This window comes from Oryctolagus cuniculus, chromosome 6, assembly GCF_051225735.1.
Source record: "Oryctolagus cuniculus isolate XC-2025 breed Fujian yellow rabbit chromosome 6, ASM5122573v1, whole genome shotgun sequence".
In the NCBI taxonomy this organism is placed as follows: Eukaryota; Metazoa; Chordata; class Mammalia; order Lagomorpha; family Leporidae; genus Oryctolagus; species Oryctolagus cuniculus.
This window is the reverse complement of record NC_142872.1, coordinates 60,716,845-60,954,331: the sequence shown is the minus strand read 5'-3', so window position 1 is coordinate 60,954,331 and position 237,487 is coordinate 60,716,845. Positions and strand designations below refer to the sequence as shown.

General features: G+C 52.5%; 3 protein-coding genes and 1 long non-coding RNA gene across 8 annotated transcripts; all 4 read right to left on the bottom strand.

Annotated features, from left to right (window-relative positions):
* Window positions 1-10,954: 10,954 nt before the first annotated feature.
* On the bottom strand, window positions 10,955-50,427 carry ATP6V0E1 (ATPase H+ transporting V0 subunit e1). Its single transcript, XM_002710381.6, has 4 exons — window positions 50,270-50,427; window positions 41,614-41,661; window positions 21,929-22,065; window positions 10,955-11,440 (listed from the first exon to the last, which is right to left on the bottom strand). Exons 1-3 carry the CDS (start codon window positions 50,371-50,373, stop codon window positions 21,972-21,974), a joined length of 246 nt encoding a protein of 81 aa, XP_002710427.1. The 5' UTR covers window positions 50,374-50,427; the 3' UTR covers window positions 10,955-11,440; window positions 21,929-21,971.
* A 9,106-nt stretch (window positions 50,428-59,533) lies between these two features.
* On the bottom strand, window positions 59,534-70,727 carry RPL26L1 (ribosomal protein L26 like 1). Its single transcript, XM_002710380.5, has 4 exons — window positions 69,416-70,727; window positions 68,925-69,101; window positions 60,536-60,676; window positions 59,534-59,853 (listed from the first exon to the last, which is right to left on the bottom strand). Exons 1-4 carry the CDS (start codon window positions 69,566-69,568, stop codon window positions 59,725-59,727), a joined length of 600 nt encoding a protein of 199 aa, XP_002710426.4. The 5' UTR covers window positions 69,569-70,727; the 3' UTR covers window positions 59,534-59,724.
* A 3,282-nt stretch (window positions 70,728-74,009) lies between these two features.
* ERGIC1 (endoplasmic reticulum-golgi intermediate compartment 1) lies at window positions 74,010-183,066 on the bottom strand. Of its 5 annotated transcripts, XM_008255393.5 has the most exons (12): window positions 182,914-183,047; window positions 164,361-164,487; window positions 161,396-161,547; window positions 132,208-132,269; window positions 123,956-124,028; window positions 110,177-110,271; window positions 106,995-107,119; window positions 101,476-101,580; window positions 97,542-97,602; window positions 91,698-91,798; window positions 89,260-89,382; window positions 74,010-75,852 (listed from the first exon to the last, which is right to left on the bottom strand). In XM_008255393.5, the coding sequence occupies exons 1-12, from the start codon at window positions 182,931-182,933 to the stop codon at window positions 75,745-75,747; spliced, it is 1,152 nt and encodes a 383-aa protein (XP_008253615.2). In that variant the 5' UTR covers window positions 182,934-183,047; the 3' UTR covers window positions 74,010-75,744. The 5 variants fall into 5 exon arrangements, with proteins under 5 accessions (XP_008253615.2, XP_089192339.1, XP_089192340.1 ...); XM_089336213.1 differs by lacking the exon at window positions 164,361-164,487 and having other exon boundaries at window positions 182,914-183,011; XM_089336214.1 differs by lacking the exon at window positions 161,396-161,547 and having other exon boundaries at window positions 182,914-182,986.
* LOC149126154 (uncharacterized) lies at window positions 174,713-177,053 on the bottom strand. The gene is made up of 2 exons (XR_016236461.1): window positions 176,918-177,053; window positions 174,713-174,946 (listed from the first exon to the last, which is right to left on the bottom strand). It is a non-coding gene; the product is annotated as an uncharacterized LOC149126154 (long non-coding RNA).
* Window positions 183,067-237,487: the final 54,421 nt, after the last annotated feature.

The following is a 237,487-nucleotide window of genomic DNA, read 5'->3' as shown; positions in this document are numbered from 1 at the left end:
CTTTCTCGAAAAACAGAAGTACACATGCACCTGATGCTGCAGCTGCTTCTGGGTGTTCGCTGATGTTTGCAGACCTCAAGGCCCTCTGAGGTTGGATGGACACACTGCAGTATGCAGGACCTGCTCCATAATATTCAGGGCCAAGTGCAGAAGGGAGATGCAAGGATCCTTGTCCAAAAATCAAGAATTTCAGTACAAGAGCAGCCACTCAAACTAAGCGCTGCCCCTTCTAAGTGATGGGCCCTATGTGACTGCCCTTGGATCTGAGCTGCTAAGATCTTAACGCTCTAGCTCAGACTGTTGCACACTTGTTTTAAGAAACTGAATCCTGAAGCCAGCGCTGTGGCATAGTGCATAGAGCTGCCACCTGCCGTGCCGCCATCCCAAATGTGTACCAGTTCAAGTCCTGGCTGCCTGGCTTCTGATCCAGCTCTCTGCTAATGTGCCTGGGAAAGCAGCAGAGATGAGTCCCTGTACCCATGTGGGAGACTCGGAGGAAGTTCTTGGCTTCTGGCTTCAGATCAGCCCAGCTCTGGCTGTTGTGGCCATTTGGGGAGTGAATCAGCAGGTGGAAGATCTCTCTCTCTCTCTTTCTCTCTCTCTCTCTCCCTCTCTGTAACTCTGCCTTCCAAATAAATAAATAACCCTAAAAAGAAGAAAGAAATAAACTGAATACCTGGAGACTAGGATTTACAAAATTTGAAAGCTGATCACCCACAGAATTCAGACTTTTCCAAGCCGATTCTTCAATGAATGAACATTTATCAAGCAACAACTTTGTGTCAGATTATAATGAAGAAACCATGGCTCCCATCCAGCACAGCCTGGGCAGCCCTTGGAAGACTTGAGAATTATACCACTGTGATGACAGAAAGAAGCTAAGGCTGCTGGGAGAACACGGAGGGGCCACACGTGGAAGGGAGGTAGGTGGAACTGTGCCTCCAAGGCCTGACCCTGCCTGTCCCCAAATGTTTCAGGCCTCGTTTTTGGGACTCCACTGGCTTCTCAATGGAAAACCTTCAAAACTGAAGAACAGGGTAACTCTTTTGGGCTAGGACTAAGTGCAGGCCCTGAGAGGTCGAAAGCGTTGGGAAGAGTCAGATGGTGCAAGACTACAGGTGATAAATGGAGGAATTTCATCTTTGGAAAAATGCAATGGAGACTTGGCGATGGCCCTGGACCCCAGATCAGAATCCCCTGGGGGGAGACCCCATTTACTCTTCTTAATAGCTTTGTGTCCTTGTACCTCAATTTCCTCCTCTATAAAGTGGAGACATTAAGCATTTACCTCCTGGTAGGGTTGCTGTGGGGATTAAACAAGTTAACGTGAAATCTCTGCATATGGAACTCTATGTGTTACCTTTTAGTAAAAGCCACAGGACTGAGAACAGCCAAGAAAAAACAAATGGTAAAAAACAGCTGTAAAAGGGGGTGAGTGAGGAAGGGCCAGCTGGAGGCCCTGCAACCGTACCTCATACCTCGTAAGCAGGCTGCAAAACCCCTGGCATGAGAGGGAAACTGACAAATTGTTGTTTCAACCATGAAAGAGGAAGAATGTGTCCCACTTGCATCATAGGACAGTGTCTGTAAAAATATTTAGTAAGGGGCTGGCGCTGTGGTGCAACAGGTAAACCTGCCGTTGGCAATGCCAGCATCCTATATGGGCACCCGTTCAAGACTCGGCTGCTCCACTTTCAATCCAGCTTCCTGCTAATGTGCCTGGGAAAGCAGCAGAAGGTGACCCAAGTCTTTGGGCCCCTGCACCCATGTGGGAGACCCGGAAGAAGCTCCTGGCTCCAGGCTTCCGCCTGGCCCTGCCCTGGCCGTTGTGGCCATTTGGAGAGTGAACCATTGGATGTAAGACCCTCTCTCTGTCTCTCTTCTCGCTCTTTCAAATAAATAAATAAATTTTTATTAAGAAAAAAAAAAACTTAGCAAGCTGGAGGGAAGGTGACAGCTCTCCTAGCTGTGTGGCTGGTCCTCCCTTACTATCCTCTTCCTCTGCTCTCCCCTGAAGAGTAGGTGTTCCTTGTGGCCGGCGCTGCGGTGTAGTGGGTGAACATGCTGCCTGTAGAGCCGGCATCCCATATGGGCGCCAATCCAACTCCCAGCTGCTCTATTTCCAATCCAGCTCTCTGCTATGGCCTGGGAAAGCAGTAGAAGATGGCTCAAGTCCTTGGGCCCCTGCACCCACGTGGGAGACCCGGAAGAAGCTCCTGGCTCCTGGCTTTAGATCAGCACAGCTCCAGCTGTTGTGGCCATTTAGGGAGTGAGCCAGCCAGTGGAAGACCTCTCTCTCTTTTTCTCTCTTTCTCTCTCCATCTCTGTAACTCTTTCAAACAAATAAATAAATCCATATATATATATATATATATATATATAAAAGTGGCTGTTTCTCAGGTCGCCAGTCTAGACTGTTGCTCTTCTCACTCTACACACACTGGTCCTGGCCCTATCACCCCCACGCGCGCACACACACACACACACACACAGCTTCCGGTATCCGGGTTGGTGCCCTGCACTCCCAGCTCCAGCCTCCAGAGCCGTATAACCAGGCCCACCAGGTGCTTCCACACCGACACCTCCGGTCCCTGCGGGGCTCCAGCTGCCCAGGACTGAAACCACCTTTGTGTCCCCAGGCTCTTTTGCCTCAGTGACAGGGTCCACCTCCCACCGAACCAGGAACTCCTCCCTGTCCCTCATACCCCACCCCATCTGCTCACTCACTGAAGGTTGGCTGTGGGAGCTGACACCCATGCCTACAAAGTAACTACTTCTCTGACTTCCTTTCTGTGGACCTAACTGTGCCGCAACTGTCTCCACAGCTCCTCTGTGCCAGCATCCTCCACTTCCTTTTGGTCTGGGCTAAAGGTCATTTCCTTCAACAACCCTTCCTCACACCATGAGGCCAGCCACTCCGGTGCTCCCGCCTAGCAACCTGTAATTCCCCCAAGATAAAGCACCTTGCTCCTGTGGCTCCAACCACCAGGAGCGCAAGCAACACAGCTGGGAGCTTGCTAGAAACGCAGAATCATTACCCCACCCTGATTCAAGCAGCGCCTCCTGTCTCCCAGTCTCGGCGTGGGGGAATCTGCACGCAGACACGAGAAGCTCTGGGATGGCATAAAGCCTTCTCCGTCGTCACTGTCTCTCCTGCCAGATCCTGCCCTTGTTTCAGGCAGCTAACATCTGGACCAAGACGGGGAGCTGCAAGGAACCGCTGGGTGCCGAGAAGCACCTGCGGCTCAGAAACAGCGGTCACACTCAGCTGCCTCCGTCATGTTGCTCAGATACGAGCCGATTTTCACCAAGCATGCGCTCTGCTCGCCCGGCTCTGGGGTGGCAACCCACAGTCGCACCGCGCTTGGGTCCGTGTAAGGCAGCTATGGAAACCCTGGATCAATCCTGACAGCAGTTTAAACAGAGCCCCGCCTGGGTTCGCGTGGGTGGCAGTGGCGGTTTGGGCATCCTCGTTGTGGAGCTGGCCTGGGGGGTGGGGCGGAAGCGGGAGTTGGGAAGAAAGGGCTAATACAGTTCCTGGGACACAGCCTGAATTTAAGACCTGCTGCCGGCACTGCAGTGGAAGAACAGCGGGGCTTTTACTAACCCACAGGGATCCCACACGTGAACGCCCCCGGCTTCCACTCGCCTGTGTGGGCAGAATCGCCTCTCCCTTTTCATTTCCCCCACGCCGCCATGAGCACCTCCAGAAAAGGAGGCTGTGGCTTCATAAGCCGAGGGGCCTGCGCTCTGTCGTGGGCAGCTCAGACAGCCCACCACCGTCTCCGGGCGAACGCATTGATTCAGAGTAGCTTCAGAGCATCGGTCAGTCTGAGGCTGGTCCCCAGACCTTGTCGACCTGGACTGGGGGTCGGGGTAGGGAATGTGCCGTGGACAAAAGCCGAAGGGAGTTCCAGCACTGCTGTAACAACGGTCCCCCAAAACACACCCCCTTTTTTATTTTCTGATTAGAAAACTAATATATAGGGGCCGGTGCTGTGGCACAGCGGGTTAAAGCCCTGGCCTGAAGCGCCGGCATCCCATATGGGCGCCGGTTCTAGTCCCGGCTGCTCCTCTTCCGATCCAGCTCTCTGCTGTGGCCTGGGATAGCAGTAGAAGATGGCCCAAGTCCTTGGGCCCCTGCACCCATGTGGGAGATCTGGAAGAAGCTCTTGGCTCCTGGCTTCAGATCGGCGCAGCTCCAGCCGTTGCGGCCAATTGGGGAGTGAACCATCAGATGGAAGACCTCTCTCTGCCTCTCCTCTCTCTGTGTGTAATTCTGACTTTCAAATAAAAAAATAAATAAATCTTTAAAAAAAACTAATATATAGTCTTCGTAGAAAATATGCAAAATTATAACACACAAACAGTTTAAACATCTTGCTCTGTTTCTTAACAGGCTTTTTTCTAGGTACAGAAGTTTAAAATCCTGGCTTTTTCTCTTCCAACATAACATTCTATTACTCTTTTGTTATTTTAAAAGAAGATTTATTTATTTGAAAGGCAGAGTTACAGAAAGGCAGAGGCAGAGGCAGAGGCAGAGAGAGAGAGAGAGAGAGAGAGAGATCTTCCATCTACTGGCTAACTCCCTAAATGGCCGCAATGGTTGGAGCTGAGCAGATCCTAAGCCAGGAACCAGGTGCTTCTTCCAGGTCTCCCACGCTGGTGCAAGGGCCCAAGGAATTGGGCCATCTTCTACTGCTTTCCCGGGCCACAGCAGAGAGCTGGATTGGGAATGGAGCAGCTGGGACTCGAACCTGTGCCCATATGGGATGCCGGCGCTGCAGACAGTGGCTCTATCCTCTACACAACACCAGCTCCGAGCAGTTGTCTATAATTTATCCACTGAACTGCTGAAAGAAACCCGAAATAAAGGGGCAGGGGAAAGTAATAACTTTTGCGTAAGTCTCTATCTCCATTTTAAATACATTTGTTCTTGCAAACAGAAGAGAGCTTTTGTATAGAAGGATGGGGTGATGAAAGCATTCTGAAATGCCTAGATCTTTACTTAAAAATATAACATAAAGGAGCACTTGACTATTTACAATTCTGGAAGATGAAATCCAGGGCCAATTTTTCTACAAATCTGAGCCACAATTTAAAATAATTCCTCAGAGTCGGCACTGTGGTATTGTGGATAGAGTTGCTGCCTGCAGTGCCGGCATCCCATATGGGTGCTGGTTCCAGTCTCAGCTGTTCCACTTCAGATCCAGCTCCCTGCTATGGCCTGGGAAAGCAGTAGAAGATGGCAAAAGTCCTTGGACCCCTGCACCCGTGTGAGAGACCCAGAAGCTCCTGGCTCCTGGCTTCGGATCGGCGCAGCTCCGGCCATTGTGGCCAATTGGGGAGTGAATTAGTGGATGGAAGACCTCTCTCTCTCTCTCTCTCTCTTTCTCTTTCTCTCTCTCTCTCTCGCCGCCTCTCCTTATCTCTGTGTGTGTAACTTTCAAATAAATAAATCTTTTAAAAAATAATTCCTCAATTCTACATTTGCCTCAAGGTCTGGTGTTTGACTTTTGGTTAAGCCGCATTCCGTATCCAAAAGCCTAGGCTTGAGATCTGGGTCCACTCCCAAGTTCAGCTTCCACTAAGGCATACACTGAGAGGCAGCAGGTACTTGGGTCCCTGCCACCCACGTGAGAGACCTGCAATGAGTTCCAGGCTCTGGGTTCCAGCCTGGCCCTGCCTAGGGTATTGTGGGCATTTTGGGAGTGAACCAGTGGATGGGGGATCTCTCTCTCTCTCTCACACACACACATACATAAATAAAATCAAAATAATTACATTTGCCTCAGCGTGGCCAAATGCCTTCAAACAAATGGGTACTGCTTGTGAAGCAACATAAAAAAAAAAAAAGGATGTAAAATTCTAAGTTAGGTCAGTGACGGGGTATAGACATCAAGATGCATTTAAAGAAAACCATCACAAAATGCTAAAAAGAGGGGCTGGCATTGTGGCATAGAGAGTAAAGCTGCTGCCTACAGTGCCGGCATCCCATATGCCCACATGGGTGATGGTTCGAGTCCTGGCTGCTCCACTTCCCATCCAGTTCTCTGCTATGGCCTGGGAAAGCAGTACAAGATGGTCCAAAGGGCCCCTGCACCCGCGTGGGAGACCCAGAAGAAGCTCCTGGCTCCTGGCTTTGGATTGGCGCAGCTCTGGCCATTGTGGCCAGCTGGGGAGTGAACCAGTGGATGGAAGACCTCTCTCCCTCTGCCTCTCCTTCTCTCTCTGTGTAACTCTTTCAAATAAATAAATAAATACATATTTTTAAAAAATGCTAAAAAGAGACCACCGATTCCCAGATTCCATCTTCAAAAGCACTTCCACTCTGGTTTAAGAGCTGTAGAATCTGGCTGGCACCGCGGCTCACTAGGTTAATCCTCTGCCTGCGGCACCAGCACACCGGGTTCTAGTCCGGTTGGGGTGCTGGTTCTGTCCCAGTTGCTCCTCTTCCAGTCCAGCTCTCTGCTGTGGCCCAGGAAGGCAGTGGAGGATGGCCCAAGTGCTTGGGCCCTGCACCCGCGTGGGAGACCAAGAGGAAGCACCTGGCCTCTGGCTTCGGATCGGCGCAGCGCACCAGCCGTAGCGGTCACTTGGGGGGTGAACCAACAGAAGGAAGACCTTTCTCTCTGTCTCTCTCACTGGCTAACTCTGCCTGTCCAGGAAAAAAAAAAAAGAGCTGTAGAACCTGGAAGGGCAGGAAGGGTGTGGCCCTACCACAGGCACTGTGACTTACTGCCCTGCTCAAAGCTTAGGCCTGGGTGCCTGGTGCAGGTGCCTTTAATTTTTCAGTAACCTTCCTAGTACAAGTGACTAATAAAAAAAAATCATTTGTAGCAGGGTAGGGGGTGGGAGTGAATCAGCTGGGTGTTTCTCTGCATACTATCTTATCAGAAAAATATTACCAGTGTGCCCTGGGGATTTGGTCATTTCTTTGGAAAATACCCTATAATTTACAAGCCATCATCACCACCAAGATTTCATTTTGGTAACAACTTCATGTGGTAGAAATAGTAGGTATAGTGCCCCAGCATGGTGGTGAAGTGGGTTAAGCCGCTTGCGACACCTGCATCCTATATGGGTGCTGGTTCAAATCCTGGATACTCCACTTCTAATCCAGCTCCCTGCTAATGCACCTGGGAAAGCACTGGGGATAGCCCAGTGCATGGGCCCCTGCCACCCATGTAGGAGACCTGGATGGAGTTTCAAGCTCTTGCCTCTGGTGTGCCAGCCCTGGGTGCTGTGGCCATTTGGGGAGTGAACCAAGAGATGGAAAATTTCATGGTCTCTGTCTCTCTAACTCTGCCTTTAAAATTAATAAATATTTTTTTAAAAAGAAATAAAATGACTTGTTCATTGTGACACAGCAAGTCATGGAAGAAGACTGCAGGGGCTGGCACTGTGGCATAGCAGGTAAAGCTGCTGCCTGTGGCATCAGCATCCCCTGTGGGCACCAGTTCAAGTCCTGGTCACTCCTTTTCCCGTCCAGCTCTCTGCTATGGCCTGGGAAAGCAGTAGAAGATGGCCCAAATGCTTGAGCCCCTGCACCCACTTGGGAGATCCAGAAAAAGCTCCTGGCTCCTGGCTTCAGATCTGCTCAGCTCCAGCCATTGTAGCCATTTGGGGAGTGAACCAGTGGATGGAAGACCTCTCTCTCCCTCTCTCTCTCTCTCTCTAACTCTGCCTTTCAAACACATAGAAAGAAGGTTGCAAACCTAAGACTTCTAGGTTAAGGAGTGTCCACATGCCACACTGTATCTCCTTGTAAAGGCCTTGGCGGAGAGGGACATTCTCAGTACCCTTTGAAAGGGCTGAGTGGAGCTCCTTCTAGTCTGGGTTCTGGCAGATAACAGAGCCAGGGAACTGTTCAAGGAAACAGAATTCACAAACATGTATCTCAGACACCAACTCTGGCTGTAGAAAAATGGTTCCATTTTTGGGACCAGTGTTGTAGCGCTGCAGATTAAGCCGCTGCCTGTGATGCCAGCATCCCATGAGTCCTGGTTCAAGTCCTAGCTGCCCCACTTCTGATCCAGCTCCCTGCTAATGTGCCTGAAAGGCACAGGAAGAAGGCTCAAGTACTTGGACCCCTGCTACCTACATGGGAGATCAACGTGGAGTTCCTGGCTCCTGGCTATTGCAGCCACTTGGGGAGTGAACCAGCAGATGGCTAGATCTCTCTCTGTCTCTCCCTTTCTCTCAATGAACTCTGCCTTTCAAATAAATAAGTAAATCTTTAAAAAAAAAATAATTGCGGGGCTGGTGTGGTTGTGGCTTAGCAGGTGAAGTTGTCTCCTGGGATGCTAGCATCCCATATGGGCGCAAGTTTGTGCCCTGGCTGCCGCTCCATATCCAATCCAGCTCTCTGCTAATGACCTGGGAAAAGCAGCAGAAGATGGCCCAGGTATGTGGGCTTCTGCCACCTATGAGGGAGACCTGGAAGAAGCTCCTGGCTCCTGGTTCCAGATTGGCTTAGCTCCAGCTGTTGCAGCTGTCTGGGGAGTAAACCAGCAGATGGAAAACCTCTCTCTGTCTCTCCCTCTCTCTGTGTAGCTCTGCCTTTCAAATAAATAAATAAATCTTTTAAAAAAAAGTTTACATTAAAATATTTTTTTCCATTATTAAGGGTGAGGTGAGAACATATGGCTGGGTTCTCACACGAACGGCACTTAATCTCAAGAATTTCATAAACGAGGGAACTGGGACACAGGTGCAAAGTGATTTTTCCGGGCAAAGGGAACTCAGGAAGCTTCCCCAGATGGAATCTGAGCTGATCTCACATTTCAGCCGCAGGGAAACGGGTGGCGAGGCGGTGCTGCAGCCGGTGCCTGGCCTCCAGGAGCTGCTGCCGCCTTTGCAGGAGGTCTCTGATCTCCAGTTTGGCTGGAAAATGACCTCCTTTCCTCCTGCTTTATGCTGAAGCCACCGGGGCCTCAGGGAGCCACAGCAGGGTCTGGAGAGAAGGCCATTAAGCTCAGGACGGAGCCACTGCCTGGCCGGGGCCTTCGCTTTCCTAGAAGGCTGACTGAGCACAACGTTCTGGGGATGATCCAAAGCTGGCTGGCACCGCCTCAGGGCCTCATGCCCCGTCTTCTGTGTTTCCTAGGAGTTAAGTGCAGTTGGCACACTCAGGTTCCATACTCCCATCTACGGCGATGCAGCGCCACCATGGCAAGGAAGCTGGAGAGCAAACCAGTAAGCACTGAGGCCCAGTTTGCTTCCTAAGGTCTCATTTAAGTCACTTAGAGCAGTCGAGAAAAATATAAACAGATCATTGCTGAGTGAAAGATGGAGGCACAATCCAGGGACTTGCAGCAGCCAGGGTCATGAGCCAGCAGTGCCTTCAACTGCGCCAATAAATAGGAAATGTGCCGAGCTGCGGTCATGGGGAAGAAAGAGCCCTCCCTCCCCCAACACACGCTGCCCCTCGGCTCCTGCTGCAAGGCTGCCTCAGCTCAGGTCTGCTTGCTGAGTCCAGGTGGGCTCCCGGCCAGCAAATGCTGGGTGCTGACCTCAGCACAGGCAAGAGCCACACCCTATGGAGGGAGGTGCCACTACCCTGAGGTCCCCACAAAGCACAGTCTGCTGTTGGGGGCGGAGGTTGGGAAGGATTCCGGCTGACCCTACTGACAACGGGTTGCAAGAGCCTGGCTTGGAGAACCAAGGAACACAGCTGCATCAGAGTTACACTTCTACCATACACATATGGTCGGGTTATGTCCCACGGTCACCACCTCCATTGGGCTCTCTCTCCTTGCAAACGGCAAGGAATGGTCATGGAAGCTGTTGCAGAGGGAGCCAGCTTGGTTGTCTACAATGGCAGAATTCTTCCCTCCCACCAGAGTTCCAGAGCTGGCTCCAGGCCGTGCCATGTCTGAGAGGCAGGGCGGCCCGTGGAGAGTGCTCCACAGTGGAAATCAGAAAGGTGGGTCCAGCTCTCTGTCCACCTCTGCCGAGCGGCATGAAAGGAAGCAGTCGATTCTGCTGGGCTGTTCCCTCCATCTGGGCTGATTCCTTATCTGTAAAATGACAGTTAGTCTGTACTACCATGGCCCCCTCGACTTCCCATCTTCCAGTGTTTTTTAGACTCCATGAAATTAGCTTCAGGGGCCCTACTGCTGGAAACGTAAACTACAGAGCTGCCGAACTCTCAGAACAACTTCAGGTTCAAAATGAAAGAATGAAAAGAAAGAAAAGAAACTCTCTTTGGGTGAACCAGTGGATGGAAGGCCTTTCTCTCTCTGCCTCTGCCTCTCCATAACTCTGCCTTTCAAATAGTAAATAAATAAATCTTTTTTAAAAAATAAAACTTTCTTTGGTAGCAGAATAGCAAAGTAATGAGTTCAGACACTTTGGGAGGAATAGAAGAGTACACACTGCAAAACAGGAAATCCATTCTTGGCTGGCTGCCAACATGCCCGAGCTGCTCAAAAGTCAGGCCCTGCTCAATTTTGGGTTTCTTAAAACTAACAAAGCCTAATTATTTAGACTCATTAGACTCAAAATCACTGTCCCCCACCCCCGAGTTTTCTTGAACGCTAAGATCTCTAGTTCTGCCTCTGAGGCCGCGATGGCTCCACCCTGGGCACGAGGCTGGAAGCCCCCTGGAACCTGCTCACCACCATCAGCACTGTTAAGGATGACAAGTCACATGAGGCCTCGTTTTGAGCTCTGTCTATACTGACCTCTCCTCCCAACAGCATATCACCCTCAAACTTGCCAGGAACCCAATTTAAAGTCTGACTCCTCCAGAGCCTTGGCTACAAGGGCACTGAGATGGTTGCTGAATGGTGAGGAAAAGTCCTCACCAGCCTCCTCAGACATCTCCAAACTACACGGCAGGGTTTCTATAATCCCACCTAGGTTCAGACTGCAAACTCAATTTTTAAAAAGGCATTCAATAGGGAGAGCAAAGCTTACAAAAATGAGCTTTAGAAACAGCAAACTCGGATTTCCATAGAAAGCAGAAAAATAATTTATTCCAAAAAGATGGCAGAAACCAATTCAGCCTGAAAACACAGTGTGGTGTCAAAACGCTGGGGCGGTCTTCCCTCGGAGCTCGCTCTGCTCCTGTCGGCCCCACTTGAGTCTGTTTGTCTTGCAGTAGCGTCAAGCACTTGGCGGGTTCCAGGCGGCGAGCTGGCAGGCCCAGCCTCAAACCCGCGGATTCCAAGGCGAGAGTAACAGATTTCTCAGGAGAACAGCAGCTCCCATCTCAGAGGAGGAGGGGAGCCTCTTGTGGAGGTGGCACGGTCTAGGCTGAGCAGGCACATAATTCATCAAAGTGTGAAAGCAGGTGGAGGACAAAACGCTGTCAGAGAAGAAGACACTCGGAGGTGATATGGATGTTAAGGCGGCTGACGCCCAGGACAGGCGAGTAAGGCGGCGGTCTGGGTCCAGAGGTGATTCTGCATCTACAGCAAGTTCTCTGTGTGACCTGCAAAAACCAAAGCAGTCTGGTAACTGGGCCGCACGCCTGTGCGTGGGGTGGGGTGGGATGGGGTGGGGTGGGGGACGCAGAGTAACATCCAGAATGTCAGTTACAGCAATCCTTTACCAGAGGTAGGTGCTCATCGAACACCGGATGGGAAAGCGGGCTCAATCAGTAGGCAAGTCCGGGTGGCCCCCGCGGGGCTGTGGCAGGAGGCTCACTTACAAGGACTTGACTGAACTGAGACCCAGTGGAAAGCAGGAAAGATGGCGCTAAGACTCATGGTACTGGAGTAATTTTCCCTTCCCCCTTGCACAGCACGGGAGAGGGCTGGCTCCTGAAGAGCGGGCTTCCTGTCTGTCCTCAGGCTGCCCTCCAGTTAGCCCCGTGTTCTTGCTACCACGAAGTGCGGGTGACAAGTGACAATTTCCGGTTTAAAGCTGCAGCACCCCCCTTGCAAAGGTAGCAAACATTTAAAACAGTATCTTCACACATTAAGCTGCTAACAGGACCACATAACCTCCTTTATATAAAATTTATGGTATAATATCCACCTAAATAAAGCCATACATGCCATATGCTACTTTTGAAATTAGAAACCGAATTGTGAGGAAATAAAAGTTAAAGATTTTCTTTCATAGGCAATTTCCACACAAGACTTCAGTTGGCTGATAAGAAATCAAGCCGAGGGACAGGTGTTTGGCTCAGCAGTTAAGATACTGCTTAGGGGGTTAAGCCGCTGCCTGCCATGCCAACATCCCATAAGCGTGCAGGTTCAAGTCCTGGCTGCTCCACTTCTGATCCAGCTCCCTGCTGATGGCCTGGGAAAGCAGCAGAGGATGGCCCAAGTGCTTAGGCCCATGCACCCACGTGGGAGACACTTGCATCAGATATCAGAGCTCCTCTTCTGATCCAGCTTTCCCTAGTGGGCATTCTGGGCAGAAGCAGGGATGGCTCAAGTACTTGGCGCTGCCACCAAGTGGGAGACCTGAACTGAGTTCCTGAATCCTGGCTTCAGCCTGGCCCAGCCCTGGCTATTGCACATTTGGGGGAGTAAACCAGTGGATGGAAGATCTCCAAAAACAATAAATTAGTTAATTAACTAATTTTTAAAAATTCAGGTGTGACAGGGTTTTTCTGATTGAAGGTCAAATAGCCGTACCTCCATGTAATTTTCCAAATCAACAGGCATGACCAACAGATCAGCGGGTAGAAACCAGGTTTCCCGGGCCCCCGGTCTCAGAGTAGCCAGAAATGCACAAGAGTCTGCTGCTTAGTCGTACAGGTGCGAGCCGGGGCAGTCCACGTGCCCTCAGAGCACAAAGCGCCGGGCTGCTGGGGTCCCACCGTGGCAGGACACCACAAAAGGCACTCAACTCAGGAGTCAGGACTGTTTTTCACAATGTGCTAGGAAAATAACATCAAACCAACATGTGGCAATTACCAGGGCCACTTGTTTTCATGAGCTAAAAGCCTAAGAAAGCCTCTTATTCCAGTCTACCACCACCATTTTCTGTCTCCCTCCCCAGGCCAGCAGCACAGCCCTTCTGTGTAAGCCTCGGGTGCAAGCACCTTGGACTTGTTGCCTGAGAATACTAAACCAGTGAACACAGACGTCTGTGTGCTCATTTTCCATGAACAGCATACTGGTTAGACTTCTTCCTCGTTTTTTCAACAAAAAAAAAAAGGGGGGGGGGGGAATAGGCCTTCGTTCTTTAAAAGCCATACACCCAGAGGGTAATTTTCACTGAAGTTCAATGACACCAGTTTACAATAAACGGGAGTGGGGCTGGTGCTGTGGCATAGCAGGTAAAGACATCACTTGCAGGGCAAACATTCCTATGGGTGCTGGTTTGAGTCCCGGCTGCTCTACTTCCTATTCAGCTCCCTGCTAATGTGCCTGAGAAAGCAGCAGAAGATGGCCCAAGTCCTTGGGCCTCTGTGCCCCTGTGGAAGACCTGGGTGAAGCTCCTGGCTCAACCTGGCCGAGTCCTAGCCATTGAGGCCATTTGGTGAGTGAACCAGTGGGTGGAAGAGTTTTCTTTCTCTTTCTACCTCTGTAACTATGCCTTTCAAATAAACAAATAAATCTCAGGAAAAAAATGGGAGTAACATGGGTGTTGAGGTATGGTGGTTAAACCGCTAGGACACTCACAATCCCCTTCTCAGAGTGCTTAGGTTCCAGTCCTGGCTCCTCCACTCCTGATTCTAGGTTCCTACTAACATGCACCCTAGAAGTACTTGAGTCCCTGCCATCGTTGCAAGAAAGCTGGCTGGAATTCCAGGTCCTGGCTTTGGTCTAGCCCAGCTCCAGCTGTTGCAGGCATTCAGGAAGTGAACCAGTAGAAGGAAGAGTGGAAGATATTTCTCTCTCTCGCCTGCTCTATCTTTCAAATAAATAAATAAACTTAAAAAATAAAATAGAGTGAATATTATGGTAAAGGGCATTGCTTTTTTTTTTGACAGGCAGAGTTAGTGAGAGAGAGAGACAGAGAGAAAGGTCTTCCTTCCATTGGTTCACACCCCAAATGGCTGCTACGGCCAGCGCGCTGCGCCGATCCAAAGCCAGGAGCCAGGTGCTTCCTCTTGGTCTCCCATGCGGTGCAGGGCCCAAGCACTTGGGCCATCCTCCACTGCCTTCCCGGGCCACAGCAGAGAGCTGGACTGGAAGAGGAGCAACCGAGACAGAACCGCACCCCAACCGGGACTAGAACCCAGGGTGCCGGTGCCACAGGCAGAGGATTAGCCAAGTGAGCCGCGGCACCTGCCAAGAGCATTGCTTTAAGGCTTGATTTTAAACTACATTAAGGAAGCATGCAATCATCTCTCTCTCTCTCTCTTTTTTTTTAATAAGAAGCTTTCTTCCACCTCTAAATTATGATTTTTCTGTTATTCTCAGGTGATATTTTTAAGACTTTTTTTAATTTAAAAAAATTTTTATTTATTTATTTATTTTTGACAGGCAGAGTGGACACTGAGAGAGAGAGAGACAGAGAGAGAGAGAGAGAGAAAGGTCTTCCTTTGCCATTGGTTCACCCTCCAATGGCCGCCACGGCTGACGCATCACGCTGATCCAAAGCCAGGAGCCAGGTGCTTCTCCTGGTCTCCCATGGGGTGCAGGGCCCAAGGACTTGGGCCATCCTCCACTGCACTCCCGGGCCACAGCAGAGAGCTGGCCTGGAAGAGGGGCAACCGGGACAGAATCCAGCGCCCCGACCCGGACTAGAACCCAGTGTGCCAGCGCCGCTAGGTGGAGGATTAGCCTAGTGAGCTGCAGCGCCGGCCGTAATCATCTCTCTAATATGAAATTACATGTTTGGGAGTGGGGGCCTGGGCAACTCAATCAAAGGGTGAGTTCTCACTTTGTGAAATAAAGAAATCATTAAGATACAATCAGATAAAAGTGAGAATGAAGATAGTAGAAAGACAGTAGATAGTAGAAGATAGTAGAAAAACCTGCTCAGGGAAAGGTAAGCAAATGTATTTCTTAAAGGATCTGCATGTGTGGTTTAATTTTACCCTTGTTTTTCTCACTTCAGATATATTTGCCGAAAAGTTCCTTCTTTACTACACAATGAAAGATTGATAGTGTAAGAGATTAACTTCCAGAAGTAGGTGAGTCAGCTGAAGATCTATATATTTAAAAGATCTATACCTTTAAAAGATCAGGGCAGGGCCGGCATTGTGGCATAGTGGGTAAAGCCACCAACTGCAGTGCTGCCATCCCTTATAGATGCCAATTCAAGACCCGGCTGCTCCACTTCCAATCCAGCTCTCTGCTATGGCCTGGGAAAGCAGTAGAAGACGGCCCAAGTTCTTGGGGCCCTGCACCCACATGGGAGACCCGGAAGAAACTTCAGATTGGTGCAGCTCTAGCCACTGCAGCTATCTGGGGAGTGAATCAGCGGATGGAAGACCCAGCCCTGCCCTCTGCCTCTGCCTCTGCCTCTCTGTACCTCTGCCTTTCAAATAAGATTTATTTATTTATTTGAAAGGCAGAGTTACACAGAAAGAAGGAGAAGCAGAGAGAGAGATAGAGGCAGACAGACAGACAGAGAGAGGTCTTCCATCCGCTGGTTCACTCCCCAGGTGGCCGCAATGACTGGAGCTGTGCCGATCCGAAGCCAGGAGCCAGGAGCTTCTTCATGGGTCTCCCATGTGGGTGCAGAGGCCCAAGGACTTGGGTCATCTTCTACTGCTTTCCCAGGCCATAGCAGGGAGCTGGATTGAAAGTGGAGCAGCTGGGATTCGAACCAGCACCCATGTGGTATGCTGGCACTGGAGGCGGTGGCTTTATCTGTTGTGCCACAGCGCCTGCCCCATAAATAAATCTTAACAAAAATAAAAATAAATAAATTTCAACTCATGAATTTAAAATAAAATATCAGGGTAACATGCCAAATAAACTGCAAAAACTGAAGACCCACACATAAAGGTACTTCAAAAAGTTGATAGAAAAATCAAATTAAATGATAAGTTTATTTTGTGTGAAAAACTTTGAAAACCATGCACGGTTTTCATAAAATGTAATTTCTACAAATTTTTTGAAGACTTTGGTTATATTTAGGGATGGAAGAAATCACTCTGAAACAAGGTGGTCAAGAAGGAAGTGCCAGCTTATACACTGGGCATCGAGAGAGACAATGTAGGAGTTAGAAGGGGCCGGTGCTGCGGGATAGGGGGTAAAGCTGCTGCCTGCAAAGCCGGCATGCTGTATGGGCGTGGGTTCGAGTCTGGGCTGCTCCACTTCCAATCCAGTTCCTGCTAATGTGCCTGGAAGAGCAGTGGAGGATGGCCCAAGTGCTTGGGCCCCTGTACTCACGTGGGAAACACAGATAGAGTTTTCCAGGCTCCTGGCTTTTGCCTGGCCTAGCTCCTGGGGTTGTTTAGGGAGTGAACCAGCAATTGGAAGATCTCTCTCTGCCTCTGTGTCTGCAAGTCTGCCTTTCAAGTGAATAAAATAAATCTTTAAAAAAAAAAAAGAAAGAAAATTAAGAGAGAATGGATGAGCTGAGGCAAGAAAGCAAAAGAATGATTACAGGACAGTATTGACTAATCTGCTTTTGAAATTGGCAAGTGTGGTAGGGTGTGAGAGGCAGGAAAAGCTAAGTAAAGCTAATTAGGTCAAGAACACGAGACAATGGGGCTGGAAGCACTAGGTCACAGAGGCAAGCAGAGAGAAGAAAGGCTGTGGGCGGGCACCATGTGGGCAGCCACGTTAGATGAGTGGTTCTCACCTTTTGGCTCCTGGGACCTTCGGTGACTCTGGCAAAAGCTGGGTGCTTACATTTTACACAGCCTTTCAAGGGAGAGGGAGCCACTAAAATCAGGGACCATGGGTTGAACACAAAAATAATACAAAGCAAGACCCCTCCTGTAGCCCATGTGGAGCTACTGGAGTGTCTGGGGTGCAGGGGATGTTTCCAGAAGCGCTACACCAGGAAGATAAACAGATGTGGCATTCTGCAGGTGCAGGACACCCGATGAGGCGAGGAGTCACTCTCATCAGTCACAGCTGCTGTGATCTGGGTCAGAAACTAGGCAAGCAGGGGCAGGCGTGAGAGATGTCACAGCAACGACTGCATCTTAGGGAGTGGGGACAGAGCTTCTGCGAGAGTTTCTTTCTTTTTTTTTTTTTTTTTTTTGACAGGCAGAGTGGACAGTGAGAGAGACAGAGAGAAAGGTCTTCCTTTGCCGTTGGTTCACCCTCCAATGGCTGCCGCGGCCAGCGCACTGCGGCCAGCGCACCGCGCTGATCCGATGGCAGGAGCCAGGAGCCAGGTGCTTCTCCTGGTCTCCCATGGGGTGCAGGGCCCAAGCACCTGGGCCATCCTCCACTGCACTCCCTGGCCACAGCAGAGGGCTGGCCTGGAAAAGGGGCAACCGGGACAGAATCCAGTGCCCCAACCGGGACTAGAACCCGGTGTGCCGGCGCCGCTAGGCGGAGGATTAGCCTAGTGAGCCGCAGCGCCGGCCTGTGAGAGGTTCTGATCCCAGGGAGCAAGGAAAATGAGCGGACTGGGGACTGAAGCAGACACGTGGCGAAGTCTAAAATGGCAGCAACACATCCAGCCAGGGAGGCCAGAGTTTCGAAAAGATGCACTCTTTCATTACCAAACACATTGCACTGATTAAACGTTCCCCAAATCTGGCTTAAGTTCCGCCTCCCAGCAGGTCACAACCCCCTGTGGAGCTCACAGTGTTCCCAGAAACCCCTACTTGGTACTGTGCACCTCTCTTGAGCCCACAAATATTTTTGGAATGCACAGAAAAACAGCTCCACAGGGCTGAGGTCTCATTACCGATACTCTCCATTCCTGTCCTGTCCCATGCTTTATAATAAAATGGAATTTTTGCCCTTTAGGATTGTGGTCAACCATACAAGCTCATCTACCACACAACAACTGTGTGGTTAACCACCTGACTTCTGGGATGCTGGATCTGCAGCCACATCCACCCCCTGAGATTCCACACTAGCCTCAGACCCCCCAAGGCTGCAGGAAAATGAACACCCGCGATGCACAAAGGGCGGCCTTGATGTCAGAGCCCTGTGTACTTCTTAAAGTCATGTGCAGGAATCTTAGGGAAGCGGGCGAGGGTGGCAGGGCTGCAAGTAGTGCTGCAGACCAGCCGGTAAATGTTAGGAATCTGTCAATCAGGTTAACAGAGACATTAGACTGAAAAGGTCGGCAAGATGAAGCCTCTTCAGATCCGCCCGCCCACTGTTACTGTCAAAGGACCTGACTCTCTTACTATAAGGAAAGGAAAAGAAGTTCCAAGAGGTGAGAGGCAAGCTGGAACTACACCCAGCGGAGACCTGAAGTTCTCAGCTTTTCTTTAAAAACAACAACAACAAAAGATTTGTTCTGTTTGTTTTTGAAAGGCAGAATGACAGAGAGAGGGAGAAAGAATCTTCTATTCACTGGTTTGCTCCCCAAATCACCACAAAACAGCCGAGTCTGGGCCAGGGTGAAGTCTCTCTCCTGGGTGACAGGGGTCCAAGCACTCAGGCTATCTTTTGCTGTCTTCCTAGGCACATAAGCAGGAAACTGCATCAGAAGCAGTACAGCTGGGACTTGAATCAGCACTCTGGTACAGCGTGTCAGCTTAACCCACTGTACAACAGTGGCCCTAAGTTCTCAGCTTTAAACCCCAAAAAACAGCCTTACCTAACATCAACTATGGTTGAAAGCAAGTATAGAAAACAGGAGAACTTGATGAAAAAAGTGACTAAAAATAATATCAAATAAAAAGTTATATAGAATAGAAATCAAAACCTCCGTGAACAAAGACAAAAGCCTAAGAGGACAAAAGGCTATTTGCCTATCAGACTGGCAAAATCCAGGCTATGGGGAAACAAACACACACTCTCTCTCTCTTTTTAAAATATTTATTTTATTAGGGGCAGTGCTGTGGTATAGCAGATAAATCTGCCACTTGTGGCGCCCATATGGGATATGGGTGCCAGTTCAAATTCTGGCTGCTCCACTTCTGATCTAGTTCCCTGCTAATAGCCCGAGAAAGCAACAGAAGATGGCCCAAGTGTGTGGGCCCCTGCACCCATATGGGAGACCAAAGAAGTTCCTGGCTCCTGGCTTCGGATAGGTCCAGCTCCAACCATTGTGGCCATTTGGGAAGTAAACCAGCAAATGGAAGATCTCTCTGTAACTTTCAAGTAAGTGAATAAGTCTTAAAATTATTTTATTTATTTGAAAGGTACAGTTACAGAGAGAGAGAGAGACAGAGACAGAAACAGAGTCTACCACCTGCTGGTTCACTTTCTAAATGGCTGCAATAACCAGGGCTGGGCCAGGCTGGAGCTAGGAGGTTCTTCTGGGTCTCCCACATGGGTGGGAGGGGTCCACTGCTTTAAAAGATTTATTTGTATTTATGGGGCACTGGCATTGCAGGTGGTGGGTTTATCAATAATAGCAAAAGTTGGAAAACAAAAATTATCAATGGCAACAAAAAGAGATGAGGAATATCTGAATATGCAGCAATCCTAACAACACAGAATAGTATAAATGATATAATCTTTTCTGTAACAGCAGCGTGTGTGTGTGTGTGTGCACCAACGAATATATGTATTTGCTTAATGTTTGCACAGTGAAACACTAAGGACAGACTTTTCTGAATACATACTGTTTGTAATTTTGACCTTGGGAATACACTTTATGTATTCAAAAAATAGTAGCAAATAAAAAAAATTACCATAAATTGAACACAGAGTAAAACAACTTAATCTAACTGATTATCAAATTGGTGACATAAGCATCAGGGGAAATAATTACTTCAAATAGCCTCAGAAAATAGCATTTTGGTCTTTATTGTGTTATAAGGACAAAAAAAAGCAGCAAAGAAATACAGAACTGCACTTGAAAAACTTACAGCTATTAGTTATACTGCTATCATTCTGAAAGTCCTCAGATTTTTATACATTGTAGGATAATTAAGGTATTTAAGTTACTGCTATCAAGAACAAGATTTTTCAGCGTCTCTGCATGGATTTCAAGTATAAAACCAAAGAAGTAAAAATGCTGTAATGTTAAATTTGACAAAGAAACTTTAATGTGAACTAACAACGGGTTAAGCCGCAGCTTGGGACATCCTCATCCCACGAGGAGTGACTGGTTTGCATCCCAGCTACTTCATTTCTGACCCAGCTTCCTGCTAATGCATCCGGGGAGGCAGCCGATGACGGTCCGAGTACCTAGATCCCACAGGGGAGCACCCACATGGGAGAGCTGGAGGGAGTTCTGGGCTCCTGGCTTGGTCTGGCCCAGTCCCAGTTGTTGCAGCTAGCTGGAGAATGGACCAGTGATGGAAGAGATCTCTCACACCGTCTCTCCCTTTCTGTCATTCTGCCTTTTGAATGAATATATAAATCTCTCTCTCTTTTTACGATAAAGGTTATTTTGGTGTGAGAAATTTTGGAATCCACACACACATGAGGTGACTTCAAAAAGTTCTTGGAAATTCATATTATGAAAAACTGCACGGATCTCAAAAAAATTGGCACCAAAATAAACTTATTCCTTAAATCGACTTTCCATGAACTATTTGAAGTACTTCATGGAAGAGGGGTCTGAGGCATCCTGAGGTCACCAGAAAGTGAACAGGACCTCAGAAACAAACCAAAGGACATAAAAAGCCAGCCCAGACAGGTCCAAAGGCCACGGGAAGAATAACTCAACACGAAAGGGATAAACAACATAGTTAACGAAAACTAACAAGAACATTTCATTGGCTATCTCAGAAGTAACTGGGTACCAACACCTTACTCTGAATAAAAAGGAAATGAAAAGTGCGGGAAAGTTTATCTTTACAGAAGTTATTTCAGCTAATCAACTGTGGACATAATGACAGGACTAGAAAATCATCATTCTGCTGTTTCAAGTGAAATAACTGATTCAGGTTACGATCATCAATGGATAAGAGACTGAAAGAGAACTTTCCCACTGGAGGGACCGGGGTGTGGGCACCTGCACCCAGGGACCAGCACAGTATCAGCACAAAGAGGCAAGTCAGGCATTGTGTGTCTCCTGAGGCAAGGCATCAAGCAGCTCACAGCGTCACCGGAGAAGCACCCTGGCCCTCAAAGCTGGCCCTGAATCTCGTCAAACATTTAGAACTAACTTCCATTTAACAAAATAGCAGATAGAGGAACAAATTCAATGACAGATTTCCAGATTTTCAGCCAATGAATACATCTTTCCACAGTACCACCACGTATCTCAGAACCAAATAAAAGCTACAATCTTAAGACCACCAGTTGTCAAAGGCACCCATGGCTTTCCATCCAAAGCATTCAGAAGCGTTATTTTAAATCTGCCAGCTGCTTCTTAAGGTCACTGGGTCTTGCACTCCAAGTATACACTTGTTTGATCTGTGCCTGAAAGGCTGCATGTAAGCTTCATTTGGTAACTGTATTTATTTGAAAAGGCTGGGTACGGCTGGCGCCGCGGCTCACTAGGCTAATCCGCACAACCGGGTTCTAGTCCCGGTCAGAGCGCCGGATTCTGTCCCGGTTGCCCCTCTTCCAGGCCAGCTCTCTGCTGTGGCCCAGGAAGGCAGTGGAGGATGGCCCAAGTGCTTGGGCCCTGCACCCCATGGGAGACCAGGAGAAGCACCTGGCTCCTGCCATCGGATCAGTGCGTTGCGCCGGCCGCAGCACGCTGGCCGCGGCAGCCATTGGAGGGTGAACCAACGGCAAAGGAAGAACTTTCTCTCTGTCTCTCTCTCTCACTGTTCACTCTGCCTGTCAAAAAAAAAAAAAAAAGGCTGGGTCATGGTAGAATTTAAATCCTTAAGATTTAGGTAAGGTGAGTGGCCTAAATTCCAAATGTATTTCTGTTCTTCAGATGAACTGGCTTTCTGCAGCCAGCCCTGCCATATGTTAAACTGGCCATAAAATTCGTAGCAGAAGTCAAGGAAGGGAAACTCTAGCTGACGGATGGAGAGCCATGGTGTGAAAGGTCAGGGGAGTGTGCTCACCTCCATGACAGAGCACTGTGGAGCATGTCTTCATGTCTTCTTCTCAGGGCCAGTGATACTTCAGATACCAGATGGTTTCATTTTTCAACTGTGGTCCAAAAAGAGGGTTGAGTTGGGCCAGAATTGCAATCAGCCAACTGGAAGAATGAATGAGAGGGGAGTGGTGAAATCACACTGGAGCATGACCATACTCATGTAGGGCAGAAAGGGATGTTAGCAAAACTTAACTCTACTCCATCTGGACCAAACTTTCAGTGCACACTGTGCTGAGGAGAGCCTGTTTCATAACCAGACATCTCCCAGGAGACACGACCTGCCTTCACTCTGAGACGGGCACAGAGCAGTGAGGCCTCTGCACAGGACCTCTCTGCCTTTTTTCTCATCACCTGATGACCTTTCCAAGTGTCTGAGGTTTCCTGAACGCATGGCACCTTTACCTCAAAGTATTACCGATGCTCACTTTCCAGGCTCAGGTCTTTTTTTACACTTTCTCCACAACCTACATGACATACCCTCGTGGAGTACCATGGTCAAGGTTTGAGTTCAGTTAATCTTCCAAGCAAACCAGGGGTGGGGGACCTTTTTTCCTGCCAAGGGACATGTTGGATATTTATAACGTCATCCGCAGGCCATAGAAAATGATCAACTTAAAAATCAGCCTGCTATAGATCTACTGAATTTCAAGTCTCACCTGGGGTTGTCTTGGCAGGGCCAGAACAAATGATTCTTTCTGCAGGACGTTCCCCACCCCTGACAGACTGTCACACAATCTCCCTTTCTCTAGTCACCATCACCGCTCAAACATCTGTGGGCCCCACTGTAGCTGAACCCCACAGGCATTTCACTGTTCCTGCCTCCTTCGGAATCTGGATAACAAGATGTTCCTCTGTATTACAGACTAATAACAAAGCTGCCACAGCTCACCTCAGGGTTAGAAGCGAAAAACAGCACAAAGTCACCTTTAAAATTTTATTACTTTGCTTACAGAATTCTGAATACATATTTTTATACCTGATGGAATCATTTATATGCCCAATGAAGTTTGAGACTGAGTTAAGACTAAAGCAAAGAACAAAAGGAAAGAAAAGGCATGATGCCAATGTCTGGCTATTCAAACCAGTCCCTGTTTTACTTACCCAACAAATACTTAAGGCGCACCTACTAGGTTCCAGCCCCAGGCACACAATGGAGAAGATGAAATGTCACTATCCTCTTAAGGCTTACGGGACAGAATGCCAGAAAATAGGTGCTAGGAAGGAAATAAAGCAGAGAGAAGGAATAGAAAATGGTTGGTCAGGGATTAGTACTTGGACAGGATGGTCAGGGAAGGGGGAGCGCTTCAGTGAACACCAGAATGCAGCAGAGCACTCCTATTTGAAATAAATACATGATTTGATTAGAACGTCTCTCCTGGGGCAGAGGTGTGTGTGGTGTGGGTGGCGGGAAAGGCTATGGTAAACAAACAAGGCCAAGCTCCATCCTCCATCTGCCCAGGGAGAACAAGCCTGACACAGCCATCCCCTCTGCAGGGGCCAGGGAAGGGCATTCTAGAGAGATGCCTCACTAGCAGTCTCAAACTTTCAGGCCCCCACACTCCCATCACAGAGCAATCAGCCAAACCCCACCAGGCCTTATCTCACCGGATCTCTTCCCTTCTATTTGTCGTGTTGGGAATGCTTCCAATCAGAGGCTCAAAAGGCTGCCTCTGGGGATGGGTTTTAGGTGTAGCAGTTAGGACGAAGCTTGGGAGGCCCACGTGCACTGGGCGGGGGGGGGGGCGAGGGGTCGACGGCAGCAAACTGGTTGAGTCTCTGTCACCCATGTGGGAGACCCAGATGGAGCTCCGTGCTTATGGCTTCAGCCTGGCCCAGTCCAGGCTGTTGAAGTGGATGGGAGATCGCTGTCTGTCCGTCTATCTCTGGCTTTCACTGTGATCAGAGCAGTGAAGAGACTGCTTGCGAGTAAGCCAACACAACATCAGAAGTTTGTGCCTACAGGAATGCACCGACCCCCCCCCCCCCCACACACACACCACAAAAGGTGGTTTTGTGGCAGGAAACACGACACCTGAGGAAATCAGGCCAACACAGATACCTCAAGCTGGCTGACTTTATAAACAAACAGTGAATTCAGATGAGTCTCTGATACCTCCTCAGAACTGGGTATTAAACATAAACACGAAACAAACACTTAGAGTTGAAGTTTAATAACCACCTGGTATAAGCAGAAAAGAAAGAGGAGGACAGCACAGGCAGACACACTGAGAAGCTCTGTGACCACAGTCAACACTCCCGGCGCAGGGCTGAGAGGCCTGGAAAATTCCACACAAACCCAGGATTTCCCCAATCCCAGCGGGCAACACAGGCGGCCAGCAAAAACAGATGCCCATACTTTTGTAGTAGGCTGAGATGACTGGCTAGTGCTCAGAAATATGAACTAAAAACCTAACCTAGTCCCTGTCTCCTTTCATCACCAAGAATGAAATGTTTATTTCACTCTGTAGGATGCTGTGGAGGAGTGGTTCTCGGCCCCTGCCGCACGTCACAATTACCCAGGAGCTTCTGAAAAACACCCGTGCTACACCTCGCACACACACCTCTCTATGAACTCCTGTGCCAAACAGTTAAGGAAACTGAGGCAGGGAGGGGCCATGTGATTTGTCTATAGTCACAATACTAATTAGGTAATAGCAGAAACCAGGTCAGCTTAATGCTCCCCCTGTAAAAAGTGACCTTTTAAATAGTGCAGCTGAGAACGTTTCAGAAGGCACTAATCTGGTTAACTTGAAACAGCCTGGGGATGAAGGAAATGAGGACCCATCTGCTGAATATCGAGTCCTGGGAGCCGCAGTGAAGAAAATCCAGAGGCAAAAATGAAGGCCGCTCTGCTTGTCGGCGCAGCATTCAGAAACTTTCTGAATTCCATTTTGCGCACTATTTTTAATGTTTCATATGAAGTGCAAAAAAAAATCACTTTAGAAAAATCCCAACAAACCACAGTTCAAGAAAATAACCTGGGACACAGTCCAGGCAGGCTCACTGAAGTTTCACAGAGGAATTTTCCCCCTCTGACCAGCTGAGCTCTGTGCCTGCCCTTCTGAGTACCTCCTGACTTAAAATTTCCCTTTAACGCTGATAAACATGCAGAGAATTGGAAGGAGAAAAAAAAATCCAGTCTGAATTGATGGAAGTGGGTGGAGGAAGAGATCATATTGCAGTGAATCTATGACTTCATGTGTACAAGAAGAGGAACTAAGTGTACCCTTCAGATTTGCCCAAACGGTTCCACATGTCTTCACGGCCTGAGGGGCAGCCTGGGAACCAACCATGTGAGAGCACTCAATTCAGCCAGCAGCCGCAAGGCAGCGGCATCTTTAAGAGAACTGCAGGGCTGGAATGGACCTGAGGTCAAGTCCATGTGCTTTGTTATAAAGAAGAGGATACTAGGTCCCCGTGAGCTTCATATTCCACAGCGAAGCAGTGATGGGGCTGGAGGGGGAATCCCAGGACTCCTGAGTCCCACAACACCAGCCTGCTTCTACGGGGTGCAGCCTAGGGGTTCCCCACACATTCCACAATCATTTACCAGCGCAGTGTTCTACATCAGGCTTTGATGATGCATAGAGGAGCCAGTTGAGGGCCCAACTCCAGGGGACTGAGGAGCCAGGAGAGGTCAACCAAAGACGGCGGCGGTAGGGCGAGTGAGCTTTGGGAGGGCAGGCGTGGGTGCTCTCACGCTACCAGCACTCTCTGGCTGCTCATCAGGAGTGCAGCAGAGCATAAACTATGCCCTCCCACAGAAAAGGCTCTTCCCAGCTTAAACACTGCTTTGTTCTTTTGTTCCACATTCAGATAGCAGTACAGGGAACAAAGGTATGGGTTACTTCCTGGTGAGGCCCAGATGGAGCAGTCGGCTTCCCTGTTAGACAGGGGAAGTCCAGCCAGGACCCTCCTTCTGATCCACTAGCCCTCAGGCCAGGGCCATAGCGGGGGTGGGGGGGGGTGGTGGGGTGGTGGTGGGGGTGGTGGTGTTTCTTTCATGAGACAGCAGAGAGGGAGGAGGGCAACCTGCCCTGGCTCCACCACAATGACCGCACAGACCCCTTGCCCAACCCACTTGCAAGGGCAGCAGCTTTATTACATGCACCGGGACTGGGTTTCAGACAGGGCTGCGCTTTAATGCTGGCTTTAAGTACCAGTGGCGTGACCCCAGTCCTCTCCTGTAAGAAGGAGATGCTACTCCTCGCCTCAAGGTATTAGAATTAAAGAGCTAATGCACACACAGTGCTGCCAGCCAGCAAACACTCCTTCTTCCTTCTCTTTCTCTGTGAGACAGCTACAACTGTTCCCAGCCGCTGATGAGCCACACCCTCTTCACTGTGCACGGGGGGTGGTTCTGAGTCAGTCTGGTTGCCCCCAGCTCCACCTCCCGTGTGCCGTGTGGCAGGGACATTTCTTTCTGGGAGACTCCCTCAAGATTCCTGTCCTAGTGTACACACTCCACAGAAGCCTTGGGGACTGTGAACTTGACAGGGCAGTCACTCCTGTGATGAGACTGTTATGTGATCATAACGAACATAACAGCTAGTTTGAATCATCCCTTTGAAGACAGGGAGACTCTCCTGAGGGAAAGCAGCCTAATCAGGTGAGCTCTTACTACAGGCAGGATGCTCCCTACCCAAAGACACTGGGAGTGCGGGGATGTCAGGAAGTCACTGCTTCTCAGCTCCCAATGCACCCTTTAGCGCGTGCTCTGGGGTAAACAACTGATTTCCCTCACTTCTCCTGCCATGGGAGCAGGATGTTAAGCTTTCTCCGCAGAGGGAGCTGCAAGGACATGGCAGGGGTGGGCGGGAGGTCATGGAGTGGGTGTGAGAATGTTCTTTGAAGCCTACCCAAGCTCTGGCCCAAAACATGGTCCTTCTTTGATCTGGTGGCCTTGACCTGGCAATAACATTTAAGCAGCCTTCTCCACATGGAAACCAGAGCTCCTGCATGGCCTAAAATGTGCTTTAAAGGCCACCTGCTCCCACAACACACTGATGTCACTGATCACCTGCTCTCTTGCCTGCACTCCAGAGAGTGCCCACTGCTGGCTCAGCAACCACACAGCTCCAGCCTGGCCAAACCAATGAACTTGTCCACCATCTGACAGACTGCACCACCCTTTCAGCAGAGGCCTGAATCCTTCCCAGGTTGGTTCTTCCTTGATGCTCTCACTCAGTCCTTGTATCTTACAGCTATCCTTTCCCCAAAGTTAATAATAATTCTTTATGTTAAACCTATTTAACCTACTGTGAGGTTTCTTTTTCCTTATTGTACTCAGACTGCTACAGGGTGACAAGGATTTGATACAAAAGAGATTCTCTGTTGCTGGCTTTAAAGAGGGAGGGGCCATGTGGCCAGGAATATGTGTAGCCTCTAGAAGCTACAAGTGGCCCCAACTCAGCCAGCAAGGAAAGAACCTATGGTCCCACAGGAAATGAATTCTGCCACAATCATGATAGTCTGGGAGAGGATTCCAAACTCTAAACAAGAAGGCACAAATGATTCTCCATTACCCTTATGCCAATCTCTACTAGGGTTCTTTCACCATTACAGGAACAGGCCCTAGTTCTGCCAGTTCTTCACACTTCAAGATTTACATTCTGGGTGGATATTGGGGCCCAGCAGATTAAGCTGCCGCTTGGGACACCTGCATCTCATATCAGAGCACCTGCTCAAGACCTAGTGCCATCACTTTTTTTTTTTTTTGACAGGCAGGGTAGACAGTGAGAGAGAGAGACAGAGAGAAAGGTCTTCCTTTGCCGTTGCTTCACCCTCCAATGGCCACCGCGGCCGGTGCGCTGTGGCCAGCGCACCGCGCTGATCCGATGGCAGGAGCCAGGTGCTTATCCTGGTCTCCCATGCGGGTGCAGGGCCCAAGCACTTGGGCCATCCTCCACTGCACTCCCTGGCCACAGCAGAGAGCTGGCCTGGAAGAGGGGCAACCGGGACAGAATCCGGTGCCCCGACCGGGACTAGGCAGAGGATTAGCCTAGTGAGCCGCGGTGCCAGCTGCCATCACTTTTTTTAAAGTTGTATTTATTTATTTGAAAGGCAGAGTCAGAGAGAGAGAGAGGTCTTCCATCCCTGGTTCACTCCCCAAATGGCCGCAGCAATGGCCAGAGCTGGGTAGATACAAAGCAGGAGCCTAGAGCTTCTTTTGAGTCTCCTACATGGGAGCAGGGGCCTAAGCACTTGGGCCATCTTCCACTGGTTTCTCAGGGCATAGCAGAGAGCTGGATCAGAAGTGGAGCAGCCGGGACTTGAACTGGCACTCATATGGGATGCTGGCAATGCAGGCGGTGGCTTTACCTGCTTCGCCACAGCACTGGCCCCGGTGCCATCACTTTTGAACCAGCTCCTGGCTAATGCACCTGGGAAAAGCAGAAGAGGATGGCTCAAGTTCTTGGGCCTCTTCACCCAGGTGGGAGACTCAGATGAAGCTCCTGGCTTCAGTCTGGCCCAGCCCTAGCCATTACGGCCATTTGGGGAGTGAACCAGTGGATAGAAGACCTCTCACTCTCTCTGTTTCTCCCTCTCTCTCTATAACTCTACCTTTCAAATAAATAAAATAAATCTTTCTAAAAAAAAAAAAAAAAGAGCTAAGTAAACCCCAAGTAAGGAGAGGAAGGAAATAAGGAAGGGCAGATGGCAGATGTTAATGCAGTAGAAGGACAAAAAACAAAAAACAGTAATAAAGCTAAAAATTTGGTTCTTTGAAAAGATTAATAAAATTGATAAATACTTGACTATCTCATTAAAATAGCATAAAAATTATAGTAAAATACTTAGGAATATAATTAACAAAAGACACATAGATCTCAACACCAAAAATCGCAAAACATTGCTGAAACAAACAAACAAAAAACCCTAAACAAATGGAGACATCATGCTAGGATTAGAAATCTTTGCATCATTAAGATGTCAGGTCTCTCCAAACTGATCAATACACTCCCAGTAGGAATCCCAACAGGCCTTTTTTATAGACATTGAGAAATTGATTTCAAAATTTAGTTATTTTGAAATAGCCAAAATTTGGGCTGGCATTGTGGCATAGCAGGTTAAGCCTTCACCTGCAACAACAGCATCCCATATGGGTGCTGGTTTGTGTCCTGGCTGCTTCACTTCCAATCCAGCTCCTTACTAATGGCCTGGAAAAGCTTGATGATCCAAGTGTTTGGGCCTCTGCAACCCATGTAGGAGACCTGGAAGAAGCTCTTGGCTCCTGGCTTCAGCCTGGCCCAGCACTGGCTGTTGCAGCTATCTGGGGGAATGAACCAGTGGGTGGAAGATTGATCTCTCTCTCTCTCTCCCTTTATCTCTCTCTGTCTCTATCTCCCTCTGTGTAACTCTTTCAAAATAAATAACTAAATTTTTTTTTTTAAGAAAAGGGGTGGGGCAAAATAATCTTAGAGCATAAAGAGGGAGGACATCTTTCTGATCCCCTAATACCAGGGACTCTATGAATTAGGTCCAACAAATCTCTTATCTTCACTTACTTCAGTTTTGCCAGAATTCCAAACCTCCCAGGTCTATTATGACTCAAGCCCCATCCTACACTGCTCTGCTCATCCCAGTAGTTGTTGCAACTTCTCATCCTTCCACTGTGTTCTCTGTAGCTCTTGCTTGATGATCTACCACTCAGTCATAACTTCCTTCTCTTCTAGTTCTTTCTATGGCCTCCAGCTTAAGTGAAACCTGGCTTCCCAAAGGTTCTCTCACACAGAGAAGGCTCCTTATTTTTTTATTTCTTTTTTATTTGACAGCTAGAGTTATAGACAGTGAGAGAGAGAGAGAGAGAGATACAGAGAAAGGTCTTCCTTCCGTTGGTTCACTCCCCAAATGGCTGCCATGGCTGGCGTTGCACCTATCTGAAGCTAGGAGCCAGGTGCTTCTTCCTGGTCTCCCATGTGGGTGCAGGGACCCAAGCTCTTGGGCCATCCTCCACTGCCCTCCAGGGCCACAGCAGAGAGCTGGACTGGAAGAGGAGCAAACAGGACTAGAACTCCGCGCCCATATGGGATGCTGGCACTGCAGGTGGAGGATTAGCCAAGTGAGCCATGGCGCCGGCCCCGGAGAAGGCTCCTTATTATCACTCACAGGTTAGGTCAGACTTTGGCACTGGGTCTCAAGAGGTCTTAGTTCCCAGTGCTGCCTCCAGACAATTCTCCACCTACCCTTGTGGAAAGTGACTTCCCCTTCATGGTGCATGCCTGATTTTACCACCCTCTCCTCCCTTATACGCTCCCAGTCAAGCTGCTTTATTCAACACTGGCAGCTCTAGCCTGTCCTTTCCTAGCTCCTCATCTATGAGACACATCAATGTTGGCACTCCCCAGGTGTGGCCCTACCTTCTTCCTGTTCTGTCTTTTCCATCTCCATCCCTTCTCTGAGGTCACTACTGACACTTTGGGCTGCATCATTACTCGTTGGGGGGAAGGGGGTTTTCCTGTGCGGAAGAGGATGTCCAGCAGCAAGCCCGGCCTCTACCTGCTGGATGCTAGTAGAATCCCCAGTACAGAACCATGGCTTTAGGTAACTGCCGATGTTCTCAAGGCTTCCAGTGTCTCTCCTCATGTACACTTTCCCATCTGCCCCTCCCGGAAGCCTCACAGGCATTTCATCTTAGTGCGCCTCAACTGAATTTTTGCCTTGAAACATCACCCTGTCCTGAGTCTTCACCATTTTAGTAAACCCTAACGCAGATACCTGGGAGCCATTGGTGATTCCTCCTATATCCGATCCATCGGCAGGACCGATACAGTCCACCTCAAACTAGCTTTCAAACCACAATGAGCTCTCACTTGCAATAACCTCCTGGCAAGTGTCCCTGCTTCCACTCTTCCCTTCAGTCCCTTCTCCACAGGGCATTAAACATCTTAGAAGACTTCCTAGTCACCTAATACAAAACCTAACCTTCTTGCCCTAGTTCATAGATCCTACCTGGACTGCCTTTTACCTAAATCCTGAGCCTGCCACTCCCCACCTCATTATTAAAACCTAGTGACACTATGGTAGTAGAACATTCCAAGCTTTTTACCCCTTGGTGCCTTTGCATTTGCAGAAGGCCCTGCCTCCAGTTCACCACATGGCCAGCTCCTCTGGCTGGAGGACAGGCTCTCTGTGGCCACCCTGAATCAGTCTCTTCCTCGCTCCCGTTGTCCTCACTGTTCTCTAACACAGAACCCTGCTTGGCCCCTTTAAGCGCCTTCTCAAATTGTCTATTGCAGACTGAGAAGAGTTTTAACCTACTGGTTTGACTGCCCTCTCTCAACTGTCAGCTCCAACAAGGAAGAGTTCTGGGCTCCACTGTGCACCCAGGAACCAACATGCAGTAGGTACTCAATAAAATGCTTCTTGGATGAATTCCAGGTGAAGATAGGTAACAAACTATAAAACAACTAGCTGTAAATAAGACACAAACTGAGAAACACCAATGATGGACACAAGCAAATTAGCTAACACCATACACTTGGGCTTCCTTGGGCTATCCATAGAAAAGTTCTAAGCTAAAGAATGGAAGGGCTCAACGTTTGGGGAACAAATGTAATTTGAGTTGTCCACTCTTTTCCATTATGGATGCCGCTGTAGTCACACTATGGTTAATGACATCTTGGTCACTGATGGACTGCCTATGTGATGGTTCTTTAAGATTGTATGGCCTACTGACACTGTAGCTACCTAGGTCTGTGTAAGTGCACTCTCTGATGCTTGCATGATGACAAAATCACCTAACAGCACATTCTCAGAAAGTATCTTTGTCATTGGCATGCACCCATATTTCCTTCTATTCACCACCAATCAGATAGGAGACACAAAAAACTTACCTATATACAGAAACATAGACATTCTACCTCTACAAAATACATTTCTTGTCCTGAAGGAACTTCAAAGCTAGGGGTAAGGACAGAGACTAACAACCAGTCAATAAAAGGCCAATTAAAAATATGCTACAATTGTGTCAAAGGGACTCAGGAGCCAACTAGAATAGGCTCCCAGTGGCCAACAAGTGGACAATTTGGAACATCAACAAGGACACTGATTACACAGGATTGCAATCATCCAGTATCACAAAGCAACAGTCATTGTTCACTGTTAGAAGATGTAAGGGAACCAATTTATTTATTTATTTTTAAACTAGTAGGTGAATGGAAAACCACACATATATCCTATCTTTCCTTTATGAATTATTTTTCAGTTATTGGGATAACCAAATAGTTGTTGAAGTAATCTCTACTTATAGATATATTCTAGCTAATGAGTAAACAAGAAACTACAGAAACAGAACCAATGACTGCCAATAATACACAGAAAAATCAGACATTATGATGATGAAAGTACTCAACACACTGGGACCAGTGTTGTGGCATAGCAGGTTAAGCCGCTGCTGACATGCCAGCATCCCATACCTATTTGAGTCCCAGCTCCCTGATACCTGCTAATGCTCCTGGAAAAGCAGATGAAGGCCCAAGTTCTTAGGACCTTATAAAGGAGACCTAGATGGAGTTCCAGGCTCTTGGCTTCAGCCTGGCCCAGGCTGACTGTTGTGGGCATTTGGGGAGTGACCCAATGGATGAAAGAGCTCTCTCTCAGCAGAGGGAGAGAGAGGTCTTCCATTCACTGGTTCACTCCTCAAATGGGTGCAACAGCTGGAGCTGGGCTGATCCGAGGCCAAGAGCTAGAGCTTCTTCCCGGTCTCCCACGCAGGTGCAGGGGCCCAAGGACTTGGGCCATCTTCTACTGCTTTCCCACTTTCCCAAGCCACAGCAGAGAGCTGGATTGGAAGTGGAGCCTCCAGGACTCTAACCGGTGCCCATATGGGATGTTGGCACTGTAGCCTGTGGCTTTACATGCTACATCACTGTGTTAGCCCCCAATAAATAAATCTTAAAAATAGAAAGAGAAACTGAAAAGAGATGATATCTACCTACTGCAATGTGTGATCCTCATATGGATTGTTTAAAAAGAAAAATTATTTACTTATTTGAAAGGCATGGTGACAGAGAGAGATCTTCCATCCACTGGTTCACTCACTCTCCAAATGGCCACAGCCAGGACTGGGTCTTGCTGAAGCCAGGAATAGCATCTGGGTCTCCTACAGGGTGGCAGGGGCCCAGGTACTCGGGGGATCTTCTGCTGCTTTTCCAGGGGCATTAGCAGGGAGCTGGATCAGAAGAGGAGCAGCCAAGACTCTAACAAGTGCTCCAATATGGGTTGTTGGTGTCTCAAGCAGTAGTTTAACCTACTGTGCCACAACAATGCCTCCTTTGTGTGAATCCTGAAGCAAGCAAAGTATAAAATAATTAGGACAGTCAGTGAAAATTAAATATGATAGAATATTTAATAATATAAAGGAATTGGCTTTTGAAAAATGATTTGCTTGAAAGGCATAGTGACAGTGAAGAAAAGAGGCCGAGATGTATCTTCTATCCATTGGTTTACTCCTTAAATGGCCGCCAACAGCCAAGGCTGAGCCAGGCTGAAACCAGGATCCTGGAACTCCATCTGGGTCTCCCACATGGATAGAAGGGGCCCAAGTACTTGGGCCATGTTCTGCTGTCTTCCCAGGCGCATTAGTAGGAAGCTGGATCAGAAACACAGCAGTTGGGATGGAAGCAGCACTCCAACATACGACGTCAGCGTTCAAGCAGCAGCTTAACATGCTGTACCTCAATACAGGCCCCTGGATTTAACTTTTTCGTGTGTGCAAAATAATGATATGTGACTATACTTGAGATAGAATGGATTATATTATATTTATATATTTTTGACAGGCAGAGTGGACAGTGAGAGAGAGAGAGACAGAGAGAAAGGTCTTCCTTTTGCCGTTGGTTCACCCCACAATGGCCGCTGCAGCTGGTGCGCTGCGGCCGGCGCACTGCACTGATCCGAAGGCAGGAGCCAGGTGCTTATCCTGGTCTCCCATGCGGGTTCAGGGCCCAAGCACTTGGGCCCTCCTCCACTGCACTCCTGGGCCACAGCAGAGAGCTGGCCTGGAAGAGGGGCAACCGGGACAGAATCCGGCGCCCCGACTGGGACTAGAACCCGGGGTGTTGGTGCTGCAGGTGGAAGACTGGCCTATCGAGCTGCGGCGCCGGCAAATGGATTACATTTTAGAGACAGCCATCTTGGGGAGTGAACCAGCAGGTGGAAGATATCTCTCTTTCTCTCTCTCTCTCTCTCTCTACCCCGCCCCTTCTGTAACTCTGCCTCTCAAATAAATAAATAAATCTTAAGTTCAAAAATGGGGATGGGTGTTTTAACACAGTAGGTCAAGTCATTTCTTGGTATGTCCATATCTCATATTAGAATGCCAGGGATCAAGTCTCACCTCCACTTCCAATCAGCTTCCTGATAATCTGCCTGGGAGGCAGCAGGTGATAGCTTAAGTGCTTATGTCTCTGCCACCCATATGGGAAACTTGGATGGAGTTCCTGGTTCCTGACTTCAGCCTGGCTGAGACCTGGCTATTGCAGCCATTTAGGGAATGAACAAGAGGAGGATGGAAGATCTTTTTTTCTCTCTGTCACTGTTTAAAAAAGTAAATAAATCTGAAAAGAAAACAAAGGGAGCTGGTGCTGTGGCATAGCAGGTAGCCACTGCCTGTGGTATTGACATCCCATATGGGCACCGGTTTGAGTCCACTTCTGATCCGGCTCTCTGCTAACGTGCCTGGGAAAACAGCAGAGGATGGCCCAAGTGCTTGGGCCCCAGTACGCACGTGGGAGACCCAGAAGAAGCTCTTGGCTCCTGCTTCAGCCTGGCCCAGCCTGGTCATTGTGGCTATTTGGAGGAGTGAACCAGTGGATAGAAGATTTCTCTCTCTCTCTCTCTCTCTCTCTCTCTCTCTCTCTGCCTCTCTTTCTCTCTGTGTAACTCTGCCTTTCAAATAAATAAATCTTTTTTAAAAATTTATTTATTTATTTGAAAGGCAGAGTTACACAAAGGTAAAGATGGAGAGAGAGAGAGGGAGGGGTCTTCCATCCACTGGTTCACTCCCCAAATGGTTGCAACGGCTGGAGCCGGGCCAATCCAAAGCCAGGAACCAGGAGATTCTTCCGGATCTCCCACACAGACGCGGAGGCCCTAAGACTTGGGCCATCTTCTACTGCTTCCAAAACCATAGCAAAGAGCTGGATCGGAAGTAGAGCAGCTGAGACTTGAACTGGTGCCCATGTGGGATGCCGTACAGCAGGTGGTGGCTTTACCTGCAATGCTACAGTGCCAGCCCCTAAATATTTTTTTAAAAAAACTGTTGTTATAAATGTATCAAAGACTAAAGGAAATTATTAAAGTAAAAAAAAAAAGTGGAACAACTGGGACTTGAACCAATGCCATTTCAAATAAATAAATAAATATTTAAAAATAAATACATAAAAAAAAAAAGGTGTCCACTGCGGAATTGCTTGCTTACTTCCTGGTAGGGAAGAGTCTCCAGGCCTTTCAAGGTCACACAAGTACAGAAGCCTTCTGTGTTGACTGTTGCAGTGTCAGCTCAGAAACAGGCCACTGTGGGAATGAGTGGATGGGAGAACCTGTTCAGGAAAGGAATTCAGGGGCCTCAAGCGAGTCACTGGCTCTTTTTGTCCCCTATTTCTGGCTCTTTTTGCTCACTATTTCTCTCACTAAAGACAACTCAGAGAAGTTAGCTGTTTTGTTTACTCACTGCGACACCAGGATTCAAAAAATTTGTGGAAAAATGGAAATAAAAGATGTTTCTTTTTATGCAAAAAAAAAAAGTCCATAGCTCTCTCATAATATGCATATTCCATGAACTTTGTAGAATGCTGCATACATCTCCAGTGCCGAGATCCAGTGACTGGTGCATGCAGACTTCATACCTTTAGTATGGTCCAGTACAACACACTCTATACTCTCTGTATCAGCCTCGTAAGCAAACTGCACTTACAAGTCACACAGTTTTCATTAAAATAATTTGTACACTTAAAATATCACCAGTAAGATTTCTTTACATTCATATTGTTTGCTCTCTTAAATTTTCACACACAGTATTTTATTTAAAATTCCCCACAGCACCCCACAACATAATCATTAAAAGTCAACCAAAGACTGGGAGAAAGTACAGCAAGTGGCTAACAAGGACTGTATGCTTAAAAGAAAAAGTGACTTTGTGTCTCAAAGAGGGAACTACATGGAACATTCAGATGTTCCTCTACAAAACTATAAAAGAAATAGGGTTCTACTGGCAGAAAATCTGATTTATTTACAGCTCAAACAAGTTATGTTTTCTTAGGAGACTCAAACTGTAAGCTAGAACAAACTAGCAAGAGAAAGAAACTGCCACAAACAGAAGACAATTTAAAAGTCCCTGAATGCATTTCAAACCAAGACTTTGTTCAGGAGAGCCAAAGTCTCTTTGTGTGTGCCTTACTTCAAAAGAACATACACTGGGGCCGGCGCTGTGGCACAGGAGGTAAAGCCGCAGCCTGCAGTGCCGCCATCCTATATGGGCGCTGGTTCGAGTCTCAGCTGCTCCTCTTCCTATCCAACTCTCTGCTATGACCTGGGAAAACAGTTGAAGACGGCTCAAGTCCTTGGGCCCCTGCACCCACATGGGAGACCCGGAAGAAACTCCTGGCTCCTGGCTTCATATCAGCCCAGTTCCAGCTGTTGCAGCCAACTGGGGAGTGAACCAGTGGATGGAAGACTTCTCTCTCTCTCTCTCTGCCTCTGACTCTCTGTAACTCTGCCTTTCAAATAAATAAATAAATATTTAAGAAAAAAAATAAGAAAATACATTGTGCCAAACATCTAAGTTTTTTTAAATTTTCAAGCTTATTATAGAATCTTGCTCCTTTGTGGAATAGGGTATATAAAACATTTGGGGTTTGAATTCCACGCCTATTTTTCAGATATCCTTCTAAACAGGATACATGATCAGGTTTCAAAGAAACAAAAGAAAAAAATGACTTCATAGAGTCAATGGTTCCCAGTCCACTTCCCCAGAAACTGGCTCTGGAACCATTTAATATGACACTGCGGCCTACCTATAGTAATACACCACTGACAGTACCCACCTTCAACACAGCATTTGCCAGCACGTGGGACAATGAAAAAAATGGATGCAAGTCTAGACAGCAAGGGACAAGGGCCCATGGCTGGCTCTTGGCTGAACCACTAGGTCTCAGGGTGAAGAAACACCCAACCAAGCCCAATTATTCATTTTACATCTGAAAATGAAATCAAGAGGCATGAGACTGATTGGAAAGGCATGCTTGTTTTACAGAGTATCATGGGGGCCTGCGCCATGGCTCACTAGGCTAATCCTCCACCTTGTAGTGCCGGCACCCCAGGTTCTAGTTCCGGTTGGGGTGCTGGATTCTGTCCCGGTTGCTCCTCTTCCAGTCCAGCTCTCTGCTGTGGCCCGGGAAAGCAGTGGAGGGTGGCCCAGGTCCTTGGGCCCTGCACCCGCATGGAAGACCAGGAGGAAGCACCTGGCTCCTGCCTTCGGGCCAGCGCAGCGCCGGCCGTGGCGGCCATTTGGGGAGTGAACCAACAGAAGGAAGACCTTTCTCTCTGTCTTTCTCTCTCTCTCACTGTCTATAACTCTACCTGTCAAAATAAAAAATAAATTAAAAAAAAATAAAGAGAGTATCATGAAAATACCCATGTTTCAGACTATGGTGATCCAGAAAGTCACACATCTTGGTCACATTCGTGTTTAATCTTAAGTCATTGCTCTGTGTAATAATTTTTCTCTTTTTAGACGCCACCAGCACGGAGACGGCTCATATCACAGAAATTGTCAAGTGATATCTACAAAGGCCACTCCCATCAGAGGAGCATGCCTTGGTACCTGCATGCTCCCCTGCTCGGTTTGCCACAGGAGATTCGGTAGGATGGAGGGTGTTCCGTCACCCTGATTAAAGCCAGCAATTCTTGATGATGCCCACGCTTACTCTCAATTACCCTCAGGGCAGAACACTGCTTGACAGACTTCCACTCTGGAGACTAAGCCTCAGAGTCTTTTACTTCCTTCCCTAACCAGAAAACCAAAGAACAAACAAGCAGACTTTACAAAGTCCTACCCTCTGAACCCAGTGTTGAAGCAAAGATTATCATGATCATTTAGCAACACTTTGAAAACACCTGATTCAGCTTTCAATACTGAAGTTACATCTCACAACTGAATGAGTGGTCAGACAGCCAAAAGCCACGGTAATGACTGTGGCATGGTTAATCTTGAGAACTGGAGCTTGGCTTAGTACCACAAATTTCTTTGAAAATTCCAGTGCAGGCACCAGCCAGGAAGCCCAGCTTTGTGAAGGCTCCTGGTGCACGTGCCCTCCCTGCTGCCAAGATGCCCGAGAGGATCAGCTCTGCCGAAGGGGCAGCAAAGGAGGAGCCCAGGAGGAGGAAGCTGCCCGGGGGAAGCCGCAGGGAAGGATAAGTCATCAGACAAAAATGCAAACAAACAGGAGGAGAGGAGCAAAGGGAAAATAGGCCAAGGTGGCTCCCCAGGAAGCTAAAGATTAGCCTGCAGAAAACAGAGACAGTCAAAATGACGAGAGGCCAGTCTGATGAAGCACAGGAGAAAGAAGTCTCCTTTCCTGTACAATCCAGAGGACTATTTTTATCAGCTATTTCGTAAATGCAAGTTTTTAGTAGCTCTAAAACACTTTTAAGAAGGAGGGAAGCCTACCTCGTCCCAATTTTTTAAGTGTAAACGATTTTTTTAAAAAGAGGTGAAATCATTTACTGGTTTATTTTTTGGCACAACCAGAAAATAGTGGGATATTGAATTATGGGAGGGAGGCTTTGACTCTCTTGGGTGTTAACGCTAACATCCCATAAGGGCTAGTGGTTTTTATATTCTACAATACAACGCATACCAAATGACAATTTGGAGTCTCAATTGTGCATTTAATCTGTCTTGAATGTTTTCAGTTACTTCTCCTGTGTTGTTTAGTAGAACTGTTTCCTACAGAAAACCTCTCCTTGTTGCTGTGTGGGAACCATGTGTGCTCTGTAACACCTTTGGTTGTGGGAGTCCAGTTTTCATAATGATTTTGTTCATGTACTGTGAAAGACTGAAAATTTGGGTATGTTGTGTATGTGATATTAAATTGTGACTGCGTGGGATTTACGTAACAGCAACCTTTGAAGATACTGGTACTTGATAGCCTCTTAAGGAAGAGCTGCCTCCAAATTTGAAGCTGGAAAGTCACTGGAATAACTTTTAAAAAAATAAAAGAATGACAATTCATGGCTTCTTAGATTTTCAGTACTCATATTAAGAATTGTGCACAAACTGAAATGTCTGTGTACTGATTCTCAACATCAATAAAATCTCAATTATGGGGAAAAAAGCCGACTGCAGAACCCTGGGATCCTGGACATTCACAGATTCAGGATCAGAGAGGGCCACAGTGTTTCATCTCAGGATGCACTACAACTGCCACACTAACTGAAACCTTGGCCAACTCCAACTCTTCCCATGTCACTGAAGCCTTGGAAGGCTAGAAAGCTCGCTCACTCTCTCTCTCTTTTTATTTTTTTTAAGATTTTAGTTATTTGCAAGTCAGAGTTAAAGAGAGAGAGAGAGAGAGAGAGAGAGAGAGAGAGAGAGAGAGAGAGAAAGAGGGAGGGAGATATCTTCCATCTACTGGTCACTCTCCATATAGCTGTCATGGCCAGTGCTTAGCCAGGCTAAAGCCAGGAGCCTAGAACTCCATCCAGGTCTCCCAAGTAGGTACAGGGGCTCAAGCACTTGGGCCATCTTCCGCTGCTTTCCCAGACTATTAGCAGGGAGCTGGATCAAACTCTAATCGGTGCCCATATGGGATGCCAGTGTCACAGGTGGCGGTTTCACCTGCTACGTCACAACTCCAGGCCCTAAAAAGCTCTCTTCAAGAAAAGAGAATCACTGCTTCTAGACTAAAAAGCAACTCTTAAAAGCATGACTCTGAAGCAATGACTCTTCATGAACTGATTAAGGTTTGTGGTTTCCCCCCTATGACTTGACTCATTCTCATTCCAGTCTTCAAGGAAGGGGAGAATATAGGCATGATAGTTTTATAAGAGCTCAATTGCAATCTCTCTTCTCTTTCTGCCTGTCAAATGAAATGAAGATAAATAAATAAATTTTAAATGAAAATAAGAAAGGAGTGGGTGTTTGGTTGAATGGTTAAGACGTGGCTTAAGTTGCTCATATCCCATATCAGAGTGTGAAGTTCCAGTCCTAGCTCCACTCTGAAGTCCAGCTTCCTGCTAATGCACACCGTGGGAGGCAGCAGGTGATGGCCCAAGTACTTGGGTCCCTCTTACCCAGAGGGGAGACCTGGGTGGAATTCCAGGCTCCTGGCTTTGGCCTGGTACAACCCCAGCTACTGCAGACAATTAGGGAATGGATGGAAGTTCTCTCTTCTGTATGTCTGTCTCTGCCTTTCAAATGAAATGAAAATAAATAAATACTGCAAGTGAGATCCCAGTAGAAAAGAACGGGCCATCAAAGGAGGAGGTAACTTTCTCTGAAGGGAGGAGAGAACTTCCACTTTGACTATGACCCTGTCTGAATAAGATGGAAGTCAGCGAACTCAAGAGGCTTCCATAGCCTTGGAAACTCATGACTAGAGCCTAGAGATATTTCTGACACCATAAATAAGAGTGTCAAATTGTTAAGTCAACAACAGGAGTCACTGTGTACTTACTCCTCCTGTGGGATCTCTGTCCTTAATGCGTTGTCTAATGTGAATTAATGCTATAACTAGTACTCAAACAGTATTTTACACTTTATGTTCTGTGTGGGTGCAAACTGATGAAATCTTTACTTAATATATACTAAATTGATCTTCTGTGTATAAAGATAATTGAAAATGAATCTTGATGTGAATGGAATGGGAGAGGGAGCGGGAGATGGGAGGGGTGCGGGTGGGAGGGAAGTTATGGGAGGGAAGTTATGGGGGGGAAAAGCCATTGTAATCCATAAACTGTACTATGGGAAATTATATTTACTAAATACAAGTTTAAAAAAAAAAGAAAATAAATAAATAAAAATTTAAAACAGCTCAACTGCAGTTTTGCCATTTTGGATACTCATGAGGATAAAAAGCAGTATTCCAAATATATTTATTGAGGAAATGAAATTACCATATCCTAAAAGAGCTTTCACTCAATAGTTTATACAAATTATATTATCTATTCAAATAGATACAAATTATTATACTTTGACACAGTTTATAAACATTTGTTAATAAATGATCCTTTCTCTCCCTGATTATAATGCTAGCTTAACATCTATTCATTAAACAACAACAACAACAAAAAGATGGCTTTATTAGCTTCATAGTGAGACAGTTCAGTGAAATGAAGCCTTAAGTATATAATAATAATAATATATAAAGCAGTACAATTGCAACTTCCAGTTAATTATAGGCTTCAATCCTGTGCTAACTGAATTACACCAGAATTCCTGAGACATAGCATCTGTATACAGTTCTTACATAAATATGCAGAACGTTGGAAAAGCATGGTATTTTCAATTTGAGGACACTATTTCCAGATATAACATTTAGGACAGGTTCCAATGAAACAAACATATAAATCACATCCATTACAAATACTAAGAATAATTATTTAATATTTTAGGAAAAAACTACTTACAAGAGACAATATACTTACAAGAGATAGCAGCAAACAGAACAGGTCACCAACATGGTGATGATAACTCTAAAAAAGAAAAAAACAAACCACACACATGTCAGATAACTAGCACACTATGCAGGCACTGTAGAATGGTTTCAGTCCCCTCTGGAGTTATCAAACTGGCATGGACTGTGCACCAAGAAAGTGACTCTGAATTTTTTCAGACATTCAGTAAACTGCCATGTGTTCAGGGTACACTTGGTAGAAACCTAACTATGCAATGAAACATTTCTATTTAAAAGACTATGGATTTCAGGAACCAGTGCTGTGGTGTAGCAGGTCAAGCCACAGCCTGCAGTGCCGGCATCCCATATGGGCACTGGTTCTAGTCCTGGCTGCTCCATTTCCAATCCAATTCTCTGCTATGGCCTGGGAAAGCAGTAGAGGATGACCCAAGTCCTTGGGCCCTTGCACCCACGTGGGAGACCTGGAAGAAGCTCCTGGCTCCTGGCTTCAGATCAGCGCAGCTCCAGCCGTTGCGGCCAGCTGGGGTGTAAACCAGCAGATGGAAGACTTCTCTCTGTGTTAACTCTGACTTTCAAGTAAATAAACAAATCTTTAAAAAAAAAAAAAAAAAAAGACCATGGATTGCATAGTGGGTAAAGCTGCTGCCTGCAGTGCTGGCATCCCATATGGGCACCGATTTGAGTCCTGGCTGCTCCTCTTCCAATCCAGCTCGCAGCTGAAGATGGCTGAAATCCTTGGGCCCCTGAACCCATGTAGGAGACCTGGAAGAAGTGCCTGCTCTTGGTTTGTGCCTGGCCTAATCTTTACCACTGCAGCGGAACCAGCGGATCGAAGACCTTTCTTTCTCTCTCTCTCTCTCTCTCTCTCTCTACCTCTGCCTCTACTTCTCCTTAACTCTTTCAATATATAAATAAATTTTTTAAAAAGATTTCCGGCCGGCGCCGCGGCTCACTAGGCTAATCCTCCGCCTAGCGGCGCCGGCACACTGGGTTCTAGTCCCGGTCGGGGCGCCGGATTCTGTCCCGGTTGCCCCTCTTCCAGGCCAGCTCTCTGCTGTGGCCCGGGAGCGCAGTGGAGGATGGCCCAGGTGCTTGGGCCCTGCACCCCATGGGAGACAAGGAAAAGCACCTGGCTCCTGGCTCCTGCCATCGGATCAGCGCGGTGCGCCGGCCGCGGCGGCCATTGGAGGGTGAACCAACGGCAAAGGAAGACCTTTCTCTCTGTCTCTCTCTCTCTCTCACTGTCCACTCTGCCTGTCAAAAAAAAAAAAAAAAGATTTCCATCCGCTGGTTCACTCCCTAAGTGACCACAACAGCCAGAGCTGGGCTGATCCAAAGCCAGGAGCCAGAAGCTTTTTCCAGGTCTCCCCCATGAATACAGGGGCCCAAGGACTTGGGCCAACTTCTACTGCTTTCCCAGGCCACAGCAGAGAGCTGGATCAGAAGAGGAACAGCTGGGACACAAACCGGTGCCTATATGGGATGTCAGCAGTGCAGGTGACAGCTTTACCTGCTATGCCACAGAACCAGCCCCATAAATAAATCTTTAAAAAAATTAAAAATAGAGACTGGTGCTGTGGCACAGTAGCTTAATCCTTCACCTGCAGTGCCAGCATCCCATATGGGCACCAGTTTGAGTATCAGCTGCTCCTCTTCTGATCCAGCTCTCTGCTATGGCCTGGGAAAGCAGTAGAAGATGGCCCAAGTGCTGGGGTCCCTGCACCTGAGTGGGAGGCCCAGGAGAAGCTTCTGGCTTCTGGCTTCAGATCGGTTCAGCTCTGGCTGTTGTGGCCATTTGGGGAGCAAAGCAGCAGCTGGAACATCTTTCTCTCTGTTTCTCTCTCTCACTATCTAACTCTACCTCTCAAATAAATAAATAAAATCTTTTAAAAAAGCAAAAATAAAGAAATTCTTAAAAAAAAAAAAAAAGACTATGAATTGATGACACAGCTTAAGTGCCCAACTCAAACTCATCTGAAACTGAACAGAAAAGGTTGCAATGACAATGAGGGTTTTATTTTTAGGTTTTTCTTTTCTTTCAAATTTATTTTTGTTTTATTTGAAAGGCAAAGTGGCCGGCGCAGTGGCTCACTAGGCTAATCCTCCGCCTTGCAGCGCTGGCACACCGGGTTCTAGTCCCGGTCGGGGCGCTGGATTCTGTCCCGGTTGCCCCTCTTCCAGGCCAGCTCTCTGCTGTGTCCAGGGAGTGCAGTGGAGGATGGCCCAAGTGCTTGGGCCCTGCACCCCATGGGAGACCAGGATAAGTACTTGGCTCCTGCCATCGGATTAGCGCGGTGCGCCGGCCGCGGCGGCCATTGGAGGGTGAACCAACGGCAAAGGAAGACCTTTTTCTCTGTCTCTCTCTCTCACTGTCCACTCTGCCTGTCAAAAAAAAATAAATAAATAAAAGAAAGAAAATAGAAAAAGAAAAAAAAAAGAAGAAAGGCAAAGTGACAGAGACAGACAGGGAAGGGGAAGGGGAAGGAGAGGGAGGGAGAGGGAAGGAGAGGGAGAGTGAGGGAGAGAGAAGGAGAGGGAAAGGGAGAGGGAGAGAAGGGGAGGGAGAGAGGCAGAGGGAGAGGCAGACACAGAGCATAGGGAGAGGGAGAGGGAGATCTTTAAGCTGCTGATTCACACCTCAAATGCCCACAATAGCTGGGGATGCACCAGGCCAAAGTCAGGAGCTTGGACCTCAATCCTGGTCTCCCATGTAGGCGGCAGGGACACAGTGACCTGAGCCCCATTACTTGCTGCCTTCCCAGGCATTAGCTGGGACTCGGACCCAAGCACTCTGATATGGATGTGAATGTCCCAAGCAGTGCCCTAACTACTGTGCAAACATCCACCCTCTAATGAGTAACTACCCTATCTGGTAGTATTCTTGGGAGTAACACCGCACTTCTACTAAACACATCACTTTCTAGCCCATCTCCACTCACATCTGGAAGAGTTCCCCCTGGATCTCTGAAAAGCTAGATTTCACCACTTCTAAAACTGAATTCACGGCAGTCTCTTCCCATCTCTCCAAAAGCTCCCTTTCTGCAACTCCTACTCCCCAGCAGCAGCGCTATTTCTACTCATCCAATCCACCTTCAAATCTATCATCTTTTGCTCCTGCCTCCTCTGCACCCTCACAGTCACCAAATGCTGCAGATTTGTCCTTTGAAGCATCTTCCCCCAACAAGGTGGTTTTTTTGTTTTTTTTTTTTTTTTTGCTTTCCACTGCTGGCAGATTCAAAACGTTTTTCTTTCTCTTTCATTCTACACAAAACTATTCAGATGAACCTTTCCACTGCATTCCTTTCATGACATCACTCTTCAACGTAAGACTTTTCTATTTTTTTAAAAGATTTATTTTATTTATTTGAAAGGCAGAGTTTACAGAGAGAGGTAGAGACAGAGAGAGAGTGGGGGGTGTGGTGGGGGAGAGATCTTCCATCTGCTGCTTTACTCCCCCAAATGGCCACAACAGCTGGAGATGGACCAAGAGGAAGCCTGGAGCCAGGAGCTTCTTCTGGGTCTCCTGCATGGGTGCAGGGGCCCAAGAATTTGGTCCATTTTCCACTGCTTTCCCAGGTGCATTATCAGGGAGCTGGGTTGGAAGTGGAGTAGCCGGGACTCGAACCAGTGCCCATATGGGATACCAACGCTGCAGGCCAAGGCTTTAACCCGCTGCACCACAGCACAGGCCCCCAACTTCAGACTTTACAAAGGCAACTTGTTACCCACAGGAAAGAGGAGCCTCCAAGCCCCAGGGAGTGAATAAGACCACCTTCTGGAACTTGGAAAGCAAATATTGGAACTCACATTATATAGGTCACCCTTTAGAAGTTGCTTAAGTTTTCCATAGCTAACATATTGGCATATTCATTCAACTGAGTATCCTGTATGTATCAAGCTCCAAGGCAAGAGCAGGAATAAAATGGATCAAATCCCACCAAAGTTTACATACTATTTGGGGAAACAGACAACAAACAAGATGAACAATAAACAAATAATAACTGTCTATCATCCATATGCCAGTAAGTGGTGATGGAGAATAAAGCAGGAGAGGAAGATAAGGTACACAGGGGTTGGAGGGTGCAGCAGAATCTTAATGAGGCCTTGCGGAGGAGGTGGCATTCAGTGCAGACCCTAAGCGGTCAAGGGTGCTTCCCGGGCAGTGGAGGAGGAAGCACGGAGACCTGAGATGAGAGGGCACCAGCATTCACGGAAAGAGGTCAGTGTGGCTGAAGCCGAGCAAGGGCAGCTGAGTAGTAGGAGGGGAGGAAAAAGGTGTCCGGTGGGACACCTGCTGTTACCCTATGTGAAAGGGAATTATGTGGATGGATTCAAGGAGGGGGCAAGATGGATTCAAATTCTAATAAGATCTCTCAGGTAGCTTGGAAAAGACTGGCAGAGCAAAGGGGAAAATCAGTTACATCAGTTCAGGGAGGAACTGGCATAACCCACAAGGGAAGGTTGGTAGCAGTGAAGGGAGTAAGGGTGGGTAAGAGTTTAGATATATTTTGAAGGCAGATTCTTTAAAATCATAATGTATACATTATACTTATATAAATAAATATGTATGAAAGTTTATGGTAAAAAAAAACATTGACAGTTGCATAATAAAAATGTTTGCCAGAATCAAAGCCAGCTCCTCCCTCGTTATGAATTCCCTCCCTAACTCGCTTCACCTCCCCCACCATCAACCCTTCAGTCCTGAAGGCAGGCACCCTCACTGTTCCCCAAAACTCAGCTTCCTTGTGAGTCTCAATTCCAAGCTTTTTGCTCATCTTCCGCTTTTACATGCACCAACCTAGCATCCCTTGCCACGGTCTTCTCTCTCCCCCAAGAGGTCAGCTCACAGAGCTGAAGCAGCCGAGGCACCTTGGTGTTACCTGGCTCATATGAAAGCTGCCTCGGAAAATAATCGGCTCCAAACATCTGTCTTCTTAGGAGGTGCATGCCCAAGAATTTATAGGGAATGTGTCACAATGACTGCAATTTATTTTCCAATGCCTCAGCAAAATTCTATACACACACACACACACACTCAAAAAGGAGACATGAATATGTTAACTGTTACTGAATCTAAGTGATGGTATACGGCACTCATTTGATAACTCTTTCCACTTTCCTGTATATCTGAAAATGTTGATAAAAAAACCTCAGTTCCCAGCACACTATCCTCTTCCCCACCCTCCACATCTACTGGTAAGGGAGCCAAGTTGAAAAAACTTGAAGCTTTCAAAGAATCTATGGTGGAGCCAGCTATGGTGTAGTGGGTAAAGCTGTCGCCTGCAGTCCCGGCATCCCAAAAGGGCGCCCATTAGAGTCCCGGCTGCCCCACCTCTGATCCTGCTCTCTGCTATGGCCTGGGAAAGCAGTAGAAGATGGCCTAATCCTTGTACCTCTGGACCCATGTGTGAGACCAGAAGAAGCTCCTGGCTCCTGGTTTCAGATCAGCACTGCTACTGGCCACTGTGGCCATTTGGGGAGTGAACCAGCAGATGGAAGATCTCGCTCGCTCTCTGCCTCTCTGTAACTCTGTGTTTCAAATAAATAAATACTTTAAAAAAATCTATGGTATCCTAAAGAAAAACAGGTAAGTCAAGAAAAACAGGAATGGTCAAGAAAGCTGACTCCAGGACACTCTTGACTTCACGCTGCTCACTTTCAGTTGCAGGGCAGACTGAAGAGCCAGGGGCTTGCTTTGGGCTATCCATGCAGTCAGAAGAGTTCACCCTTTTGCCCTGTTCTCCCTGCCTCACTAGGTCCTGACAACCTCCCAATCACCCAGTTTTCAGCTTTTTGCTGTGCAGTCTCTCAGTGACGAGGATATAACATAAAAGTATTCTTCATATGGCTGCCACGCGGGTCACCCACATAGCATACTGGAGTACAGGTCAAGTCCCAGCTGCTCCACTTCTGATCCAATTTCCTGATAATGCACCCGGGAGGCAGGGGGTGATGGCCCAAGTCCTTGGGTCCCTGCCATCCAAGTCGAAGACCTGGATGGAGCTCTTGCTCCTGGCTTGGCCTGGCACAGCTCTGGCTATTATAGCTATCTGGGAGTGAACCAGCGGATGGAAGCTCTGTGTGTGTGTCTTCCTCTCTCTATCACTCTGCCTTTCAAATAAACAAATAAATAAATCTATTTTTAAAAAAGCATTCTTTAGGGGCCAGCTCGTGGTTCAGTGGGTTAGGCCACTGCTTGTGACAGTGGCATCCCCTATCAGGGTGCTGATTTGAGTCCCAACTGCTCCACTTCCAATCCAGCTCCCTGCTGCTGCACATGCGGAGGCAGCAGAAGACAGCCCAAGTACTTGGGCCCCTGCTTCCCACATAGGAGACCTGGATGGAGTTCTGGGCTCCTGGCTTTGGCCTGGACCAGCCCCAGCCTTGCAGACACTTAGAGAATGAACCAGCAGATGAAGATGTCTAAGATCTCTCTCTCTCTTTCTAATAAATAAATAAACCTTAAAAACAGTATTGTCTATACCTCTTCTCATAGTTCCTTTACTTATCTCCTTCAAGATGTGTGGGGCCAGCATTGTGGTGTGGTAGGTTAGGCCTCTGTGACACCAGCATCCTCTGTGGGTGCTTGTTCGAGCCCTTGCTAATAGCCTGGGAAAGCAGTGGAGGATGGCCTAAGTGCTTGGGCCCCTGCACCCATGTGGGGGACCCAGAGGAAACTTCTGGCTCCTGGCTTCTGTCTGGCCCAGCTGCAGCCATTTGGGAGTGAACCAGTGGATGAAGGATCTGTGTGTGTGTGTGTGTGTGTGTGTGTGAAAAGCAGACTTCTGCTTTTCAAACAAAACATAAATCTTAAAAAAAAAAAGAAAAGAAAACAGTGTGTGAATTCCTCAAACCAGAAACGTTCTCTTGCATTTAAAATTCTCCACACTCCTTGCAGTGGTTCCGCTCCTTCATGTATTTCACAAGAGCGTAATCTGCTCTATTTTCAGGAGGTAAAGGGGAATTAGTCCTAATTCAGTGCTAATATTTCCATTTTACAACCAGGAAATGGGGACATGGAAAAGTTAAGTAAACTGTCCAAGGTCACAGGGATCATCTACCCTGCAGCAGTGTCCTGAAGTGTAATCCAGCAACTCCTGGGAGCACAGTTTCGAGGTCTGCTCCACCCTGCCAAGAGTGGGAAACCCGAGCATTGCTGCGGAGCCTGGGAACCGGGCCCAGGTAACATATCACTAGCAGGTCAGACACTGCGACCATTACATGCCGGCTAGAAACTGAGTACAGACACAGGGGGTTTCACTGCCCAGAAAACAGCAGCGCATCCGCTCCCCTGGATGGGGAGGGAGCAGTCTGTAAGAAAGCATATTAATAAATGCTTTTCTGGGTATGAAGGCCAGCCAGGCAGGCAGTGAAGTAATGAAAAACTCAACAAAGTTCTCTAACTCCAAAAGGAAAAACAAGTCTAATTACATATGGTTAATACAAAAGTTGTTAAATTTTAATAACCCCAGGATTCTGATACTCCCTACATCAACTACTATAGACTGGAGAGGTGACCTCACCTAACTGCAGCTATGGGGCAGAGGTGGGACCTAGCGCTGACAAATGACACAAATTTTTTGGCCATTTTTCCTTGTTGAAAAATGCATCATTTATTTGGGGGCTAAAAGAAGTAACAGGTATGAGGGAAGCACATTTCAGAGAGGAAAAAGAAGTTCAGGTCACACAATATAAAGGAAGTAATAAAACTTCTTTTCCATTAATAAAGGCAATAGAACTATCCACTTAGCAGACATTGGTGGTTCCCACACAGGCAAAAGTACTGTGCACGCAGGCACTAGGAATTTGTTTCCAGAGATAGTGTTTCTGACAAACTGTGACTTCAGTCCAAGTTCCAGCCCACATGATCTTGAGCAAAAGAAGGAACTGGAAAGCGTTCCAAAGTTTCCTCAAACAAGGTTCTAGTTTATAAAATGATAAAAAAAAATTCTTTTTCTACTTCCCAAACAAAGCTCTAACAAAGAAATCCCTAAAAAAATCCGTAAAAAAAAAAAAAAATACCCACCTTCCTTAGTCAATCATACTTAAGCACTGCACACTCGTGCCCAGGAGCTGGAGCGCCCTCCCGAAGGTATGACGCAGGGGTTTCTAAACAATACCTTCTGCTCCTGGGTAATTAACCTCGCCTTAGATCAGGCCCCAGCTACCTCCGGGCGCCCGCTGGGTGCTAGGCCTGGGCTCCGTGTCGTTGGACCAGCTTGTTCTGAACGCAACTACGACGGCACGGGGACCAGATTTATTTATTTTATCTTTTTTCTTTATAAAGTTGAGGCAAGCCAGGCCTCTTGTACGTGGGTGGCAGGCGGGGCTACAGGGGCCAGAGTCTATTCCGGGAGAACCCCAACTTCTCCCGGAGTCGGTATAAACTCAGTTTAGACTGCACCCTCCCCACAAGGAGCAGGATGAGGAAAAACTCCCCTCAAACTCGTTTCCAAGGAGAGCCTGCCGAAGGTCACCTCTTCAGGCTCGAGCCGGGGGATTCGGAAGTTGCTGCGATTACGAAGAGAGAGGACCCCACGGGGGTCGGGAGCCGCCTTGTGGACCGAGGGGCATCCCCGCAAGGTCCTCCGACAGGCGCAGGGGTCGCCCCCTCCCGCGCCCGCCGCTCGCCGCGCGTCCCCCCACGCTGGGCCTAGCGCACTTACCCCCGGTTGGGACCCTTGGGAATGAACCAGGGAACAAGGAAGCCGACGAAACCCCAAAACACGCTCATCACGATGAGAGGCACCGTGAGCCCGTGATACGCCATGGTCGCCGCCGGAGATGCCAACCCCTGCCCCGCCGCCTCACTTCGGTCCCACCCGGAAGTGTCAACCCCGGACCGCGTGACCAGCGCGCGCAAAGCCCCGCCTCCTCAACCCCACGTGACTCGCGCGCTGGACTCCGCCCCTCCAGGGTCAGAGACCGCCCAGGCCTCTCTGGCTCGCGGTAAGGCCCGGCCAAGGTTGCAGTTCCCGGAGGCGCCGCAACGTTTTCTGGTAAGAACGTAAACCCTTTTAGAAAAAGAGTGTAGTTATTTACAGCTTGATTTACTTAAATTTTTAAAAAATTTATTTTCATTTTTTAAAAAGATGTATTTATTTAAAAGGCAAAGTAACAGGGAGAGACAGAGAGGGGAAGAGACAGAGAGAGAGAGAGCTTCCATCCACTGGTTCACTCCCCAGATGGCCACAAGGGTCGGGTCTGGGCCAGGCTGAAGCCAGAGCCAGGTGCCAGGGTCTTGGATCGCCCAAGTGGGTGACAGGGACCCAGGTACTGGAAATATCACCTGATATTTCCCAGGGTGCACATTACCAGGAAGTCAGAATCGGAAGTGGAGCCAAGAGTAGAACCCAGGCACTCCTAAAGGGGATATGGGTGCCCTAACCACTGTTCACTACTTTTTTTTTTTTTTTTTAAGATTTATTTTACTTATTTGAAAGAGTTACAGAGAGAGGTAGAGACAGAGAGAGGTCTTCCATCCACTGGTTCACTCTCCAAATGGCCGCATCAGCCGGAGCTGAGCTGATCCGAAGCCAGGAGCCAGGAGCTTCTTCTAGGTCTCCCACGCGGGTGCAGGGGCCCAAGGACTTGGGCCATCTTCTATTGCTTTCCCAAGCCATAGCAGAGAGCTGGATTGGAGGAGGAGCAGCCATGACTAGAACCGGCACCCATATGGGATGCCAGTACTGCAGGTCAGGGTGTTAACCCGCTGTGCCACAGCGCCGGTCCCTGTTCACTACTTCTAATGCAGCATATAGAGAACTTGACAATAATAAGTCAGGATTCCAATGAATTCCTATGTGCCAGATGTGGAGGTATCAGCTTTAAGTTGCACTCCTCACTACAGCCTATGAGTAGTATTAATTATTATCTCCAGTTTAAAGTTGAAGAAAGTATGAGGCTGGTGCTATGGCATAGCAGTAAAGCCGCTGCCTGCAGTGCCGGCATCCCATATGAGCTTGGGTTCAAGTCCCTGCTGCTCCACTTCTGATGCAGCTCTCTGCTATGGCCTGGGAAAGAGTAGAAGATGGCCCAAGTCCTTGGGCCCCTGCACCCACGTGGGAGACCTGGAAGAAGCTCCTGGCTCCTGGCTTCGGATCGGCCCAGCTCTGGCCGATGCGGCCATTTGGGGAGTGAACCAGTGGATGGAAGACCTCTCTCTCTGCCTCTGCCTCTCTGTAACTTTGCCTTTCAAATAAATTTATAAAATAAATAAATAAAGTTGAAGAAGGTGAGGCTCAGGGAGGAGATTAAGGATCTGGCCCAAAGTCACATAGTAACTGTCCCGGGCCAGGATTCAACCTCGAGTGCTGCAGTTTTTCAGGACCAGAGCCCTTAACCACTGCACTTTATATCGTGTGCACTGGGCAGCTGCTGGGGCAATAGAAGTCAGTGAGGGGCTTCCCGTATCAGAAACTCGGTTCAGGTCCACACTCTGCTTCTGATTCCAGCTTCCTGCTAATGTGCATCCCAGGAAGCAGCAAGTGAGGGCTCAAAGTGTTTGAGTCCCTGCCACCCACGTGGGAGGCTCAGAGTTCCAGGTCCCTAACTTCACCCTGTCCCAGCCCCAGCTGTTGCAGGCATTTGGAAACAGTGATGGGAGCTCATTCTCTGTTTCTTTCTTTAAAACAAAACAAACAAACAAACAAAAACACCACGAAAACAAACCTCCTAAGTCTGTTAGCCCTCAGGGAATTCACATCCTGGAGGTGCAAACTGGCCTCTCAGTGTAGGGTGAAGGAGGGTGGCTGATCCTGCACAGTGTGCACACCAGCCAATCCCCAGCCAGGCTTTGCAAGAGGAATAGGAAGCAGGCTGAGTACTGAAGAGAAGATCGATGTGGATTGGATAGTAGTTTGGCTGTCCTCAGAGGCCCTCATGTTAAAAGCTTGGTTCTCAAAATCTTCTGTTAATAGTTAATGGATTAATGTTAATAGTTTTTTTTAAAAGATTTATTTATTTATTTGAAAGGCAGAGTTACAGAGAGGCAGAGAGAGAGAGAGAAAGAGAGTCTTCCATCTGCTGGTTCACTGGGCCAATCTGAAGCCAGGAGCCAGGAGCTTCTTACAGGTGTCCCACGTGGGTGCAGGGGCCCAAGGACTTAGACCATCTTCTACAGCTTTCCCAGGCCATAGCAGAGAGCTGGATAGGAAGTGGAGCAGTCGGGACTCGAACCAGTGCCCATATGGGATGCCGTCACTGCTTTATCTGCCATGTCACAGTGCCAGCCCCTAACATTAATAGCTAATGGATGAGGGGTCGGCACTGTGGTATAGTGGGTAAAGCCATCACCTGCAGTGCCAGCATCCTGTGTAGGCGCCAGTTCAGGTCCCGGCTCTCTACTTAAGATCCAGCTCTCTGCTATGGCCTGGGAAGGCAGTGGAGGATGGCCCAAGTGCTTGGGCCCTGCACCTGCGTGGGAGACCAGGAAGAAGCTCCTGGCTCCTGGCTCCTGGCTTCGGATCAGTGCAGCTCCAGCTGTTGTGGCCAATTGGAGAGTCAACCAGCGGAAGACCTCTCTCTCTGCCTCTCCTCTCTGTGTGTAACTCTTTTAAATAAATAAATAAAAATCTGGAAAAAAAAAAGAAATCAGACTGTCAAGGAGATACGTGGAGTCTCTTGTTTATTGCAGCACTGTTCACAATGTTCAGAATATGGGTGTAACCTAGATGTCTATGCAGATGAAGGGATAAATAATATGTGCTGTATAATATATACACAATGGAATATTATTGAGCCATTAACAATGAAGTTCTGATATGTGCAGCAACATGGATGGAACAGAGGATGTCATATGAAGTGAAATAAGCTGGACACTGAAAAACAAATAGTACACGTCCTGCTGCGTATGTGGAAGACTTCAAAAGCAGACTGAGAGCAGGGTAGTGGTCGCTAGATAGTGGGAGGTTGGATAAGGGGTACCAAACACAGTTAGCCAGGGGTACTAAGTCACAGTGGGCGACTCTAGTTCACAATAACCCGTTAGTCATTTTATGAAGAACCTGGAAGGGAGGAAATGACAAGGAAATAGAAATGCCTATTACCCTGATTTGAACAGTGTGTATGTATTGAAATATCACGCTGAACCCTAGAAATGCATACAATAGTGTTATATTGTATGTATGGCATATACCACAGTTGATTGACCCATTCATTCACTGAGGGACATTTGGGTGGCTCCCACCTTTTGGCTAGCCTGAATTCTTTCCCATTTTTAAAATAAATGCAAATGTTTTCTCTGAAGTTAACCTTTTGAGTAGCCTCTACCCTTTCCGTCACCTTCCAGGAAATCTCTTGAAGAAGCAGATGTCCCTGGCTCTTCAGACACTGGTTCTGTTAAATCTGTCTGTTTCATCCTCCATGGAATGAGAGGTATATTTGTGGGCCAGTATTGACCAACAGCTCCCTCTATCAGCCAATTGGCCAAAAACATTTTATCACAGGTGTCTAAGGAAAACTATGGGTGAGGTCCACCCATGGGGCCCACCCCATGTAAAAATGTTCTCTGCCCTCAAGGTGCTTAAAGTTGTTGAGAAATAAGTCACTCTGGCCAGTGTAACCCAAAGGCACCTGGGGAGTCCCTGAGACTCTCCCAGCAAGTCTGGGGAGCCCCTCCATTCCAGGTAGTTTAATAGAAATTGCAAGAGGCCCTTGTTTGGGACTAAGCACCAGCACAGACCATGCTAAAAATCAGATGGAGTCACACTGACATTGTATGCTGCTAAGCCCAAACTCAACAGTTTATCTGCATGGCCAGGAAATCAGGATGAGGGCCAGTGTTGTGCAGCAGGATAAGCCACGGTCCATGACCCAGGCATCCCATATCAGAGCACCAGCTCAAGTCCCAGCTGCTCCACTTCCCATCCAATTCCCTGCTAATGATCTGGGAAAGCAGCTGAGCCCCAGCCATCCACGTGGGAGACCCAGATAGAGTCCCTGCTAATGTGCCTGGGAAGGCAGTAGAAGATGGCACAGTGCTTAGGCCCCTCACCCACGTGGGAGACCTGGGTGCAGTTCCAGGCTGCTGGATTTAGCCAGGGTCAGTCTTGGCTGTTGAGGCTATGTGAGGAGTGAATCAGTAGATGGAGACCCTCTTTCTGTCTCTGCCTCTCTCTCTGTCTCTGGTTTAGTTATTTCTGATAGACTATTTTACTTCATTTGTGCGTATTTATATTGTAATTACAGTGTCCTAGCAATAAATCTACCTCATACAGCTGTTTAAATTTGGACTACCTGCATTCTCATGAGGACTTCTTCACAGATCAGACTTTCAATAAGCACTCAATTGCATATGCAGAGAGTATTTCTGGAATGATACAAGAAACTAGGAAGAGGGCCGGTGCCATGGCTCACTTGGCTTATCCTCCTCCTGCGGCGCAGGCACCCCAGGTTCTAGTCCCGGTTGCTCCTCTTCCAGTCCAGCTCTCTGCTGTGGCCCGGGAAGACAGTGGAGGATGGCCCAAGTGCTTGGGCCCTGCACCCGCATGGGAGACCAGAAAGAAGCACCTGGCTCCTGGCTTCGGATCATCGCAGTGCTGGCCGTGGTGACCATTAGGGGAGTGAACCAATGGAAGGAAGACCTTTCTCTCTATCTCTCTCTCTCTCACTGCCTAACTCTGCCTGTAAAAAAAAAAAAAAAAAGAAAGAAACTAGGAAGAATGACTGCTCTGAGGGGCACTGAGTAAGGGTCAAGGTGACAAGGAATGACTTGTCAGATTTATTTTATTTATTTACAAATCAGAATTACAGAAAGCGAGAAGAGAGAGAGAGAGATCTTCCATGTGCTGGTTCACTCCCCAAATCACTGCAAAGGCCTGGACTGGGACAGGACGAAAACAGGAGTCAGGAGCTTTCTCCAAGTCTCCCACGTGGGTGCAGCAGCCCAAGTGCCTGGGCCGTCCTCTACTGCTTTCCAAGGCTCATTAGCAGGGAGTTGGAATGGAGACTGAGCAGCCAGGACTTGAGCTCACACCCATATGGGATGCTGGCACTGCAGCCGGTGGATTAACCTGCTGTGCCACAGCACCAGCCCTCATGTATTGCTAAAAAAAAAAAAAAAAAAAAAAAACTAAGTAAAAAGGACAATGAACAAAGGTCTAAGTCACGTCAAATCTAGGTGTAGCAAACAGCAAAGGATGGTGGACTGGGTTTGTAGTTTGTTTTTTTTTTTTTAAAGATTTATTCACTTATTTGAAAGGCAGAGCCGCAGAGAGAGAGGTCTTCTATCCACTGGTTCACTCCCCAAATGGTGCAACAGCAGGAGCTGCCCTGACGCGAAGCCAGGAGCCAGGAGCCTCTTCCCAGTCTCCCATGTGGGCGCAGGGGCCCAAGGACCCGGGCCATCCTACACTGCTCTCCCAAGCCACAGCATAGAGCTGCATGGGACGTGGAGCAGCCGGGACTTGAACTGGCACCCACATGGGATGCCGGCACTGCAGGCAGCGGGCCCACCCTTGTGGAGTTCTGTCTGGTTCCACCAAGACTCAATGAGTTCCCTCCCCAGCTCACATGGAAAGCTTGTGGCTGAATATCTCATTTCTGAGTGGAATATGAAAGTGGACATTCAAAAGCAGTTGTCTGAAGTTAAAATTTTGGAGTCTTCCCAAAATAGCACAAAAGGACTCACTCAAGGGAATGGCCGTTTGCAGATGTGATGAAGAGGTCAGTGGACAACTGCCAGATGCAGGCACTCCAGGGAACACACTGAGCCCCGAGCCTGAACCCTGACAGGCAAGCCCGCCTATCTAGCGCCCTGAGGTCCCCTCTTCCTGCCGCAGCCGAAACACATCACTGCTGTCCTTCAGCCCTTCCCTCATTCAGACATTTGCTGAACTCTTGAGAAAAACTTGGCCCACAGCTCCCTTGAATGAACTCACTGCCAATCTCCTCTAAAAGAAACAGCTAAAATGTCCTGAGCACTATTATGCACAGTATCTCAAATAAGAAGTCTGACAACTCTGGTACTAGTCTTATCTCCCCAGAGAGGTGAAGCAAATTGTCCAGTGTCACACAGCTAAAAATGACAGAGCTGGGAATGGAACTACATTTGAGGGGCCGGCACCCTCTAGGGTAAAGCTGCCGCCTGCAGTGCCGGCATCCCATATGAATGCCGGTTGGAGCCCCGGATGCTCCACTTCTGATCCAGCTCTGCTCTGGCCTGGGAAAGCAGCAGCAGATGGCCCAAGTCCTTGGGCCTCTGCACCCACATGGGAGACCCGGAAGAAGCTCCTGGCTCCTGGCTTCAGATCAGCACAGCTCTGGCTGTTATGGCCATCTGGGGAGTGAACCAGCAGATGGAAGACCTCTCTCTCTGCCTCTCTGTAACTCTGCCTTTCAGTTATATAAATCTAAAACAAACTCCATTTGAGGCCAAGTTCCTTGCTCTTAATATGTTTTTTTTTTTTTTTTGGGGGGGGGGACTGGCAGAGTTAGACAGTGAGAGACAGAGAAAGGTCTTCCTTTTTCCATTGGTTCACCCCCCAAGTGGCTGCTATAGCTGGTGCGCTGTGCTGATCCAAAGCCAGGAGCCAGGTGCTTCTCCTGGTCTCCCATGTGGGTGCAGGGCCCAAGCACCTGGGCCATCCTCCACTGCACTCCTGGGCCACAGCAGAGAGCTGGACTGGAAGAGGGGCAACCGGGACAGAATCTGGCGCCCCAACCGGGACTAGAACCTGGGGTGCCAGTGCCGCAGGCAGAGGATTAGCAGTGATCCATGGCGCCGGCTAACATGTATTATTCATTTGGCTCGGCATAGGCAATCAAATATGATTTGGATGCCTGTGTTGGGGGGTACTACAGCTTGTAAAATGTTACTGTCACTTGTATGGAACTAGGTTGCTGAAAACAAGTATGTTTGATTCCACAATGATATCTAATGAGTGTAATGGCTGGTGCCTGGGGCTGATTAGATAGTATTGGAATATACAGTATGAGCTCTAAGTGGAAGATAGTGTGAAATCTTACTTTCATGCCACTTTTGGAGTCCTGAAACCCATGTCAGCTGAGAACAGACAAAAGTCAAATTCGAGGGGCTGGCATTGTGGCACAGCACATTAGGCCACTCCATATAATGCCGGCATCTTACATGAGCACCAGTTCAAGTCCTGGCTGCTCCAGCTCCCTGCTCATGTGTATGGAAAAGCCGTGGGGCAGCTTGAGCTTGGGCTCCTGCCATCCACGTGGGAGACCCACAGGGATTTCCAGGATCTTGGCTTGGCCTGGCAAAGCCCTGGCTGTGGTGGCCACCTGGGGAGTGAACCAATGGATGCAAGCTCTCTCTCTCTATATATATATATAAATCCATTTGTCACTCATCCTTTCAAATATATAAATTTTTAAAGTCAAATTAAACTACAACCTACAGAACCGACTGTCCATCCAGCTCAGCATACTAATAGCTTCATAGCTGCTGTGTGGCGGGCATCCACTCTGTTTCATACGCTTTACATACATCCTAATCCAGTGTTCCACACTCACTTGGTCATTTGAATCACACAAGGCCACATGGGGAATGCACAGGCACCACCTCTCTCTGCATCACAGGCTCTAGGCAAGAGTTGGGGACTTAACATTAGCAGGCAACCAAGGGACTCGTGAGGCCAAGCATGTCTAGTTTCTCACAGATAGGGAAGAGGATCATAAAAAGGCCCTCCTAAGGCAGGTGTTTGGCATAGCAGTTGGAATATCTGCATCTCATACTGGAGTGCCTGGGTTTGTGTCCTGGCTCAGCTCCCGATCCCAGCTTCCTGGTAATGTGCACCCTGGGAAGGCAGCAGACAACGGCTCAAGTCATTGGGTCTCTGCTACCCACAGGGGAGACCCAGGTTGAGTTCCTTTTTTTTTTTTTTTTAAGACTTATTTATGTATTTGAAAGTCAGTTACACAGAGAGAGGAGAGAGAGGTCTTCCATCTGCTGGTTCACTCCCCAGTTGGCTGCAACAGTCAGAGCTGCACCTATCCAAAGCCAGGAACCAGGAGCTTCTTCTGGATCTCCCACACGGGTGCAGGGGCCCAAGGACTTGGGCCATCTTCTACTGCTTTCCCAGGCCATAGCAGAGAGCTGGATCAGAAGTGGAACAGCCGGGTCTCGAACCAGCACCCATATGAGATGCTAGCACTTCAGGCCAGGGCGTTAACCTGCTTCGCCACAGCACTGGCCCCCAGGCTGAGTTCCTGACTCCTGTCTTTACCTGGGCTCAGCCGCAGCTCTGGTGGGTATTTGTGAGAAACATCTCTGTCTGCCTTTCAAATAAAATTTATAAACAGGTAATTTTTAAAAACATGACCTCCCAAGTGAACCAGTGGATGGAAGACCTCTCTCTGTGTAACTCTTTCAAATAAATAAATAAATCTTAAAAAAAAAAAAAAAAAAAAAAAAGACCTCCCAAGTATTTGAGTACACATCTGTGCCTCCAGGGCCAGAACACAATCATTCTGCATGCGCTTAACTCAAAACCAGACAGAGAATATGCTTCTTGAGTCTTCGGATTCCACTGATTTCTTTTGTGAAAACTCACCACCGCATTTTCTTAATCAGTCAAAATGGGAAATAACACACCAGAGAAGCCGTTACTGCAGTGCACTAGAAGGTTCTGTGTTACATTTGAATTCATACATTTTTCACAGGGGCAAGGGAGGATTTGGATGTGACTGAGACTAAACCTTGAGGAGTAGAAATTAAACCTGAGGTTGAAAACTCAGGACATCAACAGGAGCCAGGCGAGTGAAGTCCACAAGCAAGGCAGGAGAAAACCCTCGCTCCATGCACTTGATGCTGTATAGCCAGAGAAAGAGGTGATTCTCTGTGGCATCTCCCACATTTGAAATGTTGCCAGTTAAAAGAAACTTTAATGCTCTATAGATTAAACATGTGATAGGGCAAAACAGGGAAATTGATAAAATGGATTTTACAAGCAATGCAAATACCATTTGGAATTAAGAAACATTTCCAATTTTATTCACAAAATTATTAACCAAAATTGAAAAAGTAGATTCAAAGTCCCAGATCATTAACAAAACGGCAGGGAAACACCACATTCCAGAGACATCTGAAGTCCCAAAGAGACACACACCAGGCTAGAAATCTACAGTTCAGCTGTAGCTGTACAAAAGGTTTTGTTCACTCCTGCATTTTCTCAATGAGTTCTTCCTTGTATTTGCCTTTCTCTTTTCCAACCTGTCGAGACTTGGCTTTGCGTTCAAGAATTTTTTTCCGGTCTTTGTCCAGTTTGAGCCTGGTGATAACCACCTGTTAGGAGCGAGGACACAAACAGCTCTTAAAGTGAAGAGGACCCTGCACCACAACCAACCTCTGCAGTACCGCTCCCCCTGACAACAGCAGTTTCAAGTCCTTCTGCTCCCCAGCCTCCCACCCCCTCATTCTGAGGACCACAGGAGACCATTCAGATGCTCAGTGATGTGAAATGTCACTTAGGTTGGGAAAATTCATTCATTAGCCCCTGGCTGGCAAGATGCATTGTGTAAAAGCACATACCCATTACCATAGCTACCAGGCAATACGGAGGTAAGAAACCAATCATTCTGCATTAAGGACTTGAAACTCTGAAAGAAAGCCCCTACCATACAATATAAAATAGGAATGGAAAGGCAGAATAGCATATTCCACCAGGGAGGGGGCTGTGAGGGCCACAGGAACGATGTTCTCCCTCCCCACTCTGGACATCAACTACTAGGAAGTGAGGCTTTCAATGCCTGGAGCCCTTGTTCCACCAACTTGAAGATGGAGTCATGGCAGAGGATGAGTAGCAAGATAGACAAGAGAATCCGGATCATGGATATTTCTAAGCCACTTAATCAACCACACTCACCTGGTCTCCGTGTCAAGTCCTTACCTTGGCCGCCTGGTACCAACATCACCGACTGGCAGCAACACTACACTGCCTGCTCCCACACTCGGTCAGGGCCCGTACCTTGCTCGGGTGAATGCCCACGTGGACGGTTGTGCCGTTCGCCTTCTCACGCTGCACCCGCTCGATGTAGATGACGTATTTCTTTCTGTACACCTGCACTACCTTGCCGATCTGCTGACCTTTGTAGTGTCCTCGGACCACCTAAGACAAAGTGCAAAAGTGTTTCACCTCCCATTTCCAGTGCATGAACCTCTTAATGAGGAACTTAATTATAAACACACAGGCTAGAATATAAAACAGATGAATCCTGGTCAAAAGCAGCTTTTTTTTGTGGTATAAATCTGCTTTGTATTATGGTAGGTTGGATGGAAATTCTTCACCTGAGTGTTTTTTCTTCTTCTATTTGAAGAAAAAATTCTTAGGTCTGTGTTGCAGCACAGGGAGTTAAGCTGCCTCCTACCAAATCTCGTAAGATAGGGCCAGTTCGAGTCCCGGCTGTTCCACTTCTGATCCAGCTCCCTGCTAATGCACCTGGGAAAGCAGCAGAAGACAGCCCAAGTGCTTGGACCTCTGCACCCACATGGGAGACCTGGATGTAGTTCTTGGCTCCTGGCTTCAGCCCCAACCATCGTGGCCATTTGAGGAGTGAACCAACAGATGGACGCCTCTGCCTCTGTTGCCCTTCAAATAAATTAAATCTTAAAAAAAAATTCCTTTTACTAGGACAGCACCATAGAACTAGTTACAAGAGTAATAATTATATATAATTATTCTCAAGATCTGAATGGAGAAAACTGGCCCAAAAAATTATACTGAGATTGTCATGCAACCACGTTTTCAAAAAATATTTTATGACCTATGTCCAAGACATAGCTTAAGAGAAAAAGAGAAGACAGAGCTATAGAGAATACTCTGATGTGTGTATGTCCCATTTGATCCATACACAGAGCTACTTCATATCTGCAGGGGACTGGTCCCAGAATCCCCTCAGGTACCAAAATTCAGGAATACACGTCTCTTAAATAACATGGTGTAGTATTTGCATATAACCTATGCACATCCTCATTCATATAAATTTTTATTTACTTTTTCATTTTATTCATGAGGCAGAGAGAAAGAAGCATAGGTATCTTCCATGCCCAAATGCTTGCAACAGCCAGGCCTGGGACAGGCAGAAGTCAGGAGCCTGGAACTCCATCCGGGTCTCCCACATGGCCAGCAGGAGCCAAGTACTTGGGCCATCTGCTGCCTCCCAGGGCACACATCAGCAGGAAGCTGAAGCTGAAAGAGGAGCTGGGACATGAACCAGGCACTCGGATATGGGATGCGAGTGTCCCACGCAGTGTCACACTGCTGCACCAAACACCCTATCCTTCTCCTGTACTTTAAACCATCCTTAGATGACTTAAAACTCCTTATCCATCATAAACGCCATGTAAAAAGTCATTATACTGTACTATTTAGGGAGCAATGACAAGGAGAAAAAAAGCCTGTACATATTCAGTATGGACACAATCCCCCACTGAATGCTTCTGATCCCTGGTTGATTAAATCTGTCACACAGAATCTGTAGCTGTGGAAACCAAGTGTGCATGGCATAAAACACAATAGGATGTAATAACGCCTACCATTAGGCAGGAAGGATTACAGATGACTATTGTTAGAACTTACATTCTTCCACATGTCAAGATTTCTACAATACAAATATTTCAGAGTCAGGAAAAAAATTAAAAATCCAAATGACACTGACTTGTGAGCATAGGGGAAATATCAAATACAAAGACCTAGAGACTGTAATGGCACCAAAATTGCTCAGCTTACTTTCCAAGATGATTTTCTTGAAAAAAGCACAGCCAGCCTCACTGAAAATCCACCAGCATCTCCATGACCTGAGATTCTCAGGACACACTGGAGATTCGTCTAGTGAAAACCCCCAGTTAGCTACCATCAAGACCGCAGTGCCAGCATGTGGCTGCTGGTTTGAGTCCCAGCAGCTCCACTTCCAATTCAGCTCACTGCTAACGCGCCTGGGAAGCAGTGGAGAATGGCCCAAGTGCTTGGGCCCTTGCACCCATGTCAGAGGCCCAGATGAAGCTCCAGCTTCAGCCTGTCCCAGCCCTGGGAGTTGCGGCCATTTTGGGGGTGAACCGGAGGATGGATGACCTCTTTCTCTGCCTCTCTGTAACACTGCCTCTGAGTCTGGCTGGGTGAAAACGCTTTTCCCAGAGGCATGCCACGTAGAAGAAACAGATTTTAGGAGAAAGTAGTTCAGCACATTCTGAATTTGAAGCATCAGGGAACATTCTCATGAATTCCACACACAGCTGGAAGGCAAACTGAGCCAGCAACAGAGATGTGGGAGTATCCACAGAACTGCAAGTTGAAGCCTCTCTGCTCAGGGAGCTGGGAGTTTTTTTGGAGAGGGCAGAAGGTACAACTATGAGAAAAGCCAACGTTTTTGGAAGAGCCTGAGACACGGACACGACCAAACAGAACAGGAAACCATGCGGTGTGGTGTGTTCCTGTAGCCAAGAGAAAACAGATGCTGGGGACTCGTCAGGGACAGAAGCACTTAACAGCTCTGACAGCAAGGTGGTCGTGGTGGGAGCGCTTTCAGTGGAGTGTGGGGAGGCAGGCATTTCCAGGAGGAGATGAGGAAGCCAGCCCCAAGGAGTGTGGCTCCGAGGACGCGTCTGAGGGGACACACAGTTCCAGGGAGGTTTTTTATTTTTAGAGAAGAGAAAACATGACTGTGTCTAAGTGCAGAGGGTAAAACAAGCTGTGGAGAAAGGGGTAACAGACAGGAGGAAGAGCCTGGAGGGCCCCAGCACACAGCTGCAGGTGTGGGCCAGGTTGTAGACAGAAATGGAGCTATCTTTCACTGTAACACCAGAGACCAGAGAGCAGAGGAGTGGCCCTGCAGGTGAGCTGGTGGAAGTGGAGCCGGTTCAGAAGGCTCCTGCTGGCAGCCTCTGCTTCCTCTGTAAAACAGCAGACTCATCAGCCACTCAGAGAAAGAGGTAAGACCCCGAGAGAAAAGAGGCCGCTTTCACAAACCCAGCGGGGGCTACTTTCTATCCTTGGAGGAGAAGTGTGACCTTTGGAGTCGGTGAGACCCGGAATCCTGGCTGAGTCGCCCATCTTCTGTATTATGTAACTTGACTTTCAGTCTCCCTATCTAAAAAAGACACACGATTCATACCTCACAGGCATTCCATCCAGTGACTGTCCCATTTATTCACCAAGTATCAGCTGGGCGCCCACTATGTACTGGGCTCTGTACTGAGACCAAGGAACAAAGATGACAAGCTCTGGGGCCCCATGGAGCTTAGTCTGATGGGCAGCAAGCAGTTAACAAGTCAATTACGGGGCCAGCGTGTGGGATAGTGGGTAAAGCCGCTGCCTGCAGTGCCTGTGAATTGAGTTCGAGTCCCAGCTGCTCCACTTCCGATCCAGCTCTATGCTGTGGCCTGGGAAAGCAGTGGAAAATGGTCCCAAGTCCTTGGGCCCCTGCACCCACTTGGAAGACCTGGAGGAATCTCTTGGCTTTGGATCGGCGCAGCTCTGGCCATCGTGGCCAATTGGGGAGTGAGGTAATGGATGGAAGACCTCTCTCTGCCTCTCCTTCTCTCTGTGTAACTCTGACTTTCAAATAAACAAATAAATTTAAAAAAAAAAAAAACAAGTCAATTACAAAGATGTCGTCACCGACTGCAACACACTGGGAACTTATTGGGATGATAAAATGGTCTCTGTCATAATTAGGCACTAGCTAGCTAGCTGATGTTAACACTTGCCCAAACTGACCAGTGCATTTTGCATTCATTGCTGTGAAGGTTACAAGATGCAATGTTGTAATTTGGATTAAACAGTTTGGAACAGCTTCTCTGAGGAGCCAGCATTTAAGGTAAGACCTGAAAAATGAGGAGCTAGCCTGGGATTAAGGGGAGAAGAGCACTCTAGTCAGAGGGGAACCTTCTGGGGGAGACTCAGGAGGAGAAAAGATCCAGGCGAACCTCAAGACCTGAAGAGGCTGGTGTGGCTGGAGTGCAGGGCACGTGGGGGAGTGTCAGGAGGAGATGTGTCGCTCCCCCTCTTCGTAGAGGAACGACACAGGACCCTGCGCTGTTCTTTCGTCTGCTCGGCCCTCCCCGGGTTTTCTGCTGGTTCTTCCCGGGTTGGCTACTATCCCTTCCACCTCCGTGGAAGGGCAGTTCCCCCTGGCCACATTCCCCACTTCCGCAGGGGAGCGGCACACCGCCGGCCGGCTTTCTCGGGGGCTGCACGGGTTCCCATAGATGTTCCTCATAGATGTTCCTGGTGCATGCCGTCTCTCTCCTCCTTTATAGTCCTCCTCCGCCAATCCCAACTCGGCTGCCCACACGCCGAGTACGCTGCTCTCCTCCAATCAGTAGCAAGTCCTACAGTTTATTGGTTGAACTGGAGGCAGCTGTGTGGAAGCTGTTTACTTCTCTCCCAGCGCCATATTGTGGGAGAGCAGATGCATAGAATAAGTCTTAATTCCAGTAACTCAGTCCAGTCCGGGCTGCTCCCCACAGATCCCCCTTTCTTTTTATTTTTTGGCGTTGATACGCGCCTGTCTTCGGTGTCCCGCGGCACACACTCTGCTCTACTTGCTAGAGTTGCCACAGGTTTTTACAAGTCCTATCAATCAGGCAAACCGAATCCGGGTCCTCTCTTCGCCCTGTTGTGAGGAGGTTTTTAGGCGCTGATGCGTGCCTGTGTTCGGTGCCCTGCAGCGCATGCTCTGGTCGAGCCTGCAGGGGCTTACAAGCCCTATCAGGCAAACCGAATCCAAGCCTTCTCATTGCCTTTTTGTGGGGAGGCCTTACTGATGTTAATTCGTGCCTGTCTTCGGTGACCTGCGGCGCATAAGCTGCTAGCTGCCGCAGGTGCTCATCGTGCTCATCGCCTCACTTAATCAGGCAGACCGAATCCAAGCTCTCACATTGCAGTGTTGTAGGGAGGCCTTTCTATTTCTCTATCTCCGGGCATTCCTATTTCTCCCATTTTACTTCTATCTTCAGCATTCCTATTTCTCTCACTTTGCTTCTAAACTTCTATTTCTCTTATCCCTGCAGCTTCCCGGCTCTGCGCCGCTTCAGCCAGCGCCTCTCTCATCTGCGCGGCTCCGCTTTCCACGCCCTTCGCGTCTGCACCACGGCCTACGCCAGCCCCGTTCCCTATCTACTTGTGCCCCGCACGCTCTCTCTGCGCACGGCAGCCTCCGCGAGTCACAGCGTAGCTTATGTGTCCGCCACTAGCATTCAATCTAAGTTCCCCGGGCTAGCCTGGCGAATTCAACCCAGCTTACGTCTCCGCCCCACGATTTGGCTTCCCGTCCTTTGCTCCCCGGGCTAATCAGACGGATCTCAATCTGGCTTACGTTTCAGCTTCTGGTTTCAACTTTTCGCCCCCTATTCCCGGGCTAACTTGAGAATCCCAAAGTGGCTTTCGTGTCCGCCTCGGCCTGCCCCCCGCGGCTTCAATTTCCCTAACACTTTTCTCTACCCGGTATGTTTCCCTAAGTTTTCTTCCAACAATATTCCTCCCTCATTTCTCCTGGCCTCTCCCCACAGTCCGCGTCCGAGTCTGTTTGTTCTAGCTTTCACTTTCGACCTTAGACCTTAGAGATTTCTCCCAGCTTCCCCCTGTAGTCCGTATCTGAATCTATGCCTAGGCTTTCAATAGCTTCTTCCGGCACCCTTTTCGTCCGGCTTTTCCCTAGGCTGTTTGCTAGTCTCTCTCTCCGGTATTTTCCCTAGGCTGTTTGCTAGTCTCTCTCTCCGATATTTTCCCAATTCTTCCCGTTTCTTCCCTCCTAAGTTTCCTATCTGTCCTAGGTTTCCTATCCGAGTCACGGCACCATTATGTCGCTCCCCGTCTTCGTGGAGGAACGACACTAAACCTTGCCTAGGCTTCATATCCGAGTTAGGTTTCCTATCCGAGTCACGGCACCATTATGTCGCTCCCCCTCTTCGTAGAGGAACGACACAGGACCCTGCGCTGTTCTTTCGTCTGCTCGGCCCTCCCCGGGTTTTCTGCTGGTTCTTCCCGGGTTGGCTACTATCCCTTCCACCTCCGTGGAAGGGCAGTTCCCCCTGGCCACATTCCCCACTTCCGCAGGGGAGCGGCACACCGCCGGCCGGCTTTCTCGGGGGCTGCACGGGTTCCCATAGATGTTCCTCATAGATGTTCCTGGTGCATGCCGTCTCTCTCCTCCTTTATAGTCCTCCTCCGCCAATCCCAACTCGGCTGCCCACACACCGAGTACGCTGCTCTCCTCCAATCAGTAGCAAGTCCTACAGTTTATTGGTTGAACTGGAGGCAGCTGTGTGGAAGCTGTTTACTTCTCTCCCAGCGCCATATTGTGGGAGAGCAGATGCATAGAATAAGTCTTAATTCCAGTAACTCAGTCCAGTCTGGGCTGCTCCCCACAGAGATGTGGCTGGAGACCAGGACTGATCCCACAAGGCCCCGTGGTCAGTGATTCCAAGTTTCATAGTAAGTTCATCAGATACCATTGATCTGATCAGCAAATAACAGTACTTGTGAGAATGGGCTAGGGCAAAATGGCAGCTACAGTGCCTTGAAATGTCCTGGAAACAGATGTCAGATTCAAGACTTAGTTGAAAGTAGGATCCACAAGACTTGATGGCAGATTACAAGAGCAGGTTCAGGAAAATTGTTGAGGACAGCTTAAAGGTGAGTGGTGTTCACACTTGGGGAGACATGTCACTTGCTGAGATGCGGAAGATGGGAGGAGCAGCAGACTTTGGGGGCGGCAGCAGTGGGGATCAGGAATACTCCGGGAGGACAAGCTTGAGACGTCTATGGGATACCTACAGCAGCAGGCAGGGAGATCTGTGCATCTGTGTGCAGACATGACAGGCTGGGATCCAAAACAGGGAGCTGTTAGTGTAGAGCAGACACTAAAAATTTTGAGAAGAGATACTACATATCACTGTTTATAGATAGGCAGAAAATTCAGAGTAAGAAGAGATGCTAGACCAGGCCCAGGCTGGGAGCAACTCCAGGATGCAGGGATCAGAGATGAGAAATGCCAGCCAAAAGCTGGTGGCAAACTGCAGGCCCCAAGTGTCAGAGAAACAGAGAGATGACTTCAAGTAAGGGAGTGCCAACCATGCCAAACACTGCCCACGGAGCCAGGCAGAGTGGCCCCTGGCCATCTCAGCCAGAGCCATTTCTATCACATCGTGTGCACGAACCAGGAGAGTGTCCAAAGGAGCAGGAGGTGAAGTACAGACAGTTCTTCCCTGGCTCTTCACGGGCAACACAAAGTGGGGCCGGGGAAGAGAATCTCATTTTTCCTGTGCCCTTGCAAAACAAAAGAATCTGACAACAGCCCGGATTTCTCTCTGGCAGAGGGCTGGAGGCACAAGCCTGTCTCCGCAAGTGAGGCAAGAACTCCCCACATTCTCAGCAGCGGCCCACTTCCCTTACTGAGCTTGTCTGCCTAGCCCCAGCAGTCAGCCGCAGGTCCCCCCTTCTAGAACGTGTCTGCTGGGAAGGAGAGACAGGAGCACCAACTACTGCTCATACTCCAGCCACCCCTGCTTTCCCTTCCTCCATGCCGTATTCTAGTGTGCTCCAGTCTCTTCCTCGAACACATCCCTCAGCCCTCAGAGTCCACTGCCTGACATACCCCAAGCCCCACTAACCTCAGGGGGGAGTTCACCGTACCCCCGGGGGACGTCTGACAATATCTGGAGTCACAGTTTGTCACAGTTGTGAAGAGGGGGACTGCAAGTGGGGACTGGCCAGCGATGCTCCCCAGGGCAGCTCTCCCACACCAATGATCTGGGCCCAGAGGCCAACCGTGCTGAGGTCAAGACACCTGCTCTAAAACGCGATCCCACAACACGAGCCTCGACAACCTTGTTCACCGCTAGCTTCCAGAACAACATCAGGTCAGCAGGCAAAAATAGCCCGTAGAGGCCAGTTCACTCTCCTCTGTCACTTCTGCTCCCACTCAGGGTCCGTGCCAGTCACAGGCAACAGAGGGCTTTTACTTTCCCAAACTTCCCAAATGTTTGCACCTCTGCCGTGCTCCTCTGTGTCCCCTGCTAAATCCAGCACCATCCGACGCTCCCCCCAAATGCCTGTCCATCACTTCCGGTGAACTCACAGCAGCACTTGGGCCTGCAAAGCCTAGCTCGACCAGCCACCCTGAGCACCCCTGGCAAACCAGCAGCCCTGCGGCCCAATCAAAGGGCCGACAGCACCCCATCTTGTTCTGATTATCGAGGGGCAGGCACGGCCCGGTGGCTGTGGGCCCCGCCTTTGCCCTAGCGCCACCTGCAGCGTCACACAGCTCGCCCAGGGCGGGACAGGCTGCAGCCCCCTCCCCCGGCGGGCACGCACCACGCTCTCGTGCCCAGGCGCCCCGCAGCCGGGGAACACGCACCTGGACCTCGTCGTCCTTGCGGATGGGCATGGAGCGGACGTTGTACTTCTGCCGCAGCTCCTTGGACAGCGGGGACGACATGATCTTCCTGCGCACGTGCGACGGCGCGTTGAAGTGGCGTTTGCGGTTCTTGCTGCGGTCCGAGGTCACGAAGGGATTGAACTTCATGGTGACGGTCTGCGGAGGGCGGCGACAAGGGGAGCGAGGGCGCGCGCGGTGGGCTTCGGCGGCCTCTTCCCCATCCGAGACGCCCCTCCTCGTCCCCGCCCAAGTGCTCTAGGGGCAGACACCGGCACGGAGGAAGCGGACGGAGGACGCAGAGTTGGGTGTGCGCGTGGTCTGGACCATACATAGGAAGACTTGAGTCGGGGGCGCATGCCTGACCAAAGGGGTCGCGGGGAGCGGCTGAGGGAGGGACGCTTGGGCTGGGAGAATGCTTAGCTGAAGGTCACGCGGAGAGAAGGGGCTGCACACAAAACACTCCTACTTACCTCCTTGGTACCGAACACGTTCAGGACTTGCGCGCGCAGTACCGGAAGTAGGGCTCCCTGGCCGCGCAAGCGCAGAAAGATACCGAGAAGCACCCTTCCCGTTGGAAGCAAGCAGACGGGCGCCCCCTGCGGCCCGGGGTGGGATTGCAGCATCTCGTTCCCCGGGGCGGGAGAGCCCGGCGCGGCCTCAAGCCGGGAATCCCAAGAGGTGGCGCCTCTGGAGACAAGCGCCTGTTTTCCTAGGGTCCGCGATGGGGGCTCACGGGGGTTCCTTTAACAGGCACACCGTCGGGAGTTCGTCACCTGCCCCATACTCTCCCTATGCCCCTGCAGCCTGCGGACTGGCGTCTTAGGCAACATATTTAAAATGCAGACTTTCGGGCCCCATCACAAGTCGTGCAGAACCAGACAATGGTGGGTCTGGGTCACTCTTCCATCCACGGAGGATTTTGTGGTGCACTAGAATTCGAGGATCGCTGTGCACCAAACACTGGACTTTGCAAAAACTCCCTTGTGTTTGCTGGTTTCTCCCTGTTGTGAAGGGCAGGGGCCACCCAGGCCGACCTCAGGAGAACGCCTCCACGTTTTCTCCTCTGTAAATGGCGGCGGGCCCAGGAGGCGCCGCGCAGGGGTGCCACGAGGACTACATGAGCTCATCCATGCCGCGTGGGCACAGCCGAGCCTGGCACGCGGCGCTCAGCCCCAGTCAAACATCAGAGGCCCCCGCTTTCCACGGTGCCTACCCTCGGGCTACCTTTATCATCAATTCCTGTTAGTTCTCTGTGTCTGATACCCACACGTGCACTCTGCCGCGCGGCTAGAGATCACGCGTGATACCTCTACAGTAGCTGCGGGAACGATCACCGAGGCGGGTGTGCTGGTGCAGCAGGTGAGCCAGAAGCCCGCGCCCCAGGACGCCGTGCTGCTTGCTCCCTGCTGATGGCCTGGGAAGGCAGCGGAGGACGGCCCCAAGTCGTCGGATCCCTGCGCCCACGGGGGAGACCCGCACAGAGCCCCTGCCCGGCCCAGCCCTGGCTGTTGTGGCCATCTGGGGAGTGACCCAGTGGAGGGAAGATCTTCTCTGCCCCACGCCTCGCCCTCTCCCTGTGTCAAATCAATCAACCAATCAGCCTTTTTCTACCAAAAGGACCAACTCGGGTGCCGGGTGCTCCGCTTCGGAGTGCTCCGCTGGACTTGCTGCCGCCGCTCCGCCCCTCTCCGCCTGGCCGCACCTGCTGCGACCGAGCCGCGCGCGTCTCCGCGTCCTGCCGCCCACCTCCCGGCCTGCACCTCCCATTCTGCGGGAGGTGCGGGCGCCACCTGGCGGCTGGACAGGCTGAGACATCTGCGGCCCTGGCGAGCCTGCACGCGTGGACCACCACACGGGAGGTCCCCTTCCTGGGCACCGCAAAGGCCGGGAGACAGGGAAGGGCTCTGGGCCTCCAAAAGGCTTATTCTGTGCAAGGTCTTATTCGCTCATTACCGCTAACCCTCCCATTCATTCATTCATTGGTCCTGGATCTATTGGACGACTGCCTTGTGCCAGACGCTGCACATGAGTTGATGGAAGGAGACCCTGGAATTCAGAGAGGGTGATGTCTTGCCCCACATCCCTCAGCCACACTCTCAGTTTATTACTGGTGGTGAAATGGTTAAACGCCAGTATGTACTGGTAGGCAGGATCACAAGGCATCAGTGTGGATCCCAGCACCATCTGGATCCTACTTCAGGTTTTGCCCTAGATCCTCTGCAGCCAGCCTTGGAGACCTCTGGAGGATGGCCACTCCTGGGCTGTTTGCCTGCCCTTACAGTAGTTGAGGCAACAGCAACCCCAATGCCACCCAGTGTGCGTGCCCTGATCCAGGAGTAGGGAGGTTACTGGGGCTGCGGGGGGGGGGGGGGGGGGGCCTGTGATGAGGAAAGAAGAAGTCACTTAACCTTTAACAGTGCAGGGGCAGAGGCGGGCAAGACCAAGGGCACACAGAAGGGGACCAAGGTCCGCCCCAGGGCAGCTCTTACAGAGCATGTGCACTCCCTGCAAGCGCCGCCTCTCACTGGCTCCCTCTCTGTTCACGCATTCATTTACTAACTCACTTGCACACGCTTTTTTTTTTTTTTTTTTTTTAAGATTTATTTTTATTCATTTGAAAGAGTTATAGAGAGAGGTAGGTCTTCCATCTGATGGTTCACTCCTCAAATGGCCACAGTGGCCGAAGCTGGGCAAGGCTGAAGCCAGGAGCCAGGAGCTTCTTTCGGGTCTCTCATGTTGAATGCGGGGGCCCAAGGACTTGGGCCATCTTCTGTTGCTTTCCCAGGCCATTATCTGGGAGCGGGACAGGAAGTGGAGCAGCAGGGGCAAGGATGGGAGCCCATATGGGATGCTGGTGCCACAGGCACTACGCCACAGCACACGCCCCATAATGTGTCTGCAGAATCCTTAAGGACCCTCCTCTGCCCCAAGTCTGCCTGTTTTTTTTTGTAAGATCATTTATTTATTTGAGAGGCAGAGTCAGAGAGGGAGAGACAAAGGGAGAAGTCTTCCATCCTATGATTTCCAAATGGCCACAATGGCTGATGCTGAGCCAACGTGAAGCCAGGAGCCAGGAGCTTCTTCCAGGTCTCCCACACAGGAGCAGGGGCCTAAGCACTTGGGCCATCTTCTGCTGCTTTCCCAGGCCATCAGCAGGGGAGCTGGATCAAAAGTGGAGCCACTGGGACTTGAACTGGTGCCCATATGGGAAGCCTATACTACTACGCCACAGTGCCAGCCCCCTGCCCCAAGTCTTTCCTAGAAGTCTTGTTCACATCTAACTCTGTGGCAGTGTGAGGAGCTGACGTCACCTTTTTCAAGTCTCTCCAAAGCATCTATCTTCGTTTCTCAATATGTCTCACTGGGCTAAACCATGCCGACGTCATGTTCCTGGATTACTGAGTCTGTCTCCTGGAGCTAATGAACCTAGTTCATGAACTAAGAATTCACTAGATCACACCATGCGGGTAGAAGCAAAACTCGTACAAACCGGTTTGGGAAAACAATGAGTGACTGGCACATATTCTGCTCTCCTGTCGCAGAAACTCAAGTGTGGGACAGGATGTAGAGACAGCTTGAGTCTGGCCTTTGCGGCCCTGGAGGGAGTGAACCAGCAGATCAAAGACCTGTCTCTGTCTCTCTCTCTCTCTCTCTGTAACTCTGACTTCAAATAATTTTTTTTAAAGTGCCAGGGTTGAGTAGCAGGTAGAAGCTGCCGCCTTGACTGGCATCCCATATGGGCACTGGTTCAAGTCTCTGCTGCTCCACTTCCTATCCAGCTTCCTGCTAATTCACCTGGGAAAGCAGCAGAAGACAGCCCAAGTGCTTGGGCCCTGCACCCATATGGGAGACCCAGATTAAGCTCCTGGCTCCTGACTTCAGCCTGGCCCAGCACCAGCTGTTGCAGCCATTTGGGGAGTGAACCAGCAGACAGAAGCGCGCTTTCTCTCCCTGCCTTTCAAATAAATAATCTTTTTAAAGAAGAGAATGGGGGCCGGCACTGCGGCTCAACAGGCTAATCCTCCGCCTAGCGGCGCCGGCACACCGGGTTCTAGTCCTGGTCGGGGCGTCGGATTCTGTCCCGGTTACCCCTCTTCCAGGCCAGCTCTCTGCTGTGGCCAGGGAGTGCAGTGGAGGATGGCCCAAGTGCTTGGGCCCTGCACCCCATGGGAGACCAGGATAGCACCTGGCTCCTGCCTTCGGATCAGCACGGTGCGCCGGCCACAGTGCGCCAGCTGTGGCTGGCCATTGGAGGGTGAACCAACGGCAAAAGGAAGACCTTTCTCTCTCTCTCTCTCTCACTGTCCACTCTGCCTGGTAAAAAAAAAAAAAAAAAAAAAAAAAAGAAGAAGAGAATGGGGACAGCTGGTAAAGAATTCCTCGCTGATTCCCTCCCAGTCATTTTTTTTTTTTTTTTAAGGAATTTATTTATCTATTTGAAGGGCGGAGTTACAGAAAGGCAGAGGCAAAGGCAGAGAGAGAGAGAGAGAGAGAGAGAGAGAGAGTGTCTTCCATTTGCTGGTTCACTCCCCAAGTGGCTGCAATGGCTGGAGCTGGGCCAAGCTGAAGCCAGGGGCCAGGAGCTCCTTTTGGGTCTCCCACGTGGGTGCAGGGGCCAAGGACTTGGGCCATCTTCTACTGCTTTCTCAGGCCACAGCAGAGAGCTGGATCAGAACTGGAGAAGCTGGGTCTGGAACCGGCACCCATCTGAGCTTTACCCGGTATGCCACCGTGCTGGCCTTCCCAGTCATCCATATATATATTTCCATTCCATTTCCACAATGGCACTTTGAAGTAGTTTTATTCTTTTCCCCATTCACATCCAAGGAAACTGAGGCACTGAGAGATTAAGGATGCAGGCTGAGGCTACACAGGCAGAAGGTGGCACTACAAGGAATACTGTAGAATATTCTAGAGGACAGGGCCGAATCCTCGGAGTCTTGAGCTTCTGACCATCCTCACAGACCTTTCCAACTTCTCCCCTCTGGAGGATCATCCCTTCCACTGACTCCAGCCCCAGGCTCCCCAGCCCCAGACAAGGCAGCAACAGCCACACAGCAGCACTTGTGAAAATCAGACTTTTTAATCATCTCATATCTGAACCCAGTAAGGGGGGGAAGCACTACACATTTTCCCCCCCTTGAGATTTTGTTTGCAAGAATAATAGGTCAGAGGTGCCTCTTCCATAGGAAACTGACATCCCTTATATCCTCAGGGTTTTATTTTTTTAAAAATGCATAAAAGTGGAATTTCAACCCATATGCATGCCACATATTTCCTGCCCCACCCCACCCTCTACAGTGAACCCACACCCCCAGAGGGACTCCTTTCTGTAACTGGGAAACAGAATGTGAAACAAAAACCCATTCAAGTGGCCAGAGATACCAGAAATAACCCAAGGCCATTTACACACACAACACCCAACACAGGGCAATCCAAAGGGGAAGCTTCTCTACTTGGAATTCAGGGCCCCACACTGCAAATGGCAGGGGCCTGAGCTATCCTTATAGATCATTTGAAAAATCCTTCCACTGGACACGCCCCTTCATTACAAAAGTATGCAAACCATCTTGATATAAATGGAAAACAGGTGGGCTGCTCTCTCCTTGGGACGCGTGAGCATGGCTAACATTCCCTGTATGGAATTCATGCCTGGCTCACTGCCCCCCTCAGAGGACAAAGGCTGAGGATGTGGGGGGAGCAGCAGGGCAGGGGCCAAACTCTGGAGTCAGAGGGGAGACACTGGAGCCACGCCAGGGGCTGGGAACATGGTCCCTGTGGGGCCAGCCAGTGGGGGAGCTCAAGGTCAAGTGAACCTCAGCTGGGCTGCAGAGCGGACCCCGCACTCTGCACCCCACACAGCCTGGAAGGCAGAGGTCAGAGGGAGAAGGATTAGTCCACTTTGCTCCCTGACGAAAGGGCCTGGGACCACGGGTGGCTGTTTCAGAGTTGCCGAGATGGATGCTTTGTGTCTGGACAAGTACCTGGTTCTCTAGTCCCATCTAGTCCTCTGCCACTGCAGATCCCAGCAGAGCTGTCAGGGGGAACCTGGCAGTGGGAACCAGCCCCTCCACCAAGAGCTGCTGTTGCCACACGGGTCAGGGGCCACAGAGGCACAGTGGTGGTGGTGTTGGGGGATGAGGGGAAGAGGAGAGGAAGGGCCGCCTGGGACCTGCCTCATGACTGGTGAGCAGACTGTGTCTCTATTGCTGCACCTGCTTTCAGGAGAGCACAGCGGTGGGATGAGCCTTGGGCCTGGGCAGGAAGGGGAAAGTGAGGGTTCCATTGACAGGGCCAAACCTCAAGGGCTTGCCTGGGAAGTACCGTCCTCCGAAGAAGGCGCCAAGTGGGAGTACGTCGGGGCGGTCTGCTCCCGGAGCTGAGAGCCCAGGGAGAAGCCAAGTGATGAGTGTGTCCAGATGCAAGATTGTCAAAGGCTGGCTGGCAGTGGGGGGACGGGGATTCTGGGCTGTCCGCCCCGAGGGAAGGGACTGCAGCGTCCTAGGATGGCTTCCCAGCATTCCTGGGGCCTCTCCCTCCAGCGCCTGACTCCGGTCTCGGGGGTCCCCGGGGAAAGGGGCAACGACTTCAGGCAGTGTCATTTGTCTAAAACTAAACCGGAGGGAAAGAGGTAGCTGCAAAACTCTGAGCCACCTCTTCCCCCGCCTCCCACCCTGACTTGGAGACACAGCCAGATCCTGGGCCAGAGAGGAGGCAGGAGGAGGAGACAGGGTTGGGGTGGGGGAAGAGGAGCTGGCGGCCTCCCTGGCCCCGGGTCCCCAGCCGGCCGGCAGGGGGCTCAGTGTATCTTGCCCAGCTGGATCTTTTTCCAGGCTTCCGAGGCTGTGAAGATGCAGGAGTCCAGGATGCCGGCCACAGTGAAGGTCCCGCCAATGATGGCACAGATCTGAAAGACAGCAGGGGCAGGGGGCCGGGGCCAGGGCTGATATCAGTGCGAAGGAAGTGCCAGGCCAGACCCCTCCCAGACCACCAGATGTTGGGTCTGCACCCACAGACGCTCTGTCCCTTTATGCCCAGTATGCTTGCCACCTGGTCATCAGCAGGGTCTGGGACACACAAGGGAATCACTCCTGCGACAACAGAGACAGTGATAACAAAGGCAATTATCGCTAACCCCAGGGCCTTTAATTTCCATATAAACTCTCAGGATGAGGAAGGGGACTTGACCCATTTCACAGGCGAGGAAAACAGGGCTTAGGTGACCTGCACAGTGACGAGCTGAGCTCAGGCATGTATCGGCCCCGGATCCTGTACTTAAATGTATCAGGGGCAGGCATCTAGCCTGCCAGGTAAGATGCACACATCCCACAGGTGGAGTATCTGGGTTCAATTCTTGGCTCTGGCTCCCGACTCCAGCTTCCCACCAATGCAGACCCTGGGAAGCAGCAGGTGATGGCTCGAGCAGTCCGGTTCCTGTCACCCACATGGGGAAACCTGAACTGGGTTCCCAGCTCCTGGCTTTGGCTTGGCCTGGTGCCGGCTCTCATGGGTATTTGGAAAGTGACTCTGTGGATGGGGACTCTCTTTCTTTTTCACAATATTTACAATCCCATTTCAGAGGGGCTTCTGAAAGACAGTGCCACCAGCCCAGGGCCATTCAGTGCTGGGACTTGAGCCTGGGTCAGACAGATCCAGGCCTAGTGCTGCCTGGGACCAAGATGGGGGAAGGGCTGAATGCGCAGCACTGGCCTGGGTGGACAAGAGCTAGAAATCAATCTCCCATTCTCAGAAGCCTAGCCCATCGGCGAGATGGATGGTAAGCAACTCATCACACCACTAAATGCAAAACAACAGCCAAGTGCGTGCCGCATGCAGGCAGGCCTTGCCGCCGCCAAAAAGCTTTCCTGATGGTACTTTTTTTTTTTTTTGACAGGCAGAGTGGACAGTGAGAGAGAGAGAGAAGAAAGGTCTTCCTTTTGCCGTTGGTTCACCCTCCAATGGCTGCCGCGGCTGGCGCGCTGCGGCTGGCACACTGCACTGATCCGATGGCAGGAGCCAGGTACTTATCCTGGTCTCCCATGGGGTGCAGGGCCCAAGTACTTGGGCCATCCTCCACTGCACTCCCTGGCCACAGCAGAGAGCTGGCCTGGAAGAGGGGCAACCGGGACAGAATCCGGAGCCCCGACCAGGACTAGAACCCGATGTGCCAGCGCCTCAAGGCGGAGGATTAGCCTAGTGAGCCGTGGCTCTGGCCGGTACTACCATTTTTATCTATTTGAATCATATTTAAAAATATTAGCAAGACACAGGCAGAGAGAGAGAGAGAGAGGATCACTCATCTTATTTCCCAAATGCCTGCAAAGGCTGGGATGAGCCAGGCCAAGGCCAGGAGGCCAGAACCCAATCCCACAGGCATTAAGTCAATACTGCTGCTTTGTAGGTTGTACATAAGCAGGAAGCTGGAATTGGGAGCAGAGCCAGGACTCGAACCTAGGCACTCTGATACGGAGTCTTGGATATGTCTCAACTGCTGGGCCACACGCCCACCCCAACACACTTCTTCATTGCAGGGGGCTGTCCTGGGCATGAAAGGGCATTTAGTAGCATCCCTGGCCACCACCCATGAGACACCCGCGGTACCGTCTCCCCCTTGTTGCAAGAGACAAAGTGTCTCCAAACACTGCCAAATGTCCCCTGAGGGTCAAAGTCACTGAGAATGACTGTAGTCTGGGGTGGGGTGGGGGGTTGATAATGTCTGCAGTATGTCTGTACTTTCTAACTTTGCACCATACCACACTACACTAACCACGACATGACAGACAATACTTACACGGCTCCTTCTCTGGGCCAGGCGCAAGTGCTTCAGGCCAGCTACACCCCCAGTATAGGCACCACTGTCTCACAGCAAAGAAAACTGAGACATACAGACCCTCAAACACTTGTCCAGTGCCACAGCAAGTGGCCAAAGTGAGGTTTAAAATTTCAGGGACTGTCGTCTTAACATGACATTCTGTGGCATTGCAGGTACAAAATGCCCACCCAATTGAATTACATTTTGTTCCTGGGTTACAATAGTTCAGTTTAGGGCCCGGTGCTGTGGCGTAGTAAGCTAAGCCTTCACCTGAGGTGCTGGCATCCCATATGGGTGCCGGCCTCATGTCCTGGTGGCTCCACTTCCAACCCAGCTCTCTGCTTGTGGCCTGGCACCCGCATGGGAGACCTGGAGGAAGCTCCAGGCTCCCGGCTTCGTATCGGCTCACCTCTGGCCATTACAGCTATTTGGGGGAATGAACCAGCAGATGGAAGACCTTTCTCTCTGTCTCTTAGTCGGTAACTCTGCCTCTCAAATAGACAAATAAAATCTTTAAAAAAGAACCCCAATGATTTGGCTCACAATTTTTTTGCTTTGCAATGGTGTAGAAGTGTGCCCATGTCTCATGTCCAGCACAATAATCAACAAATCATGTGAGATATTCAACGCTTTACTGTTTTTTTAAAACTTTTTATTTATTTGAAAGTCAGAGTTACACAGAGAAAGAAGGGGAGGCAGAGAGAGAGAGAGAGAGAGAGAGAGAGAGAGAGAGAGAGAAATCTTCCATCTGCTGGTTCACTCCCCAATTGGCAACAATGGCTGGAGCTGCACTGATTCAAAGCCAGGAGCCAGGAGCTTCCTCCGGATCTTCCCACGTGGGTGCAGGGACCCAGGGACTTGGGCCATCCTCCACTGCTTTCCCAGGCCACAGCAGAGAGCTGGATCAGAAGAGGAGCAGCCAGGCGTTGAACTGGCGCCCATATGGGATGCCAGCACTGCAGGCAGCGGGTTTACCTGCTATACCACAGTGCTGGCTCCAACACTTTACTATTAAGTAGAGTTTGAGTTAGGTGGTATTTGCCCAAGTGCAGGGTCATGTGCAAGTGTTCTGTTTAAGGTGGGCTAGGCTAAGCCATGATGACTCGATGCATTTTTGACTTAGGATGTTTTCAGCATAATGGACTTATCTGGGTGTGGCCCCATCGTAAGTCGAGGAGCACCTGTACCAACTTTGTATTGAAGTTGCTAAACTTAAACTTCACTGATGACTTATCAAACTCAACATCTGATGGCCTATAGATTACTTACTCAGGACTTCAAAGAATGAATTCAATGTCCACAGGAGTCAGGAAGCTCCCTCGCCTCCGCCCCCGCCCCCACAGGCCCTCCAAGACTGCTAGGAGCCACAGGGGAGCGGTGGGAAGAGAGCCAGCCGGTGACGTGCAACCCCTGGAGGACTCTGGGAGATGGCAGTGCCTTAATGGGTGCCAAGTGGTGGGAGGCCAGGAGAGCGAAGGCAAGAGGGATGGGTGAATGGACCTGGTGTTTATTTTTTAAATGGCATTTCCATGGGATGAGCTAAGCAGAGGCCTGCACGGCCCAGGACAGACAGAGCGGCTCTGTACGGGCGAGTTCTAAGTGGAGCAGCTGGCATTCCAGTAATAACAGCCCAAGAAACCGGAGCAGCCCCCCAGCGAGTGCATCGGATAGCAGGCGCTGGGGGGATTATGCTGAAGTGTTTTGCAGTGGGCGAGGCTCCCCCGCCAGCCTCAGCGCATGACGCAGTGGCACTTTTCAGGGACGATGACGGCAGGGGAGCGGTTTATTTCGGTAGAGTGGATCAGATGATGGGAGATTTTATACCGCAAAATGCTTTTAGAGCTTGGCTCATAGGATAGGAAAATATGACTTAAGTGCAATGGAGCAAAAAATAAAAAATAACCACACACACACACACACACACACAATCTGTATTCATCTACACACAGTTTGGAACCCAACTCTCTGTGACTCACAGACACCTGGCACCGGGTCTGAAGTCTTCTTTCACTGAAGCCTCGAGCAGGGGGAGACAAAACATGTGTTGGGTACACAAGAAAACACACGGCTTATGGGGAGACTGAGGCACCGGCAGCAGTCAGCCTTGGTCACAGAGCGAGTGGCTCTCGGCCCCAAGCTGAGCTCCTATGTGTGTGCACTGATGCCACTGAACTTGATTCAAAAATGTGTGCCCCCATTATTCCGTATCTGTTGAAGAGGCTGGCCACTGGTCAATGGAGGGGCTCTGTGTGTTGGAGGAAATCCTGGCACGTTCCATGGAGGTCCCTCCAAGCTGAGGGGATTCCGGGGGCCTGCCCACTGCTGCCATAGGCAGTCCCTTCTCAGCTGCAGGGGACACATTCCAAGGCCGCCAGTGGACGCCAGAAAGTGGGAATAGTATCCAACTCCATACGTGCTATGTATTTTTCTATGTACACATACCTATGATAAAGCTTATTTGATGCAGGATGGGAGCAGGTGTTCAGCCTGGCTGTTCAGATACCCACACCCCACATTGAGTGCCTGCATTTGACTCCTAGCTCCAGCTCCTGACTCCAGCTTCCTGCTAATGCAGACCATGGGGGACAATGGCGATGGCTCAAATAATTGGGTCCCTGCCACCCTCGTGGGAGACCTGGACTGAGGTCCCAGTTCCCGGCTTCAGCCATGGCTGCTATAGGTATTTGGGTGAACTAGTGGATGGGAATTCTCTCCCCGTCTCTCTCAAACAAAACAAAAACACTCTGGGAGATAAAGCAAAGAACTCCCACATGTTGTTCTGCGTGCAGGAAGGCGGGGAGAACCAGGCTTCTTTGGGGGTGCCAATGGCATGACAGGGAGGTGCACACCTTCTTGGACGTGGTGGGGCGGGGGTGCAGTGAGAGCTGGGGAGTCCTCAGGGGTTTTGCTGCTGCGGCAGGCTGAGGCCTGTCACTCACTCACGCTAGCTGTGGGGGAGCTCAGTGGGAAAGCCAGCCCTACCTTGCTGATTGCCATACTGCAGAAAACACCTGTGGGATGCCTAGCACTTAGCAGGTGCTCAGGAAATGACCTAATCTCATCTTCCAGTCGACCAGAGGGCTGCGACCTTGTTGCTAAGGCCTGGAATTTTCTTTTCCTTTTTAAAGATTCATTTCTTTGAAAGTCACTTCGAGAAAGAGGGGAAGAGAGAGGGAGGGAAAAAGGGAGGGGGAGAGAGAGAGAGAGAGAGAGAGAGAGAGAGAGAGAGAGAGAAGGAGAGAGAATCTTCTATCCACTGGTTCACTCCACAGTTGGTCAAAGCCAGGAGTTTCTTCTAGGTTTCCCATGTGTGGGGCAGGGGTCCAAATACTTGCACCATCTCTCACGGTTTTTCCCAGGCCATTAACAGGGAGCTGGATCAGAAGCGGAGCAGCTGGGTCTCAACTCAGCGCCCACATGGGATGCCAGCATTGCAGGCAGTGGCTTTACCTGCTGTGCCACAATGCTGGGTCCTAAGATCTGGAATTTTCTAAACCTCTCTGAGAACCACTTTGATTGGAAAAATGGGCAAAACACCACTTACTCTCCCAGGACAGGCAGGCCCTGGGAGAGTACCTCCACTCTCCGGCTGGCACTCGAGGCAGGGGACAAGTCAACTCACAGATGAGCAGGACAGCAAGGGCATCCCAGGCACTGCAGGTAGGTTCTGTGCAGCTGCCCTGTGAAGCCCTTACAGCAACCCATAACACAGACCGGGAAGCTGAGGCCCGGACTGAGCGCTTCCTCGGGGCAGTGCCGAGCAGCATCAGTGATGACGGGCATCCTGCTGGGGCAAAGCCCTTCAGGCCAGAGCGGCTCTGGGTCTTTGCCCAGGTGGCAGGGGTGCGGGTAGAAGGCACCGTGTCTCCCCAGTGCCCTGTGCCTGAGTGCCGAAGGGAAGGGGGCAGGGAGTGAGTGACAGAAGACGAGGGGGTGGGTCTGACAGGGAGTGAATGACGCACACTCCCGGGGGTGTCGACCAGGAGCTGGGGGAGGCAGTGCCGGGAGGCCCAGGGGTGCAGGGGGCCTTGTGCTGTCACAGAGAGGGCTTGGCTTTGAGAGTGGCAGAACTTGGCTTGGACTCACCCCACTCACATGCCCTTGTGGCCCCCCACTTCCTGTGCCTTGGGTTCCTTCATTTTAAAAACAAGACTGCTCCTCGCCCCTCAGGACTATTGTGACGCAGAGTGAGAGCACCCGTGGCCTGACCCCCGGCCCTCACTGCTGCCCATCAATCTCCCCATCAGCCCCCACGGCAGGGGACAAGCTCAGCCAGGCAGGGCCACCCCAGCCAGTGCGAGCAGCCCTGCCCTGCTCAGTGACAGCAAGGACAACGTGACCTCCAGGCTACAGTGAGCCTGAGTACAGCACCTCCATGGGCGCCCAGCAGAAGTCACCATTGTCGCCTCTGCTCCCAGCCAGCGCTGTCCTCCCTGTGGTCTTGGCTGCTTCCCAGCCGTCCACTGTGACGACAAGCAAGTCAGTTTACCTAACGCAAAAGCGGTGTGCCTTACATTTCAATTACAGCTCTCGGCTCCTTGTGATACGGCAAGGATGTGTTCTGACCACACCGGCCGGGGCACCCAGCGCCTGTTTTTCCACGGGCACGGACGGCTGCCTACCCGGTTCCTTGCCTGTGGGCCCGGAGCACAGAGTAAACACTCCTGGGGTGGAAGCCCAGCTCCCCAACCCGGGCCCGGGAAAGCCAGGGTCACCTCTCTGAGCCTCAGTTTCTCCAATCTGGAAAATGGGGCCTGCTGTGAGGCCCAAGACGGCTGCTGTCCAGCTGCCTGCGGGACCCTGGGTGTCCGGGAACTGCTCATTCACTTTCCTGATCCACTCAGCTCAGCTTTCAAAGCTGGTGGAAAAGGCGCAGTCTGAGGAAATAAATAATGAATGGAGGCCCATCACATGGCAGGGGCGGCAGACTGGCTGGAGCCGCGGATGAGAGCAGCCCCGCAGTGCGGGCAGAGGCGGGGGCGGCTGCGGAAGGGGAGCTGATGACTGGGCTCTGGGAGGCTGAGGAGTGGAGGGGGAGGGTGTGGTGATCTCCACCCAGCGCTCTCACCATCACCTCCTCCCACAGGCCTGGGGCGAGTGGAGCCCCCCTTCCCCGCCACTTACATAATGCCCAGAGCTGCAAAATACCCCCCAACCCCCTCCCCTTTGGTTGAGTACCTACTATGTGCCGGGCCTGCCTCAGTTCTTACTTCTGCCCTCTCATTCAATCCTTGCATTTGCTGGCTAACCACCATTGCTCAGATGATGGGACAGAGCTCAGAGAGGGAGAGGCTGGTCCAAGGTCACACAGCCCCAAGCAAGGACTGCTGGAATTCAGGTCTGGGGGTCTGCCAGAGGCCTTTCCCTGCTAGATACCTTGCTTCCCTCCTGGCCTGAAGACCCTCGCACCGGCTCTCTCCCTGTACCGAGGACTTCTGCATCTACGTGCTCTCTCCATCCAAAATCAAATACGCTGGGGTGGGCATTGGCGCGGCAGTTACCATACTGCCTGAAGTGCTCGCATCCCACACCAGGGTCCCTGGGTTCAAGTCCTGGCTCCTCTTTCTAGTCCAGCTTCCTGCTAATGTGCACCTAGGGAGGCAGGAGGTGATAGTCTTCACCCGTGTAGGAGACCTGGATTGAGTTCTGGGCTCCTGAGTTTGGACCAGAACGGCCCCAGCTGTTGGGGGCATTTGGGAAGCAAACCAGCAGATGGGAAAGCTCTGTCTCTCTACTTTTCACATAAATAAAATAAAAATTAAAACCATTTTAATTTTAAAATATCAGATATCCTGAAATTAGGGACCCCCCACCCCACCCATAGAGTTTATGAAGTAAGAAGCTGTGTGGCCAATAAAAAAAAGCCAGCTCTGTCTGACGTTCCTTGTACACCCTAGAACCTGCCTTGGAGAAGCAGGTTGTGGCGCAGTGGGTTAAGCCACCGCCTACGATGCTGGCATCCCCATATAGGCACTGGTTCCTGTCCCGGCTGCTCCATTTCCAATCCAGCTCCTTGCTAATGCGCCTGGGAAAGCCGTGGAGGATGGCCCAAGTGTTTGGATCCTGCCACCCACGTGGGAGATCTGGATGGAGCTCCTGGCTTTGGCCTGGCCAAGCCCCAGCCCTTGCAAATGGAAGATTTCTCTGTCTCCTCCCCTCTCTCTCTAACTCTGCCTTTCAAATAGAAAAAGAAAGGCAAGCAGCAGGGGCGTGAGCTCCGGGTGCAGACCCAGCTGGATCCACTTGCCTCTGGTACACAACCTTTGGAAGATCTATTTTAGCTCCTACGCCCCACAAGGATCAGAACAGGAGTTTTTCAGGCATTTCCACACCTGAATCGTGGAGCTCCTGACCTGGGCTCTGTTCCCGTCCTTGGAGGATGGACAGTGTCTTGGGGACCAAGGTGTCCCCCTCCCCCTCTGGATGCTCACCGCTTAGCCTCTACTTATCATCCACCAGCACTGCAGCAGGGATGGCTAAGGCCCACTCTCCCAGTCCAGACAGGAGAGGCCCACCGAGGAAGGCCTGGGTAGGGTAGGTGGGGGCAGAGGAGAGAGTCCAGGCTGCCTACAGTGCGCTGTGCAAGGCGCAGTTCCCAACTCGCTCCACAGTCGTGGGTAAAACCTCAGTCGAATTTGTCTCCTGTCCATCCTTCTAGATACCCCAGGCTCCCCCACCTGTGGGCACCTGCTGCTTTTTGTTTCTGGCAAAACGCTTGTGGAAGGCCAAAGAGATGAACACTCGGTGCTGCGATCTGGGCAGGAAACCGGCAAACATCCGCCAGGCAGCCTGACGCACGGCTCGCTTCTTTTCAGTTTGCAGCCAGCAGCCACGATTTCACACGGCTGCTCCCAGCATCACTTTGTGCCTGCTAGAGAATCTCTTCCTGATTCCCAGGGAGGAAGTCACTGGACCAAATGACCCCTGGGGTCCTGCCAGGGGCTCTGTGACCTCAAGGGGCTCTGCTACTACTGCCTTTTTCTGGGGTGCATGGAGAAGCCAGGGGCTCCCAAGCCAGGGTGAGGGGCTGGCGATGTTGCAGAGACAGGCACTGGCGTCCAAGCCCCGGCCTGCCACTTACTTCTGTGTGTTGTTGGATCATTTTCTCCAGTCGCTAAGCCTCAGTTAAACTCATAGACAAAACAGGCACAAGCTCTCCTAGCTTGCAGGGCCTCGGGGAGGCTCACGGAGGGCCCGTGTTAAGACGACCTGGCACAGAGAGGTGCTTAGGAAGGAAAGCCCTATCAACACATCTTAAAGCAGCTGCCATGGGTACAGCTGAGTGCCTCCATCCAGGTCAGGCCCTGTATGGCTGTTGGGGACACAGAAGTCTAATCGGCCTGGGGAACTGCAGTGATGTGCCATCATTAGGCTTGGGGATGACTTCACCCACCAGGAAAGCTTCGGGAGGGGGAGGCTGGTGGGCGGGGCTTACAGCAGCAACCCAGGCTGAGCCTCAGCCAAGGGTCCAGGGCACCACTTGAGCTCAATGAGCTGCACGATGCTCCAGGCATGGTTCTGAGTGGCACTTAGCAGGGACATGTCCTTGCCACCCAGTACTTTTTGGTGGGCAAAATAAAATAAAATAAAATAAAAATAAAAACCTGTCGTTCCGCCCTCAATTTGGGACTCTGGGTCTTCTGGCTCTTTCCACCTACCCCCTCCCCCACAAATAAAACAGACCACACAACACACAAGGCAAGAGATCTGACACCTGGGAAGCCGGCCCATCTGTCAGCACAGCCCACTTATCTCCAACAGGGAGCCTCAGCAAGCGGCAGGGGACAGATGTGCGTGCGTGGGAGGGCGGGAAGGCGGGATGCAGAAGGCAGTCACTTGCACACTGGCCAACAGTTTGCTTGGCCCCTTTGGGGGGTGGGGAGGGAATTTGCTGGGAGAGCACGAAGCGTGGGTGAGCCAGGTGCCCTGCAACCCAGAGAGAAGAGCTCGGGGCAGCCTGACTTCCAGGAGGAGAACCTGCTCAGGCAGGGGACAATCAAGGCCATCCCAGACACTGACACCCTGGAGGGCCAACCCCCAGCAAGTGGGGGCTTCATCCCGGGAACGCCTCGCCCCACCTCCCCCTCATTCCTGCCCACCCGCAGCTGCCTCCCACACACCCACTTGCTGGCCTAAGCCCCCTCTTCAGGAGCAGCCTCTCTCAGGGGCTATTTGCAGAGGCCCTTGTTTGGGGCCTGAGGGCTTTGCACACAAGTGTGTGAGGGAAACAGAAGCCACAGCAGGTGCCCGCGCTCCCACCCCAGCCCCACCCCAGCCACCAAGGCTCTCCGTCCATGCTGCGTGTGGATGACTGTGTCTGAGCGTGAGCGTCATCCCCACATCTGCAGCCTCGGGACAAGGCAGGGCCTTTGAAAACCCTATGGTGACGCCATCTGCCAGGGACAGCCAGCTGCCTCACTCAGGGCTGACTCCGCTGTTGCTGTGGCCACCAAGATGGAGGCACTGAGACACTGCTGCCTGCAGCAGCCTGGTGTCATTGGCCCTCACTCAAAGGCAGAGACGGGGGACAGGCCAGTGGCCAAGGGGAGGAGAAGGAAAAGGCCTCAATGGGGCATGGGTGACAAAAAAAGGGTCTGCCCAACTGGCTTCCTGGGACCTCCAGCTCTCAGTAGTCAGTGGGGGTCCCTGAACTGTTGAAGGAGGCCCTGGGGCTTTCACAAGCCTCGATCTGTGGGGCCTCTCTGTGCACACGCTCTCCTCACTCTGCAAGGCCCATCTCCCAGGTCCCTTCTAGAGCTTTCCTGATAGAGCAGGTGTGCTCTCCTCTCTGCACTGCTGCACCAGGTCCACGCCAGCATGTGGGTTCATGCTGGATGGGACTGCAGCTTTCTGCGTGCTCAACCATTTGCCCCGGGGACCTTGGAGCTGCTAGAGGACAGGGCTTGTGGCCGACGCAGTGATCCCCATGCCCAGCCAACTGGAAGGGGACACAGAAGAGGCTTCCAACCCTTCAGTGAGTGTGGCAGAGGGGCTTTCTCCGCTGCTGTTGGTGCTACAGACCCCAGGGCCTCTGTGGAGCAGGCTACATCTGCACGGAGGCACCAGGGCGCCTACTTGTGGCTTCTTGTGGGTGTGCAGCAGAAAACCCAAGTAAGAATCAGCACCCAGGGACCAGTATTGTGGCATAGCGGGTAAAGCTGTCTCCTGGAGCGCCGGCATCCCACATGGGTGCTGGTTCGAGTCCCGGCTGCTCCACTTCAGATCCAACTTCCTGTTAACGAGCCTAGGAAAAGCAGTGGAAGATGGCCCAAGTGTTTGGGTCCCTGCCACCCATGTGGGAGACCTGGCTAAAGCTCACCTCTGGCCACTGTGGCCACTTGGGAGTGTCAAGATCTCTCCATCTTTCCCTCTCTCTCTGTAACTCTTTCAAACAAATAAATAAATAAATCTTAAAAGAAAGATTCAGCATCAACCCACCTGTGGGTGTACCATCCTGTGGGGTCTCAGAGAACAACATAAATCCCCTGGCTTTGGGAGCCAAAGGGGTTCCACATCTCCCCCCAGAGTGGCCAGACCAAATGTGCCTGCACACCAGCCTCACATCTTCCTGGTCTCTGCAGCGGCAGGTTTGGTTTCTGTCAGTTTGATGGGACTGAGCTGCAGTTCACTCCTCTGACTGCCCGTGAACTTGGGTTCCCTGTCATAGCTAATGGTGTCTTCTGTGACAGACAAGTCCTCAGTCTCTGCCCATTTTTCTTTCTGATGGCTTAGTTGCTTGTTTGTTTCATATAAGTTCTCTCATTATTTAATGTTTTTTAAAAAAAGATTTATTAAGGCAGAGAGACAGGGACAGATGGATAAAGATCTCTTATCTGTTGATTCACTCCCCAAATGCCTATTACAGCCAGGGCTGGCCCAGGATGGGGCTGGTAGCCTAGAACTCAATCTGGTCTCCCATGTGGGAATTGGGAGCAAAGCTGGGACTTGAACTTCGGCGGTCTCACATGGGATGCCAGCATCCCAAGTGGCGGTTTAACCACTGCACCAAATGCCGGCCCTGAGGTCCTTCGCATGTAAATTCTGAACGTTACTCCTTTCACATATGTTTGATTGACAAATGTCATTGCCCAACTGCGTGTGGTATTTCCACTTTATGTGACAGGCATCATCTGCTGAATGCAAGTTTCCGACTTCTATGTAGTCAAAGAGAACAGCAGAAAGCTGCTGGAGGACTCAGATAAGCCCCACACTTAGGGCGTACTCTGCACCCAGCGGGCTCTTTATATGTGTGAACAGCGCCTCCCTTCTTGGTCACTGGGTGCCTCCAAGCCTGGGAGGCTGCAGAAGGAGGGCCGGTCACGCCTGTGTCGCAGATCAGAAGGTGAAGGCCTGGTCCTGAGCAAGCGACTGCTTTGCCTCCTCGCACCTCCTCCTGCCTCTTCTACCAACAGGCCCCTGGTTTTCTCTTGAGGATCCCATCCCTCACAGTCTTTGTCCCTGAGGGCTGGATGGGGCTGGCTCGAGAGGGGGTGTGAAACCCAGGCCTGGCCAAGCAGAGCACTCCAGGTCCCCAAGCCACAAGCACGGGCCGGTGAGAGCACCGTCCTTTCTGGGGTGTGGGGTGGAATTCCTGAGAAAGCTGCAGTTTGTATTGATAAGTTCTATTTGGGGAGGAAGCCAGGGCAGAGGAAAGCAGGTGAAAAAGAAACGCAGAGAGCCCCATTCCTGATGCTGGTGGCTGGATGCAGCCGTGCCTGAGACTTCCTTACCCAGAACGCCAGCACGAAGGATGGTTCCTTCTCTTCTGTGACAGAGGCCTGACTAGCACAGACCGAGGTACAGCAGGGAATGAAAGAGCACTGATTACGAGCCATTATTAAAAGCAGGCAAAGACAGAGATGCCTGGGAATTCTATGGCAGCTGACTCTGGCTTACTCGGGGTTCCCTGGGTCTGGGGTATGAAGCAATGCACTGTGACCTCCTAGGGAGTTCTGAATGCAAGACCAGGAAACAGTACCTGCGACAGAAATAATCTGATCTGCTGATCTGCATAAAAGTGACATCAGCCTGAAGCTGCCCTAGAGAAAGCTGGATGAGAAAGAAGAAGAAGAAAAAACCACCCCAAAATAAGATCAGATAAAGATAAAGAAAAGAAAGAAAGCAGGCAAAAAAGAAAGAAAAAACCTGACCACATAAGCAGCTACAACTGGAAACCTGGCACAGTTAAAAACACAAAAAGTTACATCTTCACTGTGAAATTTCCACAGAACAGGATAAAGGTGGCTAAGAATAATTCCCATAAAAATAAAGAGAGGGAGGACATCACGAAGAGGAGCTGTACGACCTGCTGCAGGACCGGATGGCTCTCGTGCCATTTCCCCCGGAAGGTGTCTCTGGATGAACCGACCTTGACACAGGCGTGTTCCTGATTACACTGCTCAGCTTCCTCGGGGCTGGAGCCACCACCACCACCCCCCCCCCCCCCCCCCCCCTGCAGGCCCTGCCCGGTCTCAGGGAGAGCAGGTGCCCCGGGTCACTCACCGTGGTGATGAACCTATACAGTGGCTGCCGTCTCTCGGTGTACTTGACCGTGATGGGGCTCAGGTCGTAGCGGAACCAGATGGCAGGGATGATGCGCCCTGTGTGGCTGTAGGCCACGTACTCCTAGGGTGGGGACAGGCAGGGGATTTGAGCGTCAGAGGCACAAACCATGAGTCCTGGGGATTGGGAGCGGGAAACCGTTCTGGAGAAAGGCCGTTCTCCCTCCTCCCCCACAGAGGCAGACTCCACCGGCCCCTCTCACACCCCTACCCCACAGCCCTAACCCTGCCATCCACATTCAGGTGGGCAACACTGCTGGGGGTGTTTTGGACCCCTTCGGTTATTTGGAAATTGGCCTTGCAACCTGTAAGTGGCTCCAGATCAAAAGAGAAATTGGAACACAGGGATGTAAGAGGCAATGTGTGGTCTCCGGCTCAGCCTGAGTTAAGGCCTGTTCCCTCCCTTTCATCCTGTGCCACACAAAACCCATTCATCTACTCGACAACAGCTGGTGAGCACCTCCGCCATGCTGGTCCCGTCCCGGCTGCTGGGGGCCCCGAGTGAGAGGCTCAGAGCAGGAGGCAGACACCCGTGTGGGACAGGGGGCCATGCAGGGACGAGCACGAGCGGCCAGGTGTCCCCAGGGCCGTTGGAAGATGCCCCGAGGCACACAGCGGGCCAGCAGGAGTTCCGTGGGTGCACGTGCGTGAGGGTGAAGCCCATGGGGGAGTGCACCAGCTTCCAGAGGAAGAACAACAGTCAGGAGTGCAAGGCCAAAGCCAAGGTGCCGGAGAAAGCACACAGCAAGGACCAGGAGGCTGATCCGGGGCCATGACCACGGCACCCCATCTGAACCCTTGGGTCCTGGGAGGGACCGTCTGTGGACTCTCTCTCCTGTTTGGCCATTTCAGAGTGCTGGAAACCTCTGGGCCGTGCCCTCTTGTCCACAACAACAGGAGAGCCAATTGAACCGCCAGCCCCCCCCCCCCCCCCCAGCCCAGGCAGTTCTGGCTGCTTCTGTGGATGGCGCCGAGGGCGGCTGCTGCTTGCTCCCAAGGGCACGCTGCGGCCGGGGCCTGGGAGAACACTGAACAAGCGGTTTTGCTGGCTGGGGCCCTGCCAGAGCCTACGGGGAAGGAGCCTTGAGCGAAGGCAGCTCACTCTCTGGGGAGAGCAACTCCCTGGGTCGCACCCCACAGTCACAGGATGCAGACAAGGAGTGGGAACATGGGAACGAGCAGCAGCAGGTTATCCTTTACCCAGAGCCACCCTGGCGAGCCCGGTGTTTCTGAAACAGTGCCTCGGTGGATGGCACCTTATACCGTGGGTAGCAGGCTCAGTAAACTGAGGCACACGGCGTTACGTGATGCGTCTCAGGTCACACAGTCAGCGAGGGACAGAGCTGAACTGTGGGCTGGCAGTGTGGCTTGGAGTCCCGGCTCTTTCTGCTTGCACTGCCCCTGTGTCCTCTTGGCTTGGGCTGTCAGTGCTGGCAGGTGACCACGAGATGCCCTCGGGTCTCCCCTCGGAAGGCTACACCGGAACACCAGTCCAGGGAGGGTTACAGCAGAGGCACCCATGTCACCCCGGGGTGGGCAGACCCAACAGCCCCTGGTTCAGAGCGAGCGGGTGATATGACCAAGAGCCCGAGGCGGATCCTGTGCTTATCTGCACCTGGCGACTTGATACCTCCACGACCCCCATCTGTGCCTCCGGGGTCAAATCTGTACCAGTGGTGACGGCCACTGTCCCGGTGCCAGCTCTGACATGGTGGTTGAGAAAGCTGATGGAGGCAGAGAGCTGAGCAGGTCCACGGTGTGGACTCCATTAGGGGCAGCTCCTCCCCCTCCTGTTACTGTGACCTGAATAATGGGCCCCCCACAGGGGGTTTAGCAGCCGTGGGACAGAGGGAGAAGGAGCATCCTGGTGGCTGTCAGCTGCAAATCACTGATGGTTGGGTCCCCTCACTCCATCGGCCCTGGCCCGGCCCTGGTGCTCACTGAGGCCTGGCACTTCTCCATGACTCTGAGTGCTGGGGCGGGGTTGGGACCTCTCTGCCAATCGACAGAGCAACAGTCATCCTGGTGGGATCCACTGCCTTGTGACTTGGGCCGAGTGCTTCTGCCTAGAGAGTGCTGTTGTGTGCTGACCAGCTGGGGGTCTGAGTGTGCAGGTCTGCAACCAATGGGACCTGCGGGGAAGCCTCCCTGCCTGCTCCTTCTCAAACAGATCCCATTCTGCCTGTGGTTAGAAGCCTCCCCTTGACTGATGGCAGGGATTGGGTCTCCCGTCTTCGCTTGGAGACAGAGCCCTGCAGGACAGGGTCCCCCAGGGAGCTTCCTAAAAGGAACAGCTGAGGAACAGCCACCTGGCACCTCCGCCCTGGGCCAGCAGAGGGCGCAGCTGCACACCGCTTGGCGAGAGCACCACCAGCATACCTTGTTGGCCACTGTGTACTGGTACGAGTATCGCTGCTTGCCACTCTTGTCCTCGTAAACTGTGGGCACGATCTTCAGGATGTAGTCGTGGGAGGCCAGGGCTGTGGGAAGGAGGCAGCAAGGTGAAGGTGGAGGGCCATGGCCTGCCTTATAGCTCTTGCTAGGTCATTTCAGTTCTAAAATCTGGCTGGCATCGCCAGGGGGCTCATTCCCCATTCCTTCCCCACTCAGAGGAGAAACCCCGTCTGCCAGGATCGTTCCTCCTGTGCTGCCTACGACACCAAAATTCTGTTAGCAGCCCAATGCCCAACAGCACAGTGGCCACTGGGAGAGGAGACTCCCTGAGAGGTGTGGTTAGAGGATAGGAGCCCAGCCAGGGAGCAGGGGCATGGCAGGTTTTGGTGATGGGGAAGAGACTCTTCAGACGGGCGTGAGCAGCTGTAAGAGTGACCTGTCCCCGAGGCCCTGCGAGCAGCTCTATCCCTGGGGAGGAAGAGGCAGAGTTTGAGAAAGGCTCCACTTCATTGTGCACCTCCTGGTATTGTTCAGATTCTTGCTTTGGAAATAAACTGGGATTGCTGTTTCTTTTAAAAAATTATTTATTTTCCTTTTGTATTTTTTAAGGTTTATTAATTTATTTGAAAGAGTTACAGAGAGAGAGAAGGAGAGGCAGAGAGAGAGGTCTTCCATCCATTGGTTCACTCCCCAATTGGCCTCAAAGGCCGGAGCTACACCTATCTGATGCCAGGAGCCAGGAGCTTCTTCTGGGTCTCCCATATGGGTGCAGGGGTCCAAGGACTTGGGCCATCTTTTACTGCTTTCCCAGAGAGCTAGATCAGAAGTGGAGCAGCTGGGACTTGAACCAGCACTTCCTTTTGTATTTGAAAGGCACGCACGTGCACACACACACACACACACACATATAGATCATTCATCTTCTGCTTTCCTCTCCAAATGCCTGCAAGAACCTGGGCTGGGCCAGGCTGAAGCCATGTGGGTGGCAGGGATCCGAGACCTTGAGCCATCACTTGCCGTCTCCCAGGGTGCACATTCCCAGGATGCTGCAATCAGACCCAGGCACTCCAAATGAGGTGTGGGACTCCCAAGCGGCGTCTTAACCCCTGCTCCCAATGCCTGCCCCCGGGTTTGAGTTTTGAAAAGGAAGAGCCCACCACCAGCACTGCATCTATGAAGAATGGATGGCTTCCCCCACTTCTTATCAGTAGCAGGTCAGCGCTCCCCCTGGCTCAGCTCTGCCACATTCCACGGTAGCCCTCTCACTGCTCCTCCCCTGAGTGGACGGGGGTGATGAGGGCATGGGCCGAGCCTTACTCATCCGCCTGTCCCCAGAGCCCCGCGCAGGGCCTGGTACAGAGTGGACGGTGGCAAGCGCTTCCTGGATGAATGAACAGGGGCATGAATGGATGAATCAGCTGCTGATAAGTATGAGGCAAGCGGAATCAGTCAAGCGCTGCCCGGGAAGGTATGACTCCTGCCAGGCCCCTGGGGGGCTAAGAGAGCCTCAAGCCCATCTATTATTTTTCCCTTCTCGGCTCTCGAGTCTGGAGGCACAGAAGTAAAACACGGGCATTCACTCCTGCGGGTTCCAGTTCTGATCTCACTGGCCAGTCAGTCCTGGGTCCCCGCACACGTGTGCCTTCTGTAAGAGGGGTGGGAGGGAGGGAACATTCCAGGCCCTGGCACCCCCCCCCCCCCATTGCCTCTTCCTGCCAGCACTGCCTCTCAGGAAGCGGTGACCGGGCTTCCTGAACTGTTTTGAGTGGATTCCTCTGAAGACCCGGAAAAGCTCTGCAGCCCAGGAGCTAAGTCTATGAAGACCCCGACCCCTCTCTGCTGCACCCTGCTACGGTTCTCAGCGGGGCTCAGACCACCTGCACCCGCTCCCTGGGGAGTCCCACTGGACGGGGCTAGGGTAGGGCTCAGACTCGGCAAACCTCCCTCTCCAATGCCTGTCGCTCTGGGTGACAGACACGGAGGAAAGGAGGAATGGATGTCCTCCCCAAATCACACCTGGAGTGTGTACGTTAGAATCTGTATGAAACGCAGGTGATCACAAAGGAAAGTCATCCAGGGACGGCTGTGGCTCCTGCTAAGCCCCGTCTAAGGCGGGTATGCACATTTGTGTAGCCAACAGAATCTCACTTCACTCTTCTCCAAGAACTGCTGCTTTTCAGACCCTAGATAAGGGCTGCAAGCTCTGGAGAGAGTCTATTTTCTTGAACTCCACATCCCCAGCATCTAGCACGGTGCCTGACCTACAGGCTCAGTCCACGCCTGCTGCCCGACGGTCCCAGGGCTCAGCATGGGACATTTGGCAGCCCTGGTGTCGGTGCCTGCGGCCATGCACACAACCAACCCCAACAGTGGCTCCACAACATGGTTCCTTGCACTCTTGTTCACTCACAATGACCCAACGGACACAACTTGTGTAGATCTTCACGCCCTCCCTTGATGATCTCCTAGGAGTAGAACAGACGGCTCAAGGGCCATGGCCATGTTGGAGGCCTTTGATGCAACCTGTCAAGTGCCCACTGGAGACACCACGCTAAACCCCATCCTCGCGGAGCCCTGGTGAGCTGTCGTTCCTAGAGTCTGCTGGTCCAACCTGGTCCACATTCCCTTCCCGCTCCCTCCATCCCTTCCTAAATCTCACTAAGCAACAACTCAAACATAAACAGGGGCCGTACCATGAGCTCCCGGCTTCAGCAGTTATCAACACACAGCTGCAATCTGCTTTTGTATTTATTTATTTATATTGATGTAAACTTTAAAAAAATTATTTTTATTTGAAAGGCAGGAGAGAGAGAAAGGGGGGAGGAGAGAGAAAGAACTTTCATCCTTTGACTCACTCCCCAAATATCTGCAACAGCTAGGCCTGGGCCAGGCCATAGCCAGGAGCCTGGAACTCAGGCTGTCTCCCACACGGTGGCGACCATTATCTGCTGCCTCCCATGGTAGGGTCAGCAGGCAGCCAGACAGCAAGGACTCACAGAGGGCATGCCAGCGCCCCCAAGTGGCAACCTAACCGCTGCATCAGACAACCACTTCTGCATCTGTAAACCAGCAGCCCACATCAATGGGGCTTAGAGGAGTGCAATGCCTCTGCTGAGACTGTGGAACAGGGTCCTGGAGTTCAAGGTCCTCATCGCCACACTGCTGCCACCTGGCAGCGCAGCGGCCTCCAACGCATGATGGCTGATCCTCTCTCCCCAGGGGTCCTACGCCTGCTACACACGGGACACTGGGCTGGTCCGGGGACAGAGCTGAGGGCGAGGCAGCGTACCTGAGCTCATGGAGCTTATGTCTTGGCTGGAGCGACAGCTCAGAGCAACAGAGCTAGGGAGGAGACAGAGTTCTCAGGAAGGTGGGCAGGAGGGCTGCTCTGAGGTGGTGGCATTTGCGCTAAGACCTGAATGACAAGCAGCAGTGTCCACAGGGAGACTGGGGGCTGGAGGCCTGGCGGAGGCCGATTGCATGTGTTTTCCCTTCCACGTAAGCCAGCCTGAGATAGCTTTCACGGCGAGCCCCAGGGCAGGTGAGGTCTCTGTCCGCACCCTTTATCTGCTCTCACACTCGGGCCTTTGTAGCTCGAAGCTCGCCCAGCAGGAGGCACTGAGCAGCGTGTCCGGCTGCGAGTGTATGTGGATACTCTGGGACAGCTCACTGCCCTTCCAGGAACCACAAGGACAGCTCCACCACGGGGACAGTCACTCTTGCTTACTACCAGACATTCGCATTCAAACAAGGGGGCATGGCTCGTCAGTGGGGAGAAACTGTGGCACCCTCCTCACTGCGGGGATGGCAGCAGGGAAGGGCACGGAGCCAGCTGGAAAGGAACTGGGTATGGCGCAGTGCAGACACCGTGTGTGTCCGATGAACGACTACACGGGGAGAAGTCGGGATGGTTTCACGGGCAAGATAATGACTGCCTAAAGCACGCTGAGCTGCCAGGTGGGCAACTGTGTGGCCTTGACACCTGCCAAGTACAAATTGTGCCGTGATGGGCACGGCGACCTACACTGCCACCTGCAACGCCAGCATCCCATGTGAGCGCTGCTTCGAGTCTCGGCTGCTCTGCTTCTGATCCAGCTCCCTGCTAATGCACCTGGGAAGGCAGCAGAAGATGGGCCTAGTGCTTGAGACCCCTGCCTCTGACGTGGAGACCTGGACAGAGTTCTAGGCTCCTGGCTTCAACCTGGCCTAGCCCTGGCCATTGTAGCCATTTGGGGAGTGAACCAGCACATGGAAGATTGATCTCTCTCTGATTTATAAACAAATAAATAACAAAAATATAACAATAAATAAAGAAAAATAAAGTAACCTGCTGTGATGTAAGAGTGCTAAACCATGGGGCCAGCACTGGGTGAGTGGGATTAAGCTGCCACCTGAGCACCAGCATCCCATATGGGTATGGGTTCAAGTCCTGACTACTCCACTTCCGATCCAGCTCCCTGCTAATGCACCTGGGAAAGCAGCAGACGATGGCCCAAGTGCTTGGGACCTTGCACCCATGTGAGAGACCTGAAAGAAGCTCCTGGCTCCTGGCTTTGGCTTGGCCCAGCCCTAGCCGTTGCAGCCATTTGGGAAGTGAACCAGCAAATGGAAGGTTTCTCTGTTTCTAACTCTCCTGTTCAAATAAATAAAATAAATAGTTTTTTTAAAAAAAGATTTCATTTGAAAGGCAGAGTTACAGCAGGCAGAGGCAGAGAGAGAGAGAAAGTCTTCTATCCGCTGGTTCACTCCCCAACGGCCGCCTACAGCTGGAGCTGAACTGATCTGAAGCCAGGAGCCAGGAGCTTCTTCTGGGTCTCCCATGGGGGTGCAGGTGCCCAAGGACTTGGGCCATCTTCTGATGCTTTCCAGCAGGCCATAGCAGAGAGCTGGATGGGAAGTAGAGCAACTGGGACTCAAACCAGCACCCATATGGGATGCTAGAGCTGCAGGCTCTGGCTTTACCTGCTAGGCCACAGTGCTGGCCCCTGTATTTAATAAAAGAATGCCAACCACACAAGGCCAAGGGGAGCTGCTCTCTGGGCCTTGGAGAATGAAGATGTCTCTGCACAAGGGTTGCACAAGGTTGCAGAGAACCACCATCAGGTGTCTGGGGGCAGGTCACAGAGGGGAGTTCTGCCTGCATTCCTAACCATGGAAACTGTCAAGAGGAGCTCTGAGGAGGGGAAGTGAGCATGAGTGAGGAAGCAGGTAAAGTAGACACAAGCTGGGCGGCAGGACCCATCCAGGGCGGGTATGCCTGAGCACAGAAGGCCTCCCAGGCCCGGGCTGTGCACGCACATGTGTGTGTGCATCTGTCATGCACCTGCAGGTGAGCATGCACACCTGCACAGACATCCTTCTGCAGGGACATGCCCTTGTCTCTAAACTGGGCTGAGGGGCCAAGAGCCAAGGAGGGAGAGGACTCTGGGAGGGAACGTCCACAGGCAGGAGGAGAGGCAGGTGGGGAGGCGGCTGGGTGGGCACCCCTGCCTGGGCTACCTGCAGCCTGGTTCTCAGAGTGCGTGTGACTTGGAGCCAGCACGGACTCTGCTGCGTCATCACTCCCTGTGGGGTCACAGGTGATCATGTCAGCTCAGCTGTGCCGTGGCAATAAGGCCGAGGCTAGTAATGGCCGTGGCTCATAGTCGTCCAGTGCGGGGGCGCACCTAGGTTGCCATGAGCTGATGGCATTCCCTTCCCCCACCTCCCTCACAGGCCAGGTGTGGGATGGGCAGCTCACCTTGACCGCCTGCTGAGCAGGACTCAGCCCCTTCCCACCCACCCACCCACTGTGGGCCACCTGGGGAGCCACATGGCAGAGGCACTTACGGTTGGAGGTGAGCCTGTCTGCTCCCCCAAGAGCGTTGAAGGCTCCGTGGACATTCTGGACCTGTGGAGAACACACGGTGAGGTCACTTCCAGGCCCAGCCCTGGCCGTGGGGACTAGGCAGGTACCTCTGGCTGACTGTCTCATAGAGAAGTTATAGGGCGCAAGAAACAGCACCACCAGACAAAAGTTTGCTTCCATCCTGAGCACCTGCCATGCATTGCCCCGTCCTGACTACTTTCTGTTGTCTTATTTAATGCCCTTATTGATGGAACATTGGGCCCATTTTACAGACGAGCAAACCAAGGCTTGGAGAGGCCTGGAGTTCAGCAGCTGGGAAGTGGCTGAGACAAACTCGGCACTTGGGTCTGACTCCAAGTCTGAATTCTTTCCACTGAGCCCTGTGGGAAATCCAGGCAAGGGGAGCTATGGGTCCAGGTTGCTCCTCTGGAGACCAGTAGTGGGCAAGAGACCACCCCCACAGCAGCTGGTGGGAGCTGCTCTGGGGGGGGTGTGTGTGTCCTCAACCAGTTCATGGAAAATACACATTTTGAAAACCTATGCGTGGATTTCACAATTTTTACACCAAAGTAAACTTACTTTAAATTCCATTTCACCAACTTTTTGAAGAACCCTCATGGCAGGGAGTTGAAAGCCACATCCCCTCTCTTTTTGGAGGACATGGAGCGTGGTACCATGGGCCCAGTTAATATTACATGAGCTACCCTGGAAGACTTCCTGCAGGAAGTGACGCTGAGATCTGGAGGAAAGCAGGAAGCTAATCAGACAAGCCACGCAGGCAAAGGTCTGAGCCCAGAGGCTCTGAGTCAGAGACTCAGGAGACCCCAGGGAGGAAAGAGGGGGGATCAGAGAGGTAGGAGGGGACAGGCTCTGGCTGAGAGGGACACTGCAGGGGTGACCTGACCAGGCATCCGGTCTCAGGTGGGTGATGTGTACTGAGAACTCTCCCAGCAAGCCCAAGGAAAACAGCCTCTGTCCTTTCAATGCCCTGGGACTGAAAGCCTCAAGACTTGCTGTGTAGCCCAGGAGCACCACGGCTACAGAGACCAGAGTGCCAGAACGTTCCCTCCCGTCCCCCTGATCTCACACTCACTCATCCCATCACCTGAGCTACACCAGTCTTCCCCTCTGGACTGGGTGCACTGCACAGGCAGGGCCCTCACTTGCCCTCACCAGTATGTGCAAGGCCCAGTACAGAGTAGGTACTCATCAAAATGTACCAAAGGGACGGAGGGACAATGGGTGGAAGGACGAGCTCCACTCTAAGGTCTGTACCTCAAAGAAACAGTCAGACATCCTCTAGAGGAACGACAAAGCGTGGGGCCGTGGCTGCCTTCCCCTGCCCCCAGCTCCCCGTGCCCCCTCTGGCAGGTGCTTCTGTGCCCTAAGTCAGCTCCCAGGAGCCCTCCTCCACCGGGCCTCTGCCATCTCATGCACAGAACACCATCTGAACTCACAGACACCTGCTGCTCTGCCTTTCTGAAAGCAACCAGAGGCATCGCTGGGTGTGGCACAGGAGGGGAGGGGGCTGCTGTTAGCGACCCCCACTGCCTGGGACTCATTTCCCTGGCTTGTGCCTGGCCAAATCCTCTCTGTCCTTGATGGACTGGCTGAGCTGTCACCTCCTCTGGGAGACCCCCTCCATCTCCCGGGCTGAGGGGTGCTCCCCTGCCAATCATCGTGCAGAGTCCTGTGCCTCTCCTGCTCCAAATCACCTGAATCCTGAGTGCTCCGTGCTCCATGCTATCGTGTCTGCTTCCATTCTGCCTCTTCTTCCCTGGGGCAGGAGGGGGGACCCTTATTTCTTAATTCAGCACCGTGACTCCAGGGCCTGGCCCGGGGCACAGCACCCTGGATGCGGTGATGGCTACACAACCATACAGGAAGACCAGGGCCAGGCACACACAGCTTCTTACAACCTGGGTGACCCTGGACGAATGCCAGAACTTCTCAGATCCTCCAGGGGCAGGCATCACCTACAGCTCTGCTCCCAGGTGAGAAAGTGGCCCACAGCCAGAAGCTGTCCCAAGATTCCTGTGTGGAAGGCAGATTCTGGAGGTGCCACTCATGCGCTGTGTGCCCTCGGGCATGTGACTCTAAGCCTTGGTTTCCCCATGTGCACACTGGAGGGTATGGCCAGGAAGTCCAGAAGCTCACAAAGCAAGGCTTGGGTCAGGATCCAGGGGCTCCAATCCCAGCAAGAAGGCCCAGAGCTATTATGGCCCCTCTGACCCTCCATTTATTTTTTGCTAAAAAAGGGTGTAACGGAATTTACCTTCAGAATTTACCTGCTGTGGGGGATGGAGAGGTGAGAGAACCAACCCCCTGCCCAAAGCTAGCAGGAAACAGACAGTAAAAGTTTAGTCCCTTGCAGTCAGCACTGTGGCTCTGCGGGTTAAGTGGCCACTTGTGACATTGGCATCCCACTCTGGAGGGCTGTTTTGCTTCCACTCTGGCTTCTTGTTAATGTGCCTGAGAAGGCAGAGGAAGATGGCCTAGGTGCTTGGGCCCCTGCACCTCACTTGGGTGGGGCTCCTGGCTCCTGGCTTTGGCTTGGGCCCCTGCACCTCAATTGAGAAACCTGGCTGTTGCAGTCATCTGGGGAGTGAACCAGCAGAGGGAAGGTCTAAATCTTTCCACACCCTCTCACTGAACCCACCTTTCAATAAATCAATCATTAAGAGAGTCTGGTTCCTTTACTGCGTGATTACAGCAATGGGTCCAGAGACCTGTCACATGGGCAGGAAACTCTCGGCCACACCTGCCAGGTGGCCACCCTGGGCACAAGGACCCTCAAGAGCCAATTTCTGCACCAGTGAGCACTGAGCTGCAAGGCAGCCAGGGGCTGCTGGTGCCCCCCGAATTTCAAGTGTTGGGGGCTTAATCTCCAAAGTCTTATGTTAACGGCATCGGAGAGGTGGGATTTCGGGAAGGTGACTGGGGGCCACGAGGGCTCTGCCTGCACAACCTGCACAACCTGGTGAGTCCACCCATGGACTCATGGGTTAAGGAGCTGCCACGGGAGTGGCTCTCGGGCTCGCTCCCTGCCCTCTGCCACGTGAGGAGGCAGCAGGAGGTCCTCACCAACGCCATGCTCCTGGGCTCCCCAGCCTGCAGAACCTGGAGTGAAGTAAACTCCGTGCTTTATTTGAGAGGAAAGAGAAACACAGAGAGAGAGAGACAGACAGACAGGAAGAGCTCCTACCTGTTGGCTTACTCCCCAAATGCCCTCAGTGGCTGGGACTGGGCTGGGCTGAAGCCTGAAGCCAGGAACTCATTCCAGGTCTCTTGCATGGGGTGGCAGGAACTCAAACCACTTTGAATCACCACCTGCTGCCACCCAGGGTCTACATTACTAGGGAGTTGGCACCAGGAGCCAGAGCCAGGTATCAAACCCAGCCACTTGGACAGACATGAGACACGGGTGTCCTACTGGTGCCTCGCGTGCAAGGCTCAATGCCTGCCCTGTCAACTCTATTCTTGATCAATTGCTAGCAGTCGGTGGCACTGTCACAGCAACAGAAAGCAAACTAAGATGGGGAGCAGGCTGGACTCTGGAATCAGACACACCTGCTGGGGCCACTGGATAAATGCTAGCGGGGTGCTCCCACCCACCTCTTGAGGCTGTACCTGCACAGAAAAAGCAGGGGCACTTGCTACTTTCTCATTAAAGACAAGTCCTTTGCCAGCACCGGGCCCCAGGTCTCAGCCCAAGCCTGCGAGCCTGGCACATGGCCAAGAAAACGTCACCCACACTCACATATAATGCCAAGGAGGAGAGGCCCCGTGCCAAACTTCAACATGCGGCAGCCCCTGAGGGAGGCAGCTCCATGTGCAGAGAGGTCAAAGGGTAACTGGTGACACAGCCCCGGCACGCCCACCCTGGCCACACCACTGCAAGTGTCCCCTGCTCACCTGTAACGTGTCCCCGAAGGAGAGCTTGTGGATGACATGTGTCATGTCCGGATTCTGTGGCTGGGCCGTGGCACTGTGCGTGGACACGTGGAAGTTGCCGGGGACCTGGGGAGGGGACGCAGGCATCAGGAGTCTGGTTGGCTGTTCCAGAACACAGGCGCTGTATGAGCCAGGCATGGGACAGGCCCTGGAGTCAGCCCCACTTCGGTCTGGAACCTGCTGGGGTCACTTCTAACAGTGCGACTTTTGAGAAGTCACATCCCCTTGCTCGGCCTCAGGGTGCTCATCTGTAGAATGGGATGGGGGCACTCACAGTAGCCGCTCGAGGTGGCTGCTGGGTGTCTCCGGTGGGAGGGTGCACAAGAGGCGCCCACCAGGCAGCCACTAAGCTAGGCCTCGAAGTGGCAGCTGCTCCCCAGCAGCCCCAGTGGGTTCTGGGCTGGGAGCCCCATGAGCACCTGATCCCCGCTCCCCTGCACCCCTCCCTGCTGTCTTGTCTGGACTCTGGTCTTGTCTGTCTACACGAGAAGGGAATGTGCCTTCTTCCCAGATCCCGGCCAAGGGCGGGTGCTGGAGACTGGATGAATGATTGACACCTTGACACCTGACGTTCCTATTTTCCAGGGAAGGACACTGAGGGTCAGAGCAATGCAGGAACTCGGGACGGTCCCATGTTGAGAGCTGCTGGCATTTTGGAAGCACCCTCCTTCCCACTGGACACCACCTGGCTCGGCAGCCCTTGAGGAGGTGCCGGGTCTGGAGAGATGACCCAGACGGCAGCCTGCCCTGGCCGAGCCTCTGGCCTGCTGTGATACACGCTCAGAGCACAGGACCCTGCAGGATGACGGTGCCGCAGAGGAACAGACAGGGAAGGCCCCTGGCACGGCCGGGAGTGTGGGATGTGTTCAGGGAGGGCTTCCTGGGAAAAGTGTCCTTGTACTAAGGGCTGCATTACTGAGGAAGAGAGGGCAAGGCATCTGGGCAGAAGGCTTAACAGGAACCAGGGTGGAGATCAGAAGCCACCCAGCACGCATGTGTGTGTCCAGGGGGATGAAAAAAGCTTAGCACCGCTGAGCGGTGAGCAGCAGGAAATAGAAGCACAAGAGGGAAGTGGGGCCATCTGCCAAAGACCCCACAGTCACCACCCCGATGAGCTCAGGGCTTGTCTCACTCCAGCTCAACAAATGTGGAGTGAGCTGCACAGAGGCAGGCTCCCGATACAAAGCGGAGGAATTCCGGATACGGAGGTGTGAAGCTGACAGGCCCTGCTCCGGCCTCAGCCAGCTCGCAGTCAGGTGCAGAGGCACAGCCCACTGGGTCCTGGGAAGGGGGCAGGGGAGAACAACCGTTTGGCAAGATTGCTGTGCCTCAGTTTCCCCATCAGCAACGTGGGGATGGTAATCAGAAGGTCCCCAGGAGGACCAGACAAGGTGGTCAGCTGGCAGCTGGTATGAGGTCTGGTTTGCAGGATGAGCACGCTGTCAGCAGAAGAGAAGAAGAACGACACAGACGTGGGTCCCGCACGAAGGAGGCCTGCAGTGCTGAAAACAAACTCGGCTTCATCGGCACCGGCGTAAAGGGCACCGGATGTATTCCCACGAGGCAGCCGCAACCCACGCCTGTGTTGCCTACTGACCCTGGAAGTAAGAAAGCCCAGCACCCAAACTGCCAGAGCGTGCGGGGCCACGGGCGGACTTCAGCACCGGGTGTGGGGCCCGGGCCTCTCAGCCCGCGGTGCAGCGAGCATGGAAGCCTGGCGCCCGAGCATCTGCTTGCTGGCGGGGGCCCGCGAGACGGTGACTCAGTAACCCACACCCGCTGCACACCAAAGCCATCACAGGTGGCTGAGTCATACCGGCACCCGCCGGGCTGAAGAAAGAAAAGACGACAGTTTGAGAGCCTGTGACTTAGGAACCTACGTCAGCAGCTCTGCCCGATTTTAAAAATACATAGCAGGAGCTGGGTGCCACGCCCCCCACCCCAGCCTGCCAGGTCACTGCAGGGTGTCAGCCTGGGCTGCCGGTGCAGCTGCAAACGTGGGAACTCTGACACCTGGCTGCGGGCTGACTTCCTGAGGGACAGACGAGGTGGCCACGGGCAGATCTAAGCCAGATGGGGCGTGCAGCTGCTGGCCACAGCGCATTACACGCTGCCTACCTGAGCACCCCTCGCTACTCAGCTCCTTGAAGCAATGGATGCTTAACGAGGGAGAGTAGGTGGACTGGCAGGCTCCCATCCATGGGTGAGCAGCAGCTGCTCAGGAGGATGGGGTGCAAAGAAGACCAGAGTGTGGAGATGGGGCCAAGAGCCTGGGCCCACCACCAAGCACACCCACCCATCTGTGCTGGGCCCAGGCCTCTGCCTGCCCTCCACTCTGAGGCCACCCCTGCAACTGTGGCCTGGATTGTACCCCCTCTTTGCTTCCCCAGGGCGTGGCTCCCACGGCAGCCTCAGTCTCTTTCATGACCAGCTCTCCCCAGCTCCTCCTCTGCAGCTCAGAGCTGAGAGGCCCATCCGGTGTCATCCTCCTCTGGGACATGTTCTCGTCCAGATTCCAGGGGCTGCCCGGCCCTTTTCCTGCCATGACCCTGACAGCTTCTGCTTGTGCCGGCATGAGCCCCCCGCCCCCCTTTCCCCGCTCATAAATGACGAAATGCTCCAGCAATCAGTCCTCTGAGTGTACTTCTCTCAAGACCTTATCTTCTCCACGTTTTCCCTGCCACAGGTGACTGCCAGCCTGCTGACATCTATGTTGTAACTGCTTAAAATGTTTTCAATGCCTAAAATGCACAGGATTGCAGCCGAAAGAAATGGTACTTCAACCACAATTAAAACATTAAAAAAAAAGCACTTGAACACGTTTTGTCCATAATGCCTCAAATAACAGGGCCCAGGGGGTGAGGGTCACGTGATTCCCGTAAGTCACCTGTGACGATGGTAATGTGACGGCAACACCAGCACCTGCTACTGGTGACAGGCGCAGGCACTGCTTTGGCCACTATGGTTTCCTGCCTGCGTTCACTGCAGAAGAGGACGCTGAATCCGAGTTAGAGCTTCATAAAAATAAAGATGTATTTTTCCCCCTCCAGCTTCAGGCACCCGTTGAGTTCAATCTGTACTCCCTAGGGGGTGTCTGCGGGCCCCAGCTTTAGCACGAGGCTGTGCACCCTCTCTCTAGGTAACCTGCTTAGGCCAACAGTCCTCAGACTGTGGAGGCATCAGACCTGGGGGAGGGGCTTGCCATGATACAGCTTCAGGTCAGCATGGGGCCTGAGAATTGGCATTGCTAGAGAGCTCCTGGGTGGTGCTGAGGCTGTGGGTCCTGGAGCCCCACTTGCAGCGACCTGCCCGGATCTATATCCTGAAGACTCCCCTGTGCAGTCCGGAACTCTCCTGAGCTCCTGACACCTCCCACGTCCACCTTCTCGTCTCCCTGGAGACACCTCATGGGAATCCCAAATGACGCCAGAGCTGAACTATTGGGTCCTGGCCCCACCTCCTCCCCCTGCACAATCCAAACCTTCCCAAGCTTCCCCATCCAGGATTCGGGCCCACCTGGCTGCCTCGATTGGACTCTAGGCTCGCTGTCACCCCCACATCTAACACATTGCTGAGTCTCATTGATTCCATGGCCCTGATCTGACCACACCTCCCCAGCTCCACTGCTACAACCAATGGCCATGACCTCCACTTTTGGCCCCTCCAGCCCCTGACACACAGTAGCCAGTGTGACCCCTCCAGGGTTGTGCTGCCCAGCAGAATACCCTGCAGGGCCAGAAATGCTCTGGCTCTGTGCCGGGGACCAGGATGGCTGTGAGCCATGGGTGGCTACTAAGCACCGGCCTTGTGGCTACTGAGGGACTGAGTTTTACATTTTACTGAATTTTACCTGATGTTAACCTAAATAGCCTGATGTGACCAATGGCTACCGTACTGGAGACTTCAGCTCTAAAGCATCAGTCTCATTACGTTGCTTCTCCTGCTCAAAACTCTCAGAGAAGGGGACTGGCATTGTGGCACAGCAGGTTAAACCGCCGCCTGTGACACCAGATCCCATACCGGAGCCGTGGTTCAAGTCCCAGCTGCACCACTTTCAATCCCGCTTCCTGTTAATGCACCTGGGAAAGGCAGCAGAAGATGGCCCAAGTGCCTGGGTCCCTGCCAGCCACGTGGGAGATCGGGATGGGTTTCCTGCCTCCTGCCTTTGGCCTGCCCTAGATCTAGGCCATTTGGAGAATGAACCAGCGGAAGGAAGACCTCCTTCTCTCCTCTCTCCATGTCATTCTTACAAATAGAGAATTTAATAATAATAATAAAAAAAACCCTCTGAGGGCCTCCCTTCATCACCACCACCACCACGTCCTAATAACAGGGCAGGGCCGAGACCCTGTGAGCAGCTGATCTGCAGAGAGCCCCCGGAACCACATCTCCTGGCACCCAGCCCTGCAGGGTGGGGCAGGGGGCCATCCCACCCCGACCAAGGCTGGCTAGGGACTCACTCCAAATGCAGCGGAAGTGGCGTTCGCCTATTCCGGCCAAACCTTCAAGGGGCCTCACGCTCCGTGCTGTAGCACCACAGAAGCCTGGGCTACTGTGTAAGAAGTGCAAGGGAGGGTGCGTGCCCTGGCCAAAGAGGCCACTGCTCCTTGGCACCAGGTCACTGTCACCGGGGAGTGTAAGAGCCAGAAGTCTGGACTCCCACTCTCCTCTCTTAATATTGGCTCTGATGTGTTTCAATGTGGCCAGGCAAACGCCAACTTGTCTCTGGGCAAGTGAGTGTGCAAGCTCCTGTTGAGAGGAATGGTGTGTCTGGGCAGCTTAATGGGAAAATGACACTCCTCCACGGCTGCAGCCCAGCAGGGCCAGCGCACACTGAACAATCCCCACCGGCTCCCACCATGGGGCTGGGCCATTCCAAGTGCCCTGCCCTTGCAGCCAGCTGGCCTCTGAAGCTCCTTGCTTAGAGACAAAACTACAGCGGCTCCTGAACGGCGCTCTGCAGCTGACACGGCACTTCCAAACCCGGCCCATCTCACTCCACCCTCCGCTCAGGTCCTCACACAGCATGTGGCACCCCCTGAAACGCTCCTGTACAGACCGTCTGTCTCCCTCGGGAAGCTCCACCGGCCCAGAAATGGTGCCCACTGTTAACGGCACCGACTCACGGCCTGGAACTCGCTCACTGACAGTTTGCTGAATGAGTGTGCACTGGTCTCTTTCATCCTTGCACACATGCCTCTGTGAAGTATGGGGGATCGTTATACCACTCTCATTCCAGCCTCATCCTAAAGGGGTGAAGCCTGGCCAAGCAGCGGGTGGAGCTGGCCACTGAGCCCAGGGCTCAGGACAGCAAATCAGTCTTCTCATCGCCCAGCCCCCAGCAGCTTCCAGCACCCAGGAGCTGGAGCTCCTCCTGAGGTTCTCAGCTGCAGTGACCCCATGGGTGGGTTGGCGGGTACACAGGACGAGGCAGGACAGGGAGATGGGAAACACAGGGGCCCAAAGCGGGGTCTCCGTACCTTGTTGATGCTGAACTGGCCCTCAAAGCGGCAGCCTGCCCCGTTGTTCAGAGGGATCTTCATGGAGTTGTCGATGTGGCCCACCTCATGCCTGCCCATCTCATCCTGGATGTCGAGCCCAACCACTACGGGAGGCACGGAGAGGAGAGTCACATGCACGCAGGGGAGCCAGGGAGCCCCTTTCATTGGTCCCCTCCAGGGCCTGGGGGCCAAAGCCACTGCAAGGGAAGTCAGCCAGCAGGGGGGAGGAGGTTCAGATGAGAGGGAGCACCCCCCAAACATTCCCATGCCCATGGCAAGGCCATCAGGCTCCTGCCACTGCCTGCAGCTGGCAAGGAAGAGGGGGAGAGAGCTGGGGGCAGGGGGACGGCCCATGGCTGTCAGGGGGCCAGGGATTGAGGACCACAGGGTGCTGAATGTGAGGTTGAAAGGGGGCAGTGGATGGGAGGGCTAAAGAGGGGGACCATGGTTGTCTGAATCCTGAGTCTGTATTTTACCAGCTTTGTGACCATGGCTCAGGTACTTAGAACTCTCAATGCCTCAGACTTTCTCTATAAAATGGGGACAATAGAGGGTGGCATTGTGGTACAGCAGGTTAAGCCATCATCCACAACTCCAGCATCCCATGAGCTCCAGCTCAAGACCCAGCTGCTCCACTTCTGATCCAGCTCCCTGCTAATGCACCTGGGAAAGCAGGAGAAGGTGGCCTGAGTGCTTGGGGCCCTGCATCCATGTGAGATGGAAGATCCCGCCACCTCACATCTGTAACTCTGCCTTTCAAATACATTTCTAAAGAATCGGGATGATCACTACTGAACCTTTCCTGAAAGATTATGAGGATCAAAAGGATAACTGGTACAGAGAGTGCTTCGAAGGGCCAGCGCTGTGGCGTAGTGGGCTAAGCCTCCGCCTGAGGCGTTGGCATCCCATGTGGGTGCCAGTTTGAGTCCTGGCTGCTCCTCTTCTGATCCAGCTCTCTGCTATGGCCTGGGAAAGCAGTAGATGGCGGCCCAAGTTCTTGGGCCCCTGCACCCACATGGGAGACCCGGAAGAAGCTCCTGACTCTTGGCTTTGGTCTGCCTAAGCTCCAGCTGTTGTGGTCATTTGGGGTGTGAACCAATAGATGGAAGACACATCTCTCTCTCTCTCTCTCTCTAACTCTGCTTTCAAATAAATAATTTTTTTTAAAAGATGGTGTTGGATTTCCACAGGGCCTTTGCACATCCTCCCACGTACCTTAAATCCTCTAGAGAACTCATAACACTTCATACAACATAAAGAGTGGCTCTGCTGTGTGATTTAGGGAATAAGGCAAGGACAAATCTCAGTAGAGACACACATTTTTCCCCCATTTTCCTGCAGTTGGCTGAATGTGTGGGTTTGACGCATTCAGACACACATGGAGGTGGGCGGGGGGACAGCGTGCTAGAGCAACCAGAGGGAACTGGAAAGAGGCTCTTATACTTCTTCAAAACTTTTTTCTCTAGGTGATTGGTATTTTGAGGGCATGTCATTTTTTAAAAATAAAAATATATTCCTGTATCAGTTGTGTAATACAGAGGGTTATTTTTAAACGCAGGAGGTGAGACCCTCCACGCAGCAGGCGCTCAGCCGTGTTTGGACAGGCACAGCAAGGCAGGCCCAACTGGACAGGATGATGTCACCATGTCAACAGACACCGTCGCCGGGGTGGGACTGCGGGCGAGTTCTTCTCTCCACGGCTCTGAGTTTTCCAGGGGTCCAGTGATGACCAAGCAGTTTGTTCCACAATAAAAACGGGAAGTTCTTTTTTAAAGAGAGGCCAGGGTTCTGGGCTCCAGTGGGAGCTGCCGGAGTCCAGGCCGTGACCCTGCAGGGCGGGCTGGGCATGGGGGCAGCAGGGCAGAGGGCCTGGGCCGCTGTCAAGCTGGGACAGAGCCTGGAACCACATCCCTTCCCTCTCCTCCCAAGCTGGTCCCAGTCCCCTGGCCTAAGAAATTCCTTGCCCCAGAGACATGATCAAACAAATGGGAATCTGTCAACATGAAGAAATTTTTTGAAAAAATTTTGAAAAACAAATAAAACTGACCTATTTCAACAGGTCCCCTGACTTGGGGTGCACTGTGGATTCAGAACCGTGACGTAATTCTCACCAGAAGCGGCACCAGGCCGGACCCTCTCCCCACCCCTGGCTGGAGGCCACCCAGGGTTCTGCCCTCAGCTGTGTCCTTTAAGGGGTGGGGAGGGAAGAGGGGCCGCAACCCTCTGGGTGGACGGACAGTCGGAATCCTGGTCCACTCACAAACAAGTCCAGGGACCACCTTGTCAGATTCCTCTGATACCTTTCGGCAGAAGATAAGTCCACTTTGCACTCTGCAGGGGAGAAGACGGGCTCAGAGAGGTCACCTTAGCACAGGTCACACTTCTAGTGAGCAAAGGAGCCGGGACGTGGCTCTAAACCTCACTTGCAACCAGTTTTGTTTCACGGAAGCAAAAATAAATTCATTAAGCCATTCTCTTGGCTAAAATAACAACAAGAGTGAAGCAAAAAGCAAGTTCCCTGACTCTGCTCGGCAACACAGAAGCTGCTGGAGCCTGCCCCGACCCTGAGGGTGGCAGTGTACCCAGCCAGCTGCTAGCCGCTCAGAGCTGCACCCTCTCAGGACGACTGCTCTTGGCCAACTACAAGTGTCCTTGCCTTGAGCTGCTTGGGACTCTGACACCCGCCTGTGGCCGTGAGCCAGTGACATGGCCTCACTGCTGCTGGGTGGGACCGTGTCAATGGTGTCACTCACCCTCCACAGCACCCTGTGCCATCCGGCCAACAGTGGACATCAGCTGAACACACAGGTCCACTCGCCCTCAGCCCTGCCCTGCCTCGCACCCTTTACTCCCTGACAGCCTGCTCCTCACAGTAGATCACTCGCACAGCAAACTCAGGGTCTGCTTCTCAGAAACACGCCAGGAGATGCCTACCTCCGGCTCTGCAGAGGTGCCCCGGGGCTCGTTTCCTGTGTCTCTGACCCCAGAGAACCTCCAGGGGCCTGCACGCTGGATCACACTCGGGGCTTTCCTGAGCCATTCCTGCAGCCTGCCCTGCTCACCCAGCCTGCCCTGGAGCCCCCACCACATGTGCACACCCCGACCTGCCCAAAGCAGCCATCTCGCTGAAGCAGGGAGCTATCTGGAGGGGGGATACTCACATTCACAGTGCAAATTGGGTAAACTGAGGTTCAAACTGACATCAATCTTGCCCCCGCTGTCCTTGTCCGGGTCATCGACGTACAGCTCATTCACACTGAGGGAGAGACAAGTATAGAAGGCTTGTTTAACACGGGGATGGCGATCCCAGATGCAGGTCACAGCCAGAGGCCCTTGCACTTGGTGGCCACTGCTCCGGGAACCCAGTCTACTGACCAGGCAGAGCGTGTGCAGGCTCAGGAGCGGGGAGCAAGGTCCCCAGCTCACTGGGGCCCTCCAAACGCTCTCTGGGCAGGGCAGCTGCTTGGAGGGCACAGACAGTGGGATGGTGGCAAAAGCACATCGTTTGGAGCAGACTGAAATTCAAACCCTGGCTTCTGGCACCTCCTACGGTCAGCTCTGAGACTTCTGTCAAGTGGTAACAACATCACCACTACTAACGGGGTGGTTTGAACAACTAGAGTCAGAAACGGAGGTCATGGGCACACAGTACCTACTGCTCCCCGTCTTGAGATTCCTCCCAGCCAACTGGGAGGTCAAGAAGTCCCTGGTACTCATCCTCACAAAGCCCCAGGGCTGGGCCCGAGTGCGAGACATGACCACACTGCTGTGCTGGCGTCCTGTGGTTGCTGCACCGAAGCACCACATCAGCAGTACCAAACGGCACACGTTTACCAGCTTAGAGTTTTGGAGGCCAGAAGCGGGAATGGCTCTGCAGGGCTGCGTCCCTTCTGGAGGTGCCTGGCACAATCAGCTTCCTCACCTAGGCTCGGGCCCCTTCCGCCACCTGTCAGTCGACAGCAAGGTATCTTCTCTCCTCACTGACCTGCCTTCCTCTTAGGAGGACACGTGACTCCTTCCCTCCTTCCCTCCCTCCTTTTATTTATTTATTTGAAAGGCAGAGTTACATAGAGAGAAAGCGAGGCAGACAGAGAGAGAGAGAGATCTTCCATCTGCTGGTTCACTTGCCAAACAGCCACAACAGCCAGGGCTGAGCCAAACCAAAGCCAGGAGCCTGAAACTCCATCCAGGTCTCACACATGAGTGGCAGGAACCCACACACTTGGGCCATCCTCCACTGCTTTCCCAGGCACAGCAGTAGGGAGCTGCGTCAGAAGTGGAGCAGCTGGGACTGGAACGGGCTCTCATATGGGATGCCGGCACTACAGGTGGCAGCTTTAACCCTCTGTGCCACAACGCCGGCCCCAGCTTTTGTGATCTCTTCGGCTCAACTAGATTACTCAACCACCTCTCCTTCTAGACATTCCCAATGTAGTCACGTTTGCGGAGTTTCTTTTGCACCTAAAGTTGCACAGTCTGGGGCCGCCACCTGTGATGCCACATCTCATATGCCAATGGCCTGGAAAAAGCAGTGGAAGATGGTCCAAGTGTTTGGGCCCCTGTCGCCCACATGGAAGACTCAGATGAAGCTCCTGGCTTCAGCCTGGTCCAGCCCTGGCCATTGTGGCCATTTGGGGAGTAAATATCTCTCTCTCTCTCTCTCTGTCTCTCTCTCTCTCTCTCCCTCCCTCCCTCCCTCCCTCCCTCCACAAAGACACACACATACATATATCTGACTTCCAAATAAACAATTAATTAATTAAAAAAATACACTTGGCCCAGTGCTGTGGTGTAGCAGGTAAAGCTGTTGCCTGGACTGCTGGTAACCCATATGGGCACCGGTTCTAGTCCCAGCTACTCCACTTCCAATCCAGCTCTCTGCTATGGCCTGGGAAAGCAGAAGAAGTTCTTGGCTCCTGGCTTCGGATCAGCTCAGCTCTGGCCATTTCAGCCACCTGAGGAGTGGACCAGCGGATGAAAGACTTTTCTGTCTCTCCCTCTCACTGTCTGTAACTCTACTTTTCAAATAAATACATAAAAATCTTTAAAAAAAAGAAAAAAAAAGTCAGGGTTGGCATTGCGGCATAGCAAGGCAGGCATCCCATATAGGTGCCAGTTTTAAGAGCTGGCTGCTCCACTTCCAATCCAGCTCTCTGCTAAAGGTCTGGGAAAACAGCAGAAGATGGCCCAAGTGCTTGGGCCCCTGCACCCATATGGGAGACCTGAAAGAAGCTCCAGGTTCCTGGTTTTGGCCAGCCCTAGCTGTTAGGCCATCTGGGGAGTAAACCAGTGGGATGGAAGATCTCTCCCTATCTGTGTCTCTCTCTCACTCTCTGTGACTTTTTCAAATAGATAAATAAATAAATCTTTAAAAAAAAGTTGTAGGTCACAATTGCAGGGACAGGGATGGAGAAACCGTGGGGGGTCAGGAGGTCACTATTCTGTTGACCCAAATGGCCAGAAGTGGGGCCCCATAGACAGCCACATCACCTTGCTGTCAGGGCCAGCAGCATCATGTAGGGATCTGATCGCCACACACGTTTGCTCAACAAACACTTCCTGGGCACCCACCACCCGTCAGGTGCTGGAAAAGTCGAGGAGCCAGACAGACGTGGTCTCTGCCTGCATCAAGTGTACAGACGTGAGGACCAGACATCACTCACCTCCTAAGTAAATACGCTGCCACCAACGATGACGAGTGCTTTGTCGGGAAATGATGGCTGTGGGGTGTCATGGGAGGACTTCAGGGGGACAGACCTCTGGGGAGAGCTGGCCGGGAGGGCTCCACGGAGCCATGCACTGCGCTCTGGGGCACAAGAGGCCCCAGGTGCTGTCCCGGCAAAGGGGAGGGAGTATCCTGATAGCAAAGGTCTGGACGCGGGGGTGAGCGTGACTCATCTGGGGAACTGAGTGAAGCTCGCTCTGGTTGCGACAGCAAAGGGAAGTGTGGTGTGCGAGGCAGTCAGAATGGGCTGACGCTGAGTGAAGCACCACTGTCCCAAGAAGGACCGCCTGGAGGAGCTGGCGGGGAGGAGGCTTTACCCGCTGTGGCAAGGCAGCCTGCCCCAGTGTAGTGGGCATTGAGAGAAGGCTGGGTTGCAAGATACAGCACTGGCGAGACGAGACTTGCTGACAGAGCAGGCGATGGGTGGTCTCAGGACGGCCCTGTTTCTTCCCAGACCCAGTGGTTGGGCTGGGAGGCCTTGCAAGGGGAGTGGGACTGGTAAGGAGGGAGTGGTGCCCAGTTCCAGGGGCCGTGTCAGCTCGAGGGGCCCTGAACTGCCCAGTGGATGTGGGCCAGCAGCATAGAACTCACTCCTGACTCCTCCCGGGGAGGGGGGCCGCAGGGTCAGGTGCTGGAGGCAGCAGAGCTGTGTCACAGAGAGGGGAGCGCAGGGGAACAGGCACAGGGTGGGGGCGGGGCACTGGCCAACAAGCACAAGTCACCATTAGACAGGTGCTGTGCCCAGGCCAGGTGAGCAGAGCGGGTAGTCACACATGGTATCTGCCCAGCAAGCACAAAGGCAGGGTTTTAAACCTCTTCACCACAAGGAACTGATACAAAGTTGAGTCAACGGATATGCAAGTTCACCTGATTTGCTCATTCCCCCATGTCTGCCTGCCCTGAGGCACCACACTGTACCCTTAAATGTGCCCAATTATGATTTGTCAATTAAAAGTAAAACAGAACTTGAGGCACCTTGGGTCCCATGCACAGCTGTGAAACAAAGGAGGGGCAGGCATTTGGCTCAGGGGACCAGACGCCCACGTCCCACTCCTACTGCAGTGTCTGGGCGTGAGCCCCAGCACCTCTGCTTCACACCCAGCTCCTGCTAACGCCTCCCTGCGAGGCAGCAGCAATGGCTCACGCACTAGGGTCCCTGGCACCCCAGTCCAGCCTCAGTAGTCGGGGAGTGAACCAGCAGATGGGGGAATCTCTGCCTCTCTCTCTCTTTTTAAAGATGTATTTTATTTATTTGAAAAACAGAGTTACAGAGAGAGGCAGAGACAGAGAGAGAGGTCTTCCATCCGCTGGTCCACTCCCCAGATGGCTGCAATGGCCAGAGCTGCGCTGATCTGAAGCCAGGAGCCAGGAGCTTCCTCCGGGTCTCCCACACAGGTGCAGGGGCCCAAGAACGTAGACCATCTTCCACTGCTTTCCCAGGCCATAGAAGAGAGCTGGATCGGAAGTGGAGCAGCTGGGACTAGAACCAGTGCCCATATGGGATGCCGGTGCTTCAGGCCAGGGCTTTAACCTGCTGTACCACAGCGCTGGCCCCTCTGCCTCTTTCTTTCAAACAATTAACTCCACCAAACCATCAGTAACAGAGCACTGCCTACTCTGAACAACTATATTCTAGAGAACCTTGTGAATGGCCACATCCTTGGGAAAGAACAATCAAGGGAGCTCTGCTCTTCATCTTTGTGTCCTGGCACCCAGGGTAACAGAGCTGGTGCCCAGTTAGCCAGGAATGGAGGGTTCAAGAGACAGCCAGGGCTGCCTCCTCATGGGGCTCCCTATGGGTTTCCCAGAAACACGAGAGCTCCAGGTGTGGCTTAGCCTTCAGATGACTGAAGTCCCTTAAGGTGTGGGCAGGGTGGGGGGTGCTATCCGAGGAGACCTACTGTGCGCATTCATGTGTACCACCTGCGCCTGTGGAACATTCTGATCCTTACTTTATGCTTCAATTTTTATTCATTTGTTTGAGAGACACAGAGGGGGAAGACAGAGAATGACCGGGCTCCCATCCGCTGGTTCACTCCCCAGCTCACTGAGCTGGGGACAAAGCCGGGAGCTGGGAACTGAATTCCAGTCTCCCAAATGAGGGGCAGAAACTCGACTACTTGCACCATCACCTGCCACCTTCCGGATGTGCACTGGCAGGAAGCTGGGATAGGAGCAGAGCCAGGACTCAAACCCAGGCACTCTGATTCAGGATGTGGGTGTCCCAGGCAAGTGTCTTAACTGCTGTGCCAAACACCAGCTCCCTGATCCTTACTCTAAATTCAGGACACTGAGGCTCAGAGAGCCTGCGAGGTCACACAGCAGGAAACGTCCAAGCCAGAATCTCAACCAGGCCTGTCTTATACCTGAGCCCCAGGTTCCCACAGCTCATAAAACATCCCCTCTCCTCCCTGCCAGGGTGAAGGGAGAAGGCCAAGGGTGCAGGGAGGGGAGAGAGGAGAGAGGGAACGTGAACAGCAGACGAGGCAGTGGGAGGGGGTGAGCTGTGTCCTGGGGAGCTGACTCTCTCTGCACTCCAGGGAATTGCCCCTTTGGCCTCAGCCTTAACGCTCAGCTCCAAGGGCTGCCCAATCATGGACCCGCTGGGTGATTAACACAAAGGTCTTGGAGCAGAGGGAGAGCCCCATGGGAGAGCCTCTTCCTAAAGCTGCTCACCTCCCCACTCCGGTGAGGCTGGGCGACTGTGTGATGATGTCACCCCTAGCAATTCTGGGGAAGTGGCCTCAGCCAAGAGTGAGGTGAATCCCAGGTGTGACACCAAGGTGAGCTCACCCGCTAGGCCCCAGGGGCCCCTCCCAGGCATGTGCCCTGTCTTCTGAATGTCTTAAGATGTGAATAACCAAGAGGCCGGGCCCCTGGGGCAGGAGCGCCCCGAGAACAAAGGGGCCACAGGGCTTCGGGCCAGGCTGATTACCTAAGGCCAGGGCCAGTTGCAGGACCATTGGATCAGCTGACATGGACATGGCTGAATCACCTGGGCAGCTGCTGATGAGGTCAGCATGGCGCCTGCCCACTGCCACCCCTCGGAGGGCCACGACGGCTGAGTGGCTTCATTGTTTGGGGCTGCACTGGCTTTCTGAGGCCACCAGGCCACCAGAAGTCAGCTCACCAGGAGAAAAATGAATGCTTCTTGTGGATTTGCTGCAGGTGGTGACTCTCGGGCACCCCATTCCTCCTCTAAGTGGCTGGGGCCGTGGACAGGGCCATAAGGGCAGTGGCACACCGATATGGGCTCACCTCCTGGCCCTGCCACTTAGAAGCTGAGGCGCCGGGGGCAGGTGGCCTCACCTCTCTGAGCCTCCACTTCCTCATCTGTAAACCGGAGTGGCAGAACCAGTCTGCGGGAGCACAAGGAGGGGCCCCAGGGGCACGGCTGGGAGGTGTGAGCCTGCTGGCCTCCACTGCGGTGCCGGTTACTCAGGTGCACACTCACTGGGCCTGTGTGCTTTTCCTGTGTAGCTAAGTGAGGACGTCCCACTAAAGGGGGAGGGCAACAGCGTGAGGGCTCTGGTCACCTCACAGGGGCCACTGCAGGATGGGCGGGGAAGCCATGTGCTGCCCAAGGCAGGAGTGCAAGTGCAAGTGCGAGTGTGAGTGTGAGAGTGCATGTGAGTGAATATGTGTGAGTATGAGTGTGAGAGTGTACAAATATGAATGTATATGAGTGTGGTGTGAGTGCTTACGTGTATGTGTGTATATGAGTGTGGTATGTCAGTGTACATGAGTGTGGGTGCATGTGTGAGTGTATGAGTATATGTAAGTGTGCTATGAGTACATGTATGTATGTGAGTGCTGATGTGTATGTAAATGAGTATGAGTGCACTTGTGTACGTGTGAGTGAATGAGTGCATGTATGTATGAGCGTGAGTGCCTACATGTGTAAGTGTACAAGAGTGCATATGTGCATGTGTGAGTATATGACTAGAAATGTATATGAATGTGGTTTGAGTGCACGTATGTATGAGTGTGAGTGCCTATGTGTGTGTATAATAAGTGTACATGTGTATGTGTGAATGAGTGTGTGAATGTGTGAGTGCACGTATGTGAGTGCCTATGTGTGTATGAGTGTGTGCCTGAGTGTGTGTATAATATGTGTGGTCAGTGCACACATGTATGTGAGTGCCTATGTGTATGAGTATGATGTGGGAGTACACATGAGTGTGGGTGCACGTGTATGTGTGAGTGCACGTATGTATGTGTGACTGCTTATGTGTGTTTGAGTGTGACTTGTGTGTACGTGAGTGTGAGTGCACATGTGTGTAAGTGCATGACTACAAATGTATGTGTATGAGTGCACGTATGAATGAATGTGAGTGCTTATGTGTGTATGAGTGTGATTTGTGAGTGTACATGAGTGTGAGTGCACGTGTATGTGTGAGTGCATGACTACAAATGTATGAGTGTGGTTTGAGAGCATGTATATACGAGTATGAATGTGTGTATGAGTGGGATATGAGTGTCTGAGTGTATATAGTGTGGTTTGAGTGCACATGTGAGTGTGCATGTGTGAGTGCACATGTGTATGTGTGAGAATCCATGTGTGAGTGCGTGCTATTCATTTCTCTCAAGGGCCTCCCATGGCCATTCTCAGTAAAGAAAGTACAGCACAATGGGGGGTGTGCGGGCTGAAAGGGAGGGTCCCAGGTCCACCCCAGTCTTGTCACCTCCTGGTCGACAGCGTCTGGCACAGGGCTTCACTTTCACTGGCCTCAGCCCCCCACCCCCGATGGCTGATGTAAAACGGGGAGAAGTCGGGTGGTTGTGACCAGATTACAGAGAACAAAGGTGCTGAGCAGAGTCGCAGTAAACAGTACGTGCTCAATCACTGTCCATGCCGATTGTCATTACTGGCACTGACACATACTGAGCTGACGAGAGCAGGAGTACCAATGGTCTCGCCTCAGAGCCCTGCGAGGAGTCACTGTGTCAGTGGGTGTCAGGTGCCTAAGCGCCACCCCCAGCTGGCAGCTGCCAAGGGCCCCACAACAGCAGATGCCCCAGACTGTGCACCCAGCCAGCACCAGGGACGGTGCTGAGGCTCACAGCAAGGCGGTGTGCACCGGGGGACCGTTTCCTTTTCACACTGATGACATGGCTCAGAGGAGGACGAACGACTAGTCAGGATCCCATGGCCAGGGAGAGGCAGAGGCAGGATCTGAGCCCGGAGACACACACCCAGATCCAGGCTCTTTTTACTGCATTATGCTCCCTGGGTGGGGGAGGCATCGGTGATGTGCCAAGAGCCATGTGGCCCCTTGGTAGACCCATGACAGTGGTGTCACTGTCCTTTCAGATCATCTATGGGTGTGTCCTACCCCAGCCACAGCCAAGAAGCTGCAGGACACGGAGTGGTCAGGGTCCATTCCCTTTGTGTCCCACAAGTCTGCCTCTGTCACCTCCACTGGCCACACCCAGAGGGCAGCAGCGACTGACAGCCCACCAGGATGAGGGCTCCGGAACGTGATTGGAGGAGGGCACTGTCAGTCAGCACTCCCAGGAAGCAGGGTGGGGAGGAGTGGGGGACACAGTCTAGGCGGGGTGGTGGTGGTGGTGGCGGCAGGCGGTAAGCAGTGGCCTTATAGGGACGGGAAGACAGGGACTGGGAGGTATGGGTTGGGGGAGCGTAGGTGGAATGTGGCCGAGGGCCTTGAAATTTTAGGCTGAGGCGCGAGGCCGATGACATCTACGGAGAACAATTTTATTTACTTTTAGAGGCGCACTTGAATAGTTCAGATTCCTGCCCAAAGTCACTGACCTCCACGCTTAGTGATTTGATCGAGTGGAAATTTACACAGCAGCAGTCGTGAGCCTGAGTGGGAGCGGGGTTGGGGGAGAAGCATCGCAGGGCACCCAGCAAGCACACTGGGGCCTCAGCTCTGCCAGATAAAAGAAAGCACGCCCATCATCTTCCAGCTGAATGTGCAGTGAGCGCCCCTGGACTGCCAGCTGCCACGTCCTGCCCCAACCCCTCCTCCTCCTCCTCCCCCTTGGTCGTCACCTGGGCCTCACCAGGGCCCAGGCATCCGGGCAGCCCTTCCCCAAACCCATCCTCACAGAGGGGATCTTTGAGGCATACACCTGCCCCTGCTGGCTCAGAGGCCTTCGGGCCTCCCGCTGCTACCAGCCAGGTCCCCCATGCTCCCTAGTGTGGCATCGTGGCTCTACCCGGCCCCAGCCACGAGCCAGGCCCAGGACAGATAACCCTGGTGCAGAGGTAGACTTCCAGCTGCTGGCTCGCAACTCCTGGGTCTGCAAGGGGGAGCTTGAGGACCCAATTCTGGGTAACTCCAAGCTGCCACTTCCCGGGGTGCCAGCTGCTTGACCACTTCACCCCAGAAGGGCATATCTAAGTCCTCTAAGTCCCCCAACCCCACCCCATACCCAGGGGCTCCGGAATTTTCTAGGTGGAGACGGGAGTTACGACATACCGGGTAGGCAGGGCTGCCTGGTCTGGCTTTGGTAAGTGACGGACTTGGGTTTGACCCGAGCTCCACCGCAAACCACCCTCACATAGGTTTCAGCCTCCTGGTGCCTCAGTCTGCCCAGCTGCAGCAACCTCAGGGGCGCATGTGAGCATGCGAGGAGATGAAGGCATTAACCCTAACCGGAGCAGGTGCACCTGGCGTGTGGTCCATGCACCACTTGGGGGGGGGGGGAGTACTCGAAGTGATAATAGGCCATAAGTGACTGGTGCAGGGCTGCGGTCATCACATTTTATGATTCTGAAGCCTCACTGGGTTAATAATTATTAACAGCCGTCAGAGGCCGGGCAGGCCAAGGCTGGAATGTCCTGTGGCCACCTTCTCCAAGGAGGGGGCTGCTCCCCCGGAGACAGCACATCTCATATTCCAAGGATCATTTCCAGCCTGGTAGAACCCAGATAGGAGCCCAACCACCCAACCACGCCTTCCTCCCAAGGGCCCAGGCCAGAACAAGCCTCTTATGTCACTGATAACCACAGGCTGGAGCTGGAGCAATGTTGATCCAACTAGCGGTGACCTCATTTCCTTGGGTTACAATCTCACGGTGGGGGGCAGGGCGCTGACCCACTGTGGTCACAAAACCACCAGTGGGGGTGACGGGAGAAAAAGAGCAAAACTGTGACCTTCCTTCGTCCTTCCCAAGGTGAGGGAGCCTGAGCAAACGAAGCCCCCCCAAGGGGGTGATCCTTTCCCTCCGATGCTTTGTTAAATCCTGGGCTCTCCTCTGCTGGCTCCCTTTGGGTTACTCCTGCACTGTTAAGGAGAGAGCTGGGATTGTAGCATCCTTGTGGATGGGCCTCTGGCCCCTGCTCCCATCCCTCCTCCCTCCCTCTCTCCAGCAGCAGTGAGAATGGGAAGTGCTCAGCCCAGGGCCAGACACCAGGCAAACACAGGAAGGGGCCCCCAGCATTTTTATTCCTCCCATGACTCCTCATCTTTCCTCCTCTCCAGGGACTTGGTGGGATCCCGATGCCCGGGGAGTGCCTAGGGCTGCGGCAGGGAGCACACTGAGCTCTCCGGAAGGGAGAGGTCTGCCCTTGGCAAATTCAGAGCTGACAGGGCTTGAAGAGCCGCTCGTCGTGGCTGGGCTCCTGTGGGGAGCGTGCCTGCTCAAGCTGCAAGTTCTAACATCAAACTTGCATGTCGGGGTGGGCATTTGCCACAGTGATCAGGGTGCTGCTTGGGAAGCCTGTGCCCCAGCATTCCAATCAGGGTGCCTGGCCTGAGCCCTAGCTTCTCGCTTCCAATCCAGCTCCCTGCTAATGTGCACCCTGGGAGGCAGCAGATGATGGCTCAAACGCTTGGGCCCTTGCTACCCACGTGGGAGACCCAGAATGAGTTCTGGCTCCTGACTCTGGCCTGGCCCAAGCCTGGCTGTTGTGGGCATTTAGGGGGTAGACCAGCAGGTAGAAAATCTCTCTGTTGTGTGTCTCTGTCTCTCTGCCTTTCAAATAAATAAAAAGTAAATAAATATTCTTAAAAATCCAACACATGTATATGTAGCCCACTGCCTCAGGGCCCTGGCTCCCCATGGGCTGGGCTAATGCCACTGCTCACACTACTGGCAGGAGGCGACACAGGCCACTCTGAACTCAAAGGCAGGTGGACAGAGACAAGGAAATGAATGCTCACTGAGCACTTACTACACATAGGGACTTCAAAATGTTCATGTAAAACAGAACAAGGGGATATGTTTATCATAGTGTAGAAAATGTTGAAATCCATCATGTTTTTACAAAGTAGGCATTCTTAGCGAACATTTCAAAGCACCCTCAGAAACCAGGGGGAGGGCAGCCTCTACACCGTTTTAGTTAAAGTGGGGAATGCACAGGACACGAATAAATGCCTGTAGAGACATGGACCTATCAATACTCAAGCATGTCCCACGCCACATTAAATACCCTTCCGCTGAGTGCACCTGTCTAACATCACACACCTGCACCTGCTCCCTCTGTCTCCTCCCTGCCTGGCTTCTTTCTTCAAGGGCTCCTCACCAACTGCTACACAGCTGGTCCTCTGAACCTGTGGGCTCCACATTCATGGACTCAATCAACCTTCCGGAGAAAATGTTCAGGAGAAGGAAAAAATGCACCCGTGCTGAATGCGTTCAGAGTTTTTTCCTCATCGTTAGTCCCTAAGCAATACAGCGTGACAACTATTTCTGTATGGTATCAGGTGTTGTAAGCTGTCTGGGGGTGATCTGCAGGAGGATGGACACGGGCTCCATGTAAAGAATATGCCATTTCATAGAAAGGTCTTGAGTATCCTTGGATTCTGGTATCTGTGGGGAGTAGGGGGAGTCCTGGTGATACGGGGGAAATAGACCGTAAGATTAGGTAGGAATAACTGAGCTGGGAGATTTTCTCAATTTCTGCCTCTAGCCCTGCATTGTAACTCCACCCCCTTCCCTGTCAATCCAGTGTGGCCACTTTCCCATGACGCACCTGCTTCTCCTACACCAGGAAGACGACACCATCATGGCCACGTGGAAGTTAAGCTCTCAGTGGAGGCGCAATTCCCGGAAAGCCTCATGCACACTAACCATCCCCCACCCAAACTCCACCCTCCCTGCATATTCAATTAGGGTACCCCCTCAATCCCCATAAAAGGGACTGTGACGTGCAAGAGTGGTCCTATTTGCCTTCTGGCTTCTGACCCTTGTTGATCCTAGTCTCTGGCCTCCTCCAAGGCTCTCTCTGGCCAACTCAAGATGGGCATCTCTCCATGTGGGGCTGTTTGCATTCTTCACCTTAAATAAACCTGCTCTCACCTGTGCAACTCACTTCCAACTCTGCTTTGGAATCTTTGTTGGGGCAAGGACTTGGAACATAATAACTGGAACACACAGAACACTACAGCCGATCCTCCCTGGACACCAAGGATGGTAGCATTGCAGTGTAGCTTCGTCCATGTCTACCACCAGAGCTTCAGCTCTCCTGCCCCTCTACATGTAGAACTACACAGGGAATACGCAGACCTGGCCCTGGTTCCCGGAGCGAGGCCCTGTAATGGTCAGCAGCGGGCAGGGCCTGGCCCATCTGTGTTCTCACTACTGTATCTCCTACCCTTCCCGGTTTTTCACTGTGCTCGGCCATGCCAGCCTCCTGCCTCGCAGCTCAGTCCTGCCTCGGCGCCTTTGCTCATGCTCACGCTCCTGCCTGCTACATGCAAAGCCATATGCCAGGTGCTTGGGCCTTGCTGCTGCCACACGTGTCCTCCAGTCACCTGGCTCAGAACAGGACAGCTGTGCAAAGCAGCCCCTTCTCCTAGAGGCCAGCAGGTGCAACAAGTACTTCCTAATGCCACCAAGTCTCCATCTCGCTGCTTTCCCTGCTTCCACCTCTGATTCGCCAGAGGTCATCCCTAAGATGCTGGTGGCCCTAACGTGTCCAGAGGGAAAGATGCTGGATTCAGACAAGGCCAGCCCCCCAGTGGGCCCCTACATGGCCGAGGGGTCTTGGGAAACAGACAGATCCTCTTCCAGAGCTGCAGGGAGCTGTGACCCTGGTCTCCCGCCCCTTGTTTGGCCAGCAACATACAGCCAGAGAGGTTGTGGGCAAGTCCAGGGTCACACAGCAGAGCAGTCACTGAGTAGAGGCCTTACCCTGGGTCTCCAGATACCTGGGCCATCAGATGCTCTTCCCACTACTCTGTCAGCCCCCCTGGGCTGGGGTGCCAGGAGGGTTCAGAATAGGGTAGGGTGACAGGAAAGGTCATGTCCCCCAGACCAGTGGAAGGTTTAGGAAGCTATACCCAGAAGCGAGGCAGGAAGAGGCGGTAACCGGAGTCTCAGGAAACAGGCAGACCCCAGAGCTACTTCCTAGCTGTGTGACCATGGTCAAGCCCTTGGTTCCCTCTTCTGTGAAGAGAGCACAATGCTGCTATCACGCCCAGCCAGAGCCCTCCAGGGACAAGCAGCCCTGTGTCTCGTCCCCGCTGTCTTCTGGCTGAGTGGGAGGCAGCCTTCCATGAGCAGAGAAAGAAACTTCCAGCAGGCAGCATGGCAACAGGCAGCCAGGGCCCAGCTCTGTGATGACTTCGTGGGTTATAAACACAGCCATGGGGAGGCTTGGTAGCCCTCGGCCAGCGCCAAGGGCAGGAAGCTCCTGGGTGTAATTCCATCTCTGAGGGGTGTCGGATGAGGTCATGACCGAATAATTCCCACGGCATCTGTGTCACACACCCGCAGGGGCACTGACTCGGCTATCCTGACGGATGATTCTAGGAATTGGGGTGGGATTAACTCTGCATCAAGGGCCGCCAGGAAGCCCACGCTGAGTCTCCCGCCCCGAATGTGGGCCTGAGAAGTGAGGGTGGCTCTCAGTGCAGGGGAGTGGGCTCCACCATCAGCCACCACCTCGCCCCCTCCACGAGCAAGCTGCACCCATTTCTCTGAACTCCTACAGCTGCAGCATCAAATGGCCCCGACGTGATCCAAAGGGAGAAGAGCCCACTGGCCAGAGAGCTGGTGAAGATGGGAAAATGGTCTTGTTCATTGGCAGACAGAGGAGAGCCCCCAAAACGTTCTCAGGGTCTCCTAAGGGTCATCTTAGGACCCCTTTAAAAGATAGTACGGCCGCAGCTACAGGCTTGCAAAGGGCTGCAGCAAAGTTCGGAGGTTTCTCGCCTTTTCAAACCCCTCCCGCTCCAGGTGCCCCGGGTCCCTCAAACCCCCGGGGGTGGGGGTGCGCCGTCAGGGAAGCGTGACTCACACTTCTGTCGTGATGAAGCCGGTGAGCTCCGAGAGGAAGAGGAAGAGGATGAAGAGGCAGCAGCAGATGGAGACTGGAAGAAACAACAGGACACACGTAGGATTAAGGGCGGTGGGCACCACGCACAGGAGGCCCCCCACACCCCTGCTGCAGAGAGGGAAGCGGCCCCAGGACACAGGTACAGGCTGGGGATCCTCTGGACCCTCTGAAGCCCCTTCTTGCTCATGACCTCCCTATGAAGCAGCCCCCGCCCAGACAGGCACAGACATGGACCTGGTCGTGGGGTCAGTGGGGTGGGGGTAGGGAGCCCTCCTGCCCCCAGAAGCCCTCCCAGGGTGTAGCCCTGCCTCCTCCAACAAGTGCTCTTGAGCGCAGACATCCACCAGACAGAAGCCGCAAACTGGGGCCCATGGGCGTGTTCTGCGTGCCTCGCCAGAACCTATTTTACAAGCTGGAACCCACACAGGGCGACCAGGGGAGTTCAAGCAAAGTCCATGTGGTCGGCTTCTCCAGAACCCCCAGCCCTGGTTCCCACAGGAGGTCTGAGGCCACCAGTTTGTCCCAGGCCCCACCTCTCCCTCCTGCAGCCCCAGTTATGAGGATGGGGCAGAGTGTCAGCTGCGGTGCCCACGCCGCTCTCAGGGGCAGGACAGTGAGACACTAAGAACTGTGCTTCAGAGGGGACAATTCTTTTTTAAGTACTACTACTATTATTTTATTTGAAAGGCAGAGTTATGAGGGCAGGGGGGAAGAGATCTTCCATCCGCTGGTTCACTCCTCAAATGGCCACAATGACCAGGGCTAGGCCAGGCTGAAGCCAGGAGCCAGGAGCTTCATCCTGGTCTCCCACATGGGTGCAGTGGCCTAAGCACTTGGGCCATCTTCCATTGCCTTCCCAGGTGCATCAGCAGGGAGATGGATTGGAGATGGAGAAGCTGGAACTCGAACCAGCACCCATATGGGATACCAGCATTGCAGGTGGTGGCTTAACCTGTCACGCCACAATACCATCCCCTACTATTGTTTTAAAATTAATTTGAGAGACAGAGTGACAGAAATAAGGACAGACAGACGGACAAACAGACAGACAGACAGACACACACAGATCTAAGGATCTTCATCTGCTGGTTCATTCCGCTAATGGCTGCAAAAGCCAGGACTGGTCTAGGATGAAGCCATAAGCCTATAACTTCATCTGGACTCTCCCACGGGTGTCAGGGTCCAGAGATTTGGGCCATCTTCTGCTCCCTGTCCAGGCAGGGAGCTGGATCAGAAGTGGAGCAGTTGGGACTCAAACTGGCACCTTTATGGGATGCCAGCATCACAGGCAGCAGCTTGGCCCACAGTGCCACAGTACTGACCTTACGAGACAATTCTTAATAAGCTGGAAAGCTTGAAACGCTCAGTGCAGGACAGAGCAAGGGAGTCTGTCTTGGCCCCAGGCCTCAGGGTCTGGCTCTCGACTCAGTGACCAGGCCCATCTCTGGACACATCCTCCCAACATCCGTCCCCCAGTCACGTGGAGCCAACTGCTGCTCCCTAGAAACACATTGCATTTGCTCCTTTGCCTGGCATCAACTTCCCCACCTTCCTTCCTCCTCCATGGTCATCCTCACTGCTGGGTGAACTCCAACTCATGCTCCCAAGCCCAGGTTCAACTCAAATGCCCCCTGGATGGGTAGACTCCCCCACCCCAAGTGCTGCTGGTCAATCTTTTTTTTTTTTTTTTAAAGTTTATTTTATTTATTTGAAAGACAGAGTTACAAAGAGAGGTAGAGAGAGAGAGAGAGAGGTCTTCCACCTGCTGGTTCACTCCCCAGATGGCCGCAATGGCCAGAGCTGCGCCGATCTGAGGCCAGGAGCCACGAGCTTCTTCAGAGTCTCCCATGTGGGTGCAGGGGCCCAAGGACCTGGGCCATCCTATATTGCTTTCCCAGGCCATAGCTGAGAGCGGGATGGGAAGTGGAACAGCCGGGACTAGAACCAGCACCCATATGGGATGCTGGGCCTTCAGGCCAGGGCTCTAACCTGCTGTGCCACAGTGCCAGTCCCAGCTGCTGTTCAATCTTTACTCTGCATCCCCTCCCACATTCTAGGGGCTGTCTGTGGCTGTTTCTCCCAATAGACTGATGTCCTGGGAAGAACTCCACAGCTCCAAGGCCTGGCCTGGGGCTGCAGGGGGCACTCACAGGTACCGCAGAAGGTGGGAGTCAACACCCAGGGTACAGAACAAGGGCTGAACACACAGGCTGGCATGCCAGGGTCATGCTCTACCTTCCTCCTCAGTGCCTGTGTGTCCCAGAATTCCTTAACCTCACTGTTGTATTCATTTGGAAAATGCCAGCAATCATACTATCTGCCTTATGGGACTGCCATAGGATTATTGTTATAAAATTTTTTTCTTAGTTTGAGAGACTGAGACAAGAGACAGCACCTATACACTGGTTCACTCCCCAAATGCCTGCAATGGCCACGGCTGGGCTGGGTTGGAGCCAGGAGCTCAATCTAGGTCTCCCTGTGGCAGCAGGGAACCAACCACTTCAACCACCAGCACTGCCTCCCAGGGTCTGCCCTGGTGGGAAGCTGGGGTCAAGAGCCAGCCAGAGCTGGATATAGAACCTGCAGCCTTTGATCTTGGATGCAGGTGCCTTCACCACAAGGCCAAATGCCTGCCGCTCCTCTGAAGATTGGAATAGAACGGAGACTGGGATTGAAACAGTCCTTGCAGGTAGTCACTGCTTTAGCATATAGGTCATCAGGGGATACTAAAGGGTTTGGTGACTCGGGAAAGTTGACTTAAATGACCCTTAGCTTACTGCCAAGGAAGGAGATTGCAGTTCGTCCTACTTGCTGATTCTGTTGCATTCCCAACAGCCTGTGCCTAGACTATCAGAACCATGATCGTGGATGCTAAAAAGCCAGTTTTTAAATTCTCTTTATTAGTCCAACTATGTACGGATGGCCCCCCACTTATGATTTGACTTAACAATTTTTTTGGAGTTTTTACAATGGTGTGAAAGTGATACATGTTCAATAGAAACCTAACTTCCAATTTTTCAATTCTGGTCTCTTCCTGGGCTAGCACTGTGTGGTGTGGCCCTCCCCGGATGCCCTACAGTGTGCCACGCTACCAAGCTGCGCTGTGCAGGAGGCCATGGCATTTTTGACATCGATTTTCAACTTGTGATGAGTTTTTTGGGACATAACCCCATCAAGGGGGGAGGAGCATCTGCATTTATGTCTGTCTGTCTGTTATCCATCCACCAAACAGCCAAAAATGAGAAGGGGCATTTGTTGGGCACCTTCGATGGGCCCTGTTGTAGGTGTATTAACAGACATCTCGTCTTGTTGCACCCCCACCAGCCCTGATGGGGCTTGTGCCTATGCTATGGGTGTAGAAGGTGGCTGAGAGAGAGGAAGAGACTGGACATAGGGCTGCCCTGTATGGGGGCAGGAGGCATACCCAGGACTCCTGCGTTCTAGAGCCAGTGTCTCGAGAAAAAGACCCCCAAGAACTTGGGCTCCCAGTGAGCAGCAGACACCTCTGACTGCCTGCCGAGTCTCTGTGGCCACGCTGAGCTAGAGGGGACGCTGGAAATAGCTCTTAGTGTCTCCCAGCCTTTGGAAGAGCTGGACAAGGGCAGTGTTTATGACTTCGGCTTTTGGAAAGCATAGGTCAGACACACACATGGTATGGAAAAAGAATTCAGCCACACAACGAGCTATACTGTGAGTGTCCACGGCTCTCCCATCCCTGTCACAGCACCATATGTCCTTCCTTGGGCATCTAAGCCTGCAGAACAGGGTGGGGAACCTTTATTATGCCAACAGCCATGTGGGTACTTATAACATCATTCGTGGGCCATACAAGATTATCAACTTAAAAATTTGCCTGCTGTGGCGTTAACAGGTTAAGCATCTGCCTGAGGTACCAGCATCACATATGGGTGCTCCATTTCCAATCCAGCTCCTATTGATGGCCTGGGAAAGCAACAGAAGATGGCCCAAGTGCTTGGGCCCCTGCACCCATGAGGGAGATTCAGAAGAAGCTCCTGGCTCCTGGATTCGGATGGGCTCAGCTCTGGCAGTTGCAGTCATTTGCACAGTGAACCAACAGATGGAAGACTTCTCCCTTGGTCTCTCCCTCTGTAACTCTATCTCTCATGTAAATAAATAAATCTTCTCAAAAAATTGGTCTGCTGGGGCCAGCACTGTGGCTCAGCGGGTTAACACCCTGGCCTGAAGCGCCGGCATCCCATATGGGCGCTGATTCGAGACCCAGCTGCTCCACTTCCGATCCAGCTCTCTGCTATGGCCTGGGATAGCAGTAGAAGATGGCCTAAGTCCTTGGGCCCCTGCACTCATGTGGGAGACCCGGAGGAAGCTCCTGGCTCCTGGCTTCGGATTGGCGCAGCTCTGGCCATTGCAGCCAACTGGGGAGTGAACCAACGGATGGGAGACCTCTCTCTCTCTCTCTCTCTCTCTCCTCTCTGCATAGCTCTGACTTTCAAATAAATAAATAAATCTTTAAAAAAATTTGGTCTGCTAGAGATTTTTTTGCACTTTGAGTTCCACCTGCAGCTGCCCTAGCAGAGCCAGACCACGTGATTTTGTGGCCCATATATGATCTGGGGGGGTGGGGGAAGGGAGCTGGATGTTCCCCACCCTTGCTGTATAAGGGACTTTGAAAAGTTCACGGAAATGAAAGTAAATGATGTTTATCTGCACGCAAAACACTTTAAAAATATTTATTTATTTGAAAGGTAGAGTTAGAGAGAGGGAGAGTTGGAGACAGATCTGCTGTTTTCCTCCTCAAATAGCCTCAACAGCTGGGGGTGTGCCAGGCAGAAGCCAGGAGCCAGGAACTCCATCTTGGTCTCCCACGCACATAGTGGGGTTCCAAGCACTCAGGCCACGTTCCTCTGCTTTCCCATGTATGGTAGCAGGGAGATGAGCTGGAAGTGGGGCAGCTGGGACTCAAACTGACACTCGATATGGGATGTGGGAGTCACAGGCAACACCTGCAGCACCACACTGACCCCAGGTCCAAAACAGTTTTGAAGTTCATTTATAGTTTCTTCATAATATGTTTACTGTGAACTTTTTGAGGAGTCCCCCAAATGCATAGATTCCAAAATGCTTTGCACTCAAACGAACTCATGTTTTTAATCTGGTTTGTCCATGAACTTTCTCAAGTCCCCTTGTATGCAAGTCCCTTTTCTCTCTAAATGAGCAGCAGTGTCACTGGACACTCTTCCAACCATGCCCTGCTCACTCAGCAGCAGATGTCCCAAGAGGTTCCCACCGGTTTATCCAGAGTGGCCGTGGTTAGCTTGTTTTTTATTTAAAGCCATAGAAGCTAATTTCAAATTTATCCACTGGCTGCTGAGAAAATCACTGGGGGAGACCCACTGTGCCTCCAAACTTCCTGCATCCTGTTCTTTTGCTTGTCCCTGCCAGCTGCAGCTAGGATACCTGCCGGGAGAAAACCCGACCATGCAGGGCTGCAAGCTTGCACCTGTTCTGCCCAAGATCACATAGGAGCCACGTTTCAGAATTGCTCCCAACCCCTCCAGACCCTCAGCAAGCCAGTGGGTGCTGCAAGGATGAATAGGTACAACGTAGGGAGTGTGTCTGGAGGCCGGAGCGGACCCACCTAGACTTGGAACCAGCAGCCTCCCTGCCAGTGAGCCCCAGAGTTCTTTCCAGACTGGAGACGGGGTGCCTGGGGAGGAGGGGGGCGGAAGGCTGCTTTCTGGAACCTGGGTGCTTTGTTAAGGCTGACGAGGCAGACAGGACAAGCGCCATGTCTGCCGAGCTGACACTCAAAGGTCTCGGTGACACCTGCTCTGCAGTGTCTGCTCCCCTTGTCCCCCTGCTCAACCTGCAGGGACAGAGATGTGGTCTCAATACCACCCTACTGACCTCAGAGCCTAGCACCTAGCAGGCAGCCTCACAGGAGCTGTGTAGAGCAGGTTTGTCGCACAAACCCCTTTCTCCTCATGTGCCCTTCACACCCCTGCCCCTGGGGGCAAGGGGCGATGCTGCACTTTCCAGAGTTGTAGACCATTGTAGGTTGGTTGTGAGCTCCAAGATGGTGCTAGGAAAGTTGTCTGTATGCTCAGGGCCTGGCAGGTGCCCGGAGACAGACACACGCAATCCTCTGATCGGGAAACTAAGCTGCAGATATGTGAAGTGGGATCCGCCCAAGGTCACAGCAAGGGCGGTAAAGAATCCAGCTCTGCCTGATGGGAGGGCCAGGGAGGGGCACCTGCCACTCAGCTGTGCTGTTCCCAAAGCCTGGCACGAGGGCGAGAGAGGGGGCGGAGATCACTGAGGTCACCCTCCCCAGCTGGCCCCAGGGACCCTGCTCAGGAAGCAGGGTTAGGAGACCCAGTGGGGAGGGTCCCTCGCCCACCTGAATCCTGGCTCTGGCTCCACCTTCAGTGACCTGTGAAACTTTGGATGGGACACTCTCTGAGCTCATTTTTCTCCTCCAAAAAGGTGAATAAACCTTTAACTGTGGAGTAGTAACACATGCAGAAACAGCACAGAGCTCCCTTGCACACAAGCTTCCCCCAGCGTCCCCTCATCACAGCGCAGAAACCCACATGGGCACAGTACGAGTAACTACATGGCACACTTCATTCGAGTTTCACCGTCTCTCACAAACGCCTTGCTTCTGTTCCAGGAAACGGATCCAGGATCCGGCTTGCACTTAGTCCTCCCAGGTCGTCAGCATCTCATCTCTATCAGTTCCTCTGTCTTTCCTCCGCTTTTCAAGGCCTGGCCACTTTTAAACAGCACCTGACTGGTCCCCGTGTCTAGGACTGTGATGTTTTCTCATCATCAGCCTGGCTTGTGGTGTGCCGGGCAGATCCCACAGAGGCGAGGCGCCGCGCACGTCACACCAGAGGTACACACGTGACACCCATGTGACTGCTGGGGACGCCTGGGTAAGGCCATGTCTCCAGGCCTCCCTACAGTCAAGGTACTATGTGTGCTTTCTTTTCTCTATTCTTCAGAAGTGTCTCAAGACAGGAGAGCTAAGCTCCCTCCTGGATTTATCGTCTGGAATTGTTGCTGCTGTTGATTTATGTCAGCATGCACTCACAGACCTTTCTCTAATTCTTTGGGTTCTAAAGCAACAGTGTCATTATATATTACTTTGGGTCCTCCTTCAGACTGGCTCTTGGCTCCTGCTGATAGAAGGTGCCCCAGGCTCACTTTGCACTTTCTCTGCCCAGTCCCCACATCTCTTGTTCCTCCAAGGAGCCGTCATTCCTTTACTTGAAGAATGGTCTTTAGAAACACAAATCTGGATGGGTTTGTGATTTTTAGAACAAGCATTGGGTAAAAGTGTGCTTAGGTCCAAAGCTCAAATTGTTTCTGCCAGCCTGGAGCCCCACTTTCCTCTCCCGGGGCAGCCCTGTCTGTTGAGCATCTCTTACTGCAAGTGCGTGGGGCCGGAAGTGCTTCAGATGACAGCTCTTCTGGGGATTCTGGAATAGGTGCAGATACATAACGAGACAAGGACCCCTTACGCACATAGCTCGAAGGTGATATTATACATTATTTCCAGTGCGCCTGTGTTTTGAATATGATCCTATTATGTGAGGTTCAGGTGTAGAATTTTCCACTTACGGCATGCAGTGGTTAGAACATTTTGGATTTGGAGCATTTGATTTCAGATTTCTGAATAAGGGATGCTTGATCTACGTCGATCATTTTGCAGGTATCCTCCTAGAAGCAGCCAATGTCCATGCCTTGTAGGGTTATGGCAAGGAGAAAGATTTAACACAGAAATACGTGAAGGGCCTGGCAAGATGCACCTCATTTCTTCCCTGCCACCTTACTTCTTTCCTCCCTGGGTCAGAAGTTCTGCACGTGTCGCTGGCATTGTGTCGCTGGCATCCATAACACAGTGCCAACTGGAGTCTCGGTTGCTCTGCTTCCAATCCAGCTTCCTGCTGATGCACCTGGGAAGGCAGTGGAAGATGGCTCAAGTGCTTGAGCCCCTGCTATTCATGTGGGAGATCTGGATGGAGTTCCTGGTTCTTGGCTTCAGCCTGGCCCAGCCTGGGCTACTGCATCCATGTAGGGGAAATGTACCAGCAAACAGAAGCTCTCCCTCCCTCTCTCTCAAATAAATAAATGAATAAATCTTAAAAGCTTTGCACAGAGAAAGCAGGTGCAGGTGCCAGGGGTGTACGAGGCAGGTGTGGGGAGCCCTCAGAAGGGCGACTACTCACTGATGGCCCCGGTGTACGTTGGCTGCGTGAGGTCTTTGGGCACCTTCCTGTAGATGTCAAACCTGCAGAGAAGAAATGGAGAGGAGTGAGGTGGGCACAGAGGACAGGGCTCAGGCAGCAGAAGCAGCATCAGCTGCCAGGGGGCGAGGGTCAGCGAGCCACTGCTCTCCCCGAAACCAGCACCTTCCACCCCTTTCAGATCCCCTGTTCCAAAAGGCCTCGCAGGAGCCCCCTCTGCTAGAGCCCCCCTCACACACCCCCATCTGTCGGTGGCATCCCCTGTATCTTCTTTGCTTACCCATGGTTGTTACGAACGACCTTGCCTACCCCTCTGTATTGGTTTGTACTTTTCTGGGGATCTTCTCCCATTAAACTGTAACCTCCATGAGGACAGGGACCTCAGTAGGTTTCACCCCAGCCATGTCCCCAGACCCTATAGCAGAGGCCTGGTGCTTAGCAGGCACTCGACATACTACTGTGGAATGACCCCAACACCTGAGTCTCGGTGGCTCTGACGCTACAGGAAACAGGGTAACACACAGTCGCCGCCGGAGTTGCGTGATGGCGCTGATTCTCGCTTTGCGTCACCTCTCCACCCCCTCTTCCCTTTCCTGCCTCCACCGCCTCCTCCTGGCTCCACTCCCCCCACCCTCCCCCACCAGCTCCTGCCACCTGCTTCTTGGAGCTTCTTCACGACTCTAAGGCATGAGGTTAACGTAAAACTCAACCCGGAGCCCGCAGCCTTGGTGTCCACCCTGGCTCCTGTCTCCTGTGGGACCCCCTCCTTCCTCCCCAGAGGCACACAGATGCCTTCCTTTCCTGTGGATGCCGCCTGAGCACAGGGAAGCTGCGGGGCTCGGGGAGGGGGAGCAGAAGTAAGGGTTTCCCAGTCAGGCAGACGCGGGTTTAACTCTGGCCCCGCATTACCACCGGCTACTGAAGAGTTAAGGTCCTGGAATCAGGCTGCCCTGATCAAATCTTGGCTGGCCCTCTGCCTCACAGTTCTGTGTCCTTAGGCAAATGACCTCTCCTCATCTGTAAAAGTAGGGCACAAGGAGACCCCCTACAAGGCTGTGGAGAGGCGGCAAGGAAGCATGGGTGCATGAGGGATCTGAGATAGAAAGGTGGTGAGGGAGCCCCTTGCCCCGGCCCCCTCCCCTCCACTCGAACCAACCCTGCACGGCAGGATGGCTCCCACCCAGCAAGTGCTACCAGAGCCCTCTGACCGCAAGATGCTGCCAGGCTCCCGAAACAAGCCAGACAAGCCGCCCAAGGTTGAGGGGTGGGGGTCAGTCGCTCCAGCCACGGAGCACAGGCTGGCAAGTGCTTCCTCTGTGCGCCTGCTCAGCCCAGCGCAACAGCCTGGGCCTCTTGCGTAAGTGCCGACGCTCGACTGCTTGTGCTCACCGTAATTACATACGACAAGCGCTGTTTCCTAGGACCTCAGGGGAGGAAAAATCCCTGTGCGCTGCCAAGGTGAAAGGTACGACTTTCTCTGCCGCCTGCCTGCCTACTCAGCTCCCGCACTCTGAAAACCCACAACCTTTCAACCTCGAGAGGCATCTTAGACGTAAGAGCAACTGCTGTGGGGTCCGAGTGCCTGGGTTCAACCGTGACTCCACCACTGTGTGACCTTGGACATGTCACTTAAGCTCTCTGTGCCTCAGTTCCTCTGTCTGTAAAATGGGGACAGAGACAGGAACCACCTCCTGGCACAATGATGAGGCTCAAGTGACTGAGCACTCGTAAAGTACTTAGAACTGTGTCTGGCACCCAGGAAGTGCTATGTGAGTACTTGCTGTTACCATTATTTAAATTTGAGAATATATATATATATATATACACACACACACATATGTATATATCGAAAGACACAGATTTAATCTGCTAATTCACTCCCCAAATGCCCACAATACCTGGAGCTGGATCAGGCCAAGTATGGGAGTAAGGAACCCAACCCAGGTCTCCTACAAGTCCTTGGCCATCACCTGTTGGCCCCAGGGATTGTACCACCAGGAAACTGGAGTCAGGAGCCAGAGTCAGGAGTTGAACACAGGTACTCTGGAATGGGATGTGATATGGGATGCACCTATACTGGTGTCTTAAGTGCTGGGCCAAACACCTGCCCCTGCATTACTGTAAGTAATGCTCATTTGACTGCCATTCAGGAGGCTCCTACTATGTGCTGAGCCCTCCTTATAGGCACTAGGGACATGGAGCTAAGATTCGGGCCTTTACTGAGGGAGCCTACAGTTTAGCAGCACAGTCAGTGGAGTGCAGCTCCAGGCTGGGTCAGCTGGAGGTGCTGGGGGAACCCAGGAGGGGCCCCTGTGTGAAGCTTCCTGCAGGAGGTGGAATCTGAACACAGCTGTAGGAGGAGAGGCAGGTGGGTGGAGGGAGCGAGCCAAGATCAAGCAAGCGCAGGACGGAAGCGGGGGTGTGATGCGGAGCAGCGACTTCCAGACTTCCAAGTGGTAACAGGAGGGAGGAAGAGGGACTGGGGAGCTGGGAGGGGCTGCAAGTGCCACCTGGGCCCAGGCAGGCAACCTCAGGGGCAGCAGTCCCCTGCTTACAATGGCTCGACTTGGGAGCTTGTGATTTTCCAACAGTGTGAAAGCCATCAGCACTCAGTAGCAACTGAGCTTCAAATCCTGAGTTTGGATCTTCTCCCGGAGCCCACGACATGAGACCCCATCATCTTAGGTGACACCAGGGAGCTGCCGCAGCAGCAACCACAACTTCCGGTCAGTCCTGCAGTACTGATATCTTCCATTCAACCAGTGACATGAGCTATTCAACACCTGATTATTAAACAGGTTTTGAGTTAGATGACTGCCGGGCCGTAGGCCGAGGCCGGCATCCTGAGCCTGCCTAAGGCAGGCTAGGCAAAGCAGGTGTAGTAAATGAGTTTTTGACTTAAAATATTTCCAACTTCCAATGGGCTCATTGGGACTTGACCGCACTGTAAGTCCAGGGGCGTCTACACTGCCAGACAGAAGTGTGGACTCAGGGTGGCTCAGGTGAAGTGAATTCTTCTAAGTTTTCAGAAGACAACTTGGGATTTTATACTCAGGTCCCCCTGTTCTCCAGTGTTGGGCCAACAACTCTGCAGGACAAATGAGATGAATCTGCTGGTGGAATGAGGCCCAGGAGCCTGCTCTGGGGCCATCTAAGCTAAGAGGCCCTACAGCCTGGGAGAAGGGCATGGTCAGCTTTGCGTCTTAGAATGGCCCACGCCACAGTGGAGGGTGCATGGGCTCCTCCAGAGGTGGTGGGATCAGTGGGGGACAGCAGAGGGAGGGGTCTCATCCTCATTCTGCCCCAACCTACAAAAAAAAAATCACTACCCCTTGCTGGGCCTCCCTTGCCTGCCTATAAAATAAGGGGGAGCATGCAGGATCTCAAAGGACTCCTCCAGCCAAGGACAGAACTGGTAGCCAGGTCTTGAGATCAAAGATGCTCCAGGTAACCGACAATGCAGCTTCCAGTCCAGGTCACTGTCAGGGACCCTCAGGTAGAAACTGGGCCTCACCATTTACAAACTATTGCTTTAAAACTGGGGGTCTGGGGCTGGTGCTGTGGGTGCAGCATGTTAAAGTCCTGGCCTGCAGTGTCGGCATTCCAGATGGGTGCCAGTTCGAACCCCAGCTGCTCCACTTCCAATCTAGCTCCTTGCTAATGCGCCTGGGAAAGCAGCAGAAGATGGCCCAAGTCCTTGGGCCTTAGCACCCATGTGGGAGACCCAGAAGAAGCTCCTGGCTCCTGGCTTCAGATCGGCTCAGCTCAGCAATTTTGGGAGTGAACCAGTGGATGGGAGATCTCTCCCCTCTGTGTCTCTATCTCTCTCTGTAACTCTGCCTTTTAAATTAATAAATAATAAATCTTTAAAAAAAAACCAACTGGGGGTCTGGTGGGAAGTCAGGGTGAGATGGGGGGGGGCTGAGGCAGTGTCAGAGTGCAGCCAGCTTGAAGACTGGGGGAGATGGGAGATTGTCATATACAGGGGGCTGATCAGATAGGTACATACACAGAGGATGTGGGGGCTGGGTGCCACTGTTGGGGAAGGGAGGTGCAAACACGCCGTGTTAAAGAGTGGAAATGGGGATGGGCACTGTGACGCAGTGAGGTAAACTGCGGCCTGAGACACTGGCACCCCATATTGGAGGGCCAGTTCAAGTCCTGCTCTGCTTCTGACCCTGCTTCCTGCTAATGCACCTGGGAAGGCAGAGAAAAGCAGTCCAAGCACTCAGGTTCCTGTCACCCACGTGAGAGATCCTGATGGAATTCTGGGCTCCTGGCTCTGGCCTGGCCCAGAACTGGGGCCACTGCAACCATCTGGGGAGTGAATGAGCAGATGGAAGGCATCTCTTCCTGTCTCTCTTTCTCTCCCTCTCCCTGTTACTCTATCAAACAAATGAGGTAAACCTTTAAAAATTTTTTTTAAAAAGGGACAGTGATTTGAATTTGTGATTTCAAATACACAAAAACACAAAACTAGACTGGTGTGTGTTCCCTGGTCACACATGTTGGACACACACTTCCTAGCTCTTTGCAGATACAGGGCTCAGAACAGCAACAGCCTGGTAGCAATCAGGGCAACCAGCACTCACATCTTGGCTTCTAAATTATTATTCTCTCCTCAAAAGACTCAGAGCTCTTTGGAGAACTGGCAGTTTCCAGTACTGGGCAGGGAAAATAAAATACAAGATGAGCTTGGAACATCTTATGTCAGAAAGCAAGAAAGTGTTCAAAGAATGAAGGGGAAAGAAGCCAGCTCCAGGGGGCTCCCACTGGCTGAAGACAGATGACAGAGCATCCAAGTCAGTGCTGACGGTGGGCGTTTAGCCTGGTATTAAGATACAGGTTGACACCTACATCCTATACTGGAGTATCTGGGCTTGATTTCTGGCTCCAGCTCCTGACTCCAGCTTCCTGCTAATGTAGACCTTGGGAAGCAGCAGTGATGGCTGGTGCCATCCACATGGGAAACCTGGACTGAGTTCCTGGCTTCAGTCCTGGCCCAGCTCTAGCTGTTAGGGGAATTTGGGGAGTGAACTGGCCAGATGGGAGCTCTCTGGTGTCTATGTCTCTCTTTCAATCTCTCTCTGCTTTTCAAATTAAAACAAAACAAAATCTTGTTTTTAATTTCCCAGTTTCAATTTCTAATACATTAGGCAAGCACAGATATAACATACAAAAACCTAAAAAATGTTAAAGAGAATCGTGGGTTATAACTCATTGTATAAAACAAGAAGCCAGTAATCTATACAGATTAATAAAGAAATGGGTAAACTTAAGGTTGGATGAGAAACAGGACACTGACCTGCCTTCAAGCCCCCTCCCTTGATGCACTGGTTAATCACAGAGGGGACAGGAGGTCTCAGCGGAGAAACCTTGCAGAGACTACCTTCACCAGGTGAGGAGAGTGACCGTGACCAGGAAGGGGCGGGGCAGCTGCTGCGGCCCCGATGTGCTGCACCAAGGACACAGCAGCTCTGCTGGGGTGCTGAAAATGCACAGCTTCAACCTGATAGTGAGAAAACAGCAACTCCAAGCTGAGGAGCTGCAAAACAACCAGCTGGCAATCGTCAGAAGTGTCAACGTCAGAATGGACAGACAAGGGCTGCAGCACGGCCAGGGCCTGGAGGAGATCCTGACCCTGACAACGTCTGAGTCACATCTGCAGGTGGCCCAGCAGGACTGCAGGAAGCTGTGGTCCTGGATTCAAGAACAGTATCATGATTGTGAAAGGTGTCTAATTTTTGGGGAAATGTGGGCAAATTACGGGCACATGGGAACTCTGTGCTCTTTTACCAGTGGTTTTTTTTTTTTCTTTAAATCTGAAAACACTTAAAAATGAAAAAGTAAAGCATTTAAAAATATTTCATGGGAATTTTCAAAAATGGGGCAGATGCTACTAAAGAAGTCCACATAACCTGCTTTCTTTACACAGGCCTGGTCTCTTGAGGCATCTGGATTGGAGGTGCTTGTTTAAAAAAATGTTTGCTGAGGCCGGCGCCGCGGCTCACTAGGCTAATCCTCCGCCTAGCGGCGCCGGCACACCGGGTTCTAGTCCCGGTCGGGGCGCCGGATTCTGTCCCGGTTGCCCCTCTTCCAGGCCAGCCCTCTGCTGTGGCCCGGGAGTGCAGTGGAGGATGGCCCAGGTGCTTGGGCCCTGCACCCCATGGGAGACCAGGAAAAGCACCTGGCTCCTGGCTCCTGCCATCGGATCAGCGCGGTGCGCCGGCCGCAGCGCGCCGGCCGCGGCGGCCATTGGAGGGTGAACCAACGGCAAAGGAAGACCTTTCTCTCTGTCTCTCTCTCTCACTGTCCACTCTGCCTGTCAAAAAAAAAAAAAAAAAAAAATGTTTGCTGAGCCCATGGGTGACAGGCAGAGCACATCTGCCTGGGAGGCAGGAAACAGGGAAGGAAGCCAGGTGAACAAAGCACCCAGAGGAAAGGCTTGGACCAAACACAAAGGCTGCGGTAGTCAGCTACCATAATGAAACACCCCAGGCAGGCCAACTTTAGCAAGAAAGGAGGTGTATTTTGGCTCACGCCTCCGCAAGTGCAAGGTCAAGGCCCTGCACCTGATGCTCCTGTTCTTGCTGGAAAAGTCAGGGGGCCGTGCAGGGCACCACGCGGCGAGAAGGAGGACGTACCTCTCTCTCTGGTTAGGGAGTCACTGCGTTTCAGCCACAGGCTCCACCTGACATTTCCCAGTCTGGATCACCTCCCAACAGCTCCTCCTCTGAACACCACAGCTGGGTCAAGTTTCCACCCTCTTGATACCTCACAATGGTATTAATGGGATTAATTCTCAACTCAAGAAGCCTTGGAGGACTCCCAAGCTATGTTCAAGCCGTGGCCCATGCTGAACCATGATCACTTCCACCCGAGGCCAGCCAATCCAACACCATTTGCATTCATTCCTCACCATAACCCTGGTACACCCTGATCCCCATTTTCCCAGGGAAGAGAGCTGAGGCTCAGGTGGGGGCCACTTGCTCCCAGTCACCAAGCCGGTGAGCAGCGGAGCTGGAATTCAAACTAGGGTCTGAGTGCCCAGGCCAAGGTCCTTCTGCAGCCCTGTATTTGTGGGGGCCAGTTTGAAGCTCCCTTATTTGTAAACTGGATTAAGGTCTCAAGATGTTGCTTATCTGCTTTTCCCAGGATGCTGCCCCAACCAGAGCAGACAGGAATATCCTGGAAGATAGAGACCTGCTCAAAATTCACTAGTTCATGCGACAAATGGGTCCAAGGCACGGTACTGGATGGTGGGGAAATGGAGCTGATGAAGGCAGACATGGTCCCTGCCCTTACAAAGCTGCCTGTCTAGCAAAGCTTCTGGCACCTTGGGAAGTCATGTGATCACAATATGCCCTAATAATGTCGCTGTTCCCATGCCAGACCCAAGCAGCGGAGTGGTGGAAGGAGAGAGGGACTTGAAAAAGACCCTGGTTGCAGAGCTGACCACAAGCCCAGTGAGTCAGCCTTGAATGTCTCTGAGAAGACAGTCTGCCAGGCGGCTGGTGAGAACCAAGACATGTGACAGATGACCAGGAAGTGAGTGGCCTGTCCTCCGGCTCACAGTCAGTGCGGGGCCGCTTCGTGGAGAAGAGAATGTGGAGGAAAGGGTAAAGAGAACAGGGGAGGGGAAAGGGATGCTCAGTGTCAGCCCTGCTACATGTGGGGCCACTGCAGGCCCTTGACTAGCAGGTTCTCATCCAATCCCCTTGACCGATTTGTGAGCTGGGAACTGCCGTCTCATTTCACAAATGAGGCTGAGAGAGGCTGGTGGCTTGGCCTAAATTCACACACCTATGACGAGCCACACCGGGGGTCTGAATCCAGGCCCAAATGTGTTCTTGCTCCTCTTCCCAATAGTGTGGGGATAAACCAGGCCCATTTGGGTGGACAATACTTCTTAGGAAGAGGAGTCAAAGAACTGGAATTGCTGAATCTTCAACAGAGAAAGCTCAAGGATGGAGTCTTTTATGGTCGTCAAATAAAAAATGCTCTCTCTTGGCCCGCCCACTAGCCTGTGGGTTTCTCAGGGGCAGGTCCCAGGCTCCTGCCCTCCCAGTCCTGCCCAGCCCTGGACATTGGGGAACTGAGTTATGAATGGATCTGCACAGGGACAAGATCCAGTAGCTGGCCTTCAAAATGGAAGAAGGAAACGGATGGTGGAGAAGCCGGGTGCTGGGGACGCAGGGGTTCTATTACAGGACTGTTCTACTTCCATGGTACCCAGACATTTTCCCTTAGAATAAAAGGGCAACAGGGGCTTGCCTTAAAGCAAGAGAACAGTCACCTGGATTTCAGAACTACTGGATGGCGAAGAGTGGAGGGCGAGGGAGCAGTAGCTGGAGCAGGGCGGTTCCGAGCTTTACCCCTGCTGGGACAGCATCCCAAGACCACGCTGTCAGCCCTGCAGAGATCACGGCGTGCCACCCACCCATGGCACAGAAAGCAGAAGCCTCAGGAGGAGTGCCTCTCCCAGCCCACGGGCGCATTAAACTCAAGAGTACTTGAAACAGAAAGGAACCCCGACAATAAAGCCTCGTGAGCTCGTGAGTCCTTGCGTTTCTCGTGCCTTGAAGAGCTGTGTGCCAGGGGCTCTCAACCAGGAGTGATGTCTGTGCGTCCCAGGGGACACGTGCCAACATCTGGCCACATCCTGGCCCTCAAAGCTGGGGGTATAGGAGGCCATGGCACCTGGTGGGTACAGGCCAGGGCTGCTGCTGAACACCCTCCAGTGCACCGTATGCCCCCACTACCCCAGTCCCAATAGTGCTGCACTGAGAAGCCACACTGACAGCAGAATAAACTTCCCATGTAGGAGCTCAGGTTCCCGCTGATCCTATTACTAGGGGTTACTTCTGCTCCTGCTGGGTCAGAGCCACAGCCTTGAGGGCCCCCAGGAACCTGAGTTAAACCATCTTTTCCTCCCCCATTTTGATTTGTGCTTGAGAAGGCAGAGCTCACATGAGAAAAAACAAACAAACAAAATAAATAAAAAACCCGGCCAGGGAACCCACAGGGAAAAGGGCAAATCCACCTGGCTTTCCTCTGTGACTTCTACTCTAGTGGTGCGACCCAGATATGGATGTCGCTACTGTAATCAAAACCTTGCCAAATGCATGGCTCCAGCTCCATCACACCCCGGCACAGAGCAGCCTCCCTGAGAACACCTGCCAGGCTTCTGTGGGCCCTGCAGCCAATGAGAATGAGGACACAAGACCTCCTCAACAGCACTGCGCTGGGCAGCTCACATTGGACCTCCCGTGCAGGGATGGCTGCAGAACCGAAGCGCAAATAAACACGTGTGACTTCCTGTGTCCCTGAGCAAGGCAACCGCCCCTGGAAACAGCTGACTAACGGGTTTCAACTGTCACTTCTTTTCATAGCAGAACGCCTCAGCTTTGCTATTTTAACTTTTGCTGCCGGGGGCCTCACTTCTCCCCGGCTCTCACCGATGGATCTCGGATCACTGTGTGGTTCACCCATCGTGGGCGGCTAGCGGGCGGGCGCTTCTGATGTCACTGTTTCCGAGGCTTAATGAAATTAGACGCCATGTAGGAGCAAGTCATTGGAAGTGGTGGGTCACTCATCCCAAAAATAGCCACCAAGGTTTTTAGTTGTAGCTCTGGCCTGGTCAACCGTGACCACCAGCTTGGCAAAACCCCGAGTGCCAAGGGCCAGGGACTTAGGTAAAATCCTCATTTGTTTGTTCACTTACTCATTCCCTCTATGTTACTGAGTCCACTAACACAGGGGCTGTGCCAGCGTGTGTGTGTGTGTGTGTGTGTGTGCATGTGAGTGTGGGGACACAGAGGTGAATGAACACATCAGAGCTGGGAGGGGAGGCGGAAAGGCCAAGCACGAGCCCTAGAATCATTCTCTCCACTTCCTCTGCAATCCTGACCTTGACATTCAAACTGCTAATATGAACTCAGGGCACCCTGCCCTCTGCTAAAAGGAGAAGAGTGTGATGCTGTCCCCAGCCCTGATGGAGGGGATTTAAGGGAGGAGTGATGGTAAAAATAATAGTGCTGACAAGGATAGTAATCACAGCTAAGGCTGCTCACTGTGCACAGGGCCACAGGCCTGACCTTGTGTCATTCTCTCCCGTCACCTTTTTAACCCAGTGTGGCTGATCACATCATCATCCCCAGTTTGCTGGCCAGGACTTGAACTTATAAAGACCAGCTACAGGATATTTCCTTCTGACCATCGATCCCCACATCTGCTTCTAGGATGGACACAGCCTGGGACAGGCAGAGAAATAAAGGCCTGGAGCCACAGGGGGACCTGGGTGGTGATCCTGCACATACCTGGCCATGGAATGCTGATGGCACTAGCGTGGGCACCACATTCTCCCTCCAGCTCCTTCCCCACCCCAGCGCCCGTATCCAGCCCTCTATCCACAGCGTGGCCTCCCAGCTCTATCACTTCCACTGAGACCTGTCCCAGCCCAGAAACCACCTCGGACCACAGAGTCCTGGCCTTTCCCCTCCCCCTCCTTCCCACAAAGACCAGGTCTGGCCAGAGACAAAGAGGAGTCATCTGACAGTTCCACTCCCAGAAGGCCTGGCACACCACGCTCTCTGGCCCCAGGCAGCCTCTTCCATCTCCTGGGCTCTGTGGGTAGACTCCTGGCCTAGCCCCGAGGTGGCTGCAGCATCTCCCACTCCTGCTGGGCCAGGAAGGGTCAGATTTGTCCCTGAATCTCCTGTGGGTCATGCACGGCCTGGCCTGTTGATGGCACTCAGTCCATTTAGGGTGAAAATAGAGAAATGACATCTGCACAAGGCCATTCACCATAGCACGAGATGGCTGGAGAGCATCTGTGGCCAGCCAGAGCCGGCACACACCTCACATCACCCAGGGAGCGTGGGGGACGTGCCAGGTCCCCAGGATACAGCAAAGCACCAAAGCTCAGGGCAGATAGCTTGGGCCTGGGAGGTTCTGTGTGGGCAGGGAGAGTGATAAAAATGAATTTACAGCATGGCTTTTATCCTTCAAAAAGAAAACAACAGAAGGGGAGGCCAAAAGCAGACACACTGGCTCCTCCTGTTATTCTTAGGAGATGCATAAAAGCTAAATACGAACGAAGTGCCAGCTCCACATACTGTAAAGTGGAACGCTGCTCAGGGAAGTTAAAGCCGACATAAAACAAAACCATCACAACGGCACGCTGGAATGAAAAGTTGTACCCCGAGGCCACAGCAGGGACAAGAGTTGCTTGGAACACAAGCACTGTGAGCGGCCAAGGACCCAGCCAATTACTAAAGTGACCGGCAGGCCGGCGGTGTGCACCACCCGGACAGGCTGGACAAGGGCAGGCCAGAGCAGGTGCACTGCAAACCATGCGACTGGTTTATTTCTAGAATTTTCCATTTAATATTTTCAGACCATGGTTGACCATGGGTAATGGGGTGAGAAGGTACGGGATCCGGAACGTTCCTCCCTCATGTATCTGCATGGCTTGTTCCTTTGCTTCATTCAAGTCTGTTCAAATGTCACCTCCTCTGAGACACCTGTCCTGGCCGCCCACCGCCATCCGTCCCTCCCGACATCCTGCTCTGCTCTCTTTCTCTGCAGCGCACTTAAGATCGCTCAGCCGCATGCCGTAGCAGGTGCCTGTTCACTGCCCGACTCCCCCACTGGAGTCAGGAGAGAGAGACAGAACCTCCTGTCTATAACCCTGGGGCTGGCAAAGTGCTCAGCACACACACAGCAGCTCCCCAAGAAACTCTCGTGGGACAGATGATGGATGCAGTGTTTCTCAACGTGTGGTCCCCGGGCCACTGCCTCAGAGTCTGCTGGAAAGCTGGGTCACCTGGCGGGTGCCAGGGCCTGACTGCAGGATGAACTGAGTGAGGGTGAGGGAAGGCAGGGCGGCCTCTCTGCTGCGGAGAAGCAGAGCTCAGGAGAGGCCGGTGTGTGCCAGAGAGAACTCCTGAGGTGCACAGGTCACTGCTAACTCCAAATGTACTCCCTGCAACTTTCAGCCGGTACCCACCTGGGTCACAGACAACAAGGGGGCGGGGAGGAGACCAGCACTGTGTAGACACCTGACCTCTCCCAAGCCAGATTCCTCCCCACTGTCCGCAAAGTACCTTCCACAAATGCCTCCACCAAGACTCTGAGAGACCAAGCCGCTGGCCTGAGCTCGCATGCTGGCAGGAGGCGGGGGCAGGACTGGGTGTCGGGTCGGCCTCACCCTGGAGGTTGCGCACTGTTGTCCTTGGCTTCCCTGAAGCTCCACGCAAGCTGATGCGGGCCGTGGCTGGCTGCGCTCAGGACTGTCCTCCCGTGCCAGTGCAGGGCCCATTGCCAAAGTAGAGGAAGGGACCCGTGGAGCTGCAGAGCTGTGCTGGGGGCTACAGGAGAGCGTGGCTGCAGAGGGGCCCTTTCCCCTCACTCACTCCCCAGCCCTGCCAGGGCAAGATGAGCTCATGCTTGCGCCAGAGAGGAAAGGCAGCTGGGGCCTGGCTGTGAGGCGGCTTCCGCCTCCCAAGGCTGCAGGCTGGACACTGCGGGTGAGCAGGGACACCCCCCCCCCCGCCCCCGCAAGGTACTTCTGCCACCAGCCCCACACCAGGACACGATGGCAGCCCAGGCGCAGCTGCTTTAAACGGAAACGTATGCCTGGGCTTTCTGAAAGTGACCCATCATGTCGGGCAAAAACACAGTGGCTCCAGGACACAGAGAGCCCCCAGCTATTTGGGGGCCTGCGTTCTCCAGCCCAGGTCTCCCCGCCAGGTGCAGCCCTTCAGAGAGACATAAAGGAAATAAACTGCTGGGGCCAGGCCCAGGAGGAAAGACAGCTGTGCCAGCGTACCTGGGGAAGGTGCCGCTGCTGGGGGTGGGGGTGGGGCACACGTCCCCTGACCTCCCCTCTCACCTGCCCCTTTGACTCAGCTCTGCTCCGGGCTGGGCCCACACTCTGACCTCATGCTCAGCCACTTGGAGACATGAGTCCAGCCTGAAAACTGCCCAGGGCTGGGGTAAAAGGCGAGGATGAAGATGTTAATGGGGGAGGGGAGATGACGCCGATGGAGCACCAGCAAGCCCACGCTGTAGCTCAGGCTGTCTCATCTGCTCCCAAAACCATCCAAGGTACAAAAACCAGGTTGGCTCCCACGGCTACAGAAAAGGAAACTGAGGTTCAGAGACGACTACGCAGAGGCGGTGACGCAGACTGCGACCCTGAGTCAGGAGACCGGAGACGAAAGGCCTGGCGGTGCCCAGGCTGCAGGACAGCTCCGCCAAAGGTCCCTGGAGGCAACGTCACGGCACCAGCCCGAGGGTCAAGCTCGGGTCTGTGCCCTCACCCATCGGAACGCCAAGCACAGTGAAGGGGCCTGAAGGGACAGCTGTGTCCTTTTAGAAAGCAAGGTCAGGCTCCCAAGTTCCAGGAAAGGATCGAATGTTCTCCTTGCGGGCCCAGCTGGGAGGTCATCATTTGGTGATCATTTTCATTTGGGGACGTCTCGGCTTGTCAGTTTCTCTACAGTGAGGTTACAAATGACAGGTGGAGGTGGCAGGGAAGGCTCACCTGACAAGGAGACACGCAAAGGGAGACCTGAATTAAGTGGGGCAGCAGCCGCAGGGATATCCAGGGAACAGCGCTCCAGGCCAAAGGGGGCAGCATGTGCGAAGACCTGGAGGCAGGACACGTTTCTGCCAAGTCCTAGAACATCAAGGGGGCTGAGGCGGCCGCAGCGAGGCCAGAGGCCCAGGTAATGCTTCCCTTTCTCTGGGAAGTCATCTCTAATCGGCCTTAGCCGGCTCAGGTGCCCCCTGGGTGCTTCTGCAGCCCCTGAGCGGCTCGCTCTGTGATTAAACTTGTGTGCGCCATATTCATGCATGAACACGCAGCCCACCCTGTCCCATTAATACTAGTGGTGTTTCCCTCAAAAAAGCTGTGAATTCCTCCAGGGCAGGAAACTGCCTTACACACCTTGGGGTCCCACTGCCTTTAAGCAGCCAGAAGCCACTGAGCCACAGGAGACCGGGTCCATCACAGAGGCAAGAGCTCACCTGAGGTGTGTGAGGTCCCCAGGGAGCCAGGTGACTTCCTGGAACACAGACGTGAGGGCTGGGGAGAGGACAGGGAAGTAGCCCCCGCCCACCATTCTGCTCACCACTGCCTCACTCTGCCCTTTCTTCATAGCTTGTGACATACCTGAGCTTCTGCTTTAAGGAAAGCCTACACGGGGAAATACAACCAATAAACAAGAGGGTTATTATTGATACACAGAAATACCTTTCCCTCTACAAGAGATCCCAGGAAATGTCAAGGTCCCCAAACAAATGAACGTCGTTGGCCGACTGACTGCTCCCTGCAGAGGAGACGAGCAGACACGATGCATCCAACAGAAGGGTGCACACTTTTCTGCAGTGGAAAGATGCCTCCTCAGGGCAGACCCACACCGGAAATGAGAGAGGGGTGCTGGGCGGGGCCTGTGGAAACCCTGAGAGTCCACAGGGACCCTCTTGGTGTGGCCTGTGGCAGGGACAGTGCCAGCCCCAGGGTGGCTACGGCAGGGAAAACAAGAGATCAATTTAAAAATGACAGCTATCCAAAAAAGTAAATTAAAAACAAACACACACTTCTGTGCGTCTGATTTGGCCTGCAACCATCAGTCTGTGAACTTGGCCTTAAACCTCACACATGACATATTTTTACAGTGAATAGACAGCAGAACCGAAAAGACAGTGAGAGGGCAGAGGCCTGCGAGTTGTGGAGCTGGAAAGGAACTCTGAGATCATAGAGTTCTCGTGTGGCCAGGGGGGTTCATCTATGATTAAGTCTGCTGGCTGCCCAGAGCGGCAAAGGCTGAGACTGACTCAGTGTGCGAGTGCTGAGATGGATTAGCAATGTCTGCCAAGGACACAGGACAAGGACACAGGAATGGGAACATTCAATACACACATTCTGGGAATCCATTGAGACCCATTTTATTTATTTGAAAGGTAGAGTCACAGAGAGAGGGAGAGACAGAGAGAAAGGTCTTTCATCCTCTGGTTCACTCTCCAAATGGCTACAATGGCTGGAGTTGGGCTGATCTGAAGCCAGGAGCCAGGAGCTTCTTCTGAGTCTCCCACGTGGGTGCAGGGGTCCAAGCACTTAGGCCATCTTCTACTGCCTTCCCAGGCTATAGCAGGGAGCTGGATCGGAACAGGAGCAGCTGGGACTAGAACCGGCACCCATATGGGATGCTGGTGCCACAGGCAGAGGCTTAGCCCACTACACCATAGCGCCAGCCCCAATCCAGTCCCATTTTAAAGACACAAAAGCCTGACGTCCAGAAAGCTGCACCAAGTTGCCTAACAGCACAACCAAGAACCAGAATCTTTTCTGGAGCCCTTCTTGTGACACCCAAATGCTCCTGTGTCTTCGGGCTTTCAGAGTTGTCATCTATCAAAGAGTCATCTTAGAGAGGAGCCATCTCCAAAACAACACTGCAAGTCAATCAGAAAACTGGATCTCTACAGCAATCCATTTTTACTCATGACTTCTCAGAGACAACACCTTTTCTAAACAGCAAGGGGCATCACAGCCCTGAGGAAGGCAACCGAGGATGCCGCCCAGTGTGGCAGGCGCGTGCACGCACACGTGCCGGCACACCCACACAGACACACACACACAGTCCTGATTGTAGGCCTTGAGCTGGCCCAGGGGCCTGGCATCAGAGGCAGCCCAGACCCACCAAGGCCAGCCCCTCCCACTTGCTGTGAGTCAGACCTGGCCACTCCAGTGTGCTGGCTGCAGAGTCTTCAGTTTTACTTGGCTCTTGAGCAAAATGTACTTTTCCAACGGACATGGATTGAACTGAGCCTCAATTTTGCAACGCTCTGGCAGTGGGGAGGCCAGCCTCCGTGAGCACACGCTGTCCTGGGGAGCAGGGACCAAAGAATGCAGTTCTCACTTCCCTCGCCTTCTCCTCCCACCTCCCCCAGGCCTGCCGTCCCCCGCCCCATGCAGCGCACCGCAGCGCACCGTCTTGGGTGGACTCCAGACCACACCTGACGGCAGGCCTGGAAGAACAACTGGCAAGGGTGGGTCCCACACTCTGCAGACCCATGGCCTCCTCCACCCTGCCCGGGGGCGTGGGTGGTGCACAGGCTCAGGTACCAAGAAGTGGATCAAGGATCTAGCTTTCTTTTAAAAGACAGATTACTTTTTATAGTAGTTTGCAGTCCCCAACAGAGATTTCCCATGGGACCCAGCCCCCACGTGCACAGCCTCTCCATTCCCAGCATCCCTGCTAGTTATGATGGATGAATCAGCACAGGTATGGAACATCACCCCAAGCCCACAGTTCCCATAGGCCCCTCTTGGGGTTGTACGTTCCACAGGTCAGGACGAATGCTGGATGTCTGCAACAGCGGAGCATCCCCAGAACAATTTCCCTAAGTAGTCCTCTGTGTCCACCTGTTCACCCTCTCTCCCCCCAGTCCCCAGACCTGCAGGCTGTCCCCAGACTTTAGCTTTTTACAGTGTCATCATGGAGCTGGAACCCCACAGCGTGCGGCCTTTTCGGACTGGCTTCCTCTGCTAAGTGACAAGTGCTGAGGGTCCCCTGTGGCCACTCACGCCTTGCTGGCTCACTTCTTAGCACGACCATCACACTTGGCCTTTGAATCCCTGTGGGTTTTCAGAGTCAAGGGCTCCAGTGCCTCCCGCATGCCCTTGGACAGACTTCTCTCTGAACCTCCAAGGCTTTTCAGCAAGGATAAAAATGCAGCCCTGACCACTGTCCACAGCTTGAAGCAAGTCTGCGGCCGATGGCAGTCAAGGTTATCACCATCATTGACCCTTGTGGGGCAACTTAAACCTTTGCTCTCTGCAGAGAGCATTACGGCGCAGAAGCGCAGACGACCAAAACTTTGGGTTTAAATCCTGACTCTGCCCCCAACGGACTCATCTGTAAAATGGGGGTGGGGGTTCCATCTGCCTGCCAGGGAGACTTTGAGAAACAGAGGAGATCACTGTAACCGGAATGCAGAAAGAGCTTGGGCACCCAGCAGGCCTGCACAACAGGCTAGCTCCCCACTTATGCTCAGGACCTTGCTACCTCCCACCAAAGGCCCTGCTGCAAGCAGGACGCAGGGGAGGGAAACAGGGGTCAAAGTCGAGCCCTGCTGCCCACAGCCAGGTCTGAGGAGTCCCTCTGCTGGCCGGTGGGCAGTGCGGGGAGAGAGGCGAGTGCATCCAGGAACACAGCAGTCCTGCTCCTGCAGCCCGCCAAGGCCTGCCCGGCTCTCTTCTTGGTGTCAAGTGACAGCAGCAGCCAACCCAGCCAGCGGTTGCTCTCGCGGCTTTCAGGGGGCAGAACTGGGCACACAGAGGACATGGACAGGGCAGCAGCAGGCAGCTCACGTGTGCCCAGCAGCAAGGCCCACGGAGTTGCTGGGCCCAAACAAGGTCCTCTGGAATTCTCTCCAAATCAGACCCACCCACCCGGGAGGCCCGTCACCCTCGCCTGACCCAGGGTGCTGAGTGATCTGCCCTTCCCTGGCCACACGGTGCCAGTGGCCCTGGGCAGGAAAAGGTGCCAGGATTGCACCTTCCTCCGGATGAGGAAGACAACAGCTGCCCCAGGGGGCACTGCCAGGAGACACTGGAGCTAGGCCACAAAGCCCTGGACTCGGTTCCCTGAGGACTGCATCCAGGTCTCCCACGTGGGAGGCGGGGGCCCAAGCATGTGGGCCATCTTCTGCTGCCTCTCCAAACACATCAGCAAAGAGCTGTATCAGAAGCTAGAACCCCAATGCAGGATGCCAGTGTCGCAAGCAGGGACCTAACCTGCTGTGCCACAATGCCAGCCCTGTTTTAGCATTTCTTTGTATTCCAGCTTGATGTCTGGGTTGATCACCTCCTCTGGGGACAGCCTGGAGCAAGGCACGGTGGCAGAAACAGAGGGAGAAGTGTGCCAAGGCCCCTAGGACATGGAGACATAGGTCAGGCTGGCCCAGGTGAGCAACCGGGTCGGGTCCTGCCCTTCCCGCTGAGTGAGCTGGGCTGTGACACCATGCTCTGAGACTCAGCAGCCACTTCCCGTTAACATGGCTCATGCTCTGACCCTAGAGCAATGTTTTATCAGTTGCAGGCGATGACGATTAGTGGGCTAAGAAATCAGTTTCATGGGTCACAGCTATCATTAAAAACATGGCATCGGCATAGGAAATAGTGGTCTGCATTGCGTGCAATAATGGAAGCATCGTTGTCTTGAGCTCTCGTACAACTGGCCACCGGGCTGGGGTTGGAAATAATTTCTCATAGTGGGCAGATGTCAAAAGCAATACAGAGGGGCCTGCGCTGTGGCAGCACTGACCCCAGTATGCAGCACTGGCATTCCATATGGGCACTGGTTAGAGTCCTGGCTGCTCCACTTGCGACCCAGCTCTCTGCTATGGCCTGGGAAAGCAGCAGAAAATGGACCAAGTGTTTGAACCCTTGCACCCGCGTGGGAGACCCAGAAGAAGCTCCTGGCTCCTGGCTCCGGATCAACACAGCTCCGGCTGTTGCGGCCATTTGGGGAGTGAACCAGCGGATGGAAGACCTCTCTCTGCCTCTGTTTCTCTGTAATTCTGCCTTTCAAATATTTAAAAAAAAATAATAAAGCAATGCAGAAGCTCACTCCGCTGAGCACCACACAATGCTGTGGTACCAGCTCTACACAGTAAACGCCGGTTCTCAGAATTAAGGAGGAACAATAACACATTATGGGAATAATCCCAATACCTCCAGGACAGTCACATGCTGCCGTGCTTTTTTTTTAAAGGTCAAAATGCTGAGAGGTTGAGGGAGGATTGGGCACAGGTGCCTGGAGGGCCTGGCCACAGATCTGAGTTCCTGCTACACACACACCAGGCCGCGGGAGGACACGTGGCCTCCCAGCCTGCCAGCAGGGCCGGCCGTGCTCGAGGGGCTGCTCCGGAAGCAGGCAGGCGACTGCGGGGAGGCTGCGCAGTACTGGTGCCTCCGGTGGTTTTTGTGGAACCCACACCAATCGGCTGCCAAGGAAATTCTTCCCTTTCTACTTCTGCTTCAAGTCTCTTGAGCAAGTCTAGAAGAAAACTTCATTCAGGGCTAGTGAGTTATTCGAACACCGAACCATCTCACTTTTTGACAAAACGAAGAGCAGGCTTTAGGCGCAGAGCCACCTACCAGTGACAGCCCTGGCTAGAACTTTCTCCTCTCTGCTTTCACTGTCACAGACACCCTGGATTCAGGGTGTGATGCTGGTTTTCCATTTCTAGGGATAACATGTCTTTTTTAAAAAAAATTATTTATTTTATTGGAAAGAGTTACAGAGAGATGAGAGAAAGCTCTCCCATTCACTGGTTCACCCCACAAATGGCCGCAAAGGCCAGGGCTGGGCCAGGTGGAAGCCAGGAGCCAGGAGCTTCATCCAGGTCTCCCATGTGTGTGCAGGGGCCCAAGCACCTGGGCCATCTTCTGCTGCTTTCTCATGTGCATTAGCAGGGGGCTGGATCGGAAGAGGAGCAGCCGGGACTCGAATCAGTGCCCATATGGGATGCCGGTGTCAGGCTGTTGGCTTAATCCACTGTGCCACAAGGCCAGTTGGGAAAAGTCTGCCTTTTAAATCTCCTATGTTTAAGCTTTAGAAAATGAGTCTATTTAAACAAAATCTACGGATGAATGTTGGCCTAGCAGTTAAGATGCCAATTAGGACACTCATATAACATAGTGTAGTGCCTGGGTTCAAGTTCTGGCTGAGCTCCTGATTCTGGCTAGGGCACATCCTGGAAGGCCACAGGTGATGGCTCAAGGGTACCTGCCATCCACATGGAGAACCTGCATTGAGTTCCAAGCTCCTGGCTTCAGCCCAGCCCCACTGCCTGCCAGTACAGGACTGGGGTAGTAAACCAGTGGACGGGAATACTCTCTCTACTTCTCAAATACATAATTAGAAATAAATGTTATAAAATATAAAGTGCATCCTAGCGTAGGTGGTTGCAGACACAGCAGAAACTGTGATCATGGCCCCCAAGAGCCAGGAATCTGGGAAACACTGGCTGGGACTTTCTGCATCTGAGGCTGGGGAATCTGACCTTGGTTTGTCCTCGCCTGGTGTCCCTGAGTGCAGCTAAAGGGCACCTCCCTGCTGAGTACAGGGAGACAGTGCTCAGCGGGGAGCCGCAGATCCCTGTAAGGAAACGTCGAGGCCAGGCAGGCGACTGCGGCACAGAACTCTGGGAACGGGGCTGGACAGCTCAGGCTTTACCTCTCCCATCACTGTCACTGTCACTGTCACCATCCCATCACTGTCACCATCCCATCACTGTCACTGTCACTGTCACCATCCCATAACTGTCACCATCCCATCACTGCCACCATCCCCTCCCTGGGCCCTTCCATGCACACAGACTCTGTGTGTGATCTAAAGACCACAACGAAATCTCAACCATTTTTCTCTACAGTACTTTTTGCAAGATTTTATTTTTATTTAAAAAGTAGAGAGAGAGAGAGAGACGGAGATCTCCCATCCACTGGTTCACACCCCAAATGTCTACAACAGCTGCGGCTGGGCCACACAGAAGCCAGGAGCTCCATCTGGGTGTCCCACTTAGCTGACAGGGGAGTGCCACTCTTTGCTACTTTCCCAGGTGCGTCAGCAGGGAGCTGGATGGGAAGCAGAACAGCTGAGACTCAAATCTGTGCTCTGATATGGGATGCCAGTAGGTGGTGGCTTAACCCACTGCATCACAACGCTGGCCCTGGTATTTTGTTTATTATTTATTTACTTATTTATTTTGTAGAAAAAGAGCTCCCACCCACTAGCTCACTCCCCAAATGCCTGCAGTGGCTGGGGCTAGGGCTGGGCCCCAGGGGGAGAAGCTGGGAACTCAGTCCAGATCTCCCACGTGGGCGGCAGGAACCTCAGTCCTTGAGCCATCGCTGCCGCCTCCCAGGGTCTGCACTGCCCGCAGGATGGAGGCCCTGGGGTGCGGGACAAGGGTTCCTGCAGGGCGAACGCCCACCCCTCTACAGCACGTCTTCTGTCTTCCCCTGCCCCTTGTACGTCCTAGGACACTTTGTTTTGAGATCACCTGAGTCACCCAGAAGAGCAGCCCGAATAGTACAGAAAGTTCCCACACCCCCTTGGCCCAGCCGCCTCTCACGTTAACCTCTTACATAACCACAGAAGAATTCTCAGAACCAGGAAATAAAGCTTGGCACGAGTGTGCAAGCAAACCACAACCTCTGCTAGGATTTCGCCAGTGCCTGTGCTGCCGCCTTTGCCTGCTCCTTTACTTGCTCCCACACTGCGTTTAGTTGTTGCGTCTCCTCCCCGCTGGGACAGCTCCTCCAGACTGTGGCCCTGGATATTAGAAGAGCACTTGTCAGCTGTGTTCCAGAACGCTCCTCAAACCCGGCTTGCCTGATGTCTCAGGCTGGGTGTTACTGGGAGGTGTCCCACAGTTACGTGCTCTTCTCAGCGCACCCCACTGGGGACCCGACACTGGTCACTGTCAAACTACGTAATTAAGACCTGAGTTTATTTTGATGCAAAAAAGGTCTGAAATCCATAGTTTTCTCATAATATGCATGTTTCCATGAACATATTAAAGACCTCTTATATGTGTGTGAACTTCAATTTTTTTTGCAACAAAATAAGTTTAAGATTTATTTATTTGAAAGGCACAGCTAGAGAGAGAAAGAGAGAGAGGAAGAGAGAGAGAGAGAGCTCTTCTATCTGCTGGTTCACTCCCCAAATGGTCACAATGGCTGGGGCTGGGCCAGACTGAAGCCAGGAGCCAGGAGCTTCTTCCAGGTCTCCCACACAGATACAGGGGCCCAAGCACTTGGGTCATTTTTTGCTGCTTTCCCAGGTGCATTAGCAGGGAGCTGGATCCGAAGTGCAGCAGCCGAGACTCACAACAGTATCCAAATGGGGTGCCACAGCGCCAGTCCCCTTAGCTTATCTTCTAATTCCAATTTTTATGAACTTCTGGAAGTACTCTCATGGTCTGTTTGAACTTCTATGTGCTAACTGCAGCACCCATCAGTGGATTTTAACTGAAGCAATCACTACTGTGGTTGTCCTTGCAATGATTTTCAAATTCTGTTATTCTTCCTGCATTTATTCATTGAATACCTATTATTATTATTATTATTATTTTAGTCATAAAACCAAAAATCACTGGAAGGAATTTACAAACTTTCCCCTGGGCCTTCCAGAAGCCACATCTTTCCACTGAAACATGGTCCCCTGCATGCCTGGACTTTTCCTTCTCTTCTTCTTTTTTTCTCTCCCTTTCCTCTGCCTCCCCCCTCCCCCAAATAACACCGAGTTTTGGAGCTGCTGAGCACTAGGCTGGCCTTGCAGTGCTAAAAAACACGTCTACACTGTATTCCCTGAGGCTGAACTACACCAGTAATTCACACCCGGGGCTCAGCACCCACAATGTTTAACAAGTTCCAAGTACTGACTGTGTCCTTGACCATTTGAAACACACACACACACACACACACACAGAGGGAGAGAGAGGGAGAGAGAGGGAGAGAGAGGGAGAGAGAGGGAGAGAGAGGGAGAGAGAGGGAGAGAGAGGGAGAGAGAGGGAGAGGGAGAGGGAGAGGGAGAGGGAGAGGGAGAGGGAGAGGGAGAGGGAGAGGGAGAGAGCAACCTCCTTTTGCTGGTTCATTCCCCAAATGCCCACAACAGCCAAGAACTCCATCTGGGTCTCCCCTGTGGGTGGCAGGAACCCAAGCACTTAAGCCATATCTGCTGCCTCCTAGGGTATGCGTTAGCGGGAAGCTGGATTGGAAGCAGAGGTGGGATTTGATCCCAGGCACTCTGATATGGGACGCAGATGACCCACGTGGCATCTTAACGTGCTGCACTGCTACGCCCACCCCCACCCCACCCCTTCCATCATCACCCCAAGTGTCTCAGCCCATGTTCTGCTGCTGTAACAGAACCTGAGGCTGAGTAATCTGAAAAGGAAACAGATGCATTTTGGCTGCATGCCCAAGGTGGGGTGGTCACATCCTGTGAGGACTACACTCAAGGTGGCCAGTGAAGTCCCTGGAGAAAGGCATTCATTTGTTGATGAGAGCTCCGCCCCTACACCTCTCCCACCTCAGGCCCACCCCCCAGGACTGCTGCATCAGGGAATGGAGCCTCAGCATGGGTTTCGGTGGGGATGAGCCCCAGCCACACCACAGCACCCACTGCAGCGGATGCGCATGGTGCTGGGCCTTCATTTACCCAACCAACGGGGTCCACGACGACTGGGCCCATGGGTGGGTGGCTTGGGGGCAAGAGTAGGGACGAGAGCAGGTGTGGCCCATGCCTGACTCCTGGTGGGGTCAGACATCAAAGCAGCAGAAAGGAGATGTGGCTGCTCTGAGCGTGGGCAGGGCTCTGCAGAGGAACAGGGGGCGATGGGGCAGCCCTCGGGCTGGGTGAGTTCAGGCAGATGCCTCCCAACAGAAACCTGAAGGCAGGCAAGGAGCCAGGCGCTCCCAGCAGAGGGGACGGCCGGTGCCTGGTGGAGGCTCTGAGTGCGAGGCTCCCCTGCGTGAGGGGCAGCCCTGGAGGCTGCGGCTAGGAGAAGCAGATGGTACAAGACGAGGTCAGTAAGGCGGCCCCAGAGGTCAGGCAAGGACTCTGGCACCTTCTCCACGGTGGACTTAAAGCGCTGAGGGCACAGGAGGGCGATGGGTTTAACCCAGAGTAACCCTGGCGCTCAGCGACAGAGCCAGATGCCCACCGAGGCTGGCCCGGCTGACACCAGCGCAGCTGGGTCCTTTCTCCTGCACACAGCACCGGCCCAGACTCTCAGGCACAGCTCCAAACACCTTGGAGCTCAGGGCCTGGCTGTGGAGTATGTTTTTGACGCGGCTGACACCCTGGGCTTCCTCCTCACACAAGCTCACCCAGAAGCCCCACCGAGGTCCCCAGTTCTGGAAGGGCCTGAGCAGCACTCCAACTCCGTGCCCTGAGCCCAGGCTCCCTCTGCGTTACAGCTCCTCTCTCCAGCAAGCTCACGTTCAAGCACACGGCGCAAGGGCTGAAGCCACAGGCTCAGAGCAGCGTGCCTGGGCTCAAATCCCAGCTCTACCCCTAGCCCAGGGTCACCCCGGGCGCGTCAGTTAACTGCTCTGAGCCTCAGTTTCCTCACAAGTTGTGAGGATTGAGTGCCGGATGTGAGAGGCAGAACCATGCTCAGACTCTTAAGATTGCTACTCCAGTGTGGGCTCCCTTCCTTACAAGGCCCTCCACGCCTCGCCCCGCCCTCTGCTGCTGCCCCATCAGAGAACTAAGCTCACTGCCTACACACCTGAGCTACCTGAGGCTGGGGACATGGCCTGGTCGCCTCTTTCCCTGGCATGGAGCATGGCGCTGAGTAAGTGCTGCTCGTTGAAAGCATGAACAAGTAACGAACAAACACGCAGGAGCAAGGGACAGTAAAGTGTGAGTCAAAGGTAAGATGGAAAGCGTATAGTAACTCAGGACAAATATCTGCAGCAAAGACGCCTGTGGCAGAGCCGCGTGCTCAGGAAAAGGCCTGCTGACACAGCACAGCTCCAAGGCCAGAAGCCCGGGACGAACATGAGATCGCACAGCCGACTTATGACCCCAAAGCCCCAAAGCAATGACCTTGGAGTCTGTAGTTGGAGAAACCTGCTTTCCAAATCCTGAAGCCACTACCTACTGGCCACGCTGTCATCTTGGCAAGGCCACTGTATCCAGCTGGGCAGGCTGTCCCCTGCCCAAGGGCACCTGAGCAAGGCCAAGAGCAAGGGCTGAAATCTAACCCACACCCAACTCCAGGAGGTTGTGAGGGAGCCAGAGAGCTCCAGGGCCTGAAAGGAGAGGGGCTTTTTTAAAGCGATGACACCCCTCCCCCCCAACCAGGAGTGGTAGCTGAGCCTGCGAGGTGGGGCTGATGAGTACAGCCACATTTCACAGAGCAGGGAGATGGCACTGTTGCTACCATGATGCTTTTAACTTCCACTCTTTCTAGGTCCAGGGCCTAGATCTGCGCCTGGCGCATAGTAGGTGCTCAGTGCATTCCTCGGATGAACGAACATGAGAAGAAATGAATGAACGAACGAATGAACAAGTGAGCTAATGCACCCGACAGGCCTCGCCCTGTCCTCCAGGCAGCCTGTGAGTCCACGCAGAGGGCTCCGGCGCGCCTGGATGTGAACTCCAATGAACTCTCACAGCCTCAGTCTGCCAGGAAACAGAGAGGGGGCCAGGGTCATCCAGGCTGGAATGCGGCCTCTCTCCGTCGGCTGGGAAGGCGATAAGGTGGCAGCCACGGGAACCTTGGGCACCGGGGCAAGGCAAGGCCGGCACCACTCACACAGCTGAGGTTCCTGCGGCTGTGGAGCGCGCTGGGCGTGGGGCCGCGGCCGGGAGCAAGGCTCCTGAATGACCGGCAGGCCGGGGCCGGGGCCCGGTCCCCTCCTGGGAACTTGCACAGCCCAGTGCAGTGTCTCATCAAAACAGGAAAACGCACGGGGCAGGAATGTGCATGTAAGGGGACTGGTATTTACAGGGACCGGCCCTAGCGTGGCCGCTGGATCGGGAGGAAGGGAGGCGGGTGAGAAGCACAGAGTGGGCGCTCGGTGCACAGCCGTCCTGGGGGAGGGGGCCAGCTGCCCAGCCAGCCCACGGGGCCCCAGGAAGCCACACAGTGAGGCTGCACAGAGGGGGCCCGAGGCAAAGAAGGCCAGGGGACCTTTAGCAAGTGGCTCCCCAGCCACAGGCCCTGTGGGCAGGACCCTGGCAAGGCCCTCCCCAAGCTCCCACATCTGTGTCCCTTCTTTGAGCCCTGGGGGACTCCCCCGCACACCCATAGGGTGCTTGGAAGGTTGAACTTGGACATGCCTGGCACACAGCAGGGCCTCTTCCCTGCCTCCCCAGGAAGGCCTGGGCCAGAATCTTCTTGGCTCTGCCTCTGGGACACACAATCCCAGGGCCTGGGACCTCTTTGAGTATCCTCACCAGCATGCTGGCCTCAAGAGTGCAGTCCTGTACCACTGATCTGGTGCATGACCCAAGAAGGGCATGGGAGTATGGGGGCATAGGGGTGCAGACCATTTCCCGCTTAGCCCCTGCAGGAGACTCTTAACTGGTCCATCTCCCCTTTCAGCCAGAGCGGGCTTCCTGTGAGACTCTTTGTAGAATACAGCAAGGGCAGAAGACGATCAAGGAATGACTCCTCACCATGCCCTATTTGCCTGACCCTCACAGCCTGTCCCAGCTGCTGCCTCCAGGCCCAGCCAGTCCTGGCTCTCTGTCCTGCAGCCACTGCCACCTGCTGAAGGTGATCTGCCTACCCCAGAGCCTTTGTGCATGCTGTTCCCGCCCTCTCAATGACCAGTGAACGGCAGGCACCTAGGGAGCCACTCAGGTATCACTGCTGTGAGATTTCTCTGACCCCATGCAAGACCCAGGTGTCCGAGCCTCTGTGTGACAGCACAGCACATCCATGGATGAGCAGAACTCCACCTGGATGTCTGATTTCGTTTAATCACTGAAACCCAAAACTCCACGCGGGCGGGGGCTCTATCCCCATCATTCCCTCCTGGACTTCAAGGCCTAGTGCCGTGACCAGCAGGAACATTTCGTGGGTGAGGGAATGCACAGAAGACTGAGTGACTGGGCAGCCTGGGGAGATGACAAGTGAACAGGGGCCGGGGTGAGAGCAGCAGGGGAGGCGCGGGTGTTACCACTCCCACTACTCCTACTCCGGGAGCTGCAGTGGCTGGGGCTGGGCTGCCCACAGCCGTACGCAGGGCAGTGAGCTCCAGCCTCAAGGAGAGAAGTTGCCTACTCCAGGCATCCGGGCAAGGAAATGGAGCCAATTCCTAAGCATCTCTGCAACCACTAGCACAGAATTGCTCTCACCTCCAGAGAGGAAGGACGGCGCGTGACCACCTGACAATGAGCTGGACTCTTCAAGGATCAAGAACCTATGCCCGGCCAAGTCCAATGCCAAGGCCAAGTGTTCACCTGCGTCAGCACATTTAACCCTCCCAGAGCAGGCACCACCATTCGCCCCATTTTACAGATGGGCACACTGAGGCTCAAGGACATTCCCTTTATGCCTCATTTAAGAACATGTAAACCACTGTGGCTAACTGCTTTCCTGTATTATTTTCCTGAACTTCAGCTCACGCCGACACATTTATCCGTAAGGCCCACTAGTGGCCTTGGGGCCCCAACACTTTCTCCAGAATACCTTTCCGTTCCCCTATAGCCATCCCTAACGCCAGCTGCCTGCCTACCTGCCACTGGCTTTAGGATTTTTATATGTACAACCTTGCTTCACACAACCCAGGCCTGGATTACTGGGTCCCTCACCTTATAGACAGGGACACTGAAGTGTGGGGCCAGGGAGGCAAGCTACAGGTCAGTCTCAGGCCAGCCTTGGCACTGTGTGTTCTGTCTTGGGAACACCCAGTGCCAAGAATAAGGAGCAGTCCTCCTGATGGACAGCACTGTCCTCACCATCACCGGCACTGAGCCAGGTTAATGGGCTCCCACATCCCTTTCCTTCATGCCTTCCTCTAGCCACTTGATCCACTTATTCTTCCCTAAGCCATCCCCTGCTCAAGAACCTGCCATGGCTCCCCACTGCCTGATGCAGCACAGGCAAACGCACCTCACTGTCCATCATAGCCCTCACTCTTTCCCACAGTGATGCCTCCACAGATGCTCGGCTAGACGTCACCCCCGCCCCTCTCTCAATTCTACCCCAACTCACGTTCAAGCATCCCTGCCCGGGGAAGCCCCCGACTCCCTCCCTGCCTCTGCACACCCTGCCACCGGCTTCCTTCCCAGCTAAGCACTGTGGCATACACGGCCTTGACTGCTCTCTGGCCCGAGCGATGGAGCCCCATCTTTCCAACAGGGCTCTCTGCTTCTCATGAGCTGCTCAAGTCCCTCTGCCCACGCCTGGCGCTGTGGCCGTGTCCCGGGCCTCCAGGCTCCCTACACCCCCACCCCACCCTCCCCAGTGCAGGACACCACACAGGATCTCACTGATAAGGCTCTGGTCTTGGCCTCCAGGGCTTCAGGCTCCTTCCTGCCAAACTGAGTCACCCGCCCATTGTCTTCATTTGATTGCATGGGATGTGACTTAGAATTTAATAAGGGACATCGGATGAATCGAAGGTCAGGGTTTTCGAACCATTAAGTTAATGTGGAAAATGTGAATCAAAGCGGCCTCCTGGCAAAAACACTGGAGGCGGCAACAGGCAGGAGCTGCTGGCCCGGCCGCCCTCCCCGGCAGGCTGCACCAGCCGGGTCTCCCGAGCCTCGGAGGCCACCTGCACCGCCCGTGGACCCCTGCTTGCCTGCACCATGTCCGTCCTCGCCATGCTGGGGACCAGAGGGCACATCCTCACTGCGCACAGAAGTTTCTCCCCCACGGCGGCACTTCCTACGCTGTGCCCACTCTTCATCCCTGCCCCTGCCTCTGGTCAGGCCTGGACCCCTCCCCCGAGCACTGAAGAAGCTTTGCTCAGAACTAAGGTCCTGGGGTAAGCATTGTGGCAGTAGCGAGGGTAGTTCCTCGAATCAGGCACGAAGTTCAATCTGATACCCTCAGCGCTCCCTGGACCCTCTTGCTCAGAAAACCATCCAGCACGCATCTCCCCTTTGGAATGTGAGTGCCCTCTGCCATGCCAGTGGGTGGCACCACCCCAGCCCCATGTGTGGCAAACAGCAGGTGCTCTTCAGGTTCACGGCTCCCCAATCGGTTGACCGGCACTGGGACCAACCCTGCAGCAGTGCTGTGGGTGGGAGGGACTCTCCAGGGGGTCGGGTTCTGGAGGTGGCTGAGTGCCAAGTGAGCTGCAATGGCCCGTTGGCCCCCTCTGTCGTTTTAGGTCTGAAACAGGGGCAGAGCAACCCGGACGTCAGCACCCAGAAACTCCCGCTGCCTCCCGTCACACGCTGCTGCCTTTTTCTGCACTCCCTCTCTCACGCACTGCTGCCTTTTTCGGTTGTTTCTATTTTTAAAAGAAACGTATTTGGGGTGGGGGGAAGGGGGAAGGGGGGAAGAGGGGAGAGGGGGAGCGGGGGAGAGAGAGAGAGAGAGAGAGAGTGAGCAAGCCTCCCATCCACTGTTTCACTCTCTAAATGGCCCAGAGCCCAGAACTGAATCCAGGACTGACCTGTGGCTGGCAGCTCGGGAGCCGTCACGGCTTCCTCCCGGGGGTGCCTTCGCAAGGAGCTGGGATTGGGAGCAGAGACTCCGATACGGGGCGCAGGCATCCCAAGAGGTCTTCACTACTGCCCGCTTCTGGAACTGCTCTTGGAGCAAATACTGTGTGGAGTGAGAGTGCAGAAGCAGTGCTCGCTCGACTCTCGCAGCCGGCCAGGCACCAGTGGCCCCAAGGGCATCCCACAAATGGCTCCTGGGGTTTTCACGATGACCCTCGATCCTGGGAGGGTCCCAGACCACTACATACTCTCACCTTCTCACTGAGGAGGAAACCAAAGGAAGCCCAGAGAGGCCACCAGCTTACGCGTGGTGGGACAAACAGCAGGGCCAGAGTCTGGAGTCTGCGAGACCCAGAGTCCCTGCCATGTTCCCCTCTCTCCTGATCAATACGAGTCCCAAGAGAGGTTGCTTAAAATACAGAGGACCAGGCCCTGAGTCCCCACACCGCAATCTCCAGGTTCTGTATTTAACCAGCAAATTGCCCCAGCCTACTTCCCCAGGGTCTCAATGCTCCCATCTGTAAAATGGGCCACTCCTTCTCCAAAGGGCCATTGTGGGAGATCAAATGAGGAACATGGTGGGTGTGTATCTGGACTGAAGGCCCAGCTGAGCAGGTTTGTACAGGCAAGCTCCTCCTCCTCCTCCTCCACCTCCACCTCCACCTCCACCTCCACCTCCAGAGCGCTTGGTGCTAGCAGCCACCTGAGGCCAACATCAGACCAGGAGCTGCTCAGTCTACACACTGTGTCCTCTGCACAGGTGCCTTCCCAGGCACCCCCAGCACACGGCCAGCTGGCTAAGCCTCAAGGCAGCATGGGCCTGAACCCCACACTGGGGCGCCCCAGGGCTGTGCAGGCCCTCTCACTAACTCCATACGGCAACCCTGTGGGGCCAGGCAACCCCACGCATGCAGTGTACCCGAGAGGGGAGCGACCTGCAGGCTGTAGGCTCTCTCCAAGCTCCAGGGTGCCCCACCCCCACCTCTCCCCCAGACCTCCTGCCCTGCTGCCCCAGGCCCGAGGGGCAAGCTGAGTCCTGGGCGTTGACGAGTCAAGTTCGGGTGAGTGCAGGCAGGCTGAAGTCCAAGGGGAGACGTGCCTGTGTGGCCCCACTGTGAGCTCCTGAGCTGGGGCGGGGCCGGGCAAACCTTCTCAGGCCCTCCTTTGACTCAGGGTTAACTCAGCTCTGACAAACCACCTGGCTTCGTGGGTGACCTAGTTTTGCGGCGGAAGCTGAGCCAGGGAAAGGAAGGCCCAAAAGCCGGAACTCTTCCTGCCACCTGGCTAGCTGGGTGAGTTTGGGTCTCTGCTTCCTGAACCCTGGCTCCCCCAACTCCAAAAGGAGGGGACACCCCATCTCGGGCCCCTCCAGCTTCTGTATTTACCGATTCTAACTGGCCCAGCTCCTGTAAGCACATCCACAGTAGAGGACTCACTCCACCTCGGTTTTCTCACCTGTGAAATGGTGCAGGTTTGCTGTGGGAGGGGAATGGGCTCCTGATCCCCAGGGGATCCTCCGTAACTGCTTTTACTTCTACTATTACTGCCACCCCCAACTATGTGGCACCTGCCACCTCTCTCCCTGTTCTTCCAGAAACACGGGAGCACAGAGTACCCCAGGGGTGGGGAGGGGTCCACACCCACAGCTGTGTCCTGGGAGGGGCCTGAGAGCTGCCTGTCACCCAGATGCAAAGTACTCCAGCAGGAGACTAGGAAAAGTATGGGGCTGAGCTGGGGGCTGTGCTCCAGCCGCCCCTCCCCCGTCACTCAATCCCCCAGCCTCAGGGTCCCCATCTGCAGAGAAAAACCACCATCCCCAGGTCACACGTTCTCTGGAGGGCTGTCTGGACTCTTCAGTCCCACTGGCTGCTTGGTGAGGACCATGCTTCAGCCAACTAAGATCTGTGGTACCCAGTCGAATCCTAGCAGGGAGCCCTGGCTCAGTTTCCCCAGCTTGCCTGTTCTGAAGCATTGCTGAGGGCACATGTGGAAATGCAGAGTCCCAGGCCAGTGGGCGCAGACTTCCTGGGGGTAACTCAGGAGCCCAGATGATCAGGGAACCTGCCGGTTTCCCTGAGGGAGCACAGGCACTCAGATGACCGGACAGCAGTGCCCTGTGAGGGTCGGAGGGGCTTGCACTAGGGGCTTGGCTGTCATTTCATTAGCTGTGTGACCCTGGCCCACCCCTCAACATCTCTGGGTCTCTGCTTCCCCCAGAGGGAATGAAGCGCATGCCCAGGATGGGATAAGGGTGGAATGTCCTCTCCCTCCTCACGTCCCTCACTCAGATTCTGGGGCTTGCGTGCCATTCTAAGCAGGGAGTGGGGAGCTGGTGACAGGCATCTCCCCCCACCCTTGGAGAGAGTCTAATAATGAGGTTGGACTCCCCAGTTGCTCCGTTCACAGATGCACTTACACCCTCGGGAGAAAACCAGAAATGTTCTCCAAACAAAGCGAGATGGCAACAAGGCACCCAGTCCCATGAGACCAAGCGGTCTCAGCTGGGGTCAGAGCTGTTGCATGCAGGTGACACAGGCCCCACAACCACAGACCTGGGCTCTGGCGCAGCCAGCCCCTCTCCCGCTCTGTCACTCAGCGCTGTGTGCAGACCCTGCTCTCAGCACCAGGACGCAACGAGCAGCAAACAGGAGCCAGCACGCTGAGACCAGGAAACAGATGTGGACCGACAAACCGCACAAACCAACCCCTGCGGCGCCACCTGGGAATGTGCCCAGCGATCCGAGGGACCCGAGCAGGTGTGGCAAGAAGGTGCAGCCAGCGAAGGGGTGGATGGTGGCCCCAAGGAGACTGACAAGCAGCCTGGGGAGATCTTCTCTGAGGCGAGTTAGCAGTCAGCCAAGCTAATGCCGTTAGCTCCTTGCCTGTGTGCGCTCGCCGTCACCCCATTCACCTTACCTTTTCAGCGCTCCTCACGATAGAACACAGCGGCACTGCTGCCATGGCTGGGAGGTGGTCTGGCCCCAGGGGAGATGTGTGCATTAAAGGCCTGCTCCCCAGAGCGGAGTACTGGAGGAGGTGGGACCTTTAAGAAATGGGGCCTGGTGGTCAGCTGGAGCAATGCCCGGTGAAGGGATTAAGGTATTCCTTGGGGGACCCTCATTAGCTCTCACAAGAGGCTTCTTGGGAAAGCCTGGTCCTGGCCAGACCGGCTCTCTAGCTTCCAGCTTTGGGATGTGACCTCTGCTTCTTGCACCTGCTCCCGCCACTGCTGCTGGCCACGGGGTGACACAACCGAAGCAGGCCCTCAGCAGAGCCTTTGCCGGGCCATCTGGACTTCCCGCCACCCAGCCCAGGAGATGGGTCCACTTCTGTCTGTAAAGTGGTCCTGGTCCAGGCAGTTGGTTAGGTGTTGAGAAGCTAACCGTGACATCCGCCCATGTGCCCCAGCAGCACGGAAACACCACGAAGGCAGTGGCAATTTCAGGCTTGTTTTCCTTATAATCCCTCCAACAGATCTTACAGTGACTGACCGAAGGAAGGAAGGAATGAACTCCACTTGCCTGGGCCTCAAGCTCATTCATCCCAAAGATGAGAACAGTAACGCCCTTCCTCCATCGCTGGGAGATCCTGTGTGCCCTGAGTGTTTTCAATAAGATGGGCTTGGTAGTGCTAGGTGGAGCACTGGGGGAGGGGGATTATGAGCAGGGAAGGAGACCAGACTTCTCTACCTAGTGAGCTCATCTCACAGCAGTCAAGGCCACACAGTGTCAGAAAGACAAGCCAAGGGGCTGGAGCTGTGGTGCTGTGGATTAAGTCACAGCCCATATCAGAGTGTCGGGTTCAAGTCCCGGCTGCTCCACTTCCAATCCAGCTCCATGTTAATGCGTCTCGGAAATCAGCAGCAGATGGCCCAAGTGTTTGGGCTCCTGACACCCATGTGGCAGACTGGATGGAGTTGCTGGCTTCCGGCTTCAGCCTGGCCCAGCCCCAGCTGTTGCAGTCATTTGGGGATTGAACCAGGGCAGGAAAGATCTTTCTCTGTGTCTCTGCCTCTCTGTCACTCTGACTTTCAAATAAATAAATAAAATCTTTAAAAAGAAAGACATGCCAAGATCCAGGGCAGCCAATCCTTCACCTGCACAAGCTGAGAAGCTCCCCAGGGGGACCGTAGCCACCAACTCGGTCACTGGACAGATCCGTGTCATCCACTGGGCCAAGTCTCCCAGCATGCCAGAGCCCTCCTGACTTCTCCAACCCTCGGAGCAGGCCTGGGAAGCTGCAACCCTGAGCAGACACAGCCACAGGCAGGAGGCAGGCAGCAGGGACAGAGACTCAGAAGGACACCACACATTCACAGGACCTCTGCCGGTGCCTGGTAGGAAGCCTTCCCCAGTCAAAGACAGCAGCAGGGAACAAAGGACAGAGCACTCAAACTTGCCGTGCGGCCCAACTCTGGGCCGCAGTTTCCCCATTGATAAGGTGGCACAGATCAAGGTTCTTTATTTTTTTAATTTTTTTTTGACAGGCAGAGTGGACAGAGAGAGAGAAAGACAGAGAGAAAGGTCTTCCTTTTCCATTGGTTCACCTCCCAATGGCTGCTGCGGCCAGCACAGTGTGGCCGGCGCACCGCGCTGATCCAAAGCCAGGAGCCAGGTGCTTTTCCTGGTCTCCCATGCGGGTGCAGGGCCCAAGCACTTGGGCCATCCTCCACTGCACTCCCGGGCCACAGCAGAGAGCTGGACAGGAAGAGGAGCAACCGGGACAGAATCCAGCACCCCAACTGGGACTAGAACCCGGTGTGCCAGCGCCGGCCACAGATCAAGGTTCTAACATCTGCAAAGTCCTCTGCACACTGATGAGAGCCCCCAAATGGAAGGGCGACTTTCACCCACCTCTTCCTGGGTTTGTACACAGACTGTACACTGTCCCCTAAACCAGCACTTCCCAAAGTGTGGCACTTACCCCTCCAGTGAGACCTGGGGATGGTCTCAGGCCATACAGGGGCCTGGTGACTAAATGATAACTCATCGTTTCATAAATCATGTAATCACTATCATTTAATCATCTGATCACGTGATGAGGGCTCATGGCAAGGTTATTCCCTGCCCTGCAATATTCTGAGAAAACGCAATGGGAATGTCTCGGGGTGGTACTAATCTGCCCTCCACATCTCATCCATGAAGCACCTGCTCAGCAGTGGTCCTCCCCTGCACACGGTTTAGTATTCCACCGTTTGTCTCCAAGGCCAACCATAGCCTGAGAATAGTACATAGAAAATTCCAGAAATAAACAATGCCTACGTTTTAAAGAGCATGCCCTTCTGAACAGCGGGATGACATCTCGTATCGCCCTGCTCCATCCCACAGGGACGTGAAGCACCCCTCGGCCCGGCGTGCCCACGCTGGATGTGCTACTCACTCGTTACTCACTTAGCAGCCGTCTCGGTGAGCTGATCACCTGCTGAGGTAGCACAGGGCTCATGTCCAAGTCACACTTATATTTGAAAACACAGTTATTACAGTCTGTCCTTATCATTGTCCTATTTTTATTATTGTTCATCTCTTGCCCTGCCTAATTTATAAATCACACTTTACCACCGGTATGTATGTATACTAAGAACAACATACACTTAAGATTTTGCTCTGAAGTCCTGGGTATCCACTGAGGGTCTTGGCACACACCCCCTGGGGAGAAGGCAGATCAGGCAGAACTACCACCTCTCCTAACAGACTGGAGAACTCAACAACACTAAAGGGGCCAGTGCTGTGGCATAGTGGATAAAGCCGCCGGTTCAAGTCCCGACTGCTCTACCTCCAATCCAGCTCTCTGCAATAGCCTGCGAAAGCAGAAGATGGCCTAAGTCCTTGAGTCCCAGCAGCAGCATGGGAGACATGGGAAGAAGCTCGTGGCTCTTGGCTTCTGATCAGCCCAGCTCTGGCCACTGCGTCTATTTGGGGAATGAACGAGTGGATGGAAGACTTTCTCTCTCTCTCTCTCTCTCTGCCTCTGCCTCTGCCTCTGCCTCTCTATAACTCTGCCTTTCAAATAAATAAATCTTAAAAAAAAAAAAAAAAAAACTGCAAACATTTGTACTCATTTATGGCAGGTGACAGTTTCCCATTTCCAAAGACCTTAGAGCTACAGTTTAAACACTAAGTTAAAAGAAAAAGTGTCAAGTAATTAAGTCATGTTTAGGAATATGCAAGACCTTCTGAAGATGGTAGGAGGATGGTGGGAGGTGAGAAAGTCCTGACTCCAGGTCCCATGACGGGGACGACTAAGGGCTCCCCAAGCCCATTCTCCCTTCTTGGGCACAGAGGCTACACCGAACGTCCTGACCTCTGCTGGAGCTGGGGGTGGCCGCATCTCTGAGCTCTGAGTAAGAAAATGTTATCACCCAAAATGATAGCACCACCTCCCGACCTGCCACGTCCTCCCTTCCTCTCGTCCCCCACGGCCAGGCCATGGAGAGGATGCCCCACCTCTGAAGAGGGCAGAGCTATGCCCAGAGCACCTGGGGCCTCTGTGCACCCAGCTGGAGCATAGCATCCGACTCTGTGCTGGGACTGACGCGGGCACCAAAGACTCTCATGCTGCACTGCAACACTGAGACACTCGGGCTGCTTAGAGGAATCGGCCAAGCAAGGTGAGTACACAGCCCCGTCTCTGGTCCCATTTCCTGCCCGTGTGCAGATCTGCAATGACAGCCCAGACCCTGGGCTCTGTCTCTGAAATGAACAGGGACTGAGCACCTCAGAGATGCCGGGCACCGTCCTAAGGGCCTTACAGAGACAAACTCATTTATCTTCACGACAGTCCCCAGAGCGGGGCATCACCGATTATGGGCTTATCTTCCAGTGGGGCAGCCGAGGTCAGGAGGAGGCGAGGGAGCACACTACCCAAGGTCACACGTGGAGGAAGCAGTGCAGCTGAGACTTGAACCCAGCACCACCAGATGAACAGAGCCCATGCTCCACCACAATGCCATGCACCCTCTTCTGGGCATCCCCCCACCAGGGACTGCCATCCTGGGGGCTCGGTCCTGCAGGACACAGCGCAAGTGCTAATGTGGATCCTGAGAGGCAGCAATGAGAGCTCAAGTAGTTAGGGTTTTGCCATTCATGTGGGAGATCTGGATTGAGTTCCCAGCTCTCAGCTTCAGCCTCCTAGCTGTTGCAGGCATCTGGGGAGTGAACCAGCAGATGGGAGCACATGCGCTCTCGCTCTCTCTCTCTCCCCGCCACCCCTCACCCCATCTCTCTGACTCTCAAATAAATAAAAAGTAAAAAACAAAAATAACAACCAAGAAACTTCCCAACAAACAAAGGCCCAGAACCAAAAGGCTTCATGGTTGAATTCTACCAACTATTTTTTTTAATTACTTTTTATTCATTTGAAAGACAGAGTTACAGAGAGAGGCAGAGTCAGAGAGAGAGGTCTTTTATCCGCTGGTTCACTCCCCAAATGACCGCAACGGCCAGAGCTGAGCCAATCTGAAGCCAGGAGCCAGGAGCTTCTTTCAGGTCTCCCATGAGGGTGCAGGGGCCCAAGGACTTGGGCCATCTTCTACTGCTTTTCCAGGCCACAGCAGAGAGCTGGATCAGAAGAAGGGCAGCTGAGACTCGAACTGGCGCCCATATGGGATGCCGGTGTTGCAGGCTGGGGCTTTAACACACTGCGCCACAGCGCCAGCCCCTCTACCAACTTTCAGAACAGAATTAACATCAATACTTGTGAAACTTGCAAAACCAGAGTCGGAGGGAACACTTCCTAACGCACTTCACAAGGCCAGCATCACTTCGATGCTCAAGCCAGACGAAGACACTGCCACGAAAGAAAACTGCAGGCCAATGTTTCTGATGAATCTGATGGGAAAATCCTTAATTACATGAAACATAGCAAAAATTATCAGCAAATCAGCAACACTGCAAAAAGATGACACATCTTTTAGCAGCCAGCATGCTACCGAAGTTTAATGCAGAGAACCTGAAGACAGTACCCCTGACAGACCAGGTGGGCATCTCAGCAAAGCACCGAGGGCCTACACATCTGATCAAAGCAGACCTGTCGCTGGCACGCTGGTCTTGCGTAGGCAAATCAACGTGGCAATCACACTAACGGGCTGACTGACAGGAACCACAAGATCCTATCTGTTGACGCAGAAAAAGCATCAGCCAGAGCTCAACACCCTTTCTGATGAAAACCTCCTGGTTTAGCAGTGCAGTTGGGAGGCTCCCCAAGGTTATGACGGTCATTTATGAAAAACCCGCAGTGAACAGCACAGCCACTGCAGAAAAACGAATGCTTCTCCACCAGGAGCCAGCACCAGGGGCGGGGAGGCCCACTCTCCCCACTTCCACTCAACATAGTCCCGGAAGCACGACCAAGAGCAGTGAGACAAGAAGCAATAAACGGCATCCAAATCAGAAGGGAAGAAGTGAAGTTCTTGCTCTTCTCATGACAACATCATCAAAAACCTGTGAGAGCTAATAAATGAATTCAGTACAGTCGTAGGAAAGAAAACAGCCAACATCTACAGCATTGCTATACACAAGTAACGACTGAGGTGGAAAAGAAACCAAGGACGCGATCTTATTTATGATAGCATCAACAAAGGAAATAAATAAGAGTGCATTTAAGCAAGAAGGGGGAAGACCTGGACACTGAAGACCATAAAAAACAGATGAGGGGCCACCCTGCGGCGGACCGGCTGAAGCTGCTGCTTACGATGCAGCATCCTGTAAGAACACTGGTTCAAGTCTTGGCTCCTCCACTTCCAATTCAGCTTCTTGTTAATGCACCTGGGAAAGCAGTAGAAGACGGCCCAAGTGCTTGGGCCCCTGCACCCATCTGGGAGACCCAGAAGAAGCCCCTGGCTCCTAGTTTCAGATTGGCCCAGCTCCAGCCATTGCGGCCATTTGAGGAGTGAATGAGAAGCTGGAAGATCTGTCTGCAACTCTCTCTCCTCTCTCTTTCTCCAAATCTGCTTTTCAAATAAATAAATAAATAAAATCTTAAAAAAAAAAAAATCTCTGGGACAAGTCCCATCATCAGCCTCCCCCTACAAACACTTCTTAAACCGGGAGAGACACCCCTCACCCTTTCCCAGTCTTTCTTATGTCATGGTTCCCACAGCCCTCTGTACTGTTGTCCACAAAGAGCACAGGACGTAAAGGGAAGACTGTGGAGTAGGGGGGTTGCATTGGAGTAAGGGGATGCATTGGCTGTGGGTCAGCTCTGCCTCCTTCCCCTCTGAGCCATGATAGGGCCTCCTATAAACCACACAATAGCAGCCCAGCCCCTTAGGAGCTCCCTCTCCCACCCACTGAAAGGCTCTGAAGGATTCTCAGGTGCCCACTGTCGTGGGTCCAGCCCAAGCGGGTAGAAGGAGGCATTGTTAGGTCACATGGGGATGCACAAGGGGCTGCGGTGCTGGTCCTCCCTCTGGCGGGGCCAGTTCACCGTGAGCAGGGGAGACAAAGACCGCAGGTGCAAGTGAGGCGCCGTCCACAGCCGTACCCAAGTGCGCCACATCAGTATCACCAGCGAGTCCACGAGGGCGTCCTGGCAGCACACGCTTCCCCAAACCCCCCGCCCAGGCCACTCGTGGGGAATCATCAGAGGGGTCCAGACTGGGGGACGCCCTCCTAGGGACGGCCGAGACCATGCCAAACAAGCAGGCCTGAGAATGGTTTCCAACAGCTGGACTGGGGAGATGTGACCGCTGGGCGCACGGGGCTTCCTGGGTGGAGGCCAGCGGTAAGAAGCAGTGTGATTCTAAGCAAGCATGGAGTTTTCTCAGCAGTCCCACGCCAAGGGCAGCAAAGGCCCCAGGGAGATGAGGGCCTCAGGACGGCAAACAGGAACTCTCAGGATTGCCTTTCTGACTGCGCCATAAAGCCAACGCTGCTTCAAAGTCAAAGTTCACTTATTTTCTAAAAACCAAGAAGCAAACTACCAGGACCAAGGTCTAAGTCCTGAGAGGTTGGGGGGGGGGGCAGGGCTTGCCTGGCTCAGGGCTGTATCCCCGGCTTCTAGAACAACAGTACACGCAGGCCTGTTCAGCCAACAAAAGACTCCACCACCTCTCTGCTCCTGGCCTGCTGAAGGGGCCCAGGGGACTGGCCAGAGCCCTCTCGGGCAGTATGGCCACCCCTCCTGCCCATTACAGAAGTGCTGCACCCGTCTCCCTGGTGCCCCACAACATCACCCCGGCAGCGGCTAAGCATTTCCTGCCACAGATGCTCACAGTGACAAGAAACAGTCACCAGGCCCAGCCTCTTCTCCAGGACCCAGAGGCCCGCCCAAGGTTTCCATGGCAACCAACAATAAACACAGCTAAGCAGATGACGGCTGACTTTGGGGGTAACCCGGAGTGGCCACAACAAAAGTAAGGTGATAACACTCCCCTCCCAGCACGAAACTGTGGGTTAAGAAAGCCAGCACCGGCACCACAGAGACGCACTCAAGTCTTAGCTTCGTCACCTGCTGTCTGTGGGACTTGGGCCAAGCCCTGTCCCCTCCATGCACCCCAGCATTCTTCAAAGGGGAATACTAAATGGCTCCTACCTGATGATGAACTGAGGAAATCCAAGAAAAGCCATGAGCCTGGCACTTGAGTAGTCTGGCCCCTTGGGCCAAGCCAGCCAGCATGAGATAAGGCCCTGCCCGAGGCCGCTCCTGCCTGCACTGGTCAACCTCTGGGTCTCACCAGCCCCAACTCCATGCCCACTAGGGGCCACTTTCCAAGGCTCCAGGGCCTCTGCTTGGAGTCCTGTCCACCTGGTGAGTGTTTGTGGCCCACTGGTAGTGGTGACACAGAGGCTGCACACCACCAGCCACAGGCCGCCAGCAGCCCTCAGAGTGGGGGTGTGGTTCAACACCATGTGTAACCAAAATAAAACTGGAGTCAGCCGCCAGCCATTTCCATACCATTTAGGAGGCTTTCACCACCTCTTAAAAAATGAGAGTGCCTGCAGGGCAACAAGTGACAAAGTTGCACTTCCCAATAAAGCATCACTCTCCAGCTGGCTACAGCCTGCACCTGGCCAAACTGCTCACGGAGGTCCCCAGCACAGGGCACCTGGGGGTGTGACAACTGGACTGCATTCTCTCTCGCCACAGATGAATGCACTGGTATCTGGTGACTACCTCCACACTCCAGGTCTAACTGCTCACCTGAGTGCCTCTCTGGCCCTGAAACCCAAGGGCTCCTGGTTTTACCACACCCACCGGCCTCCTGCTGAGGTCCACCAGGGCCCAGCGAGGCATGCAAGGACCGTGTTGCCGGGCAAGGCCAGGAGGAAGGAAACAGGCTCCCATTTTCCGGCACACTCATCTTTTACTCCACAAGAGCTCAATGCACCCTGATATGGGAGAGTGAGCACCCCCACTTGCAGATGAGGAAAACTGAAGCTGGTAGCGGTAAAGCGTCTTGCCCAGGGTCCCACAGCTAGTGAACAGTGAGGACAGGGTGCAAATCCAGAGGGCTGTGCAGTAAGCCTTACAGGAAGGTCCACCCCAAGGATGCTTGATGGTGCTCCCCCAGGGAGCTCAGAGCCAGTCCTCGGAGAGATGGTGCTGGAGAAGGACACTCCGAGAGTGACAAGGTCAGACTACCATGCGGAACTTTGCCCCGAAAACTGTAAGACGCTGTGTGCACACCAGGAACGGACGCAGCAAAACACCAAAACAGTAACACCAGGGAGCCCAAAGTTCTCAGAGAATATTCTGGTTCAATGCTATACATTGGTGCTCCTGGCATGAATGCAGGAGGAAGATGTAGCACGGAATCATGAAATGGACAAGGACAAGCAGTCAGGGAGGCAGGACAGTGCCATGAGCAGGTTGCGTGCCTGGGCTTCCAAATTTAAAACTGAATTAACGAAGCAAACAATTAGCAGAGTGAAAAGGTAATCTATAGAATGGAAGAGAAAATGTGCAGCCCATGTATCTGACCAGGTGTTAACATCCAAAATATGTAAGGAACTCCCTCAATAGCAAGAAAAGAAACCCAAATAACTCAAGTAAAGTGTGCACAGTGAGGAGGCACAGGGGTTTGACAGCAGTGAAGCCACTACTTGTGATGCCCCATAGCGGAGTGCCAGTTTAAGTTCCAGCTACTGTGGTTCCGATTCCAGCTTCCTGCTAATGTGCACCCTGGATGGAAGCAAGTGATGGCCCAAGTGCTTGGTCCCTGTGGGAGATCCAGATGAAGTTCTGGGCTCCTGGCTTTGGCCTGACCCAGCCCTGGTTGTTGCAGGCATTTGGGGAGTGAACCAGTAGATGGAAGATCTCTGTATCTGCATTTCTGCCTTACAAATAAAATAAAAATAAATCACTTGCTTTAATGTGCAAAGAACCTGAACAGGCATTTCTCAAGATATATAAATGGCCAAGGATCCTTAACATCACTAACAATCAGGATAATACAGATCAAAATCAGTGAGCCACTGCCCCACACCTGTAAGAAGACTGTTGTTAGATGATCAAAAGACAACAAACATTGGCAAGGAAGTGGAGACGCAGCTCTATGCACTGTTGATTCGGTCACTATGGAAAATGGTGTGCAGTTCCTCAAAAACCTACAAACAAAACCACCACAAGACACAGTAGTCCCATTTCTGAGTATCTGCACAAAGGAAATGAAAACAGGACGTCAAAGAGATGCTTGCACTCCCGTGTTTACTGCAACATTATTCACAATAGCCAAGATACGGAAACAGCCTCAATGCCAATCAAAACCTGAGTAAAGAGACTGTGAGATACACACACACACACACGGGAGCATCATTCAGCCTTAAAAAAAAAAAAATACCTTCGTTGGTGACAACTGGATGAACCTGGAGGTTCACATCGTGCTATGTGAAATTTGTCACAGAAGGGCAAATACGGCACGATAGAGCTCATGGAAGCAGAGAGCACAGGCTGGCTGCCAGGGCTGGGGAAAGGGGATGGAGAGCTCCTGCTCTATGGTGTTAGGTTCATCATGCAAGAGGAATTCACTCAGACACCTGCTGGACAACAGGTGCCTACAACACTGTACAAGGTGCACTTCAAGTTTCTAAGGAGTTGGTTGTGACTCCAGCATAACCGTATCCAAGCCCTGGCTGCACAGCTTCTGATCCAGTTCCCTGCCATTATGCCTAGGAAGGTGGTGGAAGATGGCCCAGGTGGTTGGCCCCTGCCACTCTTGTGGGAGGTCTGGATGGGGCTCTGGCCATTTGGGGAATGAACAAGCAGATGGAAGATCTCTCTCTCCCTCCTTTTCTTTGTGTATGTCCTCTGCCTTTCAAATAATTAATGTCTTTTTTTTTAAGATTTATTTATTTATTTACTTGAAAGTTACACACAGAGAGAAGGAGAGGCAGAGAGAGAGAGAGGTCTTCCATCTGCTGGTTCACTCCCCAGTGGGCTGCAATGGCTGGAGCTGTGCCAATCGAAAGTCAGGAGCCAGGAGTTTCTTCCAGGTTTCCCATGTGGGTGCAGGGACCCAAGGACTTGGGCCATCTTCTACTGCTTTCCCAGGCAATAGCAGAGAGCTAGATTGAAAGTGGAACAGCCGAGACTCGAACCAGTGCCCATATAGGATGCTGGTACTGCAGGTGGAGGCTTTACCTGCTACGCCACAGCGCCAGCTCCATAAATAAGTCTTTAAAAGAAAGTATTTTTTAAAGTTTGCTAACTCACGTGAAATGTTCTCACCACATTAAAAACAATGGAATTGTGTGACTATGAGTTTTTTTTTTTTTAAACATTTATTTATTTGAAAGAATTACAGAGGTCCTCCACCTGCTGGTTCACACCCCAGATGGCTGCAAACACCAGGGCTGGGTCCGGCCAATACCAGTGGCTTCCTCCAGGTCTGCTACTTGGGTTGCAGGGGCCCAAGCACTTGAGCCATCTGCCACTGCTTTCCCAGGCCATCAGCAGGGAGCTGAATTGAAAGTGGAGCAGCTGGGGGCTGGTGCTGTGGCACGGCTGGTAAAGCCACCACCTGCAGTGTCGGCATCCCACATGGGCACCAGTTCGAGTGCAGGCTGCTCCACTTCTGATCCAACTCTCTGCTATGGCCTGGGAAAGCAGCAGAAGATGGTCCAAGTCCTTGGGCCCCTGCACCCATTTGGGAAACCCAGAAGAAGCTTCTGGCTCCTGCCTGCAGATCGGCGCAGCTCTGACTTTTGTGGTCATCTGGGGAGTAAACCAGAGGATGGAAGGAAGACCTCTCTCTCTGTCTCTGCCTCTCTGTAACTCTTTCAAATAAATAACTCTTTAAAAAAAAAAAAAAGTAGAGCACCTGGGACTCCAACCAGCAACCATATGGGATGCGAGCGTTGTAGGTAGCAGCTTTACTGGCTACGTCACAGGCGCCGGCCCCACAGGAGAGCTTTCAGGAAACCTATTCTGAGTCTGTATTACAGTGGTGATGAGATGATAAACCTGACTTCAAGTTCATACACTACACACACATGTCAATTTTACAAAAATAACAGAAATCTAGCACTAATCATCATATCTATCCTGCAGGTCCAGTGAGGTTCCTAGTACTGTGTCCAACACACTACAAGCTTAGGAACAGGTATGCAGGACTAAGGTGATCAGCACATTAGTATTATGTCCACTCCTCCATAGAGATTCACAGGGAAGAAGAAAAAAATGAACGATGTGGAGAGGTCACTGCAACACCAGCCCCTACACAGCACACACAGGGCCAGCGACGATACCCGAGTTTAATGACAGCCAAGCCTTGCCTCCCCAACAGGGTTTCCGGATTCTGGATACACAGAACAGTTAGCTGACTGCAAGCGGATTTTGCTTCCCGCCAGCGGAGCTGCCCAGCAGGTGCTGGGGGCAGGCCGGTGTTCAAGGGCAGGGAGATTCTACTGCTAGACGCGCTGGGCTCCCAGGGGTCTCTGCGCACCAGCCATGGGGCCCAGCGCTTCTGAGGGGCCACCTCCTTGGATGTAAACCAGGAATGCTAATGCTCACTCAGAGGACGAGATGCTTCTAAGGCACCCTACGTCTCCCCTGGCTCTCGGGAGCTTGGGGAATTGCCAAGTTCCTCCTGCCTTGTCCACGGGTCAAGAGTTTTTAAAACAAATACACAGCAGTGCTGGGTTGGTTTGGTTTTGTTTTTTCTGCCTTGTACTTTTCTCGCTGGTACAAGCAACGTAATTAGGTTAATAGACCTAAATGTTAAAGTTGACAACAGACAATTAGGCTAATTGCCACTTCCTTAAAGGATCAATTAGGGCTTTTTTTCCCCTCAGACTGTGTCCTGAGGAATAGTAGCAGGCACTCTAAAAACAGCACCCTAAGCTACCTATCTGGCAAAAACTGAGCTGAGCCGAGTGACGCTGGTTGCTTCTCTGCAGGACTTCTCAGAGCCTTTGGTAAGGCAGCTGGTGTCGGACTGGGAGATGCCAAGGTGGGTCAGTCACACAGAGCAGGGCTTCATAAATTTTCACATGGGTGTGACGGGTGTGAGTCAGCTGGGGCTCGGGTTCACGTACACATTCAGACTCCGGGTGGGCCAGTGCATCTCCCACAAGCTCCTGCGTCCTGCTCAGATGCCAGCGGAGGAGACCCCTCTTTGCAGATCAGGGAGACTTAATAGAACGGTAAGGAAGGTCCTTATCAGCCACTTTCCTGGTGGAGAAACAGACTTGCAGGAGGCCAGGCAGGAAGGATGGGTGAGACCACAACTCCACCCCCAGCCTCTCCCTCCAAGGTGTCCCTGATGAGACCAGCCCTGCTTGGCCTGGGTAGGCCCTCTCGATCCTTCTCAGTCCTGCTTATGCACTGCAATCACATGGGGGAGGGGGTGGAAGAAGCTCTCAAAAACACGGATGCCTGGGCCCCACCCTCCCATCCTGACTACTGGGGCCTGGGTGCAGCCTGGGGATTTTAAAACTCCTCCAGGGATCCCCAGGTACAGTCAGGGTGAGCCTCACTGCAAATGCCTTCCTCACCCCCTGCTTCTCTCATCTGATGGAAAACGCCCCGCAGTGAGGCCAACATGAAACAGGAAAGGATCTACACACTGGGAAGGGGGTGCAACGGAACCATCCGTGGCCAGCAAAAGCCCCGATCCAAGAGCCGCTTCAATTTCAGTCAGGGATCCACGCCGCCCTAGGAAGTGATTTTCCACGGCGTTCCATGTTGAGCCAAGAAGCACACATAAGCTCGAAGCCTAGGAGCACCCAGCAGCCAGTGTGGAGATGCTGGGCCCTCTAGAGCATCGGTGGGGAACGTGGGCCCTTGGGCTACGTCAGGCCCACGAAATCACTCCATCTGGCCTTGCAAAGGCAACCGCAGGAGGGACATGAAAGTCGAAGAATCTATAGCAGGCTAATGTTTTAAGCTGATCGTGTTGTATGGCCTGTTATAAATATCCAAACGGCCCTTAGCAGAAAAAGCCTCCCACCCCTGCTAGCGTAAGTGTGGGGCTATTCAGGGAAAGAAAATTCCAGAATCAGGAGTCTAGTAAGACATGAGGCTAGTGAGAAAAAAAAAAAAAAAAAAAAAAAAAAACTGTTGATGGCTCCAAGCTTCTTTAATGAATGCTGCTGAGGGAAGGATTAGCAAAAAGAAAGCCAATGAATCCAATTAGAAGAGCTTTATTTAGTGAATAGGAAAAGGGAAAGCTCCAGAGACGAGCCCATAGGGCACGGGGAAGCTTCGGAGCCACGAGGCAGCCTTCCAGCCCCCTCGTCCTGCTCACAGCCTGGCTTCCCAGCTCTGCAGCACCTCGATGGCCTCATCATAAAGTGGGACAAGAGCACCTCCCTTGCAGGGCCGTCGATGGGATCAAATAAGTTCATGTGCAGGGGTCTTCAAGAAGTTCATGGAACATATAAAGCATGAAAATATGCCACATGGATGTCAAATTTCTTTGCACCAGAATGAATTTATCTTTTAATTACATCTTTCTACAAGCTTCTAAAATTTTGAAATACAAATTTATTTATTTGGAAAGGCAGACAGAAAGAGAGAGAGAAAGTTCCCATCTATCAGTTCTCTCCCTAACTGCTTGCCAATAGACAAAGCTGGTCCAGGCCAAACCTAGGAACTCAATCCAGGTCTCCAAGTGGCAGGGACCCAAGTATTTGAGGTATTCACCTGCACACTGGCAGGAGGCTGGAATCAGAAGCTGAGCCAGTACTCAAACCCAGGGGTCCCACAGGGTCTTGACTGCTATGTCCAACACCTGCCCCGTTTTCCCACACTTTTTGAAGAACACTCATACACGTAAGATTCTTACAATCACGCCTGGTACTAATAAATGCTCAACAAACATAAAACACTGGCTCTTTCCACATAATTTTCTCTGTGGCCTAATTTAGTATTTCCTTTTTGCCCTGTCAGGTCTATTTATATTTTCTTAACCGTGTTGCACAGTGGGTCTTGCTGGCTTCCTGGATTTCTCTGCAGAGAGGCAGAGTAGGAACACAGGCATTCAGGTTGGTTGCTCTCTGCTGAGGGCTCACTGTGTGTGTGGAGCTCCCTACAGTGGCTGAGGCTTAGCAGGGTGCAGGGACTGAGGGGCGACAGGGCTCTGCAGGGGCCCTAGCAGGCAAAGACACATGCACTAGGAAGCCCAGAGCAAGGACACCCACTGGGAGGCCGAAACCAGGAGATGAGAAAAATCATATATGCTTTGGAAAGCTCGCCTGGGGGGTCTTGAGGAGATCTGGGGTCTCCTGGAGGGGGAGAGACTACCTGGAAGGTCAGAGTGAGGGGTGATGGGGGCCGTCCCAAAGGCACTGCAGCAGGCCCACGGTCATGACCAAACACCCCCTGCAGTCCTACAGGGTCACCTGCTCAGCACAGTTCACCCTTGGCTTCATGCTCCGCTGCTGCTTTTTCCTAACAGCTCTTCAGTAAGCTCTGCAGGTTATGTATCTGGTCCTCCACCACCAGGACATCTCCCCTGCCCGCCAGCTGCCCTACCAGGTCAGAGACTGAGGGTTACCATCCCTTGCTTCACATGAAGAAACTGAGGCTGTGGTAGGGCACAGCTGGACAACGGCAGGCCAGGGGCAGCCCTGGGCTTGTGGTTTCAACTTGAGCCAAAAAGAGCTCAGGCTCCACTGGGCTTGGGATGCAGGAACTGCCCAGTGCTGTTACCCATGCCCTTCCCCCTCCTAGGCTGGCCTCCAGAACACACGTGGCAGGTGCTCTTGGCCCCAGGCCAGCCGGAACTGGGTACAACGCCCACGGATCTAGGTCATGAGGCCAGTCGCACAAGTGCACAGGTCCAGCTAATAATAAAACCATGTAACAGGAGCAATGCAAACATGGTTTATCATTTAAGGCCAGGATCCTTCCTCTGAATTCTGCCACCTCCTCCTAGCTACCAAACAACTTAGAAAAAGTAAATCCAAGGTCAGAGGAGGGAGAACTCAGGGCTGACAACCTGCCCAGGACAGGAAGAACTGGTGTATCCATTTGCTATGCCTCCGGCTTCCCTGGACAAACCTCAAGAGGCATTTCTGAGGGATGAGTCTGGCTCAAGCACCCATCACGGTGCTAGCACTATAACCTGGAATTCACCAGGTAAAAATTCTTGCCCTCGGGAGCTCAGGTACTAATGGGAGGCAGACAGAGAACAAGCATAATAAGCAAGGGAATTATACAGAGTGTTAGATTACTTGTGCTTAAGAGAAATGATACAAATAATGAACACAGTGGCCAAAATGGGCACCTGCTGTCTGAACGCTGTACACACACATCCGCAGCAATCCTGCTTCAGTGACTACGATAACCATTTCCATTTCACAGACAGGTAAGCACACCAGCGCTACACAAGCTGTGCACGTTCCTACAGAAGTAGGAAAACAAGGCGTTATCATAGGAACGGGCAGAGGGCAGCTTGGCCCTGCCTGACCTTGTCTTAAGAGGAACAGCACAAGCAGGAGGCCTGCTTAGCTCCTTGGCCTGGACCTGGGGCAGGACCTCTCACCACAGCCTGCCCTACTGCACTCCCCAACATTGCCCAAAGACCTGACCGACTTGGGGGACCTGCAAGCCCTCCCTTTACCCCACAGCTCTGAGTTCAAACCCCAGCTCATGCACTGCGTGGCCCAGGGCAAACAGGCTCTATTCAATGGAGTACCCCTGTCCTTTGATTCCACGTGAAGGTGAAGCTTCCCTCCATCAGATGACCAGGCAATGCTGGCAATGCCAGCCCCCACCATGTGTGACCAGTACTAGATGTGGCCTGCAAGTGGACTCTGGGATCCCACTGGCTGCCTCCCCACACGGGGCAGGCATGCGGCTGAGGGTTGGGCATGGTGGGGGACACTCCACCCACACTGAATGAATGAATGAATGAACAGTGAAGAGGAGCGAGGCGCCTGGGGATGGTGGGATCTGCCTTAGAACCAAGCCCTGGAGCCTTGTAATTAACAGATTGCAGGTTTTCAGGAACTAATGGCACAACCTCCAAGGTGCAAACACAGAATGCTGAATACATTTTCTCCATTCTTCCAGGAGTCCACGCCCTTGAGGAATTTATTCAAACACCTCATCTAGCTGGGGCCTGATGGCATCTGGGCACTCAGAACCTGAAGCAGGGCCAGGGGCCCCCAGGGCAGCCAGCTGCTCAGGCCTGGCCCCTTTCCCCACTTCCATCAAGGCCTTCTACAGGGCTGTCCACAGCCAGGCCCCTCCAAGGCCAAAGGCTGCAGTTGGCACCACCTGTTTTCCTTGCTTCAGCTCACCTGTACCCCAAACCTTCAACTTATCAGCACAAGGCTAGGGGACTATGCTTGACCGGGGACCCTGGCCTACCCTTCCCATCTTGTATCCATGAGGTCTAGGGCAAGACCCTCAGCCCTGAAGCCCCAACTTATCCCTGAAAGATGGGGTGAGATACAAACCAAAAGCATAGATAATGAGATAATGACCAAAAGCAGTGATTTATACAAGCCCCAAACCACCAGCACTTTCTGAATCGCATGCAGACTGAGGAGGGGACAGGAATCTTTATCGCCAGCCTAGATGAAGCAGAGGCTCTGTGGAACCTGGAGTCAACGTGCCAATTCCAGCTCTCACGGCCCAGAAGTTACCTGGTGGGATTAAGACTACACCTGGATTCCATCATAGGGGCTCTCCCTGGTGGAAACCGAAGACATTTGTCTCGGGGACCCTGATGCCAGCCTCACGGCTGCCTGGAAGGTGCAGAAAGTTGGCAAATATTTGCCAGATGTTATCAGTACCCGGGACAGGTTGGAAAACCACGTCAGCCAGTCAAGAGACCCAAGGCTCGTGTCCCCTCCAGGCCGTGAACCCCAACTTGCTCTCATGCCATGGGGGTCCCTGCAGGCCAGTGACCTTTCTCTTCTGGGTACTCTATCACTTTATGCTGACTTCATCTACATCTCATAGGCAGGAGGCAAGGGCGGCTTAGGCATTGGGATCTGTCTTAGGGACAGAGAGAAACCTCTCCAGAGAAGCCCCCATCCACCACTGCCCTACCTCTGAGCTCTAAGCCATGCAAACCCTGCTAAAGGTGTCTCATGCACTCAGTCCTTGCAGGCAGGGGCCTTATTTTCACGCCAATTTGCAGGTGGTCAAACGGAGATGGCTCAGACACTTGCAGATGAGTGAGGCTGGAGCTAGCGTCTTTGCACCTAACTTCTAGAATATACCAAGCTGACCATAGAGGCGGCAGAGCCAGAGTTAGCTGCTTCGTAGAACCTTCGGCCAGGGTTCTAACCCAGCTCCTCCTCTGGCCAAAGCCCTGCCGTTTTCCCAGCCAGACACTGTCAGTGTGCCTGCGTGAGGCCAGGGCATCCCCTGGGGTTCACACCTCTAGGTAACCACCTGGGGGAGACCCCTCCCAGAGCAGACTTCCAGAAAGCAAGGTCAGGCCCAGCACACAGGCAGACCCCACAAAGGACCCATTGTGGGGCTGCAGAAAGCTAAGGCCAAACCCGCTCCAGGCCTCAGGCTCCTGGGCCTCCTCCCCTTACCGTGGTGCCCCCACACCTAGAGCACAGAGGCAGGCCTAGGGGAACAGGCCTTCCGATCTGCCCAGCCTGGAAGGGCCCCAGGCTGTGGAAACCTAAAACCTTCCAGCTGTTGCCAGGCCGGAAGGGACTGCAGACCCCTGTGGATTCCTGGGGGCTCCCTGGAGGCGCCCCAGCCCCACCTGTCAGCTGGGGTCCACTAAAGGAGGTTCAGCAACACGAAGGAAAAGATGCTGAGCTACTCCCAGCTGGGGGAGGGAGTCGTCCTATTTCTCAGTTCGGGGGTCCAGGCGGATGCAAGGTGTCCGGGCAGACTGGAGAGGGGGCTGGGCGGAAGAAAGGGGGTGGGTTTGTCCCCCGCCACACGCAGGCCTAGGCGGGGGCCCCTCTGGCTCTGGCTGGCTCCGCGGGCAGCAGGGACACGCTGGGGGGTCCCCGCGGGCCTTCGAGGCATGCATGGGGCGGGGGCCCACTTCAGCGTGCAGGGCTCAGGGGTCAGCGGCGTGCAGAGCGCGGGCAGACGCCACACTCACCTCCTGAAGTCAAAGGGCATCGTGCCGCCGCCGCCGCCGGGCCGGGAGCGCTGCAGGCCAGGCGGGCCGCGGCGCCGCGTGGGTCCCAGCCCGCCGCCGACGCCTCCGCGCCGCCCCGCCCCCGCCGGCCGCCCGCCCGCCGGCGAGAGCCGCCCCGCCCCGCCCCGCCCTCTCCAGGAAGTGACGCCTGCGCAGCCTATTGGACTGCGCAGCCTATTGGACGCCGCACCGCCCGTCCGCCCCTTCCGCCGCGTGGTCAAAGGGCCCGCGGGCCGGCCAGCGGAGGGGCTCGGTGCCCGCCGGTGCCATGCGGAGGTTCCTTTAAGCCGCAGCTTTGCTGTCCTGCACGTTCTCTGTGCGTGGACTCGGGCGCGTGCCCCTGGTTCTCAGGGCCCCGGGGTATGCCTTGGCGAAGCGGTTGCCCTGAGCTAAGAGCATTACGGGGGATGATCCAGGTTTGAGCCACGCACGGCTCCTGCTAGGGGAAGGGGGGGAGGTCGGGCAGCCCCACCCTTGCTGTGCCTCTCTGGGAAAGTCCACGGGCTTCTCCGAGCCCCCCGCCCCTGCCCACATCCGCACGAAGAGGAGGACACCGCCTGGAGGGAGGAGGGGGTCCCCGGGACTCCACAGGGGGAGTTGGAAGACGGGCTTGGCGCAGTGCCTGACGCCTGCTAAGGGTGCCGCCACCCCCGGCTCTTGTGTTTGGCTTGGTAGCTGCTGCCACCCGGGTTCGCTGCGGCGGGTATTCGCTGAGCACCTGCTCCGAGCCCACGCTATCCAGCTCGTGCACGGGTGTCTGGGAGGCAGACAGGCGACTGCACAGTGACTTCGTCCCAGGTGGACTGTGCGAGTCACCCCAGCTTTCGAGCCTTGGTTTATTCCTCAAAAGCAGAAATAGAAAGCTACTTCCTCGCTTTCTGCTGGGTTAGGGAATGTAGTTCAGACGCACAAAAGACATGTAGCCTTGAACTCTCCCAAGGTTCACGGTTGTGACAACACTGGGTTTGAACCCCACCTCCAGGAGGAAGGCAAAGGGGCGCAGTTTTCTCCTCCGTAAAGAGGGGAGCCCGGTGCCTTGCTGAGGTGGGGTCTGGGTGGAGTGGTCATGGACCCAAACCCTTCCCACGGAGCGCACACATGGCCTGGTCAAATGCTTCCCCTTCCCTCTGGCCTCCTGTATTCCCTCACCATTCATTCACTTACTCAACAAGTGCCTGACCCACTTGCAAAAGAGGCCTAGCCAGCGCTGCGGCTCACTAAGCTAATCCTCCACCTGCGGCGCCGGCACACCGGGTTCTAGTCCCAGTCAGGGTGCCGGATTCTGTCCCGGTTGCCCCTCTTCCAGGCCAGCTCTCTGCTGTGGCCCGGGAAGGCAGTGGAGGATGGCCCAAGTGCTTGGGCCCTGCACCCCATGGGAGACCAGGAGAAACACCTGGCTCCTGGCTTCGGAACGGCCCAGCACCAGCTGTAGCAGTAATTTGGGAGGGGGGAGGGGGTGTGAACCAACCAACGGAAGGAAGACCTTTCTATCTCTCTCGCCCTCTCTCTCTCTGACTCTGCCTGTCAAAAAAACCAAAACCAAACAAACAAAAAAAGCCTAGCCCCGAATGTTGAAATCATGAATGAGACTCTGGGACTGGAGGATCCCACCATCCCCAGGCACCTTGCTTGCTCCTCTTCAGTGTTCATTCATTCAGTGTAGGTGTAGTGTCCCCCACCATGCCCAACCCTCAGCCACATGCCTGCCCCGTGTGGGGAGGTGGGAGGAGCAGCCAGTGGAGTCCCAAGAGAAGATGTGTGCGGGAGCCCACTTGCAGGCCACATCCAGCACTGATCATGCGTGGTGGGGGCTGGCGTGCCGACATTGCCTTCACCTTCACATAGAATCAAAGGACAGGGGTACTCCATTGAATAGAGCCTGTTTGCCCTGGGCCACGCAGTGCATGAGCTGGGGTTTGAACTCAGAGCTGTGGGGTAAAGGGAGGGCTTGCAGGTCCCCCGAGTCGGTCAGGTCTTTGGACAAGGTTGGGGAGTGCAGTAGGGCAGGCTGTGGTGAGAGGTCCTGCCCCAGGTCCAGGCCAAGGAGCTAAGCAGGCCTCCTGCTTGTGCTGTTCCTCTTAAGACAAGGTCAGGCAGGGCCAAGCTGCCCTCTCTGCCCGTTCCTATGATAACGCCTTGTTTTCCTACTTCTGTAGGAACGTGCACAGCTTGTGTAGCGCTGGTGTGCTTACCTGTCTGTGAAATGGAAATGGTTAGCGTAGTCACCAGAGGAGGACCGTTACAGGATGAGATGGTGTGTGCACAGCATCCAGACAGCAGGTAAGCAGGAAGAGGGTAGAGGCCTTGAGCAGCCACTGGCCCAGAGGGCTGCTTGTTGGCGGGGTGTGAGAAGGAAGTCTTGCAGTGGTGGACTTCTGACCCTATTCCACCCTCCCAACCCAGGGTGCACAGACGAGCTGCTTGGGCATCATAGCATAGGTTCTCACCCCCTGCCCAGACCTACTGAGCACTTAGCATGATCTCCAAAGACAACGAGTGTCCGGCACAGAGTAAGTGCCATGAAGAGTTGACTATCGTTGCATTTTTTTTTTCTGTTTTTTTGTTTTGTTTTGTTTTGAGAAGGAGAGAGACAGAGAAGGAAATAGACAGAGCTGCCATTCACTGGTTGCTCACCAGATGCCCACAACAGCTAGGCCTGGGCCATCCTGAAGCCAGAAGCCAGGAACTTTATCTGGGTCTCCCACATGGGTGGCATTAACCTCAACCAACTACTTGAGCCCTCTGTTGCTACATCCTAGAGTGTACATAGGCAGGAAGCTGGAAGTTGGGGGCTGAGTCAGGACTTGAATCCAGTCACCGGTGTCCCAACTGGTATCTTACCCACTGTGCCAAACATGTACCTCGTTGCTGTAATTTTAAGATTTTATTTGAGAGGTAGAATTATAGACAGACAGCGAGAGACAGGAAGAAAGGTCTTCCATCCGCTGGTTCACTCCCCAGAGGGCCACAATGGCTGGAGCTGCGCCGATCCAAAGCCAGGAGTCAGGAGCGTCCTTCAGGTCTCCCATGTGGGTGCAGGAGCCCAAGAACTTGGGCCATCTTCTACTGTTTTCCCAGGCCATAACAGAGAGCTGGACCAGAAGTGGAGCAGCTGGGACTTGAACTGGCACCCATAAGGGCTGCTGGTGCCATAGAGAGGGGCTTAGCCTACTACACCATAGCGCCAGCTCCCATTGTTGCTACTTTTGCATGGGGATGGAGCACCTGATTTTTGGCTGAGTGTGTGTGCACAGAATGAAAGTTGCATCTCCCAGCTTCCTTTGCAGCGAAGTGTGGCTGTGTGACAGGTGCTGGCCATTGACGTAGTAGAGGCCTCAGAAACAGCTGGTACACTCTTTGCCCTCTGTGTTCCTTTGTCCATTTGGCTGCCTGCATGCAGATGCCACAGTCCTGGATCACGAGATAGAGGCCATGCAGAGCAACAAGAGAGAAGGAGCCTGGGTCCCTGTCACTGAGTTCACCACCTCTGTCCTCAGACAAACACCTCTGCAGACTTCCACGTGAGAGAGAGATGAACATCCAACTTATTGAAGCTACTGTTGTTCTGGGTTTTTAGGCATACTTGCATCTGCTCAGCCTACTTAAATTAACTACTTGACTCCTCAAATGCTATATATGGAACAGGCCAGTTCCCTGTCACTTGAGCCGATGGCACCATGTAGCTTTGCTCTGAAGCACTTGGCACACTTTGTGATCCCATGATTGGCCACCGGCCTGTACCTACTTCTCTGTCTTGATTGGAAGCTCCCTGAGGGAATGACGGTGTCTGTACTCACCAAGGTATCCCAGCGTCCATCCGGACCCTACGTGTGGGAGGGGCACAGGAGCTGTGTGTGGCAGGCAGCATAGCAACCTCCCAGGGCAGCAGGCCTTCCTAGCCTGGGCTGGGGCTGGAGGAGTGGACATATCACTAAAGGTCACTGCCAAGACGACTACTGAGGTCTTCCAAGCAGAGCAGGCTGTCGGTCCCAGATGGGCCATCTCCCTGCCCAGGAGACAGTACGAGGTGGACTTAAGGAAATGAGATCTGCGCTACAGCATGCTAGAATGCTCGGGATTGCTTTGAACAAGGGAGTCACTGGATGACAGCTGAGATTTAGGGCAGTTACTCTTCGAGAACCCTGTGATAGCCAGCCTTGGGTGGTCCTCCCGTGTGCTTGTGTAATTGGCGCCCACAGGGAAGAGGGCTGACCTATGTAACTGGGCATTGCACAGATGACGGTGTCTGACTCCTGAGGCGCGGTCACAAAGGCACCAAGCCCTCTGCCTGGGCTCTCTCGAAGCCCCCATTCTGGGGGATGCCAGCTGCCACATCCTAAAGATACCCAAGTGTGATTACAGTTGATATGCCTGCATTCCATTTGAGTCCTGGCACCGGCTCCTGCCTCCAGCTTCCTAGTGATGAGTGCCCTGGAAGGCAGTGGCAATGCTTAAATTGGTGGGGCCCTGCTGCCCTCGTGGGAGGCCTAGATAGAGTTCCCAGCTCCTGTCTTTGGCCTGGCCCAATCCCAGCTGTTGCAAGCATTTGAGGAGTGAACCAGCAAATGGTGCTCTGTCAGTCTCTGTCCTCCAAATAAATAAAATAAATTTTAAAAATGAAAAAGCTGAAGTCTTGGCTCATAGTATAACTGCAGCCTGGTGGGAGACCCTGAGCCAGAATCAGCTAAGCTGCTCCTAAGTCTCTGACCCACAGAAACCATGAGATAATAACTCTATTTTAAGCCTTTAAGATGTGGGTTATCAGGTACAAAACAGTACATAACTAACACGACTCTATTTTCATTTTACATTTTTTATTTACTTGAGCGGGAGAGAGGTATCTCTCATCTACCGGTTTACTCCCCAAATGCCTGCAACAGCCAGACCTGGGCCAAGCTGAAGCCAGGAGCCTAGAAATCAGTCCAGGTCTCTCACATGGGTGGCAGGAACCCAAGTCCTGGATCCATCTTCTGCTGCCTCCCAGAGTGGGCATTAGCAGGAAGCTGGAATGGAGAATGGCGCTGGGACTTGAACCCAGGCCCTCCGATCTGGGATGTGGGCATCCCTGCTGCATCTTTGCCTCTGGTCCGAACACCCACCTCTTCATTTTATTTCTACCGGCACCTTCTTTTCACCTTCCTCTTCCTCACCCCCAACTTACCTGGAGAAGTAGAGACCACGTCAGAGTCGCACAGTTCTCTAGCTGAGTGACCTGGCCACATTGCTTAGCTAGCTGGGTGTCTGGTATGACATGAAGGCTAATCATAGCTTACCTGCGGCAGTAGTCGCTAACCAGTCCCGATTACTCCACCTCCTGGTATTCGTACTCTTGCATAATGTGCTGCCTTTCAAAGTAGGCTACACTTGCTGCCTTGTTTATAAAGAACAACAGGATACGCAGAAGGGATGGGCACGCGGCTCCGGAGATCAGGTGGCAGGAAGATTGTGACTTCCACCTTGGACACTCTCTCGTTGTCTCTTGGACCGATCGCCCTGGAGAAACCCACTGCCGTGTTGGGAGGCAGCCCTGTGCAGAAGGCCACAGCTGAGTCCTCTGTCTGAATGACTTGGGGGCCAGTTCTTCAGCTGCAGTTGAGGCTTGAGGTGACCACAACGTGGCCACCAGCTTGACTGCGACCTTCTGAGAGGCTCTGAGCCAGCGGCACACAGCTGAGCCACCCCTGGCTCCCCACAGGATAGCAAATATTCTGTGTTTTCAGCAACAGAGAACCAATAAAAGGGGTATTCAAAAAGTTCATGGACATACCTGGTTGCCCCTCTTCCAGGCCAGCTCTCTGCTGTGGCCAGGGAGTGCAGTGGAGGATGGCCCAAGTGCTTGGGCCCTGCACCCCATGGGAGACCAGGATAAGTACCTGGTTCCTGCCATCGGATCAGCGTGGTGTGCCGGCTGCAGCGTGCCAGCCGCGGCGGCCATTGGAGGTTGAACCAACGGCAAAGGAAGACCTTTCTCTCTGTCTCTCTCTCACACTGTCCACTCTGCTTGTCAAAAAAAAAAAAAAAAGTTCATGGACATAAACGTTATGAAGAAACCTTTGCACCAAAATCAGCCTAACTTGCCATGAGCTTTTTGGAGACCCCTTGTCCCTCATTATAAAGTGAGAGGTATAACATCTGCTGCATACGAGGTGCCATTTAAATGCTTGCTGACTGAATCGATCAATAAACAAACGGAAGGTGTAGCGTTCCCTAAATCCACATGCTCCATCCCTCTACTCGCTCTTGCCAAAAACGTCCCTGAAAGTTGTTTTAAGCCGGAGAATGGCTGGGTCAGATTTGTCTTGCCGTAGAGGGAGACTAGTGTGCATTCCATGGGTGTGGCTGGTTCAGCCGAGGTGTGAACAAAGAAAGAAGAAAAAATAGTAACCCTTTGTCAGCTGACCAAGGGCCCAGGGAGGGCTGAGGTCTCTCAAACAGCTCTTCTTTCTCCCTCTGTCTCCCAACCCACAAAAGACACTCGCTCATTCCCTCGTTCAGCCCCTCGCTCACTCATTCCACAGCTCTTCCTGGACCTCCCTTTATGGCAGGTACAGAAATGAGTACTGCCAGGGCTGTCCTGTGCAGCAGGTGAAGCCGCCGCCCACAACACTGGCATCTGAAATGGACACCGGTTCTAGTCCTGGCTGCTCCACTTCTGATCCAGCTCCCTGCTAATGCTCCTGGGAAAGCAACAGAGATGGTTCAAGTGCTTGGGCCTCTGCTACCCATGTGGGAAACCTGGATGGAAGATTCTCTCTCTCTCTCTCTCTCTCTCTCTCTCTCTCTGTCTTTCAAATAAATCGTTTAAAACAGAAAGGTAAAAAAAAAAAAAAAAAAGACTGCAACCTATCCCTGACTACGAGACGTAGGATGGGACATAAGTGACAGTGTAGTGGCCTTTCACACAGCCAAAGGACAGAGGTGCCAATTTCTGGTGTGGTTTTGTGTGGTATGTGCAAGCGTACAGGGCAGCACCAAGGTTCTGGCTGATGGGGGGAGGGACCAAATTCCACTCATGGGGGTGAATTGGTTTGAATTCTTTCAGCTGAAGATGAGAGAAATCAGCTCAAATCAGCTCACATGCAGACAGAGAGGAAAGAAAAATCCAGGGGCCAGATTCAGGTTTGGGTTTCAGGCACAGCTGAATCCAGCTGCCTCCGCAATTGTATCCAGCATGTGTTTCTCCCCTCCCTGGTCTCTTCTGGCTTCCCTGGGAGCCTGCAGCTCTGGGCTGACCTCCTCCCAATCAGCCATCCCAGCCTAGAAAGATCAGCTCTGTCCTGATACCTCCTGCAAGGGCTCCCTGGCTGACCCTCACTGACTGCTTCGGTCACAGCCCTACATGGTGATTCCTGGGCTTGGAGCACTCTGCCTCGCCTTGGACTTACTGCCAGCCCCTGGCATCAGCCTCACTCTACACACACAGACTCAGTTCCTAAACAACAAACACTCCCGGCAGTGCTGCCAGAGAAGACAGAGAGGCTAGTGAGAGGCTTAGACCAGGCGTCAGGGAAGGGTTCCTGGAGGAGGCAGAGTCTGAGCCAAGACTGGGAAAACTCTCTGGAATTAGCCATGGGAAGAGAGGTGAGCTGGGTATATTAGCTAGCTACTGCTGTATAACAAATTACCCCAAATTAAATTTTATTTTCATTTTTGGTAAAGATTTATTTATATAAAAGGCAGAGTTAGATAGAAAGATGGATCTTTAATCCACTCACAAAATGGCTACAACAGCCAGGGCTGGGGCAGGCCGCAACCAAGAGCCTGGGACTCCATTGGGTCTCCCACGTGGGTGCAGGGGCCTGAGCACTTGGCCGTCTTCTGCTGCCCACCCAGGTACATTAGTAGGGAGCTGCATCAGAAACAGAGCAGCCAGCACTTGAACCAGCTTAACCCACTGTGCCACACTGCCAGCCTCCAAAATAAAATTTTGAAATAACTTACGCTTGTCATCTCACAGTGTTTAAGGGTCAGGAACCCAGGAACAGTTCAGCCAGCTGGCTCTGGCTGGGTCCCAGCTGTGGTGCCGAAGCTTCATCTCCAAGGGGCTGGCTTCATACCGGGAAAGCAGGCAGGCGCGAGGGAGGAGGTGGGAGGCAGGTGGCACGGAGGTGACGTCAGGCTGGAGCTGGGTTCTGAAGGCCTTTGGGCACTCTGCCGAAAATGTGAACTTTCTGCTCCAGGCAGTCAGGGGCCCGGCGCATTTTCGGTTGGAGGGTGTTGTAGTCTTTTGATTTGGGGATTGGAGATGCCCCAATCTATAGCAGGTTCTTTTCTGCCTGTGCTCTGAACAAATCTGACTTTGACCATCTTCCTAATGGTGAACCCCAGAATTGGGTAGGCACCCCCCAACCCCTGCCCCCAGCCCAGGCACAGCAAGGGCAGAAGCAGCCCAGGCTTTCAGCGGTAGAGCAGGCAGCTTCCTCCTGAAAGGAAGAAGCAAGGCAGAGTTGTGTGGCACGGTCTAAGATGCTGGGTCCTAACCCAGCAGTCAGAATCTGCCATCTGCCCTGGAGCGAGGGGAACCCAAGAGTAGAGAGGGGCTGTCCTTGCGGGAAAGCAGTGGGTGGAGGAGTAGAGAGAAGCACATCCCTGCGATTTGCGATTTTTCTGGAGGCGTGGCTCCAGTGGCTCTTGTGGAGAATGGACGGCCAGGGGAGGGCAAGCGACAGGAGGGGCAGGTGCTCATGCCTGAGGGGGTGGGAGGAAGGGGCAGGGGACAAGTAAGTGACCTCTTGTCACACTACTCAGAAGAGTTTCAGGGACCAGCGGGCTGTGACACAAGCAAGGACTAGAAGAGGCCACATGGCTTGGAGTCGGAGCTGAAGGTTGTATACTTTTCGGTGGCTGGACAGTCCAAAGAGCACTGCTCCAGTGTCCTGGAGCAGGCTTCCCGGCTGCATCACAGCACAGAGAAGCAGAAAGGAAATTGACCACGTAGAGAAGAGGCCGGGCACACGTTACAACAACCTGTCCTTATGAGAACTGATCCTGTCCTGCAAGATCTGACCCACTTCCTCGAGACAGCATTAGTCCATTCACGAGGGCGGGGCCCTGTGACCTAATTACCATCCACAAGGTCCCACCTGTTCAAGGTTCCACCACCTTACCACGGCCACCCTGGGAACCAGCATTCCAGCATGTGAACCTGGGGCACGAACCACATCCAAACCATAGGAGATGTGTTGGTTTGAACTTGTGGACTTTGCTATTCAGATATATAGATGGTAGATGGTAGTGAGTAAGTAGGGAGATAGATGGATAGGTGGATAGATGTGTGTGTGTGAGAGAGAGAGAGAGAGTGAGCACATACATGTGTCTGTCACCTACTTGGTGCCTCAATCTTGGTCTCCTAGTACGGATCTCCCCTAAATGGAAACAGGGCTCCTTGGAGGAGTAGCTGACCCCGAGGCTAGTCCAGAGGAAGTGTCAGATCAGTCCTGAGCACCTTCTTGGGTCAGAAGCGAGGACATGCTCCAAGAATGGCAGGGGACATGTCCAAAGGACACAGAGCCAGCTCACAGGAGCTCCCACTGGCCAATTCTGGATCATTTCAACAAGATCACTGACGAGAATGGATGGTTACCCATGGAAGAAAGTAAGTATCAGTATACACAATGTATACTGATAAAAATATATAGATCCATATACGGGGGAGAAGGAAAGCTCCTCCTTGCCGTAGGATGCCAACCTACAAACACAGGAGTGCCAGGATCCTAAACCCCCACTTGGCACCCCTCTGGGTCATGGGTCCAGGCGGGACTCAGGACTCACACTCTTCACGTCTCCTCTCACCCTGGTCGCTTCCCCTTCCTAAGAGCAAACACACGTAGAAGTGCTTCGGAAGTTAAGCATGTGACCAACCTAAGGCCAAGGAAGCGGGATTCAAAGGCCGAATGGAGAACTTTCGTCCACCTTGGAGCCACAGTAACTCCTCTTTGTACCACCTGTGTCTGTACAAAGCGCCAGGTACACAGTAGGTGCTTAAGGAATACGAGTTGATCAAGTTACCATGACCATGGAGGGGAGATACATGCCCTCCCACTGCTACACCAACCTCTGTGCCCGACAGGATGCATAGGGTGGGAGCACACACAGACACAGATGTCTGAGTGTGTGTGCACAGCTTTTCCAACCTAGAAATTCACGGCTCCTGTGTTCCCCACAGCTGGGCAGGAACTTATCAGAGAGACTTGCACAGGTGCACAAGAACTTATTGCCAAGAACTCCTAGAAGGCAACTTCTATCATTTCCAAGGCCCTTGAGGAGTTCTGAGTTGTTCTTTGGACCCTTCTTCCGAGTCCTGTCTTCTGCCTTCTTCATGGTCTTCACTCCGTCTCCGAGTCCAGATAATCCACTTTCTTGCAAGGTGCAGCTCAGTCTGGGCTCTTAGGTGAGACTAATCTGCCTGACGCTTTTCCATTTGACGTGTTAGGCACAAGGCACACATTGGGCACCTGCTCTGTGAGCCTCATGGTGTAATGTGCTTTGGGTTGTGCGGTTTCTGTGCTTCAATCCCACTCTGGCTCCTCCATTCGTGAAGCTACGTGACCCTGGACAAGTTACTGAACCACTCTGTGCCTCATTTTGTTTTTGTAAAGTCGCGGTTAATAGGCCATACCATAATGTTAAGATGTCGGTTTTGCTTTCCCCCTCCTGCTGGGAGAACCCTGGGGACAGGGTGTGCAGAGGTAGCAGCATTTGGTCCACTGAGGAAGAAGGCGTTTGTGTGGTGTGTGTTTCAGCCACATTTTTTTTTAATTTTTTTAAATTTTTTGACAGGCAGAGTGGACAGTGAGAGAGACAGAGAGAAAGGTCTTCCTTTGCCGTTGGTTCACCCTCCAATGACCGCCGCGGCTGGCGCGCTGCGGCTGGCACACCGCGCTGATCCAATGGCAGGAGCCAGGTACTTATCCTGGTCTCCCATGGGGTGCAAGGCCCAAGCACTTGGGCCATCCTCCACTGCACTCCCTGGCCACAGCAGAGAGCTGGCCTGGAAGAGGGGCAACCGGGACAGAATCCAGCGCCCCGACCAGGACTAGAACCCGGTGTGCCGGAGCCGCAAGGCGGAGGATTAGCCTAGTGAGCCGCGGCGCCGGCCTCACATTTTGTTTTTAAAGAGTTATTTATTTACTTGGAAGGCAGAGTTACAGAGAGAGAGAGAGGGAGGGAGAGAGAGAGAGAGAGAGATTTTCCATCCACTGATTCACCCCAAATAGCCACACGAGGTGGGGCTGGTTCAAGCCAAAGCAAGGAGCCAGGAACTCCATCTGGGTCTCCCATGTGGGTGGCAGGGGCCCAAGCACCTGGACCATCTTCCACTGCTTACCCAGGTATCATAGTAGGGAGCTGTATCAGAAGTGGAGCAGCCAGGACTCAAACCTGTGCTCACACGGAATGCTGGTGTTTCTCAACCCATACCCCCAGCCACACTTTTCAAGGACTATAGAACTTGGACCTGTGAAGTTTACTGGAAAGTGCTAGCTTTTGCCGCCAGCAGTCAGCTCAGCAGGCCGTGGCGGCTCAGGCCACCTGCTCTCCCATCCTCTTCCTGACCCGCAGCTCACCTGCCTGGGGCTGGGCAGGGCCTGCCTGGCAGGTTCCTCCCTCTCTTCCCACTCCTTGGCTGGACCTGGGGAGTCTGGGCTTTGTGTGGCCCGAGTGTGTATGTGTCACAGCGTGTGGGTGTCACTGTGTGCTGGCAGTGCTGACAACCAGGCTCAGTGATGTGCGCCCTCGGGGTGGGTCGGTGACGGGCTGGGTGTCAAACTGAGCTTGACTCAGGAGGAAACAGAAAGGGCCTTTCTTCTCTGGGAGAACACAGGAGATTGTCGATGCTGGGTGTGATGCCCGTGTCACCGAAGCGAGTCACCACACCTCCCTGGGCCACCACCTCTTTGGGTGTCGATTGTGGATATGAAGGCTGAGAGATCCGTCAGCCGTTGGCAAGCTGCGGATTTGCCAGTGAGCAGGACAGGCAGTGTCCCTCCCCCACCCCCACAGAAGCTCAGCGTGCCATAAGCAGTGATCAGGTAAAGAAGCCGAGTGCTAGTATGATCCAGGGGCCTCCAGCCAGAGCCCCGTTTTCCAAGATGCCTCCAATGGAGAAGCTGCTCACTGGGAGAGAAAGCTCTGGAGTCAGAGTTCAGGATCCTGGCCCCATTCCAGCCAGTCCTTCGCTGGGTCATCTTGGGGATGTGAGATTCCCCAGTCTAGCCTCAGTTTCTTCTGCAAAATGGAGATAGTGCCCACGTCACGAGGTGGTTGGGAGGGGGTCACGTGTAGATTCTGAGGTCACGCATCAGCCTCCCCACACTTGCATGGGGTTCTGGTCCAGGCATTTGGTCTGTTAGGATTCCAGCTGAGATGTTCACAATGCACGACAGAGTGTCTGGGTTCGAGTCCCAGCTCTGGCTTCCAATTCCAGCTTCCTGCTAATGCACACCTTGGGAGGCAGCAGTGATGGCTCAAATCATTGAGTTCACTGTTTGGCTTTGGCTCAGCCCACTTCTGGCTGTTGTAGGCATCTGGGGAGTTAAACAGTCTGTGGGGGATCTCTCTGTATCTACCTTCCTTGTCTCTCTGCTTCTCACATACATTTTGTTTTATTTCATTTTTAAAAATTTATTTATTTGAGAGGCAGAGTTACAGAGAGAGGGGTAGGCAGAGAGAAAGGTCTTCAATCTGCTGGTTCACTCCCCAAATGGCCCATATGGGATGCCATTGCCACAGGCAGAGGCTCAACCTACTACACCGCAGTGCCAGCCCCCTCACATACATTTTAAAAATAGCATATTGGTGTTGTGGTATACTGGGTAAAGCTGCTGCCTGCAATGCTGGCATCCCACGTGGGTGCTTGTTCAAATCCCAGCTGCTCTACCTCCGATCTAGCTCCCTGGTAATGCACCTGGGAAAGCAGTGGAAGATGGCCCAAGTGCTTGAGCCCTTGCACCCATATGGGAGACCTGGAAGAGGCTCCAGGCTCCTGGCTTCAGCCTGGCCCAGCCCCAGCTGTTGCAGCCATTTGGAGAGTGAACCAGCAGATGGAAGATCTCTCTCTCTCTCTCTCTCTCTCTCCCCTCCCTCTTCCCTCTCCCTCTCTCTTTCTATAACTCAGCCTTTCAAATAAATAAAATCAATCTTTAAAAAATAAAAAACATATTTAAAAAGATGATTCAAACAGGATAAAGGGTCCACAATGGGAAGTGAAATTCCCCCGGCAACCCCTCCCCTAGCAATCTACATCTGATGGGCGTTTTGGTGTGCAGCAGTGACCTCGGCCTTTGAAAAACATTATTGTTTTCAGAAAGCAAGAGAAGCAGGCATTACTCATCTTTCTCCCCAGGAGGTCTGCAGCCAGAAGGGACTGAGAGCTTGCCATGGAACTGAGGGTCTACCAGAAGATTAGGGGGCCTCCGAGCTCGGCCCCTCTGTTGGCCTCCTGGGCTTCCAAGGCCAGGGGTCGGGGGTCCACCAGCCCAGACCTTCAGCCCCCAACCCTGTCAGAGAAGCTCTTGCACAGCTATTTGCTGGGTGACTAGGACAAGCCCTGGGCTGGGGCTGGAATTTGGGTGAATGAGGAAATAGAGTCAGAAAGGCATTGGATCTTACTGTAAGTGAGCGTGAGGGAGGTAGCGGTGACTCAGCACCTGCTCTCTCCCAAGGGCTATTGTTCGGCTGTTTTAAAAATCAGTGTTTAAGTACACGAGTAATGTCGGCACCATTTCCTTGTTCAAACGCAAGCATCACAGATGAGGCCAAACCTCTTCCACCTGCAGCCCCGATGTTGACTTTCTCCCCCCTCCCCAGTAACGCTTGTTTTCAATGTGGGGTGAATCCCTTCAACTTTTTGCTTTACATTTTACATACACACATGTGTATTTTTGCCCTTTTTCAAAAAGATTTATGTATCAATTTGAAAGGCAGAGTGACAGAGGGAGAGAGAGAATGAGGGGAAGACCAGAGAGAGAGAGAGAGAAAGAAAGAAAGTCTTCCATCCATTGGTTCACTCCTCAGACAGCTGCAATGGCCAGAGCTGTACCAGTCTGAAGTGAGGAGCCAGGAGCTTCTTCCAGGTCTCCTACATGGGTGCAGGGGCCCAAGCACTTGGGCCATCCTTTACTGCCTTCCTGAGCCATAGCAGAGAGCTGGATTGGAAGTGAAGCAGCCAGGACTCAAACTGGTGCCCATAAGGCCCTGTTTTCTATTGAAATGCATAATATCACCCAGTTAGTCACTTACTTTTTGGATTAGCAACATGCCTGTGAGGTTTTTTTCAAGTGAATACAGATTTGCTCCCTGATTCAATGACAGCTTACATGTGTAATTTTTAAAATTTATTTATTTATTTGAAAGGCAGAATTACACATACAGAGAGAGGGAGAAATGAGAGAGAGAGAGAGAGAGAGAGAGGTCTTCAATCTGCTGGTTCACTCCCCAAATGGCTGCAATGACCAGGACTATGCCAGAGGGAAGCCAGGAACCAGGAGCTTATTCCAGGTCTCTCATGTGGGTGCAGGGGCCCAAGCACTTGGGTCATCATCATCTTCTTCTTTTTTTAAGATTTATTTATTTATTTGAAAGAGTTACACAGAGAGGGAAGGAGAGGCAGAGAGAGAGGTCCTCCATCCGCTGGTTCACTCTCCAATTGGCCACAATGGCCAGAGCTGCGCTGATCCAAAGCCAGGAGCCAGGAGCCTCTTCCCTGTCTCCCATGTGGGTTCAGGGGCCCAAGGACTTGGGCCATCCTCCACTGCTATCCCAGGCCATAGCAGAGAGCTGGATCGGAAGTGGAGCAGCTAGGACACTAACCAGCACCCATGTGGGATGCTAGCACCGCAGGGGGCAGCTTTACCTGCTACGCCACAGCGCTGGCCCTCTATGTACAATTTTACAGTGCATGCCCACATAAGCTTTGTTTTACAGAGGAGCAAACAGAAGCTTGGAGAACAAAAGGAGTAGTGAAAGAGGATTCAGACATGGATTTGTGTATCTGTAAATTTAGGTTCTTTCTTCCCTTTGCTTGGTCCACCTGTGATTTGTACCCTACGTTCCCTTTGGCCTATGATGTCAGCAAATGGGCCATTTAAACAGCAGACCAGGGGCCAGCGTCATGGCCCAGCCCTGAATGTTGCAGCCATCCTTCTCCCTCCCTCCCTCGCTCCCTCCCTCCCTCTCTGTGTGTGTGTGTGTGTGTGTGTGTCTATCTCTGCCTTTCAAATAAAATAAATCTTTTTCAAAAATACACGCTGAACAGCAGATTGGTCATGAGGCAAATGATTCTTTGGTCACCTCCCTTCTCTCTTAAAATTCTTCCATGGGGGCCGGTGCTGTGGCATAGCGGGTTAAAGCCCTGGCCTGAAGCACCAGCATCCCGTATGGGTGCCAGTTCTAGTCCCAGCTGCTCCACTTCCAGTCCAGCTCTCTGCTATGGCCTGGGAAAGCTGTAGAAGATGACCCATGTCATTGGGCCCCTGCACCCACGTGGGAGACCTGGAAGAAGCTCCTGGCTCCTGGCTTTAGATCACCACAGCTTCAGCCGTTGACGCCATTTAGGGAGTGAACCAGTGGAAGGAAGACCTTTCTCTCTTTCTCTTCCTCTCACTGTCTATAATTCTACCTCTCAAATAAATAAAATCTTTAAAAAAAAATCCTTCCATGGTCCTCTAGTACCAAGGGACAGCATCTATTTTTCTTTTTAAAGATTTTATTTATTTATTTGAGAGGTAGAGTTACAGACAGAGAGGGGCCCAAGCACTTGGGCTATCTTACACCACTTTCCCAAGCCCAGCAGAGAGCTGATTACAAGAGGAACAGCTGAGGCCGGCGCCGCGGTTCACTAGGCTAATCCTCCGCCTTGCGGCGCCGGCACACCTGGTTCTAGTCCCGGTCGGGGCGCCGGATTCTGTCCCGGTTGCCCCTCTTCCAGGCCAGCTCTCTCTCTGCTGTGGCCCGGGAGTGCAGTGGAGGATGGCCCAAGTGCTTGGGCCCTGCACCCCATGGGAGACCAGGATAAGTACCTGGCTCCTGCCATCGGATCAGTGCGGTGTGCTAGCTGCAGCGCGCTGGCTGCGGCGGCCATTGGAGGGTGAACCAACGGCAAAGGAAGACCTTTCTCTCTGTCTCTCTCTCACTGTCCACTCTGCCTGTCAAAAAAAAAAAGAAAAAAAGAGGAACAGCTGGGACTTGAACCAGTGACCATATGGGATGCCAACACCACAGGTGGAGGCTTAGCCCACTATGCCACAGCACGGGGCAGCATCTAAATCTCCCTACCCAGTGAGAAAAGATCTTCCAGATATGGTTCCTGAGAGTTTCCTAAGGCTTCCCTGGCCAGGCTCTGCCCGCTGGCAACCGTTCCAGAAGAAAACAAATGACCGATGGGCCTGCTCCTGCCGCACATGTTTGTACTCAGCGTCTTCTGCATGCTGTCCTCTCTGTTAGGAAGAACTTCTCCACCCAACCCTCTTCCCCTGATTTCCTCCAAGATATGCTTTGTGTGTGTTGTGATCAGGGAGTTCCCTTCCCATGCCAGGTGCAATTTATGTCTGTCTTTCACTCTCAAGGGTGGGCTCCTTGCAGGGAAGGCTGCCACACCATTCACCTGGGTCTCCAGGCCTACAGAGGGGCTCACATTGGCCTGGTGATGAAGATGCCAGGTGGGATGCCCATGTCCCACATCGGACTACCCAGGTTCAAGTCCCAGCTTCACTTCTGATTGCAGCTTCATGCTCATGTGCAGCCGGGGGTGGGGGGAGCAGGTGATGCCTCAAGTAGCTTGGTCCCTGACACCCACAAGGGAGACCTGGATTGGGTTTCGTCTTCTTGCTTCAGCCTGATCCAGCCTCAGCAAAAACTGGTCATTTGGATTGTGAATTGGCTCTCTGTATGTCTGTCTACCTCTCAAGTCAATCAATTAATTTTTTTTTTAAAGAGAAAAAGAGTCATGAGGCTAGAGTTGTGGCACTGTAGGTTAAGCCACTGCTTGTGACACCAGAATCCCGTATTGGAGCGCTGATTCAAGTCTTGGCTGCTCCACTTCCAATCCAGCTCCCTGCTAAGGGCCTGGGAAAGCAGTAGAAGATGCCCCAAGTCCTTGGGCCCCTGGACCTTCGTGGGAGACTTGGAAGAAGCTCCTGGCTCCTACTGGACCTAGACCTGGCTGTTGTGGCTACTTGGGGGAATGAACCAGCGGATGGAAAGTCCCCCCCCCACCCCCGCCTGTTGCCATCTCTCTCTTTCTCTCTGATATTCTGCCTTTCAAATAAATAAACAAATCTTAAAAATAAACATGTATTTTTAAAAAACCCTACAGGGAGTGAATGGTTGAGAGCGTTAGGAGTTTCTGGGATGATGAACAGGGAATAGGTGCACAGGATGACAGTCCTGGAAGACAAAGCGAAGATTGTTGGATTGGATGTTCCCAAAAGGCAGACACGCAGTCCAGGTGCGTGATGTCTGTTGGGCCCTGCTTTGTGAGGCCCTCCTGGACTCAGTGGTTTCTCCCAGATCCACTGTGGTCCCTTCTCAGCTCTCTCCTCTGGCCTTTAAGGCTGCGGAAAGGGCATTCGTCTGAAAGCAGTCCCACCAAAGGCTGGCTGAGCCTTGTGGCTTCATCCTTTTGGTTTCATTCCCTCCTTCTAAAAGGGCATCCAGCCTCTGCCCACTCTGGAAACAGGGAGGGCATTCTGAGAAGAGGGACTGGGGGTTGCTCCTGTTGGAGGAACGCGCACCTCCTTAAGATCGTGGATAACAATCAGTATCTCCAACTCGCATTTCGCCTCAAAATTCCAATGACATCTTTTGTTAGAGTAAAATTTGGGGAAACCCAGAGCTTTCATTCATTTCCTTTCACTTCCCTTTTCTCCGAACAAATTTGAGGGAAAATCTCTTTTCATTTATTTTTTTCCTTATAGAATTTAATACTTCTTTCACAAAGAATATTTTTAAGATACAGAACTTGGGAAAGAATAGAATCCCATCACTTACACACCATCGTAGTATTTTTTATTCCATCTCTTTTAGATTTATTTATTTGAAAGTTAGAGTTACACACAGAGAAGAAGACACAGAAAGAGAGAATCTTTCATCCGCTGGTTCACTCCCCAGATGGCCACAACGGCAGCAGCTGGACCAGACTGAAGTCAGGAGCTAGGAGCTTCTTCCAGGTATCCTACATAGGTTTAGAGGCCCAAATACTTGGGCCATCCTCTGTTGCTTTCCTAGGTGCATCAACAGTGGAGCAGCCAGGACTTGAACTGTTAATGATATGGGATGTGGGTAATGCAGATGGCCACTTAACCCACTACGCCACTGCACCAGCCCCATTCCAGTCTTTTTTTTTTTAATGTTATATTTATTCAATTGAAAAACAGAGGAGGGAGGGAGAGAGAGAAAGAGAGGGAGAGAGAGAGAGGGAAGGAGGGAGGGAGAGAGAGAGAGGGAGGGAGAGAGAGAGAGGGAGGGTGGGAGGGAGGGGGGGGGAGGGAGAAATCTTCTATCTACTGGCTCACACCCCAGATGGCTGCAATGGCCAGGGCTGAACCAGGCCAAAGCCAGGAGCCTGGAACTACATATGGGTCTCCCCAAGTGGGTGACAGGGGTCCAAGTACTTAGAAACATCTTCTGCTGCCTTCCCAGGTGAAATAGCAGGGAGCTGGATCAGAAGCAGAGCAGCCACAACTTGAACTGGAGCTCCAATATGGGATGTCGGGGTCACAGGTGGTGGCTTAACCCAATGCCACAGTACTGGTGTGCTGGTGCCCTCCAGTCTTTTTTCTATATGTATGGTTTAAAAAGTTCTGTAGTATCATTCCTATGGCAACAAGTGTATAACACATGGATAATGTTGAAATGGACAATGAATAACCATGCCCATCTTAGCAAACACCTAGGAGCCCCCATGCACCCTCCCTGACCATATGCCTCTCCCCAACCCACCCAGAGGTAGGTGCCATCTTGAATTTTGTATGAACCATCCCTCTGCTTTTCTTGATGATTTCATTGTGTCCCAAAATGATGTCGTGTTTTTGACATTTATGTCACTGGAGTATAGAATTTTGCACTTTGCCCTTCTCATTTGTCTGTGAAATTCACCCATGTTGATGTGTGTAGGTATACAGACTATTAATTTTCAGTGCTGTGTAGCAGTACGTTGCATGGATACCCTGCACTCCAATTTATCCATTTTCCTGCTGATGAATGAGTGGATGGTTTCTGGGATTTTTCTGTCATCTCTGAAACATTTTCTTGTGCTAAATGATTAATAACTTTATGGTGTTAATATGTATGTGTACAGCGTGCCATTTCAACCATGTTTAAGTGTCTCATTCTGTGGTATTAGGTATATTCACGTGGTGCAGCCATCACCACTGTCCGCCCCCAGACCGTTTTCATCTTCCCCAGCTGGAACTCTGTACCCACTGGACAGTAACTCCTCGTTTCCCTTCCCCCTGACCCCAGGCCACCACTGTGCTGCTTTCTGTCTCTATGAATTTGACTGCTCTGAGGACCTCACACAGTGGAATCCTATGGCATCTGTGTTTCCATGACTGGTTTATTTAGCACAATGTCTTCAGTGTGCGTCCATGCAGCATGGGTCAGCTGAGTCATATTCCATCATGCTGTTCCCAACATTTGGTTTCATCCACTGTTTGTCTGTGGTGGACACCCAAGCTGCTCTCTTACTTCTTGGTTCTTGTGAATAACGCTGCTATGGACATGGGTGTTTGGGTCCCTGCTTTCAATTCTTTTGGATATATGCACAGAGGTGCTGGAATACAGTAATTCCATTTTACATTTTTTTGAAGAACTACCATACTGGTTTCTATATTAACTGTTCTATCTTGTGTTTTCATCAGCAGGGCACAAGGGTACAAGTTCTTCTCCATGTGCTCACCAAAGCTTATTATTCTCCAGTAAATTTTTAAAACTATAACAGCCATCTTGATGTGTGTGAGGTGGTTCTAGGATTTTTAGTTAACACAACAACTATGGTCATAGACTCTGACACACATGTGCAATAGTTTTTCTAGTGACACCATCAGGAGTGGAATTGCTGGGTCAGGTGATTTTCCTAGGTGTCAGTACAAACACACACTGTCATCAAGAGCAGAGGTTCATTCCAGCTGCCCCACACCCTAACTCTTGCTATTGTTAGGCTTTCAGTTTTCAGCTTGTTGGGAATGCAATGATATTCCAGTGTGGTTTTATTTTCCCTTTCCATGAGCAATCACAATATTGAGCATCTTGTCACATGTTCCTTGGTCATGTTTGTTTCCTTTTAAGTAAAATATCTATTTAAATCTCTGCCCACTTCTCTATTGGATTGTTTGTCTTAACTTTATGGATTTGTAGGACCTCATCTATTCTACATATTAATATTTATCGACCATATGTCATAGATATCTTCTCCAAATTTATAGCTTTTCAGTTCATCTTTTAGGGTATCCTTTGGTGAACAGAAATTATTTTAGGGAATCAGCATTGTGGTGGTTAAGCTGCCTTTTGTGACTCTAGCATCCCATACTGGGAACCCTGTTCAAGTCCCAGATGCTCTGTCTCTCTCTCTCTCTCTCTCTCTTTTTTTTTTTTTTTTTTTTTTGACATGAAGAGTGGACAGTGAGAGAGAGAGACAGAGAGAAAGGTCTTCCTTTTGCCGTTGGTTCACCCTCCAATGGCCGCCGCGGCCGGGGCACCACGCTGATCTGATGGCAGGAGCCAGGTGCTTCTCCTGGTCTCCCATGGGGTGCAGGGCCCAAGCACCTGGGCCATCCTCCACTGCACTCCCTGGCCACAGCAGAGAGCTGGCCTGGAAGAGGGGCAACCGGGACAGAATCCGGCGCCCGACCAGGACCAGAACCAGGTGTGTTGGCGCCGCAAGGCGGAGGATTAGCCTAGTGAGCCGCGGCGCCGGCTCAAGTCCCAGCTGCTCTGTCTCTGATGCAGCTCCATGCTAACGAAACTGGGAAAGCAGTGGCTCATGGCCCACCACATGCTTGGGCCCTTGCCGCCATTGTGGAGACCTAGTTGGAGTTCCCGGCTCCTGTCTTTAATGTGACCCAGCCCTGAATGTTGTGGCCTTTTGGGGGTGAAAGATCTCTCTTTCTCCGATATTCTGCCTTTGAAATACATACACACATAAATCTTTTTTAAAAAGAAGTTATTTTAACTTAGTCAAATCTCTCAGTATTTTTCAGTGTGGTTGCACTTTCTGTATTTTGTTTAAGAACACTTTGTCTACCATGAGGTCATAGTGATAGTCTTTATTTATTCTTTATTTTCCTCTGAGACCTTAGGTTGTTCTTTTACATTTAAGGCCATGATCTACTGGGGTGTTTTGTTTTGTTTTGTTGTCTTTTCCACTTGGATAATCAATTGGCTCAGTGTTACGGATCCATGTTGTGGGCCTTTATTCTGTTCCACCCATCTCTTTTGGTCTTTGCATCAGTTTCATATTGTCTTGACTGTGGTTGCTTACAGTGAACCTTGATATTTGGTCAGTCCCCTGCCCAGAGTTCTGCTTTGAGAGTCTTAGGCTTTCTTGGTCCATTGCTCTTCTATGTAAATTGAAGATTGAGCTTGTCAGGTTATATGAAAACCTGCATCAGGACTTTGATTGGAATAGTGTTCTGACAATGTGAGGAGAATTGCCTTTGTATCCATGAACATGGTACACTTCTCTATGTATTCAGGTTTTTCTTTAATGTCACAATGAAATTTTATGATTTTCTTTAAAAAGCCTTAACAACTTACCTTGGGTACTTTATATTTGTGGTGGCTTTTGTAAGCAGTATCATGTGTCCATGATACTGAACACATGAGTAGGTTTCCTAAAAATGTACTTGTCACCATACAGTGTATCACACGTGCTTTATTTGACACAGGAACGTCCTCCATGGGGTGCTAAATATTTGTAAGGAGAAATGACTGTTCCACTATTATTGGCCACTGCAGGTTTCTGGTTCCCACTTTGCTCTAGTCTTATTAGATGTTTAACTTTCCCTTAAGAACTTTGCATTTCGAGTTAGACAGTGAGAGAGAGAGAGACAGAAAGGTCTTCCTTTTTCCGTTGGTTCACCCCCCAAGTGGCCGCTATGGCCAGTGTGGTGCAGCTGGCGCGCTGTACTGATCCGAAGCCAGGAGCCAGGTGCTTCCTCCTGGTCTCCCATGAGGGTGCAGGGCCCAAGGACATGGGTCATCCTCCACTGCACTCCTGGGCCACAGCAGAGAGCTGGACTGGAAGAGAAGCACCCAGGACAGAATCCAGCACCCCAACCGGGACTAGAACCCGGGGTGCCGGTGCCACAGGTGGAGGATTAGCCTAGTGAGCCGTGGCGCTGGCTGAGTTTCTCACTTCTAAAAGGCAAGGGATGATGATACGTCTCTCATGGTGTCACCGGAGAAATTGCAGGGTTCTTGTCTTCACGCAAGAAAGAATTCAGGCGTGAGACAGAGAGTAGTGGGAGGTAAAATAGCAAGGTTTATTAGGGAAGGGACATCCCTAAGGATGGATGGGCACCTCTCCAGAGCCTGAGAGGGTGCCCAGTCGCTCGGACTTGGGGGGGAGGGAGGAGCGAGGTTACATGGATGAATGGAGAGATTACACCTGACCAGACCAGGCGGGCGACTCAGCAGAGAGGCTGAGGGCTGAGCGAGTAGTCCCGTAGTCCCGTTGAGGCGGGGGTGGGGTGGGGGGGTGGGGTGGGGGTGGGGGGGTGGTTAAGGAGATGGGTCTTGCTTCCCCACCTGTTCCTCTTGGAACAAAGGGCTTTTTGGATGCAAATGTTAAGAAACTTCTCCCTGAGTTTTCTCTTGAAGGTCTGAAACAAAGGACTTTATGGATGCAAATGTTATCAGACAGGGACAGGAGGAAGGGAGCAGGGTGTTTGAGATACAGATACTGGGCTGCACCTGGGAGATTGTGGAAGATTTGTCAAGCAGAAGGGGTGGGGACCCACCCCACCCCCACCTGGCAGGTTATCAGGTGGAAAGGGGCAGGGTAGGGCAGGATGTGAATACCGGGCTGCCCCTGAAACACCATCTGGATGACCTTGAGATGCAGCATATGCTGGACATAGATGTCTTCTTCTTTAGGCCTTTATGTCGCACACACATAAGCTCATAACTGACTTCCTACCTAACAATGGGATAACTGTAATGATTAAATAAGATAGTAGAGGCTGGTGTCATGGTGCAGCGGAGTAAGTTGGTTCTTGCAACACTATCATCTTGCATTGGAGTGCCAGTTTGAGTTCTGACTGCTCTGCTTCTGATCCAGCTCCCTGCTAATGCACTTGGGAAAGCAGCGGAAGATGGCCCAAGTGCATGGGGCCTTGCTAGCCATGTGGGAGACCCCAATGGAATTCTGATCTCCTGGGTTCAGCCTGGATCAATCCTGGCCATTGAGGCTATCAGGGGGGTGAACCAGAGGATGAAAGACCTCTCTCACTCTCCCTCCTGCCAGTCTTCCTTTCCAATAAATAAGTTTTAAAAAATGAACAAGTGAGATAGTAGAATAAAATGCCCAACAGGGAGGCTGGCACATGGTAAGAATGCAATGTGATGATTTCTCAACAAAACTTCTACTTTTACTTTGGTAGGTATTGACTGTTATATTTGAAATCTAAGTTTGAAAAATTGCTAGGGAAAAATCAGGACTTCTGTTTTCTCTCCCTCTCCTGTCCTCCCTCCCTCCCTCCTGCCGTTTGCCAGGGTTAAATCCCCAGGCTCCCAGGCCCTCCAGTCGCCAGCTGGGGAGAGGATAAGAGCTTCTCCCTTGAGGATGCCACCTGCAGCCTGGCTCTTGGATCAGCCCCCTCTCCCCCACCTCCCAGCCACTGCCTGAGGCCAGATCTCAGGGCTGCTCGCGGTTCCCTGCCTCCTGCCTCTCTCCATCTTGCTGCTTGAGCAAACCTTCCATCATTTCAACTCCACCACCTGATGGTGCGGCTCCTTGATTGGAGCCTTCCATAGCTCCCCAGTGCAAGCTCATTGTCTGCTTTTCCAGGCACTGCAGGGTCTGACCTCCCCCAACTTGTTGCCACGGACCAAACTCTTACCCAGTGTCTTACCCACGTGGTTCGTGAATTCTGACACAAAATTGCTGGGTAGGAGGCATTCTTCCATTATGTAGATGAGGACCCTGAGGCACAGAGAGGTGAAATGACTCCTCAGGGACCCCACAGTCAGGAAGTGCAGAAGCAGGATTTGAACCCAGCTCTCTGGCTCCCAGGCTGGCTTTCTCTCCCCTTTTACCTTGGCTCCCTCACCGAGGGAGAAGGGCTCAGTGTGATGAGTTTAACGCACAGGGCGGCAGGAATGCGGACACAGGGCTTCCAGCCATCTGTGTGAGAGGGTCTGAACCCAGCAGGCTGGGAGCAAAGGTCAGAACCAGAGGCTGAGGTCAAAGAGAAAGTGTGCTTGGCTGGCTCTTTTCACCTCTGGCTGAGCTGCGGTGGGGGTGGAGCTACCCTGGTGGGTGGGTTGGTGACGTGGCTCTTGGGAGAGGCAGGGCGGGGAGCAGTGAGGTCAGGCTTGAGGATGACATAGCTGGATATGGAGGAAGTGATTATGACCAGGAAATAAGTGAGCTAAAACCACCCCCAGGCCTGTCAGAATATTCCTGGCATCGAGGGACAGTTAAAAAATAGTCAGAATCCCATTTTACAATTCCTTGTGTCACTTATTTGCCTGGCTGCTCAGTCTTTCCAATAACCCCGAGAAGTGGTTATTTTTGTTTCTGTTTTACAGAGGAGACTGAAGCTCAGAGAGCTGCGGGTACTCGTTCAGGGGCTCCCAGCTTAGAAGCGACAAAAATCCAAGACACTCGTCAGCATCTGCCTGATGCCCCGGGCTCCCCTGCCACTGCACCCTCACTCAGATGACATTCTGGGGTCATCTTTGTTCCTCCACATGGGACCAAGTAATTTGGGGGCCACACAGGTATCATAAGTGCCCTGCTTTGATAGAAAATATTACAGTGAGGGGCCAGCGCTGTGGCATAGCAGGTAAAGCTGCCTCCTGCAGTGCTGGCATCTCATATGGGCGCTGGTTCGAGTCCCGGCTGCTCCACTTCCGATCCAGCTCTCTGCTATGGCCTGGGAGAGCAGTGGAAGATGGCCCAAGTCCTTGGGCCCCTGCACCCATGTGGGAGACCTGGAAGAAGCTCCTGGCTCCTGGCTTCGGATCAGCCCAGTCCCGGCCGTTGTAGGCCATCTGGGGAGTGAACCAGCACACACCCCATTTCTGTCATGCTGCCTTTCAAATCTATCAATCTTTAAATAAAAACCACCTGATGTGATCACCAAAGTTGTAAACATGACACGTGTGGGACTGCTGCCAGCCTGCCTCGTGCACACCAGACCTCGTGTACATTAGGCTGCACCCCATACCATGAGAGTGGACCCACCCAGTGATGTCCTAGCCATCATGGGGTCATAGTGCAGCGCTTTCCTCACGTGTGGGCTGATGCTGGTGTGAACTCCAAGGCTGCACTGCCAGTCATATAAAGGAATAGCACATACTTTGCACAGCACGGAATACTTGACAAGATGGCTTTATTACTTGTTTATGTATTTGCTACTCTAAGAGTGTATTCCTCTACTTATTACAACACAGTACACTGGAGAGCAGCATGCTGGGATTGCTGGCAACAGCCTCAACTGTCCCTGGGTCTTGACTGCATCATTTCTGCTGTGCTCGAATTAGTGCCATGTTGTTTTGTTCTTCCTGACCCTGGGAGCCACACACACCTGCACATCTACCATATCAGTGTGTGCAGCATATAGCTTAGGTGTGTGGTGGGCTATGCCACATAGGGTGTGGGAGTCCACGCTGTCATGTGCATGCAGTGACAGAGTCAGCTCCCAAGCAGGTGCTCCGGTGGTTAAGCGACGTGTGGCTGTATTTAACTCATTTATTTGTTTACCATCACCTCACTCATCTGTTGCCACAAAAACCCACCACGAGAATGGCAGCTCCATGAAGCAGGGTGGTTTTTTGTTTGTTTGTTTGTTTAAAGATTTATTTACTTGAAAGGCAGAGGCAGAGAGAGAAAGAGAGAGGTTTTCCACCCGCTGGTTCACTCCCCACATGGCCACAATGGCTGGAGCTGGGCTGATCCAAAGCCAGGAGCCAGGAGCTTCTTCCAGGTCTCCCACACAGGTGCAGGTGCCCAAGGACTTGGGTCATCTTCTACTGGTTTCCCAGTGCATTATCAGAGAGCTAGATCAGAAGAGGAGCAGCTGGTACTTGAACTGGTGCCCATATGGGATGCTGGCACTACAGGCGGCAGCTTTACCCGCTAGGCCACAGTGCCGGCCCCAAGGCAGGGGTTTTTGTCTGCTCTTGTTCAGACTCTGCTATCTCCAGAACCTAGACCCAAGCCTGCACCTGAGACTCAGCTCACAAAACTCAGCTTGAAGTGAACGCAATACAAAAGTTTGTTTCTGGGGGCCGGTGCTGTGGCGCAGTAGGTTAATCCTCTGCCTGTGGCCCTGGCATCCCAAATGGGTGGCAGTTCAAGTCCCAGCTGCTCCTCTTCCCATCCAGCTCTCTGCTATGGCCTGGGAAGCAGTAGAAGATGGCTCAAGTCCTTGGACCCCTGCACCCACATGGGAGACCCAGAAGAAGCTCCTGGCTCCTGGCTTTGGATTGGCCAGCTTCAGCAGTTGTGGCCATTTGGGGAGTGAACCAGCGGGTGGAAGATTCTCTCTCTCTCTCTTTCTCTCTCTCTCTTTTTTAATTTTTTTTTTTGACAGGCAGAGTTTTCTCTCTCTCTCTCTTCTTTTTAAATTTTTTTTTTTTGACAGGCAGAGTGGACAGTGAGAGAGAGAGAGAAGAAAGGTCTTCCTTTGCCGTTGGTTCACCCTCCAATGGCCGCCGCGGCCGGCGCGCTGCGGCCAGCGCACCGCGCTGATCTGATGGCAGGAGCCAGGTACTTATCCTGGTTTCCCATGAGGTGCAGGGCCCAAGCACTTGGGCCATCCTCCACTGCACTCCCTGGCCACAGCAGAGAGAGAGCTGGCCTGGAAGAGGGGCAACCGGGACAGAATCTGGCGCCCCAACCGGGACTAGAACCCGGTGTGCCGGCGCCGCAAGGCGGAGGATTAGCCTAGTGAGCCGTGGTGCCGGCCCTCTCTCTCTCTCTCTGTGTCTCTCCTTCTCACTATCTGTAACTCTACCTCTCAAGTAAATAAATAAATAAATTTTTTAAAGTTCATTTATTTGGTTAGGTTTCATCTGCCTGTGACAGAGGGAGATGCACTTACAATCTTTCAACCTGCTGCCTTTGACCTTTCTGGTTCTGAGCTGAATTTGTCTCTCCTATTCATCGTCCCACACTGCTCTTGCATTTCTTCTCAAATAAATAAATAAAGTCTTAAAAAAAAATACAAGCCAGGGACCCTCCCAGGGCCAGGCCCACCCAGATGACCCCCCCACACCCGGTCTGCCTCTAGGGTAGGGCCCTCCCCCCAGCTCCAGCCACGCTGGCCTCCTTCCTGTCCTCAGGGCTTTGAGTCTTGAAACACCACAGCCTGGGTGCCCAGGACCCCAGAAGTCACTGCCGCACAGTTGTGGAGGTTGGAGTCCAAGTCAAGATGCTGGCATTTTGGTTTCTCCTGAGGCCGTTGTCCTTGGCTAGTGGATGGTCAGTCGTTCCTCTGTGCCAGTACACCCTGGTGTCCCTCGTGGGCCTAACATCCACGTCCTGAAAGTGTGCCAGTCAGGTGGAATTAGGACCCACCCTACCTCCACTTAAAGGTCCTCTCTCAGGTACAGCCGCATGCTGCCATGCTGGGGGTTTAGGGTTAGCATGAATCCGGGACACAGGGCAGTTGGTAACACGGCCCCAGCTTTTCGAAGGCCTTGTTCCTTCTCCTGCTCAGATACCGCTCAGGTGCCTTCACTTCCAAAAAGCCTGCCCTGACTACTCTCCCTCACCCATTCATTTCCAGGGTAGCAACACCCTGCTGATTTGCTCATTTTGCACACAACCTGCTGGTCCAAGTTTACATCCCTGCCTACTCAGGGATGGTCTGGTCCCTGCAGCACGATGGCTAGTATTCAGCACAGAGCTGTTGGCTGCAGGAGGTATCGGTGTGGAGGCTCTTCTTTGGTATTTGTTTGCCAATTCCTTTTTTTTTTCTTCTTTTTTTGGTCTGTTTGCCAGTTTCTGTAGTGTAAATATGCCCACCATGGCCAATTGCAGGCTGCCAACACGATGTCAAACAGCCCTTATAATCCCTGAAAATCAACCTGTTCTGGTGAGCAGGTTCAATCTGGCTCCAGCTCCTCCCAGAGTGTAGACTCCCTCCTCCAGAACATAGACCCCCTTGAAGGCCGGGGAGTGGTCTTGCTTCTTCATAGCCACACCCCCAATATCTAGAACAGGTCCTGGACGAAAGGACGGCTCAGCAAGTGTCCTCAGTTTTAATCTATCTCTGTTGACCTTTCCTGAGTTGGCCCCTTCAACCAGCCTCAGTTGCTTACTGGCCTTTTGGCTGCTGGGTTCCCTTGGTCCCCCATAACACATGGTGTACCCAGGTGACATTCAGGTCCCCAAGGGCCACATGTCTTCTGCCTCTCTGTCCAGACAACCCGGACACTGATGACTTCTGCCTGCCACCTGGATGCAGCCATGAGTGCTGTCTCCTGCCACCGACAACTTTCTCACCTCTCTGGTGGTTGGGGCAGGACCTCCAGGCTCCCCAGACTCCAGTGCTTCACGGGAGCACCTGACCAAGCAGCCGGCACCCGACAGGACTCCCATGACGAGCAGGTGAACGGGTAGCAGAATGCCAGTTATGATGGGGGGGCAGGGGTATTGGAAGAAAGGGAGGCCTCACCTAGAGCACATTTTGTTCACAGGATGCTCTTGCCTTGAAAGAATGAAAGACATTCTCTATTTATGAAAGAATGGAGAAACAGATGAGCAATTAAATGCCTGAGTCCAGAGTAATGATGATTAAGGAAGATTGAGAAAGGGCATTCACCATTACGGCCCCCAGAACATGTGAAAGCGGTCGGCTTGGGAGAGAGCTGTGGTGGGCGGGGCCTGGCTCTTATCAGACGGTGCCAGGCCCCTCATTCTTGACACATGAGGTCACTGAAAGCTCTGAGCAGGGATGAGTGTCACCACACGACCTTGACTCACTACCTTGGAGAGGCAATGATCTCAGGACAAGGACCCGTGGAAGGTGCCGGGGAGGGGGCTCCTGCCGGCGGCCTCTTAAATAGGAGGGTGTGGCTCTGTAAGACGGACTAGCGGGGTGCGTCACGTACAGCCGTGGAGAGATTTGATTGAGAGAGTACGGGACTGGGTATACAGTAAGCACTCAGTTCATGCTGGAGCGCACTGCGAGGGTGTGACAATCCACCAGGATGCAACTCTGTTCCTCACTGTACCCTCAGAGCTTAGTGAGCGAGCCATTACGTAACCCATCTTCTGGTAACAGACCCAGAACAACAGCCCCGAGGCCCCGAGCGCCTGGTTCCCACTGCCCGCTGCTGCAATCGCCTGTTTCCCGCTTGTCGTGCGCAGGCCTGACAGGCAGTGACCCCACACGGCTGACGACTGATGACTCGGCCCCCACTTCTCTAAATGCTCCCGAGGATGGTGGAATCCCCGGCCTGGCTGGTCAGGCTGAGCGGGTGACCTGGGGCCCAGGACAGCTCTCGTTCCCGTTAGCTGAGCGCTGCCAGCAGGCTGCTGGGAGCCAGTGGTTCTGTCTGGGGAAGGGAAGGGAACAGAAGATGCTGCCCGCGAGAGGAAGGACGCTGCAGGGGCCCCTGAAGCAGGAACTGAGCCGGCCCAGACTACAGCCTCTGTGTCTGATGCTCGATTCTCCCCCTCTTCTCAGCCGTGGCTTCCATGGGGCTGTCTACAGGGACCCGGGAACAGCAGCAACAGCAGGGGGACAGGTCTCAGACAACGCAATACTAATAACGTGCTAAAAACTTCAGTGATGGGGCCAGGCTGTGGGATAGTGGATAAAGCTGCCGCCTGCAGTGGCAGCATCCCTTTTGGGTGCCGGTTCGAGTCCAGGCTGCTCCACTTCCAATCCAGCTCTTTTTTATGGCCCCAGAAAGCAGTGGAAGATGGCCCAAGTGCTTGGGCCCTTCCACATGTATGGGAGACCTGGAAGAAGCTCCAGGCTCCTGGCTTTGGATCAGTGCAGCTCCAGCTGTTGCTGGCCATCTGGGGAGTGAACCAGTGGATGGAAGACCTTTCTCTCTCTCTCTCTCTCTCTCTCTCTCTGCCTTTCAAATAAATAAATATCTTTAAAGAAAAAAACAACTTTAATGAGCACTCACTCAGTGCCTGGTCCTGTGCCTGATGTCGTGCTTGGATTTCATTCACTGTAGGCAGCTGGGCCTCTGCAGGGCTGTCCCTCAGCTCAGAGTGCCCTCTGCTACATCCTCATGCTTCAACACCCAGCTGCCATGTGAGCTTCTCTCAGAAGCCGGCTCTGCTTGTCTGAGCCGCAGCAGCACATCCCTGGGAGCGTCCGGGTCTGTGTGCCTGTCCCACCCTGAGCAGCCCAAAGCTGTGCCTCGTTCACCTCCTTATCCTGGGTGTCCAGCTCCATGGCTGCACCCAGTAGGAGCACAGACCATGTTGGCCCCTCTTGTCTTGGTTCCTCAGCACTTCATCTCTGCCTTCTCTATGCCACTCATTCCTTTGTCTTGATATCATATTCTTTTGGGTTGGGCTCTGCAAACCTGCCCATCACATGCTAGGTATTTAGAAGTGTAGGTGGAATGACACAAACAACCCAAAAACCGCTGGCGGGTACCAGACAGGAGACGTTCGATGAATTGCAGGTAGAATCGATGGTCCTCCCAGCAAGAAGTCATCAGAGGAGACAGGGAAGGAAAAGCTACAACCACAAGTAACAGAGAGTGGGAGGAGATGAGGAACTAACATTTTGCAAGCAGTGATAGGTGTGAGGCATGTTTCATTTCTTCATGGGCCTGTGAAGTGTACTCTGATCTCCTCCTCCTTTTAAAAAATTTTATTTATTTGAAAGATGTGGCAACACACACACACACACACACACACACACACCGAGAGAGATCGTTCATCCATTGGTTCATTCCCCAAATGGCCACAACAGCCAGGTCTGAGCCAGGCTAAGCCAGGAGCCAGGAACTCCAACTGGGTCTCTCACAAGAGTGACAGGCAGAGGCCCAAGGACTTGGGCTACCTGCTGCCGCCGTCCCAGACACATTAGTAGGAAGCTGGATTGGAAGCAGAGCAAACAGCCACGACTTGAACTAGCACTCTGATATGGGATACCGGCATTGCAGGAGGCGGTTTAACCTACTGTGCTATAACACCCGTCCCCTGAAAACCCCTTTCTATAGGTGAAAAATGAGGACACAGAGAGCTGAGGAGACGCGCTCAAATCACACGGCAGATGTTGGAGCTGGGGTAAGAGCCTCATTTGTCCAGTGCCACCAGCTAGGCAGAGTCGGTGGAGCCTGCCTGCAGGGTGAGAGGGTGGGGTGAGGAGGACAGAGGCAGGTGCCTGGGGGAGTGGGAGAGCCTTGTGCCTGCCTCCCGCACATCGGGGCCTCCAGGGACAGATACTGCCAACCTGGGGATCCAGCCCCGGCACCTCCACCACGTGTAACCACTTTCCCTTGAGACAGCTCTGCTTTTCAAGGAGGTCCCCCCCGCCCCCCCCCCCCCCCCCCCCCGCTAACACTGACCCTGTCCTAAATACTTCCCTTTTACACCCCTGCCCCCAGGCTTGGGCCACCTTAACACTTTGGGGTTGTGCAACACCACGGAGGGCTCCAGGGACCCACAACTTCTCAGTTACACTGAGCCGGGGGAAGTTTCCCAGTAACCACCGCCTCGGCCTGACTAACGCTGCCTTAGCTTGGCAGTGCAATGTCCTATTTTTAAGGAACCCAGTCATTTGGTTTAGATTCTTTATTTGCTTTATTTTAATGACCTTCTGAATCATTCATTTTTCTACTTTTGAACTGATTCACTCTGGGCCACTTCCTTGTATAGAAATCCAAGCCTCCCGTGAGGCCCGGCCCCCACAGCCACCTTCTCCAGAAAGCGTCCCCAACCCCCTTCCCCGTCTACACCTCCAGCTCCCCAGGAAGCCGCGCTCCCTCCTCTCCATGGCTGCTTGTGTGGCATTTGTCACATTGTCATTGTCACCATCATCGTGCTAATAAGAAGAGAACACTGGGAAGAGGGTCATCGTGAATCCCATTTTACAGACACGGAAGCTGCCTCAGGTGCTCAGGCCTCTCGCTCCCGGCCTCGCGATGTGAGTCATGGAGCTGTCTCCGGAGCCAGGCTACCGGTAGGCGCCAGCCGCCTCTGCGCGTGCTGTGACCATGGCTTTGATATCTGTCACTCACAGACCGTCAGCCCCCATGTGTTTTGTTCCCTGCCACACTGTGTGCAGTGCTATCCGGAAATACGTACCATGCTGTGCCATTGATATTGACCCATGGCTGGAGAACTTTCTGTTCCTTCTGTACCGTGGGCCCCTGGAAGCTTTGCACAATGTTGCATCGCTTACAACATCAAGTGCTCGGTGGCTGTCTCAGATGAAGGAAGCAGGCGACAGGCGTGTGCTTGTGGACGTCTGTTCAAGCTGAGAAGTCTTCGATATGAAAATTTCAAAAGTGATCTCAGGGTGAATGCGGTCAGACGAGACCTCCTCGTCACTTTGTTTTTTCCAGGTCGAACTGACAAAAATCTCACAGACCAAGGACTCGTTTAAGTTCCTTCAACTCACAATCAATGGGTGCCCACTGTGGGCCAGGCCCTGCCCTCAGGGGCGAGGGCTGCACATGGCTGGGTCCACCCTCCCTTTCGTTCCTACCAGGACGCAAGCTCCCGTGTGTCCCGAGAGCAGGGCAAGGGCAAGGGCAGTGCCCTGTCTGGCCGAAGAGGACCGGGCAGGTCAGGTCTCGGCAGCCAGTGGGCAGGGAGCAGAGGAGGAGGCCGGGTTGTTCTCCGAGGGCCGTGAGGAGGATGAACGAGGCGACAGCGGAGCTAGGCGAGGCGGCAGAGGTCTGGCAAGTAGAAGTCAGAGGCGGTGGTGCCTGGCAGCAGAGAGCGCTCAGGTCCCCTCCTCATCGACCCGGTGTGTTTTCTCTCCTGTGCTGCTGTGCGCTGTGGCTCGGCCTGCTGCCCTGTCGCTGGCCTGCCCTGCTCATACCATGCCCGGCCTTTCACTGGGCTCTCCTGGCCACTCTTCGTCTTCTGTTGCCAGCATCTCATGGGCTTCCGGGCCTTGGAGTCTCAATTGCAAGCCTCACCTTTGGATGACAGTGTTGTCTCAGGGACCCAGTAAAGCCTGGTGGTGAAACCCGGACTCTGTCTTGGCTGTCGGACAACCTGCTAGTGTTTCCAGAGTCACGATCCAAACCTGGCCCTTCCTCTCCTACTCCCACCCCGAGGATCAGGAAGAGCATCCCCACCCGGCAGACGGGGAAATGAGAGGTTGTTGAGTCAGTTGGTCAAGGACGCATGACAAGAGCATTGTCCTGGCAGGGGAGGGACCAGCTGAGCCTGTTCAACTTCAGAGCCGCTTGGCTACGGGATTTGTCTGCGAGGGCAGGGGCCCGTCCTGCGTCTTCTCTTGGGTAGCAATCCGACTCAGACACAATGATGCAAAATGGTAATAGTAGAAGCAACAACACTCGCAGCTAATCCTTAGAGCTCAGAGTGGACCTGCTCCCCTCGGAGGGCTCAGGTCAGCAGAGTGATGGCCAAGCATGGGCCCTGAAGCCAGGCAGCCCAGCTCTAGTCTCTGCCCACAACTGCTGGAGCTTTTGCAAGCTGCGTCGCCTCTCTGGGCGTCAGCGTCCTCATCTGCACGGCGGGGCCGATCGCAGCTCCTAGGAATCAATTCCAGCACATGGGAAAGCGTACGCACCTGCTCCTTGACTTACGATGAGGCAACGTTGTGCTAAAGCCATTGTATACTGGGAAAACCATATGATGAAAATGCATAGAATCCACCTCAGCTTCCGAACGTTGTAGCTTAGCCTCGCCTCCTTTAGCCATGCCCTCACACTTAGCTTAGCCTACAGTTAGCAAAAGCATCCGACACAGAGCGTGTCTGATAATACAACATTGCATCTCTCATGCAATCTATTGAATACTGCACTACGGTTGTGTGGCTGTGCTTTCTCATCATCAGAAAGTTGAAAAATTACAGATCGAGTATATCTGTATAAATCCTACAATTCCATTTCTTCCCTCTTTTCTTTCTTTCTAATTTTTTTTAATTTATTTACTTAAAAGGCAGAATTACACAGATAGGGAGAGACAGAGAGATCTTCTACCTGCTGGTCACTCACCAGATAGCTGCAAAGGCCAGGGCCGGGCCAGGCTGAAGTCAGGAACCAGAAGCTTCCTCTGGGCCTCCACATGTGGGTGCAGGGGCTCAAGTACTTGGGCCATCTCCCACTGGTTTCCCAGGCACATTAACAGGGAGCTGGATCGAAGATGGAACAGCTGGGACTTGAACTGGCATCCATTGGGATGCCGGCATTGCAGGTGATGGCTTAACTTGCCATTCCACCCTTTATCATTCCATTTTTTTTTTTTTTTGACAGGCAGGAGTGGACAGTGAGAGAGAGAGACAGAGAGAAAGGTCTTCCTTTGCCGTTGGTTCACCCTCCAATGGCCACCACGGCCGGCGCGCTGTGGCCGACGCACCGCGCTGATCCGATGGCAGGAGCCAGGTGCTTCTCCTGGTCTCCCATGGGGTGCAGGGCCCAAGCACTTGGGCCATCCTCCACTGCCTTCCCGGGCCACAGCAGAGAGCTGGCCTGGAAGAGGGGCAACCGGGACAAAATCCGGCGCCCCGACCGGGACTAGAACCGCTGCAAGGCGGAGGATTAGCCTGTTGAGCCACGGTGCCTGCATCATTCCATTTCAAAAAGTCCATTGTGAGCTTCTTCTCCCTTGGATTGTGAGAGGTAAGTATACAAGAGAAACTCGAAGGAGAGTTCATTTTTTCAGGGCTGCAAGCCAAAGAAAAGGGACTTTTTCAATAAGGAAGGTATCAGAGTTGACAGCTATGGCCTCTGAGTGGGACTCAGAGAGGGAAAGCGACTTGTTCAAAATCACACAGCCAGCAAGCAGCAGGAGGAGGATTTGAACTCGGAGCTGTCTGATGTCACAGCTCATGTCCCTGATCTCAATGCCATGTGGCCAGTCCTGGTGGTCATGGAAAGATCTGGGGCCTGGCCCTGCCTTGAAAGTGGAGATATGAGTCACCACCATCCCCAGGGGTGGCTGGAGAGTGAGAGGAGCCCAGCTATGGGGTGGAATCTTCCACCAGATGCCGAGGCGCCGCTGCCAGCCCTGCTCAGCCTCTTTCATGCTGAGGAAAGGGAGGGAGAGCGAGGAGGAGGCAGGGTCGCCAGCCAGCGGAGCGCAGCCTGCACCGGCGCCCGGCCTGCTGGGTGACGTCAGCTCACACATCTGGTCTCTGGAATGCTGAGGCCCCAGCCGAGAGGCCCACGTTTCTGCCTCTCCTGGCGGCAGGTTCTTCCTCTTAAAATAACCCCAGCTGCTCGGTCAAGGTCTCCAGCCCTCCCAGGCCAGCCCAGGCGGTGACGTGGGCAGTGGGCCTTCAGTGCCCACCGATGAAGGCCGGGGCTCTGTGACAAGCATCCCGAGAAGCCAGGTTTCGAGGGCAGAGGCTCCGGGATGAGTTCCTGGCTCTGCGGCCCGGGCCAGTGCCCTGGTTTCCATGTCTGTATAACGAGGCTCACACATTCCTCCTTGGCAGGGTCTGGAGAAGGGAGAGCGTGAGGGATGCCTGGCACCTGGGGATGTCCACGCTGCTGTCTGCCTGCCTGCCTGGGTCACTGAGCCCATGAGTGGCATCTCCAGCAGCGCTAGCACGCGTTCATTGCTCACGGGTCTCTGCAGAGGCCTTGCGCTTGACCTTGCTCCTTTCGTTCCAGTTTCCACTTTGTTCCAAGGAGAATGGGTCCCATCTGGCCTCCTCCAGGTGCCGAGCTGAGGGTGTGGAGTCAGGAGAAGTTCACCCTCTAGGCCCATGTGGGTGCCCACAGACACGCCCCTCCGCACGGCCGATGCCTGCCGTGGTTCTAGCCGGGAAAGTTTGGGACTGGCCAGTGTGACTTCATGCGATGGGTGATTCATTTCGGTCCTAAAGGGAACAAAAGCCCAGGTCTTCCCAGGGCCCTCTGCTCTGGCCGGCCCCGTCCCTGGGTCGGGAGTTGAGTCACCCTCCTCCTTACAGGGCTCCTGTTTTCACTTGGCCGGGGCCTCCACAGCACCTCGCAGCAGCTTCCTCTTATCTTTGCTCTTGGGGGAAGAAAGGTGAGCCTAGCAAGGGAGGGCTGCGAGGAGGAAGTGGGTCAGCCTCGCTGGCGGCCGGCCCCCGGGAGGGAGCATCCGAGGTCGGAGCCGCATCCCTCTGCACAACCTTTTCCCTGCCTTGCTGAAGGCGGGGCCTGCAGCCTGCAGTCCAAATTCCTTACCCAAAAGTGGAAAAACAACCTACCCTCCACGATCTGCTGGGATTTCAGAAAGGAGCCTTGATAATATAATTTGCCCGGGGGATGAGTCAACCGTTCCCTGCTTGGATAAACCATCTGACCTCAATTTCCGCGTTGGCCAAGTGGAGACCATCGTATGGAGCTGGGGAACTGTCACAGGCAGGGGTGGGCTTTGGTATCTCTTGGGACACCTGCAGCCTATATCCCGGTGCCTCTGGATTCCAGTCCTCCCTCTGCTTCTGATTCAACTTCCTGCTGAAGTGTGTCCCGGGAGGCAGAAGGTGATGGTTCAGGTACTTGAGTCCCTGCCTCCCATGTGGGAGACTCAGATGGAGCTCTGGCTTCCTGGCTGTTGTGGGCATTTGAGGGACTGAACCAGCAGATACAAGATCTTTGTCTGTCTGTCTCTCTGCCTTACACAGGCAGCAAAGAAGATGCTGAGAGTGAGGCGCGGAGCCCACTCTCCCAGCGGGATAGGTTCCCAGCCTGAGTTTCAGTGAGGAAAAAGTCACCGGGGAGGTGAGTGCTTGTCTGTGGGCTAGTCCTTGTCCCTGAATGAGAGCTCTGCTTAGCTGGAAGTTAGACCTCATGGCGATGGCTGGAGCCCCATCAACCTGGAGCCCTGCTGGAGGCCCCGAGTAACTGCAGAGGGCTTCCCAGTGGTGAGTGAGGGCCACAGAGCCCAAGCACCTCTGTTTGAGTAGCCAGGGTGCAGGGTGCCAGGAGACAAAGGGCAGAGGCAGAATATCCTCCGGGCCATCATCTCCAACACTGTGACAGGGCTGAGTCACTTCCCCCAGGCCGCAGTTTTTTGTTTGTTTTAATCAGTAAAACAGAGACAATAATTCGTACCTTAGTGATTACAAGCCTGGCTCTGGGGCTCTCCCCAGCCACTGACCAGCAGCATGAGGTCACTCTGTCACTGGCTTCTGGTTTGCTCACCTTTATGGCAAGGATGAGCATCACACCTGCCCGGCAGGTGGCTGAGGATCCACTGGTGGACAGTGGATTTGTGGTATTCATAACTGACAGTTATGGAACGAGTCACTGGGCTTAGTCTCTAGCATATAGCAGGTGTTCAATAAATGCTAGCTATTGTGAGGGTGGTAATACAATTAGGATGGTTATCCAACACAGAAACAGAATCCCAGAGTCTCATCAAAGGGACAATGGAGATCAGAGCCTTATTTTAGACCATTGCCTGTGTTACCACGGGAGGTGTGGAGGTCCACTGGCAGCCACAGGCTAAAGACAGAGCTTGGTGGGTGTGTGGGAAGGTACATTTGGCTTAGGGGTTAAGACACCCTTGGGATGCCCATGTCCCACATTGGAGTACCTGTTTTTTTTTTTTGTTTTTTTTTTGTTTTTTTTTTTTGACAGGCAGAGTGGACAGTGAGAGAGAGAGACAGAGAGAAAGGTCTTCCTTTGCCTTTGGTATACCCTCCAATGGCTGCCGCTGCCGGCGCACTGCGGCCGGCGCACCGCGCTGATCCGATGACAGGAGCCAGGTACTTATCCTGGTCTCTCATGGGGTTCAGGGCCCAAGCACTTGGGCCATCCTCCACTGCACTCCCTGGCCACAGCAGAGAGCTGGCCTGGAAGAGAGGCAACCGGGACAGAATCCGGCGCCCCGACCCGGACTAGAACCCGGTGTGCCGGCGCTGCATGGCAGAGGATTAGCCTATTGAGCCGTGGCACCGGCGGAGTACCTGGGTTTGATACCTGGTTCTGGCTCCCAACTCCAGCTTCCTGCTAATGCAGATCCTGGGAGGCAGCAGTGATGGTTCAGGTATTTGGGTACCTGTCACCCATATGGGAGACCTGGACTGAACTGGCTCCTGGCTTCTGCCCCTGTATGGCCTAGGGCTATTGTGGGTACTTGGGGAGTGAACCAGTGGATGGGAGTGTTCTCTCACACGCATTCTCTCTCTCTCTCTCTCTCTCTCTCTCTCTCTCTCTCAAATAAATCAATGTTTTTAAAAAGGCAGAACCAAGATCAAAGTTCTGATTTCCCCACACAGGGCACTTGGCTGACCCTACTTTGCCCAGTAGACTGGGCCGTTTAGAGTGGGGATACTCACAGGCCTCCATTTCTCCCTAGGAAATGCCATGGGACCAACCTGGACCACATTGAAGGAGCTTCAGGCTGGGTGGAATCATCCAGAAAGATCTGGAAGGAATTTGCAGCCACAGGTAAATGCCAGTGCCTTTTAGAAAGCTCTGGCTCGGTGAGTCAAGTGCCAACTTTGCCGTGGTTTCCTGTTGCATAGCCCCATGGGGCTCAAAGGGTGCTAGCCTTGGGCCTAGCACTAGTGGGGTCTCATCTGCTCAGTAGGAACGTCTAAGCCCTACCACACGCCGGGGCATGAGCAAGCTGGGGGACTCCCAGGGAGTAAGGTCAGCCTTGGTGCTCTGATCACTGGGTATGTGGCTTTGTTTGAGCTGAAACCAACCTGTCCACGGTCTGTCCTCACCTGGGCACTGGAAGTTGGCAGAGTGACCCCAGCCAGAGTGATCACCCAGGTGAGACTTGTGGGCCCTGCTAGGCACATTAGCCAGCCCCTGCCCCATGGAAATCGTGAGGCCAGGAGTGGGATCCGCGCTCTGCCAAGGCACTCCCATCACCCACCCTGTTTGACAGCCGCTCCAAGGAAGCAGAAATGAAGCTCTCAAGGGTTCCCTGGTGTCTGATGTCCCTCCCTTGAGCCCTGGGGCACCTGCCCTTTGGGAAGGAAGGGTTCAGCAGTTTGCTGGCACACAGAGGACACCTCCAGAAGACTGCAAGCAAATGGAAGCACACAGACAAGCTTGTCCCGGCCACAGGACAGAGGCTGGACAGTCTTGAGGAGGCCGGAGGCCCGGGCAGGGTGGGGTGGTTTCCAACTTCAGCCCAGCATGGCTCAGCCCATGCAAGAAGCCACGATTCTGCTTGGGGCCACGTCCACCAAGATTCTTCCTCCTGGCCTTCCCAGGTAAGGCCTGTGGCTGAGGCCTGCATGAAGAAAGCTCTGGGTGCCCTGTGCCATTCAGGTGCCCTGAGGAAGACCGTGGGGCCTGCCTCTGCCCTTCCTGCGGGGACCCCGGTCATGGTCATGGTCATGGTCATGTAGCCTCCTGACACTGAGCAGCAGCATTCTTGCCTGCGAGTGGGGGAAATGATGGCACCGCTTTCCCGCGGGAAGATGGGTTTTCATGGCTTGCCCCTGGCCTGCAGCAGGTGTCCTGGCAATGCCAGCCCCTGCACTTCCAGGCAGGGGCACCGAGTAGGGACCCTGCTGCGATTTTAGGGCTGGGGTGCGGATTTGCTGTGCTCTCCCAAGCTTTGGCTTTCCTGGGGCTCATATTTAGGCTGCAGGCATTCCCTGGGCTGGGTCTAGTGTAGGCAGGGTCCTGGGGGACAGTGGGGGGCTGGGGGAGGGGCTGAGCATCAGGACCATGGGCATTCCTGCAGTTCAGAGGCCACACTGTGTGGCCTAGGACCAGCACCAGAAACCCTGGGCCTGGCCTTGGTGTTGCCAGCAGCGGCACAAGGCTCACAGCAGAGCGTGGCCCTCACAGAGCACCACGTGTGGCCTTTGTGCTAGATAGCTAGATAACACGGCCCCTGGTGAGCTCTGTGCATGCTGCCTGGAGTTTTCTCTGAAACACCCAGAGGCGGAGCCTGGTGGCTGTGTCAGGGTGAGGTCACAGGGTGACTCACCTCCATGACCCTGACCCGCTCCCCCTCCCATCCCCTGCCTCATCTCCAGTAACCCCCTGCGTCTCAGGTACCAGACCCACTGCGGGGTCCAGCCTGCCAGGCCCGGGAGGGGCCCAGGGACTTTTGGAGGGGGATTTGAGGGTTTAGCTCCTAGCCCAGCAGCTTGGCCCCTGTGGGCTTCAGCTCCCCGACAAGGCCCCTGCTCAGGTCTTTCCTCCCCCTGGCTATTTCTGGCTGTTTCGTGTCCCTTGAATAGGTAGAGAAGGGAAGTGAAAGAGGCTCGAGGTGTGGGTTGTGAACAGCTGGCAGAATCGTTTTCATTATTCTTATTGTAAACAGTGGCGCGGGCATGAAGTAGCACAATGCCAAGGCCGAAGAAGCAGCATGTCCCCAGCTCCTTACCCTCCAGAAAGACCCCTTGTGTGTGGGGGGGAGTGTGGGTGGGGGTGGGCTGGGAGCTCCAGCGTGTTCTGTGTGGTTCCGGGGTACACACACACACATGCACAGACACACACACACACACACACCATCTTAAAAACAGGAGGGAAGTCACATTGTGTTCTTCAATCATTCGAAGACTGTACGTTGAGCACCTACTATGTGGCCTCCTCGGCCTCCTCTTTTTCCCTCAGTAGCACCTGCTGAGCATGAAGGCTAATCCTCCATGGCAGGTTTTTCAGCCCTGGCTGTGCACTGGGGCCTGGGGGAAGGTTTGAAAAGGTCCCATGATCAGGCCTTGCCCAGGTGAGCTGCATCAGAGCCGTGGGAGTGGGTCACAAATGCAGGATTCATTGAGGGTCCCAGGTGTGGAGCTGGGGTGCGAGCTCTTCTTGGGGGCTCCTGGTAGCAGGGAGTAGGGGCTGGGCCCTTCCATGTGCTATGCGGGGTGGAAGCATGGTTAACTCTCATGGTGCCACCTCTGGGAAAATAGGGCCAAGAGCGGGGTGGGGTGCCAAGCCAGGATGGGGCAGTGGGGGGTGGGGTGGGGGCGGAGCTTGAGGTTTCTCCTCTGATCATCAAAGAAAGCTGTCAAGGAGGGACTAGTAGGGACCAGTGCGGGGCCAGGGAGGGTTATGTGCTCTCCAGCAGGTGGGGCCAGGAGTGGCCCCTCCGTTCATCCACACAGCTTGCCCGTGCATTGGCATGTGTCTGTGTGTCTGTGGGTGGGCCTGGATGTGCGCATGAACCTGTCTCTGTGTTTGTATCTGCCTGTGTCTATTTCTGCGGCTGCGACGGTGTGTGTCTGTGTCCTTCTGTGTCTGTGTGTGCGGCTGTGGTAGTGTCCCTAGCGTCTGGGCTGCTGTGCCCTGTGACGAGTGAGAATCAGCAAACACCGGCACGTAAGAACACAGACTCCCAACCCCACCTCACTGGTGACTCACAGAAGGTGTCACTGCCCCTCCCCCAGCCCCAGGCAAGGAAGAGATTCAGAGGCCAAGGGTGTGGGAGTTGGGGGTGGGTGGCAGGGTCACCAGTTTCTCACCTGCCCTATACTGTCAGCACCCTGTCTGCTAGGAGCAGACCACCTGCCCTGGGCTATCCCCAGAGGTCAGGGGCTTGCCTAGCCCGGCACCCCCGGGGCATGAGACAAATGGGGGAGGGGGGGGCCTGGAGCAAGGACTTTACCTCTCTGAGGCCACAGATGTGTGAGATAAGACAGTGACAGGGACTCTCACTGCGCAGTAGGAGCAGGGCTTGCTGTGTGTCCCCATTCCGAGGACTTGGCACTGAGGACCCATCCCTCCCTCACACTCTCAAAGTGAGGCCTGTGACGCTGGCACCATGGGCACCACCCTCTGCTTGCTCTGCCCACATCCTCGGGGCCCCTGCCTCACTGGGAGGAGAAGCCCAGCCCTCCCCCCACCCCTTCCTTGCTGCCACCTCCTCCCGCTCTCCCCTCCCCCATTCTCGACATACTTTACCACGCAGATGCAGCCGATTCACAGCCAAGGCGTTTGTCCACCTGTGTTCTCTCTCCTTGCTTTCTGTTCCCTGCCAGCCTCTTTGGAGAAGGCATTCACATTCACCCACTTCACCCACACCGACCTGGGCCCCTCTTCATTTCCCCCGCACTCTCTTCTGTACAGGAGCCAACCATGGGGCGTTAGATAGGCTGTATTTTCCAGGTTCCGTCTTTTTTTTTTTTATTTTTTTTTATTATTATTCTCACGCGAATGTACGTCTCCATCAGAAACCACACCAATGCAATAAAACTCTGAAGTGGCTCCAGCGTCCTACCTCTGCCGGCTGTGAATTCCTTGTCATGCCCACTCGTTAACTGAACAGCCCAGGTGGAGCTCCAGAGCCCTGGACTTTGTTCTGGGATTCTGGGAATAAAGACTCTTTGTCCTCAAGAAACTGACAGTGAATGTAAACCAACCCTGGTCCCACCTGGATTTTGTGTGGCACAGGTGCTGCGATTGTATGAGGTGTGGCCTGTGCTCTGAGGCCAAAGCAGGCCACCTCTCCCTGTCACAGGCCACAAGGGCCTCCAGGGTCAGGTGTAAACAAAGCCTCCAGCTGAACCTTGAACTCTCACCCACTGCAGCTCCCTGAGCAGAGCTTGTGCAGAGCACCCTGCGCGGAGCCTCAAGCCGCAGGAAAAACCGTGGTGGTACAATCACACCCACCACTCCCAGGAAGAACGATTTGTGTTTCTCACCCCCCTTTCATTTTTCTGTATGCTCCCAGTCTGAATCTTCATGCTTTATCTGTGTGGCCTTTAATCCCCGAATCCAACCTATAGACCTCAAAGTGAGTGGACAGGTGCATGATCAGTGCCTGCCTCCTGTTTACTGCCGACCTCAGCACTAATTGAGTCCTGCTCGCTCAACCCCATTCAGTCCACCACAGGGAACAGCTGAAAACCAACAGCAGAGACAGGAGGTCATCCCAGATTCAGAGAGGTCCGTCTTGGTGAGTAAACCAATGTTCCTTCTGATAGTAAAGCATAGTATTGAGTTGTAACAAAAAGTTGAACTTCTCTGAGATCAAGTACCATTGATATTGGAAATATTCTCAAATATTCAGTATTAGTGAACAGAATAAATAAAACACTACATTACAATAAAAATGGAGTTTTTTTTTTTTTTTTTTTTTTTTTTGACAGGCAGAGTGGACAGTGAGAGAGAGAGACAGAGAGAAAGGTCTTCCTTTGCCGTTGGTACACCCTCCAATGGCCGCCGCACTGATCCGATGGCAGGAGCCAGGTGCTTCTCCTGGTCTCCCATGGGGTGCAGGGTCCAAGCACTTGGGCCATCCTCCACTGCACTCCCTGGCCACAGCAGAGAGCTGGCCTGGAAGAGGGGCAACCGGGACAGAATCCGGCGCCCCGACCGGGACTAGAACCCGGTGTGCTGGCGCCGCAAGGCGGAGGATTAGCCTAGTGAGCCGCAGCGCCGGCCAAAATGGAGCCTTTAAACATAGATGTATTGGGGGCTGGTGTTCATTAATCAATGGCTATGTGGGCTGTTTCCAGGATGGGGCTATTATGCATAAAGCTGCTATGAACACTGAGTCAGGTGTCTTTGCTGTGTTTTCACTCTCTTAGGTGGATAGCGAGGTGTGGACTTGTGAGGCCATAGAGTAATTTTATATTTAACTTTTTGAGGAACCTCAAACTTTTGCAAAGAGACTTCACCATTTTGTATTCGCACCTGCATTGTGTGAGGCTTCCATCTGTCTACGTCCTAGCCAGTATTTGTCATTGTCTGTCTTTTTTGGACACAGTCATCCGGTGGGCAGGAAGCAGTAACCCACTGTGGTTTTCATCTGAATTTCCCTGATGTACATCTGTTCGTGTGCTTGTTGGCTGTTGATGTATCTTCTTTGGAGAAATAGCCACGGGTATCCTTTGTTCATTTTCTTGGATTGGGTTGTTTACTGCATTGTAGATGTTCTTTACAAACATGAATGCTAATTCTTTGTCAAACTTGCAAACAGTTTCTGCTAATCTATTTCTTACCTTCTCATTTTCTTGTTTTAGTTTTTTAAAGATTTATTTATTTATTCGAAAGTCAGAGTTACACAGAGAGAAGAGGCAGAGAGATAGAGAGAGAAAGAGAGAGAGAGAGAGAGAGAGGTCTTCCATCCGATGGTTCACTCCCCAACTGGCCACAACAGCTGGAGCTGTACCAATCCGAAGCCAGGAGCCAGGAGTTTTCTCCAGGTCTTCCCACACGGGTGCAGGGGCCCAAGGACTTGGGCCATCTTCTACTGCTTTCCCAGCCATAGTGGCTTTACTCGTGTGCCACAGTGCTGGCCCCATTTTCTCATTTTCTTAATGGTGGCTTCCCCCAACCCCAGCTCTATTGAGATCTGATTGATAAATAAATTTGTATAAATACAATGTTTAAAAAGTGATGATGTGATATACACATATATTGTGAAATCACAAAGTAGTTAACACATCTACCTACTGGTGGCTTTTAAATGTAGAAGTTTTTCTTTTTGATGTATTTTTATTTGATTAATTTATTCTTTTATCAAACCATACTATTGGTGTTCCATCTAAGAAATCTTTGCTTAGCCCAAGCCTTTGAAAATTTTTCCCCATGTATTTTTCTTAAGGTTTTATTGCTTTGGCTCTCACATTTAAGTCAATGCTCCATTTTGAGTTGATTTTTGCATATGGGTGAGATAGGGCCCAAGTTGTTCTTTTTGCCTGTGGGTTAATAGTCATTCCAGTTATTAATAGTCATTCCATTGACTATAGTTAATAGTTATTCCAGTACTGTTCAACAGACCGTCCTTTTTCCCAGGGAGCTGTCTTGGCAGCTTTTTCAAAGACCCATTGACCATGAATGTGCGGTTTATTCCTGGACTCTTAAGTTTGTTCCACTGCTGTCTCTGTGTCAGCCCCATGCCGGGACCACACTGTCTTGACAACTGTAGCTTTATAGTGAGTTTGAAAACAGGGAGCAAAGATCCAAACACTTTGTTATTTTTCAAAAATTTATTTGGAGGTTATTCTAGATATTTTTAATTTCCAGCTTGTATATATTTTAGGGTCAGCTTGTCAACTTCTGTTAAAAAAAAAAAGCCTTCTGGAATTTTTATAGGGATTGTGTTGAACTGATAGTCCAGTGTCGGGAGATTTGCTACCTTGACAATCTGAAGTTTTCCAATCTAAGAACATGAACTCCCTATCCACCTGTTTAGACCACCTTTGATCTAAATACCTTAGTAAAATTTGCACTTCTTTTTAAAAATTTTTAAATTTTTATTTATTTTAATGCTTCAACAGATTTATTTACTTATTTGAAAGGTAGAGTTACAGGGGTGGGGGTGGGGGTGGTACGGGAGAGAAAGAGAGAGCTCTTTCATCTGCTGATTCACTCCCCAAATGGCCACAACTGCCAGAGCTGGGCCAGGCTAAAGCCAGGAGCCTGGAATTCCATCCGGGTTTCCCATGTGGGTGGGAGGGTCCCAAGCACATGCACCATCTTCTGCTGCTTTCCCAGGCACATTAGCAGAGAGCTGGATTGGAGGTGGAGCAGCCGGGCCATAAACCAGCACCCATATGGGAGGATGGTGTTGACTTAAACCACTGTGCCACAACGCCGGCCCCCAGTTTATTTATTTTCATCTACTTGAAAGGCAGAGTCACACACACACACACACACAGAGAGAGAGAGAGAGAGAGAGAGAGAGAGAGAGAGAGAGAATCTTCTATCCATTGTTACTCTCCAAATGCCTGTAATAGCCAGGGCTGGGGCAGGCTGAAGCCAGGAGCCAGAAACTCTTTCCAGGTCTCCCACATGGGTCGTGGCTGGCAAGGGCCCAAGCAATTGAGCCATCTGCCGCCTCCCAGGATACATTAGCAGGAAGTTGGATCAGCAGCGAAGTAGCTGAGACCTGAACTGGTACTCTGATATGGGATGAGGATGTCCCAAGCAATAGCCTAACCCACTGCACCACAACACCCACCCCTAATTCTTGCACTTCTTTTGTTAGATTTATTCTTTCTTTTAAAAAAAGATTTATTTATTTATTTATTTGAAAGTCAGAGTTATACAGAGAGAGAGGGAGACAGAAAGTCTTCCACCCACTGGTTCACTCCCCAAATGGCAGAAATGGCTGGAGCTGGGCATCCGAAGCCAGTAGCCAAGAGCTTCTTCTGGGTCTCCCACGCGTGTGGAGGGGCCCAAGCACTTAGGCCATCTTCTACTGCTTTCCCAGGCCATAACAAAGAGCTAGATCAGAAGTGGAACAGCCAGGACTAGAATTGGTGCCCATTTGAGATGCCGGCACTGCAGGCAGTGGCTTTACCCACTAAGCCATAGCACCAGGCCCTGTTAGATTTATTAAGTATTTTCTTTTTTTTTTAAATGTTATATGAATGGAATTTATATATTCATTTAATTTCATTTTCAGATTGTTCATTGCTTGCATATAAAAATAAAATTGATTTATATATATATTGATTGTACAACCTGTGATCTCATTGTGCTCATTTTATTCATTTTTAAAAATTATTCCTTTATCATATTTATTTATTTATTTATTTATTTTTGACAGGCAGAGTGGACAGTGAGAGAGAGAGAGAGAGACAGAGAGAAAGGTCTTCCTTTGCTGTTGGTTCACCCTCCAATGGCCGCCGCGGCCGGCGCGCTGCAGCCGGCGCACCGCGCTGATCCGATGGCAGGAGCCAGGATCCAGGTGCTTTTCCTGGTCTCCCATGGGGTGCAGGGCCCAAGCACCTGGGCCATCCTCCACTGCACTCCCTGGCCACAGCAGAGAGCTGGCCTGGAAGAGGGGCAACCAGGACAGAATCCGGCGCCCCGACCAGGACTAGAACCCGGTGTGCCGGCACCGCTAGGCGGAGGATTAGCCTAGTGAGCCGCGGTGCCGGCCTATCATATTTATTTTAAATATCTATTTATTTACATGAAAGGCAGAGAAACAGAGACAGACAGAGAGATGGAGAGAGATTGCCCATCCACTGGTTCACCTCTCAAATGGCCACAGAACTGGGCCAGGCTGAAGCTAGGAGCTGGGAGCTGGGAACTCCATCCATGTCTCCCACATGGGGGCAGGGACTCAAGTGCTATCACCTGCTGCCTCCCAGGGGGTGCATTAGCAGGAAGCTGGAATTAGGAGCAGAGCCAGTACTTGAACCTAGGTATTCCGATAGAGGATGTGGGCATTTTAACTGCTGTATGACACACCTGCCTCCAATTAGTTCATTTTTTTTTTTCGACAGGCAGAGTGGACAGTGAGAGAGAGAGACAGAGAGAAAGGTCTTCCTTTGCCATTGGTTCACCCTCCAATGGCCACCGCGGCCGGCACGCTGCGGCTGGCGCACCACGCTGATCCGAAGACAGGAGCCAGGTGCTTCTCCTGGTCTCCCATGGGGTGCAGGGCCCAAGCACTTGGGCCATCCTCCACTGCACTCCTGGGCCATAGCAGAGAGCTGGCTTGGAAGAGGGGCAACCGGGACAGAATCCGGCGCCCTGACTGGGACTAGAACCCGGAGTGCCGGCGCCGCTAGGTGAAGGATTAGCTTTTTTTTTTTTTGACAGGCAGAGTTAGTGAGACAGAGAGAAAGGTCTTCCTTTCATTGGTTCACTCCCCAAATGGCTGCTATGGCCGGCCAGCCGGCAGGCGAGCTGCACCGATCGGAAGCCAGGAGCCAGGAGCCACATGCCTCTTCCTGGTCTCCCATGCAGGCGCAGGGGCCCAAGCACTTGGGCCATCCTCCACTGCCCTCCCGGGCCACAGCAGAGAGCTGGACTGGAAGAGGAGCAGCTGGGACCAGAACCCGGTGCCCATATGGGATGCCTGCGCCTCAGCAGAGGATTAACCAAGTGAGCCACGGCGCCAGCCCCCTCCAATTAGTTCTAATAGATCCTTTAGGATTTTCCACATACGAGACGGTGTCATCCGAGAGTAAGGATGGTTTGACTTCTTCCCTTTCAAGCTTGGTGCTCCTTTGGTCTTCCTTGTGCCTGAGAGCTTGTTCTTGTTTGGGGGACAACTGTCCTGCTTATTCCATGGGTCTCTCCCTCACCTGCTTAGGTGTTTACTCAATGTAAGAGGGGCCTTATTAAATCTGAGCCTCTTGCTCACTGCCCTCCCCATCCACTGCTCTCCCCAATGCCTGTCTTCTGTTTCTCCTGTGCACACACACACACGCACACACACACACCCCGAGACTGTAGAATGACATCGGTCAGGGACAGGCCACATACCCCATGGTGGATCCTTCATCCTGGTTGCTGTAAGTGCTGTCTGTGATGCTCACACAGCGATGAGATCACTAATGATGAACTTCTCAGAGTGTCGTTAAGTGACATGACCTGCGTCGTAACGTCACAGAGCTCATGCGGAATGGGATTAGGTTTACTTTGCTGCAAAAACATTTTGTGTGACTTTTCAAAAATAGACTTCTAAATAAAAATCTAGAATTTTCACTGAATTATGTTCATGCTCATTCATTGCTCAATATTAACATCCTCCTCATCGTCCCCTCACTCACTGCACCGCCAGCCACCCAACTGAAGCACGCGTCCCAGAAAGTGTTCAGAAACAGGGTCTCTCTGAACTCCCACATGTATCTCAGCTTGCCCCAGAATTAGGAGCTGGGATACAGCTGGGCTTGAGATGACCCCAGTCCTGGCAGAGCGGGGGTTGAAGTGGAAGGAGCCCCGGATTGGGTCCAGTCCTGACCCTGAACTTCAAAGCCCAACAAAGCCGAGCCAGGGGACTCAGGCTTCAGAACCGGGGCTCCCACCTCTGTCAGATGGGCCGAGGAAGAGCCCAGGGCGGCAGACACTGCCCTGTCTCGGTCTCCGTTCTTCATCAGCACGTCCAGCACACGAATGCCTCCCTGCAGGCCGGGTGCCCACAGAGAATGCCCTTAAAATGTGCCTGTTCCCTCCCTCTCCTGTCTCCCACCCCTGCGTTGGGAGCCACTTTGCACCCCGTTCTCGTCCTGAGTGATGAGATCATTGGGTCACCCCTCCCCCACTTAGAGGCCAAGGCTCTGGCAGAGGTTAAACTGTGTCCCCGCAAAAGATCTGAAATCCTAGTGCTCATTGCCTCTGAATGTGACCTTCTTTGGAAGAGGGGTGTTCACATAATGACAGTAAAGCGAGGTCATCCAGGGCCTCATCCACTCTAACGTGCTCCTATGAGAGGGAGAAACTGGGACACAGAGACACACAGGCTCACAGGGAGAGCCCCGCGTGAGGACGGAGGCGGCACTTGGGGTGATGCATTGCCGGCACCGCAATCCCACCCAGAAGCTGGGGGACAGGTTTTCCCTGAGTCCTCACCAGGAATCTGTCCAGCCAGCACTTTGACCTTCGCTGTGCAGCTTCCAGAACAGAGCGACCGTCACTCTCTGCTGTTGAAACCACCTAGTCTGTGGTCCCTGGGAAACTCACACAAGCCCTTGGAGGATGCGTCAGGCCAAAGCGAGCAGCCCAGCCACAACTTGGCACATCCAGAAGCACCTGGCCCTGAGCAAGCCCACCCAGGCCTCCTCCTTGCCTGCCATGGAGAGGGATGAGTGAACCAGTGAACGCATTGGAGCACTGGAGATGTGACTTCACTCTCAATGGGTGGTCAAACCCATTGAGGTCAAGGCCAGTGAATGACTCATTTATGCAGTGTGGCTCAGTGAGTCAGGGAAGCCCAGGCAGAAAGCCCGAGTTTGGGGCCTATTTCCTCTAGCCTTTTCTTTGGAACCCAGAGATAGCCCCCTAAACAGAGCAACACACCACCCTCCTGCCACACCTACTGTGTGTGTGGAGAGATAAGGACGAAGAGCCGAGAAAGCCGAGAGATGGAACACTTGCTCTATGCCTTTGCGTGAGTTCACCTCTCTGAGTCTTGGCTTCCTCCTGTCTTCACTTGGAGGCTGTTGTGGTCAGGGTCAGGGTCAGGACACTATCAGAAAATTAATATAAAGGACTCAGCAAAACACCAGGCTTTGCCAGGCTCACAGCAAGTGCCCAGTCGAGTCCAGTGATTATTCTTTTTTTTTTTTTTTTTTGACAGGCAGAGTTATTCAGTGAGAGAGAGAGAGAGACAGAGAGAAAGGTCTTCCTTCCGTTGGTTCACCCCCCCAAATGGCCACTATGGCTGGCGCGCTGCGCTGATCCGAAGCCAGGAGCCAGGTGCTTCCTCCTGGTCTCCCATAGGGTGCAGGGCCCAAGCACTTGGGCCATTCTCCACTGCCTTCCCAGGCCACAGCAGAGAGCTGGACTGGAAGAGGAGCAACTGGGAGAGAATCCGGCGCCCCAACTGGGACGAGAACCTGGAGTGCCAGCGCCGCAGGTGGAGGATTAGCCTAATGAGCCACAGCGTCAGCCTCCAGTGATTATTCTTAACAAGGACTGCCCCAAAGTAGGCACAATTAGGATGCACAGCTTGTGAGTCTTCTCCACAATTCGGAACATAACCGCTGGTAACGTTTTCTACGCCTTGACCCAGGGCTGAGTCTGGAAAACACAAACAACGGTCTCATTTGTTTCTGCCAACATTCATCACTCCTGTAATTCTAAAAAACAAATAATATCTCAATTCACACTCCTATGAAGAAGAGGAAGAGGAAGAAGGAGAAGAAGAGAAGAGGAGAAGGAGGAGAGGGAGGAGGAGGGGAGGAGGAGGAGCCAGCAGAAACTCTGCTGTCATTTCTCTCTGGGCTGTCAGTTCCCCTAGCAGCTGGGGTGTGGCTGGGGGCCATCCTGGGGAGTCTGAGAGCTTGGGTCAGGCCTGCATGAGTCACCAAGGCCCTGCTGTTCCTGGTCCCTTCCCTGCACAGTTGGGTCCAACAAACACTGCTTTGAGGTTTGTGCTGGGAACCAAGACAGGCAAGAAACTATGTCCCTGCGCCCAGGCTAGCGGCAGAGAGAAAAATGCACTGCTCCCCACAATGCATCTTTAGGGGTTACTGTTCCTATAACAAACCATCCCTACTACACTGGTCTGTAGGCATGAGGGTTGTCCCCATTTTATTGGGGAGAAAACAAGGTCCCAGGAAGAAAGTTGTATCTCCGTTCATCCATTCATGCATTCCTTTCTCCCTTGCCCTCCCTTTTCTTTGTGTGTGTGAGCATTATTGTTATTTTAATTGTATATACTTACTTACAGAGCACATTGTAGTAATTCTGTACCTGTATTCAGAGGGTGATGATCAAATCAGCTTAGTTAGCATTTCTATCTCCTTAAACTTTTGAAGAAACATTTTTGCTTAACGCTTAATTGTTGCACCTATCTATGGGGTACGGTGTGACATTTCAGTCAGTGTATACAATGTGTACTGATCAAGTCATGATCCTCACTGTCCCACTTCTGGGGATACATCCAAAGGAAATGCAGTCGGCATATGCAACAGATGCCTGCACTCCCGCGTTCCCGTTCACAACAGCTAAGGTATGGGACCTCCAGACAGTTCTTTATATTTTTTAAAGCATTTTTGATGGTATTTCTTCTTTCTTTCTTTCTTTCTTTCTTTCTTTCTTTCTTTCTTTCTTTCTTTCTTTCTTTTTTTTTTTTTTTTTGACAGGCAGAGTGGACAGTGAGAGAGAGAGAAAGGTCTTCCTTTGCCGTTGGTTCACCCTCCAATGGCCGCCGCTGCAGCCGGCGCAGCGCGCTGATCCGATGGCAGGAGCCAGGATCCAGGTGCTTTTCCTGGTCTCCCATGGGGTGCAGGGCCCAAGCACCTGGGCCATCCTCCACTGCACTCCCTGGCCATAGCAGAGAGCTGGCCTGGAAGAGGGGCAACCGGGACAGAATCTGGCGCCCCGACCGGGACTAGAACCCGGTGTGCCGGCGCCGCAAGGTGGAGGATTAGCCTATTGAGCCACGGCGCCGGCCCTTCCTTTCTTTTTTTGACAGCTAGAGTTAGACAGTGAGAGAGACACAGAGAGAAAGGTCTTCCTTCCGTTGGTTCACCCGCCAGATGGCCTCTACGGCCGGCACGTTGCCACCGGCACACTGTGCTGATCCAAAGGCAGGAGCCAGGTGCTTCCTCCTGGTCTCCCATGCGGTGCAGGGCCCAGGCACCTGGGCCATCCTCCACTGCCTTCCCAGGCCACAGCAGAGAGCTGGACTGGAAGAGGAGTAACCGGGACAGAATCTGGTGCCCCAACCAGGACTAGAACCCAGGGTACCGGTGCCGCAGGCGGAGGATTAGCCTAGTGAGCCACAGCACTGGCCCAGACAGTTCTGTTCTCCATTTCCAGGTGGATGTGTCCCTCTCGGGGTGGTTTTCCCAGCCATGTGAAGGCACCTGTTCTGTCTGCTTCTCAGTTTATATCCTGCTGCTTGGCACCTCAGCATTACTTGTCTATTGACAAGTTTGTTCCCCACCAGGAGGTACACTGATGGAATGACTGTAGCATCTGAATTCTTTTTTTTTAAAAAGATTTATTTTATTATTTGAAAGACAGAGTCACAGAGAGAGGTAGAGTCTGAGAGAGGTCTTCCATCCGCTGGTTCATTCCCCAGATGGCCACAACAGCCGGAGCTGCGCCGATCCGAAGTCAGGAGCCAGGAGTTTCTTCTGGGTCTCCCACATGGGTGCAGGGGGCCAAGGACTTGGGCCGTCTTCTACGGCTTTCCTGGGCCATAGCAGAGAGCTGGATTGGAAGAGGAGCAGCCAGGACTAGAATTGGTGCCCATATGGGATGCCGGTGCTTCAGGCCAGGGTGTTAACCTGCTGCGCCACAGCGCCGGCCCTACATCTGAATTCTTGTTCATCTTAAGCCTTTACTATATATTTTACTGGATCTAAAACATCATTAACCCTAAGGTCTCCTCATTAATTTACACACTATTAGGAAAGAAAAATACCATCAATTACAACGGCAGCTAATAGCAGCAAGCCTCTGATTCTGTCCCATTCCACTCTGAAAAATGTCCAGATATGAAAAATGTGTCTTTGACACAATAAAATGCATGTGGAAAGCAATTGCTGCTTTTAAATACGTCCTAGAGGAAGATTTTTGTAAATATCTGTATACTGAAAGCAACAATGTTTACTGAACACTTACTGTGGGCCAAACATTGTTCTAGAGTGCTTTACAACCCAGAACTTTTATCAGGGGTTGGCAAACCTTTCCTGCAGAGGGTTGGGGTGAATACTGTAGGCGTTGGGACCCTCCAGCCTCTGTCCACTCACTTCCCATCACAGTGTGGAAAGCAGCCACAGATAATGCCTGAATGAACTGATGTGGCTGTGTGCCAATAAAACTATCTACAAACACTGAAATTTGAATTTCATGTAACTTTCACTCCACAAAGTAGGTTTCCTTTGATACTTTGCCTAACTGTTAATCATTTTATCTTACCTATTTGAAAGGCAGTCACACAGAAAGAGATCATTGGTTCAGTCTCCAAATGCCTGCAACAGCCAGGCCTGGACCAGGCTGCAACCAGGAGCCCAGAACACTTACTGAGTCTGCCACATGGATGACAGGGACCCAACGACTCCAGCCAGTATCTGCGGCCTCCCATAGTGTACATTAGCAGGAAGCTGGAATTGGGAGCTAGTGCCTGGACTTGAACCCAGGTCCTCCAGTATAGGACATGAGCATCCCAAGCAAGGGCTCAACCAGTGCGCCAAACGGCCCTTCCCTAACCATTTAAAATGTAGACCACTCTTATCCTGTGGGTTGCACCAAAAGTGGCAGTGGCCTAGACTGCCTCATGAGTTTCTAGTTTCTCCCTGTCTCACATGATCTTTCTTCCTTCCTTATTCCCTCCCTCCCTCCCTCCTTCCTTCCCTCCCTTCCTTCTTTCCTTCTGTTACAGAAAGAGAGAGAGAAGGATCTTCAAACCACTGCTCCACTCCCCAGATGGCCACAATAACAAGCACTGGGCCAAGCTGAAGCCAGGTGGATAGCAGGGGCCCAAGAACTTGGGCCAATTTCTGCTGCTTTCCCAGGCCATTAACAGGGAGCTGGACTGGAAGTAGAGCCCATGCGGGATACCACTGTCACAGGCAGGGGCTTTAACCTGCTGTGCCACAAGTCCTACCCTTCACATGAACTGCTTGCCAGCCCTACAAGACAGATACCATTTTTGTTCCCATTTTACCAATGAGAAAACTGAGTCTCAGAGAGGGGAGGTAACTTGTCCAAGGACATACAAGCTGAGATTCTCACCTAAGTGTCTAACTCTGTAGCTGGTTTACATAAATCCTATTATCCTCAATATGGTTATCTTTTAACTTCTTTTTTTTTAATCTTTTTTCTTGGTTACAAAAGTTACATATTTGTGCCAAAAAATTCAAATCATACAGTTATACTGGAGAAAATCAAAAGAGCACCACTCTCCAGAGAGAAACAGTATTACGGGTTT

What these genes read in the sequence shown, in the direction of transcription:
- ATP6V0E1 (XM_002710381.6), bottom strand. Translation starts at nt 50,373, where the DNA reads ATGGCGTATCACGGGCTCACGGTGCCTCTCATCGTGATGAGCGTGTTT. An exon ending in CCCAAGGGTCCCAACCGGGG is followed by an intron (nt 41,662 to 50,269) that starts GTAAGTGCGCTA and finishes TTTCTTTTTTAG; the next exon opens with AGTTATCATCACCATGTTGG. An exon ending in TCTGTTTGCTGCTATCTCTT is followed by an intron (nt 22,066 to 41,613) that starts GTAAGTATATTG and finishes TCATTCTTCCAG; the next exon opens with TTGGCTGATTGCAATTCTGG.
- RPL26L1 (XM_002710380.5), bottom strand. Translation starts at nt 69,568, where the DNA reads ATGCTGCAATCCCACCCCGGGCCGCAGGGGGCGCCCGTCTGCTTGCTT. An exon ending in GCAAGGACGACGAGGTCCAG is followed by an intron (nt 60,677 to 68,924) that starts GTGCGTGTTCCC and finishes ACTTTGTCTTAG; the next exon opens with GTGGTCCGAGGACACTACAA. An exon ending in TGGGCATTCACCCGAGCAAG is followed by an intron (nt 59,854 to 60,535) that starts GTACGGGCCCTG and finishes CGCTCCTAACAG; the next exon opens with GTGGTTATCACCAGGCTCAA.
- ERGIC1 (XM_008255393.5), bottom strand. Translation starts at nt 182,933, where the DNA reads ATGCCCTTTGACTTCAGGAG. An exon ending in ACCCAATTTGCACTGTGAAT is followed by an intron (nt 107,120 to 110,176) that starts GTGAGTATCCCC and finishes TGCCTCCCGTAG; the next exon opens with TGGTTGGGCTCGACATCCAG. An exon ending in GCCAGTTCAGCATCAACAAG is followed by an intron (nt 101,581 to 106,994) that starts GTACGGAGACCC and finishes TCCCCTCCCCAG; the next exon opens with GTCCCCGGCAACTTCCACGT.